General features: G+C 42.5%; 12 protein-coding genes, 1 long non-coding RNA gene and 1 other non-coding gene across 36 annotated transcripts in view; 9 read left to right on the forward strand and 5 right to left on the reverse strand.

Moving 5' to 3' along the window:
• The first annotated feature begins 3,766 nt into the window (after positions 1-3,766).
• Positions 3,767-5,388, forward strand: LOC129187467 (dynein light chain Tctex-type 3-like). Of its 2 annotated transcripts, XM_054786819.1 has the most exons (5): positions 3,769-3,948; positions 4,360-4,401; positions 4,691-4,814; positions 4,907-4,984; positions 5,058-5,388. In XM_054786819.1, the coding sequence occupies exons 1-5, from the start codon at positions 3,928-3,930 to the stop codon at positions 5,129-5,131; spliced, it is 339 nt and encodes a 112-aa protein (XP_054642794.1). In that variant the 5' UTR covers positions 3,769-3,927; the 3' UTR covers positions 5,132-5,388. The 2 variants fall into 2 exon arrangements, with proteins under 2 accessions (XP_054642804.1, XP_054642794.1); XM_054786829.1 differs by lacking the exon at positions 4,360-4,401 and having other exon boundaries at positions 3,767-3,948.
• A 624-nt stretch (positions 5,389-6,012) lies between these two features.
• LOC129187457 (cytochrome b-245 heavy chain) lies at positions 6,013-14,843 on the reverse strand. 2 transcript variants are annotated; one of them, XM_054786805.1, is made up of 13 exons: positions 14,586-14,843; positions 14,242-14,334; positions 11,995-12,105; positions 11,846-11,930; positions 11,629-11,777; positions 11,376-11,557; positions 11,159-11,291; positions 10,995-11,087; positions 10,666-10,919; positions 8,766-8,928; positions 8,406-8,552; positions 8,201-8,325; positions 6,014-8,117 (listed from the first exon to the last, which is right to left on the reverse strand). In XM_054786805.1, the coding sequence occupies exons 1-13, from the start codon at positions 14,628-14,630 to the stop codon at positions 8,000-8,002; spliced, it is 1,698 nt and encodes a 565-aa protein (XP_054642780.1). In that variant the 5' UTR covers positions 14,631-14,843; the 3' UTR covers positions 6,014-7,999. The 2 variants fall into 2 exon arrangements, with proteins under 2 accessions (XP_054642771.1, XP_054642780.1); XM_054786796.1 differs by lacking the exon at positions 14,586-14,843 and having other exon boundaries at positions 6,013-8,117; positions 14,242-14,487.
• An 11,524-nt stretch (positions 14,844-26,367) lies between these two features.
• On the forward strand, positions 26,368-58,749 carry LOC129187626 (growth hormone receptor-like). Of its 5 annotated transcripts, none has more exons than XM_054787173.1 (9): positions 26,368-26,431; positions 33,235-33,497; positions 36,140-36,278; positions 36,409-36,578; positions 53,687-53,865; positions 54,686-54,839; positions 54,929-55,019; positions 55,103-55,172; positions 55,256-58,749. In XM_054787173.1, the coding sequence occupies exons 2-9, from the start codon at positions 33,260-33,262 to the stop codon at positions 55,862-55,864; spliced, it is 1,650 nt and encodes a 549-aa protein (XP_054643148.1). In that variant the 5' UTR covers positions 26,368-26,431; positions 33,235-33,259; the 3' UTR covers positions 55,865-58,749. The 5 variants fall into 5 exon arrangements, with proteins under 5 accessions (XP_054643148.1, XP_054643157.1, XP_054643167.1 ...); XM_054787182.1 differs by having other exon boundaries at positions 54,932-55,019; XM_054787192.1 differs by having other exon boundaries at positions 26,373-26,431; positions 33,347-33,497.
• A 1,027-nt stretch (positions 58,750-59,776) lies between these two features.
• On the forward strand, positions 59,777-73,080 carry dusp27 (dual specificity phosphatase 27). The gene is made up of 6 exons (XM_054780779.1): positions 59,777-59,857; positions 62,649-62,799; positions 62,870-62,988; positions 69,040-69,271; positions 69,382-69,599; positions 69,715-73,080. Exons 1-6 carry the CDS (start codon positions 59,833-59,835, stop codon positions 72,378-72,380), a joined length of 3,411 nt encoding a protein of 1,136 aa, XP_054636754.1. The 5' UTR covers positions 59,777-59,832; the 3' UTR covers positions 72,381-73,080.
• A 2,491-nt stretch (positions 73,081-75,571) lies between these two features.
• LOC129185575 (zinc finger protein 513-like) lies at positions 75,572-82,766 on the forward strand. 3 transcript variants are annotated; one of them, XM_054782838.1, is made up of 7 exons: positions 75,572-76,060; positions 78,051-78,132; positions 78,218-78,340; positions 79,208-79,342; positions 79,404-79,886; positions 79,978-80,168; positions 80,251-82,766. In XM_054782838.1, exons 3-7 carry the CDS (start codon positions 78,319-78,321, stop codon positions 80,809-80,811), a joined length of 1,392 nt encoding a protein of 463 aa, XP_054638813.1. In that variant the 5' UTR covers positions 75,572-76,060; positions 78,051-78,132; positions 78,218-78,318; the 3' UTR covers positions 80,812-82,766. The 3 variants fall into 3 exon arrangements, with proteins under 3 accessions (XP_054638813.1, XP_054638797.1, XP_054638806.1); XM_054782831.1 differs by lacking the exon at positions 78,051-78,132 and having other exon boundaries at positions 75,588-75,653; positions 75,891-76,060; XM_054782822.1 differs by lacking the exon at positions 78,051-78,132.
• Positions 82,767-82,815: 49 nt separating this feature from the next.
• Positions 82,816-83,953, forward strand: plaat1l (phospholipase A and acyltransferase 1-like). Its single transcript, XM_054782866.1, has 5 exons — positions 82,816-83,116; positions 83,177-83,315; positions 83,402-83,490; positions 83,576-83,740; positions 83,835-83,953. Exons 1-5 carry the CDS (start codon positions 83,108-83,110, stop codon positions 83,898-83,900), a joined length of 468 nt encoding a protein of 155 aa, XP_054638841.1. The 5' UTR covers positions 82,816-83,107; the 3' UTR covers positions 83,901-83,953.
• A 97-nt stretch (positions 83,954-84,050) lies between these two features.
• Positions 84,051-95,222, forward strand: LOC129185570 (H(+)/Cl(-) exchange transporter 4). The gene is made up of 12 exons (XM_054782808.1): positions 84,051-84,231; positions 84,584-84,738; positions 84,812-84,911; positions 84,998-85,185; positions 85,277-85,399; positions 88,225-88,431; positions 88,509-88,589; positions 88,714-89,259; positions 89,338-89,524; positions 92,369-92,767; positions 92,844-93,060; positions 93,143-95,222. Exons 1-12 carry the CDS (start codon positions 84,216-84,218, stop codon positions 93,231-93,233), a joined length of 2,310 nt encoding a protein of 769 aa, XP_054638783.1. The 5' UTR covers positions 84,051-84,215; the 3' UTR covers positions 93,234-95,222.
• Positions 94,953-100,659, reverse strand: LOC129185588 (high affinity cGMP-specific 3',5'-cyclic phosphodiesterase 9A-like). Its single transcript, XM_054782852.1, has 14 exons — positions 100,552-100,659; positions 98,735-98,884; positions 97,120-97,159; positions 96,941-97,043; positions 96,751-96,872; positions 96,615-96,674; positions 96,371-96,548; positions 96,178-96,300; positions 96,017-96,109; positions 95,874-95,941; positions 95,703-95,805; positions 95,519-95,623; positions 95,169-95,315; positions 94,953-95,095 (listed from the first exon to the last, which is right to left on the reverse strand). The coding sequence occupies exons 1-14, from the start codon at positions 100,637-100,639 to the stop codon at positions 95,003-95,005; spliced, it is 1,473 nt and encodes a 490-aa protein (XP_054638827.1). The 5' UTR covers positions 100,640-100,659; the 3' UTR covers positions 94,953-95,002.
• Positions 100,660-104,579: 3,920 nt separating this feature from the next.
• LOC129180976 (CLIP-associating protein 1-B-like) lies at positions 104,580-133,185 on the forward strand. Of its 11 annotated transcripts, XM_054775474.1 has the most exons (40): positions 104,580-104,832; positions 105,228-105,642; positions 106,503-106,581; positions 107,027-107,130; positions 107,215-107,306; positions 107,533-107,608; positions 108,044-108,141; positions 110,074-110,144; positions 113,767-113,889; positions 113,970-114,046; positions 114,121-114,213; positions 114,293-114,438; positions 114,565-114,700; positions 114,782-114,852; positions 114,964-115,023; positions 115,414-115,491; positions 115,574-115,741; positions 115,824-115,870; positions 119,578-119,775; positions 119,911-119,937; positions 120,279-120,374; positions 120,443-120,622; positions 121,170-121,274; positions 123,758-123,855; positions 123,945-123,968; positions 124,197-124,444; positions 124,526-124,589; positions 124,825-124,988; positions 125,053-125,275; positions 125,456-125,551; positions 125,762-125,914; positions 126,030-126,136; positions 128,375-128,522; positions 128,601-128,838; positions 128,916-128,969; positions 129,046-129,245; positions 129,313-129,441; positions 129,536-129,742; positions 129,820-129,936; positions 131,265-133,185. In XM_054775474.1, exons 2-40 carry the CDS (start codon positions 105,424-105,426, stop codon positions 131,346-131,348), a joined length of 4,698 nt encoding a protein of 1,565 aa, XP_054631449.1. In that variant the 5' UTR covers positions 104,580-104,832; positions 105,228-105,423; the 3' UTR covers positions 131,349-133,185. The 11 variants fall into 11 exon arrangements, with proteins under 11 accessions (XP_054631449.1, XP_054631468.1, XP_054631459.1 ...); XM_054775493.1 differs by lacking the exon at positions 125,456-125,551; XM_054775484.1 differs by lacking the exon at positions 123,945-123,968.
• On the reverse strand, positions 106,008-106,137 carry LOC129194658 (U4atac minor spliceosomal RNA). The gene has a single exon (XR_008573783.1). It is a non-coding gene; the product is annotated as a U4atac minor spliceosomal RNA (small nuclear RNA).
• Positions 133,186-140,730: 7,545 nt separating the features above from the next.
• Positions 140,731-148,656, forward strand: LOC129187152 (uncharacterized). 2 transcript variants are annotated; one of them, XR_008572361.1, is made up of 3 exons: positions 140,731-143,859; positions 143,932-144,052; positions 146,378-148,656. It is a non-coding gene; the product is annotated as an uncharacterized LOC129187152 (long non-coding RNA). The 2 variants fall into 2 exon arrangements; XR_008572359.1 differs by having other exon boundaries at positions 140,731-143,850.
• A 3,381-nt stretch (positions 148,657-152,037) lies between these two features.
• Positions 152,038-197,667, reverse strand: LOC129187121 (zinc finger protein GLI2-like). Of its 4 annotated transcripts, none has more exons than XM_054786008.1 (14): positions 197,045-197,667; positions 187,567-187,664; positions 172,164-172,269; positions 170,850-171,046; positions 165,656-165,841; positions 163,804-163,948; positions 163,515-163,707; positions 162,564-162,659; positions 159,143-159,283; positions 158,805-158,954; positions 158,482-158,646; positions 155,694-155,954; positions 154,321-154,567; positions 152,039-154,152 (listed from the first exon to the last, which is right to left on the reverse strand). In XM_054786008.1, the coding sequence occupies exons 1-13, from the start codon at positions 197,083-197,085 to the stop codon at positions 154,328-154,330; spliced, it is 2,019 nt and encodes a 672-aa protein (XP_054641983.1). In that variant the 5' UTR covers positions 197,086-197,667; the 3' UTR covers positions 152,039-154,152; positions 154,321-154,327. The 4 variants fall into 4 exon arrangements, 1 of the variants encoding a protein (XP_054641983.1); XR_008572356.1 differs by having other exon boundaries at positions 152,040-154,152; positions 154,232-154,567; XR_008572357.1 differs by lacking the exon at positions 155,694-155,954 and having other exon boundaries at positions 154,232-154,567.
• A 69,968-nt stretch (positions 197,668-267,635) lies between these two features.
• Positions 267,636-272,151, reverse strand: LOC129185119 (inhibin beta B chain-like). Its single transcript, XM_054781825.1, has 2 exons — positions 271,733-272,151; positions 267,636-269,445 (listed from the first exon to the last, which is right to left on the reverse strand). Exons 1-2 carry the CDS (start codon positions 272,133-272,135, stop codon positions 268,670-268,672), a joined length of 1,179 nt encoding a protein of 392 aa, XP_054637800.1. The 5' UTR covers positions 272,136-272,151; the 3' UTR covers positions 267,636-268,669.
• A 7,897-nt stretch (positions 272,152-280,048) lies between these two features.
• Positions 280,049-288,358, forward strand: part of LOC129186646 (ras-related protein O-RAL-like) — a 9,196-nt gene continuing 886 nt past the window's right edge. The window contains exons 1-3 of the mRNA XM_054785102.1: positions 280,049-280,189; positions 281,569-281,722; positions 288,184-288,358. The exon at positions 288,184-288,358 is cut by the window's right edge and continues 34 nt beyond it. Coding sequence (XP_054641077.1) covers positions 281,609-281,722; positions 288,184-288,358 — 289 coding nt within the window. The 5' untranslated portion in view covers positions 280,049-280,189; positions 281,569-281,608. The remainder of the gene's footprint in view (positions 280,190-281,568; positions 281,723-288,183) is intronic.

The raw sequence follows: 288,358 nt of genomic DNA on the forward strand, positions 1-288,358 counted from the left end.
GTAGTATTATACACTGGCAATTGTGGGCATTCACATTTTCATCTTTATTATTGTTATTATTCTGCCGCTTTTTGGCACTTAACTCCTTCATTTCTTAAACCGATTCACACCATTCAAGCATCAAATCGTTCAGCTCATTCGGGAATAGAGCGCGACCAGACTTTTTCCCATTGAAAGTATACGGGCCATTTTTCACTTCCACCATGCGGACTACCTCCAAGACAGAATGTTCAAATCATTGGAGATTTTTTTTTTTGCAGAAATTTTAGGTCTACACCATACAGTGTGGAACTTTTCTTTAAAGATTCCCTCAGGTGCCTCAAAGCTGCACTCGTGATGAGGTGTACTACACATTTAAACCACCAGATGGTGCTCAAGTATAGTGTACGGTGTATCTGTGTACCACAAAATTGTTCCCATTTAAAATGAATGGGAAATTTTTCTACGTTCCATATTTCTCACATTTTTCAACCAAATTGGACCACCTCCAAGACAGAATTTTCATACAATACTTTTCTACAAGAGAGGATAAATATGATGTCAGGTAAAAATTAAACCTAAAAAACTCATATGTGACAAGAAAGCTAAAACACACCGCATTTCAGTACATCACATTATACATCACTAGGCCTGTCACGATAACACATTTTGCTGGTCGATAATTGTGTTAATTACTGTCGACAATTGATTTCATCAAAAAAGATTTTTTAGACCATTTTTTCAATAATTATGAGAAGTGTCACTAGATGGTACTCAAGTATAGTGTACTATGTACCTGTGTACCACAGTTTTCCCATTGAAAATGAATGGGAAATTATTCCAAGTTCCATATTTCTCACATTTCTCAACCAATTCAGACCACCTCCAAGACAGAATGTTGTAATCATTGGAGAATTTTTTTTCTACAAAAATGTTTGGTCTACGCCATACGGTGTGGGCCTTTTCTTTGAAGATTCCCTCAGGTATCCAAAGCTCCAAAGCTGTCTCTCACTCCTCAGCTGCACATAGTGATGGATCATTCGCGAATAAATCGGCTCTTTGAAATAGCCGACTTGTGTCGTTGGAATCTGACTGGGAGCCGATTCATTTTTCCTGTTTTTTTTTACTGTTAAAGGCGAAACCTCCACCATTTGGTTATCTTTTAGGGTGCTGTCATGTTAAGTTCATGCTAAGTGGTAGTGTGCTAACGTTAGCGTGTTAGCATTGCTGGCATGCTAAAATTTGCATTTTTAACCATTTTCATTTTCACAACAGTCACAATAATCCCTAATAAAAACGCTTTTACCTACGCTAAGTTAAAACTCAACTCTGAACCCCCTAACGTTACTTCCTGTCCGCCCGCCACTCAGCTCCTCTAGGAGGAGGATTTATAGCAACACACACAAGCATGCGTTTTGCTGATGTCTTAAATGCCTAATTTACTCTCATTTTGTCTGCTATATTGAGTACTATAAGTGGAAATGTGACTGTGGGGGTGTTCGTGTCTAAGGGCTCTAATAATGTTTTAAAAAATTGTTTAGAAGGTCTAAACAGGTTTTCTATGCTCTAACTACTTAAATATTTGATTTATAAATGAGGAGTCCTACTTTGTGGAAGTTCACTGATCACGGTCGGGTCTGGAAGCAATTAACCGCGCTAAACGAGGGATTACAGTTCACTGCTTTGTCACCTGTAACATATTATGACCAACAGTACATTGGGGTTGGTGTGCATTCATAGTATCCATTGTTGTTGACAAGAGTAAATAAGCCACTTAAGACATAGATAAGACTCCTGCTTGTGTGTGTTGCTATAAATGTGTCCCTCGAGGAGCTGAGTGGCGGGCGGACAGGAAGTTTCAGAATTGAGTTTTAGCTTGGCGTGGGTTACGGCCACAACAGTAGCCTGTGTTTTTATTAGGGATTTTTAAAAGGGTTTATTGCACCTGTTCATGACAATTCAAACTTGCAATAAAAGCCTGTTGTTCCAGCGATCAAGTCTGGTATTTGTGTGTCTCACTGAACATTATAGTAACATTACTGACCAGTGTAGAATACTACATATCATTCACAGCGTCTTTGAATGTGTCGTCTGAATGCATTATGCCTGTATTTGTATTTTACTTCATTTAACATTTTTATGTTTGAAAATGCTTAATTTATAGAAAAAATACATCAAATTTGCTTCACTATGCATTTTTTTTTACTGATAATAGGCTGTATCATTTATTAATATATTGATTAATATATTTTATTAATACATTTAAAAAAAATGTAATACAGTGCAGCAAAATTCGAATCACGATGGACGACTGTAATATCTAGTTACATATCCCAGTCATAATTCATTTGATTTTTAGAATATGCAGAGGGCCAATAAAAAAACAAAAAACAAGCTGCGGGCCGAAAATGGACCAAGGGCCACATTTTGGACACCTCTAAAACAGCAAAACGTGTAATATTTACATATTGTGAAGCAGAATTCACAATATGTGTTTGATTGATGGGAGCTGTCCAAACGTTTTCCATCCAGTTCCGCATACTTTCCAAAAATCAAAGAATGTTTGGGCCATTGGAATACTTTTATTTTAATTTGTTTCATTTTTGTTGCTCCATCCATCCGTTTTCCATACCATTTGTCCTCACTAGGGTCGCAGGTGGACTGGTCACCAGCCAATCGCAGGGGACATATAGACAAACAAACATTCATACTTATGGACATTTTAGAGTCTCCATTTAACCTTGCATGCATATTTTTGGAATGTGGAAGGAAGCCGGAGTACCTTGAGAACATGCAAACACGAAAATACAAACCCACAATCACCTGACTGTGAGGTCAACATGCTAACCAATACAAAAACTAAAAATTGTGAGCTGTAAATTGACCCTGGGCTGCAATTCCCTGCTAAAAATGGCAGTTTGATTTGATTAAGGCTCTGCTGGCATTATTCCCGCTCCAAATTCGACCGGCAGTTGAATATCTCTGACATATCGTCGATATTAACTGGCTTCATGTATCTGAAAATTACATCTTATCCAAACGACCATTTCCAAATTCCAGGCTGAAAAGAGGCTTCTTTGAGAGAAAAGTCTTGACATGACCGGTAGGGATGTGTCGTAGCGAACGAATCGTCACCAAGAGGCAGCCCTTTGAAATGAAGGACGGGACCGGCTCGCGTCGTTAGGAGCCAATTGGTGTCTCTGTGTCCACCCTGAGCAGGAAGAGGGGCGGGGTTAAATAGACGCCGTGGTGCTCTAAGAGCCGATTCGCACCGAAGAAGATTTTTAATGCTAGTCTTCAGTAAAGACACAACTGTTACCTGGATGCTGCTTTTTCTTTTTGTTTTGCATGTAATAATTTAGGTTTTGTTGTGTGGTGTTTTTTTGATGTTGTGTTGTTTGATTGTAAATAATTAGAAATTTGCATGAGGAACTTTGACCTATTTTGACCTATTTTGTCTAGTGAGATGGCTCTTTTTGTATTTTGTAGTATAACATTATATTTTTGTAGCTGTTCATTGAGGTTTGAATCGAATATTGTAAAAGACATTTCATATAATGCATGTTTTACATTAGTATGCCATTTTACACAATACACATAATTTGGTAATAAAATTAATTTAAGACCACATAAAAATCTGAGGAGCCACTTGGGAGCCGAATGAGTCGCTTCTTTTCAGTGAGCCGAGCCTAAAAGAACCGGCTCTCGAAAGAGCCAACATTTCCTACACTAATTCACATAGTGAACGCAGTGTGAAAAAAACATTAACACGACACATAAAGGCTTTTCTCCCGTAGATGGCACTACTGAGCCAAGTGTCCTCATCAAGTTTTTCTCCTCAGCAGTCTCGTTGCCTGTTTGGATCCGACGGCAATGCCCTGTTTTCGTCTTTGTTTTTCCATACCAGCAAATACTTAACATAACACGTTAACATCCCAAGACGATAGGATGGACGAATATCACAACGAGGTTCGTGTGTGCCCTTATTCTCCCTCACGGTAGAAAAGCTAAAGGCTTGCTTGCTAACTCAAACTAATTTAGCTAGCCATCAACATACATACAGTAGGAGGAGTGTTAGCTAGCCATCCACATACATATAGTACTAGAAGTGTTAGCTAGCCATCGACATAAGAGTATATTAGATGTAACTGTTAATCATGTTATATTGTTCTAAAACAATAGCAGTAGATTTTTCATTGAACATTGTATAAGTACGATTAGCAACACTGATAATCGGCTACAGCCCTCCATTATTTTTGCGTCTTAACCTTATTGATACTGTGTTCCTCATACGTAAAGCTCACAGAATATCCATCACAGTGATGCCGTTATTTTGCACTATTCCCATATTCACCTCATCTTAAATCTTGCTTCTCTCAGGGCTCGTTCAATGCGGAAGAAGCCGACAGCATTGTCAAAGAGGTACCTATGTTGAGTGTTGCCGAAGCCATTACGGTCCTCTATGCAAACATTATTATTATTATTTTTATAATGTAGCTCCTTTGAAGAAAATGTAAACACGAGAGTTGACCACTGGGCCTTATCATTACGTTACAAATTATGTGTTGTATTTGTTAAAAGAAGATCCCAGATGATGATTATATGATGAATAGAGTATTTGCAGGTCTTGTCACGCCTGAGATGTCATGCATCCTGTGACTCTTACACGATGCTGTCATCTGACCTGTGTGTGTGTGTGTGTCTCTCTCAGTGTATTGAGAATGTAGTGGGTAACGAGGACTACAACCAAAGTTTGGTGAACAAATGGACCTCCGCTATAGTAGAGCGCTGCCTCACACAGCTGGTCAAACTGGGGAAACAGTACAAGTTCATAGGTGTGTTATGATTAGAATAATAATGATACAATGAATGACCGTTTTTGATATATTCGTACATTTAAACAGTGTATGTCATTGTTTGTCTGTAGTTACGTGTGCCCTGATGCAGAAAACTGGCGCCGGCCTGCACACAGCAAACTCCTGCTACTGGGACACGGCCATGGATGGTACTTGAGGAGAATCGGCCAGGCTGGGTTAAACGATACATGGATGTTGTCTAACACAGGTGTGTCTTTGCAGGAAGTTGCACTGTGAGGTGGGAAAGCCGCACCATGTACTGTGTGGTCAGTGCGTTTGCCGTGGCCATCGTGTAGCGTGGTGACAATGACCAAGAGGCACAGCACAGGGCCTCCATGTTCCACTTCCACACACCGGCTGTGACTTTATACCCCACGGCAGCAGCTTTCTGTAATGTGTATCATTTTGAAAATCATTTTTAAAAAAATGGGACTGCATGCTGCAGCTACACTTGTGTTCAGTCTGTTGCCATAGAAATGCTTAACACATCAGAAGGAATGCTTGTCTATTTATGAGCAACTCATCGAATGATTAAAACAAAATGCATGTCCAATTTAGCTGTTTGATTTCAGTGTTGGTGCAGGAGTTTAATAGCTTTGTGTCTTAGTGTTCATTTCATTTGGACGGCAGTGTGCGTTACAGCTAATTATTGATGCTGTATGTCACTGGCTCAACTAAAAATTGTGTATAAGAATTCCACTGAGTTAGGATAATTGGCGACTCTAAAATTGTCCATAGGTATGAATGTGAATGGTTGTTTGTCTATATGTGCCCTGTGATTGGCTGGTGACCAGTCCAGGGTGTACCCCGCCTCTCGCCCAAAGTCAGCTGGGATAGGCTCCAGCATACCTGCGACCCCAATGAGGATAAGCGGGATGGAAAACATTTTAGTAGCATACAATTTAAATATGAAAGAGCCATTTTGTTCAAGTTAGTTGTAGTATGATGAAAAATAATAATTACAAAAAGAAAATTTACAAGAAAAAAGGTTGGTTAAAAAAACATCAGAAAAGGAAAAAAACAGCGGTAATTTTAGGAGAATAGAATTAAAATATTAAGAGGAAAAAGTTGTATTCTTAACTTCCAAAAATTTTGAAATTTCATGAAAATTAACTGATAACATGAGGAAAAATAAAGTTTTCACTTGCATAAACTTGAAGTATTAAAGTAAAATATTTTAAAGTCATAATATGAGAAAATAAATTAAATTTTGGAAAATTAGCAATCTAATTTATCTTATTTATTGTGTATTGTGTAAAACTACGTAAGACATGAATGACATCAAAAGCACAAAATGAATGCCGACCCACCATCCACCAGTTCAAGCCTGGAGTTTTTCCAGAGAGATTATTACATGGCTGTTTGACATGTGTGGTAAAAGGCAGTGTGCTAGCATGAATTAACTTGAGACAAATGTGCACATTAGCACTCAATAAGTCATCAAAACTTACCTTTATGCATTCCCACATAGTATCAGCATTTCACACCAAATATGAGGTGAAAGAAAAATGATAAAAATACAGTAGAAAGTACAGAGAGAAAGTTAGCACACGCACAATGGACATATGTCAAGTGAGACGGATGTAACAGAGAGAATCCGGCCACTTTTCAAAATAAAACATCCAAAAAAAATAATGGAAATTATATTTTCTTTCTGTGCGGCCCGGTACCAGGCCGCGGCCCGGGGTTTGGGGATCACTGTCGTACATGCTCGGAGCAGGAAGTGGGCGGGATATAATGCTTGAAGCACGTTCGAAAGTTAGCGCCTTTAGGCAGCCACCTAACCGTGATGTACAGCAGCTTTGAGTGTACAGTTGCTTCATAACTTCGCTGCTTCGTTCCTGTGATCCCCACAGAATTTCAGTATATAACAGACACGTAAAATGTTTTCTTTAAAAAATACTTATTGAAACCATGAACTTCACTCTCATAACATTTGCCCGCAACTGTACAGTCATGGCTAAATGTTTCGGCAGTGACTGTAGCAAATGTTTTTACAATTCAAGTTTTATACTTCCTGGAAAATCATGTCTGCACAGGCACCACATACATTGTTGAGCTTAAGACAATTTTCTTAGATCAGGGGTGGCCACATTTTTTCCAACAAGAAAAATTGAAGGACGCTTGGGGCCGCTTTGTTGCATTTTCTTTTATAACAGATGCTATAAAGGTACGAAAACCATTCTAATGTAGGTCACTATATGCTAAGCTATCTGATTTGTACAATATGCAGAGGGCCAGTGCATACACCTGTAGGTACACAAGTGAGGGTCGCGCTTTGAGCACCTCTGGTTTAGGCATAGCAGTTTTTATGGGAATTTAGAAAAATCATAACTTAATACAGTAGTAATATAGAAGGCATATGACTAGCAAAGATGAAAACTAAGGCATCAAGAAATATGTGTGGAAGTGATGTGCAGAAGTGAAACAACCAGTTGTTGCCCAGGAGCCGTTTTCGGCCTGCAGCTGTGTGTGTGTGTTTTTTTTTCCGTTTTGTTTTGTTTTGTTTTGGCCCTTGGCATATTGTAAGAATTAAATGAATTCATTTTTAATAACATGTGTGATTAGATATTACGCAAAGGTGCTTTGTCACCTGAAACCCAAAGCTAAGATGTCGGTTGTATGTTCAGATAGCTTAGCATATGTTTACCTTACCTACAGCAAAAAGTACATTAAATTGGTTTTAGCATCTTTAATGCACAAAATGTCAATTTTTTAGGTATCCAGCCCTCTGTGGTAAAAGTTTGGAGGCCCCAGTTCGAGGTCTCCAATGTTTCCAAAATGATGCCAATAATATAGGTCTTCTTCATCAAATCTATTAGTTCTGGAACATCAAGACCTGAAATGAAGAAGTGAATGTTTTCCTGTTTGACATTGTGATTTATAAATGCCCATGAGAGTGGATCGGCAATTCACTGAAAAAAAGAGAAAAAAACAGAAGCAAGGTTGTGAAACCAACTTTTGATGCACCGCTAAAGCAGAACAACGTCAATGTGGAAAGTACCACAGAGTTCATTTCTCCGCTTTTGTGCAACAGCGGCACTTTTGCAAAACTTCTGGTGGGATGCAGATGTCAGTCTTCCAGTTGAAATTCTCGGTCTTTGTAAAAGTCTAAAAATAAGGTCGATCGGATCAGTGGGAAGGTTTCTGTGTTGGTTGCCGGGTTAAAAGTTTTCTTTGTTAAAGATGAACTTGACGTCAGCTTCTGAGTGCGACAAACACTGCTTCTCCAGCGACTTGCCCAGTTGTGGCGGCCCACACAGGAAGACTCCAACTTTGGTTCTGTGGAAGCACACAAGTGAATTAGTGGGACGATTGCAAAGTCTCATTCTGGATGGATGAGTGAACATTGTATGTGATCTCACCCAGGGTGCTTGGACGCAATGCTGGTGAACTCAGTGTCCCAGTTAGGCTTCCCGTAAAGAGTCTTCTGCTTGAGCCCTGTGATTGGGTCGTTCTCCGCCTCGTGGTGCACCCAGAAGTGGGCCGCCTGTGAACAACAACAGTTCAGGAGGGAATGTTCCTGCCTTGAAAAACCGGCAAAGATGATGTTTGCTGCATGTTGACTACCTCAGCCTCCTTCCAGCGGGTGAGGTAGATGTTGTAGCTCAGGAAGTCCGTCACGTTCTTCTCAGCCATCTGTCCCTCCAGCGACTGCAGGAGGTCGGCAAACCACTCAAAAGCCTGCGTCTCCGGGCACAGCCAGTAGAAGTAGATCTAGACAGGACCATGATGGAGATGTTTTTGGTTCCTTTTGGTTTCACAGAAAGTGTGGTACAACAATCACACTGTCTTATCTCACATTAATAAATTATCTTCCTGTTAGCTTGCATCTATATTGAAGTTAAAACCATCCCACGGTTTCAGGTTGGAATGTTTTAAGAGCTGCCACCAAAGTGTTTCACCATAGTGGATGTTCAGTGGTCTCACCTTCTTGGTGAAGACGTCCTGGTTGTCCTGGATGCGTTTGTACCACACGGACTTGAGGATGGATGCAAAAGGCGTCACGCCGATTCCCGCCCCTACGAGCATGACTACTTCATACCGAAACACGTCCTCACTGGCAGTGCCAAATGGCCCGTCGATGGCCACCCTGTAAACGTCCATGTACACTGTGTTCCAAATTATTATGAAAATGATGTTTTTCTCTGATTTATAGTCGATATAAATTAGTCATCATAATGTTCAGTCGTCAACCTTTAGAGTAAAATTAAAAATTTTTACTGATCAAACCTCCCAATGATTACAGTATTTTTTTCAAGAAAAAATCTTAAAATGTTCCACATTATTATGCACAACAGAGTTTCAAAGCATTTCACTGGTTGTTAAGAACTGAAAATGGTCATTTGTTGAATTTGCAGCATAAGGAGGTCATCGCAGAAGCTATTTCAATCACTAACATTATAACACGTAAAGTTAATGTTAATGTTCCTTCTTTGATATAACCTTCACTATTCTTTCATTGAACTTGGGAGGTTTTTTTATGTTTCTGCTAGAATTTCTTTGCAGGATGTCAGAATAGTTTCCCTCAGTTGCTGTTTTTTTGTGATCTGCCTCCCACCCTCATAGATTTTTTGCTTGACAATGCTCCATGGGTTCTTCATTGGGTTGAGGTCTAGGAAAAAAGGGGGCCAAACCATGAGTTTCTCTCCTTTTATGCCCATAGCAGCCAATCACAGAGAGTTAGGTAGTCTTTGCTTCATGAGATGGTGCATTGTCATGCATGAAGATCATTTTGCCACAGAAGGTACGGTTCTTCATCTTGTACCATGCAAGAAAGTGGTCAGCAGAAACTCTACATACTTTGCTGAGGTCATTTTCACACCTTCAGTTACCATAAAGGGCCTACCAGCTCTCTCCAAATGATACAGATCCAAAATATGACTCAGCCACCTCCTTGCTGACATCACAGCCTTGATGAGATATGCTGGCCATACTCTACTTCATCCATGCGGACCAGCCAAGGATGCACAGCCCTCATCAGTAAGATTGTTTGAAAATGAATCTTCATGTATTTGTTGGCCCACTGCAACTGTTTCTGCTTGTGAGTATTGGTTAGGGGTGGCCAAATAGTAGCCTCTGGAGGATCCTACACCTTGACGTTCATGGTTCATGGGACTTCAGGTGTTCTCTTGATTTGATACATTAGTATCAGAAACCTTTCCCAGGCTGTCATCTGAATAAGCCACAAATTATCTAAGGCATTGCAATATTTGACGCTTTTTTTGTCAGCAGAGAGATCCTTTTTCTTTCCCATATTGCTTGAAATCTGTGGCATGCGTAATAATGTGGAACATCATTTTTAAGTAATCTTCTTTTAATTGGGCTCACCTGGCTAACTAATTATGACACTTGACGGGGATTGATATCAGTCATCCCCAAGACACAATGCCACCCATGAATTCATTGAAAAACAAAACATGTATGTTTGTGATACCAAAATCCTATTTGCATAATAATTTGAAACACCGTGGCGTCTTAGAACATTAGAACAACTTAGAACATTTTGTGGCATTTCAAAAGATTTCGAAGAATCATCGTATTACCATGCTTTGCAGAAATTATTGATATTTTCTGGTCCCTAAAGAGTAATTTTTCATATTTTATCGCAGAGTTGTAGCAGAAAACCCTTTAGATGCTGCTCAGATAAGATTGTTCCTATTGATGGGTGCTATCATCCCATGCGTCTGTATCTGCTCCTGAGAGGTAAACAATTACACAATGGGCCACCCAGCGTGAAGATAAGCCTTGCATGTCTTCTCAAACAACTGCTGGTAGCTGCAATCATACATAATCTGTGACAATTTCAAGAAAAAGAGTCATTTCCTACTTGGGCAGTTTCCAGGCCTCCTGAGGCTCAGTTTTGTCTCCCCCGCAGGCTTCATACAAAGCCTGAGTCCAGTCCCCAACAATACGAATGTGGACACTGAAGTAGTCCTCCTCTGGGGCTGAGGTCATGGTAAAGGGGTGCCATTCCAGTCTGGAGACAGATGGACATTGGATGAAGACGTACTGACCAACCTCCATGCGAAAACCTTTCTTCTTCATCTGCAACTCCAGAGTTTTGGAAGGATGCATCACCACCTGTGGTTCCCATTTGGTCAGATTAACTTCACTGATGTCACAACTTCACGTGTCTTATTAAACCAGTGCACACACCTTGGTGATCACCACTTTCTGGTGGGATCGATAGATCCGAATGAGCCTCTCGCATACATAGAGGATCATGGGTCCCACAATCCACTTCCAGGTCTGGAAAAATGCAATGTGAGATGGGATTATACACACAAAGCGAACTAAGGCCAGCTCACTTGGCGGCATACCATTGGTGGGTTGCCAGCAAACTCTGGAACCGCACAGCCCGACCCGTTTCTTCCCCAGTCATCAAACCTGTCGGCACAGACCCGTGGGTCATTTGTGTTCAGGCTGTCGGCCGTCTGTCCTCGTACAATCCTCCTAAACCGCCAAGCCACAAAATGATTACCATCATTAATGTAATAGAAGAGAAAGTCAATGTTGGACTGATTTCTGCTCTCCCACCCAAAGCCGTGGAACACCAGTCCGATGAAGAACAGGACGAAAAGGTGATGCGTGTACCAGAACACCTCAAAGTATGACCTTCGGATGACTTCCATTGAAGAAGTGATGATGAGGATGAGGGCTAGTGTGATGACCACGCCTGTCACACCAGCGATGGTTGTACACATGACGATGGTCGGGTTCTACAAAAAAGTATCAATTTCAGACAATGGTGTCTTTCTGTGGCCACCTGTTATAAAACATGTCAACTCACCGTTTCATTGGACCTGATGGGGTTGAGGAAGGACACATTGTCACCATTGCCAATTTTCGACAGGACAAAGGGCAGGAAGCTGCTGTTGCGGTTTAGCTGAGCATCCATGAAATACTCAAAGTTGAACAAGTGTGCAATGATATGCACGGCTGGAAGGCGAGGACAGGTCAAGGTCAGAGAGATAATATGTCCTATTAGCAGCTCACAATGACAATACCTGTGTGAAAGGCGATCATATAAGCCACGAGCTTGTGGAAAGTGATGTTCCGGTCCAGTTGGCGAGCAGCTGTGCGGCTGCAGAACTAAACAGCTATTCAGTTAGACGAAAAAGTACCTGAACCTGTAGACAGTTTTAAGGTTTGGTACCTGGATGGAGCCACGCAGGAAGGAAAGTAGATTCCTACAGACGGGCAGCAAGATGAGCATGCAGTTGAAGTTGAGGCAGGCGGCAGGAGCTCGAGCCCATGACAGAGCATGCTGAAAGAGACAGTTGTTACTTAATCAGACTACACCCGATAGAAAATGGTTTCAAAGTTCCTCTTTTTTTTTTTTTTTTTTAATTAACAGATTCTAAGCTTGGTGCTGCCATCAAATAAATGAAAAGCGGCCCTTAAATTTAACATAAATACACGCAACACAAAAAGACGATTTTGTATTTCATTCACTAATAATAGCGTTCAAAAAATGTGCATTAGTTGCTGCCTTGAAACAGTTCATGTTCGGAGTCTCTGGATGTAGGAAAAAGATGACACTGGGTGTGGGACTTGGGAATGTTGACTACATAGGGGTGGCTAGTTAGTTATGCGTTCATTTGTTGTTTCACTGGCCAGTATTCGAGCCTAGTGGTTAGCATGTTGGCCACACAGTCAGGAGATCTGAAAGACCCGGGTTCCAATCTGCGTTGGGCATCTCTGTGTGGAGTTTGCATCTACTCTCCAGGTACTCTGGTTTCCTCCCACACTCCAAAAACATGCATGTTAGGTTAACTGGACACTCTCTTGTACATAGGTACTGTATGAATGTGAGTGTGAATGGTTGTTTGACTATATGTGGCCTGCGATTGGCTGGTGACCAGTCCAGGGTGTACCCTGCCGCTTGCCCGAAGTCAGCTGGGATAGGCTCCAGCATACCAGCGACCCTAGTGAAGATAAGCGCCATAAAAAGATGGATGGATGGCTTCATGAAGAAGTGTCGGTTAAAAGTGCAAAGGGATGCAGCTTTCCTCCTATGCTGCTCTGAGTGGTTCCTCAGTTGTTAAGTAATCGCAGCCTATCTAATAGCGTGAGTGCTGCGGTGCTCCACTCCAAATTGGAGAAGCTCCTCGACAAGTGGTCGTCCTTAGTGCCGAAATGAGAAAACTATGGCTATACCTGTAGAAGCTTTTTAATCCGGCACACTCAACTTTTTCAAATTATTTTATTAAAAACCTTTAACACCGGAGCTGTCGCCGACAACAGGAGTTGTAATGTTATTTTTAAACGACCATAAGTTTTGAACTATTTGTGGAATCAAACTAATGGTTTCCGAAACCAGAGACAACAGTTTGATACAAAGCAGAGTGGGGGTTTGTTGACAAAGAAGCGTGAGTCTGCACGACAAAGAGGGGTGGAGAAGGAAGCTTTATATGACAAAGTATTTCATCAAACATTTGTTTTTGTGTTCAGCTGTGTAGTTTGTCGCATTTTTAACCATGCTTTTATTTGATTGCAACATGTCGAGAAGGTCGTCTGGGAGGTACACTGCAGTCACGGCCAAAAATTTGCAGACTGACTTAAATTTTTGCTGCTTCATTTCCATTTTTGTCCAGTTAAAAGAATTGTTGCAACAACGAAATTCAATCACTCCCAAAACCTTTGGTCACATACTCTTTGATGTTGAGTGTTTTCTAGTTCACAGTTAAAATCGTAAATCCAAAATCAAAATGCTGCATTTAGAGAACATACCAACCCATAATTCTTTAAAATCACAATGATTAAAATGCGCTGATTTGGTAAACCTTCAAACAGCTAAAATGATGCATAAAGCAAACAATAATCTGCTAACCAAAAACATGATACAATTCTTCTCAACAACCTTCGGGACAAATTAAACTTCAAGCGTTTATATGCTTTATATGGAACGAATTGAGTAAAGAACTCAAACAATGCACTAAAATGAGCCATTTCAAGTAAGAGTACAAGCAGTTGATGTTTATAAAGTACAAAAGAAGAAGAGTCCTGAACCGCTGTGAACATAAAATAATACCATGTCGAATCACTCCTGCACTTACTACCTAGTTTTCATTTCTTAGGACTTCTTGAAGTATTACATTGTCTGTTTCTGCCAAATATTAATTTTTCATGAGTAATTATCAGATATTTATTATTATTTGTTATCAATTCCCATTACCGAAATCAATTTTTTACATTCCGGGTGCCTTATTCAGTAAAAACTTGGAAAATTCTGCCCCTTTTTGAGTTATTATGTTATGATACCCAGGTATAACACTTCCAAGAAGGCATAGACGATGGTTGGATGGATGGATGTTTTTTATGTGTGTGTATATACAGTATAAAACACTGAACTGAAGTCATGAGCTGGGCCTGAGCCTGAAGCAGCATCGTTGGGACTCACCCCGAGCAGCACACGTGTGTAGAACCACTTGTCGACTAGAAAGGCCATGTAGAAGTGGACGAAGAGGAAGGCGTTAATCCCAAGCCAAACAAGCTGGAGCAGACGACAACAAGAGCGTTGAATCCATCTGATAAGACTGTTCATTCCATTTTCAATTCCATCTTTTCATTAATTAGGCTGGCACATCTGTTGAACTAAATGTTCCATTTTACATACATTAATTAGAAGAAAAAGACTCTCTAACATACATTAGTCACAAAATGTTACTACACCCAAACACCCAAGGTTTGTGTATGGGTTAGAATTATCGGCAAAAAAGACTATTAAACATTAAAGAATCTCACAATGACAAAGATGGAGAGTCCCTCGTTGGCTGCCAAGTTCCCCATGCTGAGTGTGATGCTGTAGCAGCGAGCGGAACGGTTAATGCACGCCCGCTTGAACGCTTGAACCTTTTGTTTGGAGCAAAAAGGGAAGTGGACTCCAAAAGACTGCTCTCATGAAATGTTCTCTGTTGGTTAACTGGCGTCATCGTCGTGGCCTGCGACTTTGTGTCCTCGTGCAGGTATTTCCTCATCAAAAGTCATTGCAAGCAGATGATACGTTGATGACATAACTGCTGAATGTTGGCATCGTGATTGACATTGTGGACTTTGTCAACCACCCATCCGGCTTAAGACTGAAAAGAAAAGAAGAAACCAAGAAGGCGCTGCCCACTTCCAACAGGCCATACTGTATGAGCACCACCTTTCGGGTGACCGTTGAGAAGGAACTTGACATTGGATGGTGACACTGTGGAGGAAGTGGCAAATTTCTAAACTCGAAGCAAAGGCATTACCTCAGGTTTCCTGTTTCAAGCACAGTGCAGGCAGAGCTACAACTGCGCCAAAATGTAATCCAATAAATCAAATCCAAGAGACGACAAATACATGTTTTCCATGCAAGTCACATCCTGAATTGATATTTAATCATGACTATTTTCTGTGTTTATGCAGGCAATGGACGCCTCAGGCTAAATTGCTTGATTTTCTACGTAAATGCTTGAGCTCATCATCATAGGCTTTCCAATTCAATTCTGCATGATTGTCATTCAGATGGAAGATAATTAAGAAGAATGTTACGCTCCAACATTTGACTTGCTGATGTTTTTCTTCTTGTTTTGTTTGAAGTGAAGCCAGAGACAGCCTCATGATGCACACAAAGCATCCAAACAATACTGATATCATAGCGCCCTCTAGCACAAGGACCTCGACTGACTGACATGATTAGAAGAAAGTACCAAACCTTGGTTAGTACGGCTGTACGGTCCATGTGTTTGAAGGCAGATTTTTCGTTTGGGTACAGAGGCGAAAGAATTTCCCACACAGAACGCACTAAAAGTGTGGAACAAAAAGTGTGCCCCGGGTTTAGGAGTCTACTCTGTAAACAAATACAGCCCAGCCTTTGGCTAGCAGGAGTCAAGGCCAAGGAGAAGCCAGAGTCTGCAGACCACGGACAGAGACAAGTGGATAAGACAAAAGCAGTGTGCTGGCATTGTTCAGTAGAGATGGGGAAAGTGGCAACAAGCTGGATTCAGTCTGTTCAAACTATTAACGTTGCACTAGTCTGCATCGTTGTACTTTCCTTAAAGGCAACGCTGTAGAAGTGTCCAAAGTGCAGCCAGGGGGCCATTTCCTGCGCACAGCTTGTTTTCATAGACCATTGCCATCCATCCAGCCAGAGGCGCTGGTTGCCAATGGACAAGGCGGGCAAATGCATGTGGCCCCGGGCTAGAAAGGGACCCCGACCAACTTTGAAGCACTGCACAGCAGTGGCGGTGTGGAGACTTGGCAATGACAGTGGTCAACTAGCACAGAGCTCCCTAAAGAAGCCCCAACCTCATTTCACGCCCTCGCGTAAAGTAGCGTTGGTGCGTCTAAATAAAGGTCACGGGTCAACAAAAACTGAAAACACCCAAGGCACTCTCTTACTCAGTTAAAATGCACCCGGGAAGGAAGATCCGGTAATACTTATAATGAACAAAATATGGCAAAATACGAGTATTACATGTGATCGTGAATGTGCCTCTTACTACATGGTCATGTATACTGTACATAAAATATATACAGTATACATGATAAAACGTTATTGGAGGTGTTTTATAGAGGGCTGTCAAAGTGGAATAGGTGTGTCCTATTATGTAAGACACAATAAGATATGCCTTTATTAGTCCCACAAGGGGAAATTCTAGGTGCATTAATTATCTGGCTCTTTTTAGCTGTTTTTCTCTCTTTAGAATGCACAGGAAAGAAAAAGACATGTGAGTTCATGTCTAACATAAGGATTGTGGTTGATGGGCAAAATTCCAAAGAAAGTGGTTTTCCTTTAAGAATTGTGTTTTTGAATTGCACATATTGAATGTTGACACAGATGTGTGAAAAAGTGTTTGCCCCCTTCCTGATTTCTTCTTTTTTGCATGTTTGTCACATTTAAATATCAGTCAATGACAACAACATTTTCAATGAAAATTTTATTATTAAGGGAGAAAAAAAAAATCCAAACCTACATGGTCCTGTGTGAAAAAGTGATTGCCCCCTAACCTGACAGCTGTATAGTTTTATTTTAACAACACATAACGTTTGCTCTGCTTGCATAGTTGCTTGTTTTACTATTACTTTCAGGCTAATTACCGTTTTATTAATTTGTTAACATTTTTAGCGTCTGTGTAGGCTCTCAGTCGTACAGGAGTTGTCCATCGAGGAAAAGGCTTCTTGAGACGTCATCTGTACTTCTGTGAAGAAGGTGTCGAATGAGGAGCGAAACGTCCGACACCTTCTTCACAGAAGTACAGATGACGTCTCAAGAAGCCTTTTCCTCGATTATCATTTTTAGGTTATAGAAACACATAAAGATAAATTGCATTCACATAATCAGCAGTCAGATATGGTCACAGAATGGAGCATCTGAGCCAAAGATAGGATGTTCTATGCTGGAAGTGCATATGCTGTTTGGTGCAGGAAAAGGTGCTGATGAGAGTCCTACCACGTCCGCTAAAACGCAATTCTCAGCTATTATCATCACACACATATCACAGAAGAATGCGAGGGGTAAGATATCTTGGGCTACCGTGGCGCCAATGGTCTGAGGAAGACAACTGCAAAAGGCAGAGGAGACTATCCATCAAGGCTGACTCTCTCTCCTTCTGGTCAGGAAGCCACAGGAGAACATTAGGAGAGACAGTTAGCTCGAATATCCGAAGAATGTAAATTATTCTGTCTGACTTATTTCCAATGCATTCTGTAAACATTCTCATAATTGCAGATTGACGAACATGTAAGCGAAGGTAAAAATGTATTTAACAGACTGGCCCTTGAGACCTCTATTAGGTTGTGGAGAATTTCATCTCCAACAACTACAATCAAGCGTTTGCGATAACTTGCAGTGAGTCTCTAACGGCGCTGTGGAGGAATTTCGGTCCACTCATCTTTGCAGAATTGTTGTAATTCAGTCACATTGGAGGGTTTTTGAGCATGAACCACCTTTTTAAGGTCATGCCACAGCATCTCAATAGGATTCAGGTCAGGACTTTGACTAGGTCACTCCATAGTCTTCATTTTGTTTTTCTTCAGCCATTCAGAGGTGGACTTGCTGGTGTGTTTTGGATCATTGTCCTGCTGCTGAACCCAAGTTGGTTTCAGCTTGAGGTCACAAACAGATGGCCGGACATTCTCCTTCAGGATTTTTTGGTAGACAGCAGATGGCAAATGTTTCCATTTATCACAGCAAGTCTTCCGGGTCCTGGAACAGCAAAACAACCCCAGATCATCACACTACCACCACCAGATTTTACTGTTGGCATGATGTTCTTTTTCTGAAATGGCATTACTTTTACACCAGATGTATTGGGATACACACCTTCCAAAAAGTTCAACTTTTTGAGTATTTTCCCAAAGATCTTTGGTATCATCAAGATGTTTTCTTGCAAAATTATGACAAGCCTCAATGTTCTTTTTGTTCAGCAGTGGTTTTCGTCTTGGAACTGTGCCATGCAAGCTGTTTTTTCCCACTGACCTGAACTGAGGCAAGTGAGGCCTGCAGTTCTTTGGATGTTTGGATGTCTTTTGTGACCTCTTGGATGAGTCGTTGCTCCTGGTAAGGTTCACCGCTGTTCCATGTTTTCGCCATTTACGGATAATGGCTCTCACTGTGGTTTGCTGAAGTCCCAAAGCTTTAGAAATGGCTTTATAACCTTTTCCAGACTGATAGATCTCAATTAATCTCAGTTATGTTTTAACAGGGGGAAATCACTTTTTCACACAGGGCCATGTAGGTTTGGATTTTTTTTTTCCTCTCTCAATAATAAGTTTAATTTCAAAACTGCATTTTGTGTTCAGTTATGTTGTCATTGACAAGTTTTGAAATTTGTTTGATGAGACATTGAAGGTTGACAAACATGCAAAAGAAAAAAGCGAGGAAAAGGCCATTGATAGGCCAACTTATGTGTGCTATCGCTCTAAAAATGTTTACATTTCAATGTTTTTGTTGTTGTCTGATTATTTATTATTTATATGGTTGTTGGGGACCACTGTGAGGTTATTCCTAGGGTCTAAAGGACTCTAGCCATTAATTTTCTATACCTTTTGTATCTGTCTTCATGAGACTCCCGGGTAAGCTGGAGCTGGAGCCCATCCCAGCACACTGACACCCTGAACAGCCAACTAGTCGCAGGGCACATATAAACAAGCAACCTTTCACACATTTATGGACATGCATGTGGGAGGAATGGGAGGAATCCGAAGTACCCGGATAAAACCCCACGCACGTACGGGGAGCACATGCAAACTCCACACAGAGATGCCCAAACGGAGATTCAAACCCAGGATATCCTGACTGTGCGGTCAACATGCTCACCACCCAGCCACCATGTGCCCGGGCCCTAGCCATTAAAAAAAACCAAAACATGAATAAGATATATTATTAGATATTACACTAGTTTACTTTGTCAACTATAAACCAAAGCTGGGTTGATGTTTTGACATTGGATTTTTATACTATAATCATGGACAAACATTTGTGACTTAAATTTTGTACTTCAATAATTGAGTTGCTTCATTTTTCACTTTTGTGATTCCGACAAAAATTGCTTTCTTGAAAAAATAGTGAGGCAGCAAAGTTATTGAAACAGCAAATTTTTGTCACTCCCAAAACTTTTGGCCACGACTGTATATGTATATTTTGATTATTTTTTTAATTTGAGAATTGTGTATGTATGTATTTGAGATTTGTAAATACAGTCAAACCTGTCTATAGCGGCCACTAAAGGGAAACGGCAAAAGTGGCCTCTATAGGCAGGTGGCCGTTATAGACAGGTTTGCGGCCATTTTGAATTTGTGCGGGCACATATTAACATGTCTGTGATTAGAAGCTTGTTGTGTTTGCAGATACATATAATTATACTGTTACATGTTGACCAGTAGAGGGCACTGTGGGACTGCGGATAAAAGTTGTAAAGAACTACTAGGTTAATAAACCGCTGTTAATAATTAAAGTGCATCGGCGACGTGAGTCTCTCCTTCCCCACAACAAGGGGCATTACAGTATTGACCAGTGCACATTGTCTCACACCAGGAAATAAACGGTGTCACTGTCTGCAACAAGCTCCAAAGAAGACGGCTTTTTTTTTATGTGGAACAACTGACGTTTGTGTGGATCTTGTGAATGATTGTGACTGAGCTAGGACTCAGTAATTAAAGTCTACACACGACGGCTTCATTGATTAAAAAACTTTTCGTGCATGAAGCGTCTGCTTGAGTCGGCATTTTGGCCGCTATATGCGGTCAGATATTGACCTAGGGATACAAAATGGGTGGCCGCTGGCCGCATTAGACAGGTGACCGCTATACACAGGGTCTATAACACGGAAATTTTCTGCAGGGGATTTTTCAGTGGCCGCTATAGGCAGGTGGCCATTCTATACAGGTGGCCGCTAAGACAGGTTTGACTGTATATAAGCTGCACTGGACTATAAGCCGCACATGTCCACGTCGTAAAATGGCATATTGTGGCACGCACGAGTCCATGAGAACCAGGCAGCCCTTTCAAAATTTGACAGGAGCCAATCATGAGCTTTCAAAAAACTCACGAGTTTATGAAGGCATTGGAATTTGCAAGTGGTCATTACTCAATGACTCAGTTGCAGTCTTTCTCATGGTGTCATCTTACAAAGAATATTAAACTCATCATACAGCAACTTAACAAAAAGGTGTACCTAAGAAATATAGAAAATGCATGGATGGATAGATGGGGGAGAGAAGGATGTTGGCTAAGCTGACATCCATCATGGACAACACCTCTCACCCGCTACATGACACTGTGGGTTCCCTTAGCAGCTCCTTCAGCAGTAGACTGTTACACCCACGGTGTAAGAAGGAGAGGTTCCGCAGGTCCTTCATACCGACCGCTATCAGGCTCTACAACACCTGCACCACCTGAACCATGTTGTAGTGCTTTACTTTACTGTTCTCTTTACTTGTCTTGCTTGCTTGCTGCTGTAACAAGTAAATTTCCCCGCTGTGGGATCAATAAAGTACATACAATACAATAGATGGATGGCACTGCAATTCTGCCTCTGTCCACCAGAGGAAGCCAGAGGGATAAATAGTATGTATAGTATAATTTTAAATATTTTTTTTCAATTTAAAATCATATTGGTACTTGTTTGTATATTTCTTAGGTGCACCTTTTAAGTATTAAGTTGCTGTGTGATGAGTTTAGTGTTCTTTGTAAGATGACATTGAATCTTATGGCTTATTTTATGTTATTATGTCTATTTTATTGGGTAAAATTAGCGTAAAAGTGACTATAGGGGTGTTATTTCATGTCTAGAGGGCTTTAATAATGTAAAAAAAAAAACGCATTTAGAAGTTCGTAAAAAGGTTTTCTATCCTCTAACTATGAAAATAATCCATTTACAAATAAGGAATCCTGCTATGCAGAAATTAACTTATCGTGATCGGGTCTGGAAACAATTAACTGCAATAAATGAGGGATTACTGTATTGCCGAATGCGCCAGCCGGCTCTGAGTATACAGTATGTACGTGTGAGAGAATTTCTAGTTGCGTAATGTGGGTGTGTTAATCAGTTTTCAGAAAACGGATTCCAGTCCAGTCTGACTAAGATGCTTGTATTGTAGAAATCTGCTTTCAGTTAGACTAACACAATAACTCAATAAATAACTTTGGGGTGAAGATAATTGGCTGAGGCCTGCTGTTCTCATTCGTCATTCAGCTGAGAAGAGTGTGTCACAATTTCCATGAGAATGCTCTTAAACTTTATGTACAGCAACAGTTCTAAATAATGAATAGAAGATTTAAAAAAAAAGTTGTAAATAATAAATATATTTACTATTTTATAAGCAAGCGCCAAAGCGTAAACTTGCGCTGGCTGCTGTTGAGACAAAAGGCTTTCCTATGATTTTACCCCTTATAATCGGAGAGAAGGGGATTAGTTTAAATCTGTTGCACAGTGACCGTGACATCACTGCCAACCATTTCACAACACTTATTGCACGTGTTGTGTTGTGAGCTTAATATGCCTGAGTGACTCAGGATGCCTTGTCGCTCGTAGCCATGAGCCAGCATCGGATGTATTTTCGCTCCCATCTGATTATTGAGAACATGGTGGGCGTGTATGTTGTCATCTGCTGCTCTGATCATACCATTTCATGATCCAGCAGGGGTGTATTTTTTTAGTCATGCATTGTCAGCAGTGCTGCTGTCTTCGTGTGTATATGTTTGTTGTGACTGTGAAAAAGATTGACACGTAATTTTGATAAAAACTGTTAGTTTTCCTCTCACCATCTCCTCTTCACTGAACCACGTGAATTAAGACTAAAACAGTAATATGTACGTATATGTCCTGAGCCACCACCTTGTCGTGGTGGAGTTTGCGCGTCACAATGATCCATAGGAGCTAAGTTGTCAGGGGCTTTGATGCCCCTAGTAGGGCCACCCATGAAGAACAGATCCCAGGGTAGGGACCAGCCAACAAAGAATGTTTGGGTTGCGTATATCCGACCTATACGTCGTCAAGGTCAAGAGATGGCGAAAGGTACTCACAGATGTAGGCAAAACTTATTCTTGTCATCCGAAAATTATTTGAAAAATCACTGTCAGTGACATCAGTGTCCCACCACCTCTGGCTCCGACATCCACCCACATGCTTTTCAAACCAGATGTCTCCAACTGCCATAGCCAAAAGTCTTGCCCCGTCTTCTTAATCTCCCCCGCGAAATAATTTGGTGAAGAAAATGGCAAAAGAAAAGCACCACAAACTGGGGCAATGTTTGTTTTTGTGTGCATGTCAGTGCGTTCAAATTACAAACAAATACCAGCTGTATGTTTTTGGTAATGACAAGGAAAACATAAAAAGGTCAAATTAGGCCAACATTTTTAAGCATTCCGAGTGAGAAAGCTTGGAAACTAATGCAGTTACAGTCATCCCTTGGTACATCAGGGTTCATTTCTCCCTCACGCTATCGTTGTTTATCAAAAAATAATTAATTAATTAATTAATGATCGCTCTTTTGTGGTTGACTATGGCTTACGATTAGTAAAAAATATTGAAAGACATGCCATATGTGGCATCCTGGTCACAAGGAGTCACATTAATTGATTGTTACAATGATGAGACATTACATTACCTTAACTTGCACTATGGCAGCGCTTCTCAAATAGTGGGGCGGGCCCCGCTGGGGGGGGCACGGGTCGTGAGAGGCAGGGAATACTTTAAAAATAATTGAGAACCACTGCACTATGGAGTCAGCCATGGATACAGAGTGAAAAAAAGTATTTTGTCGTTTCAGCCTCTCATCCACACGGGAACGGCGTTCTGGGTGACCTGAAACGGTATTTTTTGAAAACCGCTTTCAGAGTGGGAAAATCTGAAAGCGCCGGCTTGTCATTGTCGTGTACACAGGTAATACAAGAACAATGACATCAACGACCCACCGCCACCTCGTCGCCATCACGTGACCAGAAGTGAGCTTTGACGACAAGACAACATAACATCTGAATATTTCGATGGACATGACTCACCTCAGTCGACATTCTCCTGGTATTTTGTTGTCATATACTCCATAATGACTCACTTCTTGTACGCGGAAGATGACGGACTCATGCGCTTTGTTCTTTCTTCTTCTATAGTTCGGAATTTTTGACATGAAGTTGTATGGCGACAGAGCGCCGCAGCTATATTGTTTAGGAGTGTTCCACAGTGGAAGAAGATGCGAGCGTCTTTATCACATACACACGAATGCAGAGGCGACAGTGCGCAGGGACATGGTGAGAGACAAACATAACGCAGAGCGATTTGTGAGGTCTGATTTTTATTGAGGAGGCATTTTTATGATGCAAATGTATTACTCTCTTGAACACATATTGTTTTGAGAAGCCAAACTCTTTACTTAAACTCAACGAAGCAGAACTACGTTCCTCGTCACGGAAATCTGACCAGAACTGGACTCGTGGGACCAAACTGGGGCGTAAGTCACTGTTGATATAGTCCACTGCTGATGGGGATGTCATACCACTTCATGTCAAAAAACCCGAACTATCCCTTTAAATTTACATGAAGAGACACCCTGTATTGAAATGTAACGCTGTGCGCCCACAGGCAGTATCAGACTCAAATAACATGTGACTGAAGTTATATCTGGAAACTATACATTTTCCCATTACACAGTCATACTGTCTCTTTGTCTCGGTGGGTGGAGGCGGGGCCGCCTGCATACACACAGTGGCTGCTTGCTACACACAGAGGAACAATGCAAGGTAATGTAGTACAAATTAAATTAGTAGATTGCGATATATTGTCATAGATTGAAAAAATATTTTTTTCACTGTACTTTTCTTAAAAGTAATGTTAAAATTCTGTCTCGTTCTCGTAGACCCAATGTTGTGTATCCTCTCGTCTCGTGAACTGAGTGTCTCATGACACTCCTAGTTATTATGTCTTGTTATTCCTTATGATGTCTACTATATTAGGTAATATGAGGTAATATGAAGGTGACTATGTCTACAGGGCTCTAATAATGGTAAAAACTGTTTTGAACAGGTTTTTTATGCTCTAACTGCGAAAATATTCCACTTATTAATATTAAATCCTACTTTGTGGAAATTCACTTATCGCAGATGAGTCTGGAACCAATTAACTGAGATAAACAAGACACAAGAGCATGTACAACTGTTTTGAACATCAACAGTGTCTATTTAAAATAAAATATATACATATACACACGTGTATACTGTTCTGTATACACTCCTGCTCAAAATCTTTACACCAGTTGAAAAATTGCTAGAATTAGCATTTTGCACATTTGGATCTTAATGAGGTTTTAAGTAGAGCTACAATATGCAAAAGCAAGAAGTGGAAGTGAGACAAAAAACATTTTGAAAAAGTAATTTATTGAAACAACAATTAAACTGAAATAGGCTGTTTATCAGCTGATCAAAAGTTTAAGACCATCGCTCAAAAAATAACAAAAAACTCTCCAAACCACAACAAAAAATGTTCTCAGTAGGACTCAGTAATGAGAAGCTCCACCGTTCTTTTTCATCACTTCAAAAATTGGTTTGGGCATGCTTGATGCGAGTGTTTCCAGGAGGCTAGTGGGAACATTGCTCCAAGTGGTGAAGATGGCTTCACGAAGGGCATCAACTGTCTGGAACTGAAAGAGTGATGTTATTCTCCCTGAAGAAGTCCTTGGTCAAGCGAACATTACAGCGTTGTCCTGTTGAAAAACCCAGCTGTTACCACACAGACGAGGGCCCTCAGTCATGAGGGATGCCCGCTGCAACATCTGCACGTAAACAGCGGCCGTTTGACGACCCTGCACCACCTGAAGCTCCAGTGTTCCACTGAATGAAAAAGCACCCCAGATCATGATGGACCCCCCTCCACTGTGTCGGGTAGAAAACATCTCAGGTGGGATCTCCTTGTCATGCCAGTAACGTTGGAAGCCATCTGGACTGTCAAGGTTACAGAATAAAACTTTTTTCCACCTTTCAATGTCCCATGTTTGGTGCTCTCGTGCAAATTCTAAACAGGCAATTTTGTGGTGTTGAAGGAGACGAGGTCTTTGAATTCGTTCTTTGTTTTTTAAACCCTTTTCCTGCAAATGCCATCTGACGGTTACTGCGTTGCAGTCGGCACCAGTAAGGGCCTTAATTTGGGTGGAAGACCGCCATGTGTCTTGATGGACAGCCAATCGGATCCTCCGGCTCAGCGTAGGTGTGATTTTTTTGGGTCTACCACTTGACTTTTTTGTTCCATAATGCTCAGGATCGATCAAAAAATGTAGAATGACTGATTTACTGCACCCAACCTCAGCAGCAATGGCACGCTGGGAGAGGCCTTGCTTATGCAGCTCGACAATCCGACCACATTCAAAAACAGAAAGCTTCTTAGCTTTTGCCATCACAAGGGCATGACAGTGTGAATGCCTGACAGAAAATGAAAATTTTGAGCAGATTTTGGCTTTCTTAGCATGTGATCTTAAACTTTTGATCAGGTGATAAATAACCTATTTCAGTTTTGGGTTTTTTTTTTTTTTAAATTACAAGTTGGAACTTGTAATTTAATTTATTTTTTGTCTCACTCCCCCTTCTTGTTTTTGCATATTGTAGCTCTACTTAAAACCTCATTAAGATCCAAGATTTTGATCAGGAGTGTATACTGTATATACTGTATGTATGTATGTATATACATACACGGCATAAGCAGCATAAAAAATGAATGATTGAATGAATTTTATTTTTAGAATATGACAAAGGCCAACAAAAAACGGGCTGCGGGCGGCAAATGACCCCCAGACCGCCCTTTGGACAACAGTGTGCTAAACATTCAATATTTCAAAGAATCATCGTCCATAAGATGCAATTTTCCTGTCTAGAATACTCCACGTGAGCCAGTAAAAATGGAGCTGCAAGCCGCAAAAGCCCGCCGCACTTTGGACAGCCCTGCTTTGCCGGATCGACCATCAGCTGGTGAATCAGGTGGCGCATTAGGGGCCGGGCAGTAGTCTAGACACGCCCACAAACAGTCGCTCATCAGCCGCTCCCGCTGCTCTGCTGGGAGTTCACCCTGCAATCACCAGCGGCATTTAGGACGGAGGAATTTGTACCTGAAAAGCGACAACACTTCTCCAGCAAGGTGGGTGCATTTCATTGTCATTTCTGACAGCTTAATTCAACTTAATTACCAGTCGAGTATATGCGTGGTGAATGCGCAAATGCTTTTATTGTTTGAATGCGCTCAGCAGCAATTAATTATTTTTTTCGAACTTTTGGCAGCTGTTGTTTAAAAAAAACATTCCCTTTTGTGAATTACCATCCATCACTGCAATAGTTCAAACACTTTATCTGTGTGTTTTGCCTCATGAGTCACATGACAGTGACTCGTATTATAATAAATGTAATAATGATTTCCAATTGTCACAAAAATTGTATATGCCATGACTTGTATGTGAATTATTTACCTCCTTCTTTCAGTAGTCCCGCCTGTAACTATACGTCGCTGGCATAGATAGATGAAATAAATACATCATCTTTTGAACACTGTCATAATCCACATTCAAATGGTCATCCAGGTGGGGGGTCATCTTGAGTTTTTAGGGGGGTTACTTTGTAGATGACCTCAGAGACTTTTCTTGTCCTCTCTCATATTTATTTAATCTCTTCTGGATGGTTACACGCCTCCATCCTGTGTTGTCAAGGTCTTCTCAGAGGTTTTCTTGTCTTCTTGGTGGCTCCCATGGGGGGCCTGTTTCCCATATGTGTTTTTGCAGATGGGCGCCATACGGTTAATCTCAGAAGAAACAATGACAGCATTTTGGGAATATTGACGCACACCCCTGCTATATGACACTTTCCCAGTCCGAAGGCTTGGTCTTTGTCCGTTTTGTTGTATTGACACAAAAAAAAACGTGTTCTAGTACAAGACATGATATCTGAAGGAGACCATTTTAGCTGGTAGTTGGCTTTGAGGAGCCGTTTAGTAAAGACAGACGATTCATTGTCGTTTTGTGTCCAATAATCAATTAGTTTTGCTGCTGTGTTGAAGCCAGGAGGTAAGAATGATGTGTCTTTGTTGTACAACTCGTGGTTTTAGGGCTGAGGATGGTGTTCATTGATACGATCTTGTGAGGAAGCAAGACAGTACTGTGCTCTACTAGCAAGACATAGAAGTTTTTCAGCAGTGGCAGGGGGGGTTTGCCTTCACAGAAATGCCATACGATTTATTGTTCTTATTTTAGCTGCTAAATCTTGAATCTTATAAAAACAGTCTCAGATATTGAGTTGAATTGATCCCGCAAGGAAAATCCTTCATATGACTGTGACTCGTGCTACAGGCGCAAATGTAATTACTTCAATGTACAGTACCTTCGATTTAGCTACTCAGCCTCAAGCCTGTTGCTGCAGAGGAACATTGTGTGCATATGTCTCAATAGGACTGTCAAGTCAGAATTCACTTCTGTCATACACCCTGCCCGGGTTTGGCCGCCATGATGGTGAGCAGAATCCAGAAACATTGCATTGTAAACATGTCCTCGGCACACTGCTCAGCTTTCCCTAATGGACAGCCCAAAAGTCCAAGTCCAAGTTCCCCAAAAACAAAGACAGGTATGCGTGATAAAAATGTTGTAGATTTATAACACTGGTTGTTGTAAATAAACAAGACAGTGGACAAGACTCACAAAGTGTATATTGTGTGGGACTCGACACAATATAGCCTAAAGGTAATTTGTTACTGTGGGCGTTTAGTTGAATCAATGACAAATCAGTGATGATGATGATTTAGGCCAGTGGTCAGCAACCTGTCACAACCTGCGCGGTAGCCTGCGTGACAGCTTGTTTATGTTCCACCTTATGCCTTAGTTTGTGCTTTTATTTTATAGTTCTTCCTGTGATGCCCTCTTCCATGTCTGTGTGCTTTACATTTCTTGTCCCAGGCACCTGCCGCTCATTTCAGTTCTCTCTGTTTATTTCACGTGCATGTTCCTTTTCTTTTGTCGGAGAATGAAGTATTGTTACTGCCCTGTCGTAGATGCACAGCAGCATTAATTAATTCAAAAGACTTTTATCTGCACTTTGGGCTTCGTCGCTGCATCAGTTTAATTGTTGTTTTCAGTAAATTACTTTTTCAAAGTGCTCTTTGTCTCACTCCCCCTTCTTGCTTTTGCATATTGTAGCTCTACTTAAAACCTCATTAAGATCCAAATGTGCAAAATGCAAATTCTAGCAATTTTTCAACTGGTCTTAAGATTTTGTTCAGGAGTGTGTGCATGTATGTATATATACATATATACTACTACATATATACTGCCATACTGCTGCTCAGGTTTTTATTGACATCCACATGTTGGTCACATTTCTGCAGTATAATGGATTTTTACACATTTATATATATATAATATTATTATTATCATTATATATATTCATTGTATTGATAAAATAACATTTTATATTTTATACTGAGCTCAGAGCCAGTGAATACATTGTACACTGTTGCCCGCCTAGCCCCGCCCACCCCTCTTGCTCACCATCATGGCGGACTTTCTGCTCCATGGTGTACTATCCTCTGTTCCATTTATTTGCGGCCGACTCGACAGTCCCATTCAATTCTAGTGTCCTTGCCACTGACCACCACTGAGTGTCTCAATTCGAGAGTGTCCCTTTTTCACCACTAAATGTTTGATTGACCATCACCTGATGTTTTGTACTTCCTGTCAAAAGCAGGATGTTTGACAGTTAAAGACGGCATGTGGCTTTTTGCCTCCGGGACTTGGTCCCTTTCCATGGTAGTTCCAAGTGTTACACGACACAAGTTGTTTGTAGAAACAGCCTGGAAGTCACCAACGCTACAACACACCAGAGCTGCAGTGGCAAGCGCAGCAGGTCCAACAGTGAGACCTGATTATGGGCACAAAGCGTCTTTCACAGGTGTGGATTTGCTTCCTTTTCTCCCCTTAGCAGAGACGTGGAAGCAGACTGAATTTTTGTTAGATAAAGGCAACACACAATAGAACACTTGGATGGTTATACTTTGACCCTCTTCAGGTCATGTTATGGGCTGCCATAGTTTACAGTGCCGCCATGTGCAGAAACTGTTAATTAATAACAAGGTGAAACTTGTACGCACACCGTCCTCTATGTGCACGTCTTTATGTAACCTGTTATTAGCTTTCATAGCATGGAGTGTCAAGATGTGGACGTACACTTTGCTTGTTGTCAGTCGGACTGGAGGGTGGAGATGGTTGTCATAACAACTAGACAGCCAGTAAGGTTGCTGCATTCATTTATCAAATGAAACGCATGTGACTGACATCCACGCGTGTTTAAAAAAATGACAGTCCTTAATGGCTTGTTAGGGGACAGTCGGCTTCGACCGGATAAAATGGACTTGCAAAGAAATGACACACACGAGAGTTTTTATGTGCAAAGACCAGAAAGCTTCTCAAGACTTGTGAAGCTCATCTTTGTTGCAACCTGCTGATGCTAAAAAGTCCACGTTCAAATGAATGAAACGTTTGTATTGCTAAATAAAATGATGTTGGTAGGGGCTGCAGGTCTTGTGTTAGAATCAAGCGACTAGTTCTCTGAAAACAAGCAGGGAAGTTGGGAATTTGCAAGTGACTTTACAAAAAAAAACAACCGCAAAGTCGCTTCTAATAAGCGGACCTGGCAACACTGTTGTGTGTTTGTGAGTCTATATTATGTCTTATGTGTTTTATTTTCTGTTATTAGGTGTACTATATTGAGTATTACGAGTGTAAAGGTGACCACAGGGATGTTACTTCATGTCTAGAGAGCTCTAATAATGTTAAATATTTAGAAATGTTATTTAGAAGGTTATAAACAGGTTTTCTATGCTTTCACTAAAAAATATTTTACTACTTCAAGAATCCTGGAACCTGATCCTGGAACATGAACAAGGGATTACTGTAGTTGTCACAATTAGAAGTTAACTTTGTGAAAAAGTGGCATTGGGGACGAATTAGACAATTGCCGTTCAGGCTGTCAATTGCGGCTGTCCTGTGCAAATGTGCATGCCGAAAGGATTTAAAAATTAGTTTTTAAATCCTGGTGGTTGCGATATTGCGGTTGAACCGGTGAATGAAATCGAAAGCTTTTCCAAACAGTGCTTTGGTAACGTAACATTATCCTTTTGTTGTGTGCGTGTGTATTAGTGAGGCGTAGATTACATGGTCGGACCAGGAAGAGGGCGGGATATAATGTTTGCAACTGGGTTGAACACGAGCGCCCTCTAAACCGCTGCAAACGGCAGCTTTAAGCCGACGTCGACAAACATGGCCAACCGCTTTTGTCATCATAAAATTTAAGACCCAAGTGGTACTATTGTTAACTCCATCATTCCCACTCACCTGTTTTTGCAAATGCAGATTTGTGGTTATGTCAACATCAGTAAAAACAAACCGCAACAAGAAAGGAAATGCCACTTACCTCCAAAGCTTCAGTCCTTTTATTTTTGCACCCATTTGCACACAATGTCAACAAACTGCCAGACATTCAAAAATCCTTTATTCTCGCCTATTCTCCGTAGGTCTCTTAGGGCGAAAGTGGATGTGCAACAATGGCTATTTTTGGTTATGTCGACGTGAGTCAGCCAGTCCGAGGGATGACGACTTACTGAACTTGAAAGCAGTCGACAATCAGCATCTCCCCTTTATCAGCTTTCAAAATATGCGTATGTTATAAGATTGTTACGGGATGAACCCAGGTCCAAGAATTGAAACTACAGTACGGTTCAACCACAGGAAGAAGTCAAGTTGCATAGACTCAGACCTTGCACACGCATGTATGTTAAGTTCAGTTTTACACTGGTTGTTGGCCACGTTGGAGTGAAATTGGGTGTTGAATGTCAATGGTGATCGACCCCACTGGGGCTCACCTCACAAAGTCCATCAAGTTGATGCCGTAGGCTGAAGATTATTAATGTAAGGAGCTTAAAGCTTAGGCAAGAGGAAAAGTTTAATTAACACTGAAGGAAAACTGCACTTTTTTGGGGGAATTTTGCCCATCATCCACAATCCTTATGTGAAACATGACCACGTCTTTCTTTCGACTGCAGGTGTCTGACCTGATAATGACCTGTATATAAACCAAGCGACACCGTTTGTTAACGCTAACAATTCTTCGTTGGTTGTGATGCAATGTCCTCCTTCCCATATAAAACCTTTTCATTGATAGTAACACTGGATGCCACTCAGTGCAGCGCAACACTCACTTTAAACAACACTCCATTTCTGTCGACATGGCTTGGCAAGCTCTACATTTACACCACCAAGTCATGCCGGTGTAATAACTTGCCCCCCATCTGCTGCGAAGTTTCACTCGCTCTTCTTGCGGGCTCAACTTTAATACATGTAGCTCATCCTCAGTATATTCAGGCTCAAAAAGATAAGTTTCATTTGTCCAAAAGAAGTCGTCGGCGGCGGCTTCCACAAACTCTGCCATGATTATTAGTAGCAAACAGCCACGCGCTTAGACGCTGCTGTTGTTGACGGAAGTGGCGCTAGTACATGTGAAATCAATGCGCCCAGGAAAGAATTTTCCGTATTGTTTAAAATGATCAGAATACGGCAAAATACTGAAGGTATTACATATTATCATAAAAGCACCTATTACTGCATGGGCACAGCATGTATATAAAAACATAAAATGTTGTTGGAGGTTTTTTAGAGGGCTTTATAGTTGAAATAGGTGTGTCCCATGACGTGCATTGTTAGCTCCTTCATGTTTTTCTCTGTCTACAACTCACAGAAAAAGGAAAGACACGTGGAAGAATTGCGGCTGATGAGCAAAATTCCAAAAATAGTGCAGTTTTCCTTTAAAGGATGAAGAATTTAGGGCTGAAAGTAGACCCAAGCCACTAGTGATATCTTGAAATGCCTTTCTTGCTCAAATTTGAATGTAATTTACGTTTAAATATATTGTGCGGTGTACCCCAGGGGTCAATACTGGGACCAAAACTGTTGAACCTATATAAATGACATCTGTAAAGTTACTACTGCCTTTTGTTGTGGAGAAAGTACACAAGAGCTAATTTTAAAAAAAAAAATCACAGATGAAATGACATACTAAAAGGATGGTTTGACGAAAACAGATTATCCCTGAACTAAAAAAGTAAAAGTGAAAGTAAAACTAAGCTAAGGCTATTTGGTAATATGGTAATAGCAGAAAGGATACATGCAAATATAAATTGATGACGTGGACATTGAAAGGGTGAACGGAAATACATTTCTGGGGGTCATAATAGATGAAAAGATGAGCTGGAAATCTCACATTAAAAATACACAACATAAAGTGGCGAGAAATACATCAATATTGAATAACGCAAAATTCGTCCTCGCTCAAAAATCACTCCATACACTCTATTGCCCTCTGGTTTTACCATATCTAACTTATTGTTTGGAGATATGGGGAATTAAACATAAAAGCAAACTCCACTCGCTCAATGTACTGTAAAAAAGATCAGTTAGGAAAATCCATAGAGAACATACACTCATTATCCAACTGTGTTCTGTTTTGTCTATTTTATACTTATTATTTATTATGATTGCCGTATGAAGTAGTTACGGTGACAAGAAGTTTGACTACTATTTTACCACATTATTACATTGCCTTACCATTTTCCTATGTATTTTAAACCGGCAAAGAGTGCATTTGGAATACAGCAAGTGAACAAATGCATTGCAATTGATATAAAACAGATGTAACTTTTATGCATGTTCAAATCAATTAAACCACAACCATAATTTAAGGCTTTAACACCAAAAGACCACTTGGATTGACACACAAATTAATTCCTCACAATGTTTTTAATGATGTCTTCATTCAGATGGACTTCATCGACTGATATAGGGTTGAGACGTTCCCTGGAAGGGTCTACTTGTTGTTTTACATTATACTGTGACACTGATTTAATATTCGCAGCTGAACACTCCCATACAAATGGGCCATGGGGACGAGGAGGGGTGCGCGTCCTTGTGATATGTCTCATGACTGGAGGACGCTCACATGTTGCTGTTGGCGACTTTTCCCACAGAGATTGGAGCAGTCGATGTTGTTTGTGACGGTTGACAGATTGCGCAACGGTGGTGGGATGCTGTGGCTTCTGCTCTGCCTACTTCCCGCCCCAGGGGGCTGCAACAGAGTCCAGCAAACGTACAAAGAAGCCGAAGAGCGTCAAGCTGAAGGTGAGTCCCAGCACGTCGTCAACACAGTGTTTTGTTTGTCACACTGTGGACTTATTCTTCGCAAGTCTATCTCACAGTCACTCGCTGCTTCAAACCGGTTCACGAATGACAACAGACAAGCGTTGCCATTATAATTCCAGAGAAGGAGTGCCCAAACTTTTTCCACCTAGGGCTGCACACTGAAAATTTAAAGGATGCGGGGGCCCACTTTGATACATTTTGTGCATTAAAAATGCCAGGTGCATATATAATAAGCTGTCTAGACAAACTCCCACATCTTAGCTTTATAAAAATTGCCGTTCGTCACGAGTAAGGAAATTGGCGTTCAGCCTGCCAATCATGGCTGTCTCGCGCAAATGTGCATCCTTTAAAAATCTCTTTTTAAATCCTGGTGGTTGCTATATTCCTGTTGAACCGGTGAGGGAAATCATACACCTTTCCTAACAGCGCTTTTGTAACGTGACATTATCCTTTTGTTGCGTGCGTATTAGTGGGGCGTAGCTTACATGGTCGGACCAGGAAGAGGGCGGGATATGATGCTTGCAAGTCATTCGAACGCCAGCGCCCTCGAAACCGCTGCAAAGTGCAGCTTTAAGCTGACGTCGACTTACATGGTTGACCGCTTTTGTGGTCATAAAATGTAAGACCCAAAGGGCCAACAAATGTAGCAGTAGTATTGTTAACGTCGCTCGCATTCATTCTCGCTCGCATGTTTTGGAGAAAGGCAGATTTGGGGTTATGTCAACGTCAATGAAAACAAACTGACCTTGGGCCACACTTTGGACACTCAAAGGCGTTTCGAGGAAGGCGAGGTGTTGCCAGATGGGAATATGTCCAAGCTCTGCCTGTCACGTTTCGCAGGACAGGAGCTAGCGCTTCCTGTCTTGCGCTGTTATTTTGGCAAGCTGTGCTTCCTGCTCGGTGGAAGAGGCAGGTGCTTCACTTCTGGTGCCCGCGCAGCTGTCGCCAATTAGTGGCTGTTAAAAGGCCAGCGTCGTCATACATACGGCGCTGGCTCATTGAGTTTGTCACTCGTGCGATAACTTAGACTACCTACTTACCTGTGCCTTGGAATGTACCTGTCAGTTTTTTCCCACAGAGCTTTCCTCTCTGTCGCGTTTTGTTCCCATGTCTGATTTTTGAGCATCTGAACTATTAAAAACGTTTTATTTTTTGGCACACCATCGCCTCATCTCTGCATACTGGGGGTCAAGCACTTGACAGCCGCCACACACTCGTGACACTGCCTTCTTGGCTCTGTCGCTGGTCAGGGGTTTGGTTGCATTGTGGAGGGGTTTGTGCAGCTTTACTTCTGCACAATACAAAGGTGGAGCTCCACTCCCGCTCGCCTGCGTGGTGGATACTTTGTCAAATGCATGACGCAAGAAACACTTCCCGTCTTTCACTTTTAATGCGCACCCCTGCTCATTAAATATAGCAACCATGTCGCTAAATTGTCAACATGGATCTCTTTGACTTAAGTGTTACAAAGTGGAATTGGTCGCCATAATATTTATTAATTAATCAATATTTATTTATTATTAATGAATCAATATTTATCTAATAACGTGACAAAAACCATACAACGTTTCACTACAGTACATCTGCTCACCAGAGATGTCAATTTCTTCCCCAGTCATCCATTGTCGGCATAACTTGGCTTGTTGAACAGTTTTGCTCTGACCAGCCAATCAAAGTTCTGATGTCACAGTGGGCTGGCTAGCTGGCCGTGCGAAGGCAATCAGAAGTCTGGTTGGCGAAAAAAACATCCCCATTGCTAATAGTGTGTATGTGACATTGGCCAGCACTCCTGATTCTGAAAGCGCTGGGCCAATTACATTGATACGGTAACGCATAGAAGCTGAAATCTGATTGGACAAACATGTCTAACCCACACATATGCTACTGGAAGCAGTGCAGCCAAGAAACGCTACTAAATGAACAAATACTAGAGTTGAAGTTGAAAATGTTGTTCAGTGCTTCTGTTAGTGGTTAGGCCAGCAGATCGGGCTTTGCTGGCCCTGACTGCGCACCACTGAGCAACGGGGCTGTTTTTTCCACTGATTTCCAATGTCAGATCTACGGCTATTTTTAGTTTGTGACAACAACCACTTATACTGATGTGAGTCAACCAATCAGAGAGTATTCACCATTAACTGAAATTTGTGTTTGTACTATTTTACTATGGGCAAACAACAAACTGATGATGGCCTAAGATTGTTATACTCCTGTATAGTTGATGGTCGACTTCACTGACATTTGTTTTGCAGTAAATATAAACAGGTAGATGAACGCCATGGATATTTTTCACAAAAAGGAAAAGCACACTTTCCTCAAACGCCATGCCTCCCTTCTGCCTCCTTGGCTCGTTGATGTGTATTTGTTTATATTGGCTGCGATGTTCTGACCTCCTGCAGACGTGAATCAATTTTGCCCATCTACTCAAAATCCCAGTCATGGGCCGTCGTGCATGTGTGTTTGACGAGGCGTGACTGCTACATTGTTAATGTTGCGTGAGCTTGTGTGGTTATTTAGCAAGCGTAAGCTAAACTATCATTTGAATAATGAACCTCCTGGTTAATGACAATGTATACACGTGCATTCTGTACGTATGTGTGCACTCACCTCACAACTCCCTGCAGGTGAGGTTGCTGTGACAACCAGGCCTCACATCTACTACTGCCGCTCTCCCAACATGGAGGTGTTCACCTGCTGGTGGTATCCGCTCACCAACCTGACGGATGGCGAGGACATCTCCTACGTGCTCACCTATTCCAAAGAGTATGAACAAGCTGCTGTTATCTTTGTAAATGGAAATAATTAATTACGCACCTTTGATGACTCCCCTGGGGGCTGTAATGAAATTACTTCATGGATGACATTGTTGTGATTGATTCTTTGTTACATGCAGCAAAGGGCCCAAACGCGAGTGTCCGGACTATGTGAGCGCGGGTGCCCACAGCTGCCATTTTGACAGTAGCCACACATCCATATGGAACTATTACTGCATGAACGTCACTGCGGTGACGCCCCGCCAAAACTTCACCTCACAGGAGCACTGCCTGGACGTGGCTGAGATTGGTAAGTACAATTAAATGTCTCACTGTCAACTAAATGCACCGAAATTTACAGTGTGTAAGCCGCTGCTTCTTTCTTTAACTTTGAACGCTGCAGGTTATACAGCAGTGCAGCTAATTTATGACTATGTTCTAATCTCGTGGCGTCTCCTATACTTCAGACCTCCTAATGGTTTAAATACTGTGCCGCTCGCAAGTCAGTGAAGAAACAGTAACTCCTTCTTTGGCAGGAGCCAATCACGCGCTAACCCAACTCACTCAGCTTGTCAACCCATCGGAAATTGCAGCAGGTCATTACTGAATATAATAGTCTGATTCATGGTGTCATCTTAGAAGGTTTATGTCCTTCATGTGTTCTGTGTAAAGTGTGAGTAGCTTAGCGTTCATGTAGAGATCATTCACACTAAAACTTGACTAAAGACGCCGTCGTAGGAAAGAAAATCGTACGTAGACCGAGGACCTCTTGTAATAATAATAATACCTTTGATTTATAACATAGTTTTGTTTTTTTTTATGTTTAATGTTAATAAATATGAGTATTTATGTACATTGTACATGTATAACCCGGTGCACACACTTTGTCAGCCCGCAAGTTATAAGTCGAGATGATATATCTCTTACTATATAACATTTAATATATGTATAAAATCTAACCAGTAAACTTTTAAACTACAATACTAAGTACTAATGATTCATATTTCACATTCACAGTTTCAAATTTTACAGGTAATTAGATGAATCAATTGTTTATATCATTCACAAATCATTCAGGGCCGCACGGTGGTCTAGTGGTTAGCACGTTGGCCAATACAGGAAGACCTGGGTTCGATTCTCCCCTGGGCATTTCTGTGTGGAGTTTGCATGTTCTCCCCGTGTGCGCGTGGGTTTTCTCCGGGCACTCCGGCTTCCTCCCACATTCCCAAAAACATGCAGGTGAGGTTAATTGGCGACTCTAAATTGTCCATAGGTATGAATGTGAGTGTGAATGGTTGTTTGTCTATATGTGCCCTGCGATTGGCTGGCGACCAGTCCAGGGTGTACCCCGCCTGTCGCCCGAAGTCAGCTGGGATAGGCTCCAGGATGCCCCCGCGACCCTAATGAGGATGAAGCGGTATAGAAAATGGATGGATGGACAAATCGTTCACAATTCAATTCAATATGGCTATAAAGATAATTGCACACAATTCCTCAATAGTTGTGTACAAAAGTAAGTAATACGTCAGCCAAAATAGCTATGTTGCGTTCATTAGACACATACTTGTATTACGTCCAGGTAGCATTTGCTATCAAACATCCCAAAATACAAGAAATGAAAATGAGTATGCAAATGGAAATGCAGCCGAAGTTAAGGCAACATGTGAAAAATCTTTCAGCAACAGGCACGTTTTCCAGTTCTTAATGAAATAATAGTTTTAGAAAGGGAAGAGTCGAAAAACATGCATTTCTATAGTGGAGTTCATGACGCGAAACAAAGCCCTTCACTTTTTTCCTACATAACTAGCCACTACAATTGAACGGATAGCTTTTGTTATAGCGATAGATATCTTGCCGCTGAGTTAGTTTATCCAGAATTGGATGATGAACCTAAACCTGTCTCCCACAGCTGATCATTTCTTCACATCATGTGTTTGACATGTTAACACTTAACAATAATTCATTTGCTTACCATTTTGTCAAATCCAAAAATCCTGCTCATGAGACAAACTGGATGCCTCCCAAAACCGGTATTGAAATGACTTCTTTCACAACCCATGACAGTAGCTCCCCGCTTTTTGTAGGAGCTACGTTTCACATCGACCAATGAATAGCGAAAATCGGCGAGTAATTGAGATTCTCGTAAAAATGTCTATTTTTACACACATCTCGCTCCTACTGCTCCGAACCCTAGCTAGCTTGACTTTCTCCTCTGATTTTGGATCAACATTTACAATAAAAGTGACTGTTGGAATTATTTGATTAGAACCAGAACCCTCCTCGAACTCTCCCCTTCTCACGTCAAATGCCATTGTACACTCGCGACAGAAGCTAACAAGCTGAGTAGTAAATACACAATCCAGATTTCAGCCCTAAATATGTCTCACACATTTATTAAACACATTTTTAATTATTAAATGGATAGCTACTACTAACGCTAATGAATGACAATGATCATCGAGTCACGGGATAGCGGGACAACCGCACTTGTGTCTGTTGTGGGGCCCCAGCCACCTCACTGTGAAGCGGAAATCAACACTACAAGGGTCCTTTCTCTGTAAGCCGCTGGGTCGTGCCGGCTAGCTGTTGGAGAAGGTGTTTCTCATAATACATAATTCATAATCCACCTTGCCTGTTGTAATTCCAGTAACGACTTACCATCATATATTAACTTCACCACACTAAAGAAACACTTAAGCACAAAAAAAAGTTACTTGTAATTACTAGATTAGATTCAGCTCCAGAACCCACCCCTTCTCTCTTCAACTGCCATTGTTCACTAGCAACAGAACCTAACAAGCTACAGTAAATACAGGGTTTCACCGAGGATTTTTTTGAAGCTGTGGTTGTGGGCTGCATGGAAGGTCGGACTGCGGACTGCCGCCGCTGTCGTGAGACTGCTGCGTCTGCATTATTATTTTTTTTATTATGACAAATAATTTGTATGACTTTTGAAATATTTTTATTAGCTTATTTATTTTAGCACTATGTACTATGTTGTACTATTTGACACAAATCTAAATTTAATTTGATGCCTGTTTTAGAGTAATACAAATACGGACTATTTTTCATTGTCACTATAATGAGGAACAAAGTGAACGTCAACACGCAAGACGGGCCGCCTACTTTTTTATCTGGTCACATGTGCAAGTGCCAACAGGGCAGACAGGCGTTTCCAGTGCATGTTTATCAAAATAAAGTGCAGAGAAATTTTTTTATGATATTTTTAATTGTTTTCAAACTAATTGTAAATATTGTAATTGTAAATATGTGCATAAATAAAGCTATATATGTATTTATATAGCATATACACTAAGTCCCCAACTAACGAACACAATTGGTTCCAGACGACCGTTCTTATGTCGAATTGTTCTTAAGTAGGGGAAAAGGTAATATTACCAATGATATAGGTACTACATGTACGTGTATACATATACAGTATATGTGTATGTATGTAAATATGGGTTTGGCTGCAGCAGTAATATTAAACCAGGATAATTAATGAAAAAAACAATAATAAAAGTGATATAATAATACGTAATGATAAATGTTATTTACCTTTGAAGAGGTGTGGTCGAGCATACGTTGTTGTGGTGGTGGAGGAGGCGGAGATATTGAAAAAAAGGACAAATCGTCGTCGTTAGACTCTTCTAAAAGAGGTAGTGTTCTGTGGGTGGTGTAGAATTAAGCAGGCCTATTAACTCTTCATAAACTTTAATCACAAGCTGTGCCTGGTTGCATGTACAGCTAAAATTTAGCTTTTCTTTAGTCTCCTCCCACTGGTCTTAATTGCCTGTTGGTCCCATTAGCAGTGTCACAGTCCCCTCTACTGGTCAAGCATGTGAAATATGGACTTAAATATAAATAATTATAGGCTTATAAGGCAAAACACATGAAAAAATAGACCAGTCGGCTTGTGTTTGTATCTACGAGTGTTCGCACGTCGGATGTTCGTTAGTAGGGGACCTAGTGTACAGTACAGTGGTGTGAAAAAGTGCTTGCCCCCTTCCTGATTTCTTTTTTTTTTGCATGTTTTGTCACACTTAAATGTTTCATATCATCAAACAAATTCAATATTAGTCGGCGGAGAGCAGGTGAACGTGAAGGTACAATCTGGCGTCGAAGGGTAGTCTCAGTCATGCTTAAAAAGCCAGTGGAGCCACTAACTTTGAGAGGAGAGGCTGTGGTGACGTGACGTGACGCTGTAATCTCGCGAGAGTGTGCGTGACGCGCGGAATACAGACAAGCGGAACATAGCGCTCGGAAAAAAAAAGACAAACAATCAACTATTAAAACATCCGCAAAGTATCTCGACACAAAACCAGCAAATTAAACACCTTAGACGCCTAACCAACCCAAACTGGAAGATCTGGAGGAGTACATCGACGGGTGCTTCGAACGTGTAGTTATGGGAAAATCACCGAAGACACCAAACCCCAAACGGAGCCGTCCAGAAGACTCACCTGGAGGAATATCTCCGCCAGGCACTGACATCAAAGACATCCTTGAGTCCATCGACAAGAGGCTGATTTGCCTGGACGGCCGCCTCGCTCTCGTCGAGGTACTTCACAAAGAATTCCAGGCCATCCGTGAATCTCTGGAATTCAGCCAAAACCAGATCGTCTCCTTGGTTACGGAGAACGCCACCCTCCGCGAGTCGGTGAAGTCCCTCACCGACGGAGTTTCACAACTCGTCCAGGAAAACAAGACCATGAAGGAGACGATTCTAGACCTCCAGGCCCGGAGCATGAGGGACAATCTGGTCTTCGCGGGAATTCCCGAAAAATCTGAGGAGGACCCGGAAGAAGCGGTGAGGGCCTTCATGGCGCAACAACTCAAACTCCCAGCGGACGCCATCCAAAACATCACTTTTCATCGCGTTCACCGCTTGGGAGCCAAGAAGCCAGAGAACCGTAGGCCGAGACCCATCGTGGCGAAATTTGAACATTTCAAGCAGAAGGAACAGGTGAAGGGCCGAGGTCGGGAGCTGAAGGGGACGGACTTCAGCGTCAACGATCAATTCCCCCGAGAAATCCTCGACAGGCGCCGACGCCTATTCCCTGTTCGGAGGAAGTTCATCAACGAGGGATGCCGAGCTGTCATCACGGTGGATAAACTCTTCGTTAATGGACAACTTTACCGCGACCGGGAAGTAACACCGTGGCTGTATTGATATGGTAACTAATGATCTATCTCAACCAGGTAACTTTTCTTTCTATCTCGCAGCGCGCACACTTGTAGCGTTTACAATGTTACTGTCTGTTTCCACTTTACCCCTCCCCCCGTTTTTTTTTCTCTCTCTATCCCACTGTATGTATGCACAGCCTTTCTTCTTTTTTTGTCCTTTTTTTTCTTCTTCTATTTCTTCCTCTTCTATTCCCCCCTCTGTCTCACGTTTTCTCCCCTCCTCATATTGTCACATATCCTCTTGTCTGCCAGCTGTCTCCTTCAATCAGCATCTCCTCACAGTGACATCATACACCCTCAAAGTCCAATCCCAACCAAATTCAAGCTATTCACACAAATACACACACGTGCACGCATTCTTCTACACATACACATCATATTCCACTATTGATACGGATATCACAACTACTCACAAGCACGCTCATCTCACTTATGCATAAACCCACATCACGTCCTCACTTTAGTCGTCTTAGCTCATTCAGGATTACTATGTTACACTTTGCCTATGTACAAATTAAGCATACATTATGTACTGTATATACTCCCATTAATTTTACTTCCAGGTACACATACTTTGCATTTGATCTTGTTTACACACACATCACCAAAAGCTAGTGTAGGATGAACTCACTACAGTTTGTCACTTGGAATGTCAGGGGAGTTGGGTCGATAGAAAAAAGACAAAAAATTTTTAATCATTTGAAAAACACCCAAGCAGACATTGTCTTATTACAAGAGACTCACATGTCCAAGTCAGCTGTCCATACACTTCACTCACCACAGTTCCCACACACATATTTAGCAAGTTACAACTCCAAACAGAGAGGGGTAGCTATTTTAATTAACAGGAGGGTGAATTTTACACTCCACAACACTATTACAGACACAGAAGGGAGATATATAATTATGAACATATCTGTTGATAATGTACATTTCTGCATTGCCAACATATATGGTCCGAATGTTGACGACCCCTCCTTCTTTCATGCCTTCTTTTCTTCTCTCTCTGCACATTTGGATACAAATATGATCTTGGGAGGGGACCTCAACTTAGTATTTAACCCAGAAGTGGACAGGTCTAGCCCAGCTGGGAGACATCGTGAGTCTCAATCAACATCGATACTGAAGAAATACATGAATGATTTTGGTCTTTGTGATGCTTGGCGCTCTTATCACCCTACTCACAGGGAATATACCTATTTCTCACCAGTGCACCACACCTACTCTCGTATTGACTACTTTTTGACAAGCAACTCAGTCATATCAGACATCTCAAACATTCACATACACCCTATCACCATTAGTGACCACGCCCCAGTCTCTCTTTTTCTCACTAACCAAACAATGAGCACTCCTACTAGATGCTGGAGATTAAATACATCATTACTAAAAGACTCAGACTTCCTAAAATACTTTGAAAGAGAGTGGACAATGTTTTTAGACTTCAATGACCAACCCGGTGTTTCGGCTAGTATTCTGTGGGAGGCAGCAAAAGCAGTAATGCGCGGAAAAACCATTTCATATTCATCATATAAGAAAAAGAAAGAGAGATTACTAGAATCAGAGTTGGAGAAAAAAATCCAACTCCTCGAAACCGCTCATGCTGACTCAAAGGATGAGCATATCCTAAGTAACCTAAGGAAACTGAAACTAGACTTAAAAGAAATTACTGACAAGAAAATTCAGTTCCAACTGCAGAGACTACGTTTGGAAAAGTTTGAGCATGGCAATAAACACGGAAAATACTTAGCTAACCAGCTAAAAGTCAATAAAGAAAAAAGCTCTATCTCCTCCATTAGAAACTCAGGAGGTCACATCACTCACCTCCCGGAAGAAATTAATTCTGTCTTTAGGAGCTTTTATAAAAATCTATATACACCTCAGAATAAACCATCTCTCCCAGATATCGAAACATTTCTCAACAACATAGAATTACCAAAATTAAATGACGAACAGGTGACCAACTTAGATGTACCCATTTCATTCATAGAACTCCATAACGCTCTACACCGGTTGCCGAATAATAAAGCACCAGGACCTGACGGTTTCCCTGCCGAGTTTTATAAAACATTCTGGCCATTACTATCTCCAATATTTCTTAGAATGGTTTTAGAAATTAAAGACAGTTCATGCTTGCCTCCAACCATGAACTCAGCTACAATCAGTCTCCTGCTGAAACCGGATAAGGACCCAACACTACCTTCCAGTTATCGTCCAATTTCACTGATTAATGCAGATCTTAAAATAATATGCAAAGCGTTAGCTATAAGGCTGGAAAAAGTTACCCCTCATATAATACACCCTGATCAATCAGGATTTATTAAGGGGAGAAACTCAACTAGCAATGTACGCCGTCTAATCAATCTGATTGATTACTCTATCATCCATAATTTAGAAACCACAGTTGTCTCATTGGATGCTGAAAAAGCATTTGACAGAGTAAACTGGAAATTTCTCTTTGCAACACTACATAAATTTGGCTTTGGAGACTCATTCAGAACATGGATTAAAATACTATACAACACCCCGAAGGCCTCTGTTCGGACCAACAATCACATCTCTCCAGAATTTACTTTACAAAGAGGTACTAGGCAAGGGTGTCCACTCTCTCCCTCACTATTTGCTATCTTTATCGAACCTCTTGCAGCTGCAATTCGACAACATATAAATATTAAAGGGATCCACACCACAAATGTTCATCATAAGATAAGCCTTTATGCTGATGATGTATTACTCTTCCTGGATAATTCACATTCTTCACTTCACGAATCTATCTCACTCATTAACAATTATAGCACCTTCTCAGATTACTCCATTAACTGGTCTAAATCCACAGTACTGCCCATTAACTTTGGTTTCCAGAGCACCCCCTCTATACCACTGTGTTCAGGGAACATTAAGTATTTGGGTATTAACATTTCCTCCAACCTGTCAGACCTGATCCGCTTGAATTATACTCCACTATTGAAGTCAATAGAGGATGATCTTGCACGTTGGAGAACCTTGCCCATCTCACTTACAGGCAGAGTATCCACCGTGAAAATGATGATTTTACCAAAGGTTAATTATCTATTTTCCATGATCCCCACTAAACCATCTATAATTTGGTTCAAGTCATTAGACTCATATATAAATAAATTTCTTTGGAAAAATAAGCCAGCACGAATAAGTCTCAAAACATTACAAAAATCTAAAGAATATGGGGGCTTAGAACTCCCAAACTTCTCCAACTACTTCCTTGCAAACAGGTTACAGTATATCTTAAAATGGATCAACCCTAACCCATTGGATTATTTATGGCTAGACATAGAACAATCACTTAGCCACGAAATCCCAATTTGTAACCTGCCCTTCATTAGCCAAATCCTCCGAAAAAATAATTGTTTTAAAAGTATAAATATAAGCAACACTCTGACAGCTTGGTGGGAATTTTTAAAAATAACAAAATTCTCGCTCACTCCTTGCCAATACACTCCCGTCTGGAATAATCCTGACATCTTGCTTAAAAAGAAACCATTAAATTTCCCAACATGGCACGAAAAAGGAATAAGTTGTATGAAAAATATAATTATAGGAAACAACTTTATCTCATTTAACGACCTTGTTACACAGTATGGAATAAATCATAACAAATTTCTTGAATACATACAAATTAAATCCATAATTAAAGCAAGTTTCAGGACCATATCATGGGAAAGCAATACCACTATTGACCAATTTTTAAAAATATCTGCCCCTAAAACATTATCTAAATTATATATTCTACTTTCAAAAAATGACAACACAATTGGAGTACCAATCTCCAAATGGAGCTCAGATTTATCTACAAGCTGTGACCCTGAATTTTGGAAGCAAATATGTCTTAATGCTTCCCGGTTAATCAATAATCCCAACCTACAGCTGATTCAGTTTAAAATCCTTCATAGAGTACACTACACAGGACATAGAATGTTTAGAATGGGCTTAACTGACTCTAACATCTGTACACACTGCTCAGACCATAGAATAGATGACTACTTACACTCCATGTGGACCTGTGCTCCCATTAAAAATTTTTGGCACGGAGTGTGTGAGTACCTATCTTTGGCACTTGGGTTCTCCATTCCTACCTCTCCTTTACTATGCCTGCTGGGCGATCTCTCCACAATTGTTGTAGAAACAAATCAAACACAGCTTCTCATCACTGCATTAAGCATCGCCAAGAAAACCATTCTCATCAATTGGAAATCAAGGAAGAAACTGAACATAGCTCTTTACAAAAATCTTTTGTTAGATCATATAGCTATGGAGAGAATGTCTGCTGAATCTAAAGAACAAATGTCAGAATTTCAGTCTATATGGGCACCAATAATTAATTCCCTGACCTGACTCTCAGGGGGGTGAGGGCATCTGTCTCTGCCCCTGGGGGTCTCGTTCATCTGGCGTGGGGTGTGGTCCTGGTCGCTGGGTGGGCCTGGTACCTCGGGGGCGGGCGGTGGCGGGCTTGGTGTCCCGGGTCTTCTTTGCTGGGCTGCCTGCCTGGGGGGGCTGGTGGGTGGGGGTGGGGAGGGGTCCGGGTCGGGTGATGGGGCGGGGGCGGGGTCGGGGGGGTCGCCCAGGGGGCGGCGTTGGTTGGCCTACGGGGTGGTGGGTGGATGGGGTGCTGCATCCTGCGGGTGCCGGGCGCCTACTGCTGCTGGGGGGGCCCGTGTGCGGCTGGTGGCGCTGGCTCTCCCTCGCCTCCTTTGCCTCTGGGGGTGGGGCGGGGACTGCCCTGGGCCCTCCTGCTCGGCTGCCGCGTGGGGCCGTCCGGTGTGGGGGGGTGGGGGCCGGCCTCTCCCCCTGGTGGGGGTGCGGGTGCCTGAGCCCAGCTGCCCCCGCGGAGCCATCTCCCCTGGGTGGGAGGGTGGTTTGGGTTGCCCCTTTTTATTTATTTATTTTTATTTTATTTTATTTTTTTATTATTATTTTATTTTATTTCACTGATTTATGTGTGTGGTGTATGTGTGATAGGTGGGAGCTGCCTGTTATCCTCCGGCGCCTGTGGCTGTCCCCCGGGTGACGGGGGGCGCGGAGGTGGGGGTCGCGGATGTGCGGTTTGGGCTCGGGGTGGGGGGTGCGTGGTGCTGGGGTGGGGGGGATCCCTTGCTTTCTCCCCTCAGGGACGGGGCCGCTGTGGCTCGGTGGGTGGGGCGTGTGGGGGCCGTGGGCGGGTTGCGCGTGGGGGCGGGCGGCGTGGTGTCCATCTGCGTGGTGCTTCCCGGGATCGGCGGGAGGATGCTTGCTCCGGGGTGGGGCGGTCGGGGGGTGGCTTTGGCCGGGGGCTTGGGGGTCGGGCTGGCGGGGGGCTGGCGGGCGGTCCCTGCTGCCTGCTGGTGTCAGGCTGGTCCTTGCTTCCGGGCCGGCGGTTGTCTCCCTCCCTCCGGGGTTTCCCCCTTGGCGTGTTGGTGGATGGGCGGGGGGTGGGGCGGTGGCCGGTCTGTGGCGTGATTGGGGAGGGGAGCTGCCTTGCGGGGCTCCTTTGCTCCTGCTGTGCCACTGACCTGTTGCCCCCCAATTTTAATCGCAGAGTAGACACTTAGGGTTTGGGGGGGCTGGCCAGGTGAGGGGCCCTCCGAGCGGCAGCTGTCCCCCGATTTTAATTGCATCATTAGCTATCATCCACATACACTCCATATACATGCACACAGATACACCATCCTCTTTTATTTTATTTTATTTATTTATTTATTTATTTTTAATTGCATCATAGACACTATCACACCTTATCACATACACGGGTGGGGCGGGCTGGATTGGGGTGCCTTGTGCACCTCGGCGTCTGCCCGCCAGGGTCGGCGGTGTGGCCGGGGGCCTGGCCGTCGCGGTGGCTCGCCCGGGGCGGCCTGGCCTGTGGGGTGCCCTTGTCTGGTTCGCCTGCCCTTCCCTGGGGTGGCCCTCTGGGGCCTGTTGATGCCGGGGCTTGCGCCGGGGGGGGCGGCTTGCGGTGCCCCCCCTGGACTGACACGTGCCGCGGGCGCCTCTGCGCTCTTGGGGCGGGTTCGGCGGTCTCCGGGGGGCGGTGCTGGTGCTTCGGGTGGCCCGTGTGCTGTCGCGGCGGCCGGTGGTTGCTGCGCTGTGGCGGCTGCTGGGGCGCCGGGCCAGCTGGTGGGTTGGGGCTTGGTCATGCTTGCGGGTACTGTGGGCCTGGGTGGCGGGGTGGGGGTGGGGGGGGCGGGTGCCCTGGGGCCGGGCTCGCTGGGGGGGGTCGTGCTCTGCCGGGCGCTTGGGCGTCTGTCGCCGTTGCGCTTTGTGCGCTGCCGGGCCGCTGTCTGTGTCCTCGCCTCCCCCGGTCTGTCTGTGGGCTTGTCGGGGGTGGGGCTCCGGTGCGCGGGTGGTGCGCTGTCGGCTCTGGTGGCATGTGGCTGGTCTGGCTTCTGGTGGTTTGTGGGGGCCGTCGGCTGGTCGGCTGCTGGTCTCGCCTTCTCGGCTCTGGTGCTTGGCCTCCCTGCGGCTTGGGGTGTGGTGCTCCCGCTCTCTCTTCGGGGTTTGCTGGCCCGCGGGTGTCGGTTGGCGCTGTGTGGTGGTTCGCCTGGCTGCTCGCCCGTTTTCCCGCCTGCCTGCTCGGTTTCCCGCTCTCCTCCTCGCTGACTCCCCTGTCTGCCTCGCTGGCGGCGTCCTACCGCTGGGGGGGTGTGGCCGGGTGTCTTCCTGCTCCCCGGCGGTCTGCGCTCTCCGCCCCTGGGTTCTGAGTCGTATGTCTGGGACCCCGGGGTCCCCGGCTCCGCTGCTCCTTGGGTTACCAACGGGGGATAGGGTGGGGCTTCCGGGTGTCGGGCAGTCGACCACTGTGTGTGTGTGTGTGTGTGTGTGTGTGTGTGTGTGTGTGTGTGTGTGTGTGCGTGCGCGCTTGAGTAAGTAAGAGTGTGTATGAGCGTGCGCATAGGGGTGTGTTTGTGCGTAGGAGTGTTTATGTGCGTGTGTGTGGGTGCGTAGGAGTGTGTATGTGCGTGCGTGTGTGTATTTTTATTTATTTATTTATTTTAGTTATTTATTTGGGGGGGGGGGGGGGGCATACAGGGGTTTGCTCCGTGGGGTCAGGTGCTGGGCGATACATCTCTGCCGCCCGTGCCTCCGCCGGGTGGGTGGAGGGTGTGCCTCCTGCATCCCTTGGCGGGGCGGCCCTGTGTCGGGGGTCGGGCGGGGGTTGGCCCGGGGCGGGCCGGGCTCCGCTCCCTGGGGGTGGGGGTGGCGGTGGGCGGGAGTTGGCGCTTCCGGCGCGGGCGGGCTTCTTTCCGGCTGTGGAGGCGTCTCTGGGCCTGCCGGTTTGTGGCCCCCGGTACCCGTCTGCCTTTGTGGGGTGTGATCTCTCGCTGGTCTCAGGGGTTGGCAGTCCTCCGGCCCGCTGGCGCCCTGTCCTTGGCTGGGATTACCTCTCTTCGGCCCCTTACTGGTCTTCCCGGGGGGGGCTCTCTGGGCTGGCTCTTGGGGCACTGATCTTTGTGCTGCCTGCCCCTATGGGCCTGGTGGCCTTCTGGCGGCCGGGGCCCGGCCTTGCTATTTGGGGCGGGGCTCTCTGGGAGGTGGAAGGCGGCCCCTTTCCTTTCATGCACTCTCAGTGACAATCACACGCCCACACATTCCTGCACCTCTATATATATATGAAGTCTTCCTTACATACAGAGATACCTGTACATATGCACACTCACAGTACATACGTACTTCCCCACATTACTCACTGAGTTAACCAGGGTGTTATTATGTTGTTGGTTTTATTACAGCGACGGTGATTTCGCAGTATGACTATATATATATATATATATATGTGTGTATGTGCAGTGTGTATGTGTATAATATATATATATATATGTGTATATATATGTATATATATGTATATATATATGTATGTATGTGTATGTATGTATGTATATATGTGTGTATATGTATTTTTTTTTTTTTACAGTGATGTGCATTACAGTAACTTTGATTCTATTCACTATCATGGATAATCATTTCATTACTACAGTTATGTGTGACTGTTTCAATGCGGTATTATCATGGTGATCACTATCATAATTCATCATTTCATGACTGCTATTGTGTGCGACTGTTTCATTGCAGTATTGTCATTGTGATCACTGTCATAGTTCATCATTTCATGACTGCTATTATGTCTGATTGTCATTGACAGCTTTGTCATTGTGGTTGTTGATATTGATTTGTCCTTTATCCTTGTTCGTCTTTATAGTTGTCACGGACATTTATTTGCTGATGTCGTTCTGTATGTTTCTGTTGTTCTGTCACAATTGTTGTTGTTGCTGCTGTTGTCCTTGTCTCTTGTCTCTCTTTTTTTTGTTTTTGTCCCCCCCCCCCCCCCCCCCCCCCCCCCCCCCCCCCCCCCCCCCCCCGTTTCCGTTTCTCTTCTTCTCTGTCCCCACCTGCTCTGGTCCGGTCGCTCCAAATTTGCTTTATAACAAGCATCAAGGTCGAATAAATTTTGTATGACAGGGGAAGTGTATATCACACTTCTCTCTGGCAGAGTAAATCTGTTGAGCACTTGACGGCATTTAGGTATACAATTCTATCTGCTTTAAAGGCTGGACAGGACAGGGGTATAAAAAAAAAAAAAAAAAAAAAAAAAAAAAAAGCCAGTGGAGATAATTGGCGGCAGGTGTGCACAGACAGCTCCGCCCCTGCCGGACCAGCGGTGCACTGCAACAGATGGCGGACGGGCGGCGGCAAAGCAACACCACAGCACATGAATAGTATAGCAATAGTGTGCTGAAAACAAATATAGAGCGATGGTAAAAAAAAAAATAGATGGGACAACTGTAGATTTCAAAAGGTGAATAAAATTTGACAATCGGGTGTGCTGTCCATATATGGTCATGTTGTTTACATCTTTTATTTAGCTCACTTCCTGACCATCCATACTGTATGCTGAATACAGTAACATATCTCACCATGACAATTGTTGGTGGACTAGGGTGGTATGATTCACAGCAAACAGACTTCACTAAGATGTGGTGCGTTCAATGATTAGATTAGAAAACACCGACGTCAATGTACACTCTGGAGTGGGGCTAGCCACCTGCCATGGGCGAGTGAGGTGCATCGGAGGTTTTAAGTAGAGCTGCAATATGCAAAAGCAAGAAGGGGGAGTGAGACAAAAAAACACACCTGTTTATCAGCTGATCAAAAGTTTAAGACCACAGACTATAAAAGCCCAAATCTGCTCAAAATTGTCATTTTCTGTCAGGCATTCACACTGTCATGCCCTCCTGATGGCTAAAGCTAAGAAGCTTTCTCTGTTTGAACGTGGTCGGATTGTCGAGCTGCATAGGCCTCTCCCAGCGTGCCATTGCTGCTGAGGTTGGGTGAAGTAAATCAGTAATTCTACATTTTTTGAAAGATCCTGAGCATTATGGAACAAAAAAGTCAAGTGGTAGACCCAAAAATATCACACCTATGCTGAGCCGGAGGATCCGATTGACTGTCCATCCAGACACAGGGCGGTCTTCGACCCAAATGAAGGCCCTCACTGGTGCCTCGTCTCCTTCAACACCACTAAACTGCCTGTTTAGACTTTGCCAGGGAGCATCAAACATGGGACATTGAAAGGTGGAAACAAGTTTTATTCTTAAAAAATTAAAAAATGTAACCTTGACGGTCCAGATGGCTTCCAACGTTACTGGCATGACAAGGAGATCCCACCTGAGATGTTTTCTACCCGGCACAGTGGAGGGGGGCCATCATGATCTGGGGTGCTTTTTCATTCAGTGGAACACTGGAGCTTCAGGTGGTGCAGGGTCGTCAAACGGCTTATGTGCAGATGTTGCTGCGGGCATCCCTCATGACTGAGGGCCCTCGTCTGTGTGGTAACAGCTGGGTTTAACGCTGCACTTCACAATGCTCGCTTGACCAAGGACTTCTTCAGGGAGAATAACATCACTCTTTTGGACCATCCTGCATGTTCCCCTCATTTAAATCCCATAGAGAACATTTGGGGATGGATGGCAAGGGAAGTTTATAAAAATGGCCATCAGTTCCAGACAGTTGATGCCCTTCGTGAAGCCATCTTCACCACTTGGAGCAATGTTCCCACTAGCCTCCTGGAAACACTCACATCAAGCATGCCCAAAGCAATTTTTGAAGTGATGAACAAGAATGGTGGAGCTCCTCATTACTGAGCTTTTTTGTTCTGGTTTGGAGAGTTTTTTGTTATTTCTTTGAGCGATGGTCTTAAATGTTTGATCAGCTGATGAACAGCCTATTTTAATTTAATTTTTGTTTTCAATAAATTACTTTTTCAGAGTGCTTTTTGTCTCACTCCCCCTTCTTGCTTTTGCATATTGTAGCTCTACTTAAAACCTCATTAAGATCCAAATGTGCAAAATGCTAATTCTAGCAATTTTTCAACTGCTTTTAAGATTTTGATCAGGAGTGTGTATATATGTTAAAGGTTTGGAGATGCCCTCAATGACCTTTTTCACCAACGCCATATCAATATCACTACGATCTGTAGATATTTTATTCTTGCTTTTAATGACAGTATCCAATATTTCTTGTTCTGTCACAGCTTTAAGAAACAAAGAACAAGGACTTCTCTCTGGTGGATACTTTTCATAATAAATAATTCCCAGTATCAGGGATTTGTTTTGCTAATTCCAGTCCAACATTTACAAAGAATTCATTAAATCTATTAAATCTATATAGAAATAGTTCTTTTTACTTTTCTGTGCTTAGAAGAGATGTCAATATTTAAGGGGCTTTGCAAAATTGTATTCATTTTGTATTATTAATTGGACTGAAGGTTAAGACTTGTGTTTTTTCATTGTTATAGATATTGATATTGATATTTGATATAGATAGATATACTGATTGATTGATGCCATGTAGATGGAAGTATGCAGACCGCTATTGAGGATGACATCCAGACTCTTAACCTGAGGGGAGGGGGAGACTATGGTGTTGTTGATGTTGAGGGAGAAATTTGGATAGTATAGATTTAGAATCGACCAGAAGGACTTGATTTCAGGTGGTGAGGGAGGAGGGAGGGAGGATTGAATTTGATTTGCTAGGGAGGTAGAGCTGGGTGTCATCCGCAAAGCAAGGGAAATGGAAGTTGTATTTAGAGGGAGAGGGAGAAGGTAGATGTTAAAAAGGAGGGGTCCTCGGACAGAGCCTTGAGGCACGCCTAAAGGGAGGACTGGGATATGTGGGACTTCAGCTGAATGAACTGAGTGCAGCCTGAGAGATAAGAATGAAACCAGCTGAAGGGGGTGTGGCTGATCCGATGGAGGAAAGTCTATTAAGGAGGATGGAGTGAGAGATTGTGATGGTAGGTGGTCCGGAATGAGGTGTGGATGATGGCAGAGAAGGTGGAGAATGGCTCACATTGGGGGAGATTTTCAGTTGAGTGAGACGAAGAAGTTGAACTTAAAGCCTGGTGGATGTTTTGAATTTTACAAATGAAGACCAGCAACAGGGACGCCTATATCTCGCCTAAAATATCTCATCAATTGCTTTGCTGTGATAACTTTTCTGATCTACTCATGCAAAAAGAAAGAGTGAATTATGAGGTTTTGGGATTTGCACACATTTCCTACGTTCTTTATCAGCTCCACCAAGATTTCAGTGACACTGGTTTTCATTGGTCAAAAACCGTAACATGAAATGTACTTTCCCCCAGATATAACACAGATTGTGCATGAGTTTTGTAGACTAGCTGTCGGTGTAAACATGAGTGAGAGTGATTGCTTGTCTCAATCGCTGCAGTAAGTTTACATGAAAACGACCAAGTAAAAGAAAAAGTTATTCCCTTTCTTATTCAAAAACATATTATTAATACTCTGTGCTTTCTCCCATTCCATTCCTTAGGTGCGTTGGTGTTATCCACATCCAAGGATACAAAATATCATAAATAGAACCCAACCACTGTTCACCATTCACTGATTTTGCTAGTAGCAAATATGTCATTTTCCTTTCTATCTATGCAAGCTTTCTGCTCAAGTTCTTTTGTCTTGCCAGACTGGTTAGAATCTATGTCGTCAGCGCCTCTTAGAATGATGTGTGCACGTGTGTGAGATACTGCAGATAACGTGTCAACAGCAATCCCACTTTTTTATGAGAGACGACTGGAGGACACTCTTATCAAACCCACGGCTGTGTCTTTGCCACGGCACTGTTTACCTCTGACGTCTTATAAAGCACTGCGCTCCAACCTCATGGCACGCAAAGATCAGATGTTTTTGTTTATTGCCTCTTTCGTAGTTCAAACCGAAGCTCCAGTTAACCTGATGTACAAACTGATGGACCCCGGCGGGGACGAGATGGGTCATGACGTGCTGCTCTCCTGGGCATATCCGGTGCCCTCCGACCTGAAGTATGGTTGGATTACACTGGTGTACGAGCTGCAGTACAGACGAGTTAGCGAGCCCGACAAGTGGAAGGTAAAATGTGTGAGATTTAGCATGCAGAAAAGTAGGGGTGTAACGGTCCGCCATGATCATGGTTCAGTACCTACCCTGACGCTAAGGTCACAGTTCGATTCAGTTTTGGTACGATAAGGGAACAAAATGGAAAACAACTTTGCTTTTGTATAAATAGCTTTAAGCCTACATCACAACCGGTCGCACAGGCTCCTACGGGTCTGCATGCAACAAAACCCAAGAAACGCACGGAGGGTGCGCGTATGTCTGTAGACCGGCCACAGAGGTTCTTTGTCATGCCAAACAACCTCTAAGGGTGCTTATTTCAAAACAAACTTATGCGCTTATGTCTGTATGACCAACGTGTGTCTTTGGTATGTTTTTCTAGTGTCAGGTTTGGGCAAAATGTACATTTTTTTGTACATCGCACTTGCAGACTCCTATGTGAGTCGTGCACCACACATGCACCCCACATACGAAATTAGTGTGGCCAACGCACATTCAGATATTTTGTACGTCCGCCATACATGTGAAGATGTTATTCTGCGTTCTCAGTGAACAAAAAAAATAAAAATAAATTTGGTGAATGCCCAAAATCACACAGCCAAAAATTTGTGTTGATAAACAACAGAAGAGGTTTTTCGAGCTCTGGCTAAGCCGAAGACTGGACTGCACTGTATTTGTTTACAGAGTAGACTGTTGTTGCCAGGCACACTTCCTGTCCCTCACGTTTGTACTGTGTACCATGTGGGAAATCAGATTAGGAATAATATATGTAACGTTACACCCCTCTAGAAAAAATTGTCTGGATTCTCGTTGATTTTTGGACTTCTGTCGGCAGGTCAAGGAGTCGCTGCGAGAACCTCGGGTCAAACTTCTTGGCCTCCCCAATAACGACTATGTGGTTCGCGTCCGCTGCCGCTCACACAACTACGGCCTGTGGAGCAAATGGAGCCAGCCGATACTGATGAGCATTCCTGCCCAAGCCCCAGCAGGTGTGACGTGCACTATGATGTGAGGGGTGGTTATGCATTCAGCCTAAGCAGCGGGGGCCAGAATTAATTCTACGTTCTTTTCACTGAAGCAGATATACTTCTGGTGCTGATTCTCGTGACAAGTATCAGCATGGTGGCACTGCTGGCCATTGCGGTGCGTGTCCTTCCACAATGTGCGAGGTGAGGCACATTCTTCCGCTCAAACTGTCACATTCCTTTTCTTCATGGGTGTTGAAAAGGTTGTGCGTAATTTCCCCTTTCAGAGTAAAAGACTTCTTCCTGCCGCCGATTCCAAAACCGCGCATCATCGGCATTGACCCGCTGCTCCTGAAGGTAACACACATTCTATCCTCTCTTCTGGAATGTCTCATTTATCTAACTTCCTGTCTCTGTGCATTGCCACTCGCTGTCCTCAGAAGGGGAACCTTGATGAAATCAACCATCACCTCTCCAACTTCCACAGCTACATACCTCCCAGCTTCATGGAAACAGAGGTGTGGGAGCAGGTGAGCCCTGACAGCATCCACCTTGCTACGCCCAATGAGTGCACACTTCCCATCAAGTCGCCCAGCCAGGCGATGGACGCCCTCATTGTCCCAAATGACTTGACCGCCACCACGACCCATCATCCACCCACCAGCCAGCTGCCAATGTACCTGAAAAGCCCCTACTGCATGACTCCTCCTCAAGCGTTATCGCCACCACTGGCCGCGCCATCTGAAATGGTTTGTCCGACAGAGAGTGGGATGATGGGCCAGCCCACCGCAGCACCAGCCGCCATCACTAATGCTTACCCGCCGCAGGATTTCTACAGCTGCGTGCAGCTCATCGACAGTGAAGCGTTACATCTGGTGCCGTGCCTGCCGCTGGCGTATTGTCAGCTTCCGCCTCTCCCGAAGTTTGATTTACATGCCAGCGTAAAAGAAGAAGAGCAGGGCAAAAAGCTGGATGAAGCCGGAAAAAAAGATGGTAGCGAGTCCAAGGAGAGCGAGGCCACACCCCCTTCTGTTGACAATACGATCTGAGCGCATGCAGGATGAGCAGAAACAAAAGCATCCATCCATCCATCCATTTTCTATGCCGCTTATCCTCATTAGGGTCGCGGGCGTATGCTGGAGCCTATCCCAGCTGCCTTCAGGCGAGAGGCGGGGTACACCCTGGACTGGTCGCCAGCCAATCGCAGGGCATATATAGACAAACAACCATTCACTATCACGTTCATACGTATGGACAATTTAGAATCACAAGGGTAAAAAGTACACACACAAAAAGGGAAAAGTACAACCAAAAAATACCGGGCTGCGCCGCGGGGAAAAAAATGGACTCACAAAAAACACTTTAGAAGAACTAAGCAGGAAAAAGGTAATGCACAAAACTAAATATCACTGCTGAGGCAACAAGCAGGTGAAAACACTAACAAGAACAAAAATGCACTGCTGAGAACCAAGCAGCGTCGGTGAATGACCTGCGGCTGTTTTTTTCATCTGCGTTAAGCAGCTGCTTGCTACTTTTTGATGTCCAGGCAGAAGCTGTAGTAATTCTACATTTCATCAACTTTACCTCAAGATTTGTCAGATCAACCCACATGGATGACTTGTCTGCACCCTTAATCACCAAGCGGTTCTATCTCCTTACATTTGTCACAGCGCCAACTTTCACGTACCGGCGATCAGCGGTTCCGTTTCATAACATACATCATACATAGAAGAGATCCGTGTTGATAATTTAGCGACATGGTTGCCATATTTAGCAAGTTAGGGTGCACATTTAAGTGTTTGTTGCGTCTTTTTATTATTTATTCGGTAATTAAATACAAGCCATCAACAAAGATGTTCACTAGCGACGGAAGCTAACAAACTAAATGCTAAATGCCTCAGACACGTATTAAACACACTTTAAAGTAGAAAATGTATACGTACTCACCACAAATGAATAATAATAACGTCAAATGATTACAATTTATAATCAGATTATTTTTCAAATTAATTAATCATGATTAATCACCAGTTGCAAATAGGTCTGAGATATGCCCGTTTTTGCTGTATTTTATTGAAAGAAAGCTACCTGACAGGACGCGATTACATATATTTGTATGTACAGTATTAATAGCTCCATTTTAACTGAAAATTAAAATCAAGCTAAAAGATAGTATGCATGTGTGAAAATCTGGTTACCTAGCACAGGTTCCTTTAATGGTAGCAGAACATTCAAATCACACTTTAACAGTGTTATTATGAGCCATGAAGGGTTGTGTTGGAAGACACCACGTCATTTCATTTGAATTCACATGTTTTGAGTGTATTTTCTGGGATTTCCAAGCATACTTAAATGCAGCATGTTGTACTTCCGCAGTGAGTTACAAAGTGAGTGATAAGACGCCTATTGTTTTTCTTTGAATTTCTGTTTATTTAGCCCACAGATACACGCATAATAAAGACATTGGGCCTCATTCACGTAACGTTCTTACTCACAAATCTGTTCTTAAAGCCTTCTTACGAAGATTTTTGGCATTCACGAAACGTGTTCTTAACTCACAGTTCTTAGATCTAAGAACAAATTCTACGAACGCTCAGGAGGACTCTTACGCACAAGCAAAGCTTGCACTTTCAATGCGCAATCGCCCTCATGATGGATTTTGCAACTTGATCCCAAAAAATGTAGTGCAAATAAAATATCCCAACAATGATTTATCATCAAAACAACTAAAATATACTCCATGGATAAATATATATTCAAATCCCAATTCATCAAAAAAAAAAGTAGCTGGCTGGACGTGCGCTGCGCAGAGAGAGAATGTAAAGGGACCATTAGATTTATTTGCTGAAAGCGACGAATATTTGATGTCCCTTCAGGCTTCCCTCTCCGTTCTTGCAGGTGTGCAGGATCATCAGAATAACATCGCAATGAAACGTGGTGTGCCTATTGCACACGGAGCACCCCCAGATAACGACATGCGCCCCCAGCCACGTCTTGAGCCAGAGCACGGGGCTGCTGTATTAATTAGGCAGCGTCTAATCAAATGTAACCACAGAAAAAATTAAATGTCACACACAAACTATGTATTTTGACTTTATTTTTCCATCGTGATTGTGTAAATATTTTCGAGTTTCCGAAATGGTTTAGTTTCTGATTGATGGCCCACCTCCCGTTTCCTCCAGATCCCTCCGGTGCAGTCCAATCTTTTTTTTAGTCTATTTTAAGTCAAAACACTTCTTTTTAACCTCTGCGGTGGTGCGTTTCTCCGTGGAAACGGCATTTATGTTTCCTGCAATGGTGCTCCATGCCGACTCTTTTTGGATGGCCTGATGACCGGTGGATACACGTGAAAATAAGGTGGTCTTGTGTTCGCTCACTCTTTGTAAAAGCACCTCTATTTCAGTAGAATTGAAGTTTTTCTTTCGTTTGTTGTCCAGCTGCTCCTCAGTCTCCCCCTTGCGCGTTGCCATCTCCGCCTCCAGCTGCCTGTTGCGCACGGCACATTTTTTACCTTATATAGGAAATAATAGGCGGTGACCTATGCCTCACATGCACGTGCATCCCCGTTGGCATTCATCAACCTAAGAACACCGGTGCGAACGATTATCCCTACTTAAGAACGTGTCGTGAATGCACCTTCTTAAGTACACTTCTTAAGAAGACTTTTAAGAAGATGTTCGTGAATGAGGCCCATTGTTGTGATGTTCGGAGTGACCGTGAATGCATCGTGAATGTGAATGTCGTTCCGATGACAAAGGGGCTAGAGACGTGTTTGTGTGTTGGAGATACATATATGGTGTTGGAATTGCACTGCTGTTGATGTGTTCAGGTCAGAATAAAGTTCTAAAAGCGCATGAGACTCTGTGTGACTGTGGGGACGCTACAATGTGCCTCCTTTTGTCGTCATAACAGAGAGGCGTGGCTTGCCATCATGTGTGTGCGTTATTTATTATTATTATTATTATTTAAACATTTAATGTAATTAATGAAATAAATTACTTACCGCCGTTAAACACTTTTTTTGACAGCCCTAACAAAAGTACTACAAACAAATTAATTGGAGTCTCTAGCTGTCGGAGAAGGCCTTTCTCCAAGTTATGAGGCGGGATTGTTATGTTTTAGTTTCACTTTTGTATCTCACAGCAACTATGGTGCGGTCAAGAAACAGTGAACAAAATATTAAATCTCCAGGCTTGGCGAAAAAACATTCTCAGTTAAGCATAAAGACATAAACGTGTAAAAATTGTGGGCTTTTTTAAACAGCAAATGTATGCTGTACATTTGACCTTTATTATTACATATTTATCAATTATTACCGACTTAGGGTGTCCTTGTCCTTGACCAAAAAGCACTACACACGCTCTACTGTTCACTGATATTACCATATCTAACTTATTGTGCGGTAAAAATGATGCATAAAGCAAATAATAACCTTCTACCCAAAAATGTAAAACAATTCTTATCAACAAGAGAGGAGAAATATGATCTGAGGGGAAAATTTAACCTAAAACACTTCAATGCACGGACAACACTGAAAACTTTCGGCATTTCTGTATGTGGAATCAAGTCGTGGAACGGATTGAGTAAGTAGCAGTGTTGTCAGCTGAAAGACAAAGATTCATTTGATGGTCCTATTACATGTAAAGGGCAGACACACCTAATGACACTACCAAGAGACATTAGCACATCTGAACTATAGTTAAGGAAGGAGGTAAAAGGATAAAAATGGGTGAATACTGTGATGAAATGAAAACAAGGACAATTAAGGAAAGAATTGAGGTGCAAGACAGAAGGAAGGAATGTACAGGAGGAAAAACAAGCAAAGGGGATGAGGAACATCCAGGAAGGCAGAAGTGGAGAGTATGAGTGAGAGACTGCTTGTGTGTCAGTGGCTAAGTGTCGGATGTCCAGGCCTCCTGCATGGTTGAGGGGTGGGGGTATCGCAGGGGGTGGGGGAACACTAACTTTAGGACCATGTGTCAGTGTGCCGGCCGCCAGCCTCTCATGACCTCCTGAGATGGACGCTGCCTCCGGCTGCCAAAGTAAGACTTTGTTTGTTTGAAGGCAAGTGATTGTGTGCTTGTTTGTGCGACATGTCTCACTGTTGAGTTGCGTGTTGTTTGGAATTAAGATCTGTGCAAAATGCCGCTCTCAGGCCTGCGACACAGCTGTCGCTTAAAAATAGATCTGCTGCCAGGCCTGAAAACACTCAGACTGTTTGGCATAGACAATATCATCAGCTTATCAAGTGTACTGGTACCTTTAAGGCCGACACATGATAAAGTTGTCCGAATATGTTAGTTAGCCTTACTCTCAGTACTCCCGACACACATTTATCAACAGCAATGTTTTTACATTGGTAAATACATTATGATAGGTAGATAAGTGGAACACTTTAAAGTTGACCAACTCATCAACTCCTGGTCCAACGTGTTCTTCTTATTACTAAACGTACGTACAGTACATGGTCACCTGCCTTTGTCGACATAAAATTTGAGACCCAAAGGCCTCATTTGCGTGTAAAATTGGTCAATTTATGTCCATTTGTTGTATTATTGACTTCATCATTATTACTTTTACGACTTTATGTTATCGCAGATTTATGCACTGACCAACAATTAACATTTACTTAGAAAAATCCTCCTATTCTCCTCTTCTCTAATTAAACTTTACAGTTGCTTTTAACACATAAAATCGAAACAGGATTTGTAAATAAATCTTATATTACAAATGTGTTTTCTTAAATTCTGTTGTGTGAAAAAACAAAGTCATCTGTATTTGATTTTTTTGCAGTATTCATTTTTAGTGATCCAGAAATACATAGTAACTCTTACAGTATGTGCATGTAATGTTGCAATGTAGCATTTTGGATTACTTTCATATACACCACTGATCTTTTAGTTTAACAATGTATATATTTTTTTTAATCTGATTGCTTCCATCTATTTTATGATAGCACTAGACGAACGATAAATAGGGGTGTCACAAGATCTCGCGAGATTAAAACGTGACAAGATTTTGTTTAAAAATAAAAAGTCCTGTGGGAACTAGACCTGGGATAATAATCAATAAATTAATTAATCACACAAAAAATCCAAATAAACTTGATAATTTTGCCGGTCTTAATATAGTCCCAAGTGCATGCATCTGTTTTCCTCATCTCTCGCCTCCAAACAGGCAGGAAGAGCGCTCACTCTGTGCACTGGTTTCAGCACCTTGGCACGTGTGTTCCATAGAACAACGGCATGATTGGAGTGAGCCCTTTTGTGAGTCATACAGTCTCTTTGTCTCGGTGGGTGGAGGCAGGACCAGTAGCACACACAAGAGTGTAACATAGTAGAAATTAAATTAGTAAATTGTAATATATTGCCATGTATTTTTTAAAATATTTTTTCTAGGGCTGTCAAAAATACGGCGTTAACGTTGGTAACAGCATGCTGGGAAGCAGGCAGTACTCTGTGGTGTACTGCGCATACGCTGATTCAAACTGAATCTGAGATTTTTTGGAATAAAATTTACTTGCATTTTTAGAATGGGGTATGTGTGTGTGTGTATATGTGTGTATATATGTATATATGTGTATATGTATATATGTGTGTGTGTATATATATATGTGTATGTATATATGTGTGTATAGGCATATATGTGTGTGTGTGTGTATATATATATACACACACACAGTCAAACCTGTCTATAGCAGCCACTAAAGGGAAACAGCAAAAGTGGCCGCTATAGGCAGGTGGCCGTTATAGACAGGTTGGTGGCCATTTTGAATTTGTGCGCGCACAAATTAACATGTCTGTGATTAGAAGCTTGTTGTGTTTGCAGATACATATAATTATACTGTTACATGTTGACCAGTAGAGGGCACTGTGGGACTGAGGATAAAAGTTGTACAGCACTACTAGGCTTGTTATTATCCACGACCCACAGAACAAAGCTGTGCTAGTAATGTCTTACGCTTGTTTTTAATATTTTACTTTTTATACGGCAGAGTGTCATTACAGCTTTAGTTCATCAGGAAGTGACGGGAAGTGACGGTGCGACGTCACGAGCAGGAGAGCTAGGCTGAGTGCTAGCTGTGAGTGTCGAGAGAGTTGGGAAGTGTGTTTATGTTGGCGTGGATGTAAAGTCCTGCAGTGTTGTCTGCTGATAATAAAGCTATTAAAGTGCATCTGCGACGTGAGTCTCTCCTTCCCCACAACAAGGGACATTACAGTATTGACCAGTGCACATTGTCTCACACCAGGAAATAAACGGTGTCACTGCACGGTGTCTTCAACAAGCTCCTAAGAAGACGGCTTTTTTTTATGTCGAGCAACTGACAGTTTGTGTGGATCTTGTGAATGATTGTGACTGAGCTACGACTCAGTAAATAAAGTCTACACACGACGGCTTCATTGATTAAAAAATGAAACTTTTTCATGTATGAAGCTTCTGCTTGAGTCAGCATTTTGGCCGCTATATGCGGTCAGATATTGACCAAGGAATAAAAATGGGTGGCCGTTGGCCGCATTAGACAGGTGACCGTTATATACAGGTGGCCGCTAAGACAGGTTTGACTGTATGTGTATATATATATATATATATATGCACTGATTACATTTTGTACAAATGGAGGAAAATCATGTCAACAAACCGCCGTACGTTCAAAAATCCTTTATTATGATCCATTCTCCTAGTGTCTCTGGCAAACGTCACAAGTAAATGGCTATTTTCGGCTATGTCAACAGGAGTCAGCTAATTCAGGGTGTGTCAACGGGTTCCACTGTTGCAAAAGAGCTTTTATTTGGCTGCATTAAGTGTTTATACTTTTTTGCGGTGGTGGGGAAGGGGACACTGGTTTCACTGAGCAGGAAGGAACCGCCTCAGCTGTCATGGCGTCTGCCAGCGAGCGTGACGATCAGATGGTGCCCAGTGGTGACGAGGAGGAAAATGGCATCCATGGTGTCCAGTCTCGTTACCTGCGCTGTCCATCGCCCAGGTAACAGATCAGCTTTGAAAAGCCAGTCTGTGCAGGACATGAGACAACTTTTTGTCTTTTCTGTTTCTAGCCTTTCCATGATGTCAGAGTCTAGATTTTCTGCCATCTCGGGCTCGGACGCAGCCAGCATCTTTATGGAGCCCATCCACCTGTCATCCGCCATTGCTGCCAAGAAGATCATTAGTGAGGGTGAGACACAGTTTGACAATCTCAGTCAGAGATTTTTCTTATTTGATCATATGAGAGGCCTCAAAGATGTCCACCAAATATATAGTCTGAGCCAACAGGACACCACGCACCGCACTCACACACCGGGACCATAATTGAAAGAGTAGCAGATGAAACATGTATTTCATATTAAGCTGCTGTGAGTTCAGTGCATCTGAGGAGGAATGAGATATGAGTCAAATGAGATGATTAAGTCTAATGAGGTGACTGGCGTCCGATTCTCATATTTAGCTAATGAGCTCAAGCGATGACTTGAGTGAGATGATGCATGTGGGTGAGTTTGTCCATCCCGCACCCGTCTTATGGAAATTCATGTCAGAGGAATAAATGACAATTAGCAAACATTATTGTGCTTTAAAATTCCAGCAGATGGTCCTGTTCAAAATGTGTTGCCTACTAAAATCATAACCAATAGTCAACCCTTACAACATGGCCTATTATTGCACAATGCGGAAAGCAGCTCATTTCTATGTGGCACAAATATTCGTATAAGAACAAAGTGCAAAGTATGAAACCTGGGACTGATACAATCAGTGAAATTACAAACTGGGCTCATTGAGCACATCTCTGCGGGTTGCTTTTTATTTTGCTGCATGACTGAGTGATTTTTCCTGAGGTGTGATAGTAGATTAAAAGTATTGAATGAAGACGCCTTACTCCCCCCTTGCATAAATGGCGTTTACTGTCATTACAAATTCCATATTACAATCGGAAGGTGAAACTTGGAAATCATTTCAGACTGTGGACGTAATGAGCGAGCAAGCTTTGTTGCTCTGTGGAGCATGATGCAGTTTCACCAGGTCTCACTCACACATTGATCAATATTGGCAAAAAAACCCAATGCATTCTCATTTTTATCTCATTTTTATGCCAACATCGGACGATATTATCAGACATTCCTAATAACAAAGCATTAAATGGACACCATAATAGTAGGGCATACATGTGCTGCATAACATCATGTCATCAGTGCAGCCCTGTGTGGCTACGGAAACACTATAGCTTCTACAGCCAACCTTGTCACAATCCGTTCTCAAAACTTGTAGCGAGGTGAATACAAGTTAGTATATGATGGTAAGTTGTTACTGGAATTACAACAGGAAAAGCAGCATTGATTATGTAGACATGACTTTGGACAGCTAGCCGGGACGTCCCATTGGCCTTCGGAGCAGCGTACCACCGCTGGCAGCTTTAGAGGGAGATGGAAGCAGTGTCACGCGGTAGTTGTGCTAGCCTGGCGACGAGGCTAAAGGCAAGACCGTGACTGTGAGCCCATCTGTTTTATCAATTATCTTTCATTACAGTTTTTCTCCACTGGTTTGGCTCATTTCTTGAAACAGAAATTACGTTCTCAAAACTCTTAATATCATTTGGCCAAACTGTCTTACAGTTGAGCATCAAACCATAGCTCACTTGCAAAAGCACATATTTCTCCCAAAACTGTTCACTCATGCTTCAAAGCTAATTCCTTTCTCATATGAATAGTCAGTGCCACCAAAATGTAAAGATCGTTCTCAATGTCTTTGGCTCACTCCCAAACAGACCAGACCTTCTGGTTCTTTTACCAAAATAAACTTGGATGGGTCAGCTGTTGACTCATGTATAGCACTGCAAGTCAAAATGTTTAGATATTTTGTCACAATGGCAGAGGACCACTGAATTATCCCTCATGTACACCGCTCAGACTTAGCCCAGTGTAATGTTCTAGAGAAGGTTTGGACCCCAGATGCAGAGGCGGAGAGCTTGGAGGGCAGTTCAATAATATTTAATGACACAGCTTGCTAAAATAGTCCATGAACAAAGGGTGTAGGCAAAAAAACAAAAACTGAGAACAACACCATGAAAAAAATCAAACCTCGCTAAAGAGCTGTCTAGAGAGCTGGGAATCAGCTGGGCAAAACTAGACAAATATACAACTTGGAAAAGAAGTCCGAGTGTAGAGCGAAATTCCACATATGGGCAGCCGGTAGGAGTGAGGACAAAGACCAGCGGCTCACAGCTGCCAGCAGTCATCTTAAATGGAGTGAGAGCAATTAGCCACAGGTGTGCCCAGCCTTCCCGCCTCCAGCCACCTCAAGGGTGACTGCAAAAGAGAAAAACAGGCCAGGAGAAGGCAGGGATAGAAACAACCATAAGCAAGACATGAAGGCCAGTGACCAACTTGACAGTAAACCCCGCCCACCCCTGCTTAAATGACGCCACCCGGCGGCTTACCTGGCTTCTCAGGAAAACGCTTGTAAAAGTCAGAAAGAAGGGTGGGGTCGAGAATGAGAGACCGGGTAATCCATGAGCAGGGCCGTATGCCTCCCAGTCCACCAAATACTGGAAACCCCTGCCCCTTCTTCTCACATCCAAAATGGCCTTGACTGTGAATGCTGGGTGGCCGTCAACCAGTCTGGACAGAGGAGGAGGCACCTCTGGAGGGCTAAGGTTGCTGGAGGTAACGTGCTTCAGGAGGGAGACGTGGAAAACCAGGTGCTTCCTGAGGGATTCTGGCAGACGGAGCTGAACAGCGGAAGGATTCAGGACACGTTCCACAGGGTAAGGGGCAATGAATCTTTGGAGCTTTTTGGAGTCGGTGTGAAGAGGTAAGTCGCGGGACGATAGCAACACCCTCTGTCCCGGGCTTGTACTCAGGGGCGACCGAGCGGTGGCGGTTGGTTAGACGCTGATTGCACTCCGACATCTGCCTGCATATTGCGCCAGGCCCGGCGGGCATGGCGAAGGTGGGCGGCCAATGAGGGAACTGCCACCTCCAACTCCAGGGAAGGAACTCCAGGGGTTGGTGCCCATAGGCGACGTGGAACGGGGAGAGGCCAGTGGCAGAACTGACGAGGGTGTTGCGAGCGTATTCGATCCATGGCAGATTGAAGGACCAGGAGGCGGGCTGTTGGTGGCAGACGCATCAGATGGCCGCCTCCAGGTGCTGGTGTGCTCTCTCGGTTTGGCCGTTGGTCTGGGGGTGATAGCTTGAGGACAGGCTGGGTGAGGCTCCAAGGGACCTGCAGAAGGCCTTCCATTCAGCTGATGAGAATTGTGGGCCCCTGTCCGAGACTACGTCCAGGGGGATCCCATCGAGTCTGAAGGCATGAGAGACTAGTAGATCTGACATCTCCAGAGCCCAGGGAAGCTTGGGAAGGGCAATGAAGTGAGCCATCTTTGAAAAACGGTCCACTAGGGTGAGAATGACTGCATTGCCGTTGGCTGGTGGAAGTCCTGTCACAAAGTCCAATGCAATGTGGGACCAAGGGCGGGACGTGATGGGGAACGGCCACAGGAGACCTGCTGGAGCCAGACGAGTGGGCTTGTTCCATGCACAAGCCAGGAAGGCGGGCACGAATTTCTGGACGTCTGATCGAAAAGACGGCCACCAGAACCGCTGTGCCAGGAGGAAGGCGATGCGGGCACACCACCTTGGACTTGCGCCCACCGGAGGACCTCGGGGCGAAGTCCCGGGACCACAAACAGTCGGCCCGCCGTACATCCCTCAGGAACAGAGACTTCCTTTACCGCATCGGCCACCTGCCTCTCGATCTCCCATTGAAGGGCGCCCAGGGTCCAGGACTAGGGAACGATGAATTTCTGGTGGGCCTCTTCCAGAACAGGAGAGTGTAGTCGGGAGAGGGCGTCCTGCTTGCTGTTCTGGGGGCCTGGGCGGTAGGTCAGGGTGAAGTTGAACCGGGTGAGGAAGAGGGCCTAACGTGCCTGTCGGGGGTTGAGGTGCTGAGCAGACCGGAGCGGAGGTATGACAGGTTCTTATGGTCCGTGTGAACGATGAATGGGAGTTCCAAGTCCTCCAGCCAGTGCTTCCACTCCTGCAGTGCTAGGATGACAATATCTCCCTGTTGCCAATATCGTAGTTCCATTCGGCAGGAGTCAGGCGGCGAGAGAACAAGGCGCAGGGGTGCAGCTTCTGGTTGTCGGTAGAGCGCTGGGAGAGGACGGCCCCTACACCTGTGCCAGAAGTGTCAACCTCAAGGATAAATTGAGAAGAGGGGTTAGGATGGATGAGAACTGGAGCAGCAGTGAATAAAGATTTGAGCTTCCTAAAAACCGAGTCAGCCTCTGGGGTCCACGTCAAAGGGACTTTAACAGATGTAAGCTTCGTCAAGGATTCCGCAACCTGACGAAAGTTCCTAATAAACCGACGGTAGAGGTTGGCAAAGCCCAGGAACCTTTGAAGAAGCTTCCTTGATGTAGGAGCGGGCCTGTCGACCACAGCCTGGATCTTGGCTGGGTCGGGGCTAAGCTGACCACGCTCCACGATGAACCCCAAAAAGGAAACGGAGGAGTGAAAAGAGCACTTCTCACCTTTAACGAACAGCTCGTTCTCGAGTAGCCGCTGCAGGACTAACCGGACGTGTTGGATGTGCCACCTTGTCCTGAAATGACAATGGTTACTGTACTTTTGTGTGCATGTAACAGAAAACAATTGTCTATAAAACTGAAAAAACAATTGGATTTTGGATATTATGGTAACAATAGTATCTGAGGTTTGGCATCACACATTACAGTCATACTATCAAGGAAATTGTACTATTTTTATTCACAAACATAAAATAACGTCCGTACATCAGAGTAATGAAAAAATGTGTTTAGCATAACGTACTGTTTTATATACACATGAACAAAAAACTAGGAAAATTTTATGCAGCCTAAACTACTATAAGTAAAGCTGGAGTTTCACAATTGACACTTCTTCACTGGTCGTTGTCCTCACCCTCCCTCTCCTGGACACTGTCCTCACCTTCCTGGGTGTCTACACGCTGCTGTCTGTCTGGGCAAAGATTGTCATCCACATCACAGTCCAAATTCTAATTTCACCCGACTGTCACATAATCAATTCAGCTATTGTTCCAAGAGATTCATATACGGTATTCATGGTATTACAGTATATTCTTGACTAATTTTGACCAGTGAACAGACCATTGTACATGCGATGACTTGTACATGTGATACAATGAAATGATGCTGACATGTTTTGGAGAGAATAACCATTAGACCTGAGAATGGATAATCAGTTTAGATCAACAAGAGCTATTCAATTGGAAATTGTGCTAAGTTTAGTGTAACTGTGCTAACTGTAGCTAGTCACTTTTATTGCAAATGTTTATTCAAAATAAGAGTGTAGCGTACAGTGGTGCCTCAATGCAGCAACATAATCCGGACATTATTAGAGTGTCAAAAATAGATTTTTATGGGCGTCTCAAATACTTGTGTTTAATTGCTTTTCGCGGGTGGTCTAGCAAAATAACCCCCGCAAATAGTGGGGATCTAATGTATAAGGTTCAACTAACTCTACTTACATCACTGTTGTAGGAGCGGAGCTTGTTTGTAAGCGGAGGACCACCTGTGTATCCAAAACTAAAAAAAAGTCCTTAGTGTCTGTTGGCACTGAGAAAAGTTAGATGTTTAGCTTGGTTAAGTCAATGCAAGTCCTCCTTTCCGAGAGTATTTGCCCTGTTTTTGAGAAGATTCTCTCTCTACTTTCATGTAATAATATAATCCTGTATCCTTATGTGTGAATGTCCTCATGGCGTGCCCATTAGATCACTACAGAAGGTCTACCTACAAATTAATTTTGTTAATAAATTTCTTAATTTATTGTATTAATATTTTATGGGAGTGTGTCATAACGAAATGTCGTAACAGAAAACGCCTAAACAAAACGACATACAGTAACACAAAATGTCGTAACACAATACTTTGGAACAAAAGGGCCATCTGTATTTTGTACAGATGATTGCGCATGAAGGAGCCTTTGGCTGATCAGCACTCATAGGCTATTCAATCAGATTTGGCATCACAAATTATATATGTTATGTTACTGTTTTTTTTATCAGATCTGGAATTTCTTATGTAACCTATTTATTGGTCATTATTGTACAGGACAAATAACCATTAACAATTTTAGCTCAATTTATGGGATGACTAAATGTAAACGGGCTAAAATGGGACACTTGGCAACCCTACCTCAAAAGAATCCAAAGTTAGGCTGTCTGTTATTCACAGAGCTGCCACCTCGTGGTGTCCGCACTGAGTCCATCCCAGAGTCTATGCTGGAAACTGCAGACCAGCTCATGGTGGAGGATCTCTACAACCGAGTAAGAGATATGATTGACGATCGCAGTCCTTACAACACTCCCTGTGTGCTGGACATCCAGAGGGCCATGGTTCAGGAGCGCCTGGAGGCCCCTAGCAGGCCTGTGGACGAGGTGTGGCCTAACATTTTCATTGCTGAAAAGTGAGTGGGACACTATCTTCTCATTCAGCGTAAGGTGAAGTCAGCGGTGTGCGCTGTGGGAGTTTTATATCATTGCGCATGTTACATGTTAAATGTTCCATTTCACTCAGATCTGTCGCCGTAAACAAGGCCCGCCTGAAGCGAATGGGCATCACACACATCCTCAATGCTGCTCACGGTACAGGCGTCTACACCGGGGAGGCTTTCTACGCAGGCATGGGCGTGCACTACATGGGCATCGAGGTGGACGACTTCCCTGATGCAGATATCTCGCCACACTTCCGGCCCACTGCTGAGTTCTTTGACGAGGCTTTGCTGAGCCACAAAGGTGAGCGTCATCCTGAGGAATCTAAGAAATTAACTTGATATGTTTTCTTGGAAGAATATTTGTTGATCTTCAACCTTCTGGAGTTCAGAAGAACTTATTGTCCTTTTGTTTGCAGGCAAAGTTCTGGTGGTTTCCATGATGGGCGTCAGTCGCCCAGCTGTTCTGGTGGCATCCTACCTCATGATCTTCCAGCACATGAGCATCATGGAGGCCCTGACAGCTATCCGGAAGAAACGGCCCATCAACCCCAACGAGGGTTTCCTGAAACAGCTGCGACAGCTCAATGAAGACCTGATGGAGGAGCGAGATGATGATGACACACTCAGCCAGTGTTCCGTTATTGACGCACGCACTCGCGCTTGTATTTTTGGCGACGGAAGCCAGGATAACAACACCGATGAGGAGGAAGAGCAAAGCATGATTGAAGTGAAAGCACACTCCATCATGATGGAGGAGGAGGAGGATGGCACCAGTGTGATGAGCAGTGTGGCATCCTCCGCAGCCGCTGAGGCGCTCAGAAGTGGATCGATTAGACCGCAGGCTAACCAACCTTCATGCAGTGTTCAAGAGAAGACAGTCCTGCCTGAGCAGGTGGGAAGCAGTGAAGGTGCAGAGGATGAAGATGGGCTGGACAGCATGATCCATGAGTGGCAGCGCAGAAATGAGCAGTACCAAAGTGACGCATGGTGGGAGGCGCAGCTTAACAGCGACAAGGAGGATTCAGCGGCCGGCATGTATGCAGATGCCGATGTGGAGAGCGTCACAAGCGCAGATGTGCGTGCCGTGAATGAACGGTTGAAGCGTCGCACCAGACGCCCTCCATCAGACACCGTGTCCACCTCCAGTTGCACCAGTTATTCCGACCTTTGGAAGGAGCGGCTGAGGGAGATTGAGGAACAGGCCACAGCTCGTTATCGGAAAGAGGATGACAACAAAGGCAGTGAGAGCACTGCCACACAGGGACAAGCGACAACGAAAAAGATTGAAGATGAGGTGGAGAGTATCCTCTCAGACACTACCTCCATGTACAACTTCTGCCAGAAGAACAAGGAGAAGATGACCCCCTTGGAGCGCTGGCGGGTCAAGAGAATCCAGTTTGGCTGGAATAAAAAAGACCGGGGGGATGGAGAGAAAAGTTCTGTTGCTGATGATGAGAAAGTGGACGGTGTCGAGGTAGTAACTCCGTCCTTCGAGGACGTCAACCTGACGGCCTATCAGGCATGGAAGCGCAGGCAGCAGAGACGACTGGGCGAGGAGAACGTGGATGAGCTTCTGGACCTGAGTCGGGTTGAGGACTCTGCAGCTGTCAAGCGGAGGCAAAGGCGAGAGGAGATCCTGGAGCGTTCTAAGAAAACATTAGAAGAGAGTCAGTCCATGTGCGGCTGGGAGAATGAAAGCTGTGTAAGTGGAGCTACAATACCGCTCTCCGCCTTCTGGGCGGGAGCTGGAGTCACTGGACCACCAACCACCATCAATGATGACAATGTGTCAATGCTCAGTGGAAGCTCATCTGTCATATCATCTGTATCACAGGCTCGTAGTACAAGATCAATGCAATCTGCTGCGCTTCTTAATCCTGTAACACCGGTTCCACCCATCCTCCCAGTTCCAAGCGTCCAGGGTCCCGGGGGAGAACCAATGGTTAACTTGGCCAGCATCCAGAACTGGATTGCCAATGTGGTCACTGAAACCATCAAACAGAAGCAGAGCGAGATGAGCCTGCCTCCTCCATCACGTGCGGGGTCAGAGCTGAGCTTCGGTGCTGCATCAAGTGGGATTTTGGGCCGGGGTGGAGACGACGATAAAGAATCCATGTTGAGTGGTGCCTCCTATTCCAGCGGTATGTTGCAGGGTCACGGCCAGCCATCATCTGTCCTCTCAGGTAGCAGTGTCAGTGGCGTCAGTGCACGAGGCTCTGCACTGGACACCAAGAAAAACAAAATAACAACCACCAGCGTCCCTCTATACAGCCTCTTCCAGGACCAGGTCGACCTGAGCAAACTAAACGCCATGGACAAAGAGATCAAGACGGACATGAGAGGAAGGATGGCGGCCTATGAAAAGAAGAAAATCCTGGAGGACAACAAGCGTAGCACTTTGTACAAAAAAAAGAAACCAAAGGAGAATGAGGATGAAGAGGAGGATGAAAGGAAGGAGGAGGCCTTTCTTGAAGAGGCAAAGAAGAAAAAAGAAAAACCTGCAAGGACGTTTGGTCTCTCTGGATGTCTGAACCTAAACCCGGCTCTGGAGAAAGACAAGAACACCAGCATTGATGACTGGCTGAAAAGTGTCAGGCCCCCTCAGAGAGAAGCCGCAGCCGCGGCAGAAAACGATCCCTATGATGACATAGACGACTCCGCCTCCCAATTTGACTTCTCCAGTCGCCGGGCTTTGTGCACTGGTGAGGATGGGGACGACAAGATGTACGGTGGCACCTCCAGGTACTCATCTCTGCTAGGTGAGAAACCATCTCCTGACGATGTGGAATATCCTGGCCACAGTCGAGCCGGGAGGTCATACAGCCAGGACGATGAGGCGAGTGACCTCAGCTCAAGGAGGAAGTTCACATATCATTCACAATACAAAAGCAATGACACAATAGGGGAAAGGCAGGCTGCGGATGATGACGACGATGCTGAGGAAGAGGACATTGCCAACTTCATTGCCCAAACTAGGGAGAGGGCCAGAGCACGGGCTGCTGCTGAGGGGGAGGACAACGAGGTGGTCGCCGCCTGGAGGGCACAGCAGGAAGCAAAGTGGCAAAAACATATCAACGAGTAAAAACAAACATCATTTATTCTTTAAATGCACCACTGATGATTAATGGTAATAATAAATAAAAAATAATTTTATCAGTGACTCTTGTAAATACATATTAGGGTTTTCCCTGGGTTTCAGGTTGACAACACGTGCACACATGCCAGTGTGCAGCATAGACAACAGCATTGCAATCGCTCCTCAAGTCGCATCATTTAGTCAATGCAGTTGCTCCTCTGCACACAATATAGAGAGAAAGCAGATGAGATATTGTCAATGCAACCATGTGGAGACAGAAATATCATGCCGTCGCGTAACAAATAAGGCAATTTATTTTGTTTAATAAAAGAAATGTATAGACCTGTAACAGACCAATAAAATGAAATGAAATTTTATTTTACATTTCTTAAAAGGCTAAGCCAGTGTTGCGTCATAGGTGACATAGAGGTGTTATTATTTTTAGAATGATTAGAATCAACTTTTCTTGACTTTTTGCTCTTTTTTTCATTTTTGCTGTTTTTTTTTTTTTTTTTTTTATTGTTGGCCTGGGCAACACTTTGGACAGCCTTGTCCTAGAATTACTTCTACACCAAAAATGTGGTCAGCAATGATTAAAATGTCATATTTATTCAAACTTACTCTGAAAGCTAGCCTGCATCTCAGATGTGTGTTATTGGTGACAAGGCGCATTACTGGTATAAACAGTTAATCTTTTTCTCACCTTTCTGATATGTTTTCCATTTTTGATGTTTTTTATGGAGTTTTCTTGTCTTATTGTCTCATTTTCATGCCAATAAAAAAAGGTTGTTATTGTTGATATGGTCATGTTCCGCTCTTATTTTGGTGTGCTGCACTTCCTGCTGGGAGTAAGCTGCAGCCGCTTCACCCCAGGGGTATTGTGCACAGCTGGCCGCAATCTCAATTAGTAGAGTTTAAAAGCCCAGCATCGTCGCAAGTGGGGCACTTGCCGGTGTTTTTCCGAAGGCGGAATATCAGGGAAAAGGAAGAGTGCGAGATAAGGAACCCAAGACTTTGACTTTACATTTGTGAGGTTTTGATTTTTGGAGTGGAGGCGAGTTGTGGGAAGTGGACTGGATAGGTCTCGGCCGACGGCCTACACGGGCCCGGTATGTCGGGACCGGTGCGCCACGACCTACAACTAACCAAAAGACATACGAATAGTTGGTGGTAGTGGTGCGGAGGGAGCTGAAGTGCGGGTGCAACCAAACTGTACCGTGAGTGTAACAATGGGCTGTGAGTTGGAGTAGACACAGGTAAAAATAGCAGGGAAACAATCATGGTCAGAAGCAAGCAGTGAAAAAGATAATGATGGAAGACAAACAAAGAAAAAAATACGAGCTCAAACAAACATCAAAGAAGACTCTGGGGGAGAATGGAAAGTTATTAGTAAAATGAGCAAAGATAAAGGACATTTTCACTCAAATCATCTGACTAAAACAATTGAAAAAGAAATAGGCAAAGTCAAATACGCCAAAATGCTCAATAACAGAAGAATACTAATATGAACAGTAAATAAAAAAAACAGCAAGAAAACATTAAGAAGTTGAAGTACCTTGATGGTGGAGAAACAAAAGAACATATACCAGGAGAGGCAGCAGCACTAAGAGGCGTTATATCAAATGTACTGATGGAAATGTCTATGGATGAGGTGAGGAGAGAAATCAGAGGTGGCAAAACAGCAGAGGTTAAACGACTCCAAACCAGTAGAGGAGGAGTCAAAAGTGACAGCTTGTCTGTAATACTTGTTTTTGAAAAGACAATGCCGACAGAGATACGTATAGGGTGTATGAATTTCAGGGTAAGGGAGTACATCCCACAACCAATAAGATGCTATAAATGCCAGAGAATGGGACACACAGCACAGCAATGTGTCAATGGAGGCAAATGTGGTGGAGAACATGATCATGGGAAGTGTGCTAGCGATGCAAAGCTAAAAAGTTGCAATTGTGGAGGAGAACACAGTGCCGCATATGCTGGATGTGAACTTCAAAGACATGCCAAAGAAGTGCAAAAATATAAAAGAGAGAATAAGGTATCATGTGCTGAAGCAGTAAAGAATATAGGTCACTATAACCTAAACTATAAACAAACTACTGAGAATCATTCTGAGTTGCTACAATGACATTTTAGCCAAATGGACCAGTCTGCTGCATCATTTTTTCACTTTCATTTTTGGGGTGTCTTTGATTTCCCCCCTCGATAGGGTGATCATTTTCATTTCCATCAAATTATGTGGGATCATTTTGTTACTAATACGTCACCCACTTATTATCAGGAAAGATATTCAAGATCATTTTTCCCCCTGTTTAGATCTGATGTGTTTTCGAAGTGTTCCTTTAATTTTTTTGAGCAGTGTATAATATAGATAATTATGACAATATTTTATTATAGTGTTGTTATTAATATTATTATTAGTATTAGTATTTTCCTCTCTCATTATCTGAATTAATATAAAATAAAATACATGGCCCATGTTACATACAGTAGGTGGCGGTATGCACCTTTAAAGTCATGGTTGCAACCCGCCATTAAACCAAAAGAAGAAGAAGGCTTGATAAACTTGTGGTGAGTGTTTTAATGGCTTATGTTTGGCTGCTGCTAAAGAAAGGACTACTGTTTTCTCACTGACTTGTGGGCAGGACAGTCTCTAAAGGATTAGTAGTAGTTCTTAAGTATAGGAGATGTCACGAGGTTGGAAAAAAAAAAAGCATTAACAGCACCACTGTATAAGACGCAGGGTTGTCTTATACACTGGAATTGATGGTACCTGTACAATAATAGCTGTGACATTACAGTAAATACCATTACACACTAATTGGATGTAATAAAATAAGGGAATATTTTTAGTATTTTTCTGATATAGTTCTTATATTGTTAAATTGTTCACAAACAACTTTTTTGTGTATATACTAAAGTTACTATCCTTGCGTTTTATTGTGATTATATAATCATGACCAACAAAATGATAAGCAAAATGACAAAATCATTCATAGAGCTCGAACATTGGCAAGTTAAAAGTAAAAGTTAAATGTACATTGGCAATGCTGGCCGTGTATTTACTTGGTATCGGATCGATACCAAAATTTGTAGTATCGCCCACCTCTATTGAGTACTCAACTGTTTGCGAAAGTGAGGGGTGAAAGACTACAATACCCTCAATGCCCCGCCCATACTAGGACTGACGTCATGTTAGAGTTCCCCCAGCGTAGTCTGTCTGTCAATGGTACGCGTATGACAACAAAACTGCTCTGGAGCAAGTAAGCGAAAGTTTCCCCGGTAAGTTGTCTCCTGGGGAAGGTCGAGCTAATTCAAAGGTTGACATTGACATTGACAAGCATAATTCGTTGGGTGGGATTTGTGGTGCGGGGTTGACAAGATGTCACCGCCGGCTATGTAGTGGAAAAGTGGCAAACAAGTCAAGAGTGTTACAGGACGTTTGACACTTGTGACGCGTTGGTGTTTCGTCGCCGAGTTGCTGACTATGACTTCCTCGCCGCTCCTTTGCGGGAAAAGGAAGGAGGTGACGATGACGATGAGCAGTTAGTGGACAGCCAGGAAGGCGACCAGACGGACGAACCAGGGGCCGCTCTGTGTGTGAGTTTAAGCCGAATCGAAACAGGATCCCGGCTACGACGAGGCGAGAATGCCGCGGAGGAAACAGTCCAACCCACAGCCTGTCAAATGTGAGTTCTTCTCCTCTTTTAGTTTCAAGACGGGAAAGTAAGTTAAGTCACACTTTATAGAACTTCTATCATCTTAAGACATTTTGTATTTGGATTTCTTTTACAGTTTTGTTTTAATGGTTTGCTCAAGAAACAGTAACTGGACTGACTGGTCCAACTTGTTGACTTTTCTTGCTTTTCCTTGTGGCTGTCAGATAGTTGCTCTGTGCGTCTTATCTCATCCTGAATGTTGTCAGTCCCTCACTCTCCTTCCTGTTTCGACCTCCCAGAGCTCCTTGTTTTTCTTCATCACTTCCTGTTTGACTTTGGCTTTTTCCGCCTTTTGTCATAAGTGATGTTGCAACTAATTTAGCAGGTTGAAAAAGAAGCTTTGGCTTCTCGATGGTATAAAAGCAGCACGATTCCATCTGTTTCCTATATTTGACCTTCCCCTGGAGGATAAGCGGCATAGAAAATGGATGGATGGACCTTCCTCTGTCACCCTTGGACTCTTACTCCTCCTCAATTATCACATCCTCATGGTTTGCCTCTGTTGCCTCTCCTCACACTTCCTGTGCCATGCCAGTCACTTTGCTCTTTTTTATTATTATTATAATACGGTATACAGTGGAACACGCTTGCGTCGACAAGCACTAAATGAATGCAGAGCCACCATCCATCCTATACCATCAAGTAGACCAACTCATCAAGGGCCTGTCCACTGTTTTGTTATTACTAAAAAGTGCTAACTTAAGTCAATGACAACATACTACGGCTGTCAATCGATTAAAATATTTAATCGTGATTAATTGCATTTTGCCAATCGTTAACTCATAATTAATCACAATTACTTGCAGATAGAAAGAAGTGTTTATAACAAGTAGGTATGTAAATCTATGTGGTAAACGATCTACATAGACGGATTAAGATATGATTCAAAACAACAGAAATAATTTGATATAGTGTACAAACATTACAATTCGTTACGATACAATTCAACGGTAACATTTGTTGATGTAGACATTAAACTTACATTATGAAATAAAGAAGCCAATTCTATGAAAGTGGCATTCTTACAGTATTTTCAAATGTGTAAAAGAGCACATCATATCCCCAAGCATGCTGTAAGGCAGGGGTCCCCAACCACTTGGCCATGGGAAACGTTCAGGCGCAATGATAAAAAGTAAAAAGACTTCACTTATCAATACCAAAGACTTATTTATGTTTTTTTTTTAACCCGAACGCTTGCTCCCAAAGACGTATTTATATATCTTGTACGGGTTTTTTTTGCACGAAAGGCAAAATCGAGGTGATGATGCAACAACAGACTAAAAGAAGTAACTTTTCAAGCAGTTTTAAGCAATTAAAAACGGCCACAAGGTGGCAGAAGTGCATTTGATAAGAGCTCAGCATGGATCTTTTTCATGTATTTACACATTCAAAAGAGGAGGGTGTGGAAGAGCATGGAGTGTAGCCTGCAGAAGGTTACGCCTTATAGGGAAACTTTAACACATGCTCAGTGCACGGTTTAGTTCCAAATGTGAAAATTGTAAAAAGTTCATAATGTTATATTAAATTGTTATTTTGAGGTAAAACAACTCCTTTTTTTTGTATTGTTCCACTTTGTTCGGTGGTCCTTGAATGCACCATCTAACTTTCTCTGCACAGATAGACTACTATACTGTATTTTTCCCCTTTCACCCTAACGCATTAACTTTGACAGCCCTACATAGTCGACGTCAACCTACATTGTTGGCTGCTTTTGCCTATAGCAAATTTAAACACTATACACAATCAAAATAAAACAAAAACAAAGGCCCATCTCAATTAAAAAGGTCCGGTCTTTACAGTGACATCAACAAAAGAAGACACAGTGAAATATAAATTAAAATGTGCAAAACTAAGCAGCATCCAGGTAACAGTTTTTGCTCATCTTTAGTGAAGATTGGCGTTCAGAAACACAAATTGCCTCAACTTTTGTTTGCTGCTGCTCATTTTGCTACCTTTCCAGCATGCTTGTGTGTGGAGCCCCTCCCTCACCCTTCTGCCTTGTGTCGACACAGTCACATGCGGCTTAAACAGAAAACAAGACGGTTTGTTCACTTGAAAGAGTCGGCTCTAAGAGCCATTTCATTCATAATTGACACATCAGTTTTAATTCTCATGTTTTGTGCTCAGCGGCATTGGATGATGGTGGTGTGACGTGTGATCCGAGCGGTCTGGTTCTGGAAGGCGACGTTCTCCTAAGTGGAGAGTTGGAGTTCGGTGACTCTGAGATCATGAGATTGGACCGAGACACCAGTCAGTAACACACACGCACACACAAGTCTTAAAGGAAAACTGCACTTTTTTTTGTAATTTTGCCCATCATCTACAATCCTTATGTGAGACATGAACACACGTCTTTCTCTTTTCTGTGTGTTTTAAAGATATAAAAACAGATAAAGGGAGACAGCTCATTACTGGACATAATGGGACATACCTATGCTGCTTGCAAAGACCGCTATTAAAACAGCTCCAACAAAGTTTTATGGTTTTACATACATGCTGTGACCATGTAATAACAGCTACATTCATGATAACATGTAATACTTACAATATTTTGTCATATTTTGGTCCTTTTAAGCATTACCGGAACTTCCTTTTTCAGCAAATTGATTTCACATAGCTCAACTTTTCCAAAGTCAAAAATAAAAACACGGCAGCAGTAGCAACAGCAGCAGCTCCAATATGTAGCATTATGTTTTGGTACCAAAAGCGCGGAACTGAAGCTTTGGCGGGCAAGTGTGTGCTAGCTGGCTAGTAGCTAGCCGGTGTGGTGTAGCAAGGTGTTAATACGCCAGTAACGTAGTTTGATCAGCGTAACAATGTTAATAATAAGGACAACAATGTCTGTGTAGCTTGGTTAATATGCACGTCACATTGTATGTAAATGGAGCGTTTTAGGTGCTTTTTGGAGGCTTTTTAGGGGGAATAAGTGTTTCCCGTACATGCAGTTATGAGCTGTCTCTTTTTTTACCTGTTTTTATATCTTTAGAACACAGAGAAACAGAGAAAGACGTGTGTTCATGTCTCACATAAGGATTGTGGATGATGGTCAAAATTCAAAAGTGCAGTTTTCCTTTAACACCGAGCATTAATGTGTTCATTTTATTGTCTCATCATCAGGTGTGACGGTGTTGTCTCTGAGCGTGGATGAGGATCCTTCATCCCTTCCAGACACGACTTTCCCAATATTCCGCTCGTGTAAAGGCTGTGGTCAGCTTTTATGTGACGCACCACTGGGAGCAGAGTTTGATCTTGGTAAACTCACTTCCTCCCGTATTGTGCTTGTGCTTTTTAACAGAATGATTTATTTATGCAGGTGTAAGCTTGGATCTTGGGGCGGCGCTTTACTGTCTCACCTGCGAGCCGGGTGTCCAGCGCTATGCTTCAATCAATTCAGCACAAGCGGAGGAAGCCAAGATGGTTGACAAGAAGGAAGTCAGTGAAGGTGAAACTGATGGCGCTAATGACCTTCCTCGTAAACTCCACTCCTGCTCACAGTGCACTTTCACGTCCCGTTACTCCAATCACCTGAAACGCCACATGCGCATCCACGACGGCCAAAAGCCACATTGCTGCCCTTTGTGCCCCTATGCCTCGGCTCAGTTGGTCAACCTGCAACGGCACACACGCACACACACGGGAGAGAAGCCATACCGCTGCCATCAGTGCAGCTATGCCTGCAGTTCCCTTGGCAACCTGCGGAGGCACCAGCGCCTTCATATACAGGGGCGCCAACCAAGGAGAGTCAGGGACATCAGAAAAGCTAGGAGGAGAAAAGCGGATGGTAAAAGCAAAAAAGGTACATGACTATTGAATTAGCCTTGAATTTGAAATGTTTGTAGCTTACTTTAACTTCCTAAAGTCTCGTCTTCCTTCCATTCCCACACTAGTCATTTCAGATCTGACGCTGCAAGTTTCTCAGGACTCGACTTACTTGCAAATGCAGGGCGGGCTGACATCCGCCTCTAACCCGCTGCCTGTCCTGCTCTTTCCACTGTGCTGCCGGTTATGCAGCCTCACGTTGGAGGAGGCTGACATGGAGGGCGTCAACATGGAAGATGGAGAGGACGGCAAATGGCAGGTGTGTTGAAATAGGAGATCTTTCCAAAGGCAGGTGCTCATGCATTGCAGCAACAACCCCATTACACATCTGTTGTTTTTAGGTATGCCGGCGCTGCTCATTGGACCTTCTGATCAAAGATGGTACGGCTTGTCCCAGCGGCCCACTTGCGACTCGGCAACCACGGCGGCGTGGCAGCAAGCTGTATCGCTGCTCTCTCTGCCCCTTCCTGTCACATTACCCCAATCACTTGGCGCGCCATTCCCACACCCACTCTGACAACAAACCTCACCGCTGTCCACACTGCCCCTACACCTCCTCGCATCTCGACAACCTCAAGCGGCACATGCGCATACACACGGGCGAGAAGCCATACCAGTGCCCATCTTGCAGCTACGCCTGTGGTAACCTTGCCAACCTGCGCCGCCATGAGCGCATCCACTCGGGTGCCAAGCCCTTCCACTGTGACATTTGTGGCTACTCCTGCAACCAGAGCATGAATCTAAAGAGACACATGCTGCGACACACAGGCGAGAAGCCGTACGCTTGCGGTGAGTGTAACTACACGACGGGACACTTGGACAACTACAAACGCCATCAGAGGAAACACGGACACTGCATAAACCACTGGGACCAAAAGATGCCTGAACATGGCCTCAAGTGAGACTAAGAGCCTCAGGAACTGTGTGTGTGTGTGTGTGTGTGTGTGCTGCTCAGGTAGCGGTTCAACTCAGGTTCCTTCCACCAACAGACTGTAAATCTGATATCAGTTTTGATCTGATGAGCAAAGCTTTCAAAACTGAATGGGACATTGAGTTTAATTTCCCATTTTCTATGAAAGTGTTTCCATTTAAAATGAATGGGCTGTTTATTTGGTGCCTTGTACTGGTGAAAAATCATTTTACATTTTTCATTACTGAATCATTCTGCTGGTAATACAGAGGTGACATGGCGACATGGAAGAGTGCTTTGTTCCCCACCCCGAGGTTGCCAGTTAAATTCCTGTGTAGGCATTCATATGTTTTATAAAATGATATTACGTTAGGCAGACATCTGTAGACTAGGCAGACATCGCCGCCACCTGCAGAATTAGGCAATGGTCGAACTGAGGCGAGAGTATATTCTGATTGATTGAGCCGGGTTTATATATTTCAACATTCAGTCTGCATTCTTACTTTCCAACATTTCAATTTCTGCTGTTTTTAGTCTGCTAAAGACAAATGGACAAATTAAATGGTACCCACTACTGGTGAAACGTTGCTTCACAATTTCGATAACATATATTACTATAACGTTCCACTCATTTTACAGGTTAACATAGCTCAATTGGTAGGGTGGTTAGCCCTTGTCTAATTGTTCATCACGTTTAACACAATTACATTACATTTAACATTTTGCAATTTTTTTTTCTTATCAAGACCTTATATGCATTTCAACATTTATACATTTTAACAGCATTTCAGTACACCTTCAGCTAAGTTTCCAAACTATCATTACATTCATTCTACATTTCAGCATATTTCCACAGCATTTCAATCCAGCTTCAGCTCTTCAGCTTCCAAATTACTACATTCATTCTACATTTGAACTTTCATACTTTTCATACTCAAAGCATTTCAGTTTTGCTTCAGCTTTTCAGAATCCTTATGTAGTGTCTACTAGCATTGCTTCATCTAGTTATCATTTATTGTTTCTGGTTAGAGCACTTTCAATGTATACATTTATGTTCAGAGGTTTTAAGTTTGCAAATAAGTCTTGGCGATGTGAAACTGGCGACGCTGGCGTTCCAGCTTCCACTTCCTGGCCTGTTTGAGACTTGGTGGTTACAGGGTTCCCCTTCAAGGGGAACAGTTTGGGTCTTCTTACACATTTATTTGAATACATAATTACGTACGTTTTTTTGAACTGATGGTGGTTGCAGACATTTGCTAAGAAATGGCTGTGAAAGACTCCCAGCTCCTGTAAAAAGACACCAGCAGATGCAGTCGATCATGATCACTGGCAAGAAGCAGTCCTGCCAACACGTACGCATTTAGTTGCCTTTCACTGGTTTCAGTTTTGAGTTTAGAGACTTCTAACCGTAGCGAGACGTGCACCTCCAAAAAAATAATATGCTGGGCTGTGATTGGTCGGCTTGTAGTACATTATTTGCTGTTCAGAGGGCACAAATGCCTTCTCCGATTTTGGATCAACATTTGCAATGAAAATCACTGTTGCAGCGCATTGATTTGTTCCAATTGCAATAACACTCCCATTCTCTTTTTGGTCATCATCGTTCACTCGCTACAAAGGAAGCTAACAAGCTAAATAGTTGACAAGAGTTGACATCACGTCACGCACTCAACCCTGACAAAGAGCTATAAAAAGTGCAGCCATTTGCAGCCCGTGGCACATTTGTTATTGGTCCATGCACTTTATTTAAAGCCTTTTTTACAAATTAAAAACATCTAAAAAAATATCACACTGTGGCTGAAGAAGTGAAATAATTGAAAATCTGTCTTGCATAAATTGTCAATGACATTCATGTGCATGATGCAGGTATATAAACTTCTAACCACAACTATAAGTATTTTCCCATTCTCATGGGCAACAGAAGAATATAAACCAATATAAATAAACGTACATACTAAGCTGGACTTTGTGTTTGTCAACATTCTGCACAATGTGTGTGCATCTAAAAGACTTTGCTCTACCTCCACACTTGACATGAAACAAGTGTCACTTAAGTGATTTCCTCTTTCACTCTCTCTGAGCAGGAAACAGCTGCTTCACATGCCACCTACAAATGTCCTCTACAAAACACCCACATTGGCACCTGATGAGATAAGACATCAGCGTGACCAGAAAAATGCTGGACCGTGACGAGGGCGAGGTCACCGTGTTACTGCCTGAGTTCACATCTGTAGCCTGGAACAGACCAGACTAGACGAGACAAGCAGTGCCACTCAAAACGTGAACTCATGGGGCAGGTAAGCAATAAAACCTTTTTTTTTCCAGCAGAAAACACTAACTGTCACCTGTTCACACAGTCTTTGCAGAAACATTCTTCACCCATGCTGTTCCCTGGAGACATTGTGGAGTATCCCCGGAACAAATACTTCTCCCACTTTGCAGTCTACTATGGCGAGCGGGATGGCATTCGCTATGTGGCTCACCTGACATCCCGAGGTTTATTATTCTTGTTTTGTTTTGATCTTTTTGGTTCAAGCTTACGTGCTGTACTTGTGTGACCGTTCAACATCACCGTTCACCAGATTCTGACTCCAAGCTCGTGCTCTTTGGACGTGCCCTTAGGTCACAAGTCAAATTAGATCCAATGGAGCTGCTGGGAAAGAATTACAAGGTGATACAACAAGTTACAGTATCTGTGAGAACTGGTTGCTGTAAATAGGGAAGTGAACCTGTAAGAAAATATTGCTGCTGCTTAGGTCAACAACATGCTGGATGATTGCATCCCAGCCAGAGATTTCCACAATGTTGTGAAACAAGCCATTGATGACACGATGGGACAGGAAGTGACCTTTGACATCCTGTTCCACAACAGCGAGCACCAGGCAACATTCTTCAGATACGGAGTCAAGAAGTCAGAGCAGGTTAAAAGCTGCTGTATTTCCACCATATGGTCAAATGTGTTAATTGGCTGTTCAACATAACATGAAATTAAAGTTATATTTGCGTTTGTTGCAGATTGAGAGAATCTATGAGCACATAATGCCTGCGTGGAAGAAGCTCTTTGAGAAGAAGCAGCTGTGAAAGTTCTTGCCTATATAAAGATAAAGCAAATAAATGACATTTTTAGGATTTGATTTCTGGTGTGTTCTTTTTATCTTTTTTAAATTGCAGCGTGATGCATCCTTCGCTAGACAATCTTTGAATGCAGATCTCGCGAGACTACCGTAGCTGATGGACGCTTCATGTTAGGGGAGAAGGTTGACTGACTGCTGACTGTGTGTTTGTTTGTTTTTTTGTCTAACCGTGCACCTGAAATGGGTGCCGTTATTTGTATTCATTAAAATATTCCTATATATATTATAATAAAATCCCCTTAACGGTTGGACGGACTCCAAAATGGAGGCGGGTGAAGGTAAAAGAATTTATTCTGCATGCTAACGAGCTAGCTCACGAGCGTTACCAGTGATGGGATTTAGTTAACGTCATCTGCTATTCAGCGATGGGGGTAAAGCAACGCATTTTTCCACACATATTAGACTAGATTAGAAGGCGGTTGGCATCGATAAGCTAAAAAGATAATCAGATCAAAACAAACACACATTGATAATACGACGACACAGTTTCTGTTGACGGAGAAATAAAAACGACTTCTTGCCTCCAACTTGGTTGTGGATGAAATGTACATTTAGGTCATCTCACTGGCCACATGATGCGTAGAAGTTGACGGGAAATTTCATGATAACATGCTGGGATTCCAAATGCAGGTGCGAGCAGCGCCACGCCCACAGATGAGATGAATGGAGCTGGCAACTTGATGGACTTCCTGGAGGAACCTTTTCCTGATGTTGCCACGTATGAAGACTTTCATACCATCGACTGGCTAAGAGAGAAGTCACGAGACACCGACCGCCACCGCAAGGTTGTCGAAGATACCTTCTGTGTCAGTGCTACTCATTCTGACAAAGCCGCTGCATCCATCTTTTTTCTCTCAGATCACCAGTAAGAGTAAAGAGTCGATATGGGAGCTGATCAAGAGCCTGCTCGATGCCTGGTCTGGATGGGTTGTGATGCTGCTCATTGGACTCCTCTCAGGTTGGTCAGGAGGGCTTGGGGAGTCCTTGAGAACTATTTCAACAAAGCGCCATCTTTACAGTTGAAATCCATCACATCCTCTCCAGGTACGCTGGCTGGAGTCATCGACCTGGCAGTGGATTGGATGACGGATCTAAAGGAGGGTGTGTGTCTGTCCGCTTTCTGGTACAGCCACGAACAGTGCTGCTGGACGTCTAACGAGACAACCTTTGACGACCGTGACAAGTGTCCACAGTGGCAGAAGTGGGCAGAACTGATGACAGGCCATTCTGAGGTTGAAACACCTAATTTCCCTTAATTCCCTAAATAATGAGTGAACACATTGTAGTTTGCTTGATGTAATGTCACGTTTTTCTCTCATTTAGGGTGCTGGAGCATATGTGCTAAACTACTTCCTGTACATCTTGTGGGCTCTTTTCTTCTCCTTCCTGGCTGTGTCACTCGTGCGAGTGTTTGCTCCGTACGCTTGCGGCTCAGGAATCCCAGAGGTGAGGTGGTGACAGTTGCATGTGCTGCTTTCCGCGCAAAGTTTGTGAGCTATATGAAAACACAACCTGACACCAGTGGCGTACGCACTTTTCGGAGACATAGCAAAAAGGTGACCTACATATTAAGCGGGGAAGTGAAGTCGTATGTTAGAAGTCAACATGCAATGGAAGCCTAAATGTTGATCCATCATTGCATGAAGACATCACACCGTTACTGACTTAAAAACATTTGTGGAAGGCGTTGCTATTTTGCATGAAACCGACGGGTATCATTTGTCAGTCAAATATAATATCCCATACTGTATTGTACTGTATGTGCTCGTCAACATAAGGAAACTGCAAATCGATTGATAGCTGTGGTGGCAGTCCTGAAGTACAGTATTATAAACACCATTATGCGCGAGTGTAGTGTCTGGACTAAAAGATACATGAAAAACCCAATGCATGCAGCGCTTGAATATTTCGTAATTTTATTTTATAATCATGACAATTCTAAAATAAAATTATGCCCTAGGGTTTAAGTTTACATTCGTATCTCCGTTGGAACATCTCTGTGTGGAGTTTGCATGTTCCCCCCGTGCGTGCGCGGGTTCTCTCCAGGTACTTCGATTGTTCATAAGTGTCAATGTAAGTGTGAATGGTTGTTTGTCTGTATGTGCCCTGTGATGGGCTGGCGACCAGTCCAGGGTGTACCCCGCCTGTCGTCCGAAGGCAGCTGGGTTAGGCTCTAGCATATCCATCACCCTAGTGAGGACAAGCGGTATATCAAGTCTGTCATCAATTGCAGCATGTATTTGTCATACCACTGCCTTGTAACAACCTCTATGAATCCAGTCCCTAATCCAATAAAATATCCAATATAAGTCCATCCAATAAAAAATAGAATTGGAAAAAATGAGAGTGCAAAATACTTTTAGGGTCGGACTTACCATTTGACATGGTTATGGCTCAATTTGTGGTGTGATTTAAAATGGCTTTTTTTTTTTTAAACATAATCTTGTACGGCCCTATGAAATCTGTTTAATTTTTTCCCAAATTCCGTTTTTTTCTGTTTTAATTTTTCTAGAATTTTTTTTTTTTTAATACCTTTTCCACTTATTTTACCAGCATAGTGTGTGTGCTGTTTGGGTTAGTGAATAAAAAAATCCTTACATTTATTGATGCAATACATCATTGGCCTATTTTGTCCAGTAATTGAGAAATGGATGTAGCTTAGCTAACTTTTCTAATGGGATGTCAGCCTCAGCACATATTGCTACAAAGTCTTTAACAAACTGGAATGCCCGTGCTTGTGGTTAAGGAAGATGGAGTCACAGATGTCATTCCAATCGCGTTATTAATGTAAGATATTTTAATGACACCCTTATTTTGCTTACACAATTAGACAAATGTGACAACGAGTGCTCTTATTTTGAAGGCAGGAATTTGTTGTGTGTATTGCGAATGGCAATTGACAGTTGATAAGCGCAGGGTGCAAGATAAATGTGCTTCTTGTCTTTTGTCACTCAGAACCTGCACGTCGTCAGTGGGCATTATAAAATGGTCCTTAGATTAAAGCAGTAAAACACAACACGTTGAAAATATACTCATCCAGCCTGAGTCGCACACAGCTGCACTAACTAAATTAAGCTAACCTCGCTAGCTTCCATTCACGCTCCATAACAGAGGAGTTTCCAAGGTTTTTTGCCGCCGTTTTGACATGTTTAGTAGTGTTTGTGCGGCCCCTATTATAAGCAACCAGCGGTTAAAGCGACTCTTCCCATGCTAGCTCCCTACACCATGACGCAGCAGTCTGGGAACAGTGAGAGGGAACTACCGCTGTAGCTACGGAGGCGAATATCCAACATCCAACGTGAACCTAAGTTCACCACAAGACACCACGAACATGTCTGCATAGTGGTGTTGCGTTTTCTTCTTCTTGCGGGTAGCACGAGTCGAGTTGCCAACCAGCTTTGAGGCGCATTACCGCGCCTACCATGTTGGAGTGTGGCTTAGAGTTATGATACAGCAACCGCATCAGCCCGATCTCGTGGCGGAAGCCGATATCCGATCTTCACAAATACAGCAGATCGGCAGCCGAGCCCGATCCTGAAGATCGGATTGGGACATCCCGAGTTCCTCATAAAAGAATTGTAATATACCTAATATTTTGATGGTATTAATATCATCACAATGTAAAATATTCTTAAAATATCCGTCTTGAATTACAGCAATTAATTTTCAACATAACTTTATCGCCTTTTGACTCTTTGCATCCACCTTTAAATTAAACAGATTTTTCTAAGCTTATATCAATCAAAATATATATATATATTGTTTTTTGCTTTTGCCTTGTTTCGCCCTGCTCCGTTTACAGCAATGACATCGGACTTGCTGTCACTCAGTCTTGGTTTTATTTGTTATGCCACTGCTGTGTCCTCCAAATACGATACTTTTTCCAGTATTTACACCTTCCATTTTGGAGAAAATCCACTTTTTGGTCCTCTCCCTCTTCCCACCAGCTGTGGGACAGCGGCTGTGGTAACAATGCAGTCAAGGCTCTTTAAATAGGGACATCACATTCATGAGTCTCTTTGCACTGACTTTCTATAGTGAAGGGGAGGCGTGGAAACGGTGTAACTTGAGGCAGAGGTGCGTACGCACACTTCTACTCAAGGTAGGATGTATAAACCACAAATTGCGTGAATGTGTGCGTATGCCGCCTTTTATTTTTTTAAGTCTGAATATTTTTGTTTGTACGTACATTTTGGGTTTCTGGCATATGGAGACTTTTAGACAGAATTCCACGCACATTTTTGTACATGAGACCCCTGACCTGTTTTCAGATCAAGACCATTCTCAGTGGCTTCATCATCCGTGGTTATTTGGGAAAATGGACGCTGCTCATCAAGACTGTCACACTGGTGCTGGCAGTGTCATCGGGCCTCAGCCTGGGGAAAGAGGGTCCTCTGGTCCATGTTGCATGCTGCTGTGGAAACCTCTTCTGCAGCCTCTTCTCCAAGTACAGCAAGAACGAGGGAAAGCGACGAGAGGTACTTGCTGGTTTGTAGTCTCTCATGTGATGGGGTGGACATGCCGGCTCACTCCACTTTCGGTCTTGCATATGCAGGTGTTGTCGGCTGCAGCGGCTGCTGGTGTGTCTGTGGCATTTGGCGCACCCATCGGAGGGGTTCTTTTCAGTCTGGAGGAGGTGGGTTTTATGATGACCAAGTAACATCTTTCTTTTCTGGCATTCATCTTCTGGTAGGGCCATGCTGGAGCATGCTGAAGTGAGGAATGTGTTTAAAGCTGTCAAAATCCTCTGTCTTCTGCAGGTCAGCTACTACTTCCCTCTCAAGACTTTATGGCGTTCGTTCTTTGCCGCACTGGTCGCTGCTTTCACGCTGCGCTCCATCAACCCATTTGGCAACAGCCGCCTGGTGCTGTTCTACGTGGAGTACCACACGCCATGGTACATGGCTGAGCTGGTGCCCTTCATCCTGCTAGGCGTCTTTGGTGGCCTTTGGGGGACCCTCTTCATCCGCGCCAATATCGCCTGGTGTCGGCGGAGGAAGACAACCCAGCTGGGGAAATACCCGGTTCTGGAAGTCATCGCAGTGACAGGCATCACCGCTGTGCTAGCATATCCCAACCCGTACACACGGCGCAGTACCAGTGAGCTCATCTCTGAACTCTTCAACGACTGTGGAGCGCTCGAGTCGTCTCAGCTGTGCGACTACATCAACAACCCCAATATGAGCCGACCTGTCGACGACATCCCGGACCGCCCGGCTGGCCCCGGTGTTTACAATGCTCTGTGGCAGCTGGCGCTCGCTCTTGTCTTCAAGATTGTCATCACCATCTTCACTTTTGGCATGAAGGTCAGTGCAAATTAGTTTCCATGTCGTCTGTGATTGCACATGAAAACATTGGCGTGATGACAACTGTGATGTCTTCAGATCCCGTCAGGGCTCTTTATTCCCAGCATGGCCGTGGGTGCCATCGCAGGGCGCATCGTAGGCATCGCGGTGGAACAGATGGCATACCACCATCATGACTGGATCATCTTCAAAAACTGGTGCCGGCCTGGCGCCGACTGTGTCACACCTGGACTCTACGCCATGGTGGGTGCCGCGGCCTGTCTGGGTAAGCAAGGTTCTTGTGTTTAGAAATAAGGAGTTAGCGAGGAGGTCTGCTTGATGAAACTTGTGTTCCAATCCAATCCACTTTATTTATGTAGCACATTTTATAAACACAATTTACAAAGTGCTGCACAAAGTTGTAAAACAATAAATAAGTAAAGTACAAAATAATACAGTAAAAACGAATAAATCAAATAAAAACAAAAACTTTAAAACAACAATAAAAGCAATCAATACAAGAAAAAGGTAAAAATAAAAACTAGGATCAGTAAAACTAAACAAAACTAAAAAGAAAATAAAAGACACAGAGGACCACACAGCTCACGCCAAGTTAAAAACCAGAAAATAAAAGTGGGTTTTGAGACGAGGCTTAAAGCGGTGGGGGCCGTTTTTACATGAGTGGGGAGAGTGTTTCACAGCTTGGGACCGACTACAGTAAAGGCTCGGTCTCCCCTGGTCTTAATTCTCGTCTTAGGCACCAGTAGTTGGAGCTCGCCTTCGGACCTCAGTGTGCATGCTGGAGTGTAAATTTGGATAAGATCCGAGATGTACTGAGGGGCCAGTCCATTCAACGCCATAAAACATAAACAATAAAATCTTAACATAAATTCTAAAACGCATAGGCAACAAGTGCAGGGAGGCTCGAATTGGTGTGATGTGCTCCCCTTTTTTTGATTCCTGTTAAAAGCCGTGCCACAGAGCTCTGGACTAACTGTAAGTGAGAGAGTGCATTGTGACTTATTCCAGAGTAAAGTGTATTACGTACAGTAGTCAAGACATGACGAAATAAAGGCGTGCATGACTTAGATCACTATCTATTATGACGCCAAGGCTGGTGACTGTAGGACGTACTGTACATGGTTTTTGAGGGGGCCCAAGTCCAAAAGGGTGCCGGTGTGATTAAGCAGGATAACCTCTGTCTTCCCCTCATTGAGCTTTAAGAAATTTTGAGCCAAGCACTTGAAAAGGGGTGTCAGGGGGGCATGATCATTTTTTGTGAGTGGTAGGTACACTGTGTGCATATTTATTAGGCAATTTGCATTATTGATTATTATTTAATAATAACAGTGGTCTTGGTCAATCCAAAATGTTAATAAAACTCAAACTTGAAGATTGAAGTGAAAGTGAGGTTTTGGCTTTTGTTACGAATATCTCTGTGTACACCATTTTTAGGCAACTCAAAGAAAAACAAAAATATTCACACCTCACTACTTTTATTTTCATTTTTTAAAGTCAGACTGATAAACAAACAACACAAACTTCACAAGTAACTAGTAACAACTGACATTTCCAAAAATAAATCAGTGAACAATATAGCCAGCCTTCTCTTTAATAACACGGAAAAGCCTTTCATCCATGGAGTCTGTCACATCCTTGATCATTTGACCATCAACTTTTTGTGCAGCTGCAACCAAAGCCTTCAGACACTGTTCAGAGACTTTTACTGCTAGCCACGCAGTGGAGTACTTGGATGCACGAGATGGAGCATTGTCCTGCATAAAAATCATGGTCTTCTTGAGAGATGCACACGTTTTCCTGTACCACTGTGTGGAAAAAATTGGCAGAGGTTTGGGTTGAGTTGGATCCAGTGGGATTTGCATGTTTTTCTCTCGACACGTTTCTTGTGACCCTTTTGTGCACTTGCAACAAACCATGTAATGGTTCTGTGGTGACATCCTAATGTCTTGGCAATTTCAAGAGTGCTGCATCCCTATGAAAGATGTTTTCCGCTTCTTGACTTTTCAGAGTCTGTTAAATCTCTTTTCTGGCTCATTTTGCCAGAGGAAAAGAAGCTGCCTGATAATTGTGCACACCAAATAAAGGGTATTGATTTCCTAAGGCCACACCCTTGCTCAGTACACACATGCACATCACCTGGTATGCTTAAACCCAATAGGCATTCAAGTTTATTCAGCTTGAGGTTGGAAAATATCCTGACTTGGCTAATACAGTAATTGTCCACACAGTGTATATTTGGCAGTCATCTGCATTAAAATGATAGATCCCATGCTTTCTAAGTGGGATCAGGCACAGAGCAAACAGGATGGACCCAAGAATTTATCCTTGGGGGACTTCACAATCAACACCTTTACAATACCCTGACAGGTAAGACCTAAACCACTCAAGGGCCGTCCCTCTGACACCCACACAGTTTTCCAAGCAAAATAAAAGAATAATGTGGTGCACTGTGTCGAAGGCAGCAGTCAAATCTAAAAGTGCTAAAATGGATGAGCCACCAGTGTAAGTCATTAAAAATAGTTCTTTAAAAACCTTTTAAAAGTGCAGACTCGGTGCTATGGAAGGGCCTGTAACCTGATTGGAAGATGTCTAAAATTCCATTTTCATCTAAAAAAGACTGTATCTGTGCAAGGATGCTTTTCCTCAAATCTTTGACACAAAAAGCAGTTTGGAAATAGGCCGATAATTTGATAAACGTGAAGGATCAAGACCAGCCTTTTTTAGAAAAGGATGGCACAATACCAGAGGACAGACTGCTGTTGGTGATATTACAAACATGGGGGACATGTTTAAGTCCATCAACTACCTTGGTAATAAAAGCCAGTGAAACAGGTTGAAACTGATAAAAGCATTTAGAGCACTGTGTTGATATGGACAAATCAAAAGAAAGGGGTGTATTGGCTCAAATAGATGCAACCTTATTGTTGAAGTCCAAGAAATTTTCACGTCTCACAATATTTCCATGTGGTGGATGGAGTGGTGTTTAAATCAGAAACAGAATTGTTTGAAAAAAAATACACGTGGGTTATTAACATTATGAGATATGAAATCAGAGAAGTATTTTGTTTTGTCGGCTTTCACAACGCTCTGTGTTGTGTTAATTCTTTAGGTGGCGTGACCAGGATGACTGTCTCTTTGGTGGTCATCATGTTCGAGCTCACCGGTGGTCTCGAGTATATCGTTCCGCTGATGGCAGCCGCTGTCACCAGCAAGTGGGTGGCTGATGCCTTTGGGAAGGAAGGCATCTATGAGTCGCACATCCAGCTCAACGGGTATCCATACCTGGATGTCAGGGATGAATTCACCCACCGCACCTTGGCTGCTGATGTCATGCGACCTCGCAGGAACGACCCACCGCTGGCCGTCCTCACGCAGGATGCCACCACTGTGGAGGACGTGGAGACGCTGATCAAAGACACAGATTATAATGGCTTCCCAGTTGTTGTCTCTCGAGAGTCTGAGCGGCTCATCGGCTTTGTGCAGCGCAGAGACCTCACGCTCGCAATCAGTGAGTCAGCTTGCTTCTCCTTCGGCTGCCAAGACATGTCAATCTGTTACATTATTCTTTGTGTGTCTCCACACAGAAAACGCCCGTCAGAAACAAGATGGTGTGGTGAGCAGCTCGGTAGTCTACTTCACAGAGGACGCACCGCAGTTGCCAGCCAGCACCCCACAGCCGCTGAAGCTGCGTCGCATACTGAACCTGAGCCCGTTTACCGTCACTGACCACACACCCATGGAGACTGTGGTGGACATATTCCGCAAGCTGGGTCTCCGCCAGTGTCTAGTCACACGCAGCGGGTAAGAAAGAGGATGCGCTGTCAGAACATTGTCAATGTCTCTGTTGTGTCTCTGGTCATTTATTTCATTGTCATCTCGCCAGGCGTCTGCTCGGCATCATCACCAAGAAGGACGTTTTGCGTCACATGGCGCAAATGATGAACCAGGATCCAGAGTCCATTATGTTCAATTAGCTCCGTGACATGCTGCACCCTGTAAAATTGTGAGAATGCCCTCCCACCTCTGAACAGGCGAGTCTCACCTTTGGCACGTAGCGCTGTCATGTCACTCACGGTCCACCTGTTGCTAAATGGTCCACGTCTGGAGTCTTTTCTCAAAACATCTTTTTATTTTTGGGACAGCAGGTTTGCACAGTGCTCGTATGTACAAACGTGTGAATGTTTGTGTTTGAATTTGAGGATGAATTTTTTTTTTTTTTTTAAGGGTTAAATGACTAAAAAGTTTAATGTAGTGATTTAACGGATTCTTTTAATACTGTAATACAGGGGTGTCCAAAACTTGTCCACCAGAGGCCACATAGATAAGAAATTGATGGATGCGGGGGCCACTGAATATTTTGTACATAAAAGATGCAAAAACCAATCCATTGTGGGTCAATATATACTAAACTATCCAAACAAAACATCATTATCTTACTTTTGTGTTATAGGTGACAAAGCAAATTCATGTAATATCTAATGATATATTTCATTAATAATTTATTTTATTCTCAAAATGCAGTCGCCCTTGCCACTTTGCGCTTCGAATTTCGTGGCTTCACTCTACATGTTTTTTCAAAATATATGAATTAATAAATCATACTGTTTCATGGTTGACTACAGCCTATTATTAGACATATTTAATTTGGGCCTATATTAAGCATTTTCAAGCATAAAAATGTCTAAATTAACTAAAATACAAATAAAAGACATTCAGAAGACTCATTCAAAGACGTGATAATGAAGTATTCTACACTGGTCCCTAGGTGTCAGTGATGTTACATTGATGAGACAATAGTCGCCACAGGAAGTACTGTACAGAAATAGGAAGTAAAAAAATAAATAAACAGGGAGCTCTATATACGCTAACAAGTCGAGTCTATATTGTGTCTCATTTTCTTTTATGTCTACTATATTGGATAATACAAGTGTAAAGGTGACTATAGGGATGTTTTTTCATGACTAGAGGGCTCTATTAATGTTAAAAATTGTATTTAGAAGGTCATATAGAGGTTTTATATGCTCACTATGAAAATATTTGCTTTATAAATATTTTTATATATTTAATAGAATCCGGAAATACAGTATCATGGTCGGGTGTGGAACCGATTAACCACGATAAATGAGGGATGACTGTATGCCGAGAGCCAGTTAAAAAAAGGGGGCGCGGGTGTGGGCTAAAAGCGGTTCCTGGGCCACACTTTGGACACCCCTGTTGTAATGTATCTAATCACTGTGGCAACTCTACACAACTCAATACAGTAATGATGGGAAGGACACTTGCACACTTCCTACTTTCCTAATCTACATACTGTACTCCCATAAGTAAACAGTCAGTCAGTTTGTGTGTGCCATACGATGCCATGCCCTGTGTTGTCTTTTTGTTGTGGTGAAGAATAACTAATACATCAGATGCTCACGTCCATCACACTGGACTGAAAATGTGAATGGGGGAGCGACTGTAAGTGTTGCGCTGAATCTATCTTGAAATGCCAACAGAATGTATTGAAATGTGTATTTATGTGATTTAATTTATTTTTTTCATTCATATTTTCAACAATGAGATATTTGCACTTTGGTTGGGACATGTAAATGCAGTGATGGAAAATAAAGTATTTGTCTTACCATCAAAAATCACCTAAAATAGTAGTGTAACATATGTTAAACACTTGTTTATTTCAATATTACCTACATTCACACGATTGTTAGAACAGAACTTTTATCATCTGACTATGTCGGCCTCATCAGGGTTTGGTGGTCACCTCCTCGTGCTGGGTAGCCCTCTGCAGGTCTGAGTAGTATTCCAGGGCTCTCTGCACTGGCTCCAGAATATGTTGCTGCGGGGCGAAACACACAAGAGGGCTTTAAATGGTTGCAGGTTGTAGAAGAATCACGTCGTAGATGTTTTACCTCTAGACAAGGGAAGAGCTTGGTGAGCTCGGTGAATAGTGGTAGCAGGACAAAGCGGATGAAGCTGGTCTGGGAGGACGGCTTGGACACTTTGTCCCGGTCCATGAACGGAGTCACAGGAAGTCCTTTCAGTTTTTCCGTGTCACTCTGCGGCCCAGACATGATGACACGGACTTCTCACACCACTGTCTTTCTTTCACATGTGCAGACGTCGCTTGCAGTTATAGTAGCACTTAATTTTTACTCGCTTGACTACCACATGGATCAAATGGTGAGGTAAAAACAAACCCTACTTAACCGTGCTCTCCTTTACTTGTTACAAGTTTGATCTTCCTGTGCGTGCCTCAAACCTGGTTGAAGAACTCCTGCAGCAGACAGTCCAGCCAGGGCTCGGCCACAGCCATCGGCCTCGCCTCGTTGGAGATGTCGCTCACCTTCACCATGATTTTCATCAGCTGCACACATAGGCCAATAACCACTGTTGAGTCAGGCTTCCTTTCAAAAACAAAAGCACCTGAGGGTTCAGTTCTTTACCACTTCCTTGTGATCCCTGTTTTTGAAGTCAAACATGGGCTGGATGATCTTGAACTTGTTAAGGATTTCATTGTGCCTCGCCATGTCGGTGGCCAGGATGCACCTGGAAACACAACGTGATGTGAAATTGAGAATAAACATCTCCATGGAAAACGCAAGTGGCCAGGTTACTTGATCATTCCTGCACGGATGTGTTTGTATTGCTCGCTGGTGAGATGTTTGAGGATGTTGCACTCCGGCTGCAAAGATTTGACAAGAAGAACGAGGTGACTGAGCTGTCAAAACGTTAGAGGTCGACCGGAAGCCGCAGGCACCTTGGACAGAATGCCGAAGGCGATGGCACAGTGGTGGTTCTCCAGTGGGGAGATGTCATTGTAGCGAAGAGCCAAGTCAGTCTGAGCGTTAATCTGCGTGACAGAAATGTCAACAATCATCTCACTGATGGAAGGAAGTCTGCTGAGCGTGGCAAAGCAACCTGATAGACATTGTTGTAGCCGGGGTGGTCAAGGTCATGGCACAGAGCTGAAGTCAGCATGATCAGGAGGTCAGTCCTAGCCAGTTTGTTCCTGAGGTCTGTCAGCCAAATGAGCCCGTACATCTGCAGAACAACACAACAGTCACAACACAACGCTCCTTTGCCGGTAGTGCTGGACTCCCGGTGGTCCCACCATCTGAGTGACGCAGAAGCAGTGCTGGAAGTTGTGGAAGGGGATGTTGTTGTAGTGGCAGTAGACCTCAAACAGGAAGTTCTGGAGGACATCCAGCTCGATGTGGAACGCTGTCAGGAAGTCCAGGTCGGTGAACATCACCTGGAGGAGCACCAGCATCTCCGCTTCTTCCCACTGCCTGTCAATGGTATATCACACAGTCGTGTGGCGGAGCTTGTGCGTATGCATTAATGTTTGGACTCACCAGTTGTCAAAAATGGGAGTTTTTAGATGCGCCCTCACTTCTTCTGTCACCTGCAGTGAGCTACAGAAACGTCTTGCATCACAAAACATCCTTGATTTGGATCGGAAACTGTTAAAGAACCTGCCCACTCGGTCACCTCATGTTGAGGAATTTCCTGCGGACCTGCTGGTGTTCCTCAATCACGCTCCGCTGAGGCCCTCTGGCTTTAGGCGGCCTGTCATCCCTGAACAGACCCATCCAGCTCAGGTGCTTGACGCTCTAACAGGGAACAAATGTTTCAGCCGTCGCAAGTGGACCGGCCACCGAGGCTCAGCAGGATGACAAACCTCTAGCTTGCGCTTGAAGGACTCCACTTGACTCTTCAGATCACAAATGATTTCTGGAGTCTTCCTTGAGTCTTCCAGGACTTTGGTCTCCAGGTGACACAGCCTGATCACACATACGCTACAGGATGTGAGACCTTGCCACTCGCACTTCTGTCAGTTATTGTCAGAGAGACACTTACCTGTGTTCCATGTCGTCCAGCTCAGTTGGCATGGCAACACCTACATTTGGACACAAACTATCTTAAAGCAATGATGGGACACGAGATGAGGGAGCAGAATCTACAGATAAGTGGAATAAGTGGAACTTCTCTGGGAGTTTGATGTGTTGCATCTGTCTTGAACTAGTAATCCATGGTTGTAGATGACCACAATGCAGCACACAAGACACCCTCTCATGCGTTACTATTACAGTGGAACCCGCGTATGTCCACGAGCCTTCTGGTTGACCAACTCATCACATACAGGTCCACCGTATTGTTCTTGTTACTAAAAAGTGACCGCTTAAGTCAACATAAAATTTGAGAGCCAAATGTGTAATTTCTATTAAAAAATGTGTCTGTTTCTGTCTGTGTTTTGGTAACATCCTTTTTCCATTTTTGCTGTTTTTTTTTTTTTATTTTCTTGTTAAATGATATTTTCATAATATGCTGCTGGCCAATAAAAAAACAGCCACAGGCTACAAATGGCCGCCCTGCTGCACTTTGGACACCCCTCGTCTAGTTACACGGGATTAAAATCTGCACATGGTGACTTCCTGTTCAGTTCAAAGTAAACTTCACGACAAAGGCATTGAGCTATTAACCTGGATTCTACTACAGCAACTAACAAAATGCACATGACTGAGTCCACACCTGGTTTTGTCTACCCTTTGACAAATACTCAGCCTGTCATGAGCTGTGCTGATGCTTTGCTGCCTCCTGTTTGTGATCTGTTGCAGCACACTGCTGACAGGCATGGGAAGGAGCTACCTGTACACACCTACAACCCATTATCACCTGGACTCTCACCTGGAGTGTCCGTTGCTGGATTGTTCCCTGCAACCTTGCCTGCGTCCTGCTCCTCCCAAGCCTTTTGTATCATCTCATGTTCATTGCTATCTGGTCTACTGCTAATTGTCTTGCAAGTCATTTGGATTCCCTGCCTGGCTACTTCCAGCAGCGGCTATATTTGTGCATTCTTGCCATAGAATCTACCTGCGTGGATTTCACCAGCGCTTTAGTTCTAGTGATATTTTTTCCTGCCTGGTTTTCGGTAGGGCTTTTATTTCTAGTTATATTTCTCCCTGCTATCTCCGTGTCTCGCAGCACCTTTTGTTCTTTAGATATTTTTCCGTGGCTCGGCCTGGTGTATTTTTACTTCCTGTGAGGACACTATTTGTAATAAACTTTTGTTACACTCGTGACACATCCATTCTTTTTCTATTGATTATCCTGTTCAGGATCACAAGTGTGCAGAAGCCTATTCCAGCTGATTTGGGGAGAGACGAAACAACACCACAGACAAATAATAAATCCAATATGTCCTAGGTTGGTTACAGTTCATACGATGGTAAATCTGCATCCACTTTGCAAGAAAGGGTCTTTAGTGCTGAAGCTTTTTTCTCGAAACACTGTTAGTATGAAGATACAGTACTGCATCATAAAAGATGTTGACTTTCACTTGTTTATACATCTTAAATGATGTGCGGAAGAACTTGTGGGGACTATAGAGCTCTTTTAAATGGTAGCTAATAATGTAACGGTGTCAAGCAAAGGTTGATAAAAGACTGAATGAATCTTTTTGCAGACTGCTCACTGTGGAGGTCAGATGCCACCACCTCCAGCCGGTAGTACGAGTCCTGGCTGTTGGGCTCCAGCATGGGCGAGATATTCACCACGCTGCCATTGGCTTTGTACATCTTCAGGATGTGATGAGGAGCTGCATCTGCTGCCGCTCGGAACAGGTCTGTCACATGTGATAGTCAAGTATGAACAGCTTCATAAATCACGGGTGTTTCATGACTGTCCTCTTTAAGTCAAGCAACTGGTGATACTGCACCATAAATGAACGTGTGTTTCTGTGTGTTCTGTCCTTCATATTGTACATTGTTACATTTATATACAGTAGATTACGCAGGGGTTACGTTCCGCAAGCAAATGATGGAAAATGGCCATTCAAATGTCTATTTTTGACACACAGCTCGCTCCACTGCTTCCCTCCAAACCCTCCTGCTACCTTGACGTTGACGTTCTCCTCCCATTTCAAAGCATTTGCAATAAGAGTGGCTGTTGTAATTATTAGATTAGCTCCAGAGCCCTCCGGCTTCCCTCTTCAATATGCCTCACACACTTAAACACATTTTCAAGTATAAAATGTACAGGTATTCACCACTCATGAATGATAATGTATGATGATCCATGGAAGATGACGTCACGGTGTAGAAGTGATATACAGTCAAAGCCACAAATATTGGCAATGTCTATGCCCATGTCTGTACAGTATACTGATTTGCTTGTATTCCACACAGGCATATAGATTCCAATGTTTTTGGCCATGAAGTTTCACTTTTGTTGCTGTGGTGTGTTCAAGAACCAGTGAACGATGCTGTGAAATCATTTGATGTAATAACATTACCAGTGAAGCATAAAGACATAAGTACAGGTATGTAAATATTTTGAGCTTTTTTTAAACAGTGCTACATATATGCTGTACATTTTACCTGAATTATCACGTTTTTATGAAATTATTGCCGACTTATGGTGAATGAGATGTGTTTTCTGGAAAAAAAAAAACAAAAACGCCTATTTCTGGAGAATAAATACACGATTTTTGACCAAAAATTTGCAAATCTGTGGAGCCGTGAATGCTGAATCGCAAATGCACGGGGATCCACTGTATTGTTATATTGTTTACAAACTATAAAAATAACAAGACACAGGAGTGGTTTTGGGGCAGAAAGCCAAAGGATTACAAATGAGTCAATTGTAGTTTTTGTTTGTTAAAAAAAAATGCATGTAATGAAAGGGAATAATTTTACTATTTTGTTGTAATTGTATTTTTACAGTATATTGCAATGAGAATAAGAACAAGAAAATAAGAAATTAAATTTATGTTTCCTGTGTCTTACTCTGATTATAATCATAATCATCAAATTAAAGGCAAAATCTCAAAATCATTCAATGATCTTGAAATATTTCAACTAAAACGTATCCATAAAAATATCCCCTATATTTACTTGGTATTGGATCGATAAAAATCTAGCAGTATCTCCCACCCCCAGTAACCATGCTCTGTTCCAGTATTTAAAAAAATGTAGGGATTTTTTTTCAATTCTCAGGTTGATTAAAGTGGCCGTGCCAGATGACACATGGATTATGTATCTGTGTCAACATGGCAGAACCACAGAGAATGAAGCTCTTTATTCTGAGGACCTGTCAACACCACATGGAGGTCAAGTCCTTATATGCCAAAGCATCACTGATTTATTTCCTCATTTTATGAGGAAATTTCATGTGCAATCACACATTTCACTCTTTAAAAAAACATTTTATTCCTGTTTGATGCATTTTTAAAAGAAGACATTATTGTATAAAATGCAATTCTAATCATGCAAATAAAATCCTCCCTCTCACCTTTGACATCCTCCGCCGTGCAATCTGCGCCAAACTCTGCCTGCTCCACCCTCCCATGAACCATAAAATAAATGATTTTTGTGGTCATTTCAGGGCCAGGTGGGACATGACCGGCTCCAGGAATGAAAATGAGGCCTTTTGACATTGACACATACAAGCCTGACGTGTTGAGGCGCACCTGCAGCTGACAGAAAGCCCGCCCCGCATCCATTGTGTGATACTGTAGTGGTTCACATTGCTGGCTGCAGCTGGACTGGGATCAGTTGCATCACATCTGACTGCCACTCACCAGTCAAGTAATAAGATGGCGGACTGTAAGTAACCTCAAGCTGTTGTCATTTATCAATATCCCATACCAAGTAAATGCAGGGCCAGTATTGCTGATACCGACACTGATTCTTTTAACGTGATATTTTTCAAGATCATTGAATGATTTTGTCTTTAATTTATATCAAACAAATAAACAGATTAAAACAAACGTATTTGAAAAATTTCACAATATATACAGTAAGTACAAGAAAACAAGACAATAGCAACACAATAACACTGTGCACTCATTCCCTTTTATTGCATACAATTGTGTGAAAGTCAGTAGTGCAAAATAACTAAACAAAAGCAAGAACGACAAGCTCTGCATCCGAATGCTTTGGCTTTTTGCTCACACAGCCCTCCTGTGCCGTTATTTCTTCCCTGAGATGAGTTTTTGTGTCATACCTGTCAATGCCCCACTTTTTTTTCCTGGCAAACTACCGTGTTTTGCCCTTCTTTCCTCCTGTTTAAGAGTTTCTCGTATTTTTTCTATATTTTAACTTTTATTGGGGGGAAAATAAAGAAACCGTCAGTTTCCGCCGGAGCAGCCCAGCTTCCGGTCCACTCGGGCAACATTAGCGTAATACATCCAGTAGTCCATATCTGTCAAACTCAGGCCCGGGGGCCAAATGTAGCCCGTGCTGCAATTTCATCCGGCCTGTGGAACTGGAACTGGAAAATAGCATTGGGTTGGCCCGCCTCATGGACCTTATCAAACAAAGTGCTTACAGTGATTTCTCTGGTATAAACTACCCCTCTGGCATTTTACTTTTAAAAGTGTAAACAATATTGTATATAGCACAACATCCACAACCATTCTTAATAAGGGTGCCAGATTCAGACCAAAAGTAAAAATAATTTAACTGTACACAACTAAAAACGGCATCACTTTAACTATTACACCTTGTCTGTACAAAATAATGCCTTAAAGTGGCATAACACAGTAAAAAGTGATCATTTTAACTACCGTACTTAAAAGCACGCTGGGAGATGTGTAATCTGCCCATTTCCACAGCAACTCTTCCAGGTTACACATTTGTATTTGTATTTGTATTTGTATTTGTATTTGTATTTGTACTTTATCTATCCCACAGCGGGGAAATTCACTTGTTACAACAGCAAGCAAGATACGCAAGTAAAGAGTACAGTGTAAAGAATACATATTGACTACAACATGGTTCAGGTGGTGCAGGTGTTGTAGAGCCTGACAGCGGTCGGTATGAAGGACCTGCGGAACCTCTCCTTCTTACACCGTGGGTGTAACAGTCTGCTGCTGAAGGAGCTGCTAAGGGAAACAACAGTGTCATGTAGCAGGTGAGAGGTATTGTTCATGATGGACGTCAGCTTAGCCAACATCCTTCTCTCCCCCACTTCCTCCACGGAGTCCAGAGGACCGTCCAGGACAGAGCTCGCTCTCCTGATCAGCCTATTGATCCTGCTCCTGTCCCTGTCCGTGCTGCCCCCTCTCCAGCAGCCCACAGCATAGAAGATGGCTGAGGCCACCACAGAGTCATAAAAGGTCCGTAAAAGAGTCCTGCACACACCAAAGGACCTCAGTCTCCTCAGCAGGTGGAGGCGACTCTGGCCCTTCTTGTAGAGGGCGTGGGTGTTGACGGACCAGTCCAGTTTGTTGTTAAGGTGAACACCCAGGAATTTGTAGCTGTCTACCAACTCTATATCCGCTCCCTGGATGTTCACTGGTGTGAAGTGAGATGTTTTCCTCTGGAAGTTAATGATCATCTCCTTTGTCTTGCTGGTGTTGAGTTGCAGCTGGTTAAGCTCACTCCAGCTGACAAAGTCCCTGATGACTGTCCTGTATTCCAGATCATTCCCCTCTGAAACACAACCAACGATGGCTGTGTCATCGGAGAACTTCTGGATGTGACACTGTGTGGAGTTGTGTGTGAAGTCCGAGGTGTAGAGGGTGAAGAGGAAAGGGGAGAGCACCGTACCCTGAAGGGCGCCTGTGCTGCAGAGTACCATGTCAGACACACAGTGATAGAGCCTCACATACTGTGGTCTGTTGGTGAGGTAGTCTATAACCCATGCAGTCAGGTGTTGGTCCACTCCCACACTCTCCATCTTCACTCTGAGTAGTGACGGCTGGATGGTGTTGAAGGCACTGGAGAAATCAAAAAACATGACCCTCACAGTGCTCCCGCTGTCCTCCAGGTGTAGCAGTGATCTGTGCAGCAGGTAGATCACTGCGTCGTCCACTCCGATCCGAGGCCGGTGAGCAAACTGCAGGGGGTCCAGCTGAATGCCCACCAGGGGGCGCAGGTGCTGCAGGATAATCCTCTCCATGGTCTTCATCAGGTGAGAGGTCAAGGCAACAGGCCTGAAGTGGTTAGGCTCCTTGGGACGCGGTGTCTTTGGTATCGGGACCACACAGGAGGTCTTCCACAGGACCGGGACTTTCTCCAGGCTCAGGCTGAGATTGAACAAGTGCCTGAGAACTCCACAGAGCTGGTCAGCACAGTCCTTGAGGATTCTAAGGCTGATGCCGTCCGGTCCCGGGGCCTTCCTTGCCTTGATCTTCTTCAGCTGACTCCTCACCTGATCATCAGTTATGGAGAGGGGGGTAGAGGATGGCTGGGATGGGGATGTGGGGGTGAAGAGTGGTGAGTTGGTAGGGGAGGGAGGGGGGGCAGACTCAAATCTGTTGAAAAACAGATTGAGTTCATCTGCCCAGATCTTGTCCCCACTGGCTTGGTCTCTCCCCACTCCTTTACCATGGCCTGTGATGGTCTGCAGGCCTCTCCAGACATCTCACGGATTGTGATGTTTTTGTGTTGATATAAAATACTGTAGCTTTTGCCCGGACACTGAGAGAATGACGATGAGGTGGTGTAATGTCCAGTTCAGCCCACAACCTAAAGCCCCCTGTGTGATTGAGTTTGACATCCCTTCTGTAGCCGGTAAAATGAGGCATTCAAAATAAAAGAACCAAGGCATTAAAATAACGTTACACCGCCACATTTGGAGAGTGCGTCCGCTGGAACTGTGGAAGTTCTTAATACTTGTGGAAGATCAGAATTGCCTTTATTTTCCCTAGTTTCCCCTTATTTTTCTGTAAAATGTCCCTTATTTTATAATGCAAATGTTGCATAATATATAAATATGACAATATCAACAATGTAACGATATGAACAAAAAAATCCCACATAAAAATACACACATATTTGTGGAAATTAACATAGAAGAGAACTGAAAAGATGAGAACTGACAGAACTGATGGATCTTATCGCCTGAGTATCCACCTGCGACTGATACTACCCACAGAATCAATACTATTGATATTTGGATTGATTGGATGGCCATGAGTAACAGTGGACATTTTTACCGCCCATTGTTTTGGTAGTGGTCGGCACTGGAAATCCAGTCCAGTAATTGGACGGGAATAGCAACAACATCTTTGATGCCGTTGAGTTCCTTTTCACATGAATCCAAAATGATCCACACCAGTGTGCTGGGAAACAATTAGTCCCCATTTGATGTCACTGCTGTCATAATTTCAGTTGAATTTTGCTTTGTTGTCTGCGCATTATCCTCATTGGCCTGGGAGGGTATTTTTTTCCCCCTCAGCAGCCACGCAGGGAAAGCTTGTTAACTCGCTTGTCGCCACACAGAGGCACTGGCCAACTTTGGTGAAAAATGATTTTTATATTGCATTTGGCCGATTCAGCCCCGCCCACGTACTAGTCCCGGGCCGCGGCCGACTGGTTGGGGACCCCCTGTTCTACAGCACGCGATGAGGTCCATACTACTTGACAAATGCCCATTTTGCTGTCCTAATGTTTTTTAATTATAAGAAAACACGCGACTAGGGACTAGTAGACAAGCAAATATCTGTAGTTTGATTTGTTTTTAACATAACTTTTAATGTTTATTAATAGTTTGACGGGCTGCAATGTGAATGAACGGAAGCTGCGGACCGAAGCAGCGTCGCCGCTTCTGACTTTGCTTCATTCGGTGAGTGATATTTTAATCGAGAGATGAAATGAATTTATAATTCATAGACACGCCACACATTCTTTCACAAAGTAAATGCTAACGCCACTGGCTAGCCAATGCCAAAGCTCTAACTCGGCTAACGCTAGCGTCCGCCACTTCAATGCTCCGGTTGGCTAGCTGTTGTGCTAGCAGGGAAGCTAGCGGCCAAACAAACTATTAGTGACAAATAATGGCCTCTTGTTCCCGCTAAATCAGAGGCATTAATGTCACCAAAGTTGAGTTGCAAACGGTCAAAAGGTTTTTTTATTTAGTATGTCCTGTTCGAACCAAGGTAACGTTACCGTAACTCTTAACCACAGAATGCTAACTTCGCCACCTAGCTATGATCTATCTTTCTTTTTGTGCTTGAGCAGACAGGAGAATGGTTTGGACCTTGGAGTGGGTGATTATGGCGCTCACACGGGCTCTGCCAGCAGCACCAGCTGCCTCCTTAAAACCATAACTGGCTTAAAAACAGTACCAAGTGACCGAAGTTCCTGTCAGCTACCACGACATTGCGATAAGGTGTAGCCTGCTGGAAGCCTGCTCGTGCTCCTGAATTCTCCTCCAATGGCGGAGGAGGAGGAAGATGAGGTGGTCGTGGCTATGGACTATCTGCTTGAGCAGGTGATGCTCAAGGACCTGAGCAAGAGGCTCCAGGTGGGCCAGGAACTGGTGGCGCTAATCCTGCAAGAGGACAAGTGCCCAGAGATGGAGCAGGACCAGGGAACGCTGGATAGGATCGTGGAGACGGTGGCCAGCTCATGGGTCAACTCCAGCAACTTCAAGGTCATTTTTGAGAAAGTGCACATCACCATTCCTGACATCGGAAATATTTCTTCATTCCTGCCTGCACATGGAATTCATATATACATGTGTTTACAGTGCTGTGTGCAGTTCATGTTTGCAGAAGAATGAAAGGTTTTTTAGTGACATTATATTAATAGAATAAGTAATACATTTGGAGTAATATTAAAAGCTTAATTTAGCAAGCTACACTTCGAAATTTCGATTAGTAAACAATAAATATTAAGTGTCGATGACCTGCTAGTAGTGCATGATGTCATTGGCGTAGTTACTCATGTTCTCCAGCAGGGAGCAGTATTCCACTGGTTTTGAATGACAATGTATTTTATTCGACACGTAATAGGAGTAGTTCCAAAAATTGCACCAGAACCCAAGCCGTAAGTGGCTGGGAGATGCGGAAGTGTTGTTTTGGTGTTAGCAGGGAAACTCTCACTATACGTTCATTGAGTGTCCCAAGCACCCCAAGACAAGGATTCATACACCGAAGTAGTCGCTCCAACAGATTAGTCCAGAATGGATAGTAATCTTACTCAGGGTTGTGTGTGACTTTACACTTTCAGCTCACCAAGGGCAAGAAACAGCAAATAGTTCTTACTCTGAAGTCATGAAAATAATGTATTTTGAATAAATTGCGAGAAAACTCTGTATTTATCCGATTACCCACAATGCTTTGCAGCTCCCCCATCTTTTGTGCTAAAACCTTATTTTGTTTAGTATGTTGTATTGAATGTTGTTGTGTTATATTTAACACTATTTGGCTTATTTTTGCTTTCCCCAGTCTGCTTATTTAAGAAAGTTTGAGCCATTTTGTGAGTGTTTTGGTGCTGATATGTGTGCTTTAGGTGGTATTGTTGGGGATGGACCTACTATCAGCCTTTGTCAGCAGACTGCAGGAGAGATTCAGGATGCAGGTCGCGACAGGTGAGCTGTTTGACATCCAAACCTCTAGTTCATACACCTTTGCACACTGTTTTAATTTTCACATTTAGTTTTTAGTTTAGTTATCAACATATTTGTTTTAGTCGACTAAATTTCACAACTGTTTGGTCAACTGAAATGACGGTAAATTTAGTAAAATAATTAAAACTAAAAAGTTGAACGCATAAGGCAGAAGGACGTTTCAATGAAAAAGCCCCTCAATAATAAAATTGTAACAAAAAATGGACCTTGTCTCAATGACTATTCAAATCAATAACCTATTATTTTATCTGAAATGACACCTACTGTATAGAGTTGAGCCACCCACGTTCACAGACAGGCAATCCCAATATACCTGTAATGTGTTTATGACAGGTAGTGTCAAATCTATTTGTGGCAAGCAATTCTAGGAAACACTGCTATAGATCTAACAATTTTCTCTGTTCAGTTTTACCCAGTTTAATAGATCGTCTGGGAGATGCTAAGGACCAAGTTCGGGACCAGGACCAAGCACTTCTACTGAAGATCATGGACCAGGCTGCCAACCCACAGGTGGGAGAGAACATCAACACTTACAAACTAATCTGACAACTATGATATAATTGCAACATGAATATTGAATTTATGCATTATCAGTATGTTTGGGAGCGAATGATTGGAGGCTTCAAACACAAGAACAACCGGACCCGAGAAGGACTCTGCCTCTGTCTCATCGCCACCTTAAATGTGTAAGCTCACATCAATGAATCATTCAGTTTTTACATGTGAGCCTTGCAGTACACAGCAGACATTCGGATGCAAAGAAATGTTCTTCGTCTTCACCATTTCTTCACGTCTCTGGATAAAAATGTATTCATCCTTCTCTATATTGAGCCAGCTATGAAATCATTTTTCATACAATATGTACAGTGGTTGTTTCCACGTATAGAAGCTCATTTCTAAAATTATTTCCAGGTTTGGATCACAGAGTCTGACGCTGAACAAAATAGTTCCTCACATTTGCCACCTCCTGGGAGACCCCACAAGTCAGGTATAACCTGCTGCACCGAAACACATCTTTTATTTGACTGCCCTCTGCTGGCAAAGTCGGTTTATTGCAGCTAAGTAGGGCCTCCTGTTAAATATAACTCAGTGGTTCCCAAACGTTTCACAGAACATTTGACCCCAGCTGTGTACCCTGCACTTACCAAATGGAACTATTTAATAAATTACCAGCATGTTCAGTGATCTACCTTAGTTTATTTTCCAGTTTTCTTTACATAAATTATGACAGTTTCAAAGGTAAATATTGTAATGAATAGAAACGACATTTGTGGGGCCACTGACATTATTACTGAATTGGCTTTTTATGTTTGCATTCAAAAACATGTGTTTTTAATTGTATTGTTTTTTTATTCGTCTCTGTTTGCTTGCTATGGATATGGATATGCGTAGCTTTGATATCAATTGATTGAATGGATTGCAGGTGCGTGATGGAGCCATGAGCTGTCTAGTGGAGATCTACCGCCATGTTGGTGAACGAGTGAGGATTGACCTCGGAAAGAAGGGTCTACCTCAGTCACGGTGAATTTACATTTAAACCAGCTATCACCTCCTTCCTAAAATGAAACCGTAAGCCGTATGTTTCAGAGTTTTTCAGAAAATCTCTAAAAAAAAGTTAAAAAAAAAAAAAAAGGACAAAGTATGATTTACTAATTTGCTAAAATTATGAACATATGATTTTCAATCTGGGTTTAAAAATGAAAATGATCCAACTAGGGATGTCTCAATCCGATCATCGGGATCGGCTGCCGATCCGCTGTATTTTGAAGATCTGATAATATCGGCTTCCGCCACGAGATTGGGTCGATCCGGTTACCGTATAACGTTCATAACTATGGGCCACACACCGTCATGGTAGGTGTGGTAATGCGCCTCAAAACTGGTTGCCACTCGACTCTCGCGGCCCACAAGAAGAAGAAAACGCAACACCACCATGAGTCCACAGTGTACCCTGGTGAAGTTAGTTTGAAGTTGGACGTTGGCTGTTCGGCTACATAGTTACAGTGATAGTTCCCCCTCACTGTGCCCGGACTGCTGTGTCATTGTGCGGGGGGCTCGCACGGGAAGTGCTACTCTAACCACTGGTTGTTTATACTAGGGACAATAAATTACTATTGTGTAGAGTTTGTTAAAAAAATGTCATATATTCTAAATCACACCACACATTGATCTATAAACATGTCAAATGATTAGTCCTTCTTTGAAAGTATTTTGCACACACATTTTTTCCAATTTTATCTTTATTGGATGGACTTTTATTGGATTAGGGACGTGACTCACAGATGTTTGTTGCAAAAGCCAAACGATATTGTTGATCATGCTGTGTAATAAAAAAATGAAGGAATACTTTGGTTGCTTTACTTTTAATGTTTTGAAGAGCTATTTTCATAATAATATTCAATTCCACAAATTCATGTTTGTAACAAAAGCGAATTATTAAAAAAAGAAAAAAGGATCAGAGTGGAGTGGAGCGGAGCGGAGCGGAAGCCAAAAAATGTGGATCGGGACATCCCTAGATCCAACACAATGTGCAATTTGCAAAGGTTTTTGCCTTGATGAGAATGTATCCGCAGTTTAAACAGTTAACAATAAACTTGTTCAAGCTGCTACTTAATGGAATTAGCAGCACTTAATAGTCTAGCAAGTTTAAATCCCACATAAAATAATGAAGTGTTTAATTTGCACACAGAAAACTTTTCATAATTGCCAATCACATATATAATGTCAAATAATACAGCTCAAAGGACCAGAGTGTCATTAACTACAGCAGTGGTTCTCAACCCCCTTTTGAAATACTATTGAGAACCTGGTACTATCTATTTATTTATCTGCCCTGTACAGACTGAACTCGAAACTGGAACCAGCGAAATGCAACAAAATAAAGAGCAGTGAAGCATGCAAGCGTATTCAAGAATCAAATTGCATGCTGAATGTGACAAATTCATACATGTTGGCAGGTCAGCACTAATATGGACCCTCACACCCTCCCGCTCCCGACAGTTCACCGTACCACCCCTAAGGGAGCTGGCCCCACGATTTCAGAAGCACTGAACTACAGACATTCTCACTCATGGTGCCACCAGCCAATAACAACAAAATAGCAGTAAACCAACATTATTGCACTACGAGGGCGTAAAAAGGAAAGCTAGCAACATGTAAAACACAATTTAACAAGCTCACATGCATACTTCAGTATCAACTTAGCTTTCAATTTGATCAAGTTACTTCAAATTGAGTTTTGTTTTAACTCGTGAATGCTATCTATTTAAAATCTATTTATAACGACATATAACATTACTTTTAGTTCATGGTCTTATCAGAGGTGGCCCGCATCATCAAGAGACGAATTATGAAAAAACAAAGTTTTTATACTGAGGCCATCGTTTTAGGAAGGTGGTGTTATTCTCTCGGTGACGTGGTGACCCATGAATATGCAAATCTCCCCGTTTCCAGATTGAACGTCATCTTCAGTAAATTTGATGAAGTCCAGAGGTCAGGGAACATGATCTTGTCGCCTGTGTCAGGTAAGATTTCATCACGATATCCAAACCTGCTGGTTTTATGGTTCTTTGGTTCGTGATGGCCTGCTGGATCAATGTTGTTGTCACGCCATTTCTAACACCGTTGGAACTGGTTCTAGAATAAAACCATAATCTCAACACTGAAGGAGGTGAAAAATAAACCTCATATACAGTAAATATAAATAATGTAATATAAATGATTATGTGAGTTAGCAGTATGCCATAACGACCTTCATGTTAATGTGAATATGTATTAATATGAATATGTCAAAATGTAAATCTTCATAGAACTGTTTATTTACTATGAAATGTCAGCCGTACATCCATCTTCTACGCCGCTTATCCCCCTTAGGGTCGCGGGTATGCTTCGGGCAAGAGGCGGGGTACACCACCCCAATCGCAGGGCACATGTAGACAACCACAACAACCAACCATTCACACTCAACAATCAGTGCAGTGTTGGATTAGCTTTTTATTCAAAAAGGAAGTAGTGTGTAGTAGATATGGCTGTGAACGATAAACCGATGCGACCGGATATCCGGTTTGGCAAACGAGAGATGCGGTAGCATCGGTCGCAGGTAGAAGCACTTGGAGAGCGCAGACCTCCGCCAAGCGCCATAGTTCCCCCCCGTATTGTGATTCACACCAACGTTGCATTCACGACTAGTTTACGAAAATTCAGTGTGCCACAAATTTTGAACATTTCAAAAAAAGTGTTTGTGCACGGGCACGTGGCCCCGCACAGTTTACGCATACTTCACACCTGTTTCCGACCAATTTACTCATTGGCATGCAAAATTGCGCACCACTACGGGGACAAAATGCGTGCAAGTGTAAAGGAGGCTTGAGCGTACCTGGATGTTGATGTATCGATACTCTACAATGAGAGATAATAGCATCTGTTGGGGATAGCGATATATTTACCCACCCATCAGTCACCCATCAGGGAGGAGCTTTCTCACAGGTGCTTTGAAACAACATGACCTGGAAAAATCTGGAAAGATTTTGACTAGTTTTTGAGGGTGTAAATGTACCAGATGAGCTCAGCGACAGCGCCCCTTGCTGGCTGTGTGTGTAGGGGGGGACATTTAGAATGTCATATTTGGTCTTCTTCCTGGAGAGGCAGATTAACTCTCCTCATCTGAAATGCTTTTGTTTGTGTTTGCTGTGCATCATCACTTGCCATCCTCCCCCTCCTTTCCTGAGTCATTATGACACAATGGCTGTCCCTCAGCTCTGGCTCCACCCTCTTGTGATTCAAGCATTCATGCTCCACCCATTGTCTCCACCCTCACTTCCTCTATCCTGATCTTAGCAGTGTGTGTGTTTGCTGAAGTCAGCTAGAGGACAGTGTGAGTGTACCAGGACCAAGAGGAACATTTTACTGTAGTGGGAGAGGAGGGAGGCTAGCATGTTGACTCCACACCTTGCCCCCTATTCTCGCTGTCAGAGGACAGAGATGTGAGGACCACAGATGTGAGGATTATTGCTGGAACCACCTGATTGTCAGCATGCTGAAGAAACTGGTCTGCAGGCGGATCTGCTCCTGTAAGCTGCTGCCATCCGTAATGATGTCAGTGATAGATGGTGGAGAGGCAGGACGGTATAGGATGGATAAATCTGTAATTATGCCCTGAGGGTAACCACACAGGACTATTAAGACTTAACGTCCGTCTGAGATGGACTGAAGACTGCCGATTGTTTTCTTTAATGTTACTGTTTATTGTCATAACGCCAGGGGAGGCGCCTCCTCATCCTCGAGTTCATTTTTGTCCTACATGATGGAATGAAGTCATAGTAGTTGTGTGTGCTTGTGCGTGCATGTGGAACTTACAGTATAGTAAGAGTAATATAAGACTGGTGATAGCATGCCCTACAACAGCAGTGTCCAAAGTCCGGCCCGGGGGTCATTTGCGAACCACAGCTTGTTTTTTTGTCGGCCCGCAACATATATAAATATATTTTTTTTAAAAAACAAAAAAATCATAAAAAATGGCCTGCATCCAAACATTATGAAGGAAAAGAAAACAAAAATGTTAAATGTACAATATTGTTTTTCCAATATAAAAAAAGTATTTGGATTTGAATATTCACAATCATTTAAAGAAAATTGCAAATTTAACAATAACAGTTACAGTTACCTTTAATTGACTAGCAAAGAAAAATTACATTAGCCAGAAATTAGTTGTGAATTGTTTACAATTGTGGTTTACAAAGCTAGAAACAAGTAAAGTAATCCACTGTCTATTATTATGTTTGACTTTGCCCCCCCCAAAAAAAAAATCACTGAAAAAATGTATCGACCTACGTATAACTTATATAGCATTTGCATAATTAGGTCGTTTATTAATTAATTGGATTTTTTTTTTAGAAAAATAAATTTTCCATTCTATTTTGTGTATAGTCTAACTAATAATATTCAAATGCGTAGCATATCTTGATTGGATTGGTTTTCGGCTTCACTATTACGTTTTTCAAACATTCATTCATTCATTTTCTATGGCGCTTGTCGTCATTACAGTTGTGGGGGTATGCTGGAGCCTATCCCAGCTAACTTTGGGCAAGAGGCGGGTTATGCCCGGACCAGGGCACATACAGACAAACAACCGTTCACGCACACATCACGTCAGTTTTATTGGCCAATTATGCTTACACAAACAAGGAATTTGACTAGCTCTCACAACATGCAAACTCCACACAGAGATGCCCAAATGGAGAATTGGATCCAGATCTCCTAACTGTGTGGCCAACATACTAAACACTACGCTTTTTCAAACATATATTAATAATTAAATCATGCTGTTTTGTGGTTGAATACGGCCTATGAGTAAAAAAAAATATGCACATTTAAGCAAATTTTACATATTTTATGCCTAATTTAAGCAATTACAACTCAACTCTGAACCCCAGATGTCACTTCCCGTGCATAGTATGTCCCGAACACATTTACTGCGACACACAAGTTTTATTTACTTCTTAAATGCCTTATTTTCTCTGATAATATCTACTACATTGGGTAATATGAATGTAAAGGTGACTACATGGGTTTTATTTCATATATAGAGGGCTCTAATAATGTTAACAATTGTGTTTTGAAGGTTGTAAACAGGTTTTCTGTGACATAACTATGAAAATATTCTATTTATAAAAAAGGAATCCTACTTTCACATATAACGGTTGGGTCTGGAACCACTTAACTGTGATAAATGAGGGATTACTGTATGTGGCCCATCCATCCATCCACTTTCTATGCCACTTATCCTCTGTATATGGCCCTTGGTGGAAAAAGTTTTAACACACTCGCCTAAGAAGAGTTCCATAACGAGGACAGGGACAACTACAGTAGAAACAACATGGCTTGCGTGTCTTTGGTAACCTTTTGTCGGAATGCTTACTTGCTGCAAACCTTATCATGGTCTGTCTTCTAAATGTCGTCACAAGTGACAGTGAACCGATTGTTGTGATCCTCCCCAACTATGGTTGGCATGCTGTGTCGAGGCTACAGGAATGTTTGTCTTCTCCCCTGTGCCAGTTTCAATTTGAAATGCAGATATGTCAGAGCGCTTGCCCACGCTGCGTTGTTGAGTGGTCCTCTATGTGACCTTTCGCCTCTCGCCTGCTTTAGATAAAAACTTTGAGGACGATGATTCACTGGATGGTGGCTGCTCTTCAACCTCATCCAAAGCAGCATCGCTGGCTGGGAGAAAGACTGTGAGTGTTGGTTCGCTCAGACGCACCAAATCAGCAGGTAAGATCCCCCCTTTTTTTATCTGCGTAACAACATATGCAATCATCACGTGGGAGACTAAGCATTTTTGTTGTCTGCAGGGAGGGATGGTTCTGCTGCTGGCGCAGTGGATGAGGATGACTTCACGCAGGCCTTTGATGATGTTCCCACCATGCAGGTTCATTTGTTTGACTCGAGACTCATTGTCTGTCACTTGAGCGGCTGACTCCATGTCTTCATTCCATCTATCAGATCTACTCCAACAGGGAGGTAGAAGAGGCCATGGCCAAAATTCGAGATGTGCTGTCGGATGACAAGCGCGACTGGGAGCTCCGTGTGGCCGCGGTAAGATGTCACATCTGGAGTCTATCGTTGACTGTTGTGGCTGTGAATTGGTCACAATGCCTTGTTTGCACTCCTCCAGCTGAAGAAGGTACGCTCACTTCTGTTGGCTGGAGCAGCAGAGTTTGACGGCTTCCTGCAGCAGCTGCGGCTCCTCGAGTCAGCATTTAAACTGTCGGCCAAAGACCTGCGTTCTCAGGTGGTTCGGGAGGCCTGTATCACTCTTGGGTAAGACCATACTCACACGGCGACATCCGAAGCTCTCTAAAATGCCCCGAGTGCACATGTGCAGTTCTGTTCCAGAGCGCGTGGTGGTTGTTGTTTTGAGTGGTTGCTTGAATCTCTTGTCTCCAGACACCTGTCCTCAGTGCTCTGCAACCGCTTTGATCATGCTGCTGAGGCCATCATGCCGACCCTCCTCAACCTGGTGCCCAACAGTGCCAAAGTCATGGCCACTTCTGGTGTGGCTGCCATCCGCCTCATCCTCAGAGTGCGTCTACGCTTCCTGTTAAATCAGTTTTTTAGTTAGGATAAGAGCGCATGCACTAAAGTGCATCTATGTGTTTTGCAGCACACACACTACCCTCGTCTGATCCCCATCATCACCAGCAACTGCACCTCTAAATCTGTAGCCGTCAGAAGGTGAGCACAAGTGATTCAGGCTGTTTTTTCGGTTTCAAAGGTTCTGGTTAATAATTTTTTTTTATCATACAAGAAATAGATGGAGTGTGTTTGTTGCTGTGTGTCTTGCAGGCGTTGCTATGAGTTCTTGAACCTGCAGCTGCAGGAGTGGCACATGAGTGCTCTGGAGAGGTGAGGAAACACAATGTTGAGATCATGACAAATGCATGCCACAGGTTCTCAGCTCATGTTGGCTCACTAAAAAGGGCAGATAAAGTGAAGCTTGTTTAGTGTCTGTAATATCTGCTATGGAACAAGCAGAGGTTCTGACAAACAAGTGAAAGTGATGTGGCTGCTGATCATCCTGTTGAGGTAACATGAGACTAACTCAGAAGGGTAGCTGCCTGTGTGTAAACGACACAATGTTTCTGCACGGCCGGCATCACCACTGCTTTGGAGAAACCTGAGATGAACCCTTATACCAAGGGAGCTAATAGGTTGTCATCAATAAATTGTGTGTGTGTGTGTGTGTGTGTGTGAGCAATGGTCAGGCTTCATCCATCTGAATGTTTCCTTTGTCAGGCATGGAGCTGTTTTAATGGAAACTATAAAAAAAGGCATTCATGATGCTGATGCTGAGGTGCGCTCTTTGGCCAGGAAGTAAGTGACAATCAAAGTGTCTTCACCAGTAGGGAAGTATCAATTGCTGATGATTTCATGATCACTGCTGGTATTACTGCAGGTGCTACTGGAACTTCCATGGCCATTTTAGTCAGGAGGCAGAGCAGCTGTTCCAAAGCTTGGAGTCGTCCTATCAGAAAGCTCTCCAAGCTCACCTGCGTAGTGGAGACACGTTGATGTCGCTGCCAGCATCTGATCGCTCCTCATCCTCCTCACAGGAGAGCCTCAAGTGAGACACAAAAGCCAAAGTCGATGCAAGATTTGTCCTTCGGTTTCACATTCCCAATTTTTGTGCCTCTGCTCCTTTGCAGTCGACCTTTGCCTGCAAGAAGCACCCATGGAAGGAGCATGGCCAGATGTAAGAATACTTTTGCACATTTGCTGCTGTACTAACAATATCTGCTAGGATTAACAGTTCTAGAAGAACACGCACACACGTGTACACACACCGCAATTGCTCAATTACATTTAATAGCCTTTCATAATAGAAAGCAATAGAAAGACTCCAAAATAATCCACAGTCAAAATAATGAGGTGTCATTTAATTGATGTGCGCGACAGAGAGAGCAAACGAGAAAGAAAGTACTCACTGTTAAGAAAACGCTGAATTCCATTGACATCTTTTTTATTAAAGCCACAAGTAGATTTAATGTGCAGATGCAGTTGCAGTTGAAAAACTTTTGAAACACACAGGCAAACACCAATTAAGTATTTACAAAGTGAAAAACCCTTGAATAAATACCAGTGGTGACACAAAATTAAACTTTGCGATTGAGATAGCCCACATGGTATCAGTATTTAGATAAAGCTTAGCAATTCAAAATAGCACATAGATGTGAGTATCAACTCATGACCAAGTCAGCTAGGTCAGTTTTTATCTTACATTATGTATAGAGATGCTCGATATTGACTTTTTACTGATATAACGATATTGTCCAGCACTTTATTACCGATAACCAATTTACCAATACCGATATATTGTGAAGGCCGCAAGTGTGCTGTTTTGTCTTTGGTCCCTTGACCAGAGTTGACAGCTGTGTGACAGTGAGATGAAGGTCTTTTCGTTGTGTTGAGCTTGCACAGCATCAGCAGACATCTTATTAAGACCTTCAGTTACATGTGTATATATACGTATACAATCCAAAGGCAGAACTTGGAAATAATTCCAGACCGCAGACATACAGTACTAACTGCGCTAACAAGCTTGTTGCTGTGTGGAGCATGTCATCATTCGCTCACAGACGTCATTACACTAGGTCCCCAACTTCCGAACACAATTGGTTCCAGACGACCGTTCTTATGTAAAACTGTTCTTAAGTCGGGGAAAAGGTAATATTACCAATGATATAGGTACAGTCAAACCTGTCTTAGCGGCCACCTGTATAGAACGGCCACCTGCCTATAGCGGCCACTGAAAAATCCCCCGCAGAAAATCTGCATGTTATAGACCCTGTGTATAGCGGTCACCTGTCTAACGCAGCCAGCGGCCACCCATTTTGTATCCCTTGGTCAATATCTGACCGCATATAGCGGCCAAAATGCCGACTCAAGCAGAAGCTTCATGCACGAAAAAGTTTCGTTTTTTAAGCAATGAAGCCGTCGTGTGTAGACTTTAATTACTGAGTCGTAGCTCAGTCACAATCATTCACTCTACTGGTCAACATATAACAGTATATTTATATATATCTGCAAACACAACAAGCTTGTAATCACAGACATGTTAATATGTGCGCGCACAAATTAAAAATGGCCGCCAACCTGTCTATAACAGCCACCTGCCTATAGCGGCCACTTTTGCCGTTTCCCTTTGGTGGCCGCTATAGACAGGTTTGACTGTACTACATGTACAGTAGCTACAGTAGCTTTTCTTCACTTCTCCTCCCCCCGGTCTGCCTGTAACTGTTGGTCCCATTAGCAGTGTCACAGTGCCCTCTACTGGTCAAGCATGTACAGTAGCAGTATAAATACACTAGGTCCCCAACTTACGAACACCCGACTAGCGAACACTCGTCGATACGAACACAAGCAGACTGGTTCATCCATCCATCCATTTTCTATACCGCTTCTTCCTCATTAGGGTCGCGGGGGCATGCTGGAGCCTATCTGACTAGCTGACTTCGGGCGACAGGCGGGGTACACCCTGGACTGGTCGCCAGCCAATCGCAGGGCACATATAGACAAACAACCATTCACACTCACATTCATACCTATGGGCAATTTAGAGTCGCCAATTAACCTCACCTGCATGTTTTTGGGAATGTGGGAGGAAGCCGGAGTGCCCGGAGAAAACCCACGCGCCCAGGGGAGAATCGAATCGAACCCAGGTCTTCCCAATCTCCAGGCTGTTCCTGTATTGGCCAACGTGCTAACCACTAGACCACCGTGCGGCCAGACTGGTTTATATTTTATTTTATTTTGCCTTGTAGTGCTCAGGAATCAGTATGTATACTTAGAGCTAATGAGACCCACAGACGCTGGGCAGCGCATGCTTCCGGTAAAGCTAGGAAAGCTAGGTTTTAGCTGGATGATACAACCCGGACAGAGCGTGTGATTAAAGTTTATGAAGAGTTAATAGGCCTGTTTACTTCTACACCACCCACAGAACACTACCTCTTTTAGAAGAGTCTAACGACGACGACCATTTGTCCTTTTTTTCCAATAACTCCTCCTCCAACTCCACCACAACGACATATGCTCGACCACACTTCTTCAAAGGTAAATAACATTTATCATTACGTATTATTATATCACTTTTATTATTGCTTTTTTAATTAATCATCCTCGTTTAATATTACTACTGCATCCAAATTCATATTTACATACATACACATATACTGTATATGTATACACGTACATGTAGTACCTATATCATTGGTAATATTACCTTTTCCCCTACTTAAGAATGATTCAACTTAAGAACGGTTGTCTGGAACCAATTGTGTTTCGTAGTTAGGGACCTAGTGTACTGATTGAGCCACTACAAGGCAAAATAAAATAAAATATAGACCATTCGGCTTGTGGGCCGGCTTGTCGGCTTACAGGGATTCTGCCAAGTTGCATTACCATTTTTATGACCAATAATATGACCAATATTTTGATCAGTCAGAGTATTAAATAATTTATATATTTTTTTTATCATGTTTTACCACTACTATTTTAGACTAAATCTTTAGCACACAAGTTTTAAACCACTTCACTTCACTTTTTTTTAATTGCAACATATAGTGTCGTAATTAATTGACACACCCACAAGTTAGCAAAAGATAACTCATAACTCATCACCTAACAAATGATTGACACAGAATAGTAACCTAAATTAATAAACTACAATCCAAGGCAAGTTTAACTAAGCAAATGAACCTATACAAATTCTATACAAATAAACCAAAGCAGATGAACAAATATTTACATGCGCACAAGGTCCGTCATCTTCCGCCTGTCCGGCTTGTCCAGACTTATGAAGAAGTGGAATTACTTCTGTGAGTCAATTTGGAGTATAAGACAAAAAAAATATCAGGAGAATCCCGACTGGGAGTCATGTCAGTCTAAATTTTCAGATATTATATTGGCTTTTCGGTAGCAGTACACAACCACTCACTTCTGTTCAGATGACAGCGATGGGGCGGTGACGTCATCATTTTGAGAAAGCAGGTTTGCTTGTCCAAGCGGCAACGACAAGACTGCGTTATCAGATTTTCCCACCCTGGAAGCTGTTTTCAAAAACGGTTTCAGGACACCCAAAACGCTGTTGTCGTGTGAATGAAAGGCTGAAACGATAAAATACTTTACAGCTTCTATCTGAAAACATTTCCGTGTAGACAGACTATTAGTTTGAGTGTTTCTGTACAGTTTCCAGAACAAATTTCCAGCTCCCACAACGTCCAGCTCAGCTCACAGCACACTTGAAATTGAGCACGGCGGCTCTAATCTAGTGTTAGCTGACTGGAATGAATCTCACCTGGCACCCAGTCCTGCACACTGAGAGGCGTGGCTTCAGGCAGTTTGCCGCAACAATAATATTTCCAAAATGTTAAGACTTAATGTCTCCTGTTGCCCTTCTATCAGCCAAATTGGGCCAAGCCTCAAGACCACCCGTTGGCCCCTCCTCTTCTGGCTCCCTACAACGTTCTTGCAGCGATGTGGATGTCAACGCAGCGGCCACTGCTCGCACGTGGATGCCGGCCGTGTCCTCGGCAGTACAATTATCGAATTCGTCCTTCAGTTCTGCCTCTGCTCTTCCACCTGGATCCTATGCTTCACTCGGTGAGTGGTACCACGTGCCGGCCTGGTCAGGTGACACAATGAAATTCCCACTGTTCCTCCATGTTTGAATACTCACCTTTGAAGCCCCAACCTTTAACTCCCGTTGTGTCTCTCCTGGGTGCTCTTGCCGGTCAGACCGCTTGTGGTGTGTTAAAGCAAATGGTAAGCTGTGCACGTCTGCAGGGTGATGCTTGTCCATTTGTCTCCTTCTCAGTGGTGTCAGTGGTGACCCACGCGAGGTGCACGCTACTTCCAAATGAAAATTGTATTTTGTTTTGCACAGGTCCGACTATATGTTAATATTCACCCATCCATTCTTAGACCAACATTTTTGTTATACTATGTACCTGTCTCACATGCATTGTCTAATGTTTCAAGTTCAGGGACTTGGCTAGCAACATTGTGTTGTTTTGTGTTTGAAAAAGAGTTCTATATTTGTATAGGACATTCAAGATAGTCATTTACCCAGCTCTTACTTTTCTTCTCTTATTATGGCTTTCCAGGTCGTGTCCGAACACAGAAAACGAGCACAAGGAACCGTCCAACGGTGCCTGACTGTCGGGGTCGTAGCAAAGGGAAAGTCGTCTCACAGTCTCAGCGTGAGTAAAAATTGGACAACTGCACTGATGCTATTCACAGGTTGACATTTATTTGAACTATGTTTTAGCCGGAAGCAGGTCTGGTTCCCCAGGCCGAGTGCTGAGCTCCACCTATGGAAGGATCCCCAGGGCAAGCACGGGGAGTGCTAGCAATGGCGCCAACAGCAGCCTGAACGACAGTAGGCGACCACGAGGCCACCGCAGCCAGGGCTGCAGCCGAGAGACCAGTCCCAGCAGATCAGGATCTGGTAAGGACTGCTGACCACCACGCTTAGTGTCGGTTTCCAGAGTCCAAAATCAAATCCAGCATTCCAGCATGTGACTCATAAACACATTGTTAGGGTTCGTGGGTGAGCTGGAGACTATCCCAACTGACTATACTGTAGACAAACATTCACACCTATGGACAATTTAGAGTCTCCAATTAATGTAACATGCATGTATTTGGACTATGGGAGGAAACCAAAAGAAATCCCATGCAAGCTTGGGGAGAACATGCAAACTGCACAGAAAGATTCACACCCAGATCTCCTGGCAGTTAGGCAGACGTGCTAACCACTGTACCCACCACGCTACGCTGGATTAGACTCAATGTAGTATAATTAGGTTCTTCTTGTGGGCGAGGGACATCAAATGACTTGACAACACCCCCTTTGTTACTTTCCTCTGATTAACCCCATCTTTCTTGTCTTGCATGACTAATGCTCTTCCAAAGCTGAGCATGCTAAGAGCTAAAGCTAACAGCTAAACTCTTGCCTGCGCTGCTGTCTGTCTGTCTGTATCCTGCCACTCCAGCACGAAGCCGAATCCCTCGACCCAGCATGAGCCAGGGTTGCAGCCGCGAAACCAGTCGAGAGAGCAGCTGTGACACCAGCCCTTCCAGGGGTTTCTCCCCCCTGGGTGAGTACAGCACCAGAGCCCTCACATGGTGACTGAGGCTATAACCTTTACTGAGTTCATCAGTTTCTTATCTCTTTTTTTTTTCCCCTGCACTTTCTTTTTTGTATCCCAGTTTTCCACCCTGATTCTCTGCATGCTCAGATTTTTATATCTTCTGCTAAAGTGGGTATAAAATGAAAGTACAATCATTCCGACAACACTTGGTGTTATTGTCCGATCTTCTCCAGCTACTCTCCCCCATTGCCATTTAACAAGTGCCTTGTCTTCTGATAAGTGCTCCTCAGGTGACGACAGACTGCAAGTTCACCCAGTCAGATGCACTACATCTGGTTGAAAGGGTGAAGTTGCTGTCTGTGTTAAGTCAAGTATACACTGTACAACTTCATGAATATGAGCAATTTGGGCAAAATGGGCCATTGCAGCCTGAAAACTGTGGTCTTACATCTCACAGTAAGACAGGAATGAAGATGAGTTCTAACCAGAGAAGGGCTTTGACAGATACTGTATCAAGCTGTTTCAGAAATTTAGATACATAATATCACAGTGTGTTCGCCTCTCGATGCCGTTACAGCCACCCAACCAGTCGTAAACCGATTAAATTTTTCCCCTAAAAAATAATGCAAATCTAATGAATCTGTTCCAGAAACCCAAAAATATTAACACAAAACACATTTTATAGAGAATAATGATAGTTTTACATGCAGAAAAAAGTGCAAAATATATATAATGACAGATTAAATTGATAAATGAACATTTAACATCACTTTTACCTTTATTGAAGAATTGTTGGTGAGCATGGCAATGAGTGGAGGGAGAATGGGAGGGAACGGAAGAGCCACACAAATGCTGTATCACTCTAGTCCGTTACAAACTTAACTTTAAGGAGTGGACAGTTAGAGCTGTATACTTGCTCACATGAACGTTACTGTAAACTTCAGCAGCAGGTGCAGTCACTTTCTGTGTCTTCCTTAAATCACTCCCTCTGCAAATTGTGTTAACTTGGAACCTTTACTGTACATTGCAGTTCTATTGTAACAGACGCGATCTTTGTACTTTGCTACAAGTTCTTTCTTGAATTCAGTGGTGTTTCTCACCTTCTTTATCAAAGTTCTGGAACTTCAGTGCCATATTTTGACCCCTTGGTACTCGAGTTTAAAAAAAGCACATACTGTCTGAAAGCCTCACCTAACACTAAGCAGGATGCGAGGAAGAAAGGAGACAAAATTTGAGTTGTTCATTGTTTTCTGTGTGTTCTATGAACAAATAACAACACACACACATAGATGGTAAAAAGATTGGCCAGAATCTGTCTAGAGTATCTCAACAGAGACTCAACGCGTGGATGCTTTGTTTGGGCATTCGACTGCGCGGAGTGACACTGTACGGGCTCCTACAGCCGTCTACGTGCAAAAAAATGAAAGAAACGCACAGAGGGCACACATGTGAGAGGTTCTTTGTCATGTCAAACAAACTCTACGGGAGCTTACATTTTGTTCAGGTTGCAAGACAAACTTACACACGTCATACGTCTACGTGCATCGTCCACGCGGCCACCATGTGTCTTTCATACGTTTTGCTGATGTCAGGTTTGGGCAAATTATTTTTTTTTGTACGTCGCACTTGCGGATTCCTATTTGTGTCATGTGCCACATGTGCACCCCACATACATAATTAGTGCGGCCAACACACGTTCAGATATGTCGTATGTTCTCCATGTGTGTCGAGGTCTTACTCCTTCATAGTCATCACAACTACGTTATCCACGACCGCCACAAGAAAATGCAATGATTCGGGAAACGCTAAAAATCGCCGTACGATGACGATTCATAATTATGGCAATAATTTTCATTGAAAAACCGGGTGTATGAAAACTCCTGTATTAAGAAGGTAAATTGGTTGACATCCTAAGTTGTTGCCACAATGCTAAGCTCTACTCTATTTTTGCTCACCGGCGCCACAATAGTAACATGGGGTAGACACAGCGGCGAACCCTGAACCCTGACATGGTCAGTCATGAACTATCGAGGCCACATCCTCCTGCTGAGAGCACCCTGATGTCCAGAACAGCTGGGTGGAAACACACTGATGGGGCAACAATGCAGTATTTAGGCTGGATTCACCAAGATTCAATGTTGTGTACGTTACATCACATATTCAGGAAATGAGCTACCCATTTCATGTTATGTGACGTACATGCATCTCCTCGTCAAGTTGTTCATTATTACAGAATATCATATGGTCTGCTTTTGTTTTTGGGCTGCAGGGGTTAAAAACTACCATCAATCTTGATGCTGTACGTCTCAACTTATGTTATTTATGCTAGCATCTTTGTCATGGTGTATTTTGATGATGAGTTCTTATTTTTTTTTAATGACAATAACAAAGCCGACATGTAAAGTGACACATTGAATTGATTGAACAACAAGTCCAACAAGTTGAATGCTGTGCTTGCACCTACTAACATGCCAGCTTTTTTCTGTCAGACCGGCTATCTCACCAGGCTCGGATCTCGGCCTCCGTCAATGCCATGAGGATCCTCAACACAGGCACTGAGGTGGAGGCTGCCGTTGCTGACGCACTGGTGAGAAACATTCACAATAACCTGCTATATCTTGGATTGAATAAATGCTGCATTTTAATTTCCTCCCTCATGGACTTTGTACATTGCAGCTCTTAGGAGACTTGAGGAGTAAGGTACAGAAGCTGATGTGTCTTGTGTCAGCATGAGCATGAAATTATGCCGTCTATCATATCATTATGTATCATATATCATGCATCACTGAACTTTGTCCATTGTTAGACAACCTGTGCTAATACCGTAGCTGCCAATGTGTCTCACTTTGCTGCATGTCAACACAAGAGCAGCACACCTAACCCTTCAGATGACGTCGGCACCAACCTTTGTGACTCTTCCTTCTACAGCGGCGGTCGGGACGACGGCGCTTTGAGTCGCCGGGTATGTACTCTGATGATGACGCAAACAGTGATGCCTCTAGTGCCTGCTCGGAGCGGTCGTACAGCTCTCGCAACGGCGGCCTGGCGCCACATCATGTGCGTCAGATGGAGGATATGGCTGAGGTTCTGAACCACTGCGCCAGTGCCAACTGGTCAGAAAGAAAGGAGGGCTTGCTTGGATTGCAGAACCTGTTGAAGAACCAGAGAATTCTCAGGTTGGTAACATGATCTTGATCATATCATCAAACAGATGAGAGAAAGGATACAGTCCCAACCCGTGTGTGTTTCTGCATCAGTCGTGTAGAGCTGAAGCGGCTCTGTGAGATCTTCACCAGAATGTTTGCAGACCCTCACAGCAAGGTGACAGATGTTAAGTACATGTCAACAGTGTCTATGTCAACAGTGATAACATCAACTGATAATGTTAAATTACTAATTGAAGGACAACTAACTGTGCTTTTATGTTGCATGGCTCCTCACTTGTATGGACTCTAACACACACCAGAGAGTAAGTCTTTGCTCTCCTTCACCCCTCACACAGTCACTACATCCCAGATGTGAAGCGCTGACCTTGTTGTGTAAACATGTCACTCAGGTCTTCAGCATGTTCTTGGAGACTCTAGTGGACTTCATAGTTGTGTATCGGGAAGACCTGCTCGACTGGCTGTTCGTCCTGCTCACCCAGCTGCTGAAGAAAATGGGCGCCGACCTCCTTGGCTCTGTTCAAGCCAAAGTACAGAAGGCTCTGGACGTCACACGGTTAGGATATAAACTTTGGTTTGAAATGTTGGTGAAGTGAATAAAGCGGGAATGTTGTCTCTAGAGAGTCCTTCCCGTACGAGCAGCAGTTCAACATCCTGATGCGGTTTATCGTGGATCAGACGCAAACACCCAACCTGAAGGTGAAGGTGGCTATCCTGCGCTACATTGAGGCACTGGCACGCCAGATGGACCCATCTGACTTTGTCAACACCAGCGAGACACGCCTGGCTGTCTCACGCATCATCACCTGGACCACCGAACCCAAAAGCTCTGATGTCCGGAAGGTAGGCGTGCCGATGTGCAACATTTTCAATACCATCCCTCTCTTTTTCCACATGCTTCTGTTGTCACTTCTACATTTTCCTTATTTTTTGTTTAGTTGTGTTTTTTGTCTATTACTTTTTTGTTTTCACATGTTGATGTTTTTCCCTCAATCAACATTTCTTCATTCACCAAACCCCCAGACCCTTCATAACTGGGTTGGGGAGGATTTGTCGGGCCGAGCCGGCACCGTGACCTCTCTGCCTGGAGAGGGCAACCTGGAGGAGAGGTGCAAGCAGGTAGAATCATCTGGCAATAGCACGAGGTTTACAACTGTAGCTCTGCTCCTTTTTCTTAGCAGCAGCTTTAGCTGGTTTAATTTTACTGAATGTGCTACAGGATGGTGTATTGATAGGCCACTGTGACTCACAGAGGTGTGACACAACTGCAGTGAGTCCTCTCAACATATGTGTGTGTGTTTGTGTGTGTGTGTCCGTGCTTGCCTGCAGGCGGCCCAGGTGGTGCTCATTGCTCTGTTTGAGTTGAACACACCAGAGTTCACCATGCTGCTCGGCGCTCTACCCAAAACCTTCCAAGATGGGACCACCAAGTTGTTGCACAACCACTTGAGGAGCACGAGCACCAACAGCGGCATCAGCATGGTACAGCATGCCTTTACAGTATACACACGCACACTGTCATGTCCACCAAGGTGAGAGATTTCAGCTGTCTTGAGCCAAGTGTGTTTATGGTTTGTGTGTGGGTTGTCACATGCAGGCTTCCCCCAGTAGCCCGACGGGTCGTGCAACTCCTCGCCAGCCTAGCAGCCGCAGCAGCCCACTGACATCCCCCACCACCTGCTCCCATGGGGGGCTTTCTCCCAGGTACACATAACAAAATACAGTGGAACCTGTTTATTAAATTCAATTCGACCTTTATTTATTCAGGGAAGGCCAGTTGAGAGCACACTCTCTTTTCCAATGACACCCCTGATACAAACAAATGACTGAACAATATAAAGTCAACAACCCGTTTAAGTCAACCAACTTATCAAGTCCTGGTCCGCTGTGTTCTTTTTAATTACTAAAAAGTGCTGACTTTGACAAACTCAGACATCCAACAAAGGGGAAAAAATTGATCTGTTCATGTTTATGTTTTGTAGTGTTGTTAACGTCATAATTTGCAGCAGACTTCTTAGTCATTCCTTCTCATTAAAATTTTGCACAAATGGAGGAAAACCATGTCAACAAACTCCCTTTATTACTGAAATATGGAACTGGAACTAACATTAAGATTCTTCCGGGATTGTTCAAATTATTTAATTTTGAATCCGAGTTTCGATGGTCTGTCTGCCAACCGGAAGAAATAGCCGCCGTTCTTGCCGGGCACCAGGTACTAATTACGGCCTGCTGTAGACCCAGTTCCCCGCTGCACTTCCCCGCCTCCCCTGGAGCTTCTCTGAGCGTACCCAAGTCAACAATTGCTTATGCCGACTTGAGTCAGTCAATCGGAGGGATGTGCACATGAGCAGGTTTCACTGTACATGACTCTCTAGATCTGAGTGCCTTTCACATGGATTTGGATGTGATTTTTTTTGTTTGTTTTTGTAATTCACCTCTATCACAACCTCATCTATGTACAATTAGAAATTAATGAAACAAAATAGAATAATTGTATTAATTTAAAAAATGTCTGTCAGCCCATGTGCTGTCTTCCAGGTATAGTTTTGTCTCTTTGCTGCACTCAGACACACATACAGTGGTGTGAAAAAGTGTTTGCCCCCTTTCTGATTTCTTATTTTTGTTTGCATGTTTGTCAGACCATCAAGCAAGTTTAATAATAGTCAATGACAACACAACTGAACACAAAATGCAGTTTTTAAATGAAACTTTTTATTATAAAGTGAGAAAGAAAATCCAAACCGACATGGCCCTGTGTAAAAAAAAAAAAGTGATTGCCCCTCCTATTAGAACATAATTTAACTGAGATTAAGTGTCATCTATCTATAGTTTGGAAAAGATTATAAAACCATTTCTAAAGCTTTGGACTCCAGAGAACCACAGTGAGAGCCATTATCCATAAATGGCGAAAACTGAGAACAGTGGTGAACATTTCCAGGAGCGACCGGCCAACCATGTTCATGACTTCACCATAAGAAAGACACTGGGCAAAAACGGCCTCCATGGCAGATTTCTAAGACGAAAGCCACTGCTGGACAAAAAGAACATTAAGGCTTGTCTCAATTTTGCTAGAAAACACCTACATGATCCCCAAGACCTTTGAGAAATACTCTGTGGTCTGAGGAGACAAAAGTTGAACTTTCTGGAAGGTGTGTGTCCCATTACATCTGGCTTAAAAGTAATTCTGTATTTAAAAAAAGAACATCATACCAACAGTAAAATACGGTGGTGGTAGTGTGATGGTCTGGGGCTGTTTTGCTGCTTCAGGACCTGGAAAACTTGCTGTGATAAATTGAACCATGAATTCTGCTGTCTACAAAAAAAATCCTGAAGGAGAATGTCCGGCCATCTGTTCGTGACCTCAGGCTGAAACCATCTTGGGTTCTGCAGCAGGACAATGATCCAAAACACACCAGCAAGTCCACCTCTGAATGGCTGAAGAAAAACAAAAAGAAGACTATGGAGTGGCCAAGTCAAAGTCCTGACCTAAATCCTATTGAGGTGCTGTGGTATGACCTTAAAAAGGCGGTTCATGCTCAAACTCTTCAATGTGGCTGAATTACAACACTTCTGCAAAGATGACTGAGCCAAAATTCCTCCACAGCGCTGTAAGAGACTCATTGCAAGTTATCACAAACACTTGATTGCAAATGTGGCCCAACCAGTTATTAGGTTTAGGGGGGAATCACTTTTTCACACAGGGCCATGTAGTTTGGATTTTTTTCTCTAATAAAAAGTTTCATTTTAAAACTTCATTTTTTGTTCAGTTGTGTTGTCATTGACTAATATGTAAATTTGATGATCTGAAACATTTAAGTGTGACAAAAAATAAGAAATCAGGAATCAAGGGGCAAACACTTTCTCACACCACTGTACATAGCTGTGCATTGCTCTCTGTCATTATTGAAGTGGTACTCATTCATTGAAATGTACCCACTGCAGCATGATAGAATACGACAGTGAGAACCTGAACTCTGAGCAGATCTACAGCTCCCTGCGTGGTGTCACCGAGGCCATCCAGAACTTCAGCTACCGCAGTCAAGAGGATCCGGTGGAGACATACAGGCCAGATGAAAAACGGGACACCATGGTGAGTGGAGCGAAGCTTTATGATGTTTCATGCTGATGAGATTCCAAACAATTACAATGTTTGTTTTGTTTCCCACAGTGTGGGGGCGCCGCTAACATACACTCGGACCTTAGACTTCATGGTGACATGGTGGAGGCCGGGAGAACAGCTGTGGACAACAAAACATCTTTACTGTACACACCTTCGCCACGCTTGTTTCCTGTGGCGCGTTTCAGAGACTACAACCCTTACAACTACACAGACAACATCAGCACGTTGGACAAAACCGCCCTAAGGGAGACCCTGTTTGATGACAGTGTGGAGCTGCGGCTAGATGGTACGTCACACCTGAACGTTGTTACTGGCCAAGATCTAAATAACCATGTTTCCCTTATTTCCCGTTGTGCTCTGTAGGTCACCAAAAGGAATGTGCTGAAAACAAGATCCAGGACCCCAGAAATGTCCCAGGTGACCGCATGAAGTATTTCTTGAAGAAGAACGAGGTCTTGTGCAGAATTGTGATACAACATGCCGTCTCTTGCAGGAGCAACCGAGCGGCTGCAGCTGGTCGGGGAGCTGCTGAAGGAGCTCTCCCGAGGCCCAGCAGGTGAGCATAGCACCGAGGAGCGACGTGCCACCATGCTGGAGCTGCTGAAGGTGGCCCGAGATGACAGTCTGGTGGTTTGGGACGAGCACTTCAAGACCTTGCTGCTGCTGCTCCTAGAGATGCTGGGAGACAAAGATGTAAGGAGACGCCATGTAGGAGCACGGCCACTTGAACATCAGTCAACTGTTTTCTGACTTCCCATAGTACATGATCCGGGCGCTGGCCTTGAGAGTCCTGAAGGAGATCTTGAGAAACCAGCCAGCCCGCTTCAAGAACTATGCAGAGCTCACCATAATGAAGATGCTGGAGGCTCATAAAGACTCGCACAAGGAGGTGATAAAGATGTGCCGCTGAATATTTTGAAATCATGCCATGTTTCATTTTGATTAACAGTCCCATCCTCCTCCTTTCTTGGTGGTCGGTCAAGGTGGTGCGTGCGGCAGAGGAAGCTGCATTCACACTGGCGGGCTCAATACACCCGGAGCAGTGCATCAAGGTCCTGTGTCCCATTGTGCAGACGGCTGACTACCCAATCAACTTGGCTGCCATCAAGATGCAGACAAGGGCCATGGAACGCATCATAAAGGAACCACTTCATCAGCTGCTACCTGACATCATTCCAGGACTCCTTCTGGTGAGGCCGAAATTCACAGTCAAGCTGAATATTTCAGCCACGATGCTTCAGTGAGGGAATGTGTTGTGCCACTGCAGGGCTACGACAGCACTGAGAGCAGCGTGAGGAAGGCCAGCGTCTTCTGCTTAGTGGCCGTCTACGCTGTCATCGGCGAGGAGCTGAAACCCTACCTGTCTCAGCTCACAGGCAGCAAGGTACCAGCACATCTGTGCTAGTGTGTGTTCATGTTGCATTCATTTTGACCTTTGAATATGCTTGAAGGCGTCACTGCTCTCAGGTATGCATTTTGTTGCATTTCGCTGGTTTCAGTGTCTTTGTTTAGAGCTAGGGCCGCACGGTGGCCAAGTGGTTAGCATGTTGGCCACAGGGTCAGTAGATCTGTAAGATCTGCGTTCGAATCTCTCCATTGGGCATCTGTGTGGAGTTTGCATGTTCCCTCCATGCATGTTTGGAGGGAACTCCTCCACGGAAATTAGGTACCCCGGTTTCCTCCCACATTCATGTTATGTTAATCAGTGACTCTAAATTGTCCATACGTATGAATGTGAGTGTCAATGGTTGTTTATCTATATGTGTATGTCTATATGTGCCCTGCGATTGGCGGGTGACCATTCCAGGGTGTACCCTGCCTCTCGCCTGAAGTCAGCTGGGATAGGCTCCAGCATACCCCCACGACCCTAGTGAGGATAAGTGGCATAGAAGATGCATGGATTTTTAAGGCTAAAATATGCTTTCGCATCACAGCACCAGCATAGGCGACCACGGCTGGCTCCTCCCCCTCCAAACTCCAGTGGAACTTGATACGCACCTCCAGCTGCGGCCACGCTGACCACTAAACCTGTGACTGATCAGCGTAGTACATTATTTCCTGTACGACTCGTTCAGAGGGAGGACAGCCCACCACCGCGAACAGCAGCAATAACACTCGCCTTCTCTTTTTAATTACCATGGTTGTCTATCAAGATAAATAGTCAACGAGAGTTGTGGTTGCTCACAAAGTTGACGTCACATCAGTGCTCAAGTTTGACGAAGAGCTATAAAATCAAGGGTGTCCAAAGTGCAGCCCTGGGGCCATTTACCAAATCAAAGACAAAAACAGGCAAAATAGAGCAAAAGGCATAATGTCAAAAGAAAAAGCGGAAATTATACTATCCATCCATCCATTTTCTATACCGCTTCTTCCTCACTAGGGTCGCGGGGGCATGCTGGAGCCTATCCCAGCTGACTTCGGGCGACAGGCAGGGTACACCCTGGACTGGTCGCCAGCCAATCGCAGGGCGAAATTATACTAATAACTAATAATAATAACAGAAAGCTTTGTCTTGAAATATGAGTCAACTTTTACAAAATAAAAAAAAATAAAGGACCCTTTTTTCCCCAGAGTGCTCATAAATTTTCTTTGAGGTTGTCATGTCTGTTTATCCAGGTTTAAGCTTTTGCGATAAATTTGTACTAGTTTATACTGGAATCTTACTTCCAACCCAACTGATGCGTCCTCTAACCCGCCTGTCTCCTGCTGCAGATGAAGCTGCTCAACCTGTACATCAAGAGGGCCCAGACGTCCACCAGCAATAGCAGCAGTTCTTCCGACATCTCCTCCTACTAACACTCCCGTCACTTTTCTACCAGTTACCACCTTTTGCTCATCTTGCAGTGAAAATCTTGAAAGCAAAGCACCATCCTGAGCTTCTTCCATGTGTGTAGGATGAAAGTAGATGATGGCGATGCCATGTGCCTGAACAAAGTCCTCCCTTCGCTTGCACATCATCTCTTTGGCATCAGTCAGTGTTTATGCTCACAAGCGTACAGCTTTTTCTTTATTATTATGAATAACCAACTGCTGCACTCTGCTGTAGCCTTCCCGGACCATGACAGAAAATCTTTTCAAAGCTGACAGGAGTCATTTGGCTGGCCAATGATCTGAAGCTCAACACGTTTTTTTATTGGTTCCACCTAACAGAACATCTCCATTTCTTTGTTTAAAGAAAGTGAGAATATCAATGTGAAGCATTGGAATATTTCAAAGAGGAAGCAACATTCCATTCTTGACAACACTAAACAGGAAACTTGAGTGTCTTACAGATTCTGCAGTGAGAAACTACAAATGTGACGTGTAAGACGTGTAAGAGCAAATGAGGAGACGCACCTATAAGCTTGTAGTTGGAGAATGTTACTTTTCTTGTATTTCACTATGGACGAGTGAATGAGCATCAGAAGAGTCCAGTTACTCTGGTGCGCCGCTAAGTGAAGACTACTGTCAACATTTTTTGTATTGTACGTAGCATAAAGGTCAAGGTGGAAAAGCCTCTAAAAGCTGTCAGTGTTTTGCCAGCCAGCCAATGGGAAGACGTTGTTGCAAATATGCTTGAAAATGTGTTACGTATAAGACCTAAAAAATGTGAACCATAAGACCATCACCAGCTGCAGTAGAGAAGGTAGTTCATGACAAGAATGATCTTTGCAGTGAATGTCATTGTGAGCCGTCATGACCTAGTCTGCGTCTCAAATCCCGTCAGTACACTTCAATATGTATACTGTGTACACTGCGTACTTAGTTCCTGAGGGCATGCATTTTGAATGTAGTGCTGTCCCCTCCCCAATGGTTAACTCTTGTTGATCGCAATGTTTATCCGCTTCCTCTTTTTCCCTTTTCTCCTTTTTGATGGTGAATTGCAGCCACTCCAATTAATCCCTCCCCTTTCCGCTACCTAGACGATGACTGAGGGCGGTTTGGGGGCCCATGTGGGGCGTGTTGAGCGTACTGACGGCGCACTGCATTTCGCTGAACGCACTTATGCACTCAAAATGTGTAAGCACAGAAGTGCACGAGTTGCGTCAGTGCTGCTGCTGCTGCTGCTTCCGATTGAAAGTCCTCTGAAAGGTTGCAATCGTGTTTGGCTGAACTTTAAACCACTTGTTTGGCGCTGAATTTCACGCTGAGTTTAGAAGTCATACTGAAACTATGCTATTTTCGACATTTTAGACTTAAGGTCTCACTATGTAGTGGGAAGTCATCACACAGCATCACCACATCATTTTGTACTTTTGTCAGTGTTTGAAATGTGCCTCATGCCTGCTTCAGAGCTGCACATCTTCTCATCACAAGCTTTGACAGGACAGGCAAGTGCACCTTCAATTGTCTTCCCACAACCTGGCCTGTTCAAACCCAGCAGTGGGTGGAATGTCGTCCGGTTCTAGTGACCCGGTTTCACTGTCATCCCACATCTTGAACGCGTGCCTTTAGTTGAACATTAATAATCTTTCCTACGGCCTAACTAAATCCATTTTAGAGCAAATGGGGGTGAGAATTGAAACACCCTTATGCATGCCCCCCCCCCCCCCCCCGCCGTCACGCAATACTATATTTATACTATATGTCACCAGTGATGCAGAATTTAAATAAACTATCAGACTTGTTGTGTGTTTTACTTGTATGCCTTCAAATATTGTAGAGTGCTGTATCAATAGCTACCAGCAGATGTCGCGCTGAGCTTTTTTTGCCTATAAGACATACTGCTGTACAGATAAATATTTCATAATCATTTCCGCTTAAATGAAAATGATGGGGGTTACCAAGAGGAACACATTTTTTATGTTTCCTCACCCCCTAAAATACTATGTGTGATGTTGCATATATATATCTATATATATCTATATCTATCTATATATACTGTATATATATATAGATATTACATTTGGCATTCATGATAAATGTATCCCTTATTTGAAAATAACGACCATTTTTTGTGCTCAATCGGACAGAAGTACTTAGCATTAAACGAAAGACCACTAATTCAAAGTAATTGAAACAGTAAAGCATATTGAGTGGTTAATTACCATTTTTGCAAATGTGACATGACAGGCTTAACAGCAATTTTAAGAGTGAATGCCCCGTGTGACGTATGGTTTTGTAACTTTTTATATGAATACGTTGGAAAAAATATAGTACAAGCTATTTAATTGTAATATTTTATAGCCTATTAAAGCATTTATAATGCGTTTAAAATGAAATTTAATGACAAAAAAAAACAAGCTTTGTATGTTAGCTATCTTAACTGACACTGCCAAAATCCTGGGGTCACATGACTGTCACATGACATACCCAAACTGTACTTGACTTTGGGACTGAAAGGGACTGTATTCACTCCAAGTTACCACCCATCCATCCATTTTCTATGCCTCTTACCCTCACTAGGGTCGCGGGGGTATGCTTGGAGCCCAGCTGACTTCGGGCGAGATGCGGGTACATCCTGGGCTGGTCACGAGCCAATTGCAGGGCATATACGCTATAAACAATCAGTCGTTCACACTCACATCCATACATATGGACAATTTAGAGTCTCCAGTTAACCTAACGTGCATGTTTTTGGAATGTGGGAGAAAGCCTTGAGTACAACGAGAAAACCCACACATGACTCCACATTACGTTTTTTGAAACCAAACACCGTGTCATGTGACCTGCTGGCAGGAAGCCATCCACTTTAGGAAACAGTTAGCCAGGCCTTCACTGTGGCCACCTTCACTTTGTTGCTGGTTTGTGGCGCTTTCTGCCTTCACCGCGGGTGGGCGGATTAGATTGAAACTACCGTGATGACATTGATATTTATCAAGTATCTTCTACAGTATGTTTACTGTCACGTGGGTTTTTGCTGCGTTGTTCATATTGTTATGTTATGAATATGTTCTTGGACACAGGACGGCATTGGGGGCAAAAAGCCAAAGGATTTGAATGAGAGCCAATTGTACTTTTTGCTTTTGTTGCGTTACCTTGCACAACTTTATTTTGCTCGATATAATAAAAGTGAATAAGGGAATCGTTTTATTATTTTGTTGCATTTTAAAATGTTCATAAATATGTTTTATGTTTTGATTATAGTGATGATAAAGAAAAGAAAGGCAAAATCAAAAAATTGCAAGTTAAAAGTATCAGTATCAGCAATTTATTGATATCAGCAGGGGCATAGCACCAAGTTCTGGTCCCCCACACAGTACATATGCCTCATGAAGGGCCCCCAACGCCACCCTTTAAGTGTGGTGTGTGATACCATCGATTTCCTTTTCAATCCGATACTGAGAGTAAAATTCATGCTGGTATTGGTGATACCGATCCGATATATATATATATATAGTAATATAATGTGTCTGGTACATTTTAAAAAGTAGCGTATTTCAAATCATAGCATAAGCATCATTTTTTATTTTACACTCTTAAATATATTGAGGTTGCGGTGTGATTTTCAATATATCCAAGCTAACTATACAACAGAAAAAACAAACATACGCTCTCCTGACCAAAATTTTAGGACAAGCTGAAAAATTGAAAGAATTTCCATTTTACACTGTTGAATCTTAAGGAGGGAGCGCTTCAAAATGCAAAAAGAAGAAATGGGAGTGAGACAAAAATTTAGAGTGAGCAATTTATTGCAAAAAAAAAAAGAATTAAGACCAAAGCTAAAAAAAATAATAAAAAAAAAACAACCCCCCTAAAATACAAATAAAATGTTCAAAAAAGGTCTCACTAAAGAGTAGCTGCACCATTCTTGTTAATAACCTCAAAAATTGCTTTGGGCATGCTTGATGCCAGTGTTTCCAGGAGGCAAGTGGGAACGTTGCTCCAGGTGGTGAAACTGGCTTCATGGAGGGCATCCTCTGTCTGGAACTGATGTCCATTTTTGTAAACTTCCCTTGCCACCCATCCCCAAATGTTCTCTATGGGATTTAGATCAGGGGAACACACAGGATGGTCCAAAAGAGTGATGTTATTCCTCGAGAAGAAGTCATTTGTCAGGCGGGCATTGTGAACTGCAGACGAGGGCCTTCAGTCATGAGGCTACATCTCCACATCGACAGCTGCTGTTTGACGCCCCTGCACAACAGGAAACTCCATTGTCCCATTGAAGGAAAAAGCACCCCAGATCATGATGGCGCCCCCTCCACTGTGCCGGGTAGAAAACATCACAGGTGGGATCTCCTTGTCATGCCAGTAACGTTGGAAGCCATCAGGACTGTCAAGGTTCCATTTTTTCACATCAGAGATTAAAATTTTCTTCCACCTTTCAAGGTCCCATGTTTAGTGCTCTCGTGCAAATTCCAAACGGGCAATTTTCAAAAACATTTCTCTCGCAGATGCCGTCTGATGGTTATTGGACTGCACTGGGCACCAGTAACAACCTTCATTTGGGCGGAGGATCGTCCCGTGTCTTGACAGCCAATCCGATCCTCCAGCTCGGGGCTGGTGACATTTTTTTGGGTCTACCACTTCATTATTTTAATGTTTTTAATTATGAAGAACTACTATAAGAATGAAAGCTAATTCACACATGGCTCCCACCAACCGCATATCATAGATAAGATCTCATCATGTCTTACTGTTCCACTGTGTTCCTGTTAATTAATGACTGAAGAATTAAAGTATCCAGAATTGATTTTGGAACATAAAGATCTGGTATTGGAGGTATCGATATTTCAGTATTGATTCATACATCACCACCCTAAACCCACGCCCCGCCAATCCCCATACATACACTGTACGTTTGATAGCCCCTTTAACTTTGGGCTGACCTAAGCTTCCTTTGACAAAACAACTTAACCATTTGGCTGCCAACTTTGAGTGTTCTTTCGCTCTCCTGTCTCTCCTTTCTCTTCCGGCAGCCTGATCTTTTCTTCACAGGGGACATGATGATGCGTTGCTTACAGCACTGTGTACGAATGAGTCGCTTAGCGATAGGCTGCTGGAGCAACCCCGAAAGCAACCTTTATCTTCATTTTACCAAGTGGAATGAACCATTATGCATTTTTGCATAATTTGATCAAGGCAACCTGTTTCAAAGGGGGAAAAAAATGAGCTCCTAAGTTGATGAAGTTTGATTGTTAAGCTGACGCCGGTTTCTTCCCACCTCTGGTGTCAGTGAGAGATCTTGCAGATGTTTGCTGGTAGTGTTGGTGTGATCCAGGTCCTATTGTTGAGTCTGCTATGAATCTTTAAACACGTCTGTACGTCATTAGAGCCTAATGGGCTGTTTTTCCTAGCTTACTGGTGGAGACGCATCCTGTGTCTGTCTTTCATCAGCACGTGCTCCCGCTGTTCAAAATTAATTTCATTAAGGGGCCTATTTGCAGCCCCCCTCCGCCCTCTGCTTGTTTAAAAGCCCTCATTGCGCATGATTAGCGTGCGGTTCCCCAACCTGGCAGCGAGTGGCGGCTGGGTCGACAGGCCACGCAAATGAAAGAGAACAACTTCATTGTGAGATGACTGGCCCATAAATCATCAGCCCTTTTCTATAAATCACGGCAGATGGCAAGGAGCGAGCCGGGACTCGTGGGAGCTTTGTGCCGCCCCCGGTGCATGATGGGAGAGGCCGGGCTCAGCGTCGGCGAGGTTAGCGGAGGAGCGGGGTCACTTCCAGTTTGCGGATGGGAAGACGTGAAGTGGCAGAGGCCGAAGCGCTCTCCTTCTCCCGTCCCCGTAGCTGATGAGATGCAGACCCTGCAGGTCCTCGCAGTGGGCCCCGTTTAGCGGGCCCCAGCTGTCTGCTTAATATGGAGACAACTTCATGGACTGTCGTCTCAAGCTGCACTGACACCTGTCAGCTTGACACCCTGCGTCCACCTGGGAGGACTCCTGCCTTCATTATTCATGAGCACGGTTCTTGCACTGTTTCACATGGAGCTCATTTCTGCTCCAACATCTTCATCCCAGCTTACCAGTAGCCCACGTTCATAAACATGAAGGTGCATGATGATCTTGCAGCTCCTGTGAAGGCAGCGAGGGAGGATCGTGGGAGGCCAAGGACAGTGGGAGGTGTCCAAGGTCGACAGGCATCTGTCATCCCCCCCGTGCGTGCGGACGTCTCAGCTGCCATCGATGCAAATGATGGTTTGATAATTTAATAAGCGAGCCGGCGTAATCGGCCCCCTTTTCTTCCAATTCTCGTCAGGCGAGGGTTGCGTTCCATCATCAGAAAATAAACACCATCCATCATCCTTTTCATGATGATGCCGCTGACAGGCCGAGCTGTGCCGTGCATAAATATTCTGGAACGTGGTGGCCAGGACGCCTCACATGGTTCCACTCACTTTGTTAGGCCAGCGAGGAGGAACGTTGGTTGAAGTCTTGCATCAGAGGAGGACGCAGCCAAGGCTGTTAAGAGCTAGGAAAGAAGCCGCACTTTTGCAAATTGCAGAGGAAAACGATTCCCCCAAAAAGAGAACAGAATGTGAGTGAGGAGGAGTGAGAATAAACAAACTTCGGGCACAAAGATCAGCCTTGCGTCAGGTGCTGAATGTTTGATACTTTTCTCACCTCAGTGTTCTCTTCACAACTCTCGAATTCATTGTATGAATCTGCTGTACCATCCTTGCACTGAACCCACAGATGCTGTCTTGGTCTCCCCCGTTCAGGTTGTGAAAAATTGGCTTTTGGGGCTTCAGGCAGGGGTGTCCAAACTTTTTCCAGCGAGGGCCACATACTAAAAAATGAAAAGATGCAAGGGCCACTTTGATATTTTGTAAACCAACACACAGAGATACGCTAAGAAGCTACAGTGTATGTAGCTCAACAAAAAACTGCATTTCACCTTTGTGATGTAATGTAGGTGAAATGCTACTAAAAATGAGTTTATTCTTGTAAAATTGCGACTTTTGCTCTTCATTCGATTATGACTTTTTTTCTTAATATTTTGCCTTTATTCCCTTAAAATTACAGCTGTTTTTTTCCATTTCTAGTGTTTTTTTGTTTTTTTTTTAATTTTCCAACTATTTAATTTCGGCTCTCCTCTTGTAAATTTTCTTCTTGTAATTCTAACTTTATTCCCATAATATTTTTTATGTTTTAAAACAATGTATTTTTTCTTTATTTCAACATGGTTACTGAAATGATATTTTTTCTAATTTTTCAAGTTTATTCTCATAAAATTTAAACTTTTTTCTCATTAGAAAACTCTTAATATTTTGACTTTACTCTGGTAAAATTTCTGCTGTTGATTTAAAAAAAAAAAAAATCCAAATAGTTCAACTTTCTTCTTGTATATTTTCTTCTCTGCATATTTTGACTTTATTCCCTTTTATAAATTTTCCCCCAACCTAAGATTCCAAAAATTGCAACTTTATTCATTGTTTTTGTCAATAAAACTTTTTTCTTTAATATTTTAACTTCATGCGACTAAAATGACATTTTTCCTCATACTATTCCTTTGTTCTTGTGAAATTATGGCTTTTTTTTCCTTGCTAGATTACAACTCTTTTCTTAATATTTTTATTACTTAATATATTATTACTTTTGATTGATTTTCCCATTTTTGCACCTGTTGTTTTTTTTATTAAGATTCCTTGTAAAATTACGTTTTTAGACTGTGGTGACCATTGTGACCATTATTAGTCTGGAGCTTGCGTTTCTTTATTATTATTATTATTATTATTATTATTATTATTAGCACTTATTGTAAAAACAAAAAACAAGGCAAAAAAATGCTGAAAAACAGAGAAAAGTTAAAATGCTGATACTAATAACACTGTTGATACAGTAGAACCAGTGCACAGTCAGAGACGGCAGCCTAACCTGTCATGATGAAAAATGAAAAAGTGTATAACAATTTGTTCCTCGTGTCACACTACGTGGAACAGTGTGGTCTTGTTAAATTTTGTTTTATGTATTTCCGGTTTAATTCTCTTATTTTGCCCCTTGTTTCCGGTTATATGTTGAGTTCGGTTTCGACTTGACGCCAGTTTTGCGCGACAGTGCACGGCTGTAGCGGTGATATGTAATTATATGGCTTCATAGACCGAGCGTGAGCGGTAGGCCGACACAGGTCTATATTTCAGAACTACTACAAATCGTTTAAATATGTATTTCAGAAAACGCGATTACTAAGGTAGTCCACCACAGGGGCAAAAAAGTTGAGGAAACGACCATTAAATGCAGAGAAGCCACCATTCTCGGCGTTTGCTAACCCTCTGCTCTCGTTGAGTGGATCCGGTTTACAGTGAGCACAATTTATACTAAATTCAAATGTAAAACATTGTGAATTTGGCTTATTCAATACACACCATAAATATACCGCTAAGATTGCAAAGCCTGTTATGTTGAATGAAACAGAAACAAACAAAAAAAAGAGGGGACGTATTGGAATTTGTGCAGCGATCGCGTTGACGCATACCTCCCCCTGCCGGGGGGATCCACGCGCTATGATGACTCAAAGGTGCCACTGTACCGTGGTTCTCATGAAGCCCACAGGACAACTCCGGCAGAAACGGCGTGTAAGTGACCCGACGTAAACCTTACGCAATGTACGTAGCGCCACAGGCGTACACGTTATATCCGCTCACGTATACAAGAACTGAACAGTGATGCCGCTTTCAAGTTAAAGACTATGGCTTTGAAGATAAGCGGCATAGAGGGTGGATGGAAGTGGATTTGGCTGTCAAGACAAGTATGTAAACATACACAAGTGCTGCTCAGTTAATTAGAATATGACCAAAAAGTTTCATTTCATTCAAAAAGTGAAACTTGTATATTAGCTACATTTTTTGCACAAATACTGATATCTTTCAAATGTTCATTTCCTTTCATTTTGATGATTATGACTGAAAACTAATGAAAATCCCAAATTCAGTATCTCAGAAAATTTGAATATTATTTGACCTTGACCAATAAAAAAAGGGTTTAAGAAATGTTGTCAAACTGAAAAGTATGAACACGAACAGCACTCAATAAGGTCGGGGCTCCTTTTGCCTGAATTACTGCTGCAAAAGGCCGTGGCATGGAGTCGGTCAGCCTGTGGCGCTCCTCACGTGTTGTGAGAGCCGAGGTTGCTCTCATAGTGGGCTTCGGCTCTTCTGCATTGTTGGGTCTGACGTATGGCATTTCCCTCTTGACAATAACCCATAGATTTTTGATAGGGTTGAGGTCAGGCAAGTTTGCGGGCCAATTAAGGACGGGGATACCATGCTCCTTAAACCGGGTACTGGTAGATTTGGCACTGTGTGCAGGTGCCAAGTCCTGTTGGAAAATGACATCTGCATCTCCATAAAGTTGGTCAGCAGCGGGAAGCATGAAGTGCTCTAAATCTTCCTGGTAGACGACTGCACTGACCTCGGACCTCAGAAAAACGGTGGACCAACACCAGCAGATGACATGGCACCCCAAACCATCACATCACTTTGGAAATGAAGGTCCCAGAGTCTGGAGGGAGAGAGGAGAAGCACAGAATCCACGTTGCTTGAGGTCCAGTGTAAAGTTTCCACAGTCAGTGATAGTGTTTATTTGTGTGAAATGCATCCTGTGACATCACAGTAAAAGATAAATAATGTGTTCATTACATGGCATTAGCTTGAGGGAAGAGCTGCTGCTAATATCGGTATCGGTTGATATCGGTATCGGTGATGACGTTCTGAACAATATGAGTGTATCTGATATCGGTAAGAAAGCCACTAGCGAGCATCTCAACAGTCTCGGAAAAAAAAAAATTATGGGTGCATTTTGGTAGTTCCTGTGGTAGAATCCATGTTGTAATGCCAAACTTTTATTGCAAAGCTTACTTTGCACTAAACAGGAAGTCACAGTGTGCATGTTTTAACTTGACAATAGTTACTGTATGTTGCTGTTGTGGCTTCACACTGCTTATCGATAACAATGACGTTAACAATACTACAACACACATAAATGAACCCTTTTTTCATAGAAATGACATCGTCGGCTCTCAAATTTTATTACCGACAAAAGCGGTCAACCACGTCCAGCATGTCCACGTTAACTTAACAGGCACTTGTGGACAGAGACTTGATGAGCTGGCCGATATAAATGGGTTGTCGACAGAGGAGGGAGCGGATTTAAAATTTTGTTCATGTGCTAAGAAAGTTTGGGAAACCCTGGCGAGAACAGTCTTGACACATTTCAACCTTTACGTGCAGTTTGGCGTTGCATGCTAATCAGAATACATCAGCAGACCCCTGCGCTATGCTAGCACACCTCTGGAGGTTTGAAGCTGATAAGGAGGAGAGGCCACAGCTGTGGGAGGTTTTAATAAGGACCTCCATCCTCTAAGCCCCTGAGAAAAGAGACCATGAAGGTGCCGCACTGACCCTGCCCTCAGCATGAAATGCAGACAAGTTGACAACCACGTGGAAACACTGAAAAGTCCTAAACCCTATGGAGACACACAAACGTCTCCCGGGGGAAAATTCGGTGTTTTGTTTTGGTGACGTCAATCAAGTAATAAAGTTGTGAGCTCATGTGACTCCATTGCTGTGTGTCAGATGGAATACGTCTGTCAGTCCACTTCAATAAGTACACTGTGTACTTACAGTAGTTCCTGGGGGGGGCACATTTTCATAGAGTAGTTTCTTACACCAAATAACTTAAAGCAAGCGAAGTACACTACTTTTCAAAAGTAAACATCTTTTGTGATGTAATGGCGTGCCTCTTGTGTTGTTAAAATGTGGCGTCCAACTGTGTCTTACTGTCCTTGCAAATACATGAAAAGCCAGCTCTGTCGCTCATCTATGATGTCATCAGCGGTTGACTTTGTAGTTCTTTGCTAACTAACACAGTTATGCCATAAGCATACTCATTTCTATGCATTTCAAAATGTTTTCTGCATGTAAAACTCTAAAAAAGTTTTGGGCTTTCTGGAAGGGATTCATTGGATTGACGTTATTTCTCATGGGAAGAATTGATTTGGTTAGCATCCGTTTCAGTTAGAGTCGGACCTTCTGGAACGGATTGATGATGCGAACTAAGGTTCCACTGTATGCACCATGCAAATATGACAAGTTAGATGAATATGATATAAATATGCGGGGTTTCAGAGCGACACGTACAGTAAAAGTGAGTGATGTTTCATACTGGTTAGTTTGCCATCGCCATTGTTCGCTAATACTATGTAGGGAACTAACTAGCTAGTCAAAGAGAGCTGTTTTGGTGGAGAATTGCAAGTCACACGTCAGCCCCCACTGGAGAGCACTAAACGAGTCAAGACGGGGCTGAAGCATAAATCAGACTTTAGTACCTCCCCTTCCGCTACCTAGCCAAGATGGCGACGAATGACCATTTGGGGCGTGTTAATTGCAATATACGAGTGCTGGTGCCACTCTGCGTTTTGCCATGCTTGTCAGTGTGAACGCACTTGTGCACTCCAAATGCTAAGTGTAAGTACAAAAGTGTGCGATTTGAGGAGGTGTTGTGTGTCAAGCACAGCGCCATAAAGTCACAGGTTTGTTTTGTGTTTCAAAGTTGAAAGCTGTCAGTTTGGTTGTTTTCTCTGTGATGAGCAGCTAATACGCCAAAGTTGGCCAAACAGATGGCATGTTGTTGCAAAGCAGATGTTATTTTGCATAGCGACGCATGATGAATATGCATGAGTGGTAGTTCATGACACCAAGGTGCCAGCACTCCGCTTGTTTCACCGACATACAACTTTGTTCAACTCTCTTGTCATGTTGTGACGCTGGACGTTAAACAAGTTATGGATACCACAGGCCGCAGGTCCTTACAGAACCGTAAATGTGTTTTTGTCCTTTCCGTCATAATTGCAGCACTGACCCCAGTTTGGGAGGATGAAGATTATTCCGAGCGCCTTCGTTAATATTAAGCAGGCGCTGACACGGGGCTCGGACGTTGGCGCCTGGCAGGGAGGTGGCCCTCGTGCAATGAGAGCAGCTTCAATAATGCATGTGACCCTCAGGGGCCACCATGCAAAGAAGTGCAAGGTGATTTAGATAATATCTGACAGACGTCGTTTATCCACTCTGTGCTGTCTTTATCAGACCTGCAGACGCGCGCCTGTGTCTGTATCTGCTCCGTGGTGTTTGCCTGGAGCTCTCACCCGGAGGCGTGTTCTGATGCGCTGAAACGGATCAGTAACTCAACCCGTGAGATGATTTCCATTTCCCTCTAATAGAAATGAATGAGGCATCTGCGTGTGCCGAGCACGATCCATCATCGTCTTGTCAGCACCACCATGTTTGGAATATGGTAACGAGCGGGCTGGGTGACACGTGACGGCGTCATCATGAGGTGGTCAGAACGGCTCCTCTCCTTCATGTTCAAGTACCGACCTCTGACTCTAGCGGAACACGAAGTTGCACATTTACTGTCATGATCCGCATGACAGGTTGGACAGGTTTGGTTTCCTTTGTTTCCGCTCTGATTTCGTGCTTTTGATTCTTATTTTGTATTCTCATTTCCTGTTTAGCTCCATAGGTGACACCGTTACCTTCAGTGTGAGCACGGCTGGGTTTCTGCACCTCCTCTTGCTCGTGCCTGCGGCCAAGCTTCGAAGCTCCCTCTGTGTGATTCCTACGCTCCACTTTTTGGTAAAGACTTTGAACTGCCTATTGTGTCTTCCTGCTGTACCTAGCTCCTCGTGACATCATCCTGCTCACCTGCGAGCTGTTTGGAATTGGAATTGGAATTGGAATTGTTTGGAATTTGTCTAGTTTATCCTTTCATGCCCATTTCTACGGTGCCTTCCATTTTTATACCCTGATTTGCAAAGTTTACCTCAGTTTTAGCCGAGCGCCATTTTTTCTATCCTGTTTGCAGTGACGTGCGGTCATGGGAAAAAAAAAAAAAACAATTATATTTGTCCATTGAACTGTACATTATAACATTATTGATGCCTAGTGACCACAATACTACATATAACTTGTCTTTGGCTTTGAATTTAACTGACTCTATTCAAAAATATATTAATCAATAAATCATCGCTGATTCATGGTTGGATATTGCTTTTTGTGAGTCAAAAAGACATGCATATTTAAACAAATGTTATGCATTTTTTGCCTAAATTGAGCATTTTCAAGCATAAAAATGGCTACATGAACACAAATATAAGGCATTCAGAAGATAGATAGATACTTTATTCATCTCCAGGAGGAATCACTTTTCTAGCAAGTTTGCAAAAATATCATAAAGAACTTTATCACTTAACCACAAAAGAAAACAACCAAGGCAAGACATGAGAGATATGAAAAATAAGAAAAGAGAGTACACTAAGTCCCCAACTAACGAACACAATTGGTTCCAGACGACCGTTCGCAAGTCGATTTGTTCTTAAGTTAGAGAAATTACTAATGATATGGGTACTACAGTACATGTACGTGTATACATATACAGTATATGTGTATGTATGTAAATATGAGTTTGGATGCAGTAGTAATATTAAAAGGTGGTATAATTAATGAAAAAAACAATAATAAAAGTGATATAATAATACGTAATGATAAATGTTATTTACCTTTGAAGAGGTGTGGTCGAGCATACGTCGTTGTGGTGGAGTTGGAGGAGGAGTTATTGAAAAAAAGGACAAATGGTCGTCGTTAGACTCTTCTAAAAGAGGTAGTGTTCTGTGGGTGGTGTAGAATTAAGCAGGCCTATTAACTCTTCATAAACGTCTGTCCGGGTTGTATCATACAGCTACAATTTAGCTTTCCATTTAGCTTTCTCTCCCCAACATCTTCCGCTCTGTTGGTACCATTAGCAGTGTCACAGTGCCCTCTACTGGTCAAGCATGTAGCAATATAAACATGGAGTTTCAAAAGGCAAAATACATGAAAATATAGACCAGTCAGCTTGCGTTTGTATCTCCGAATGTTCGCAAGTCGGATGTTCGTAAGTTGGGGACCTAGTGTAAGACTAAATAAATAAATACAGAACAGATCACGTCAAATTTGTAGTGCAATAATACATACATAATAAATAATAATAATACATGATCATTTATTAAGCCTAGTCCTGTGTGTGTTTTTATCGCTCCCCCTCTGTTGCGTTGAAAAGCCGCATGGCGTGGGGGAGGAATAATCCGCTCAGTCTTTCAATGGAGCAGAGGGCAGTGATAGTAATCTGCCACTGAAACTGTCTTCTGTTGGGAGATGCTGCTGTGCATTGGATGATGCTGGTTGTCCATGAGGAGCCTCCTCAGTGTCTGTTGCTCTGCCGCAGATGTCAGGCTGTCCAGATCAGTGCCAATAACAGAGCCTGCCATCCTCACTAGTTCGTCCACACGTATGGCGTCCTTCTTCTTGCTGCTCCCCCAGCACACTACTGCATACAGGAGGGCGCTAGCTACCACAGTCTGGTAGAAGATCTGTAGCAGCTTCTTGCATATGTTGAAGGACGCCAGCCTTCTGACGAAGTACAGACGGCTCTGCCCTTTCCTGCACAGAGATTCCATGTTGGCAGAAGATTCACTCAAAGACGTTGTGATGATATGTAGTGCTCTACACTGGTCACTAGGTGTCAGTAATATTACATTAATGAGACAATACCCACAGCAGAAAGTACTGCACAGAAACCACAAGTTAAAAAAAAAAGGAACAACGAAGTGTCCCAGTGCTAACACATGAGTCTATATATTGTCTTATTTATGTCTTATTTGCTTTTATTATGTCTACTATATTGGCTAATACGAGGGTAAAGGGGATTATGGGGTGTTATTTCACGTCTAGAGGGTTATAATGGTGTTAAAAACCGTATTTAGAAGGTTGTAAACAGGTTTTTTTTGCTCAAAAATATTTGCTTTATAAATAAGAAACCCTACTTTGCGGAAATGTACTTATCCCGGTCGTGTTTGGAACCAATTAAGCAATAAACGAGGGATTACTGTATTATAAATACATTTTCTGTATGATTCCTGATAGGAAAAGGCTGGAAGCCGGAATTGGACCCCAAAGCAGAGGCAACAAAGAAGTGCCATAACAACACATAACAATTCAGATTGGTTTTTTTTGTTTTTTTTTACATTTTTTTCAGTAAAAATCACTGAATTTGCACATTCCCTGATCAAATACAGTGTGGCGAATCTCACCTCTCCTCTTAAGTGCACAGCCGAGCCTACCATCTGAGTGCACTAGATGGCGGATGGAGCGTGCCTGATTGTCAGCATGACACCGATCATATGTAATGGTTTTATTGTATGTGTGACATCATTAGTCTTGCTAATCAGACAATAAAAGACGTACAGAGAAATGTCATACGCGGACACGTATTACATATAACGTGTAATAATAATAATAATAATAATTTGCACGTTGCATACTCCGGCTTCGTCCCACATTCCAAAAAATACGGATGCTAGGTGGATTGAGGACTCTAAATTGTCCATATGTGTGAATGTGGAATGTGAGTGTGAAGAGTTGTTGATAAAGTATGTGCCTTGCGATTGGCTGGCGACCACTTCAAGGTGTACCCCGCCTCTCGCCCGAAGACAGCTGGGATAGGCCCCAGCCTAGTCCTCCCTAGTGAGGACAATCAGTATAGAAAATGGATGGATAATAATCAGACAAATAACCCAACCGACATAACCCACAACAGGCTAAAACTCAACTCTGAACCCCGATGTCACCTTCTGTCCACCGCTACTTACTTTACTTTCATTTATGTCTTAAATGGCTTATTTTCTCTGATTACTTCTACTATGTCGGGTAATACAAATGTAAAGGTGACTATAGGGGTGTTATTTCATGACTAGAGAGCTCTAATAATGTTAAAACATGTATTTAGAAGATCGTAATCATGTTTTGTATGCCATAACTATGAAAATATTCCATTTATAAATAAGGAATCCTACTTTGTGGATATTCACTTATCACGGTTGGGTCTGGAACCAATTAACCGTGATAAACGAGGGATTACTGTAAAGCATAAATCTAAAAAACTCAAATAAACCAGGTGAATGCTGCCATGCTTTTATTTGAAGTCACAGTGTGTGCCATCAAGGCCATGTAACTAGCAGTTACAGTAAACTGACCTATTTTTCATCTAAATGACCCTTTGGGTCTCAAATTTATGTTTGACACAAGCAGGCGACCGTGAGTGTCGATGTGGGCTTAAGCAGGTACTTTTTAGTAAGAAGACGAACCCGACGGACCGGGACTTGATGAGTGTTAGCGACTTCCACTGTTGTTTGTGTGTGATGTTTGTGAAGAGGCGCTGCTGGGCTCGTGTCCACCATGAGTTGAACTGGTGAAAGGTTCTTCTTTTAATGCGGTCCGTGAAGCAAAAAGCACGTTTGTCAGCTGATGAATTATTGGGGTGACATGAGTCATGACACGGCCTTCAGGAGCATTGAATATTACAACAATTAGAAATTCAGAAAAGTGTTGATGAAGCTTTTATATCAGGCAGTGATGAGTTGCTCTTGACAAGTAGGTTCTGTCATCAATAAATGAGGGCGCCGTTAGCAAGATCTTAGAGCATCGCCACCTCCGGTTCGACTTGTGCCTGCGGCTATTTTCCCAGCTCTCCCAGAAGAAGGAAGCCGAGATCAAATGCGTCCACTGCTGAGTTCTCTGACGGATTCAAATAATTTGTTCCTGCTGCCAGCACCAAGCGCCGACTCCCCAGAACCGCTCAGCCGCTTTGTTGTGTGTGTTTGAGTGGCGGCGTCCTCTGGGCTGCGCTGTCACAGCTCATATTCAAGTACAGCCTGGCTAACAGGGCTCGTCGCTTCCCTCCCGCTTAGCTTCCCTTTCCATCAGCTTCCCAGCCACAGTTTAACACGATGTTCGCTAATCGTTAGCGAGGTAGGACAAAGTACATCCAACAAGGGCGACGTGAATAAAAAGAGAACCAAAGTTAAATCCAGCATTACGACATGGACCTGTGGTGCAACAAACCCACAAACTGAACAGAGTAGTGCCCAAACTGTTTCCACTTACATAGAAAAATTGAAGAATGGTACATTTTTGTTAAAGATGGTAAAACAATCAAATATAGGTCAATATGTGCTATGCTATCCGAACAACACAATCACATTTTAGCTTTGTTACAGGAGGCAAAGCACATTAATGCCATTACTAAGAATATACAGTGGATCCTCAGGTAGCGTCTTCTCCAGTTAGCGTGTTTTTTGGTTAATGTCAAAAATGCACGGCAAAAGTTTACCTAGGTTTATCAATCTTGAGTTATTAATACACTGTGTGAGGCCAACTGTGTTCTTAATGTATGTTTAATCACAAAATGACCTTGTTAGCTTGCTAATACACGGAAACAGAAGTCAACATGGAGCTCCGTCTCCACGATGTCATCAGCGGTTGACTCTGTAGTTCTTTGCTAACTACAGTAGCACAGTTACGCCACCAGTCTCTGCTTTTCTTTTGTTCTTTGCTGCAAAATAAGCCACAATGGAGCCAAACAAAGCTGCAAGTGCCAGCATTTTCATTAAGAAGGTGAGAAACACGATTGAATTCAGGAAATAACTCATAGCAAAACACAAAAGCCCGTGTTCATCTCATCGCCACATCGCTGTCTTTTAAAAAAAAAATTATTTCTTCAATCACTTTCATTTGTCATTTCTGTGCATGTGTTTTCTGCATGTAAAACTATAAAGGTAAAAGTATAAAAGCATGTTTTTTGTTCACATATTTTGCTATCTGTAACTGATTAATTTGATTTACATTAGAAATGAATTCATTTACATTTGGTTCTGTTGGAGTCGGGCTTTCTGGAACGAATTAATGCCACTAACCAATAGGGTTGTGAACGATAAACCGATGCGACCTGATATCCGGTTTGACAAACGAGAGATACGGCTGCATCAGAGTAGCCTCCTGGATCGATTAGAATCAGCCATAAATCCTTAGATTAATCGATTGAGACCGGGTATCACACGACTAGCGTGCAGCTAACAAATCAAGATTCAAGAGAGTTTTATTGTCATGTGCATGGTAAAACAGCAGTTATACCATGTGCACATTAGCACTCGATAAGGTCATCAAATCTTACCTTTATGCATTCCCATATAGTATCAGCATTTGAGACCAAATACGAGGTGAAAGAAAAATGGTAAAAATACAGTATAGTAGTCTATCTGTACAGCGTGGGAGACAGTTAGATGTTGCGTTCAGAGATGGTCGAACAAAGTGGGACAGATTGCCACTCGCAACAAACAACATATACATGCAAAACGGGGATTTTGAACAATATTATTTTTGGAATAAAATAAAAACCCGTGTATCTAGATGCATACCAAATAATTTACCACAGAGAGATTTACGTCCCTACTAACCAATAGGGGTGTCACGAGATCTTGTGAGGTTAAAACAATAGATAATAAGAGATCCTTTAAGGCTAGGTCACAACCGGATGTACAGTTTGTTGGCCATGCGATTTGTGGCGTTCCCCAAATCTCAGGGTTGTTTTTTTTTGCTTGTGGAGAATGCAGTCGTGGTGACCATGAAGGAGTAAGATCACCGCTCACCCAACGTACAACCTGTAAGTTGAAAGTGCGTCCGTCAAACTTGCAGTGAAAGCACCGACCTTGCGTTCCATGCGGCCTCCTTATGAAGGTTGCAAGAACTATCCGCAAACTGTCCAACGACATAAGATCTGGACTGGGAACATGATTGGTGATCAAGCGCGTGACGTCACGTTCGGTAATATTCATTTATTTATTTATTTCAATTTATGAACATAAACGTTCAGTACCCATAATGTATAATATATTGGTGCTTCTTTTCCTTAATGATGCTTTTTAAAAGACAGCATGTAGATCGTCTTTATTCACCAGCCGTGACCTCATGCAGCACATGCGCGTATACACCACAGGCGTCTTAACTCATATCCGGTCACGTAAATAACAATATGCATTGCAACAGGAATCAAATATAAATATATATTTACATATATATTACAATTGAGACATAACAAACAGAGGAAAATCAAATATACATGGATAAATACAAATACAGACACGATAAACCATATAAAACAAAGCTGTAGGCACCCCTACAGTTTTATATACTCGCGTTTTCGTGCACTCTCACCGTACACACGATCGACTTACTGGACACGCATGGAGCATGTAAGAAATATCTGAACGTGCGTTGTCTGCACTATTTACATACAGTATATAGGGTGCACATGTGGCGGGCGACACACATACAGAGTCTGCAGACGTACAGAAAAATTCACATTTTGCCCAAACCTGACACCAGCGAAATGTACAAAATACACACGTTGGCCGTATGGACGACGCACAAAGATGTACGAAGTGCATAAGTTTGTTTTGCAACCTGAAAAAGACGTAAGTGCGTAAGCGTCACACACGCTCCGTCTGTGTGTTTTTTGCACGTAGCTCGACCGTAGGAGCCCGTACGATCGGTTCTGAGCTAGGCTTTAGAGAAAAGCTGTCTCGCCAGAACAGGTTATCCAGAAGCCAGATTGTGAACTGTGGCATGGCTACTGTGAACAATACAGTACACGTAGAATGAAAGTGGCAGTGTCCAAGGCAGAATTGGAACCGCTCATTAAGTGCTTTACGCACACTATAAACCATGTAATCCTACCTGCACTCGGTGTTCTCAGCGTCACTTGGTCGCGACGTGTGATTGTTTGTTTTCATTGGAGGTCAACAGCTGCTAATGGTACTAATGGGTGGGCTTGCGCTGTATGTGAACAAACGGTTGTGTCTTCCTGGGGCATGTGAACATTAAAATGTCCATCTGCAGTAGGGACATCAAATTCCTGGCTGTCAGCCTACGTCCCTACTACAATACATGCCCAGGGAGTTCAGTCACGCCATTGTTGACGTTGTTTACATACGTCCGCGCGCTGACGAGAATGCTGCGTATGACATCTTCCACTGCACGACGAATAAACTCCAAACACACCACGCTGAAGCTCTCATTTTGATCTCCGTGGACTTCAATCATGTGACACTTGACAAAACACTAGCTTCCTTTTGCCAGTATGTGGACTGTAACATCAGAGGCAACAGTACTATAGACCTAATGTGTGCAAACATCCATGTATACAGCGCTGCTCACCTACTGTACCTGCACTGGGAAAGGCAGACCACAACGTGGTCCTGCTCAAACCTCATATCACATCAAAAGTGAGGAAATTACCGATAAGCACACGCTCATTCATGCAGTGGTCCCCTGAGACTGAGCAGGCTCTGATAAACAGCTTCGAGACCACGGACTGGGATGCACTGCAGGGTTTCAATACAGTATTATCACTGTGGCTGTTTTTTTTTGTTATTTCTATTATTGACTTTATGGTTCATAGACATTTGCTGATGTGTCCTGTTGTATTGTTGTTGCAATTGTTGTTGTTACTGTTGTTGTCTCTCTCTTTATTGACCCCTCTCTTGTCCCCGCATTCCCCCTCTGCTTCCTTTTCTCTTCTTCTCTATCCCCTCATGCTCCGGCCCAGCCACGCCCAAATTTGCATAACAATAAACTTCAAATAAAGTAAAATAAAAACTACGTAACAGGAAAAGAGTATCGTACACTTTTCCCTGGTAGAGCAAATCCGTTTAGCATGCAAGAGCATCTAGATCAAGAATACTATTTGCTCCATTGGCTGGACAGGACAAGGGGGAAAAAACAAGATTTATTGACTGACCTATTACAAATGTTGCTTTTGTGCCAAATACGTCATGACCGGCTTTTCGTCGCAATTTTAGGCTAAAAGACTGATGGCGAAAATTCTGTATCTTAAATCATTCAAGAAATATACGATAACAAAAATAAAACACTTTTGATTTTGCTCCCATCAACTGACCTAATTTCTTCTCTCAAACATTGTTCACAAATCTGTCTAAATCTGTGTTAGTGAGCACTTCCCCTTTGCCAAGATAATCCATCACCTCACAGGTGTGAGAGATCAAGATGCTGATGCACACAGACTTGCATTAGGCTGGCCACAATAAAAGACTGTTGCGTTTACATTTTTGTTGAGTGTAGTAAGAATATTGTTATATTTGTTAAACAGAATTCTTAAATGGCTTTAAAATATCTTTAATGGCAAAAAATAAGCTTTTGGAAACAAACTGACACACTGCCAATGTAAGGAATTCATATTGTCACATATGGTAGTCACATGACAACTACTCCAAAACGTCTCGAAGGATGACACCACTACTGTTTGTTCATGTTGTATTTTTTAGAAATGTAAAAATGACATTTGCATATAAGCATGCTGTATCATCACTGCTACTTTTCATCTCATCATGGTCACACAAACGAAACACTCAGCATGATGAGGCTTGAGAGAAGGGAAGCTCAGGTGCATTTTGATGTCGTAAGTTGTGTGAATTTGCTCAAAGTACACGCCAGGCACTTAGTTAACAGACTTGACAGCACACCTGCGTGACAGATGAAATACTCGTTGTGGTTTACATGCTACCTAGAAATATGGCTTGTCAAGTAGAGTTCAAAAAGACAGCGGACTCTGTTTCATAACCGCCAGGCTTGCTTCATGGAGTGGCTGGTCGTCATCAGTCAGAACTCTTGGACGAGTTTTGGAGCAGACTCAGATTTCCCAGCATGACTGGAGTAGTCCTCAGCATCCAGCATGCTCTCAAAGTCTATCTGGGCTCCTCGTCTTGAGGATGGTCTCGATTGAGATTTGGATCTGGCCGCAAAGCATTGCTACAAAGCCTTGCAACTTCTTTGTCTGCATGACCTGGCAGACATGAAAGGTGGCTGCCTAGTGGCTTCGGTTCTGTTGGTGCTTGGTTTTGTTTCTGCAAAGGATTCTGAAGCCATCCATCATATCCTCACATCCAGTTTAACCTGCAAAGTTCACCCATGTGTCGAAACTTAGGATGCAACCTTGAACACACACCGACCTGCTGCATGGTGAATATGTGTTGTCGTGGTCGTCATATCGCTATGACGAGGACTGACTTGAATGCAGACTGATAGTTGATGGTGTTGTGCTGTCATCAGAACTTTGCTCCCATCTGAGCGTCCAACCCTTTGTCTTGACATGTTATGCACACCCTGCTTCTCATACCTGACATGAAAGGAGACACAATTGTGGTTCTGTTGCAGGTCAGTCAAATTCACACTGGGATCCATGATGACCATCCGTCTTTGAACATACAACTGCTGCGGAAGGTTGCCTAAGAACATGTTGATGGTTGTGTTGGACCATGGTGGGACCATGTCCTCAGGAGCATCAGGTCTGTGTCAGGCATGGGAGTGAGGCTGCCAAATATTCTCCACCATCAAGGCTATTGTCACGGTGCATTTGTGCAGGGTCAACAGACTCCAAAACCACCCATCGGATTGGCTCACCGGTCCGACAGGGAAAAGGTGTAGGAAATACACCTCCAGTGGCTCCAGCGTATTTTGCCCTGAGGCGGTAGCGCTGGGCTGGGGTCAGGTGGAGTACAACCCCAGTCTAACCGGCCTGACTGGAGCGCTGCGAGATGGGGTTGTAGGAGTCGACAGAGCTGAGGCTGCTTGGCTGGTACAGCCAAGGTCTGTGGTGAGGTCTGAGTGCCGCAGCAGGGGGAGGTGCCAGAGGAGCAGTGTCTAAGGGTGTCAAGTGAGCCCAAGGTGCTGGAAGTGCTGCCATGGGTTTGATCGACCTACAAGTAGACCTCTTGCTCCAGAGCCCAGATCAAAGCTGGAACCATAGACAGACACAGGACCACCACCCACACTTGGCTGGAGGAACACTGGAAAACAAGAACAACACCAAGAGAAGACATAAGCTGCTGGAGGAGTGGTATCTCCTCAAAATATTGCTCCACTCACTCCACTGCTGGTATGGGTGGCAGATTGGTGCTGTGGGCTGGAGATATTCGGTTGGCGGTCCACTGACTCAAGTCCCTAAAAGTCTTCACCTTTTCCTTATGCAGATGCTCCAGATGTTGGTAAGAGCTGAGCTGCTTCTGGATTCAGATACCAGCTGCTGAAACTCCTCCAATGGTATCCCAAAGACTCCACGAGGAGCACCACCGTGCTGAGGTCCCGCAGGCTTCCAGCACTTAACCCTGCCATTTCTACTCCACTGTCATTGTTGGTAGCACAGCCAAGTGGTGATGGTTCGCTGTTACATGATGGCCGACCTCCAGGACTGGGCTGATGCATCTACAAGCGAGTGAATGGAGATGGGAATGTCAACATTTGTCTTAGTAGCAAACACAGAGGAGGTCTGAGTGATTCGGGGTGGTGATGAGTCATTGTCAAGCTCAATGATAACGCTGTGCTCCATCACAGAGAGCAGTCAGTCTTTTATCCTTGCCCAGCTTAATTGTAAATAATGAGTGTTTTCTTTGGAAGGGGCTGAAGAGGTGGGGGTGTCTCACAGATTACAGCCTGTCTTAGTCTGTCTGTGAATAGGAAATGAGCAAGATGAAAGGAGGCTTGAGCCCAAGCCAGAGCAACGGGCCAATCATCATGAGAGGCGACCATGTTTTCTTGAGCAATGCTTCCATTCAACTTTAAGGCACCAGCCTCAGATTTGTTATGCAAAATTGTATTTTATGGACTTGAAAAAGCCCTCTGACACTTCACCTTAGCACGGAAGTGTTTGTTCTTGTTTGAGTTAAACATCATCAGCTTTGTTACCTTCGTCTATAGAGGCCAGCACCAGTATCCCTGTGAACCCTCGACTGCCTCACACACTTTAATATATTCAGTGCTAAAAAGCTGTCTTGATCACAGCTTGATGGTTGGGTATGTTCGCAGAGAGCAGCAAAACCAATTCCCAGTGTTTGAATATTAATCCTGCAGTGGCTTTTATCATGTTCAGATTTTGTGATGGCTCTCCACTGCATCTTTCAACTGCAGCCTGACATGCTGGCTGTCTTGGATATTGAGTGTTCTAATCCGACTAATGATTACATGTTCTTTCAATATTAATTAAGGGGAGGCAACAAAGAGGCTGTTCTCCCTTCAACAAATATTCAAAGCAGGCCAGAGCTGTGCTCGTGCAAAGTAAAATTGCACATGATGCAAAATATGGCAGGAAATGTGACAGCGTAGTCAGAGAGACGATGGTGTGAAATGGTATGGGCAAAGTCGAGCTCACCTTAACAAAGTCTGCCCGTGAGGAAAGAGACAAATGAAGAAGGGTTAGAATAAAGAACCAGTCAAAGACTTCTCATCCAAATGAACACAGACGATCAAACATGCAGAGTTTAGTCACGCTATCACTGAACTTCCTTCTAGGCCGTTCATGATCCATCTGTCTGAAAAATGATGAACATCTTACCACAGAATTTTCTGTTTTGATGGATTTGACATGCCGGCAGTCCTCCACACCTCCGGGGGAGCTGCTGTCTGCTATCTTATCATGAATTCTGTTAACAGTCTCATGGCTGCTGTCCCTGGGTGGCGGCCTGGGCGGCAGGTCGCTGCGCTGCTTCTTGGTGACATGGGCCTCTGGGCCATGGACAGTCTTCACGTGCTTTCTGAGCGAACTGGGGTCAGTGTAACGCTTGGTGCAGCCTGGGATCTTGCACACATATGGTTTCTGTCAAGCCAGTCAAAAGGGGTCTGGTTATCTTAGTTTAGCGACTACTTACAAAACAAATACCGCAAGGCATGCTGGGACCAGCATCACTGCTGTGCATGCTTTGCAGTATAAGTTACGTGTTTAGAGTTAATGTTATTGTTATTTATTATTCCCCATAGCAGTAGTAGTTGCCTTATATGTGTTTACTTGTCATTTGTGTGATAGGACCATGATGTAGTTAGTGTTCTGTTACACCCACTTACTTAAAGGAAATTGCACTCTTTTTGGAATTTTGCCCCTCATCCACAATGCTTATGTGGAACATGACCACACGTCTTTCCCTTTTCTGTGCGTTCTAAAGAGAGAAAAACAGCTAGCATGTGGGAGCTAACAATGCATGTAACAGACACACCTATTTCAACTATAAAGCTACAATAAAAAATACATCCAAAACATGGCAACAATGTTCTATAACATAACCGACCTGCACATAAACCAGGCGACATTGTTAGTGTAGCAGCTAACGAGAAGAACTATTTTTCTGGCGAAGTGACGCAGCGCCTCACACCACTACGAGGAGGTAACGGCCCACTCCAAAATCATGCGATAGGACACCAATCTGTACTGACTAGGAAACAGGAACAAGCATATGAACAACCAGCAACCAAATGATCTGTAAAGTGTTAGCCCACATTCCATGTATTTTTATACACGGCTAGATGGACTGTGTTGTGATATCATGTGCTATGTGCTCCATGTTATCACAATCAATATCATGGTGACTTACTAGATGGACAGTTGTCCGTCTGGTCCAGCTGGTCTGGCGCATCATTTCCAGTTTATTTTGGGTAGATGGAAAACAGTTTCCACCACTGCAGGGTTTGCAAGCGCTAACAATTCTTCATTCATCGTGATGAAATCACCTGGAGCAATGTCCTCCTCGCCATATACATGAAACCTTTCCATCGATGGTAACACTGTATGCTACGGAGCCCAGGAGGGGACATGGAGAAAAAAAAATTGTGATGGGTAAAAAAAAAAAAAAAAAACTTTTGCGAGAGCTCGCAAAACTTTTGCAAGCGAACGCAAAACTATTTTGGCAGTTCTTGCAAAACTGTTTTGTGTTCCCTCGCAAAGTGAGTGTTTTGTGGTCCTACACGTTACAGAAGTTATTTTATTAACAACCTAATGAAAATTACCCTAAATTATGTAAAAGTCCATTTTCACAAACTTGTTGCTTTGTATATATTTTTGTAGTTCTTAACATAATCAAGGTGTTTTTATTTATTTTTAATCTATCATACTTGTGTTTTTTTCCTCCATCTCTTACATCATATGCAAAAAATATGCAAACTAGCCAACGACGTCATCTATGGCCGTCCAGCCATTTGCTATTTGTCTTACCGAGGAGTTGTCAACATTGATGCCAACCGCCATAATACAGAAGAAGACATTTGTAGACGGTCCCTGCGCTCCGGCGTCGCTGCCCGCTTCGCATAGAGATCAACATAAGTCAGACTGCACAGAAGACGGCCACGGTTGGAAAGAGGTATGGTTGGCTGTGTTAGAGACATTCACTTGGGAGTTATTGATCCCGGAAGTTTGAATATGTGAATATGTGAATATGTGAATCTGTTCTGTTTCTGTCTTTTGCGTTATCTCGCAAAAGAGACTGCGGGCGCTAGAAAAAGTTCGTCCCTGTTTTGTTTTTTTTACCAATGTTTTTTTTTTTTTTTCTCCATGTCCCTTCCGGGGCTCCGTAGTATGCCACTCAGTGCAGCAGAAACACTCCATTTCTGTCGCCATGGCTTGGGAAGATCCACATTTACATCACCAAGTCATGCCGGTGTCCTGACTCTGTTGCTCCCCTTCAGGACTGATGCATCACTTTCTCTTCTCGCGGGCTCAGCTTCTACAACTTGTAGCTCATCCTTCGTATATATCCAAGCTCAAAAAGATAAGGTTCTGGATCCTTATTTGTCCGAAAGTAGTCGGCGGCGGCCATCACAAAGTCTGCCATGATTAGTTGCAAACAGACACGCTTAACACGCTGCTGTTGTTGATGGAAGTAGCGCTACATGTGACATCAATGCGACCAGGAAAGAAGTTGCGGTAATGTTTAAAATGGTCAAAATACGGCAAAATACTGTAAGTATCACGTGTTATCATGAATGTACCTGTTATTGCATGGTCGCAGCATTTATATAAAAGTGATAAAACGTTATTGGAGGATTTTTTTAGAGGGCTTTATAGTTGAAATAGGTGTGTCCCATTATGTGCATTGTTAGCTCCATCATGCTAACTGTTTTTCTCTCTTTAGAAGGCACATAAAAGGGAAAGACATGTGTGGTCATGTTTCACAAAAGGATTGTGGATGATGCGCAAAATTCCAAAAAAACGGCCAAGTGCCTCTGAACTCACCCAGGCTTCATGAGCCACACTTACACTAATCACAAAATATGGCTGTGAGTTTGAGAGCCCTGGTTTAACCTCTTAATGTAATTAAATGGAAGAGGAAATGTCAATCCATGTCAGATGATTTTACCTCATTTGAGTGTGTGCGGTTCTGGTGTTTGGCTCGGTCCGAGGCGTTGGAAAAAGCCTTGTTGCACCCGTCGTGCTCGCACACGTAGGGCTTCTCCCCAGTGTGAGAGCGCAGATGGGTTTTGAGATTCTCCAGACGGGAGTAAGCTTTGGAGCAGCCCTCAAACTGCCGTGATAGATGAGACACAACAAGTGTCGGGTCAGCACTGCACTCATGAAAAAAAAAGTGTGGAAGTAGTCGGTGTTTAAAGAGCACGAGGGGCTATCCTCCGGGGGGGAATCCGCCGAGGCCCCCACGGGGGAAGCAGGCTATCTGTTACCCACCGTGCACTTGTGTGGTTTCTCTCCTGTGTGCCGGCGCATGTGAACCACCAACATATACTGAGCCTTGAAGGGCTTCTGGTCCCGAGAACACTCATCCCAGCGGCACACAAATTCCTTCTTCTCCCCGTGGATGTGGTCGTTATTGATGTGCTGTGGGACAGAAATGATTGTTTAAAGGTGCGACTCATACCAGTAGAAATCTATCGACCATGTCAGGAGTAAATGAAAAATGACGGAAGGTGAGAAGCCACAACTCTTCCTCTAACCCCCTCTGCCATAACAAAGTTTTCTGCAAATCTCTGAGCTCACCGACATCACAACGTCACCTCAGCCCTTACGTGTACAAGCTGGTCTTGCGTGTCGTACTCAGTGCTGCAGCCCTCCCAGTGGCAGTTGGTCTCGTACACAAAGTCAGGCTCTGCTGTGCACTTGTCATGGTCCACATGGCTCTTTGGCTCTGACGCGCCCCCTTGATGTTTCTGTGGAAATACACTAATTTTGTTCAATTTTGACAATGCACTAAATGACAGCACACTTTAAACATGCACTTTAAACATGCACAAGCATGTTAGCAAAGCTGACATCCTATGTGTTGGTTGGAAGTAATTTAAACAAAGTGATGTGAAAGAAATCGTTGACCTGGAAGTGACGTGGTGAAAAGAGGTGGACATTACGTGCTGTGAGATAAATATTGTTTTCTTTGTGGTTTCTTTCATTTTCCTGGGTGCGGTCGGTCGATTTGTAAGCCTGTGACAACAACCGAGTGTGAGATTTTAGGATATTGCCAGTAGCGGACTTGCTAGCTGAATTAGCCAAGTTAGCCAAGTAGCTGCTAACCCAAAGCTACGCTCACATTGCAGGGTATGATGCCCAAAAAAAAATGCGACACATACGCAAAAGCACAATGTTACACGCATTGACTGGCTGCAATGTGTGCTCGCCATGTGTGGCAATTTCAAGGATTTTGTGCAATGGGAGTCAGTATTTTTTTTAACCAAATGATTCCGGGTAGGAGATTAAGAAGAAAGAGGGCAAGAGTTTTGGCTATGGCAATTTGTGGAGGACTTTCTAGCAAGTCTCCTCCGAGGAGCGTGTGGGCGGCGACATGGCGTTGGGACATTGCCATGAGTTGTTTCACTGACACTTTTTAAAAATAATTTTCAGATGACAAGAGGAACTTTTGCCTACATCAGTGAGTACCTTTTATCCAAGTCTTGCACGGCAAACCACGCCTTTAGGTGACGCATTGGCCGGATATACAGTATGCGACCTGACCGTTCAGACTGCAGTAGATCGGATATCAGATTTATATCGACATACAAGCAAGGCCTGAGTTATATTTGGAAAAACTGGAATTGTCACATATGAGTACAAAAAATCGGAATTGACCTGCAGTGTGAACGTAACCTTAAGCGACATAGAAGTGGTACGTTTTTTCATGGACGTTGGGGAGACTTCAGCGGAGTGAAGGAGTTTCATTGGACGCAGAGCAGATTCTACGTAGTAGGAGTTGTCTTGGTTCTGATGTGGTTTGGAATTCAGTTTTCTGATGAGCTTCAGTGTACGCCAACAAACTTAAAGGAAAACTGCACTTTTTAATAAAATGTAGCCATCATCTACAATCCTTTTATGACACATGAACACATAGGTCTTTCTCTTTTCTTTGAGTTCTGAAGATAGAGAAACAGCTAAAAAGAGGCAGCTAAGAATGCACGTAATGGGACGTACCTATTGGCCTAGAAAACCTTCTGAAAAAACGCATCAACGCTCCATTCACAAAATGTGACCTGCATATTAAACAAGCTACAATAGCATTGTCATTGTTGTGTTGTAACACCGAAGAACTATATTTCTGGCGTAGTGACACCTCGCCACACCACACCGGCTAGCTACTAGCTTCACAACACCCTCTTTCACAGCGCCTCGCTCGTAATGCCTCAGGCCACTACCGAAAGGTAAAGCTACATGTTGGAGCTGCTGGGTTGTTATTTTTGAGTTCGGAAAAGTTAACGCTATTTGTAGGCGTTCGTTTCTCTGTTGCTATGTGAAATTAATGCGCCAAGGAGGGAGGAAGTTCCGGTAATGCCAAAATACGGTAAATACTGTAAGTATTACATATTATCACATCAAACAGATTTAATTACAGTGGAATCTTAGTTTTCGAAGGCCCCATGTTTTTGTAGGGTTTGGGTTTGGACAAAAAATGTTGCCAAAAATATGTCTGTACATGTTAACATACGGCCAAATATTACACCTGACAAACTAGTCCACGGAATCAAGTGCCCAAACAAAGAATCCCACGCTTTGGTGACTCAGTCATGTTGTGTTATTTGTAACTGTTTGTAATATTTCTTTTTTACAAAGCACACCTGTAGGCATGCCCGCAACTCCCACAGATCAGTCACCCCTCTATGACTTCATCACTGGTTGACTCTGTAGTTCTTTGGTAACTAACACAGTTACACCACAAGTCCCTGCTTTTTAAAATTGAGTACGGCTGCCCAATAAACCACTATCGGGCCAAAGAACGTTGCCAGGACTTGTGAGATACACTGTTGAATTGAAGAAAGAAGTCGGAGCAAAACACAAAGTTGTCGTCCATCTTTGCCAACAAGAGGCTTCAGTAAAATTAAAAGTGACATTAAATGGTCAAGTATGTATTTCATTTGTCATTTATAGATATTTCACATCGTTTTCTTCATGTGAAACTAGAATTAATCTCGATAAAATGTGTTTTGTGTTCGTATTTTTGGGTGACTTTAATTGATTAATTGGATTTACATGATTTCTTCTGGGAACAATTGAGTCTGTTTTCATACGATTCAGACTCTTCAATAACAAAAAGAGAGGCACCCCTGTATTTTCTTTAGACCAGTGTTTGTCAAATAGTGGGGCGTGGTGAACTGTCAGGGGGGCGAGAGGCATGTATGAATTTGTCGTACTCAGCATACAGTTTTTGTTGAATATGCTTGTATGTTTCACTGCGCTCCATTTTATTGCATTTCGCTGGTTTCAGTTTCGAGTTCAGTACAGATGAATAAATAGACAACAGTTTCTCAATAGTATTTCAAATTGGGGGGTGCGCGAAAACATTTCTGTCCCTCAGTGGGGGCATGACAGAAAATAATTGAGAACCACTGACCTAAACGGTTTGGCGTTGAGATGTATCGTTCACCATTTTGAACTGCATGAATAGAGATATGGAAGGCTTTATACGTGATACATGAAACAATGAGCGTGTGACCTGAACCGAAACTACCTTAAATACAAGACAACAAACAAAAATGTACAATAACTTCTTTTTGCAAAAATCTGAAATTAAATTTATCGAAAAACTTTGTCAAAATGAGGAGACAACGTGTACACACGTGTATGAGAACGTGCTGACTGCAGCATGTTTGTGTCTGGCCCAAGCGCACTATCTTCATCAATTGTGGTGGCCCCAAGACGCCTGTGCACGCCGCCGTGCTCATGCATCACGCACAAAGCTGCCTCGCCGTCCACAAGCAAGCGAGAATTTGTCACGGAACCGGGAAAAAAAAAATCCTCACATGACAGCAAAGCTGCTGGCCAATATTTCATGAAAATGAAGTGCACTGGCACAGTTTACGCTGGCCCGGGAGAGTGGGGGGGAGGGGCGGGTGTTGGAGGGTGAGGTAATGGAGGGTGGGGGCAACGCTAAGCTCTTCTGCTGAGGAGTTTTTCTTCACCGCGATGTGTTTCACAAGCAGGTCACAGGAGGGACCGATATGTGCGTACCGTTGAACTCGCCGCTTGGGATTCCGTCTTAACCTTTGACCTCTTGGTGATGACAGGGTCAACTGTGCAGCTGATGGCTGCCTCGCTGCAGGGGTTCTGAAAAGAACAACAATTTCAGGCTGATTAAGTCGACATCCCTCGTATTGGCTGACTCATGTCGACATAAGCAGTTGTTGACATATCGGAAATTAGCCGTTGCTTGCACATGTACTTGTGACTTGCGAGATACACAAGGAGAATGGGTAGTAACGAAGGATTCTTGAACACACAGCTCGTTGTTTTCCTCCATTTGTGTGTCAATATGTGTGTCAGTGTTGCCAGGTCTCGTGAGATAAACAAGCGACTAGCTCTCTGAAAACAAGCCTAAACAACAGGGAATTCTGCAATTTGCAAGCGACTATACAAAAAGCAAGCCCAAAGTCGCACTTGGCAACACTGATGTGTGTGCATGGGAGTCTATATTATGTCTTATATGTCTTATAGTCTCTTATTTTGTCTACTATATTGGGTAATACGAGTGTAAAGGTGACTATACGAGAGGTATTGTGTAGGGGCTCTAATAATGTTAACAATGTTAAATAATAATTTTAGAATATATTTAGAAGGCTGTAAACAGGTTTTCTATACTCTAACTACAAAAATCTTTCATTTACAAATAAGAAATCCTACTTTGCGGATATTCACTTGTCACAGTCGGGTCTGGAGCCGATTAACCGCAATAAACGAGGGACGACTGTAATGACAACTCTGCTTTTGCATGTGTGATAATGATGAAGATAACAACACTCAAGCACATGTCGACATAAACAGACCCATTTTTTCAAAGAAACTCTAAAATATTATGTTTGACAACAGGGGCGCTGTTTAGAATAACACAGTGGACCACGGCTTGATGAGTTGCTCGACTGAAACGGGCTCCATTGTATTGAAATGTTGCTTTTCTGTGTTTACTTTGGCTATCAGGTCACTGGTGTGAGCGGTGCTGGACAGCGACGAAAGACCAAGGCCTGACTGGCGACCAGGGAAGATGGCTGGTGGCTGGATGAGAGGTGGAGTGTGGCTGAAAGCACCGATGCCTCGCTGCTGGGAGAGGAGCTGCTGGTAGGCAACAGTGTTGATGGGATGGGGGAAGGCGAAGGACGGGCTACAGAAGGAAAGATACCAGGGCCACATGCTAGGTCTCAGTCAATCCAATCCAAAAACACATGAACACGTTTTGTTTTCAGATGAGCCACAGTACCTAAGACCTCCGACGGAGCTGTTGATGTACGGCACTAGTGAGCTCGGTGAGGTGCGGATCATCGTCTGGAAGTCCACACTGGTGTCGGACAAAGGCGATAAGGACAGCGCCCTCTTTCTGCTCAATCTGGGAGTCAACCGTGGCACTGTGTACACAGATAAGCCTTGAAATCCCCTCTGAATGTCCTCTTTGCTCCTGTATTTTTTAAAGCAGGGGTAGGGAACCTCTGGCTCGGGAGCCAGATGTGGCTCTTTTGATGACTGCATCTGGCTCTCAAAACATTTCTTAAAATGATAAAATGTATTTATTAAAAAAAAATTTTGTACTTACATTGTATTGTAAAGTAAAACATTACATAAATCAGTGTTAAAACTAACATTCAAAATCTAAAACATTCTCATGTATTTTAATCCATGCATCCATTTTCTACCGCAATGCGGGTGGCCAGAGCCAATGCCAGCTGTCCTTCCGATATTTTTCCGGGTCAGACACCAAAAACTTGATTATTACTGGTTAATGCGGTAGCCTACCCGCGTTATTGAGAGGTCAAAAAGTAAAGTTCCATTCTTTAATCAAATAGCTCACTAATTCTGCAGAGCTTTTGACAAAGAAGATGGCAAAAAGAAAGAAAGATACAGAGTACAGCGCAAAACCATGCACCAGAAGTTGCATTAATGGTAATTATATCTTTATTATTGATTAGCTTCAGTTTAACAACATTATTAAAAAGAATAAATTCAGAGACTTATATTCTAAAATTGTTGGTCTTGCTTTAAAATGCATGCTTTTATTTATATTCAATGTTTAAAATATCACATGGCTCTCATGGAAATACATTTAAAAATGTGTCTTTCATGGCTCTCTTACCTAAAGAAGTTCCCGACCTCTGTTTTAAAGAATGCTACAGTATTTTGACTTGATGTGGACATTGTTGGTAAAGTTGTGTTCTTGTTGGCATGGGCACAAAATGACCTCATAACAAGCATACAAACATACGGTGACCTCATTAGGATTCAGACATAACTAATTGATAATTCCACATAATTAGCTCGGATAAGCATCACACGGACAGGCTGGCCGCATCATGTTTAATGAGGCCAATTTACTGAGAATTGATTTCAAGTAGGAGTAAATGCGCAATGAGATCAGTTTCGACTGGGAAATGGGCGGCTACAAGTTCTTCCTCCATGGAATGTTGTTGTGTCGCTGTGACGACGATACAACAAAAAAACAAGGAAAATAACCTTCAAAATCAGGGTCAGGAACCTTTTTAGCTCAGAGAGCCATGAAAGGCACATATTTTGAAATGTATTTCCATGAGAGCCATATCATATTTTTTTAAACATTGAATACAACTTAAGCAAAACCAACAATTTTAGACTTGAATAGGTTTTTTATACATTGTTATACTGAAGCTCACCAACAATAAAAATACTTGTTTCCATTAGTGCGACTTCTGGTGCTGCATGGTTTTGCACCGTATGCCATAACTTTCTTTTTGACATCATCTTTACTTCTTGACCTCTCGATGACCTCTCAATGACCCGAGTAGGCTATGGCATTATCCAGTAATTATCAGAATAACTGCATTGTGGTTGAAAATGGATGGCTGGACTAAAAAGCATCAAAGGAAGTTTTGTATTTTCAACGTTATTCTCAACACTGTGATTTCTGATAATGTTTTACTTTAAGTGTAAAGAGAGATGTCTGAAATATGAAAATGGCTTCCTTTTCTGGCATCTTGAATTGAAAATGTAGATAGACTTTTTATGTGTATGCCATGTTGTCATCTCTACCTTTCCTGCCTTCTTGGCTTCACGGAAAGCAGCTGCAGAGGAATTCAGTCACTCACCATCAATGGGGGCCATATAGTCTGACAAGTGAGCTCCGGCGCTTAACCCAGCCCCCTGCATGAACAGATCACCACAGGGGTTGTGGTGGCTCGCCATCAGCTGGTAATACTCGGTCGGACTTGCTCCGGGAATAGGAGGTGGAGGGAGCCCAAACAGGCAGCCATCTTTGAAATGGTCATGAGCCACTGAAGCGGAGAGAAAGTTCCTGCTATTTACTGCTGCCAATATGAACTTGATACGTCACTCACACACTTAGTGTATGGCGGGAAAAGAAAGAGCACATGGAACTGAAGAAATCTGACACTTCTCTGCACTTAAAGCCCCTGTTTGCCATCTCTCTGCAACCATGCATACAGTAGCATTAGGCTTATTTCACTTGAACCTCTTAAACCAGGGGTGTCCAAAGGGCAGCTTGTGGTCCATTTGCGGCCCATAGCTGTTTTTTTATTGGCCTGCAGCATATTCTAAAAATATATTTGAACAAGAAACCTAAAAAACAACAGAAAAAATGGTAAGATAAGCAGTCAAAATATTAAGACAAAAAAGTTGTAAACTAACAAGAAGTATTTTTTTTAACTAGTCATATTATGAAAAACAAAGTCATAATATCACGAGAACAAAACGTACTTTATTTAAGAAAGTTAAAATATTTGGAAAATAAAATAGAAAAACAATAGCTAAAATTGGGAAAAAAGAGCAAAGACTGAAGTTCATACTAATAATAGACCTTTTCACCTACATCACAAAGATGATGATACATGTTTTTCTTGAAATGTATTAACTTCTTGGCATACGTTTACAAAATATTGATGTAGCCCTTGCATCATTTCATTTTTCAATCTGTGGTCCTTGCTGGAAAAGGTTTGGACACTCCTGCATCTACATGAATGATCTTGGTATTAAAATAAAGGGAAGACTTTAATGGTAGCTGTTGATGTGAAAATATACACAAGAGTCAAACCTGAGTTTTCACATGCCCCAGTTTTTGTATGATTCGGTTTTGTCAAAAATAATTACTTTGAACTTTACTGTATTGTTTTGAGAAAATGAGTGACCCAAACAAAGCACCCTACGCGTTACTGACTGACTGTCGGGGTGAGAGGCAGGGAGTACTTTCAATGTTAGTGCAGACCTGCCAACATATACAAATTTATCGTACTCGACATGCATTTACATTTGACTCTTGAATACGCCTGTATGCGTCAGAGCTCTCCATTTTGTTTCCTCGTTTCAGTTTTGAGTTCAGTCTGTACAGTACAGATAAATGAATAGATGTTATCAGTTTCTCTATAGTATTTCAAATCGGGGGGGGGGGGGGCGTGAAAACATTTGTGTCCCCTGGGGGGGGGCATGACAGAAAATAACTGAGAACTACTGCTGAATGTAGACTCATGTTGGCAGTGACAGTGAAACCTGGAGAGGTGTGATTGGGACGAACGGCCTCCCTGATCTGAACATCAGTGTTTTGTTATTGGACTTCTGTGTTCGTCACAGATTGTCGATAACGAACATCAAGTTCAAGCATGGCTGCACGGTGGTCTAGTGGTTAGCACGTTGGCTAACACAGTAACAGTCTGGAGATCGGGAAGACCTGGGTTGGATTCTCCCTTGGGCGTTTCTGTGGAGTTTGCATGTTCTCTCCATGCGTGCGTGAGTTTTCTTCGGGTACTCCGGTTAGTAATTGACATTCCAAAAAAAAAACATGCATGTTAGGTTAATTGTCCACTCTAAATTGTCCATAGGTATGAATGTGAGTGTGAATGGTTGTTTGTCTATATGTGCCCTGCGATTGGCTGGCGACCAGTCCAGGGTGCACCCCGCCTGTCGCCCGAAGTCAGCTGGGATAGGCTCCAGCATGCCCCCGCGACCCTAAAAGAGGAGAAGCGGTATAGAAAATGTATGGATGGAAGTTCAAGCATAAGGGTGTTCACATGGCACCAGGACACGCTGGGATCGACTTTGTGGTTTGTATCGTTGGACTTGCGGCAACATGTTTTGGACACTCGGGTGAAGAAAAGAGAAGCTGTCAACTGATCACCACCTGGTGGTGAGTTGGCTCCGATGTTGCGAGAGGATGCCAGTCAGACCTGGCAGGCCCAAACGTATTGTGAGGGTCTGCTGGGAACGTCTAGCAGAGTCCCCTGTCAGAAGGAATTTCAACTCCCAACTCCGGGACAGCTTCGACCACAGTCCAAGTGGGCTATGTTCCATGGCTCCATTGTCGAGGCGACTGACAGGAGCTTTGGTCGGTGCCTGTCCTGGTGGTAATCGCAGAACCTGTTGGTAGACACCAGTGATGAGGGATGTGGTCAAGCTGAAGAAAAAGTCCCATCGGGCCTTGTTGACCCATGGGATTCCGGAAGCAGCTGACGAGTACGGGCAGGCCAAGCGGTCGGCAGCTCTGTCCAAAAATTGGACATGGGAGGGGTTCGGAGAACGACTTCTGTACGGCTTCCAAGAGATTCTGGACCACCATCCACCGTCTTAGAAGGGAGAAGCAGTGCATCGTCAACACCGTGTATGGTGGGATGGTCACCTGCTGACCTCGGCTTGAGATGTTGTGGACCGGCGGAAGGAATACTTGAAAGACCTCCTCAATACCATCGAGTCCTCTTCCAATGAGGAAGCAGTGCCTGGGGACTCCGCAGTGGGCTCTGGGGCTGAGGTTGCTGAGGTGATTACGGCCGGATTTCCTTCAGGCCGTGGATGCTGTGGGCGTGTCTTGGTTGACACGACTCTCCAACGTCGCATGGACATCGGGGATGGTGCCTCTGGATCGGCAGACCGGGGTGGTGGTCCCTCTTTTTAAGAAGGGGAACTGGTGGGTGTGTTACAACTATCATGGGATCACACTTCTCAGCCTTCCTGGTAATGTCTATTCAGGGGTTCTGGAGAGGTGGATCTGCCGGATAGTTGAATCTTGGATTCAGGACGAGCAGTGTGGTTTTCGTCCTGGTCGTGGAAATGTGGACCAGCTCTACACTCTTGGCAGGGTCCTTGAGGGTGCATGGGAGTTTGCCTAACCAGTCTCCATGTGTTTTGTGGACTTGGAGAAGGCATTCGACCGTGTTCCTCAAGGAATTCTGTGGGAGCGTGGGGTATCGGACCAGTTAATTTAGGCTGTTTGTTCCCTGTATGACAGGTGTCAGAGTTTGGTTCGCATTGCCTGCAATAAGTCGGAACAGTTTCCAGTGAGGGTTGGACTCCACCAGGGCTGCCCTTTGTCACCTATTCTGTTCATTACTTTTATGGACAGAATTTCTAGGCGCAGCCAGGGCATTGAAGGGTTCCAGTTTGGTGACAGCAGGATTGGGTCTCTGCTTTTTGCACATGATGTGGTCCTGCTGGCTTCATCGAGCCGTGACCTTCAACTCTCACTGGATCGGTTCGCAGCCGAAGCGGCTGAGATGAGTCCATGGTTCTCGCTTGAAAAAGGGAGGAGTGCCATCTCCGGGTCGGGGATAAGATCCTGCTCCAAGTGGAGGAGTTTAAGTACCTTGGGGTCTTGTTCACGTGTGAGGGAAGGATGGAATGCGAGATCAACAGGCGGATTGGTTCAGCATCTGCAGTGATACGGACTCTGTATTGGTCCGTTGTGGTGAAGAGGTAACTGAGCCGAAAAGCAAAGCTTGCAATTTACCCGTCAATCTACGTTCCTACACTCACCTATGGTCATGAGCTAAAAGGACAAGATCGCGGGTACAAGCAGCCAAAATGAGTTTTCTCCCTTAGAGATAAGGTGAGAAGCACCTCATCCAGGAGGAGCTTGGGGTAGAATCGCTGCTCCACTGCATTGAGAGGAGCCAGATAAGGCATCTGGTCAGGATGTCTCCCGGGCGCCTCCCTCAGGAGGTATTCAGGGCACGTCTGACTGGTAGGAGGCCTCGGAGAAGACCCAGGACATGTTGGAAAGACTATGTCTCCCAACTGGCCTGGGAACGGCTCGGGATCCACCGGTAGGAGCTGGACAAAGTAGCTGGGGAGAGGGAAGTCTGGGCTTCCCTGCTTATGCCGCTGCACCCGCGACCCGACCTTGAATAAGCGGAAGATGATGGACGGGTGAACGGATGTTTTAAAGTAAGTGCGACATCATTATTCTTGAATCAGACAATAAAGAACTGTCATACAAGTGGGTCTTACTCGCTTAGTACTCGCTTCATCCTGAAAGGCTGAAGCATGAGCTGGAAGGTGCTTGTCACTGCCATTCTTCTATGGAGAGGAAACTCCAGCAGGTTTTTTATTTATTTATTTTTTTTTACCAGCATTAGCAGGAGAGCAGCATGTCAAATGCAAGAGATGTTTATGCTCTGCTGAATGAGTAGATCAATTTGACTGCCAAGATGGAGGCTCATATATCCAAGCTCACCATGAGGTGATCTGACTTTTACAACAAAGTATCCTTTTTCCTTTTTTTTCCGGAGAAGGATAGGGTGCATCTACTTCATATACAGATAAAAAGTAAGAACACAAATGTTTTCTGTTAATAAGATAAATAAATAAATGGGACTAAGAAGTATTTGAAAACAATTTGAAAATATTTGTAACCAAAGTGAATTATTTTCTTTTTTTTTTTGTTATTCCCTGATTGAGCAACCTGTATTAACGTTACAAAAAAAACCTCCAAAGGAGTCAGTGCCTCACCAGCCATGAACCTCCGCACCTCAACGCATGTCACTGGTTAAATCGTTCCAACTTAGCAGTGAAAAGAATGTAGAAGAAGATTTATCTCCACGGCCAGCATCCAATCACATACTCTAACTCAGTGATCCCCAACCCCCGGGCCGCACAGAAAGAAAAAATAATTTCCATTATTTCATTTTTTTTATGTTTTATTTTGAAAAGTGGCCGGACTCTCTCTGTTACATCCGTCTCACTTGACGCATGTCTATTGTGCGTGTGCTAACTTTATCTCATGCACAGATAGACTACTACTGTATTTTTACCATTTTTCTTTCAGCTCATATTTGGTGTCAAATGCTGATACTATGTGGGAATGCATAAAGGTAAGTTTTGATGACTTATTGAGTGCTGAGTGCCCGGTTGAGGACCACTGCTCCAACTGGAAGCTACATGAAAAATCCAACTTTCTTTGCTTGTTGCTGCAGGTTAGATGTCATTGCAATTTCACTGTAGTGCCTTTCTTCAGCGCCACAGGACAGACTAAGTAACACATTCCTGCCGGGTCAAACTTACATTGGGTGGGGCTCAGGCCTCTGGCTGCTGAGATCAGTGCAGGGCCGCCATGCACGGTGCGCAGATAGTGTTCCATGTGAGGGTTGATGTACATGTGCGGCGGGCTAAAGGGAGAGTCACCCGTGGCCATGGCAGCAGGAGAAAGGCGGATCAAGGAGATATCAGAGATAATAGGGCTTCCAGTCAAACCTGTATGCCTGAGAGAGAGGAAGGTGAGAGTTTTGTCAGCAGAATAGCAAGCAAACTGTGGTGAAGACCAGAATTTCCCTAATTTTGCAGAAAACGTCTTATTTTCAAATACAAATGTTGACATATAGGTAGCGCCGTATCTCCACAAGAGAAATTGAATCAAAACCAATTTCCTGTTGTCTGCCACTTTGTGTTTGTCCACACCCTGAGATGTCTCCTCCATCCTTGAAACGCTCACACTGCTGCTCCCACCAAGAAGATGTGTAATGGAGCCACAAGTTCCAGAACAGACTTTTGCAGAGCAGTGGTAATGGTTGCCAGCTAGTGCAGCTGTGCAAAAGTACATTGATAAACCTCCCTGACGCCTTAAGAGTTGCTCTGGACATCGAGTTGACAGCTCAGGTCTATAGCGCGCTCCACTCTCACTCGAGCCTCGGGTGTGTGCAGGGTTGGACCAGACAGGTTACAAGATGCTTCCACTCTTTACTGTATGAAAGCACTTCTGCTTACAGTGTAGGCAAACAGTGATGAAGGGGCTGGCACTGAGGTGTCATGTTCGGCAATCAAGGAGCGGACCCCTGACACGGTGCAAGTAGCGCATAACAAAGTGGCACGCCAGGCGACAAATGACACAACACTTAATTTGCTGCTCAGTGTTGCTGTAATTAGGTGAATTTGGCACTGGCAACGGGAGGGACAGCAAGATCAAGGTTTTGATGAATGAGGGGTCCACTGTCAAGATCAAATCACATTAATCAAGGTGGCTGAGTCTGTGGACAGGCGCAACCCCCCCACACCCCCACAAACCCCCTCACCCACCCTGCACGTTCCTCTGCTCTGTGATGAATGACTCTACTATCGCGAGGCGAAGTCTGCGTCACCATCAGGCGTGTGCATTTCAATGGAGGAGCGCTGTTAAGCAGACTTTATTGACTCTTCATCCCAACACAGTTTCTCCTCGCTCGTCATTATCAGATTTAAAGTTCATATCCCAAAAATTTCACTGCCCCCAAAGTCTCACAAACTCTTGAAAGTGCTTGAGAACCGCCCTGAAAAGTTTCAAGATAGTGTTGCCGTCACAGGTATGCGGCACTGGTAGACGAGGGGTGAGTGAAAGCCACTCACCCATGCACGGCGTGGAAAGCGTGCGGTTCATAGTGGTAGCGCCCTTCGTGGTGGCGCATGTTGATGGCGATGGGCTTGTAGAAGGATGAGAAGATGTGCGGGGCAGCTGCAAGGAAGCAGAGAAGCACAGATTTCAAAAGAAGACACATAAACAATTTCTTTTAAAAATGGCAGTGCCCTCAAGAGGGCACCTGACAAGGAACCACATGGAATGATGGGCCATCTCTTGCTGAATACACTGAGCTTCCCTCTCCTTCTCTCGACTATGAGCTATGATGAGGACTAGAAGATTTATTTGCTCTTGCAAGATTGACCTGCTGTGTATGTATGTTACCATTTCTCTCTCGGTCTTTCCCCTGTAGTAGGTACTCCCTCACGCAGACCAACACTGCTACTACATTCACTATCTTAATGGAAGGAGTAACTAGTAACTACCGTTACATCTTTTATTATGTATCTTCTTCGGTTTAGTAGTGGAGAAAGCAGTGATAGTGATTTTGGGAACGGACCTCAATCACTAGACCGAACGTTGGCCAACACAGTAACAGCTTGGAGATCGGGAAGACCTGGGTTCGATTCTCCCCTGGGCATTTCTGTGTGGAGTTTGCATGTTCTCCCCGTGTGTGCGTGGGTTTTCTCCGGGTACTCCTCCCACATTCCAAAAACATGCAGGTGAGGTTAATTGGTGACTCTAAATTGTCCATAGGTATGAATGTGAGTGTGAATGGTTGTTTATCTATATGTGCCCTGCGATTGGCTGGCGACCAGTCCAGGGTGTACCCCGCCTGGGATAGGCTCCAGCATCTCCCCGCGACCCTAATGAGGAAGAAGCGGTATAGAAAATGGATGGATGGACCTCAATCACTCTGTTTCCCCAGTAAATGTCCAGTCCTGGCTGTCCTGCTTGTTTTTAGAAAGTGATGAAAATCTCCTGGTTTTCCTTGTTTTTCATTGGACCAAGCAGCCAAAAGCCAAAGAAAAGGCTAAACGTATGCATGGAGTTAAACGCTCTGACAAATTCTTGCACAGTTTTCCTGAAAATACTGCTTACATTCCAAAACATAACATGCATTTGACCTCAGGTTCCTGTGTCATTCCTGTGTCGTTTGTGGAATCTTTTTCGTGCCGGTTTTTTAACTTTGGAATTAGTTTCTTTGGTCATTGATAGTATTATACTGTACTGTACTAACGATTATCCATACAGAGGAGCATACTTTAAATGTACTGAAATTCTAAGACATCTTTGAGGAAACTTTGAGTATCATTTGAGTCATCTTATTGCCAGACCGAGTGCCCTTGTTTTCGGTCATCACAATTTGGTCACCTTATCCATCATCATTATTGCTGTCATCATAGTTCTAATTGTATTGTATCGTATTGTACTTTATTAATCCCACAGCAGGGAAATTCACTTGTTACAGCAGCAAGCAAGATACGCAAGTAAAGAATACATAGTGACTACAACATGGTTCAGGTGGTGCAGGTGTTGTAGAGCCTGACAGCGGTCGGTATGAAGGACCTGCGGAATCTCTCCTAATACTGTTATTGATACAATTGTTGTTCTATACAGTCGGTTTTTGTAATTAATTCCTTCCAAAAAGTCTGACGAAAACTGAAATGTACAAAAACAAGGCAATTTTTCCAAAAGGAAATAATGTAAATCTGATGAATCTGCTCCAGATATCCAAAAATATTAACAAACAATACATTTTATAGTGAATAGTTATAGTTTTACATGCAGAAAAAAATGTGACACTGGATTTCGGGGAACGATGTAGTCCAGGGCGAATGCACTAGTTTGTTACGTGCAATATTGTACAAAAAACGAGACAGTGTACGAAACCGAGGCAAAATTTAGACGAAAACTTTTGACCAAAACCGAATCATACAAAAACTGTGGCGTACAAAAAGGTTTAATTGTACATCGTTTTCTCATCGCTCACCCAATCAATTATTCAACTCTTCTAACCTGTCTGCGCTCTCTTTACCCTCTACTCTACCTCTTTATTTCAACCAACCAACCAGTCCAGACAAGACAGTTCTCCTTCCCTCTGTTGCCAAGTGGCCAGGGAATCAAACTAGTGCTGACTGCAACAGGAGCGTGTTGCTCTGCTCCACTGCACAGGCGGTGTCACAGCATTGGCTTGTTTATGCAGACTGTGATGATGATGAATTAGAAGAACCATAATGCTGTTATTGAGGTAGGTTCCTCATGCGGCATCAATGCCAAACTTCTTTCCACTTTCACTTTTAACGTTATGTTGTCATGCTTCGACAGGCAGAGCTGGCATATCTGGTTCACATGAACTATCTTCTCACACCTACAACTGCACCTGGGACTTTACAGCATGGAGGTCATGGTCATGGCTCATTATCTGCTCTCGTACTGAGTATCAAGGGGGCTACGGGCCTTGCACGCCTCGCGGGGGCCCCATATCCTACATGAGTCAGCATTCTCATTCCACTTGACAGGCTGACAGACTGACCTCCCTAAACGGCACCATAAATAAGGGCTTTACTTCACTTGAACTTGTGTTCACTGTGTTCACTGATCCCTCTGCATTTTGCACGGAAAAACCGGAAACGGTTGTTTTTACAAACTAATGAACATCCTTGTATTGTGAAAAGCAGTTCAAGTTAAGTCTATTTTTATTCTTGATGTGCCTCAGTAAAAAACATCTAATAGTTCCGATGGCAATGACTAGTAGTGGAAGATTAGATCAGTAAAGTAAGTAGTTCGGTGTCTAGAGGAAGTGAGCATGGATCTCCGCATTGTTGTCATCAAACCAATCTTGGTGGACCCGTTTCTTTGCTCCAAGCACCTTTTTTTCTGTTTATACTGGTCCCACTTCTCAGCATGCAGGGTCACCTGTGAGTGATCTGTGAGCAGAGAGCAAGTTGTTCAGGTGGGCCTGGTAATTCTCCCTTCCTCCCCTTTGCCTCCTCCAGCGTTATTGTGCTGTTTGAGGGTCGGGTGAGCTTAAGCTTCTTGCGATACAATGAGACGACGTCCAAGAACAAGCCTGACCGGTCTGTGGTCAGTCCAACAATGAGCTACTCCATGGCTCGGGTAGTCTTGACATCACAGACATCTCGCCTTTGAGCGATGCCGTTGCTTGGACCATGGAAGCATCCATGCTGTCTTGTACTTACTTGTGCTTACTTGTCTTGTTTCTGACCTGAAAAGTGTGCTGGTGATGGTCAGTTGTTTTTTGGTGCACAAAGTAAGCAACATTAAGCTATTTCCGTTCATCCTTCCCAGCCTGTGTGTTCTCAGCAGTTCATCCCATTCACTGTGGGATGTGGATTTCACGGTGGAGTCAAGACTCCTGCCTCTTTGGCATCGTCACTTCTACTGTAGTGAGGGTTGCGGGCGTAGGCACTGATGATGGTGATGTGTCAATTTTGAGCGAGTGGGAATCAAAGTTTCATCAGCCGCTCACTTATGCCAGTGGGGAGATCAGGGAGCTGTTGAATTAGAATGGTATTTAATGCAATTCCAACTCCATGGATTCTGGCTTCAGTTTTGCTTTTCCCTTTCCAGAAGAAAGTGTAGCCACCCTCAGGGTCGCAGATTGAGTCTTTGTTTGTCAACAAAATGTCTTTCACTGGGAGTGGTATTATCAATCCTGTATGGGCTTGTTCTCTGGCAATTACAGTTGTTCTCCTTTGGGCCCGAGTTGTTCCCTCTCGATCTAATAGATTCTAAATAGAAGCTAATATAAATCTAATGCATTCTCCACCTCTGACTTGGACCACTGCCAGCCGCGGTACACTGGCCAGTCAGTGTTACTTGTATAAGGCAGGCTTTGTTTAGGAGACCTTTTTGAGTCCCTTCCCTTGATTGAGGGTAAGCAGTGCTGTCCTAAAGCTGCTGCATAAGGCTGCTTAGCCGCCTAGGATGCTGCGGCACTTCCTTTCTAGCCGTGCCCTGTTCGCATTCCACAACACTTGGCTGGTTCGCCTTTCTGCCTGTTGAACTAGAGCATGGGTTCCTCCGCACAGTCTTGGCATACTCAGGTAGAAAAGCCTCTGGGGATTGTTTCCCAGGGTGACGAGCCTCACTAACCCGAATGCAACAGGTAGTACTGAGTTACATTTTACCAGTAGAAGGAATAAATCCCTGACCTGACATATAGGATTCTTTCACAAAGTAAAGTTTTTTCTGTTGGCCAACTTCCAAACTTTTAAAAATGTCCTGACTGGATAATACAGGGAGCCCTTGTGTTACGTTTCTTGTTCAAACGTTCTGTGGTTAGGTACACATTCCTATAAATTAGTAATATTGTACAAAAAAGTTGCTACACTGAGGAAGGACGAATGGACTTTCACTTGTCGTTTCTATCTTCAAGCTACTCAAAGCGCTTTGACACTGTTACCACATTGACCTGCTAATGACGCAGCGTCAGGAGCAACTGGTGGTTCAGTACCTTGACAATGTCAATTTTGTTTTTTTAAGTTAAAGGAGACCTATTATACTTTTTTTCGGGCCTTTGTATTGAGTTCTGGACTCCTAAAGAGCAGCTACACACGATAACCCGCACAGAAAGCTTTCCAGATCTTCCAGACTCTGCGCCTCTTCCTGCAGTGTTTCCTTGGGTTTCCTGCTTGTGTGTGTGCAAATTCCTCCCCCTGGGCCCAGGGCTCACTTCCAAATGCGTGAACCGCATTATCTGACGCATTGGCATCGTTTAACACTAGAATACAACATTGTAACAACATTTATAGGTCAGAAAAGAGGAAAAGCAGAATAGGTCCCCTTTAACTTTTTTCCCTTCATTACAGTATGTCTCCCAAGCGAGAGGCAGACTCTCAAAGAAAAGGAAAGTGAAAAGTGAATTGAAATTAGTCATCATCAAAAGGAGAAACACTGGCTGCATGCCTGATCCAGGCTGCTCAAACAACATAACCATCATCAAGGAAGAAGTTTGTATTCTTGAACATGTGAAAGGATCTGCTCCTATGAAATGGACAGTGATAACTAAGCTCATGTCCTTCATGTGTTCTGTGTACAATGTGAGTGACTTCAGTGTTAATTCAGGTATACTTTCGGTATGAGTTCTGATTTACACTAAAACTTGACTTACATCGCCATTGGGGGAAGACCGAAGACCATGTTTGTTTTCATTCCAAAATATCTAATATATTAAATTTATTGGCACAGACAAGCTAGTACTCATAACTCCCACCTCACAAGGCTGAAGGAGTGTGCGCTAATGTTGGCGTTCAAATGGCAGCGAGGCCATGCGGCGCCGACGGGCTTCCTCGGCTTGCTGTGCGTTGTTAGCATGCTGTTGGTGTAATTTAGGTACTTAGAAGTGTGCATATGTTGAAAGAGTGATTGCGGCCAGGAGTAATCACCTCCAGCACAGCTGATTGATGACCAGCGGGCTTAATCGCGCTGCTTAACACACAGGTTTGTCCAGATTAAGTAATTACCTCATCATCCCGGATGCGCCGTGATAAAGAGACGGCTGCATGCTGGGGAACGAGAGTGATAATTAAAATACGATAAATTAAATGGTGCTTGTAGGCCTGTCATGACACTCCCCGGCTAACATCCATATTAGCCCGACGGCACCCTCTCCAGGGGGGCGCCTGGGATTATGGAAAATGACTCCAATGTGCCATCTCTAAATTAAACAAAGACCCAGTTCTTCTCATGCTGTGGGAGGCCGGTGGTGCTAAAAATAACACCTGAGGATTCTGTGAGGTTCTTTGTGAGGTTCATCAACAGAACATGACCACAAACTGAGTCTCTCATGCTACTCCTCTTCATCATGATGCTGAATATGTACCAGGTGGGAGCTGAACATGTCTCGAAATTACCTTTAAATTGTAATAAAATAAAATGAAATGATCTATTCCTATCCTTTTCCTATGTAATCCAGTTTGATTAGGGATGCGTCACAAAACTCGTCATGGCACATAAAAGGTAGTAAACCAGATAAAAAAACGAAGTACCGTAATTTCTGGTGTATAAGCAGCTACTTTTTTCTTAAACTTTGAACCCAGCGGCTTATACAGCGGTGTGGCTAATTTATGGCCACGGCCTAATCTTGTGACATCTCCTTTACTTCAGAACTACAAGTAATAGTTTAAATACTGTGCCATTCACGAGTCACGAGTGAGGAAACCGTAGCTTTTTCTTTGGAAGGAGCCAATCACAAGCTTTAAGGGAACTCACGATGAGCTTGTCAAACCATCAGAAATCACAGGAAGTCATTATTCAATATAGAAAGAATGCTAAAATCATCACACAGCAACTTAACACTCAAAAGGTAGGCAAGAAATCTACAAGTTTAGAATAAAAAACAAATACTATTTTAACGGATTCCCATCATGCATTTCTTCCCAGTAAAACCTTTCATTGGCTATGGCTGCCGGGGCTCTGCAATGATTAATTCAGCTGCCTCTGTCCACCAGAGGGAACGCCCAATGAAATGCTGGGAAGAAATGCATGATGAGAAGCTGTTAAAATAGTATTTGTTTTTTTTATTTTAAACTCGTATTGTAGATTTCTTGCATACCTGTTGAGTGTTAAGTTGCTGTGTGATGATTTTAGCATTCTTTCTATATTGAGTAATGACTTGAGTAATGACATTATATATATTATATATATTATATATATTTATATATATAAAATAGTATATTTCTAAGCTACCTTTTGAGTGTTAAGTTGCTGTGTGATGACTTTAGCGTTCTTTCTAAGATGACACTGTGAGTCAGACTGTTATATTGAGTAATGACGTCCTGCGATTTCTGATGGGTTGATAAGCTTGTTGAGAATTTTTTCACAGTTCATGATTGGCTCCTGTCAAATAAAGAGCTGCCTGGACCTCATGGACGTGCGCACGCCACAATATGCCATTTTTTCTGACGTGGATGTGTGTGGCTTGTACTGTATATATAAAAATCTGTTTTTCTCTCAAAATTTAGTGGGTGCAGCTTAAACACCCTTGCGTCTTATATACTGGAAATTCGGGTAGATATCAGTGCCTCATTTTGGTGCAGCGCCAAACTAAAACTTAACTCAACCCACTCAGCTCCCCTAGCACCGTAACCCATTTACAGCAACACACACAAGCACGAGTATTATTTATGTGTTAAATTGCTTATTTTCTGCTATTATGTCTACTATATTGGTTAATACCAGTGTAAAGGTGACTATAGGGGTGTTATTTCATGTCTAGAGGGCTCTAATAATGTTAAAACCCATACTTAGGAGATCGTAAACAGGCTTTCTATGCTTTAATACGTAAATATTAGATTTAAACATAAGGAATCCTACTTTGCGGAAATTCACTTTTCACAGTCAGGTCTGGAACAAATTAACCATGATAATCAAAGGATTACTGTATACTACATACTGTATATGTATGTATATTATTGAAGTATTTGATGACTATTCTGTTCAACTTGCATGTGACAAAATTCCGGAAAAAGAAAAAGGCATTGTTTTTGGACAAAACTTATATTTTCCTTCTTTTAAGTACCACTTTTGGCACGTTTAAGCACTGCCACTGTTTCAGAAGTACCAATTTGGCACTGGTATTGCATAATATGTTAACAATCCCCAACTTGAAGCTTGATCCAACTATAAAACAATGCATTTTCCCACTTTTTATCTAGAATGAAATTACAGGAGCGGCAGGTGTTCTAGTGGTTAGCATGTTGGTCGCACATTCAGAAGATCGAGGGTTTGGGCATCTCTGTATGGAGTTTGCATGTTCTCCCCGTGTGTGTGGTACTCTGGCTTCCTCCCACATAGCAAAAACATGCATGTTAGGTTCATTGAAGACTCTTTAAATTGTCCATAGGTGTTAACGTGAGTGTGAATGATTGTTCATGTGTATATGCCCTGTGGGTGGCTGGCGACAAATCCAGGGTGTACCCTGCCTCTGAAGTCAGCTGGGATAAGCTCCATCTTACTCATGAACCTAATGAGGACAAATAGTATAGAAAAAGAATTGATAAAATTCCAGGAACTGGTCTTCGTCAGAGAATGAAAGCAAGATGCCCACAATAAAGCATTCCTTGTGCAGAAAACAATAAGATATTATGATGATATTATTGATATTATGATGGCTTACAATGACTGTGAGTTGTGTGTTTGGCTGTAAATGAGCATCGCTAAACAACCTTATTTCACTCCCTGCTTGGCCTGGTTTGGTAGCTAATTAGCTCCAGGTAACACCACCCCCAACGACAAGACAAAGCACATCAGCACAACAATTAGTCTGAAGGCGCTAATGGCTTCCCGTGCATGTGGAAGACACACCTTTCACAATCCATAGTGACTATATTAACATGACCGTATGCTTTGAACTCTTCCGTCTGGAATACAGTGGCACACGCTTAATCTCTGGACCAAGTCACACGCAAATGTGCAAGCAATGGCTAGTTTTGATTTCAGTTATGCTGACAACCACTTAAGTCTATGCCAGTCCGAGGGGAGTCGACATAAATGGGTCCTACTAGTTTGTGTGATTCTCTTTAAGAGAGCAAACACACAAGAGCGGCATGCATGAGTGACTTTTACTCCGTGTTGTGCCTCATGTCAATCAAAAATCCACACCCAGCTTTTTTGCTAGACTTGCGCAACCTCCAAAAGTTGTGCAATGTGGAGTTCAACCAACATAGTCTCCAAAAATATGCCTTAAAGGTCAAACAATAATATAAAGCATCATGCGTAACATCACACCATACAGCAGCCAGTGTGCAGTTCAGCCCACTACGTGTCTAAAAGACACACTCCACTAGTATGTTTTGCTTTTTCTTTGTTTTTTGGCAAAGAAGAGAAGATGATGATGATAACCATAGAAGCAGTATTCAGTACAATAAGAGTAACACAATTAATAAAAATATTAATTATCGTAATTTACAGTGTACGCTTTGAACCCTGCGGCTTGTACAGTGATGCGGCTAATTAATGGCTAAAAACTACATTTCCCACGATGCTTAGAGTGCAGCTTCAGGAAGTAGTGACGTGGACGAGTGAAATGGAAGCCAATATCACGTTTTGAAGTCTTATGCAGCGATCTCTGACACATAAGTACGTTTGGTCATGTGTAGAATTACTACAGCTTCTGTCTGGACTACTCAGACCACCAACCGTCCACTATCATCAGCAGGTTTCGAAAGGCTGGACTGTACAACAATTCCAAACTGCCATTGTTTTGAAGATACAACAATTCAGTTACCCGATTTTGGAAGGTTTAAGTGTATTTTACTTTCTGTGTGATGTTCTACTGAACATCACACAGACCTACAGTACATAATAATAACATAGGCGCTGTCATGTAGTGCTCTGCTGCCGCCTGTCTGCTGTGTTGGGGCGGCATGGCGGCGTGCCTCAGGCGTGGTCGTCTCCCAACCTGAAGGTTGCGTCCTCCTGTGATCATGTCGAAGTATCCTTGGGCAAGATACTGAAGTAGGTAAATGTGCTAACCGTCTCAAAGCGCTTTGAGCGCCTTGGAGTTTGAAAATCGCTATACAAGTGAAAGAACATTTACCATTATCACTGCTGGTTCTGCACACCGGGCGCTGGTGGGTGACAGCTTTATAAAGATGTATAATCACGCCAGACAATCACCCAATGTGTTTATCGCTACTAATGTGCCGTTAGCGGGACTGGATGGCACTCTGGAAGGCCGACCGCAAACTAGCACAACTGGCGTAGGCAGCATAGAACGAGGCTTGGCGTCTGCGGCACGTGGAATAGCCGAGTACCACCCAGTCGCCGCAGGTGAGCTTATGATGATGATGATGATACAGATGAGGGGCAGCCACGGCACGCCTCGTAGCTCCGCCCAATACGGGAGTCACCGGAATCTAAACAAGAAGCACAATGTCAGAACAAGGGGCAACGAAGGAGCAAACAGAACTGAGAAGAAACGTTAAGTAATACAGCAGCCAAACCAGAGTCATAGCGGCGCGTGACGCTTCTGTGTCCAAATGTTTGAATGAAAACCTGAAGGATGCAGGGGTCACCTTGAGACGTTTTCCTTGCAAAGATGCTAAAACCAATCCATTGTAGGTCAATATAATATTAAAATATTAAACACATTAAAACAATGTCAAAATAATAATTGAAATAAAAATAATATCAATTTTAAAAAATTAATTCCGAAATGAATGAATAAATTTAAAAAATCTAATAAATATTTTTAATTTTTTTAATTTAAAAAAATCTAATAAATATTTTTAATTTTTTAAATTTCATTAAAATGATACGGTATGTAAAAATATAAACCTAAATATATACATATATAGAAATGACATATTATTACACATAAAATACATTCATTTAAAAAGAATCATATTACATTACTAATGTATATTTTATATATATATATATATATATATATATATATATATATATATATATATATATATATATATATATATATATATATATATATATATATATATATATATATATATATTTGATTACAAATGTTCTTTTATTTTATGCATTGTTGCCTATGTGTCTGGACTTTAGGGGCACCTTGCACAATATGTTAAGCATTGACATCTTTGCTTATGTGTTATAGGTGACAAAGAAAAAAGTAATGACTGTAATATCTAATAATATATCTTATAAAATAATACCATTTTTAGAATAGGGGCCAAAAAAAAAAGAGCTGCGGGCCAAAAATGGCCTCAATGCTTAACACTGCAAGCCAGTCAATGACAGGCTAGACAAACAAACATTCACACTCACGTTCACAGCTACGGACAATTTACAGTCTCCAGAAAACCCGGTAAAACTGTACGGTAAAAACTCCACAAACGGAGATTCGAGGTGTCCGACCACAAGTCATTCAGTGGAAATCTGTTGTGATCAAATCAATATCTCCCTGAACTTATGTAAAAGCCTAATAGAATAAAAATAATAAAAAATATACAAATAAAAATAATAATAACATTTTGTGTATAATATTGTGTTTGCTTGAAGCAGGGGTGTCCAAAGTGCAGCCGGGGGCCATTTGGTTCTTTTTTTATTGGCCTGTGGCACACTGTAAAAAAAAATCTAATTTAAAAACTGGAAAAAAAACTGTAAAGACGAAAAAATCAGCAATAATTTTACAAAGTCAAAATATGAAGTGAAAAATGTAATCTAACAAGAAACGTTGTAAGAATGACATCGTAATTGTACCAGTCATTCTAGTAGCGTTCATTCATTCATTTTCTATGCCACTTAATCCTCATTAGGGTCGTGGGGGTATGCTGGAGCCTATCCCAGCTGACTTTGGGCGAGAGGCGGGTCACACTCTGGACTGGTCACCAGCCAATCACAACACATATAATTCTAGTTGAAATTAGTAATGAATTAATTCTAGTTGAGATTAAAGTTGAAATGTTAAAGAAAGAAGTTTTTTTTAAGTTGTAGTATTATGAGAAACAAACAAAAACAACCAATAAAGTTGGAATTTTGGGAAAATTAGGTTGTGGAAAAAGTTACAAGAATAAAGCCAAAATATTATGGTAATAAAGTCATAAATAATTACAAGAATAATTTTTTTTAAAGCAAATTGAAATTGAAAAGACAGTCTTTCCCCCCAAAAATATTCAATTATTTATATATATATATATATATATATATTTTGGCCACTCTGTGTCAGTAACAGTAACAACAGGCTTTTATTGCAGGCTTAAAGTATCCCACAACAGCCACAATAATAATAACATAATAATAATCATAATAATAACATTAGCTACTGTTGCGACCATAACCCACGACAAGCTCAAACTCTGAATCGACGTCACTTCCTGTCCGCCCCCATTCTTCTCCCCTACTAGGCTGGAACCCACTGACTGCGTCACACACAAGTACAATTCTTATTTAAGTTTAAATGGCTTCATTTCTCTGATTATTTCTACATGATTAGAGCCCTCTAGACATGAAATAACACCCCTATAGTCACCTTTGCAGTCGTATTACCCAATATAGTAAAAAAAAACGTATTTAGAAGGTCGTAAACAGGTTTTCAATGCTCTCAATACATGAATATTCCATTTATAAAGAAGGAATCCTACTTCGTGGAGGTTCACTTATCACGGTGAGGTCTGGAAACAATTAACCGTGATAAAGTCCTGCTCCATGTGTACACGTATGCAACTGTCTGAGTCTGCGTCCGAGTAAAACCTCCTGGTTATCATCAGGGGCCTATTTTTCCACCGTCTTCTTCCCTCCCCTCAAGAAGATAAGTGGTCCTCTCATTGAGGGAGCGGGACGGTGACTCTTTTTTGACCACATTTTTCTCTGCCAGAGGTCTGACCCCCACCGCCACCACCACCACCACCACCACCAACCCCTCCCCAAGTGCTCCCAGCAGTGCGAGCTTGCAGTTGCTTGCCATCATCAATAACTCGCCGGCCGCTTTACTGCCTCCTTATCGCTAACATGCGTCTCTTAAAGCTGCCCGGCCCCGCCTCCTATTAACCTGCTGATGCTAGATGAATGTCAGGTATGCTGTCAAACTTGTGTGAACCCTGTCTACGTCCTTCTAAGCAGTATGGATGCTGATTTATACAACAAAGACAAGCACAATGTCTTTGGTCTCAGAGGTCTTATTAAGATGACCACTGACAATGTGAAAGCTTCACACGAAGGAAGGACGACAACACTTTACTGACACACAACTTTGTCTTCCTGTCACACACTCGGGCCGCCAAGACCAACAACACACTTCTAGCCTTCACAATAAAAGCCCTGCATGCTGTCTAATGTCTGTCTAAATTTGTTTTTCAGAGAGATGATCATGTCGTTTGATGTAGCGGTGACAGCCAGTGTGCTAGCATGAATGAACTGGAGGAATTACTAATATTAGCTGATTTTTAGTTATTTATTTGACCAGTAAGACTTGAAAGAAGAGTTCATATTTTCTTACACATAATACATCCCTATCACTATTTCATTTTAAAAATAAACCAAGGCCTCTTTCGTATGTAGATATAAATCCGGTATGTAACCAGTGCTACTGCAGTCTGGACATTCGGGTCATGTATCTCTGACCTTTATACGTCACAATTCAACAACAAAATAGACAGGCGCAGGAGTTGGGGAACGCTACTCGGAGATGTAAGCAAACGTTCTTCTTGTCAGCTGGAAATTATTTTAAAAATCTTTGTCAGTCAGGCCGCTCACGTCAATGTCCCACCACTCCTGGCTCCGACATCCACCCACACGCTCTCGGCAAGGTCCCCACTAGGCAAGGGCTGGTATGAGCTTCTGACGGTATGATAACCTTGGGCAGAAATATTCACTTTACTTTACCTTAATATCTACTAAGTTATTATTAACATTGTAATTACAGCTTTAAAATGCGTAATTTTGAAATAACACAGCCTAGCACACAACTACGGTGCTTTCAAGGACCACCAAACAAAAGTGGTAATGGTGACCGCTCGGCAAAATACGATGAAACCAAACGACAGAAACATGCAAAAACTGTGGGCTTTCTTACAGTTTCATATTTTTCCAATAGAAATTTGCTTCTGAGAGTTTTCTGTGGCCCGGTTCAGCCCCACCCTGGGGCCGGGCTGTGGCCTGGTGGTTGTGGACCTCTGACATAGAGGACGTGATTATTTTCCATTGTCAGCAACTGGGGAGAAGACCTGGTTGAAGGCCATGATGTCGTTATCGCAATAGCCAATCACCATCAAGTTCACATTGTGTCTGGCAGACCTGAGCGAATAATCACATGCGTGGACATTTCTACAAAAGCACAGAGGCTCGTGAACGTCAAAGTAACTGAGCTTTGACTCCACGAACCAGGCTGGGCCAAAACCCAAACACTGGTGCTTTAGGTGGGACAACACAGAAGCCGGGTCACTCAGCCCCTTTATTTCACTTCAGGTTTCCTGCATGCTGAAAATACAATTCAATTAGGGGGGGTTGTTTGTTTGGGCGGGGATGAGGGGGGCAGACGGGAGCACCTGGGTCCATTCTAATTGACTCAGAGCACGGCGTCTCCACTTTTTAAACAAAGTGACTCTCACTTGAGCGTCATTACATGCACCCCATTTCCATAGGCCTCTGGGACCGAGACCTGGGCCGCTCCCTTGGAATAAATGAGTGCTCCATGATAAATGGTTCTATTAGCAATCCAGATTGTTAAACTGTGATATAACAGATCGGAGCACCAAGTGGGGGTCTATTCATTTTCCTCCCTTCTGCACACATTTCCATGTGTAAATAATGTATTCAAACTGGGCATTAGCCGCATCCTGCGCTGGAGAGGAAATTGTTCCAAATAAATAACCCGGCCCGCGAATATAAAACAGACGGCGTGGCGGCTCGGAGGTGGGCATGACTTAGGTACCATCCCGCCTCAATAAAAGCGGCCGCCGTATATTAGTTTGGGCCTCAAGGACCTCGCCCTGTCTGGCAGCACGCTCACTTATCAGGCGCTGCCCGGCGAGAGCTACAATAATGCATATAAGTGCCATAAGTAATTACTCTGTCAGCTGCTATCTGATTGGCCGCTGTGGATGTTGTTCCTTTCAAATTAAAACACATAGCTGATAGGGAGGAGGAAGTGCAGCAGAGGATTTTGATTGCGAAGCTCATAGGGAATAGAAAACACACGGTAGGTACTTTAAAAAAAAAAACAATGTTAGGTCTAAGAAACATCCCAGCATAGGTGTCACATGACCTTCAGAACACAAGAACTAACGCGTGAGGAAGACAGGGAGGGAGGTGGCCTTGTTGAAATATTGAAGAAGGTCGCGTCCATCTTCGCGTGCAAAAGCTCCATTTCTTCATCACGGATGGTCCCAGGCCCACCGGCTGGATTTCCACTTCAAAAGTGGTCCACCAATCTACGTCTATGTGTCACCTGAAGGCAGCGTTCTGCTACGAGGGGAGAAGGTCTTTTTAAAGCTCATTAAAGTTGCCTTTCATCACACGTGCTGGCATGTTGCACAAGAGGGTCCTCACATGTGAGCATGAACGTCATGGAGTCAAAGTCACAGAGCAAATCACTCCTCAGTGGCAGGAGTGAAGTCTCTTCCAGACACCTGGATCTACAAGTACCACTCTGAACATCTTTCTTGAGTGCTCTATGACGAGTCTGCTTCGATAATGCCACACCGCCACCCGCCGTGCTGTGTTGTGCAGCGCTTTCATCACACATGCAATCTTTAAATCATGACCGCAGGACACCTTGAGCTCCCCGATCCAAACACTCGTCTGTCTTGCCTGGCCATGTTGTTTATTCATCCACCTTTACTCTCTTAAACATCACTCATGCATTTTCAGGTCGCAGCCCCGTGAGGATTCCGAAACGTGAGGCCAAAAGGCTCTGAGATGGCGCTTCATCTTTGATATGCATATTAGATGATTTCATCACCTGAACGCCTCACAGACAGCATTCATGGCCACGTTAAAACTTACCTCTCGTCTCTAGCGGCTTCTTTAGGAGGTCTCCAAAAGTGCTACTATCCGTTTTGTCTTTCTTCTCATCTGCTCTCAGCGCCTCCATGGCCGAGCCTCTGAAAGACAAACACGAGAGAAGGCCATGAAGTGCTCAGAGGGCCTGCGTGTCCATCTTTCTGCATTGAAATGTTTATCCATCCATCCATTCATCCACACACATTCATTCTATACCACCAGTCTTTCATCTTTCACCCTTGGAACAGCTCTGACAACATTGTTGGTACTCATAACAGAACTTATTGTTGATCGAGCTTCTTTACCGGATTTAATTCTACGCCAACCTAAAATTGATGTGGACATTGCCGATTATTAATTGCTTCATAAATGTTGATCCTGACGGAACAAAAAAAACGGAACAAAAAGACAGAAAGCGGATGTTTATGGTGGTGCACCTAAGTGTAAGACGCTACCAAACTGACTGGGCATAAACTCCGACCCGCAAGCGAGCGTCTGGAAGCACTTTGGTTTTCACGTGGTTGAAGGTAAAAATGAGCTGGACAAGAGAAAGACAATATGCAAGCTTTGTCATACAAGCTTAAAATATGTTGAGAACACGACAAATATTAGAAACCACACAGCACGTTTCCACCCGAACCAGGAGGAAAAACAGCCAGCTGAAGTTTCTGCCCACCAGAGAACCATCGAGCAGGTGATAACTAATTTTCCACCCAACTCAGAAAAGTCGAAGCGAATGACAAAGTCAATCGCAACTTTTATTGCGAAGGATTTGTGGCCGCATTCGATTGTTGAGAAGCGGGGCTTTCATGCTTTGTTGCGCACTTGGGAACGCAGATACAACATCCCAACGTTATTTCACTGACGCTGCAATTGTGAATAAGGGCAGCCTAGTTTTTTTGGTTATTCATAATATACTGACGTCTGAAGCATTATTCTTGTATGAGAGCCGCTGGTACAATTTGGAATGAAAGCTGTTTTTGACTTTACTATACAACAAAAATATTATTTTGTCATGATTTTAGTTTGAATTCAGGTTACTCAGAATATGCTGAAGTTTGTTAATTTGATACATGCTGCTACTGGTGCACTTTGCTTTTCCTGCTGGTTCTGTGCAATGGGAAATATGTTGGTCGATGTAACCTTCCAATTATTAAACTATAACGGAAGTAAATTCATCTATTTCATGTTTATTTTAATTGTGGATCGTTACAAACATGCTTTGTTTTAGTAGTGCACAGTGAGTAAAAAGAGGCATGAAAGGGCGGGCAGAACCAAGACCAGCCCCAAGAGCCAGCGCACAGAAAGGAAGATGATGGCGCTTGATCTCGCTGCCTTTGGGAACAATCACGTCAAGAATCACATCTTCAGTGGAGGTAAAAGTAACAATAAAAACTGCACGTTTTGTGGAATTTTGCCCATCAGCCACAATCCTTACGTGAGACATGAACACAGGTGCTGCTCAATAAATTAGAATATGACCAAAAAGTTGATTTATTTCAGTAACTTCATTCAAAAAGTGAAACTTGTATATTATCTACATTCATTACACACAGACTGATATCTTTCAAGTGTTTATGTCTTTTAATTTTGATGATTAGACCTGAAAAGTCATGAAAATCCCAAATTCAGTATCTCAGAAAATTGTAATATTACTTATGACCAATAAAAAAGGATTTTTAGAAATATTGGCCAACTTCAAAGTATGAACACCTTCAGCCTTCGGCTCTTCTGCATTGTTGGGTCGGACGTATGACATTTTCCTCCTGACAGTCCCCCATAGATTTTCTAAGGGGTTGAATGTAGGCGAGTTGGTGGGCCAATTAAGGACGGGGATACCATGGATACCACCTGTGTGCAGGTGCCAAGTGCTGTTGGAAAATTAAATCTGCATCTCCATAAAGTTGGTCAGCAGCAGGAAGCATGAAGTGCTCGAAAACGTCCTGGTAGACGGCTGCACTGACCTTGGACTTGAGAAAACACAGTGGACCAACACCAGCAGATGACATGGCACCCCAAACCATCACTGACAGTGGAAACTTTACACTGGACCTCTAGCAACGTGGATTCTGTCATCTCCTCTCTTCCTCCAGAATCTTACTGTCCAAAGTGATGTGATGGTTTGGGGTGCCATGACATCTGCTGGTGTTGGTCCACTGTGTTTTCTGAGGTCGAGGGTCTAATTTATTGAGCAGCATCTGCATGTCTTTCTTTCTTCTCTGCGTTCTAAAGACAGATAAAAAGAGACAGCTCATTACTGCACGTAATGGGACACACCCATGCCGCCTACAAAAACCGCTATTACAGTAAATCACCTCCAAACATTTTGGTAGTGTCCTGAGGCACTGACGCGCTGCGGGCGAGTGTGTGCTAGCTGGCTAGTAGCTAGCCGGTGTGGTGTGGCAAGGTGTCAATACATCAGTAACGTAGTTCGATCGACGTAATAATGTTAATAATAATAACAACAATGTCGCTGTAGCATGGTTAATATGCACGTCACATTGGATGTAAATGCAGCGTTGACGCTTTTTGGAGGCTTGGTAGACGGGATAAATGTTTCCAATTACGTGCATTCTCAGCTGCGTCTTTTTACCTGTTTTTATGTATTTCAAATTGTTTTCTGCATGTAAAAATATAATTGTAAAAGTATAAAAACATGTTTTGTGTTAGCATTTTTGGCTTTGCGGAATAGGGTAATTGGATTTACATGACTTATTATGGGAAAAATGTATTCGGTTTGTGTTCTTTTTGGTTCGGGTTGGACCTTCTGGAACAAATTAGTCATGGTAACCAAGAGTCCACTGTAAAAGCATGAAAGCATCAACATGGATTCGCATTTTTCGGTTTCGATTGCGGTAACGCCAGCAGCCGCTTGTGTCGACGTCAGTCTGAGGGGCGTCGACATAAACAGGTTCCACCGTGGCTGATTGCAGATTTGAACAAGCTTTTTACTCCGCTGTTTGCATTGCTACTTGATCCTCACGCGCACGCAAACGCTCCCAACGACACCGCCAGTGCGCAACTGCAGATCCAGATAACTAGTCAGATGGGGTCGGGCTCTGCAAAATAAAGTACAGTTTGGCTGAATAATTTCAACGTTGAATTATGAGTGCCGCTCTTGTCATCCTAACAAACGACTCCGCCTCAGCCCAAAAGGTCACACCGCCGCGGAGTAAAATCTCAGTCAGTTCCTTGCCACTTCACCACTTCACAAGGGCCACTTGCTGGAATTTATGGTCGTGCCCGCCACCTATTCTCTTTTGAATAATAGCGGTCCCATAAAAGAAGCCCGGTTTAAAATAGACCGGAGCTGGAGGAAGGGGGTTGTTTATTGCACAAGCAGCAGGCGTGCAAATAGAGGCGAGCGCTGACATTTGAATTTATAGCACAAATCAAACATGATCAGATGTCCTGTTTGGACCTGATCCTGCTCACTTGGGTCTGGGAGGAGGGGCTATTTTCATCTCATATTGTTACATTTTTTGCTGAAATTTCGTATAAATGTATCTTCCTTATCTTCAAATGAGATATAACTGTTGTGGCAGGTGTGACTTTAACGCACAAACCAAGTGGAACACTTAGAACACATTTCTTTTTGTCTACTAATCTACTAATTCATGTGAAAGATGTGAGACGTTACACACAGTAAATGCTAAATTGGGCTTTCATGGTACATGTACTTCTTATTTGAAAACAACACAACTTGCCACTTTTTTGTGCTTCGTACCACAAAAAAAACCCAGATATTTATTGAAAATAACAAAAAATGAGTGGCTTATAGCATTTTTTGCTATTGTGAAAAGTACGTCATGTCAGGCTTTCCAACTTTAAGAGTAGAAGCCCTCATAATAATATAACAATATTTTTATAGCTTGTTTTATATGAATTCATTGAAGAAATATAATCAGAACAGTTTAATTGTAATATGAAATTAGAATATTATTATTTTAATATTGATTACTTTAATTATTTTATTTTATTTGTTATTTATTACTATGACATTTATTAAATAAAATTGATGTAATAATATGTCATTATTATTGTTATTATTTCATTAAATGTTAATTAAAATTAGCCTATTAAAGCATTTCAATTGTTAAATGGTTTTTTTCATGACCTTTTCATGTTAAAAAAATAAACTTTTGGATATTAGCTGGCTGATACACTGCCATTTTTTGGAAGCAATATCCTGAGACAGTCACATGACTGTCCCATGACAAACACTCCAAAATGTTTCCTACAGGTGGCTTAGGGACTTCATGTCTCGACAGAGCGCAGGACAAGTTGACTGTATTTGATGTGGAAAGTTACCATGAAGCAACATTTGCGATGAGCCCGATGAAAGGACAAAAGCTAGAAGAAATTCAATGTTTCGCTGTTGACGTGAGTTTGTCATCAACATTGAATTATGTTTATATTTCGCGGGCAGGGGCCCTCAATGTGTCCAAGGGACAAAATTCTTCTCAGCAGACACCGTGAGGGCCAGATGACGTTGATGTGCGGTGAATCAACCTGATATTTCCACCCTTACTCACACATCCCAAACCAACAGGAACTTATGAACCCAAAGGCTTACCTCACTCACGGTGCAAACAGAAGTCACACACGTTGAGCAAGCAATGTAACTGTAGCACACGGACTATGCGGGCATCAAAGTAGACGGTTATACACTGATATACAAGCAAAACAATACTATTTTACACTCATTTTGAACCCACAAGGCATGCTGGGAATCTTGCAACACAAACCCAGCAAATAGCGGGGATATACAGCATATAGAAATCATCAAGCAAATTCAAATATTAGTCAGTGACAACACAACTGAACACAAACTGCAGTTTTTAAAACAAACCTTTTTATTATAAAAGGAGAAAAAAATCCAAACCTACATGGCCCTGTGTGAAAAAGTGATTGTCCCCCTGTTAAAACACTACTGAGATTAATTGAGATCTACCAGTCTGGAAAAGGGTATAAACCGTTTCTAAAGCAAACCACAATGAGAGCCATGATCCACAAATGGCAAAAAAAATGAAACAGTAGTGAACCTTCCCATGAGGGCCTGTCATTAAAAATGACCAAGAGGTCACAAAAGACCCCACAACAACATCCAAAGAACTGCAGGCCTCACTTGCCTCAGTTAAGGTCAGTGTTCATGACTCCACCATAAGAAAGACACTGGGCAAAAACGGCCAGCATGGCAGAGTTCCATGGCAACAACCACAGCTGAACAAAAACAACATTAAGGATCGTCTCGATTTTGACAGATTTTGACATCTTGATGATCCCCAAGACCTTTGGGAAAATACTCTGTGGTCTGACGAGACAAAAGGTGAACTTTTTGGAACTTTTTTACATCTGGCGTAAAAGTAACGCCTCATTTCAGAAAAATAAAATCATACCAACAGTAAAATTTGGTGGTGGTAGTGTGATGGTCTGGGGCTGTTTTGCTGCTTCAGGACCTGGACTTGCTGTGTAAATGGAACCATGAATTCTGCTGTCTACCAAAAAATCCTGAAGGAGAATGTCCATCTGTTTGTGACCTCAGGCTGAAACCAACTTGGCTTCTGCAGCAGGCCAATGATCCAAAACACACCAGCAAGTCAGAAGAAATACAAAATGAAGACTTTGGAGTGGCCAAGTTAAAGTCCTGACCTGAATCCTATTGAGATGCTGTGGCATGACCTTAAAAAGGCGGTTCAGGCTCGAAAACCCTCAAATGTGACTGAATTACAACAATTCTGCAAAGATGGGCGGGCCAAAATTCCTCCAGAGCGCTTTAACAGATTCATTGCAAGTTATCGCAAACACTTGGTGGTGCAAAGTTGTTGCTGCTAAGGGTGGCCCAACCAGTTATTAGCTTTAGGGGGCAATCACTTTTTCACAGGGCCATGTAGGTTAGGATTTTTTTCTCCCTTAATAATAAAAAGTTTCACTTAAAAACTGCATTTCGTGTTCAGTTGTGTTGCCCTTGACTAATATTTACATTTGTTTGATGATCTGAAACATGTAAGTGTGACAAATATGCAAAAAAGAAGAAATCATGAAGGTGCAAACACTTTTTCACAGGTTATATTCCTTCGAAACAGTGTTTGCTTCTCAACCGCATTTTCAGTAAATGCATATTTTGTAGTCCAGTTGCTGTAAAAAGTCAATTTTCAGTGTGTACAGTTATCCCTCGTTTATCGTGGTTAAGTGGTTTCAGACTTGGCGGCGATAAGTAAATTTAAGTAGCATTCCTCCTTTCGTAGTTATGGCATATAAAACCTGCTTCTGACCTTCTAAATACGTTTTTTAACATTATTAGAGCCATCTAGACATGAAATACCACCCACAAGTCACCTTTACATTTGTATTACCCAATATAGTAGATATAATCAGAGAAGATAAACCATTTAAAGCAATTTCCCTTGTAGGAGAGCAAAATAGATGATGGAGAGGAAGTGACGTCAGGACTTGAGTTTTAGCTTGTTGAGGGCTATGGCCGCAACAGTAACCTGTGTTACTATTATGAATATTCTAATGATTATTATTATGTTATTATTATTGTGCCTGTTCTGAGATCATGTAAACCTGCAATAAAAGCCGGTTGTTCAAGTCTGGTGATTGGGCGGTGGTCTCACTGATTACTGACACCTAGTGACCAATGTAGAATACTACATTCACAAGTTGGCGGTCTTAATGGTTTAGACTGTATGTATTTGAGTTTATTTACCCATTTGTATGCTTGAAAATGCATAATTTGGGGAAAACATATGTCTGCTCAGGCATTCACACTGTCATGCCCTCCTGATGGCTAAAGCTAAGAAGCTTTCTCTTTTTGAACGTGGTCGGATTGTGGAGCTGCATAAACAAGGCCTCTCCCAGCGTGCCATTGCTGCTGAGGTTGGGTGCAGTAAATCAGTCATTCTACATTTTTTGAAAGGTCCTGAGCATTATGGAACAAAAAAGTCAAGTGGTAGACCCAAAAAAATGACGGGTAGGATCCGATTGGCTGTCCATCAAGACACAGGGCGGTCTTCCATCCAAATTAAGGGCCTTACATGTGCCGACTGCAGCGCAATACCCATCAGATGGCAACTGCGGGAAAAGGGTTTAAAAAACAAAAAAGGAATTCAAAGACCTCGTCTCATTCAACGCCACTAAACTGCCCGTTTAGACTTTGCCAGGGAGCATCAAACATGGGACATTGAAAGGTGGAAAAAAGTTTTATTCTCTGATGAGAAAAAATTTAACCTTGACGGTCCAGATGGCTTCCAACGTTACTGGCATGACAAGGAGATCCCACCTGAGATGTTTTCTACCCGGCACAGTGGAGGGGGGGCCATCATGGTCTGGGGTGCTTTTTCATTCAGTGGAACACCGGAGCTTCAGGTGGTGCAGGGTCGTCAAACGGCGGATGCTTACGTGCAGATGTTGCAGCGGGCATCCCTCATGACTAAAGGCCCTCGTCTGTGTGGTAACAGCTGGGTTTTTCAACAGGACAACGCTGTAATGTTCGCTTGACCAAGGACTTCTTCAGGGAGAATAACATCACTTTTTTGGACCATCATGCATGTTCCCCTCATTTAAATCCCATAGAGAACATTTGGGGATGGATGGCAAGGGAAGTTTATAAAAATGGCCATCAGTTCCAGACAGTTGATGCGCTTCATGAAGCCATCTTCACCACTTGGAGCAATGTTCCCACTAGCCTCCTGGAAACACTCGCATCAAGCATGCTCAAACCAATTTTTGAAGTGATGAACAAGAACGGTGGAGCTCCTCATTACTGAGTCCTACTGAGAACATTTTTTGTTCTGGTTTGGATAGTTTTTTGATATTTTTTGAGTGATGGTCTTAAACTTTTGATCAGCTGATAAACAGCCTATTTCAGTTTTTTTTTTGTTTGTTTAAATTACAATCTCCAAATGTTTTTTGTCTCACTCCCCCTTCTTGTTTTTGCATACTGTAGCTCTACTTAAAACCTCATTAAGATCCAAATGTGCAAAACGCAAATTCTAGCAATTTTTCAACTGGTCCTAAGATTTCGATCAGGAGTGTATTAATAAATGTTTGAATGAAATTCACTTTTATTTTTAATATTTAAGTTCTTTTGGGACATTTGCGTAATTCTACGGTCAAAATCTGACAATTGCAGGCTGCCGTATGTTCTGACAGTGAAGTACTGTCAGGTTCAGCTCAGGGTGCCCAAATAGGCGGCTCGTGGGCTTACTGGGGGCCACTGGTCTAGTGGTTGACTGGTGTCAGTCAGTGTGGGTGTGAATGCATGTCTCTATATGTCTAATCTATATACGACTGACAAAATCAAAAGTCAGCTGGAGCAGGGAAAGGCTCCCCACGACCCTGGACAGGATAAGCGTGAACAAATGGATGGTTTTCTTGAAAAGTGCTGGTCGAAATGCATACATACATGGACCTTTTTTTTTTTATGATTCTAACATTCCATAATGATTTTTTTTTTAAAGGATCCTGCAGCTGGCGGATTAGTTTGACTTCCTGTCTGGGCAGCACCGTCGCCCTCAAACTTAATTCACGAGCAAACGCACACGCTGGCTGCAAACCACCTCAGTGAGCGAGACAGTTGCTCTCACCAGGGTACAGGGTGTCCCTAAAGTCTGGACACTTTGACAAAAATGCATATTTTCATAAATGACATTATCAACAACGCTACATTCAGTTGGAATATCAACAAAAACATCTTCAATGTGATGTCCAACATTTGTGATGCAAAGGTTGGTGCGCTTTGCAGGATTCGCATCATCTCGATGCAACATTTCCTGTACAGTCGCCTTGTGTCGACCAAACACCGAGCTATGACCTCTGACCCGCCATTGGGCATTCTCAATTGGGCATCATCACGACCAGGACAGTACAACATGTCACATGACACAGCAGACTCAGATGGAAATTGGAAACGTGACAACAAGGAGCATCACCCTGCACATCTGCTGCATGCTTGTCCGGGAGGCCCTCTGAGGTTCCTAACTTTGATTATTGGTGTCCAGAGATGCGGGGTGATGTCCTCATGCGCCCTAAAGCACTTCTCAGTCGTTTACATTTGTGTGCTTGGAGCGTAAAGCCACATGGTCACATGTTGTGAGAGATACAGCAGCATATTTTACCTCCAATTCATATTTTTCTCCCTCTCTCCGCACTGCGACTGCTAATGAGCACGTGAAAACGACAGTGAGTGAAGGGCAGGATGAAACGCATTTGGTCGGAATGGTATCGAACCCCTTTGACCCCCCCATAGATGCAGCATCACTTGTGGGTCAACTTTCCTTCTCAGGCAAATGAATCCAAAAATTGCTATGGTATTTTTTTGCTTCAGAAGTGTGGTGACATACAGAAGCGGAACTTATTTAATCCTACCCCTTTCATATTCATTCATTCATATTTTAAAATCACAATATTTTAAACATCATCTTACACATCTCCTACATTTATTCATTGAGATAACTTATGTTAAATAAAACCATACCTTGAATTGATGGTGAAAGCTTTTGTATTAATTCCATCCATCTTCTATGCCGCTTATCCTCACAAGGGTCGCCGGGGTACGCTGGAGCCTATCCCAGCTGACTTAGGGCGAGAGGCTGGGTACACCCTGGACTGGTCGCCAGCCAATCGCAGGGCACATATAGACAAACAACCATTCACCCTCACATTCATACCTATGGACAATTTAGAGTCTCAAATTAACTTGTTTTTGGAATATGTACCCGGAGAAAACCCACGCACGCACGGGGAGAACATGCAAACTCCACAGAGAGACGCCCAATGGAGATTTGAACCCAGATATTCCAGATCTCCTGACTGTGTGGCCAACATGCTAGCCACTAGGCCACCGTGCAGCCCGTATTAATTCAAATATACTTTCTGCATGCAAGTAACTTATGATTAATGTGGGAAACATACACAATTTGATAAAATATTGATACAGTATCTCGCTACAACTCTGTTTTCGTACAGTAGCTATAGTTTAATAATAACTATTTCAATTTTGCTGTTACTTAAACACATTAATGTTAATTTATATCAGCCGTTAAGGTGAGAAAACTATTTGAAGTTGTTTTATTTTCACAAAAGCACGTGTTCCACACGACTCACCCGGTGTGCTGATTGTTCCTCTTCTGGTAGGTCTCCTCCCAAGTCAAACTTAAGAGCGATCACGCAAATTCCTACAGTGTAAAAAAAAAAAAAAAAAAAAAAAAAAAAGACGCACGAAGTCCCTGCCGTGCATGGACAAGTTGGAGCCAGTGGGAATCTTCCCGCACAACTCCCGATCCGGACCCGCGAAACTTTTCCTGCACTGTCGCTGCTTGGTCAGGATCCTGCAAGCACGAGCACGAGGACTCTAAACTACCCACCCCCGCCCCCTCCCCCAAACCATGTGGCTATCATCACTAACCAATCACACCAGGCATCACTGGACGAGATATGCTGTTATTTAAAAAAATGAAAAAGTAAAAGTATTTAATTTTGCATTAAAATGACAAATGAATGTGTTTTTGCGTGTATGTCCTCGTGCGCTGCCCTCATTAATTTAATGGTCAGCACAAATTGGCTATTTCCCATAGAAGTAGCCAAGATGTTTCATATTTAAATTACAACAATTTCCTGACTTTTTAAAATGTATTTTATTTATTTATTTTTAATCTATCGAGTATAAAAGAAAATAACTCAAGTGCAAGTGCAGTGTATAAATAGGCCACAAAATGAAATTGCGTTTCAGGTTGAATTAATTGTGACTTAAGGGGATGCACTCATCCCCCCCAAAATATAACATTATTTCTCTGTATATGTGTACATGTGTGGTCATATGAACACCGTTTTTGTTGTCAAATATTCAGTAAAAGATTTTACATGACAGTTTCGGCCCAGTTCCACCACATGGCCTCAATAAAACACCGACGTCTAGTGGCCAAATAGTTGTACTGCAACCAAATATCAAATCAGCACTTTGGACAATATGCACGTTAGCGGACACGGCGCTCTCTAGTGGACAAAGTGTCAATTGCAGCGTTTTTGGGAAACTGCAGAGTAAATGTGACCTTCTAGAAACAACCAAAATCACCACTTCACATGTCGTGGATGTGGCAAATATGCTACAAGTGCATCTGCAGCTGGCAGCTCAAGTTCCTGATGATAACATGACTCAAACTAAATGAAAATAAAAGACGGAAGCTGGATCATAACTGTCAATATCCGCCATATTGAAATAATCTCAGCTTCACACACTAAACATGCAATATGTTTTCAACCTCTTCAACGCCACCTGACACCTGGGCCAGGAGTGGGGGGCCACTTTTCAGCCCGGGAGCAACAGGCCCAAGCCCGGCCCACTTTTTTTCATGGTTGATATTGAATAAATAAGCAGACTCCGTTCCTGATTCTCCCTGCCCGACACTGATGACTTCTCCAGAACCTGCATGTCTGCTCGCCAAATGGAGCACATGTTAGCTACATGTTGGCTACATATTACCTGTTAGTCACATGACAGGGTCTTTTATTATGGATTGCATGTTATAGGCTCATATTGTGGCCTTACGTTAGCGTTAGAAAGCCCAACATGTTTCTTTATGTTTCATTCAAAATATTTTTCTTCAAGGGTTAGGATTTCGTACTTTATTTGACGGCCCTCGAACACACCACAAATACGTTCAACAGTGAAGCTGATTAGTGGCACTGTTGGGAGTAATGGCAGTAATGTGTAATCTAAGTAATTACTATTCTGTATAACATTACATTATCGACAGTAAAATGTAGAACTCTATTATGCACTGATATCAATATCAGCAATCTGGATGTCGCTTCAGTCAGTCGCCATAAACTGGACTGTCAGGAAAACACTTCCCCCCTAGTGTTTTGGTAGAGAACTGCAAGTCACGAGCTCAGCCCTCAACCATAATCTTGTGAAGCATCTCTCAACGGCATACTTTACTACAAAGCTCAATTCCTTTACAAGTTTGAAGGTTAACACAATTGCTTTCCATGGTAACTAATTATGAGCGAGTAATTATTCCATTCCATTACTTTTTTTGGAAAGTAACCAGTAACAATAACTCATTACTTTTTTTAAATGTCATTTAAATAATTTGCCTGGGCCACACAGTCAGGAGATCTGAAACATCTGCGGTCGAATCTCCACCGGGCATTTCTGTGTGGAGTTTCATGTTCTTTCCGTGCGTGCGTTTTCTCCGGGTACTATGGTTTCCTCCCACATTCCAAAAACATGCATGTTAGGTTCATTGGTGACTCTAAATTGTCCATAGGTATGAATGTGAGTGTGGACGGTTGTTTGTCTATATGTGCCCTGCCATTGGCTGGCAGCTAATCCAGGGTGTACCCGCCTCTCACCTTAGGTCAGCTGGGATAGGCTCCCGCATGCCCCCGCAACCCTAGTGAGGATAAGCGGCACAGAAAATGGATGGATGGAAGTCATTTGCCTGACAGTGATTAGGGTTGGGCGATACTGCAAATTTTGATTTGAGTAAATACAGGCCCAGCATTGCTGATACCAATACTGATACCGATACTTTTTATTCAATAATTGAATTTAATTGTTTTTTTTTGCCTTTAATTTGTTGATCATGATTATAATCAGAATAAAACGATTTTAGGCAAACAGAAAATAGTTTTTATCAACAAACCTATTTACAAACTATTTTATAACAATATCAACAAAATAAGACAATTATTCCCTTTTATTCCACACAATTATTTAAGTAAAATAAATTCACTATTATTGGCTGTCATTCAAATCCCAAGGACTTATTGCTATTAATATAACGATATCACCTATTGAATCATATGAGCAACAAACAGAGCACAGAAATCGATACTTGCTTTAGGTGGGTGTTGGTTATATTTTAGTGTCATGTTCCGTCATGTTCCGTGTGTCTCAGCTGCGACTCATCTGCTTTGGCCATCAGTGCGTCTGTGTCAGAAAACACATGTTAGACGACCCCTTGACCTTTAATATCCGCAGAGTTTATTTGGTAGACACCCTCCACTGCCCCCACCTCTTCTTCTGCAATGCGTATTAAATCAGATATGTCGGATTGCGGAACATTTAACCCTGTGGCCTCGTCTTTTCCCCTGTGGATTGGGTCTGCGTCGAGTCAACAGGCCTGCTTACTTGTCACCCGTTTGTCCTGCTCAGTACGTTGAAATGTGCCCCCCAAAAAAGATTTGAATGATTGGTTTAACACACACAGACTGTGTGTTACTAACGCCATGGAGGTTGAAACAAGTCAATAATAATGAAAATAAAAAGTGTGCTTGGCTTGGATATTTCATCCACTTGATCAGGGGTGTCCAATGTGCGGCCCGGGGGGCCGTAGGCAGCCCAGTTTCAGACAATTTCACAAGAAAAAAAACAGCAAAAATGGAAAAATCAGCAGGAATTGTACAGGAATATTTAGAAAAGCTGTTGTCTAACAAGACTGAAGTCGGAATAATAATTCACGTTGTAATATTATGAGCAAAGATAGTCAGTAGCATACAGTTGAAATATTATTACAGAAAAGCTTTTTTTTTTTAAAGTTGTAATATTATGACATACAAAACAAAAAATTAAAATAATAGCAGAAATGGAAAAAAAAACATCTTATTTTACGAAAATAAACTCAAAATATGATGAGAATAAAATTATAACTACAAGGAGAAAATGGACAAGAAGAAAGTTAAAATTGTTACAAAATTGAAAACAGCAGAAATGGGGGGGGAAAAAAAGCTGCAATTTTACGAAAATAAAGTCAAAATACTAACAGAAAAAAGTTGTTTTCTAATGAGAAAAAAAGTTGCAGTTTTACGAGAATAAACTCGTAATATTCTGAAGAACAAATGTCATTTTATTGCATAGAGTTGAATTATTAAAGAAAAAATACCCAGTATATTTAAAGAGTCATAATAGTATGAGAAACAAACAAAACAAAAATAAAGTCGTCATTTTTGGAAAATTTGGTTGGGGGAAAAGTTAAAATATAATGGGAATAAAGTCATAATATTACCAAAAAGAACTTTTGGACATCCCTGCACTTGAGAGTCTGAGTTTGGTTCTGCATGCGACCACTAGAGGGAGCTTGCAGCCTGCTTCCTGTTTGTGCTGTGTTTGGGCTGTGCTGTGATCCTTCCAAAAAAATCCGCCAATTAGCTAATGACATGTGAGAAAACTCACACAAATACAAAAGCTCCACAAAGGTGGATGCATGACCGTCATTTGGCACAACACGAATCACTGACGTAGATTTATAATGACCGGGCTGGAACGTTTGACAACCGACGATTCACGAGCTGTGATTAATGTTCTCCTGGTATAATTGGCAAAAATGAGCAATGTTGCATAATGTTTATGATCTGCAGGGGTCGGGATGTGGGGGCAAGGCGTGCTGGAAAAACAGGACGTACCCTCCCCCCAATGGACAGATTGAGATGTCCCCAAGTCCAAGACCAAATAAAAGTCCAAACATTCCAAAACAAGACAGGGTCGGTGGGGGGAGGCTGGAGGAGGGCTTTAGGTCCAAAAGGCTGTTCAAACAAAAACAGGCGGAGGAACCTCTGGGGGAATCAGGGGAACGGCCAGGACAGCAAGCCCGGCGGTGGCGGTGGAAACCTTCCGGGTCATGACCAAGACGGCCATTACCGATGTTAAGGCCCACCTGGGTGCTTGGCCAATGAAAGGATAGAGTTGGGTGGCTGCACGTTGTGCGCAGCTGCTGCAGAGCTGGGACAGGAACTGGAGGTGCGTTGGCCTCGGCTGGACGAGGTGCAGGATTAGGTGACGCCCTTATGTGGAACAGGAAGAGGAGGTAACTTGGCATTGGCCTTCGCATGGAGCAGGAATTGAAGGTGACCCGAACTCGGCTTGGCGTGGCGCTTGAGTCGGAGGTGATCCAACCTCACAACTGCATGGAATGAGAGCATAGGCCAGAGGTGACCTTGGTTTGGCATGCTTGAGCAGATAGTGACCCTTGGTTTGGTGACAAGCACGGATGGGGGCCTGAGTCGTGGCACTGGAACACATTGAGTCAGTGGGGACGAGGTTGCCGTCATGTTCTCCGACTCCTCGGCTTGTATTGCTTGAACTGGTTTGACATTGTTTGAAGGATAAGCATAGTCCAGTCTGTTGTTTCACGATAGTTATTTGGCTGGTTAGCCAGGGTCACTGGGAGGTGTGTGCCATCAGTCTGCTGCTGTTTAGTTGGAAGCCTCATAGCTACCTGGGGAGATACTACACTGCTAGGCGCAGGATCGGGTGATCTGACTTTCACTAAGGACTACGCTGTGGAGACTCAGGAGATAAGACAGACTGGGAGTGAACAGGACCAGGACTAACGCTACTTGGGCAACTCCGTGGTGGTCCAGTGTAGATGGCCAAACGGTTGCCCAAGTAAAGGTCAGAGGTCAGCCCATGTGATGTGAAAGAAGAATTAGATGACAGGAAATGTGTCATAACGTATAGGAAACGCTTCATGCATGATTTTAGTTATGAAACAAATACATTCATGCATCTGTTGGTTGCACTTTCTCTGTACTGATATTAACCATGCTTACTGTATTACGTACATATTTGCTTTCAATCCGTCCTTTCTTTGGTTGTCTCTAAATTCCTTTCCTGTGAGAAACCAGGAATGACTGGAATGACAATAAAACTACAAGCTTACCCGTCACCCTACTGAGGACAAGCAGTATAGAAAACGGTTGGATAAAACTACAATGTACATGCTGGGGGGAAAGGTGACGGAGTGGCCAAGCATGTCTCCAGGTCTTGCATCAAAGTATCATTTCTTCCATGGATAACAGGCACGAATTTAATGAATGAAGACCTTGTGACATTAAAAAGAAACAACTTTTCTGGCTGCAAATGTTGTCTAGGTGTAGGTCATCAGGGAGTAGTCATTGCATTGATTAGTACAGTGGTACCTCTACTTACGAATGTCTCTACACACGAATTTTTCAGGTTACGAAGTACCAGAACGGGAAAATATTGTCTCTAGTTACGAAGGCGTTTCAGGATACAAAGTCAAAAATAAAGTACAGTACGCGCTGCTATTCGCCGCTCCCAGAGTTTCCCGAACGTAAACAAACTTGTAGCTGCTCTGCCATTGGCTATCGCCTAAAATCTACCTGGCAACCCGGTGCGTATGCTTGTATCCCAGCATGCTCTTCGTGTCCCCGTCCCGCTCTGTAAACAGTCTATGGTACCACTACGAACAGCTATCATTCACAATGGACCCCAAGAAAGACATGCAGAAAAGTGGACAAGGAGAAAAGAAGAGGAAAAGACTTTTTCTGGCCATAGAAACAAAGCAAGAGATAATAGAAAGGTATGAAAAGGGGATTGTCGGACGGATTGTCAAAAGCCGGCAAAAGCAGACGTCATTGGATCAGTTTTTCAAGAAACGCGAGGCAAAAACACTGCTGGACCAGTAAACAAAGAGGCCAAAAAGTGACAGTTAAAAGGTAAATGAATATTTTTATTATTTCCTTTATTCTTTGTTTTTTTTACATTATGAGCCTCTCGTTTTATGTTTATTTTGCGGTAATCTAATTTTAACATGTATTTGTTTCATGTTCTGATGCTCTTTTATGATTTATTAAAAAATATATCATACTTTTGCGGGGCTTGGAACGGATTAGCGCATTTACATTCAAAAGGCGTCTCTACTTACGAAGGTTTCAGGTTACGAAGCTCCTCCCAGAACGAATTAAATTCGTAAGTAGAGGTACCACTGTACTGCGCAATCCTGTTGGCTACAAGGGTCATTTTAGTGGGACTTAATGATTTATTTCATTTGCTCCTTAAATCAGTCAGAGGCAAGGGGGACTTAAGTGAACCAGTCCACCTCTTAATATCACCACTATCATGTCAGAATTACACAAACCATCAACAATATACAACAAATCAACATAACAATGTGTGGTATTACAGCACTGGGAATGAATACCACTTTAGAAAAGCAAGAAAGCCAGTTAACCCTTTATCGTCCAATACATCGTCTCTAAACAACTCCAAACCTCTACACTACAACATCGTCTAGCACAGAATTAATTTTTATCTAATCACATGACAAAAACAATGCTAACATTACCTTATGCCTGCTAGCTGGCTCTGTGGGGCAAATCTGAAATCTGATTTGCTGAAGAAACAAGCCCCCTTTCTAGTAGTGTATGTGACATGGGCCAGCACTGCTGATTCTGGAGGCCCTGGGCAGATTACACTGACATGGCAACACATACAAGATTAAATCTGATTGGTCAAAAAAAAAAATCTAGAGAAGCGAAGAGGCACGCTACACAGTGAAGATAATAGACTGTTGGGAATAAATGAACACAATTTCATGTCCCTCGCCACAGTTCGAATTAAGATGCTTTTCTCTGTCACAGTTATTCAAAATTATTTGAATTAATAAATCATGCTGTTTCATGGTTGAATACGGCCCATTATTAGGAACAAAACTAGCAAATTTTGTATATTTTTTGCCTAAAGGATGCATTTTCAAGCATAAAAATAGCTAAGTTAACTAAAATACCAATATAAGACATTAAGAAGTTGCATTCAAATTGTGCTATGGTGTATTCTACAGGTGTCAGTAGGTGAAACATACCAGATGCCAGACCTGACCGTCACAACAAAAGGCTTTTATTGCAGGTTTGAATTATCTCTCAACACAATAATATTAACATCATAATCACAATAATAATAATCAGATAATAACACTGGCAACTGTTGTGGCTGTAATCCGGCTAAAACTCAAGTCTGAACGGACTATGTCACTTCCTGTCCAAAGGTCCGGAGCACATTTATTGCAATACACACAAGCACAAGTTTTATTTCTTTAAATGGTTTATTTTGTCTGATTATGTCTACTATTTTGGGTAATGTGAGCGTAAAGACTATAGTGGTGTTATTTCATATCCAGATGGCTCAAATAATGTTAAAGCTCAAATTTAAAAGATTGTAAACAAGTTTTTTATGTTCTAACTATGAAAATATTTCATTTATAAATAAGGAAGTCTATTTTGTGTAAATGCACTTATCAAATCGCGTCTGGAACCAATTAACCATGATAAACGAGGGATTACTGTACTAGAAGTGAAGTAGGAAATGTAGGTCAGTGCTTCTAGTGTTTACGCCAGCAAAGAAGACCTTGCTGGCCCTGCCATATAAGCATGAATAAATGATTTGTTTCTTTGCACATGATTGCTTTAATTAGCGCATTATTTATTTGAACGACCTCCGCTATTTTCACCATGACGTTGCCAGTACATTAATAAGGCAAGTTAATGCTAAAGTTACTGAATAAATACAAAATATATGAAATATAATCTGGTAAATAAATATGCATATGAAGTGGTGTCAGAATAAGCTGAAGTGGTGCAAAACTGCGCTTAATATAACTTTACATTCATCTGACTGACACATGTTTCACAAATAGTCATGCTGATGCTTCCATACAAACATTTTCAATACATGAACTGACTTCTGACCCTTTTACGTGATTGTAAGTGGCAGGATAAGATAGTTGGAGTCGCCATTCGTGGCGACCGGCAGCCTTTGAGGTTCCCATAGAGCGCAGGGTGCCGCGGGCATGGGAATGTTTGTGTGTTTGGCCTTCAGCCAATGAAGATGTGTCACGGCCGTCAAACAGCAACCGGCAGGACGCTGACTCCCCCCACTGTCGCTGTCACGCTCACTGGTAACACCGATTCATCAGAAGCCCAGCAGAGCCTCCGCCCTCAGACTGGCCAACCGCATCCAAGCTGGGCTGTGCTTGTACATCAACAACAGGATCCTACCTGTGTCCTGTTTGACATTTCTATAATAATTTGATAATTCATCTTTATTGTATTGTGTCAGTGGCCCATATATCGCTATTATCAACAACATGGGTGGTATCTGTAGCGGATCAACTTATTTTTCAGTTGTCTTTATTTTCAGAAATATTTGTTTTTCTTGTTGTGTTCATCTTTTGCTCAAACAACTGTATGTAATGCAGTTGAATACTCTTACATTGTCTTATATTTGTATTTATTCATTCATTTTCTATGCCGCTTGTTCTCACTAGGGATGCAGGGGTTTGCTGGAGCCTATCCCAGCTGACTTTGGGCGAGAGGCAGGGTACACCCTCGACTGGTCGCCAGCCAATGGACAAATGGACACTCACATTCATACCTACGGACAATTTAGAGTCGCCAATTAACCTAATATGCATGTTTTTGGAATGTGGGAGGAAACCGGAGTACCCGGAGAAACCCCACACACACACACACACACACAGTGAGAACATACAAACTCCACACAGAAATGCCCAACGGAGATTCGAACCCAGATGTTCCAGATCTCCTGACTGTGTGACCAACAGGCTAACTACTAATTTGTTGTATTTATATCTCGTTCAATTGTACATTCACAAGTTCATGAAACATAATCAACAAATTGAAAGGTAAAGTTTTGAAAAAGGTCAAGTAAAAAGTATTGGTATCAATATTGGAATGGGCAATACTGGCCCTGTATTTCCTTGGTACTGGATCAATACCAAAAATTGCAGTATCGCCCATAATGTGCACTCCGTAATCCTTTGTTTCACATGGTCGGCCTCCCCTATAGATGCGACCTTTGCGAAGGAGTCAAGTCTTTTGAACAGCTCTTTTTAGTGAACAATAACAACCAATCCTCACACACTCTTAGACAAACGTTTAATATACTGATGAGGCTCATGTCTGTACATTTTTGGCAAATTCTAGCCTGGCCTTCCTATTCTTCTTGCTCATGAGTGCTTTGCATCTTGTGGTGTAGCCATTGTACTTTCGTTCATTTCGTTACCAACAGTGGATAGCGATACCTTCACGTCTGGCCTCTGCAGGCTGTTGCTGATGTCACTAACAGTTGTTTTAGGCTCGGTCTTTAACTCTCACAATGTTTCTGACTTCACCTTCTGATGTTTTCCTTGGTCTACTTGATTGACTTCTGTTACTTAGAACACCAGTGGTTTATTTCTTCTTCAGAGGGTTGGATAGGCTATGACTAATGTTTGGGAAATGGTTCTGATTGATTTTCCAACTTCTCTCAGATTCACAATTGCTTGCTTTTCACCGATAGACAGCTTCAAGGGTGTTGTTTCATGTCCACAGGGCTCTCATAATGGGAAAATTGTATTTCGAAAGTTATAAACAGCTTTTCTATGCTCTAAATATGAAAATATTTAATTTCTTAATATTGAATCCCACTTCGCAGAAATTCACTTATCGCAGTCGGGTCTGGAGTCAATGAACCGTGATAAACGAGGGACGGCTGTACAATCATGAGCAAACGTTTAAGACCATTTGAAAAATTGCAAAAATTTACATTTTGCACTGAGGCTGTAGTAGAGCTTCAAAATGCAAAAGGAGAAATGGGAGTGAGACAAAAAAAAAAAAAGAGTAAGCAAGTTATTGCAAAAAAAGTTAAAGTGAAATAGGCTGTTAATCTGATTGGCTGTCCATCCTGGGCCGAACTGAAGGTTGTTAGCTTTGGTCTTAAACCTTTAATGAACATCTTATTTCACTTTCATGTTTTTTAATAATAAATTGCTTTCTCAAAATGTTTGTCTTCTCTTTGCATTTTGAAGCTGTATTTACAACCTTCTTAATATCCAACTGTGCAAAATGTAAGGTCTTGCAATTTTTCAACTGGTCTTAAAAGTTTTTGATCACAGTACAGGCCAAACGTTTGGACACACCTTCTCATTCAATGCACTTTCTTCATTTTCAGGAATATTTACATTGTAGATTCTCAAAACTATAAATGAACAGAAGTAGAACTCTAAACCCGTGGTTGTTCCCTTGGACGAATGGATGAAACTTTTGGTCTGTATTGTATACAATCAATATTTCAGAATAATTCCCATATATCTTTATCGCATATATTGGTGGAATAAACTGAACTGGTGGAATTAATTATTGTCCTCCAAATATTATCATATGACCGCTACGCGTTTAACAAGCCAGTCTTTCTTCCTTTCTTCCTCCACTGATGTGATGGGTGCCTTTTACTCAGCCTTGTGGACTTCCACCATGATGATGTGATAATAGAGATTAAAGATGAGGTGCCGTACCTCACGGGGTGCGGTTATTCGCTATGGAGCCAAAGTGAGACCCCTTCCTTGTTTCCCGTGAAGTCCTAATGTCAAGGTGACCTGGTGATCATTTAACATAGCTCACATTTCACATCATTGGGCCCGATGTTTGTGAGGGTCAGCGCCTGCCTCCTGCTCAAGTTGATTATTACACAACTGATGACTTCACCTTTAACCCCACCTTTCTCTTCCTCGCTGGGATATCACGTTGCCACCGCCTCATACATTAGTCATCTATTAAAATCATCCTGTGATTGACTGAAAATGTAAATAAACCCCAATTCCACACTTGGCAGGAATGAAGTGAGCAAAGGTCAAAGGTCCGCAAATGTAACAGAATATCTTTGTGACCTCAGGTGCTCAAAGCAGAGTGTCATGATTTATGTCACTGCTGAGTGATCTTTTCAGAAGAGTTTGTGTCCCTAAGCAGAAAAAAGTACACCCTTTACACATTCTACACTGGAACCCGATTATGTCGCTGGCCCTCAGAGTGACTGACTGACGTAGCCAAAAGCAGTTGTCGACATAACTGAAGCTAGCGATTGATTGCACTTTTACTTTCGATTTTGACTAGAGACATAAGGAGAATGGCTGATGACAAAGGACTTTTCAACCCAACAACCCATCCCTCTTCTAAAATCTTTTGGGTCCACTCATTTGCCTCCTCTCCCAAGTCTCACATCAGCGCCGCGAGCCAGGCACCCATGCTCCACCTGACGCTTTAGCCCGCAGCGTTTCGACTGGCGCCTGCTCCGCTCCCGTACTACCGTGTTTCACTTTCAGCTTTTGTTCAGCCGGCAGCTGATTGGCCGCCGTGAGATCAATGAGCTTTGCTCTTTCTATGGTGAAGGAACGTGAGACCCTGTTCCTGCCTCCCATCTGTGTGACGGCATCGAGAAGGCAAACTGGGAGCGGCCCTCAAAGCTGGGAGCCTCAGGCCTCAGTATCTCAGAGAGGATCTCTGATGATGACATGGTTGCCATCGTGGTATTTTAGGACCGTGGTTTTATTTGCAAACCTTGCAAGTTTACAGCAACTAGCAAAACGCTACCTTTATTCTGCGGTTTGGCCACCAAGACAAGTCATCACGATGATGTCACCATGTGCGCTGCATTCACAGTTTAAGCTACTACTACTATACTAAGTAGTAGGGATGTCTGATAATATCGTCTGACCGATATCATCAGCAGATATTGCCACAAAAATCTCACTTCAAAAAAATCTCCCACTTCAAAACCACCCCTGTAATGCCACACTAACTTGTTAATTAACATTAATTGTATTGAATGCTTTAATCGGTTCCTTAAATATTCCAGCTACACAGAGTTTTCGAACCATTGCATTGGTGACTTCCTCACTTAGTTCTATCAGCGCCATGTATCCTCTCTGTATTGGCTGTATGAGAGCAATTTAGTTTTGTTTCTAAATTTATCTAACCTGTTTTCTCATTTTTCATTTTGGAAAATTGCGGAAATAAGAAAACTGGTCTTGAGTTTGTGAATTGATGTTAGTCCATGAATGGGTACTACTATTATACAACATGACCAAAGTGGAACCTTGGTTAGCGTCATTAGTCTGATAAATAATACTCTAACCGAGAAAGCCAGAAATGTTCAAACAAAATCAGTTTTTTTTTTTGTTTTACAATTCTTGGTTTACATGCCTAAAACTATTCTAAATGCATATAAATGATGAATGAAAGGGATAAATGAACATTTAAAGTTACTTTTACCTTGATTGAAGACGTAATTGTTGCCAAAGACACGACGTGGCAGCGAGATCCTTGTGTTTTGCCATGAGTTATTTCTTGAATTCAGTGGCGTTTCTCACCAAGTTTCTGCTTTTCTTTTGATCATGGCTGCAAAATAACCAAAAATGGAACCTAAGAAAGTTGAAAGTGCCAGCATTCTGATAAAGAAGGATGAGAAACACTATTGAATTAAAGAAAGAACTCATGACAAAACACAAAAAGGTGGCGTCTGTGTGGATCTCGCTGCCACATGGTGCCTTTGTCAACAATCACGTCTTCAATGAAGGTAAAAGGTAACTTTAAATGTTCATTTATCCCTTTCATTCATCATTTATATGCATTTAGAATTGTTTTATGCATGGATAACTATAATTGGTGAACTATTAAAAACGTGTTTTGTGTTAACATTTTTGAGTCAAACCCTGAAGACATCAGAGGCAGGCGACGCAGCTGACCTCTGGTTCCCGTTTCCATGTAGTGGCAAACTAATAAGGACATTTGCTGTAAAAGCCCTCACCATACACTTGATCCACTTTTCTCCGACAGGCATTAACATTTTATCACATTTCTCTCGTTTAAAAACACTCTCAAAAGAAGTTCAAATCTTCGTTTGAATTTTAAAGATCAAGCCACAGGTAGGACACAAGAAATTCTGAAGACACTCACGCGTATCTGTTCTCCTGTGACCGGGCCTAATCATCCTGGCGCCGTTCCGCTGAACTGTAGCATTTTTGTACCCTTGTTAAAACATATTGCCGCAGTCCAAGATTCATTTACAAGCTAGCAATGACACAGGACACATGCAGGGCGGCAGGAAGGCGATTGATTGACAGTGGTCTACAGACGAGTGAGGGAAGAGAGACACTCAACTTCCCACAGTGCAATTCTTCTTAAAGGGCCTGGCTCGGCCTGTAACCATATGCTGTAATTAAAAAAAAGAAAGAAGAAACACTAAAAAAATTCCGCAAAACAGCGAATCCGCGAAAGGTGAACCGCGATAGAGCAAGGGAACACTGTACTTTCATTTTGTTATTGTTCTTGTCAAACTGTTTTTGGTGTCATGAGCACTTTAAGGAGGTTCTAAGTAGAGCTTCAAAATGGAAAAAGGAAGCAATGAGAGTGAGACAAAAAAAAATTTGAGTAAGCAATTTAATGAAAATAACCATTAAACTGAAATAGGCTTTTCATCAGCTGATTAAAGGTTTGACGCCCCTGCACAATCTGAAGCACCCCAGATCATGATGGCGCCCCCTCCATTTCGGGTGAGATCTCCTTGCCATGCCAGCAATGTTGGAAGCCATCAGGGCCGTCAAGGGTACATTTTATCTCAACATAGAATAAAACTTTCTTCCACCTTTCAATGTCCCGTGTTTGGTGCTCTCGTTCAAATTCCAAACAGGCAATTTTGTGGCGTCTTAAAACCCTTCCCTCCCAGATGTCATCTGATGGTTATTGGACTACACTCGGCACCAGCAACAACCTTCAGTTGGGCCGACGCACAGCCAATTGGACCCTCCGGCTCGGTCTACCGCTCGACTTTTGTCACATAACCCTCAGGATCTTTGAAGAAATTTGAAATGACTGTCTTACTGCGTCCAACCTCTGTAGCAATAGCGTGCTGCGAGAGGCGTCGCTTTGCAGCTCAACAATCTGACCACATTCAAAAGGAGAAAGCTTTTCTGCCTTCTCCATCAAGAGATCATGACAGTGTGAATACCTGACAGAAAATGACATTGAATCCATGCTTTTGCCAAGTTTTTAAAGGCTGATGAACTTTAATGCTTGTTTGCAATAAATTGCTAACTCAAAATTTGCTCCAGTTTATTCTTTTTGCATTTTGAAGCTCGACTTAGAACCTCCTTAAGATCCAACAGTGCAAAACGTACATTCTTAAATTTTTCAGCTGGTCTTAAAATTTTGATCAGGAGCGTAGCATAAATAAAATATTTGTTTTCGTATGATAGATTCTTTTCTCATAACATTCAACATCACCTTTTTTCTCATAACATCTTGTCAACGTTATCATATTTTTTTGGAGTACCCCTAATTTTCCTTCGTAATGTTTTGATGCAGGCCACATTAAATTTTTTTTTTTTTTTTTAATAATTTATCTTCAGGCTCTAGATTGGCAGCAGGTCGGACTTTGGACACACCTGCTGTATAGTGAGTTTTTCCTTTTTACGCTTGTGGATTGACCGACTGCAGTATAATAAAATAAATAAATAATATGTATTTGATAATAAAAAAAGAATAATTTGCAGCTCCAAGCATCTTGTGGATGATTAATACATAAATAATATGCGCCAAGCGCTGCCAGCATGCCTCCACTCACCTCTGATGAAGAGCACATAACTATGTGTAAGGTGAGATGGGCCGAGTCACCTGGATCAGGTCGTCTAGTCGTGCCGGCAGAGGAAACGTGTTCCAGGCTCCAGATGCGTGCGAGCGACCCCACCTCATAATTCAGAGCAGGCCTTTCCTCCCCTCCCCCATCTCTTTCATGAAGCCGCGACACAGCCCACAGTGCCGACTGCTTGGGTCATTCCACGCCACTTTTAGTGTGACGTGTGTGTCTGTGGCTGCGGGCCAAAGTGTAGTTGTTCACCATCTGGGCTGGAGGAAATGAGACAGAACTCATTGCAAGAAGACATTCCAGACTTCCACAATAGCATCACATTCTAAGCGTCCATGTTCATATTGCACTTTGTTATGAACGAGTGTGTGTGCGCGCTTCTGCACATGTGTGTGTTTGGAGGAAAAGGTCAGCGGGTTTTTCTTTGTGACCCCCCACCCCCTATCCACTGCCTGTGTTCCCACCTGGCAGTAGTGATAAACTGATCACACTGGGTCACTTTGAACTTGATGACAAGCGGCACATTGCTGCGTCTATCACACACCACTCATGTGTCATGGACCTCTGGCCGGCCCCCCGCAGCTTTGTTGAAGGCCAGGGAGCTTCCTTATTGGCTGGAAAGGTCATGGCGAGGCAGAGATAAGCTCCTGTGTGACCTTTGATGAGTTTTGCAGGATATGAGGGATGAAACAAACCCTATTGCAAAATCTTCAGTCTCCTTCAGTGGTTCACCTCTCAAGTCCATGTCCAAGGCTTGGGGGTTATGGGGGGCAGTAAAAGACTGGGTAACCTGAGAGGGCTGACCCAGGGTGCGGCCTGTGGGTCGAGGTTATCGTTCCTAATCTCGAGACATTTAGCAACCCACTTCACCTCAGCTTGACCTCAAGACCTTTCTACCTCTCTGCAACGCTTCATGTGCCGCCGCCACCGTCACTCTTTGTGAACATCAGATAAAGCTGTGTGTGTGTGTGTGTGTGTGTGCGCGCAATTGTGTATGAATGCTGGGAAGCAGGATTTAACAAAAAAAGATTCCCACATTTACTTTTTCTTTTCTTTCCCCCTGTCCTGTCCAGCCTTTAAAGCAGATAGAATTGTAGATCTAAATGCCCTCAACAGATTTACTCTTCCAGGGAGAAGTGTGATATACAATTCCCCTGTTATACAGGATTTATTTGACTTAGATGCTTGTTATTTGGAGCAACCGGACCGGAGCAGGAGGGGACAGAGAAGAAGAGAAAAGAAAACGGGGTGGGTGCGGGGATAAGAGGGGCGCAAAAAAAAAATATATATAGAGACAAGGACAACAGCAGCAACAACAATTGTGACAACAAGAGCAGAACAGCATCAGCAAACAAATGTCTGTGACAACTATAAAGACTGACGGAAAGGACAAAATAATATCAACAACCACAATGACAATACTGCATTGAAACAGTCACACATAATTGTAGTCATGAAATGAACTATGATAGTGATCACAATGATAATACTGCATTGAAACAGTCACACATAATAGTAGTCATGAAATGATGAACTATGATAGTGATCACAATGACAATACTGCATTGAAACAGTCACACATAATAGTAGTCATGAAATGATGAACTATGATAGTGAACAGAATGACAATAACTAATGCATATCATTGTAAAAAAAACCCCAACAAACTAATCATACTGCTGATATCACTGTCGCTGTAATAAAAAAAGATTCCCACATTTACTATCATTTCATATTTTCTATGACAATTTCCCCATTGAAAAGGAATAGGCAATTTACCCCGACAGGTAGAAAATCACTTTCCATTACTGTAACATTCCGCTTATTCTACAGGCTGACATGGCTCAGGAGGTAGAGTGGTTGTTTACCAGCCGGCTGTAAACATTCAACTTATTTCAACATTCAGTCTGCATTTTTACTTTCCAAAATTTCAAATTCTGCTAAAAATTGACAAATTAAATGGTGCCCTGTACGAGTAAAAACTAATTTTACATTTTCATTACTGTAACATTCCACTTATTCTGCAGTGTGACGTGGCGGTAGTCGGTCATCCCCAAACCCGATCATTGCTGGTTCAATCCTCAGTCCTCGTGTCATCATTCAACATATTAATACATTTCAACAATCATTCTTCATTTTTACATTCCAACGTTCCAATTTTTTATCCGCTCAAACTATTCAGACATCAAAATCTTCATCTCATTCAGGACTTTTCTTAAAATCCCCACATTCTCCACAATTCAATATTTGCTGTGACATTTTCCCCAATGAAAATGAATGGACAATTTCAATGTCGCCCCCTACTGGTGGATATTCATGTCACATTTAACATCACATGTAACAATCTGCTTATTCTGTGCACAGTGACATTAATACTGTAGATTTGAGCACGTTTCTGGGATTCTTCAACATTCATTCTACATTTCAGTTTAGCGTTACAATCTCAGCATTCACACGCAAATTCTCCTGAAATTGTTACATCTAATTCATCTATGATATGCTTCGATTTGTGCACTGACTAGATGAAGCGGCTCCTTGGCCACAGCATTCCAGCTGTCAGCACAGTGCCCCCTAACATAACAGTGATATTAGATTTAGATTATTAGATAGGACTTGTGCTGCAGAAGCAGTTGAAACTCTGAGGTTTCTGGGGGGGCTGGTGGATGACTGATTTGCAGCCTAGCACTCTTCCACTTCCGACTGCTTTTTAGTGGTTATTTTTATTGCATTTCACTGCTAATATTGTTCAACAACAATGTTAAAAAGTGCCACTAAAGAGCTTGTTTCAACAAGTTTTCCCCTAGAAAATAATGGAAATGTAAATAATCTGTTCCAAGGCGAAACAATTCCTATCATACACCCGAGGATGCGACCATATGGTGGCAGGTGAAGTCAAAAAGGTCTTTAATTAGGGAAAGAGGGAGAAGCCCGCAAGGTGTAACACAGTTCACAAACACAGGAGCAGCAAACAAGAGCTCAAAGTAAGACTCACCAGAATGAAGATGAAAATGCAATGAAGTGGCAGGAAGCAGAATGCATGGAAAAATAAAAGTCCAATGAAGGAATAACATAGGATGGAATAACCTCACTGTACATTTTAAACCACCTTCGACCAACACGATGACACCAGCTGAGCTAAATAGGCCTCAGATAGTCATTAGCAGCAGGTGTGCTCCCAGCACCCTCAAACAGAAAGTAAAGGTGCTGAATGTGGTGCCAAAACCGGAAACAGAAACACAAAATAAGAGCACCAAACAGGAAATGATCGCGGAAACATAAAAAAATAACAAGAGTCCAAGCTGTCCCATGGAACACGACACTTTAAATATTCTTAACTGGAGTCATACTCTTTTCTAGCTTTCAGTGTGTGTTCTTTTTTCATGCTTTACAAATAAAACATGTCCACACAAGCCAAAGAAAAAGCAAAAGACTCCTTGACTTGATCTCATGATGCACAAGGAGTCGTCAGTAAACTCCAAAGTTTACTACAGTGGAACCTGTTTATGTCTTAGCCGCACCTAGCAAATAAAAAAAAAAAAAAAAAGATTTGTACATATATAGGGCACACCGATCTATAAGCCGCAGGTGTCCCCGTCATTACATGCAATATTTAGTACACAGAAAGATGTTACATAGTAAGATTTTTTTAACTTTTAATTAAATAAATGATTTTTTCCGAACAGTGACGAACAGTGCATGTAATACAGCTAGTTAAACTAGAAAAGTCATTCATTGCTTTTCTACTAAGTAACTAAATGATTAAGACCTAACTAAATTATTGAGACCTTGTCTAAATTATATGCAGTTGTTTAAAATAAATGAAAAAATTACGCTGATGTCTTATATTGTTTATTTTCTGAGCAATGTTATGATTTGAAATTAAGGCTGTCAATCAGTTAAAATATTTAATCATGATTAATTGCATTTTGCCCATAATTAACTCACAATTAATTGCAATTAATCACAGCTCGAAAGAAGTTTTTATCTATGAGTAGGGATTTAAATCTCTGTGGGTAACGATTCAATACGCATCGAGATACACGGGTTAAGGTACGATTCAAAAACCATATATTTTAAAAACAGAAGGATTTGATGATTCGATACCGTGTACAAACGATGTGATTCCATGGTTGCATTTGTTCATGTAGAAATTAGCCGCATCACTGTAAAGCCGCAGGGTTCAAAGCGTGAGAAAAAAAAGTAGTGGGTCAAACACTGGAAATTACAGTACTAGTGATTTTCACCTTAGACATAAATAGAATGTTTATTATACAGGTGGTCCTGCATTACGGGTTTCAGCGTTTCGTGGTTACATACGTGCTCACATAAATTAATTAAAAATTACATTTTGGTCCATAAAGACTGGACTCGTTCAAGAGCGAGTTTGAATATGAATATAAATATGTGCTGCACCTTGCAAGGATGCAGTGTACTCTGGTCTCACGGATGAATACAGTGTGTGCCTGCGAGGGCGGCGAAAACACTCACCAATATTGGCAGCATTTTTGGTATTAAACGTTCAAGTATCACAATCATCATTAAGGATAAAGATTAAAAAAATATATATATATATTTTTTTTTTATTTTAAAAAGGATAATGATTGTATCATTCAGCATCTTTATCAGAGCATTTGTTCCTATAAAAGGGACAGTGATAAGTAAGCACAGTACTCTTATTATTAAGAGTAAAGGTAAGGAGCTGTTCTCCCTTTTTGTTACAGTTTCATTTAATTCCTGTTTTTAATCATTTTATTACTTTGGTTTTTTAATTATTATTTTTTTATTTGTTCTGTGGACAATGTGAGTTCATTTAGGAATAATTTAGGTATTAGATTTGACTTACACCAAAACCTGACTTTACATCACAGTCTAATAACGGAACTCACGTCCCGAGAACTTCTTGTACTTGAATTACATTACTGTCTCCCGATCTACTTTGGGGTTCAACTACCACTTGGTGCAGCTGAACCCGAACAGAATGGGCGATAACACAGAATCTTTGAACTTATGGCAGTTTGTTGGCATCAGTTTCACTCATTTGTGCGTATTTTGTATTAGATTTTTGTGTTTTCATATGATATTGGAACACTTTTATCTAACAGTGCTGCTGCGGTAATTTTGTTGTATGTCTTAACTGCAATGACAATAAAGTTTTTCCATGCACAAATCTTTCTTTAGTTGCTGTAGAATCCAGGTTAATACTGGCATGCATTGATTTTGAAGCTTACTTTGCACTGAACAGGAAGTCACTGCGTGCACATTTTAATATTGTTTATCTAGAGAGACGATAAAGATGAAGTTACATGAACTGATCAATCTGTCATCCAAATGATGCTCTGGCTGGACATCTAATACAGTTAATGTTAACCAGCAGCCAGATGCATGCTGGGAAACTAACGATCATTCAGATATTTTAACCAACACTTGAAGGAAGGGTTGAATGTGGGAACTATCCAGAACCTGCCACGCTCGTGTGTTTACTTGAAGTTTATGTGTGTCTTTTTAAGACCTCCCCCCGTGAGACCCATTCTGACCTGGCTTCACAGAGCTGGGCGGTCCAAGAAACTGATTGACGGCACGGTCTGTCCAAATGTTGATGCAAAGCGTACAAATGTTCCTCCATCAAGTGCCTGTATAAGGGAAACATGTGTTTGGGTCTGAGGAGGAATGATGAGGTGGAGTGGACATGCACTCAGCTCACCTCAATGGCAATGGCGCCGATAAGAAGCTTCAGTGTCGGAGGCAGCCGTACGGACGCCCGGGAGCTCAAACGTGGAGGCTTGTGAGTGAGTCCAGCGTTCCACCGTGACATGGCTGACATTTGTCTTTTGGGGTTGCAGGCCACTTGGGTCACATGACTCCACTCAGTCAAACTCCAGCGATTGTTTGGCCTGAAAGGGAGATTAATTGAAGGGTTTGAGCCTTGTTGAGTTGTGGCGGGCTCAAGTGGGCCGGTGTCCCTCTTGAGTAGTGGCAGCTGCAGCTGGCATTCATATCAGTGAATCATAAAATGATTCTCTTTAATAGTTTGGTTTGGTTTTCAAATAAAACTTGACAGGAAGTGGGGTTGTGCTGCATTTGCGCTAGTTTGAGTGGAATGGTCCAGCTGTGCCAGATAGTGCACATCTTAGTTTTTCCCACACGCGGCAGAGAACATCTTGCTGCGCAGCAACAGGATTTATTACGTGTTGCAACAAAGTGAAACATTTGCAGGGGATTACGGCTGCTAATCAGTGTTTGTGCTGGCCAGAAATGGACCGGTTCCAGGTCCATAAAACACCAGAGTTTTACATTCAGACTGAGCAGTCAGAGTCCAGACTAATGGAATTCCTTTAGATTAACTTCTCCTGAGCCTGTGAGGAAACATTCAGGGTGCCACGGCCTGAACTGACACCCTAACATCCAGACGATGTACATCTATATTGCATATATCACTGATTCCCAGTCAGTGTGGTGTGGCACATTAGTGCGCTGTGAGATCATCAGGTGTGCCGTGGGAAATTATCCAATTATGTTTAATCGATCCACCAATTCTTATTTCATTTTTTAGAAATAATGTGTCTTTGTTTATCTATCTATGCCGGTGACGTACAGTGACGGGCAGAACAATTAAAAACTCCACTAGATGGCAGGATTTACAGTAACGATGATGTAAAAAATGAATAATGGTAAACTAATAAATAAATATTAATATTTGCCAACTGAACTGTAATATGAACGCATTTTCTGCATGTTTTTTTTGTTTTTTACCAATTTCTTAAGTAAAAATAGCTTAATTTGAAAATTTCCTGATCAAATACAGGGCAGAAATCTAATATATGGCTGCCATGAGCATCTTTCCTCAGCTTAGTGCGCAAGCTCTGCCTGCTGTCCGAGTGCACTGAGTTGGATCATGGCGTGTTTGTCAGCACGTCAGCAAAGTTGCAGAAACATTTATTGTACACCGTGACTTTTTACAGCCTGTGTAATGTCTTTCATGTTAGTGTGACATCGTTATTCTTGATAGTCGACACAGAAATGTCATACGGGAGGCATTTGCAGTACTCTCCTCATCCTGAAGGGGTGGGGGCGTGCATGAGCTGGAAGGCGCTTGTCACGGCTGTCCTTCCATTTTTTTATTTTTTTTTGACAGCAGCAGCACCAGCTGTCACACGCATTAAAGATCATTTTGTGCTCTGCTGGATGAATGAATGAATTTGACTATCAGCATGGAGGATTGTCTATCCAAGCTCACCAGATGGTGATCAGACTTTTCCAACAAAGTGTCGGAGCTTTTCCTGGAGGACAGGGTACTTCATACTTGTACTTCATTTGCAAATAAAACGTAAGACCACAATTTTTTTTTCAGTTAATAAAATAAATAAATGAACGGGACTAAGAAGTATTTGAAAAAAAACTTTTTTGACAAAAGGGAGGCACGGTGGTCTAGTGGTGAGCATGTCGGCCACACAATCAGGAGATCTGGAAGATCTGGGTTTGTATCTCCATTCGGGCATCTCTGTGTGGAGATACTTTCATCAATTTCGTCATGTGTCACCTCGGCTGACGTCCTTGTGTGTGCATAGGTAATCGGGACACTTGTCGGTGGGCTGCTTCACTTTTGGGCGGATCAAAAAAAAAACCAATACATTATTGACCAATAGGTTTGATTGACAGCACAGCTTCTGCAGTACAACAGATCAGATGGATTGTACCATCAGACCCTAAACCCTCTTAAACAGAGTCGGGTGGGTTTTCAAATTACTGCCACCCCTGGATATGTCACAGTTCGAATATTTCTCCGTCACTCCCTCATTGTTATTTAAAAAATGAAGTAATTAATAAATGATTGCTGTTTCGTGGTGACTATGGTCTATTATTAGTCCAAAAATATTGAAAGCTAAGGCATATGTAGTAATCTGGCCACTAGGTGTCAGTAATGTTCCGTTGAGGAGACGTGACATTAGATTACATCACCTCACACTGCATGGAGACTGGCTGCTGGGCAAGCCGAGCCGAGCCGACATGCCATGGCTGAGACGGATGATCGAGCGAAAAAAGGTTAATTCCGTGTGGAAGTGTTAAGTTTATGGCTTTGTCCTTCTTCCCCACTTCAATTGAAACACTTTCTTAAATTGGAGAGGCTAACGAGTTAGCTCGGTAGTTTGCTATGCTAGCGGCAGCCGTCTTTCGCCCCTGCAGTGATCCCGTAGCCCGTGCGATGTGTTGTAAATAAAGAATAATAGATGGTAAAAGTGAATATAGGGTGTTATTTCTTGTCTACAGGGATCTAATAATGTTATTATATATTTTGAAAGTCATAAACAAGTTTTCTATGCTGTAACTACAAAAATATTCTACTTATTAATATTGATTCCTACTTCATGGAAATTCATTTATCACGGTCGGGTCCGGAAACAATTAACCGTGACAAATGTGGGATGACTGTAGTTACATTACAAACAACTAGTGGAAGCCTACCGTCATGATAAGAGTCAGCAATGATGAACAGGAGGAGGCCAGCCAAAAGTGACGATGAGGAAGCCATGAGTGCATAAAAGCTAAAAAAGCATAAACGGGTAGAGCGAATAGGAATATGAAGTTACTTCATCATTTTAGATTAGATAACACACACAACAGAAGTGATGATAGTCTATTACAGGGATCACCAACCCGTCGATCGCGAACCACCATTCAATCTTTGGGACTTTGCCGGTCAATTGTAAGAATATTACATCATATTTGTTATATCAGTGCCCTCCCCTCCCTGGCGGGTGACCAACAGTCACGCATTTTGACCAATGAACAAGCCCGTACACCTCGCCACCCTCCAGGCAGGCAAACCGTCAAGCTCCAGCCAGGAGCCCAGTCCCCAAAAATCAGCCGGAGGTACCAGCGCACATACACTGACTCAACTCGCCACGCAATAAAAAGCGGGACAAGAGTGCAGAGGCTGACAGAAATAGAGAGAGGGAGTGACAGAGCGCACCGATGTGCCTACGCTCACCACAGTGGTTATTACACTATTATTAATCCATCCATTTTCTATGCCGCTTATCCTCACGAGGGTTGTGGGGGTATGCTGGAGCCTATCCCAGCTGACTTTGGGCAAGAGACGGAGTACACCCTGGACTGGTTGCCAGCCAATCACAGGGCACATATAGACAAACAACCATTCACACTCACATTCATACCTATGGACAATTTACAGTCTCCAGTTAATGTTTATGTGGTGCAAAATCTGCCTTTGCTACCTCAAAATTAAGGCACAAATATAACTCCATCGATGTGCACCTCCAAAAAAAATCATCTAGCTGCGGCGACGCGGCTCATGCCAAATAGAGTTGTAGTTTGCTCATAGAGCCGACGCCACAAGCCCGACCCCGACGAAGATCCACAAAAGTAGGAGTGCCCAAAGTGCAGCCCAGTGGCCATCACCGGCCCGTGGCACATTTGTCATTACGTTACTGCAGAAACAACATACAATTTAAAAAACAGCAAATGAGAAAAAGCTGAACTGTTGACACCAACAACCAATAATAACACAAAGCTTCGTATTTAAAGACAAAGCTCAGTATCACTTTTTACTTTACTTTAAAAACCTTTCTATAAAATAACGAGAGAAAGGCTTCTTGAGATGACAGATGACGTCTCAAGAAGCCTTTCCCTCGTTGGACAACTCCTGTACGACTGAGAGCCTACACAGACCCTTTCTATAAAATACATAAATATATGTATATATATCATTTAATTAAAATATATTGTATATATGTTTTTTGATATGATAACCAAATATTCAGCTACAGATTCAGAGAGAGGTATGCTATGTGTAGCATAAATGCAATACAATCACACTCATGAATTAATAATAGGTGAAAAATGTTTAATGAAGAGTTCTTATCAGCAGTTACGACATCACATTGTTTATGCCTTTTGATGTTTTTAATGGCATGCCATACAGATGAGTCATCTAATCCTCCCACAGTGTAACCTCACATGTGTTTGGGCTGGCATGTGCAGGTTTTTGTTGGCTGTTTCCGTCACTCGGGTTGCCTGTGAGAGAAGCTTCTCAACCTTAGTTTGCCAAGAATTGGCTATGAAGCTCAGTGACTCAGGACCGTTAAGGAGGTGTTCATGCTACTGTGCACAAAGAAGCAATTCCTTATAGACAGTGACACAGTCAACAACAGGGTGGCAGAAACCAGTGCACTGCTTAGGCGGCTCTTGATGCAATTTGCAGTGTTATACTGCAAATAAATACTACACAATAGTAAGAGTTGAACTCTTCTGCTTCTTTTATTTTTATTCAAACATGAAAGTTGTGGACCGACCCCCGTGGCATACTTAGCACACAGCATTGATCACAAACTAGCATTTCATTTTATTTTAGTATTTATTTTTGTTATTGTTTTGAATGAAAACTACGTTTAGTTTTGAATATACAGTGGATCCCCGCACAGTCGCGATTCCACCGCCCTGTGTCTTGATGGACAGCCAATCGGATCCTCCGGCTCAGCGCAGGTGTGATTTTTTTGGGTCTACCACTTGACTTTTTTGTTCCATAATGCTCAGGATCTTTCAAAAAATGTAGAATGACTGATTTACTGCAACCAACCTCAGCCGCAGTGGCACGCTGCGAGAGGCCTTGCTTATGCAGCTCAACAATCCGACCACGTTCAAAAAGAGAAAGCTTCTTAGCTTTAGCCATCAGAAGGGCATGACAGTGTGAATGCCTGACAGAAAATGACAATTTTGAGCAGATTTTGGCTTTTATAGCCTGTGGTCTTAAACTTTTGATCAGGTGATGAACAACCTTTTTCAGTTGTTTTTTTGTTGTTGTTTAAATTACAGTAAGTTCCAAATGTTTTTTGTCTTACTCCCACTTCTTGTTTTTGCATATTGTTGCTCTACTTAAAACCTCATTGAGATCCAAATGTGCAAAATGCAAATTCTAGCAGTTGGGTGTGTGTGGAGTGTATTATCCAGTATTATCCAGTACTGCATATGCATTGACCGTCCACCGAGCCAACACAAGGATCTCAACAATTCTGCATTTCCAATGATATAATAGTAATTCTCTTTTTTTTTTGTCATGGTCACATGGCCAGGAGACACACCCCTCACTGGGGGTGGGGCTGGGGGATGCGGTTGAGGGGCTTTTTCTGTGATGAATTCATCCAGAGGTCAAGTTCACGAGGTTGGCGTGCGTAGAAATCCGTGAGGCTTATCTCTCTAAGAGTCCAGTGAGACAATACAGATTGAGTTGGGGCACTTTGTGTCCATCTGCTAAAGGGGGTGGGGGGTGGGGTGGACAGGAGGATGTGGAAGGAGGGCAAGAAAGAGAAAAGGAGAAAAGAATACGAGGATGAGGAAGGACAGAGGAAGTGGAATTAAAGTGTGAATCTCCTCCCCTGAGTTTGGGGTGGCTGAAAGTGGCTGTGATGTCACACAACATGCTCAACTGGACACTGTTAGCTTGAACCAGTGGCTGAACATGTCACTGAAACATGACCCCATGTGAAGTTTGGACTTTGATGGACTATCAGAAAGATGTGTGGAGGTCATACCTTCCTGTGCCACCTTTGTGTGGAGGAGGGAAACTGCAGTAAAGACAGGCAAGGACAAATGAGATATCTCCTCATCAGCACCACCAAGTCAAACTTCACAGATAACAGGAAGTGTTCAACATTATGAAGTTTTAACCCATAAGAACCATGTAACCAACTCTTGAAATGTCCTCAAAAGGTCACGATACAGCTTTGTGCTTACTTGAACTAAGGTGTTTGTTATTCATTTGTTCCAAACGGTCCAACGACACAAAAACCAATGCAACTTGTATCATAGGAAATCATGTAAATCTATCCATCCATTCTCCTCTGCTTAGCAGTCTGAGTAAGGAAGTCCAGACTTCCCGGTCTCCGGTCACCTCTTCCACTTCCACCGGTGGGACATCGAGGCGTTCCCAGGCCAGCTGTGAGACATAATCCCTCCTGCGTGTCCTCGGTCTGCCCTGGGGCCTCCCCCCAGCTGGGCTTGCCCGGAGTACCTCACCTGGAGGCATCAAAGAGGCATTCAGACTAGATGGCCAAGCCACCTGAACTGCCTCCTCTCAGAGGTGGGAGTAAATCAATCACGCGCAAGCCTCAATCAAGTCCCAAGTCACTGTGGTTAGAATCAAGCAGGTCAAGTCATTGCTCAGGTCAAGCAAGTCGCAACTCAAATCATGCAAAAATCCGAAATCCGAAAATGATCTACCCCAGTTTCCACATTTAAATCAGTACAACAGTGAGTTTTATTTCAACATTAACAATAACCGTCATCTCCACTGAATTAGCCTTTTTACATTACTACCATTATTAATATGATTATTGGAATGCTTTTATAGGGCTCATGGCAGGGGTGTCCAAACTTTTCCAGCGAGGACATACACTGACATATGAAATTTTGTCAGCCAACACATGCAATCAAATTAATCACAGTTTTCAAATTAATTATTCATGATTAATCACCATTTGCAACTTTGTGTGAAATAAAGATAGATATTAGATAGATATTCCAGCAGCTCTGCACTGTGTCCTAATAAATGTAATCACTTAAAAATAGAACTTACTTCAATTTCCATAATACATAATAAATAATAATAATAATATTACATCATAATAATAATAACACATAATAATAATAATAATACATAATACGTAAGTTAATAAGTCCAGTCCTGTGTGTGTTTTTACCACTCCCCCTATGTTGTGTTGAAAAGTCACATGGCGTAGAGGAGGAATGATCTGCTCATTCTATCAGTGGAGCAGGGCAGTGATCTGCCACTGAAACTGCATTTCTGTCAGGAGATGATGCTGTGCATTGGTTGATGCTGGTTGATGCTGGTTGATGCTGGTTGTCCATGATGGAAAGGAGTCTCCTCAGTGTAATCCTCACAGCACCGCTGCCTCTGTCAAGGTGAGCAAGAAGATGATGCTGTCCTCAACTCCCACTTTAGCCCGGTATGCAAACTGCAAAGGGACGAGTGCGTGGTGGGTCTGTGGCCTCAGGTGATAATAAAGGTCGTAAATATGCCTGTTTTACTGTATTTTATGAACAAAAAACATAAATGACGGGACGCAATTTTATATGTTTATATTTGTACTGTATTAGGGCTGTCAAAGTTACCACGTTATTAACGCATTAACGGAAGTTTCCTTTAACGGCACTATTTGTTTTGACTCATGATTAACGTGCACACGTCCTGTTTGACCGACAAGGAAGCAGCCGTCACTGTGGAGCCACAAGCGGGAGCAAATATTGAGCAGACATGGAGAAAGGGGTATTTTGATTGGTAAATTTAGCTTCAAAGCCCTGGCAGATGGCTCTTGCAGCACGACCAAAGTTATTTGCATCTACTGTCGCTGTGATTGGAATTGTCACGGACTATGTCGTCGTCGACTTGCCAGAGAGAAGCATGAAGGTTCTGAAACTCTGCCGGTATTTTTTATTGCCATTTATACAGTCGCACCAAGTCATACGAGTGTCCCCAATAACGAGTGTTTCATTTTAGAAGCGAGCCATCTCTGGACTGATTTTTTGCTTGGAACTGCAAGCTAAAATTTGGGTACACGCTGCTAGTTAAGGGCAGGCATAGCTGAGGACTGCTGTCTGTAAATTCAGCGCTAGCAGCACTAGCATTAGCAATGTTCCAAAACCCATATTTTAGCCATGCGAAAATCTGACTCAATTTGGAGAGTCCGGGAGGACGTCCTTAAAAATGTTATTTTTTCATAGGACTTTGTCATCAGGTGTATTTTCATTCATAAACATGTTTGTTAGGTAGATTACGTCTTCCCCTCCAATTTTGTATCGGATTTATATTGATTGTTAGACCACATCAACTCATACGAATGCTTCACATGTTAAGTCCAACTTTAAGCCTTTCAAACGCATGAATCTGCCCTGCGATTGGCTGGCGACCAGTCCAGCGTGTACCCCGCCTGTCGCCTGAAGTCAGCTGGGATAGGCTCCAGCATACCCCCGCAACCCTAATGAGGAGATGCGGCATAGAAAATGAATGGATGGATGGAAACGCATGAATCGGAGCTTCAGGACAAGATAAAAGGTATGTAGGATTTTAATTCATTTCAACATGTTAGCTTCATTGGAGACTCTAAATTGCCCATAGGTATGAATGTGAGTGTGAATGGTTGTTTGTCTATATGTGCCCTGTGATTGGCTGTCCAGGGTGTACCCCGCCTGGACAGCTAGGATTAGGCTCCTCCCTAATGAGGAGAAGCGGCATAGAAAATGGATGGATGGATGGATGGATGGATGTATCTGTAATATAAAAGCAAATAAAATATTTAGATATCATTATAACAAAATCGCTGCAAAAAAAACATTGATTTTCTCTAGTATGGAGTGGATGTTGGTGGATTTTATACATTCCTGTCATAGCTACAGTAGGTATGTCTTGTGGTTTGTGTGGGGTAAAAACGAATACACTGGTGCACTGCAGTGTGAGTTCCACACATGACACTTGATTTTCTTCCCTGGACTTTTTGATTATCATAAAATGTAAATGGTTACTCTGTTGACTTTTAAAACAGATTTTCACGGCCTAACTTACTATGTATTTTATCGTAAGGTTGCACCTGCCAAGGACCGTGTGTCGATCACAGCTGTTAAAGCAATGGGGATCGAAGGCATTATTTTCCGGTATAAAATCTGCTGTAACTTCTTTAATATTTGTGGTACAGAAGTGAATCAGGTATCAAATTAAAGTTCAAGTCATGCTTTATCAGATAGAATCACAGACTTGATCAGAATCGGAATCAGCTTTATTGGCCATGTGTGTTCCACACTAGGAATTTGATTCCGGCGAACATTATTGTCTGTTACAAGTACAACAATAGTACGGTAAATAAGTTTAAAATAACTTTACACATAAGGAGAAGACGGAGAATACTATATGTATTTACACAGAATGTTATAGAATGATTATAATAATTTGGTCATCAAATCTTACCTTTACACATTCCCATATAGTATCAGCATTTGAGTGTTAAGTTGCTGTGCGATGTGTGTAGTGTTCTGAGTAAGACACCGTGAGTCAGACCGTCAGTATAATGACCTCCTGCGATTTCCACTGGGTTGACAAGCTCGTTGTGAGTGCACTGACAGCTTGTGATTGACTCCTGCCAAAGAAAGAGCTACTGTTTCCTCACTGATTAGTGAGCGGCACAGTATTTAAACAATTAGTAGTACTTCTGAAGTAAAGGAGATGTCACGAGCCATAAATTAGCCGCACCGCTGTATAAGCCGCAGGGTCCAAAGTGTAAGGAAAAAGTACCGGCTTATACACCGTAATTTACGGTACGTATTTTACTGTAATGTAAGTTTTGACTTGCTGTCTGCGACTCATCCAGAATGGATCTGTGACCCACTTTTGGGTTGCGACACACCAGTTGAGGACCACTGGTGTAAAAAAAAACATCAGAAATGTGTTTTATGTGTCCCACTTGGTATGCCCTCCATCATTTTCCTTCAAGCAAAAACAGGTCTGGGTTTTTCTGGGTTAAACTGCACTTAGCTGAACCTTGACCTTTGCTCGACCTGAATGTGAGCCTCCTTCGCACGGCGGTGGAGTGTGGGAGTCATTCACAGAGTGGGTGTTTACATGCACTTGAATGGCGCGGTGTGAAGGAAGGTTGCGATGTCATTAAAGCTGTCATTCTCTCCTTGGGTGATGGCGCGGATGCCCTCCTCATGTTCGTTTTGTTCTCAGGAGGTTTTCCCTAATCCCGGTCTGTCAACGACGCTCAATCAATATCTGTATCGGAATTTAGGTTATGTCTGACTTGGGTTGTTTGTTGTTTGTTTTTCTGGACCTTCAGATTCCTCCCTTTTGTTTTCATTTGCACTCTTAATCGATTTATACTAATCAGCTAATGAATTGTTTAATCCACCAACAGATTACAAGCGCCAGAAGCCGCTCTCTTCACGACGCCGCCATGTGACCACTCGCTCGCTTGTGGTGTCTCGAGTACCGTTGAACGCTGGAAGTTGAAGTTATTGTCTCAGCACCGTTCTATCTGGCCTCTGTGAGCCAATGGTCCTGTCGTGCAGACAGCTGGCACGTCTGATCCTCACAGATTGGTTTTAGTGGCATAAACAAAGCTGATTAGCGCCACGCCACAAGTCCTGCTAACCTGTCACAAACACCGCTGTCCTCGCTGTCTTCATGTGCTTCATCTGGGCGTGTGCTGTGATGCACCTGACTGGATGTAGCTACCCAATCAGTACAGGATGTCTCCTGAGCTTTGTGCAAGTAAAAAAAAAACAAACCCTGTCATGCTCCACCCCCGCCTTAAAAGGGAGCTGATAATGAGCTAACACTTCCACACCTCTCCAAATTAAGGGATGAGCGCTGGTGAAAACAGTGAGGGGGAGGACGATGTCAGCATTTGTGGAGGAGGGGCCAGAAAGGGGCTTTATGAATAATAGTCTGATGCCAAATCAAATGAAAATCAACTCGAAGTTCAACATGCAGCATGTTTCCATCTTTCCATCCAGGTTTTTTGTGCTTTGGGGGATTTTTGTGTGATTGGAGAGATCAGTGAAAGGAAGTCGGTGCTCTCACGTGGAGAAAGAAAGCGTATCCGGTGTCGTCACTTGAAAGGTGAAAGTCTTCACAGAGCTCCGCTTTGTGCGACGCTTTACAAAAGCCGCCTTGGCGCAGATAAAGTTTAAAGCAGTCGGTGTAGATCGAGTTACTGTGTGCACACCACGTTGCTGCCAACATTGCAATTGTGTTTCAAGTCTGTTTTTAAAGTGAACAAAGCCCACCACAGTTGGAGTGCAGGTTTTGACCTGAGCGAAAAAGGAACTGTGCAAATGTACAGAGAGATATTCATCACCGCCATGTGAGGAACTTCACATCAAAGGCACACAAAAGTGATTGTGAGGTGTATTTTGTTACATCGACAGGACCCCTCCCATCAACCCCAACACCTTCATCTCCCGCACTTGTCAAATATGAATTACCATATTTTTGTTATCAAAAAAAAAGTGCTGGTGGGGGTCCTTTTTAATAGACCTACTTTCCGACTTCACTCATCCGTTGTCTATAGCGCTTATCCTGTTCAGGGTCACGTAAGAGCTGTACCCGATCCCAGTTGACACGATTACCATACCATCATACCTACAGTCACTGAAGATGAATCGATAAATAACAAATCAAACGGTAACTTCTGAAAATGTAAACAATGCAGTCACCCAAATGGATAGAATATGTCTTCATCAATGTAGTCCAAGCTGTGCTGCCATTGGTACTTCTACACTCCTGATCAAAATGTTAAGACCAGTTGAAAAATTGCAAAAGATTTATATTTTACACTGTTCGATCTTTGATGTAGAGCTTTAAAATGCAAAAGAAGAAATGGGAGTGAGACAAAAAAAACTGAGAAAGCGATTCATTGCAAACAAAGCATTAAAGTGAAATAGGCTGCTCATCGGCTGATCAAAAGTTTCAGACCGCAGCCTTTAAAAGCTAAAATCTGAATCCAGTAAAATATGGATTCCAATGTCATTTTCTGTCAGGTATTCACGCTGTCATGATCTCGTGATCGCAAAGGCAAAAAGCTTTCTCTCTTTCAATGCGGTCGGATTGTTGAGCTGCATAAGCAAGGCCTCTCGCAGCACGCCATTGCTGCTGAGGTTGGACGCAGTAAGACAGTCATTTGAAACTTCATCAAAGATCCTGAGGGTTATGGAACAAAAACGTCAAGTGGTAAACCCCAAAAAATGTCACCGGCCTGAGTCAGAAGATCCAATTGGCTGTCTGCCAAGACTCGGGACGAGCCTCGGCCAAAATAAAGGTTGTTACTGGTGCAATAACCGTCCAATAGCCATCAGATGGCAACAGTTTTAAGAATAAAAAACATCTTGAAAGGCTCCTTCAACACCACAAAATTGTGCGTTGGGAATTTGCACGAGAGCATCAAACATGGGACATTGAAAGGTGGAAGTTGGTTTTATTCCCTGATAAGAAAAACATGTAACCTTGATGGTCCCAATGGCTTCCAACGTTACTCGCATGACAAGGAGATCCACACGCACGTTTTCCACAGTGGAGGGGCACCATCATGATCTGGGCTGCTTTTTTCTTCAATGGAACAATGGAGCTTCAAGTTGTGCAGGGGCGTCAAACGGCAGCTGTCTATGTGGAGATGTTGCAGGAGGCATCCCTCATGACTGAGGGCCCTCGTCTGTGTGGTAATGACTGGCTTTTTCAACAGGACAACGCTGCAGTTCACAATGCCCACCTGACAAAGAACTACTTCCAGAGGAATACCGTCACTCTTTTGGACCATCCTGTGTGTTCCCCTGATCTAAATCCAGTTGTGAACTTTTGGGGATGGATGGCAAGGGAGGTTTACAAAAATGGCCATCAGTTCCAGACAGTTGATGCCCTTCATGAAGCCATCTTCACTACATCTACACTAGCAATGTTCCCACTAGCCTCCTGGAAACACCCGCATCAAGCATGCCCAAACCCATTTTTGAGGTGATTAACAAAAATGGTGCAGTCCATGGTTCTCGCCCAGAAAAGGGTGGAGTGCCATCTCCGGGTCGGGAATGACATCATGCCCCAAGTGGAGGAGTTTAAGCACCTCGGGGTCTTGTTCACAAGTGAGGGAAGGGTGGAACGCGATATTGACATGCGGGTTGGTGCGGCATCTGTCGTGATGCGGACTCTGCATCAGTCCGTTGTGGTGCAGAGGGAGCTGAGCCGAAAGGCAAAGCTCTCAATTTACCGGATGATCTACGTTCCTACCCTCACCTATGGTCATGAGCTTTGGGTAGTGACCGAAAGGACAAGATTGTGGGTACAAGCAGACGAAATGAGTTTCCTCTGTAGGGTGGCTGGGCTCTACCTTAGAGATTAGGTGAGTAGCACTGTCATCTGCGAGAAACTGGGAGTAGAACCGCTACTCCTCCGCATTGAGAGCAGCCAGACGAGGTGGTTCGGGCATCTGGTCAGGATGCCTCCCTGCTGAGGTGTTCAGGGCACATCCGACCGGTAGGAGGCCTCGGGGAAGACCCAGGACACGTTGGAGAGACTATGTCTCTCAACTGGCCTGGGAACGCCTTGGGATCTGCCGGGAGTTGCCGGGGAGAGGGAAGTCTGGGCTTCCCTGTTTAGGCTGCTGCCCTCGCGATGCGACCTCAGATCAGAGCTAGAAGATGGATGGATGAATGGATAATTGTTCATTAATTTAACAATTAAATTGTGTAAACATTTACCAGTTTACCCATTTTGTTATTGTAAAAGAAAGGGATAAAAAATAAAATAGTTACGTTAAAGTTAAAGGAAAATAGAAAAATAAATTAGTAAATGAATAAAGGAGAAAAGTTGACAGAAAGATGGTGTGGTTACATATGAGTACAGGATATGTGATCAAATACGATAATAGACTATCGAAAAGAGTAAAACTGACATAAGCATAGGATAATGAATATCAATACATGCTATTTTATTGATAAAATGTAGGATTAGCAGAGGTGGGAGAAAGTCAGTGTTTTGCAAGTCTCAAGTAAGCCTAATGTCTTTAATCTCAAGTCTCGAGTCGATTCTCAAGTAAAGTCGTGCAAGTCCAAGTCAGCTCTCAGGTCAATACAAAACGATCACGTTAGTTGAATGCTTTGAATGGGGACGCATTTTACTCAACATACGCAATGAAAATCTCAAGTATTTTCAAGTCATCAGACTAAAGTCCAAGTCAGATTGCAAGTCATTGACGATATTGTCAAGCCGAGCCCAAAGTCATCAAAATTGTGACGAGTCCACACCTGTGAGGATTAGGATTTGAGCTGATCGTATTCACATGGTTCAAATTCATAAATTCAAGTTGGCAGCATTCAAGCTTTTAAGGGACTTTTTGTTTGTCTTGAAAAGCTTTTTTTTGTACGCTAGGTCAGATGATGCTATTTGCAAGTTGCTGTGTGATGAAGTGGACTAATTTGTCCAACATGGGCTTGCTTATCTTGGCTCTTAGTGCTCACTAACGTTAGCCCCATGCTGACTGCAACACATGAATAGTGATGAGGGCATATTTACAGTACACTGTTTTTTGTTCCCAGTGCTTCCATAGAAAAGTCCAAACCATCTTGAAGAGGACCTTCCTGCCTCGACCTGCCTTCCTGTTAAAGACACAATGTCACCGTGCCACCATGTGAACGAGGATGGACCAGTCTGTCACCTTGACCGAGGCAGACATGGTAATGCTAATCAGGACTTAGCTTGACAGGCGGTCAATGACTTCCCTAGATGTACTCGTTGACGGATGATTACTCTGTGATAAGATTTGAATGGCTTAATGTTGCTGCTATTAATCTGCTAAGAAGCGTCTTTGTGCTGATTTGAACAGCAGGATCCATTTAATTAATCTTCCGCCATATGACTGCAGTGACCCCGCCCCCTGCGCTCCAACAGGTCTCACCGGAGTTGAATTTGAATTGTTTTTCTTTCCGTTTGGTGCTAAAGTGAAGGCTGAGCTGGGGACAAAGTTTGCCCTGCACATCGGTCGAAGGCAATGCGATGACCTATTTGGGGCAGCAAGCCATTGTTTGGGCAACTGATCTGATCTATTGGAGTCCGCCTCAATCTGGGCCAGCGCATTAACAGGCCAGGATTATCCGTGTTCAAGCAGACTTATGCTTTCACATATGACAACAAGCATCCTCCACAAACAAATAAACAAACAAACACGCCACCCTGGCATCCCATAAACGTCCCGCTTGGCTTAATTTGTAGTGATTGGCCTAAAGGTTCTGTTCAATAAAGACACGCGTACGTCTTTTACCAGTATGATGAACGAGCACTTTAACTTTGTATTGGTATGGGTGCTGGGAGTGTTGTCATAGTGCGCGCGCGTGTGTGTGTGCATACACACGTGTGCGTGCACGCTGTCCCCTTCGTGCCAAGCCAGTTGCCTTAGACCCAACAAAAGCCTCTAATGCAGATTTAGATTTTCAATCCTGCGCCACAATTGTTCTCCCTCGGACAGGTCAGCATCGACAATCTGTTGTTTCCTCGTCTTCATCACTCCTTCATCACTCGCTGAGGAGGAGGAGGTGGAGGTGACATGCGGGAGGGGGGGAGGCTGAGAACGAGGCAGCCAAGTCAAGATGGTGAAGATCCTAATTACAGGTTGCAGCAAAGAACAGTACGTAATCCGCACTGCTGCTTGCTGTGCACAAGCTGCGCACATCAGGAGGTCGAAGGTTCAATTCCCTTTGTGCACATTTACGCATTCTGCATGTCCTCTGCAGTGGCATGCGATCATCATGAAAATTAAAAAAAAAAGAATACCATAAAATATATATTAATATTTGTCCCCTGAACTCTGTTGTATATGTATTTTCTGTATGATCCCAATTGTTTTTAACGTTTTCTTCAGTAAAAATTGCTGAATTTGCACATTTCTTGTTCATATCCAGGGCACAAATGTGAGATGAGGCTCAGCCTACCATCTGAGTGCACTTCACTCAGTGCACTGAGTTGGATGGCTGTTGCCAATAATTTAATGTGTGCAGAAACATTTATTATATACCATGACTTTTCACAGCCGTTATTCTTGCCAATCAGGCAATAAAATGAAATGAAATGTCATACGCTGCAGTACTCCACCTCGCCATGAAGGGAAGGGGGTGTTTTTTTTTGTACTATACTGAAATATGCAACAGCAGCGCCAGTTATAGTTAGATTTAGCAACAAGTCAAATGCAAAAAAGAGATTTTTATGCTCTGTTGAATGAATTTGACTGCCAAAATGGAGGATTATACTGTATAACCCAAGCTCAACAGAAGGTGATCAGACTTTTACAACAAAGTATCACTAAGAAGTCACTAAGAAGTGTTTGAAAACTTTTTTTTTTAACAAAAGTGAATTATTCTCTTCTTTTTGTCTCCTTAGTGAGCAACCTGCACTAAGATGAAAAAAAAAATCAATCCAAATGAGTCAGTGGCTCACCAACCATGAAGCTCACCACACGTTACAGGTCCTCTGTAATGTTCACATCAAGACGACAGTTTCAAATGTCCACATCGCCCGCTGCTGACTCATCAAAGAGTCCAAAAATACTTTAAAAATCCATCTAACGGGGCGTCATCAGGTCTCGGCCAAACGGAAACAAATATTAACCCATAAGGCCCGAGTGCTGAGAATGAAAACAAGATTATGGCAAGCCTGCGCTCCTTAAGCTCTGTGTTTCCCTCCTTTTTCTGCTTGGGGCCGAGGGGCCCCTACAAGCCTCCCCACCATCCCCACCTGGGGAGAACAATATCCTCAGATCATCTTTGTCCAGCAGATGGTTCCTCAAATCCGCTGGTTTTCCTCCCAGCTTGAACATGTGTTCACATACTCCTGCCCTAAAAAACATGCATGCATGCATGACGCCATGCGGCCATTGGATCTGCCGACCATGATTAGGTGATGCATGCAAACTATTTCGGGTGGGAAAGTCTTCATTGAAAGAAGATTAGATTGATTTTCAATTGGTCCCTGCACACTGCCTCTGTTGTCATCAGTCAGACTTCAAGTTTGCTGGAATTTCTTTCTCCTCTGCTGATGCATCCGTCGTGCTGCAGATTTTAAGGCTATTGGCTGTGAGTAGGGGTTCATGTCACTCAAGGCCACACCTGATGAGGTCATGTGATGTATGGGAATAACCAATGAGGTGCGATCAAGGGAGGCACACCTGCCATGACAAAAAATTAAAAAATGAATAATGATGACATAAAATAAATACACAGCGTCACTCTATCATGGTATTTCAAAATTACTTAATAATTGTTTGCCTTTTCATGGTTGAATACGGCCTATTATTAGTTTGAAAAATGCATATTTTAGCAAATAGGTAATCTTTACCTAAATTAAGCATTTTCAAGCATAAAAATGGCTAAATGAACATGAATGAATGCAAGGTATTCAGAAGGCGCATTTAAAGACGTAATATGTAGTATTCTACACTGGTCACTAGGTGTCAGTAATGTTACTGTAATCGCTGAGCTGTGATTTAGAATGTGGGCTATTGAGGGAAGTGACGTTCTGCATGCTGGGTTAGAGCCAGCTTGTAGGAAATGAGTCCTTAGAAAAGGGGTGTCCAATGTACGGCCAGGGGGACATTTGCGGCCCGCGGCTGTTTTTTTAATGGCCCACGGCACATTCTAAAAATATGATTTAACAAGAGAACTTAAAAAAAACTGCAAAAATGGAAAAATGAACAGTAGTTTTCCAAGAATAGTGAAAATATTAAGAGAAAGAGAAAAAAAACTTGTATTCTAATGAGAAAAAGTTAAAATTTTACGACAATAACGAAATATTGTGAAGAAAAATAACATAATTTTAGTGGCATAAAGTTGAACATTGAAGAAAAATTTCTGAAAGAGTTGCGGAAAAAGTCATAATTATGAGAATATTATTGAAAATATTGAGGAAATAAAGTTAAAATTACGAGAAGAAAATTCACAAGAATAAAGTTGGAAAAAAAAACGGCAGCAGAAAAAAAGTCAAAACATTAAGACAAAAAAGTTGTAGAATGTGACCCAAAAGTCTAAATTTTATTTTACGTGAACAAATTCGTAATATTATGAGGAAAGGACCAGTCCATGGTGTACCCCGCCTCTCGCACGAAGTCAGCTGTGATAGGCTCCAGCATACCTCTGCGACCCTAGTGAGGTCAAGTGGCACACTGTGAACTATGGCATCGCTACTGTGAATGATAATACAGTAATATGGAAGTGCTTTAGGCACACCTTGCAATCCAACCTACCTCGGTGTTCACAGCGTCAGTGTCAGCGAGTGACATGTGGCTGTTTTTTCCATCGGAGTTAAACCACCGCTTGCTACTTGTTGATGTCCAAGCAGAAGCTGTTGTAATTCTACATTTGATCAACTTTACTTAAAGATATGTCAGATCAACCCATGTAGATTTTCGGACTTGTCTGCACCCTTAATAGGTTCAATTGACGCTCATTGCATTTGGTTCAGCTCCAACTTTCAAGCACCCACGATCACCAGTTCTGTTTCATAACACACCTCTTTAATAGAAGAGATCCGTGTTGACAATTTAGCGATATGATCGATATGTCTAGCCAGTAAGTGTGCATGCATTTATTCTGAAATTAAATACAAACCATCAACAAAGGTGAAGTATCCGCCAAGCTCCACCTCCGTGCCGTACATGTATTCTAGCAATACATGTCTGAAAGCTGTAAAAATCCCTCCACAATGCAACCCAGCCCTTGACCAACAGAGCCAAGAAGGCAGAGTTTTGACACACTTTTCCGTCGCCTCGCAGCACCTTTGCCTTCCTGGTGAAACACGCACGGATGTCCAAAATGTGGCTCAGGGGCTATCTGTGGAACGTGGCTCATTGCAGAAATAAAATAAACAATAACCCAGTAGAAAATACAAAAACAGTGAGCTGTATTATTATTATTATTATTATTATTATTATTATTATTATTATTATTATTATTATTATTATCATTATCATTATTATCAGAACAGTGGTTTATTTGGTTTAAAAAAATGTTGGCAATAACATGTTTGAGCGTCAATTTGTGGGACAATAAACATTTCAAAATGCACCTGCATTGTTTTGTGACACAAAGTTTGTTTGTCCAGTCATATTTTTTGTAATTTTCTTTAAAAATAAAAAAAAAAATCTATAAAATATAATAAAAGTTATTTCGTCATGTCTCGTTCTCGTGGACCCAATCTCGTGCATCATCTCGTCTCGTGAGTTGGGTGTCTCGTGACACCCCGAGCGCATGTACTTCATATACAAATAAAAGGTAAGAGCAGGATTGTTTTAAATTGAACACAAAAAGAACTTAAAAGTATCTGAAAACAATGTTTTTAACAAAAGTGAATGATAATCGTAATGTCGTTGTTACCCACTTAATGAGTAACCTGTGTTAATATTTTAAAAAAAACAACAAAGGAGCCTCGCCGCACGTCACTGAGAACGGCCACCTTCTACGTGATGGCCGTTTGGAATAATCCCTTCCTCTTTTTGAAAGGAAACACTGATGAATGAAATGGTGACAGAGGAAACCGGGACAGGGAAAATGAGTTCCTTGTGGTCACATGAAGGTTTGACCCTTTTTCTAAAATTTGGACCTTGGCCCTCATTAAATGCAAACGGCTTCCTAGTGAACGTGCATGTGCGTGCGTGGGTCAAAATACAGCAGATCATAACCAGACCCAGTGACCCACTGCTCCTGCTGACGACTTAAGAGCCAAAAGTTGTCATTGTACTGGTTTCCAGTTCACTTCATACATTTTAATACAGACCCCTCCCTCCTTCTCCTCTCATTGGCCAATTATTTCATTATCAGAGCCGCCACCCACGCAGTACACTGCCCTTGTGGCCTGTCAAATGGATATTTTCGCTTGTTCTGTCCGCCAAAGACAGTAAAACACGGTAAGAACTAGCCTGTACCTATACCTATGCAACTTGTCCTCATTAGGGTCACAGGTGAGCTGGACCCTAGCCCAGCTGACTTTGGGCAAGAGGCGGGGTACACCCTGGACTGGTTGCCAGCCAATCGCAGAGCACATATCAACAAACAACCATTCACACTCACATTCATACCTATGGACAATTTATAGTCTGGAAGGTGGGAAGAAACCAGAGTACGTGGAGAAAATGCAGCACAAACATGCAAACTCCACAAAGAGAGATTCAAGCACTCGATCTCTGACTCTAAGACCAACATGCTAACCACTTCTTCTCCATAGGAATTATTCAGGAAGGTCCTGAGAAGGTGGGCCCTCAGGAGTGTGAGTGATGCGAGTGCATGCGCCACTAATTAGATGCAGGCTATTGTCCGCAGAGGGTCAGTGGAGTGAGATTTTGGGGGATTTACTGCTGCTTGAGCGAGCCGATTCACTGCTGACGCTGATAGGAACGCAGCAGGGGGCCACTCCAGTGACAGGGTACATTAGTGACACACATGCATTCACACACACATTATTATGCTCCCAGTCATGCAATGTCCCATCTCACAGCATCACTCAGTCGCAGTGTGAAGCACTGCAGGGGGTCTGTGACATCCTCAGTTCGCCACTAAGCTCGTCTGTGTGCTTAAGGGGGAGGGGCTGTGCGTGCGTGTGTGTGTGTGTGTATGAATGTTCTATGAAGGCACCCTGAGTGCATGAGCACGTCAAGGCCAAATGTGCTGCGGTTCTTGTCAAGATGAGCGCACCGGCTGGGCATCCTCAAGTTGCCTCTGGTCCTGTAATGACGTCAGCACGTTCGCCATTGCTCGCCACGTCCTCGTGTGAGCGTGCCCTCCAGCATGCAACAGAAATATAGGAAGTTAGGATTCAACAGATCTGTCAAGAGTCTTTTGTTTTCTCGAGAGGCCTGGGAGTTTCCTTCAGATGCTCAGATCAAACATCTCATTACAGCATGCGAACATCCTGCAGGGACAATTCACGTCTTTACTCTGCACGCTTGTTTTAAACACTCTCCTTCGAGGGCCGGTCGAAAATTTTGGCTCCTTTTCTTACACAATGATGGGCTGAGTCCAGTGACTGGAGCCTCTGCACTGGTAAAAGGAATGATCTTTCAGAGCATCTCTTGGGTCCCAGCTGCCATTTGTGTCTCCCACCATTGCTGCAACAAATCAATAAGTAACAACCGTAACCGCCGCCCATTGTTTTGCCTGCGTAAACACTTTAAAATGAATCTTAACTGGCCCACTCTGAGAATACCTCCCATATTATGCATGTCAGCCTGCTCCAATGGGCCCTTTGGCTCCTGAGGAGTGATGAAAAGGAGGACAACGGATGGCTTGTGATGCCAAAGACGTCCTAGCGCGTCCTCTTGCCATGCATGTGGTCAAACAAAAGCCTCCATCCCGCCATGGTTAGCTACGCATGCTTCCATGTTGCTGTGGTTCAGCTTGGAAGGTGTGAGGAGCATGTCTAGACTTTGAATGCTGAAGGGCGGGCACCACTTTGGTGATGGTTTAGTTTATTTCCAACATGCTGAACCAGGTTACATTGAAGAGCTTACGCATGTTCCCAAGTCAACATGTCTGAAAAGGAGCAGGAAGTCTGAAAGTCTTACCAATTACTGATAGTGTGTTCACTGTATGTATTTAACATGTCAGCATGTTACCATTTTATAGTAGGGAAAGAAAAGAATGTGTTATAGTTGAGTTAATAGACTTTGTGGTTAATTTATTCAACAATGGAAGAATACATTTCTAAAAATGACATAAATACAAAAATTGTAAGTAAATATTGTCTTTTTTGCAGTTATCTCCACACACAGTCATTCAAATATGGTAAACAGCAGTGAACAGTAAAGATTGTGGAGTGATTTGCGGTCCAAAACGTGTTTTTTAACATGCAGTACTGAAGTGCTTCTTGCCACTTTGTGAGTGTGTGTAATTTCCATCTCATTTTATCTTCTATTATGGTACACAAAAGTAATTTTCATGCACTCTGCCAATGTCTACACCATCTATCCATCTTTGTATTTGTGTTCGAGTGTCTTTTCTACTATTGGCAAATAAATCATTATTTTGTTTTTTTCAATAATCAAAATTTTTTTTTTTTTAATCTAACCGCATTTTTAATTTGTTCATTTCGAGTGTGATTGTTTTCATTATCTCCAGGGCGTTCTCCCCTGAACAGAATGGAGTCATCTGCACATAAGACCAACATTAAGTAATCATTTATCGTTTTTATATCAAATAAACAGTTTTGGTCCCACTATTGACCCCTGGAGTACGCCATAGACTACACTCAAAACTGACCAAACTGTTGCAGTAGCTGTCCTGGTGGCTCGATGCTGGGTGTGGAGGTTCTAGGCTGGTGTGGTTACACATGGTTTGCGGTTATGAGGCCTGTTGGAAGAACTGCCACAATGAACATACAATTCACGGGCAACGGGCCGTGGTGGACATTCCCGCAGTCAGCATGCCTACTGCACACTTGCGGCATCTGTGGCATTGTGCTGTGTGATAAAACGGCACATTTTGGAGCAGCCTTTTGTTGTGGCCACCCGAAGGCATATCTGTGCACTCATCATGCTATGTAATCAAGGATCTTGATTTGCCACACCTGTGAGGTGGCTGGATTATCTCAGCATCGGTGAAGTTCTCACTAACACAGCTTTAGACAGATTTGTCAACAGTATTTGAGAGATAGGCTTTTTTTTAGGTGTACATAGAAATTGTTTAGATCTTTGAAATCAGCTCATGAGCTCATTTCATTTTTCCTGATAGAAAATGATGGGGGATGTATCGCAAACTAAGCGGAACTCACGAACACATTTTTGATTTAAGAAAAAACTACTATTGTGCAGTCATGGAAAAAATCTTTAGACCACGCTTGTTTCTCGTTTCTCCTTCATTTCAATGTCTGGTACAACTATAGGTACATTTTGTTTGGACAAATATAATGATGACAACAAAAATAGCTCAAAAGAGTTTATTTTTTTGGAAGGACAATGACGTACTGTAGCTATTGATGTAAGAACTGATTTTGGCTGTTATCAAGAAAAACATGGAAATGGCTACATATCACCTCGTAAACTCTTATGAGCTATTTTTGTTTGTCGTCATTATAATTTGTCCAAAGAAATTTACCTTTTGTTGTACCAGACATTGAAATGAAGGAGAAACTGAAGAAACAAGCATGGTCTAAAGATATTTTTCCATGACTGTATAATAGTAGTTTCCACAACTGTGCAAACAAATACTAGTTGTTGTCAACAAAGTACAACTCTGATGGCAAATGCAAAGCTCAAGAAGTGTGACTTTTAAGTCTTTAGTCTTGATGAAAAGTGTTGTGTGCACTCAATTTGGAAAAACAGCAACCACCAGTTTCCACTACAAGTGGGTATGAAATTGCACTGCCTGCTCCTGCCTTAGCACTTACCTGCTGTGACATTTGTGTTCTAAAGGTGAGGTGTTGGTCAGTTTTCTTACCACAACATTGCAATGGAAAGTGGGGGAGGAGGTTGTGGAAAAATAATCTGGTCATGACAGACCCTCTTGAACTTATCTGGATTCTCTGAGAGGTCTGGGCGTCTCAAAACTGATCTCAGAGGAGGATCATCGCTGTGGTTCTGCTCATTCCAGATAATAAGGTTGTTGATGTTGACTCACCTGAACAAGCTGCATCTCACGGGTTGAACCTTGAGATAAAATAAAGACTATGTGTGAAAGCTGTGCGACACCACCGTTGTTTTGACTCGACGCAGGAGACAACAAGGACGTTTCCCACAGCATCGCGCACGCTTTGCTGGGGGAAAATTTGGGAGTATTAACTTTAAGGATTTCTAAGTCGGACCAGACTGTCAAGACTTAGAAATCCTCAGAGTGAATACTCACTTTTGTCCACCCATGGCTGAGGATTAAGTAAAGACAAATATGACCTGATCGACATCATCAGCATTTACACACATTCTAACATCCTTGTTTATTATATATAAAAAAAAAGCTGGCTCCAAGTCAGAGCTGTGCAGAGGAGAAGTCCAAGGTCGGGTTGGGGTGGGTAAAGCCACTTTGTCCCAACTGACGAGCCCATAAAGGCACATGTAAAAGGAGAAAGGTTATCAGATGGTGGCAGTCAGCCACCGTGACAGAAGTTAAATGCTGCACCCTGCAGAGAGGGATGCTTTTGTGAAACCCAGAAGATAGTGGGACTGATGACGTGACCGCAATACACATTTACAAAAGTTAAAATGACGAACATTTAGCTCTCAGCACAGCAAATATATGGCTCATTCTCCTGAGAGGGGTACCAAAAGCGTGACACAGCAAGCAAGGTTGTTATTTTCTAACCAATTTGCATATTATAAGAAAGTATCACTTGTTCTGCTTCGGTTTATGGACAAAAACTTGCAAGAAGATAGCACATTTTGGTATATTTCCTGGCAGCACAGCACTGTTTACTGAACTCTCAATTGTAACATTTACAGAAACAATGCTCTCATGTATTTACTTATTATTTTATTGATAAATGCTTAATTTGCACTTTATATGAGTAAATCAATTAGCTTTAAATCAAAGGTTTTGAAAAAAAAACAATTTTGACATTTTTACATGTGCCTTAGTGTGATTAACAAGTGCTTCACCGCTTCTTTAGTGTTTTTGTGCGTACACGTAAACAGTAATGGAAAAATGATATTGTGCACAATATCTGTTTATTACAATTTATGATGGTGAGGCTTTTTGTGTGAAGTTTTGTTTCACAGCTTAACAGTTTCGGCAGGGATGCTCCGATCGATCGACCATCGATCAGTATCGGCCGATTTCCGTGAAAAATCACGTTATCGGCATATGCCGATAAATGCCGTTCAACACCAATCACAAAAGCCGATCACCCGTGGCTAGCGCTATTGCAGCCTGCAGTGATCCCTGCTTGCAGTGTCGTGACTTGCCCTAACTAACGTCTTGGGCAGCGTGCTCCTCCCACTTTCCTTCACAGTGCGCAAGAGCGCCAAAACAAAAACAATCATGTCTGCCTTGTGGAACTTAACTGCCAACACATGCCACAAAAACTATCTTGTGGGGGTAGCATGTTAAAAAGCTTTGATGCATTTGACGTACAAACATGTGACAGAGTACGGTGAGTTTTCGAGGCTCGCGGTGTGATCATCAGTCACACCCATGTGGACAACACTCGCCTGTGTGTGTGTGACAGTCAGAGTCTAATAACCCGAAAAATAAGTGAATTCAGAGGATGAGATGACCACTCTCTCACATACATGAACGTCCTGCTGGAGCTCCACCAATGTACTCTCACATCCAAAGTCTCCTTAAAGAAGGCGTCTCTTCCTCCGTAAGTTTCACGAGTGATATACAGTACAGGAAAAGTTTGGACGCATCTTCTCATTCAATGCGTTTTCTTTATTTTCATGACTGTTTACAGTGTAGATTTTCAAAACTATGAATGAACACATGTAGAATTATGTACGTAACAAAAAAGTGTGAAATAACTCAAAATATGTCTCATATTTTAGACATATATCTTATGTCTTACAATTTTTTTTTTTTGCTAGCGCTACAAACCCTTAGTTTCTCTCAATGAGCTTCATGAGGTAGTCACCTGATATGCTTTCACTTCACAGGTGTACCTTGTCAGGGTTGCTTACTGGAATTTCTTAATGGGGTTGGGACCATCAGTTGTGTTGAACCTTTGGCCTGTAATGTACGTTGTCTTCAAAAAGTAAGTAAAATATGTTTTTGTCTAAATTAAGGTGATTTATGGTTCCTTTTTTTATATCATACAGCCAGTAGCAGGGGTGCAGCCAGGAATTCTGGGTCCCATTTCCCCCCATTCATTAGTCACTAATTGTATTAGTAATTACCTATTTTGTGGGCCCCTTGGCAGTCAAGGGACATTGAAATTGTCCTGGCACTCGCAGTAAATTGAAAAATGTGTAATTACTCCATGTGATCGGTTCTGGATGATCAGTATCGGAATCCACAGCATAAAACCCTGATTGGAGCAACCCTAATTTTCGGTGTTTGGCCAACCAAGACATGACGTAATGGTGACGTTTCTTGCACGTAACACAGAGCTTGGGGATGGACACTTTGTCCCCCAAAGTGTATTGTCTGAATTTTGTCAAGAAAAACGGAGAAATAACACAGAAATACTCTGAAGTATTGTGCGTCAGTGCAGACAGCTCATTTGCATATTTTCTTTGATTCAGTCTTAGCTACATTGTATGCGGACTACACAGGTTACATAAGAGACGTTTATGTGAGTTTGGTCATGTTTTGGATGCAGCAAAATGCGTTTGGTGCACAACAAGGTGTAATATTTCAGAAATAACAATAACGGAAACATAGGTTTCACTGTTTTGTATTATTTACATCACATGTTTTATACACAACAGACACAAAGACAGTTTCTAACACTGTTTCCGCTTTTTATTTAGTGTGTTTGCAGTATATTTTTTAGTTGGTCAGAGCTTCAAATCACTGTAGTCGGTGCGTCATATCCCTCGTACCTCCCTGGTTTCCGTTCCAGGAGAATCACCCATGGATGAATGGCACAAGAGTGACGGTGTCCTTGTGCATACAAAATGGCATCCATAAAATACATCTTTGTTCATTGTTCATAGCATAAGCCTGCCCATGCCACAACCCCACCACCACCATGGGCCACTCGATCCGCAACACAGATGCACAGGTCCACAGGCCCATTCCCTATATTCCTGTTCTGCAATGACTTCTACTGAAAGATGGTGGGTCACTCATTTAATGAAGGTGCCAGACCGCGATTGTTGTCATGGCAGCCAGATGAGGTTACCATGACACAAGAATGCTGTATGGTTACAAGACCCAGCCCAGAAGTGACAATGACCATCCATCTATCCATCCATTGGCTATACCACTTGTCTTCATCAGGGTCACGAATAAGCTGGAGCCTATCCCAGCAGACTTTGAGTGAGAAGCAGGGTACACCCTGTACTGGTCACCAGCACATCAACCAGTCACACTCACATTCACACTTATGGACTTATTAGACTCTCCAATTAACCTACCATGCATGTTTTCGGCAGGGACGTATTTAGTCTTTTGGGGGCTCAAGGCAAACCCAGCCATTGCGACCCGCCACAATCCTTGTATTGCACTGACAAGTTTTATTTATTTTAATTCCCATTTTTACAAAAGGTGAGTGTGTACTTTAAGCCACTTTTTTCTGCTTTTGAAATCTGTTACATTTATCTGTCAGCTTAAGTTGCGAGTTACATTGCCATGTTGATTTAATCCCCCAAAAAACATGTTTATCATCTACTAACTATTTCCTGAGCTAGATAAAGTCATTAAAATCCTACTGGAGCATTATTATTACCTAGCAAGTGAATCATCTCAACGCTTTTACTGTAATTGACAAGAGCATGAAGCGACATTTAATATAGTGTAGCACTTTAATACTCACATCTTTGTGATGAAAAGCATCACTCTCAGCTTCATCCCTAAAACTATTCTGCATTCTTCTCGGCTGTGCTCCTGTCAAGAGCGTCTGGCTGTCTACCTTCAGTAGTTTTGATAAAAACTAAGGCTGTCAGGGCACTTATTGACGCGCAATTAATATGCGCACGTCCTGTTTAACCCTGGGCTCACACCATTGTTTGACACAACGCAACGGTGGATGTGTAGCCACAAGTGGGAACAAATATTAAACAGAAATTGAGAAAGAACAGGGGATAGTAAGGATAGTAAGTTTAGCTTCAAAGCCCTGACAGATGGCTCTCTCAACAACACCAAAGTTATTTGTATTTACTGTCACTCTGAAATTATTTGTCACAGAATACGTCGACTGTCAGAGAGGAGTGAAAAGGTACTGAAACTGAAACACTGCTGGTATTTTTGTAATTGTCATTTATACAATAGTAGCTTGGCAAACTTAACAAGTGTTTTTTTAGAGGCGAGCCGTCTCTCGGCTCGAGCTAAAATTTGGGTTACAAGCTGCTAGTTACCAGCAGGCATAGCCGAGGACAGCTATTTGGGGGCTTGTGTCAATGTGACCATGACTGAAGATGAGAATGGATCTAAATAGCACTAGCAGTGCTAGCATTAAGGGAAAGATTTTCAACACATCAGCAAAACATATATATATAATTATAATTTATCTTATTTATTATGTATTGTGTAAAAATATGACAGAAACAACATCAAATTAAAAGCACTAAATGAATACAGAGCCACCATCCACGAGTACGAGCCTGGAGTTTGTTTTTGAGCGAGGGGCACTGCACAAATATGCACATTAGCACTCAATAAGGTCATCAAATCTTACCTGTATGCATTCCCATATAGTATCAGCATTTGGGACCAAATATGAGGTGGAAGGAAAAGGGGGAAAGTACAGTATAGTAGTCTATCTGTGTAGCATGGGGGAAAGTTAGATGGTGCTTTCAAAACTGGGGGATTTCTAACTGTATATTATTTTTTTAATAAAATAATGGCCCATATTTACAAAATGTATATCCATTTACATAAAATTTGATGTAGTTATTTACCAATTTCTTTTTTTTAACGCATTCAACACCAAAACATATTTTTTTTATAAACCCGAACACTCGATCCCAACGTCTTTTACATTTTTTTGTGGGAGAAGCTAAATGAGGTGCTGACGCAACTCCTCACCAATGGATTAGGTTTGAAAGCAATTTTAATGCCATAAAAACAGCCACTAGGTGGCAGAAGTTCATTTGATAAGAGCTCGGCAGCGATCATGAGAGGAAGGAGAGACAGGAAGAGGAAGCCCTTGCAAAAAGGCAAAAAGGCCACATGAAAACAAATTACACATTTGTAGCAGCAAGATCACACGCCAAGTCAGGATCTGCACATTTATTGCTATGGACCAATGGCAAGGAGGGTACACAATTAGCAGGCACATACTGCAGCATTCCCCGACCTCAGCTGCTCAAACGTCCACGTTATGGCCGGGGACACGCTTTTTTTCCCTCTGTGTGTTGCTATAAGGAGTTGTATGACATCCCCATCAGCTGTGTAGTGCATCATGGGTGACTTTTAGGATTGGGTGTCGTTTACATATTGTTTGAGATCAATGCCAAATTGGTTCTTTTGAAACAGTGGTGCTGGTGCTGAAAGGAAAACTGCACTTTTTGGGGAAATTTTGCCCATCTTTCACAACCATTATGTAAGACATGAACACACATGTCTGTGCGTTGTAAAGTTATAAAAACAGCTAAAAAGAGGCAGGTAATGGGACACACCTATTCCGCCTAGAAAGCATGCTATATTAAAACCCCTCCAATAACCTAAAACAAGGTTATATGGTTTTATACACCTGCTGTGACCATGCAGTAAAAGGCACATTCATGATAACGTCATATTTTGTTCATTTTAAGCATCACTGGAACTTCCTCACTGGCCGCATTGATTTGACATAGCAACATAGAAACGAACGCCCTACACCAAACTCAATAAAAAAAAACACAGCAGCGGTGGCGGCAGCTCCAATATATAGCGTCATCTTTCGGTAGTGGCCTGATGCATTGTGAGTGCGGGGCTGACGCGCTGCTAGTCGCCTAGTATCTAGCTGGTGTGGTGTGGCGAGGCGTCACTGCGCCAGTAACTTAGTTCACAGCGTAACAATGGTAATAACAATAATAATAACAATGTCGCTGTGGCTTGGTTAATATGCATGTAACATTATGTCAATGGGGCCTTGTTGGTGTTTTTTATCAGAAGGCTTTATAGGCGCAATAGGTGCGTCGTATTAGTGCATTCTTAGCTGCTTCTTTTTAGCTGTTTTTATACCTTTAGAACGCACAGAAAAGAGAAAGACGTGTGTTCATGATTGTGGATGATGGGCAAACTTCCCAAAAAAGTGCAGTTTTCTTTTAAATGATGCCCAAACTGGTAATTAAAAAAATGGAAAATCTACAGTTTGTCTAAAAACAATACCTTCAGATTTTTACAGAATTTTGTGACATGCAAATTGAACAGAATACACATTTAAATATTTCAATATTATTGTCAAGTTCTTGAGGACTTTCACCAGCTTTAACTTGAGAAGGCCGGGAAGATTGCAGAGGACGCTTTATCAACTCAACTCCAGTAGATTTTCTTGAGTTTATTTTGCATCTCAACTATTTACAGGAGCACAGGTTAGCTTGATAACCTTAGAATCAGAGAGGAATAACATCATTAGAATAGAATCAGTTTGGAACTTAGGAACAACAACAGCCGTCACATACCAGTGGTCTCTCCGGTCTTCTCTTGTTGCAATCATTTGAATACTGTAGTTGTGACAAAGATACTCGAATTTCAAAAGATACTTTAAGAGTCTTTGTTCTTTTTTTCCCATTTGTTTACTTTGTACAACCCCCAAGTATTAGTAATGTGTCGTAGGTCTGTCACATAAGTATTGAAATTCATCACAATTGCCACATAAGTTCTAAACGATCACCATCATAGTTGTCATAAGAATTGTCATGTTCTTTGATAGAAACACGTACAGTCATGTGACACTTATTTTAACAATATTCTCAAATAAGCCAAATTTGACAGAACAATTATAAATAAAATAATAAGTAATACATTCATCAATATGAAATCAAATCTATAACAAATTGTCAGACTTATGGCAGCAAAACCAGCAGCAACACAGAATACATGGAATGTGCAAAAAATGCGAGATTTGCCAGTAACAATTAGGCGTCAAGAGATTGCAAAAGCTGTCTCGCAAGAACAGGGGTGCCAGAAGCCAGTCAGACTGTGAACTATGACACTATGATTGATAATACAGTAATATGGACGTGGCAGTGCATGAGGCATTAAGTGCACTCCAACCTACCCTACCAGAGAGTGACGTGTGGCTGTTTTTTCCAACTTTGTTGAACAGCAGCCGCCATTTTAATGTCCATGTAGGAGCTGTAGTAATTCTACTTTTCATCAGTTACTTAAGATTTGTTCGATTAAAACACGTAGATGTTTGGACTTGTCTGCACCCTTAATTACCTAGCGGTTCTATTTGCCAACTTCATAGCACACCTCATACATAGAAGAGATCCGTGTTGACAATAGTGGCTATATTTAGCGAATATGGGTGCGTATTAAAAGTGAAAAGTGTTTCTTGCTTGGTAATTAAATACAAGCGGTCAACAAAGGTCAAAGTGGATCAGGTCTGAAAGCTGCATGAACCCCTCCACAATACAACCCAATCCATGACCGGCAATAGAGTCAAGAAGGCAGAGCTTGGACAGACTTCTTCGTTGCTTGGCAAGACCTTGCCTTCCTGGCGAAATACACATAGGTGTGGCGTAAAGGCCATCTGTGGAACCTGGATCATTGCAGAAATAAAATCAACAAAAACAGAGCAAAAAGGAATCATTTACCTAGGAAAAAGGTACAATGTTGATACTAATAACAAATAAGAACCAGAGCTGTCAAATAATTACAAATTGTAATCAAACTAATCATAGTTTTCAAATTAATTAATCATGATTAATCATCATTTGCAATAATGTGTGATATATGCCTTTTTTTAAATGTATTTTATGAGCAAAAAGATAAATGACAGTACACAAGTTTATGTATTTTCATGTATAAACAGCTCCAAATGAACAGGAAATTTAAATGAAGCTAAAAGATAGCACACATGTCTGAAAATCTATTTACCTCGACTCTGTGATTATGAGCCATGAGGAGGTGCGTTCAAATACACAGACGTAATTTTTTTTTTTATTGAATTCACTGTTTTGAGTGTAGATGTATTTTCTAGGATTTCTGAGGATAATTCAATGCAGCAAATTCTACTTCGGCATTAAGAGTTACAAAGTGAGTGATAATCTCCACTTGTTATTCTTTGTATTTGTGTTTATCTAGACTTATAAAGCATTATAAAAAGACGTTGTGATGTTCTGAGTGCCCTCAAGTACCCCATCCTGTCGTTTAGTGACAATGAGGAAGTGTCTGTGAGAGACACGTGTCTTGGAGATACATATATAGTGTGGGAATTGCACTGCTGTTAATGTCAGGTCAGAATAAAGTTCTAAAGGAGCATCACACTCTGTGTGGGGATGCTGCTGTGCCTCCATCTGCCGTCATAACAGAGGAGTCGCTTGACACAGTGCACATGCGTTAATTACGCTAAAGATTTTAACGTAATTAATGAAGTAAATTTGTTACCCCCACTAACGCGATATTTTTGACAGCCCTAATGAAAACACAAAGATTTCTTTTGAAATATATGTATATTGTTGAGCTGGCATTGTTCAACTACTAGCTGGAACTATTCATGTTGACAGCCCTATTTAAAAGCCAGCATTTCAAGAAATGCTGCAAATGTTTGACAGACAGTACGAATTGCCTGTAAGAAAATATATGTCACAAACACCAATTGCACAACTTTACAGCTTGAAAGATGACATATTAAAAGAAATATTGCATTATTATGATATAGTATTTTTTATTATATATATTTTATTATATATTATAATAAAAGTGTTATATTAGTCTGAAAAAATGTTATCAATACAATAATATTGTTCAGCATCTGTGGGACAATACAAATTTCAAAACACACCTGCATTGTTTTGTGACTCGGTTTGTTTGGCCAGTCATATTTTTTCATTGTACTTTTCTTAAAAGGGATGATAAAATCTCGTCTGGTCTCATTCTCATGGACCCAATCACATGCATTGCCTTGTCTCGTTCAGTTGGGTGTCTCGTGACACCCCTGGTAATAAGTGTAAGTGCCTGAGCGTATTCTCCTTCATCCATTGTATTCTCAGGGCACTGAATAGATCGCAAATGGATTGTTTCATCTATTTTAAGTTCATACATTCCACACAATTTGAGCAGAAACTGATAATTGATACGCCATTCTGTCGAAGTGCTGCACTGTCGTGTTGATTTAAAAATTCCCATGGTTGTGAATGCACCTCGCTGGCCTTTGGTGAATTATGACAAAGTGTTGTGTTGTGTATTAGTGTCGACAGTGACAGATAAATGTGTGTGAGTGTTTGTTGGAATTGAGCACTGCTGCTGGCGTGTTAAGGTCAGCAATAAACGTTAAAAAGAGCATCAGAGTCTATGTGTCTCCGATGCTAAATTACATACAAGACATTCCTTGCACAATATCACCTTCGAGCATTTGTTGCAGGTGAGTTTGCGTTCATTTAGCACCGAATGAGGCACGGATTCGGTTCGCATCCCTAGTCTTGAGGTCACTGGAGGTTATGAGTATGACTGAATGGATGAGAATGTGCGGATAAACACCCAAGTGGAACATCCTGAGCAACTTTGAAGTTGCTCTCACTGTCACACAAAAATGCGGGGAAGCATCAGCATTTCAAGCGCTCCATGGGCAGCGCTGTACAAGTGGCAAGCTCCAGCAACAGCTCAGCTGAGGATTAGCGACCTGACTCCATCACTGCTGAGCCTTCGTTTGGAGACGTCTTTCCTTTCACTCTTTTGTTTTCCCTTCAGCATCACTTCTCGCAGGGAGCCACCTTGTCGGGCCAGACCACCACAACGAGGCTCAACGGTGCATTTGCTACGCAGAGTCGTATTTCATATGCGCATTCATGCTGGTCCGGTCCTGTGCAAGAAAAAACAAGCATGATGGATCCACTTTCAGCGCAGTTAAGCTAAAGAAGCATGATGCGGATTCCTCAAATTTCATCTCCCACCATCGTTGTCGTCAGCAGACACCTGGGAGGCCCACAAAATACATCAGCACAGGCTGTACATCGTGGTAAAGTGGCAGAGGGTGACGGATGTAATAGAAGAATGTGACACTCGCCCACTTAGCTACAGATTAACCCAGTCAGCTCAGCGCTGGAGATGAAAGAGGTCTAGTTCAAAGACATGGCAAAGGTGGGATCAAACATGTCCGCCATCTGACATCTCGCCGTGAGCACCCCTTTTAGCCGTGCTCACAGATCAGCGTCAGGAAACTATAGACAATAGATGACGCTGTGATGACACTGTAGGCCAAGAGAACTGGACCACAAAGTAGAACCACAGCAAGTAGGGGAACCACCCAAGAAGTCTGTCATGGACGGAGTTGTTCCTTTGACGTACGTGAGCTGTCCAATAAGGGGGGGAGACAGAACCTCTAGGGAAGGGACCTTTTTTCAGTCTTCCAGAAGATGTGGGACAATCCTCAAAGTTGGCAATGTTCAAATCCAGGCTAAATCACTTCAGTTCAACTGTGCATATGACAACTGAAAGTATTTGATCTGCACTATTCGTTTTTAATTTTAGTTGTTTTATGGAATAATTTATCGAATTTTATGTAATGATTTTATGTTTTTATGAAATGATTTTATGAAGTGATTTTACCCTTCTTTTCTGTAAAGCACTTTGAATTACCTTGCGTATGAATTGTGCTCGAGAAATAAACTTGCCTTGTCTTGTCTTTTCCTCGAGAGCAGTATACAGAAAAAGGATGCGGGGGCCACTTTATAGGTCAATATATGCTAAGCTATTTGAACAAAACACTGTCGCTTTTGTGTTATTGGTAACAAAGCAAATTAATGTAGTACTGTATCTAATAACATATCTCATTAGTAATGAATTCATTTTATTTTTAGGAAAACAAGAAGTGGACCGACAATGGCCGCCCATGGCCATAGTTTGGATACCCTCGCCCTAGGGTGTACACCTCCCTCCGAGAATGTTGGTGGGGGTGAATCACATGGTCATATTGTCAGAGTGTGACATCATTAAGATGACAGGAAGTAGTGAACGTGCGAGGGAGGAGTGCTTCTTTTTTGAGGCTCGTTTGGCATGTCAAAGTTGACTCGTTCCATTTGCTGTGGAGGGGCGGTGCTTGTGTTTCGTAGCACTTCATTAAGGCTCGCCTTTGTCTGCATGGCAGGTGCTTCTAATCCCACTATCACTGAGCTGGACAAGATGTTTGGACAAGCCCCCCTTCCCCCCACCACCCGCCCACCACACACACACACACACACACACACTCACTCATATGATATGATCCAGACCCACATAGAGTCATGCCTTATTATGCAGCAAAAGGGTGGGAACAAATCAGTGGCGGCTGCTGGTCATTCAAGGATGGGAAGCTCATTTTTTTCCGGCCTACATTATAAATGTGTTTATTTATTTTTATGTAAATTCTAGTATTTGCCATGATGTGCAGCTTGCTAGCAGCTGGAGCTGCTGCGCAAGGCTACTGTATGTGAGTGTGAGTGTGAGTGACGGGGGGAGAAGCTCCGCAGCTGCCGCTGCTCGTTGGGTAGAAAAACCACAGAGTGACAGAAGGGAGTCGCCAAACACAAGGCTAACAAAGACAAAGTCACTGGGTTCAGTTCAGAACAACGGAATGAAACACTCCAGTGGAGGTTTATACTTCAAGATCATTTCACTGTCAATCAAAAAGGGATTCCGCCTCAGACAGATCATCCAATCATCATGCAGAAGCCGAGTGTCCAGGCCAGCCCACTGCTCCATAGACCCCCAGAGACGCTGACCATCCGATGGGCGGGACAAAGCACAGCGTTTATCCAGTGACCATCCAGTTTTGCGCAATGGAACAACCCACTCTACCCTTCCCTATCGAAGTCAGTAGACGCTCAGCGTCTGACTGTGTAAAAGCGCCGTGGCACTGTGGGGATGAATGACAAGGAAGTCGTATCAGTTACCTGTGATCAGTAGCTGATTCTGAAAAAAAGATGAAGGTATTCTTGCACATATTTGATCAATTAAATGTACACAGAGCAGTACATGTTTCACCGCTTTTTTTAAAAAAACATTTTAGGGGAAGCTGAGCCACCCTTGCAGTCTTCGAGGAATCGCCACTGGAACAAATGTTTGCCGCTTCATCTCTCATTAAAATGCACATTAGGGTGGAGCGGAAGGCCGTAACGGCGGTTCGGCACGGACCTCAGTTTTAAGGTCATGGTTCAGTTCATTTTTGGTGGGAACAAATAAAAAACATAAATTTACTGCCAAAATGAAATGAATTCTGAAGAGTTTATTGAGCATGTTTTGACCTTCCCTCTGGCTATCTGGGGTCCTGTCACTACTGAGAAGTTCTGTTGGGAGTGCCATCTAGGGATGCGGCTTCTCAAATCTCCTCTTCTTCCAGACAATAACGCTGGCAATGATTTTGGCCTCGGGGGTCAAGAAGTGACCTCCAAACCGCCTTCTTTTGTCTGAGTAACAAAGTTGAAGATGATGTTTCCATGATTGATAGTTCTGCTCAGATACTGGTGGTCCACATGACACGTATAGGATGCTGTTTCACTCAGCAGCGGGTTTGTGAGTTTGTGTGTGTGTAACCTGGTTTCCAGCTGCGCTCTATTTTAGGGGGGGAATGCTTTATTTTGGATTCCTGGTGGCCCGGTTGCTCAGCCCGAGGACTCCAATAACCCAATTTTAGTTGACTTTGCCTGTTGAGGGAACGCTATTGCCTGCAGCTACGCACTGTTACAATTCAAATGGTACAATGAACACACACGATCACGCTGCACTAATTCACCTCTTTCTTTTTATACGATGCTCAATACAACATTCCTGTAAACCACTGATAAATGTGCCTTTATTGTCATCATTGGACAAAAGATGCTGGCAACATCAGGTTTATTTGCTCCATCTAATTTCATCTTCATGGATACACCTGGAACTGTCAAACCCGGTTACGTCGACGCCCTTCGGACTATTTCACTGTTACGCAGACGGAATCTTACAGCTTAGACGTGTATGACCGACTGACAGATGGACAGCTCGTCCTCCTCCAGTCATGGAAATCACCAACATGACAACATGTTGACGACAATAGGATAAAAATTAATGTTTTCACAGCCATGACATGTTATACACTCATGCTATTCTATCTACTGTTGTTTCCCTGGGCAGCTCCTCCAGCAGCAGACTGTTACACCCACGGTGTAAGAAGGAGAGGTTCCGCAGGTCCTTCATACCGACCGCTATCAGGCTCTACAACACCTGAACCATTTTGTATTCACTATGTCACTATGCATTCTTTACTTGTGTATCTTGCTTGCTGCTGTAACAGGTGAATTTCCCTGCTGTGGGATTAATAAAGTACTACTACTACTACTACTACTACATCCATGGCCAACAAATTTGATATTTTGATGGAGGCAGACGGAATTGTGAAACAGCATGGGGCAAAGGTTTAACCAGTTGTCGATGGGCAGTTCCAGAATTGTTTGCACAAGAAAGAGTGAGAGCCAGTATCAAAAACAAAACAACAATGATATTAAATATGCGCCATACTGGAGTTTCAAAGCAGTGTCTCCCGTGTAGATCGACAGAGTCATACAAGTGTTTAGACTGAGGGGAACTCCAACATATTAAGTAAGATTACCGTGACCGCTGTAAGATTGCGAGATACCAACCATTTTCTATGCCACTTTATCCTCATTAGGGTTGCTGGAGCCTATCCCAGCGGACTTCAGGCCAGAGGCGGCACTGGCACATACAGACAAACAGTCATTCACACTCACATTCTATGGACAATTTAGAGTCGCCAATTAACCCAACAGGCATGTTTTTGGAATGAGGGAGTACCTGGAGAACACCCATGCATGCACGGAGAGAGCGTGCAAACTCCACACTGAGATGCCCAACGGAGATTTGAACCCAGAGCTTCCAGATCAGCTGACTGTGTGACCAAAATGTTAACTACTAGGGCACCCCGCGGCACCAACACTCCATTGATAATAATATAAGTCCACTTATCTTTGGATACATAGTCATAATAGATAAGGCATTAATAGAGTGACTCGGTGATTAAAGGTTCAAACAACTCCAAACATCATCGGATGCATTTCACAATCAATATTTATCTAATAACAAGATTAAAATATGAATCCTATTAAGCCAAAGTCATATGCTCACCAGAGATGTCAAATTCTCTGGTGAGAAGTTCTGGTAAGAAGTTCATGGGCGGAACTTCTTTTTCAACAGTTTTGCTCTGATGAACCAATCAGGACTGGGAGCCTGCCTCTTTGCCCTAATCAACCAATCAGAGCTGGGGTCCTGCAAGATGGCCCTGTGGGGCGAATCAGAAGTATGATAAGCCCCATGACTGATAGTGTGTATGTGACACGGGCCAACACACCTGATTCTGAAGGCCCTGGGCAATAAAAAACTGGAAGTACTGCAGCCAAGAAACACATTACTAAATGAAGATAATAGGCTGTTGGGAATAAGTTAATATAATTTAATGGAACAAATACTACAGTTTAGGTTTGAAATGTAGACCAGGGCTTCTGGTAATGATTATGCCAGTAATGATTGGCCCTGACTGCACACCACCACCGAAACCGAAAATAGACATTGCTTGCCCATTTACCTGTGACTTTGACCATAGACATAAGCAGAAGGGGAGATGATCAGTGACATGCAGGCAGGTGAGGCTCTGCCTCTGCCCACCTGTTATGGTAAAAAATAAAAATACGGAACACATACATACATAACATGAAATAAATATCATATCCATTGAACTGTATTATACATGTAGTTTCTGTATGATTCCATTCCTTTTTAACATTTTCTGACGTAAAAATTGATGAATTTGCACATTTCCTGATCAAATACAGAGCAAAAGTCTAAGACGATTGATGATCAGTGATCATGTTACGAATGGTAGTGGCTGTCGAGTGTTTGATCCCCAGTATGCAGAGACGAGGCGATGGAATGCGAAAAATCAAGGTCCTTTAATGGTGTACAATAAGAACAAACAAAAGGTAACAGAGGAGAAAGGCTCTGTGGTAAAGGGTGTAGATAGTCCAGGTAAGTGAAGTCCTCAGGTGACAGCACTGACTAGAAAACGAGGAGCACGTGTAAATGGCAATGAACCAGCGCCACACGTACGACGGCGCTGGCCTTTTTACCGCCGCTAATAGGAATTGGCCGCAGCTGTGCGGCCACCAGGCGTGAAGCGGCTGTCTCCGCCACCACGCAGGAAGTACAGCTCGACAAAATAAAGGTGCAGGATAGGAAGCACACGCTCCTGTCCTGCGAAACGTAACAGATCACGTTTTTCTTGTTATTTCTTATATCTTAACGAGTCACCAGCCATGAACGTCACTGCACATCGCTGGAGATAATGAAGGATTTTTGAACCTACTGCAGTTTGCTGACATCATTTTCTTCCCTTTTTGCATGTTTTCATTTAGATGATTGTGGTATTGTATGATAGTTTATACTTTTATCCAACAGAGCTGCTAATTTTGTAATATGTCTTGACTACAATGAAATAACACTTTCGCACATGCACAAATTTTCTTCAGGTGGCTAACGATCTAAAAAAATGAAATGAATGCATTTAATTAATTGCTGTGGTAGATTCCAGGCTAATACCGTCCTGCTTTTATTTTGAAGCTTACATAGCCCTGAACAGGAAGTCACTGTGTGTGTGTTTTTTTGTTTGTTTTACCCTGCTTAGTGACAATGATGAAGTTAACAATACTACAACAAATGTCGACATAAACATAAAAACAAAACATATAAGTGACCCCTTTGGGTCTTAAATTTTATGTTATGGTGACGTCGACTTAAGCAAGCACATTTTAGTCATTGGAAGAACACAGTGTACCGGGACTAGTAGGTCAACGAGCAGGACCGACCCAAGTAGGTTCCGCTGCATTACTTCTTCATGTTCACACACAATATGAACCTCGGTCATCAGCAGGAGACTTGCCAGAACCTGGCACCTTCGCACTCTTTGTGAGCAGAAGTCACATCTGCAGTTTGGATGTCAGTACTGCTCCTCTGGATACACTTAAAACTTCCTGAGTCATTCTAAAACTATGACAAATAAAACTTCATGGAGAAGATCAAGTTTGGCAGAGATGATGTGACCTTCCAAATGGTGCTCCAAGATGTCATCTGGATGAATATGATGATGAATGGCATGATGGTCTAGTGTGAGTGTGATGGGGGGTGTCGGCGTTTCAGGCGGCGCTACGCTGGGAACGTGGAGTTTCATTGAAGGCCGAGTTTTGCTGTTGAGAGCGTGAAGCCATTGTTTGGTTTGCTTTTCATGGCACAGCCCGCAGATGCCCACAGGCGCCCCGCGCCTTGAAAAGCTTTCTGTTCGATGCCCTAGTGCTTATTGTTGAATATTGTTCCCCGAAAATTAGCATAGAGGAATCCAAAATGCAAAATGTTCTGCAAATGACAGCTGCTTGACTGAAACAAAGGAAGCAAAATGGCTTTTGGTTGCGCTGCACTTGTTATGCTAATAGGCTCCCTCCCTGCATCCCCCTGCCCGCCGCCAAGAGTAGTACCATACAAATCACGCTTGTCCTTCACTTTGTTGGACCAACCTGAAACAAAGCCCCACTTTTATTTGTGCCTCATTCACAACAACACAAACTCAAGTTAGAATACAATTAAACCTAACTTCTTGAAAGGTGACAGTTCTTCTGACCGGGTCGTGGCGCCGATGCTTACAATGTTAATGTATTCGCTATGCTGAGGCAAGTGGTGAAAAAGATCCGGTTTCGGCGCTGGTCCTTTGAGCTCAATGTCACTTTTGTGACACGTGGTCAGGAGCTGATTTTTGCAGAACATTGGCGTGTGGTCCCTCAAGTGTCCTCTTCACCCACTTTCATGTCCTCCTGGAGCCGTGTACAGAAAGACAGGCCCCACTGCCACAGTGCAGGTTTGCAATGTGTCTTTTTGCTGTTCGTGCTTGGCACTGAAAGAGATGGGCCACACTTGCCTCTCGCTCTTTGAAAACTGAGCTGTTGTCGCACACCCATCAGCCCATTGTCTGATGAGCGTGGAGCCAGTGCTTGGTATTCCCGGCACAGAGCGGCGTCGGTGGCGTGCTGCCATTCCGATTTCTTCCCTCCTCATTCCAACTCAATCTCAGGCAGAGCCCTGCTTGCCTCCCCAGAGGAGTTACACTATGTGCAACCAAGTCCAACATGGGAACCACTCAACTGCAAAAAAAGTGGCGCTCCATTGCAAAGGGCGTTTGGGTTTAGTTGCTCGTCATCTTCAGTGGCAGCCGAGAGGCGCCTCACCTGCACGCTTGTGAAGGCTGCTTTTCCATGCAGCTGGTTCACATCCTGTCCCCTGGCGCCACCACTGATGACTTTTGTTTCTCAACCAGTTGCACCAGCGCTTTCCAATGACAAAATGGTGGACAGGTAGCATCATGAAAATGTCAAACATCACTTAGAAAACATCCCTGCAGAGAAGAAAACCGCATGTACAACCTTTTTGAGATGAAGATCCGTGGTCTCGGCCGTGAACCTGTGCAAGATATACTCCCCACCCCCAACCAGGATATACACACCTGATTAAAATCTTCAGACCAGTTGAAAAATTGCTAGAATTTGCATTTTGCACATTTGGATCTTAATGAGGTTTTAAGTAGAGCTACAATATGCAAAAGAAAGAAGGGGGAGTGAAACAAAAAGCATTTTGAAAAAGTAATTTATTGAAAACAACAATTGAACTGAAATAGGCTGTTTATCAGCTGATCAAAAGTTTAAGACCATCGCTCAAAACATAACAAAAAACTCTCCAAACCAGAACAAAAAATGTTCTCAGTAGGACTCAGTAATGAGTAGTTCCACCGTTCTTGTTAATCAAAAATTGGTTTGGGCATGCTTGATGCGAGTGTTTCCAGGAGGCTAGTGGGAACATTGCTCCAAGTGGTGAAGATGGCTTCATGAAGGGCATCAACTGTCTGGAACTGATGTCCATTAACAAGAACGGTGATGCTACTCATTACTGAGTCCTACAGAGAACATTTTTTGTTATGTTTTGAGCGATGGTCTTAAACTTTGGATCAGCTGAGGCCAACGTGTTAACCACTAGGCCGCCGTGTAGTATTTACGTACTTGTACATTATAATTACACACACAGTTCTTAAACAAAACCACTAATGTGAAAATACTGTAACTTGTACAACAATGATACTACGTTGTTTCTGAATGTGTGCAGTATGTCTTCTGAATACCTTATTTCCCTTAGTATTTTACTTCATTAGCCATTTTTAAGCTTGAAAATGCTTAATTGAGGCCAAAACATGTAAAATGTGGTTAGATGTGCATATTTTTGGCAAATATTATGGCTGTAGTGAACCATGAAACAGAGAGGAACCGCAATATGATATTTTTATCAATAATCTGCCTGGGAATACTTTTGATCTTTGCCTTCAAACCAGCACAAAAGCTTTATTGTCATTGTAGTCAGGACATATAGCAAAATTACCGCAGAATCTCTGTTAGATGACAGTACAAAATATATAAAAATGCAAGAATCTAAATAAAAATAATCACAAATGGAGGAAAACAATGCCAACAAACTGCTGTAGGTACAAAAATCACTCATCGTGAAGTAGTTAAATGTAAGTCAATGGGCAAGCAGTGGCTTGTTTTGGTTTTGGTGGTGATTTTGGTTGGTTACGTCGCTTATGTCGACATGAGTCAGCCAGTCTGAGGGGTGTGGACATAAACGTGTTCCGTTGTATGTGCAGTCGTTGAGAGAAAAATGTCAGGCCTTCCCTCATCAGGCCAAGTATGACACAAAAGGTGCAGCCAATCAGAGAGTCAATCAGTGCTACAGTTCAACAGGAAGTGTACCGGAGTGGCTTAGAGGTCCCCAAAATCTGCACCACTAATTGGTGGTGCAGACCTGCATGGCAGTGACCTCTGATTGTACTTGAATAATAACAAAGTATCAGTGATGGCGCCTGCAGACACACGTGGCCTGGTTTAGTTGAACATTGGGAGGTACAATGTCGTCTAATTGGCAGTTACCAAGAAAAGCAAACTGCCCCCCTTTTGTCCCGTTAGCAACTCGTTGTGGCCTACTTTTCTCAGCCGCGTCCAATGGTGCCACAATGTTGTCCATCCATCCATTCATTTCTATACCACTTGTCCTCATTAGGGTCATGTTTGAGCTGGAGCCTATCTCAGATGACTTTTTGGGATACGGGAGGAAGTATGGGGAGAACGTAAAAACTCCACGTAGGAACGGTCCGCAGGAGTCTCTCCGGACTGTGAGGTAGATGTGTTAACCACTAGGCCACTATGCTGCCCACCGCAATTGTGCATGAAACTTTTGCAGTTTGCTGTCCCAGACAATGCATTCTACTGTGATGGCCACGCACCATGACCCACAAACGGGGATGACTATTGGGCTTAATGAGACAACAAAGATGGAAGCTTGCTTGTTCGGTACTGGAGGTGTGGAGTGCAGGAAAAAGCTTCCTCTCATGAATAGTCATCAGGCCCACAAGTCATCCTCATGAACCCCACAGCAGCGTGAATATTCTAATCAGGCCGGCTTACTCTCCACAGCTTTTCCTGCTCATTAATATTTATGAGGCAATGGGGCTCATCATCAGCGGCAGCGTGGGTCAGTCAGCCGCAGTGATCCAACCATCTGGAGCATTTAACTGCGCAATATGCATCGGCTCTTAGGACTGATTAAAACATTGCAGGTAACATTTTATCCTATGGGTCTTGACGTCTGTCCGTAACGCACATATGGACCTTTCTTCACACAAGGAAGGAGTCATGACTTTTGTTTTAGTGTGTTCACACTGTCAAGTTGATATGCGCCTTGTTAGAGTTGCCTGAAATGCTGAGAGGCCAGATGTCCAGGTTGGATTCTGACATTGTAGATTAAAAGGACAGAAGATGAAAATGGGAAGTCACCTTTACATACGTATGTCACGAATCAAGCAGCCCATGCAATGATGCACTTACATGAAACATGTTCTTAATGCAGAGTAAGACTGAGATGGAGCTAGAATTGACCTGCCACCATTCAGGAAAGGTCACATTTCAAATGCTCGCAATTTGTAGCAACAATATGACTGCCGACTGAGGAGTTCTGAGTTCATTTAAATAAAATGTATAGTTGTGCTGCTTAAAAGCTGTCCTCTTCATGTGTGGCCTGGTGAGCCTGAGGTACATTACAGCTGCGGTAATATTGTTGCTTCTTGACAGAAATGACATATTCTCAGATTTATGAAGCTGACTGAGGAGACTTGACGTACATGAAAGTGTTTCGAGAAGCAGAATATCTCTCTAGGAATGGTACATTTCTCAGGTACATTTTTTTATTGACAGTCAAGGCATAGGGTCTTACTACGGTTATATTCAAAACAAAATCCTATTTCAGCAGACATATATACTAAAATAAAATAAAATGCTCTTTCCATTTTGACACTAAAAGGGTGAAATAATCTTTTTCTTTTAAAAATATTGACAAAAGACCAAAAGAAAGGAGGAAAGAATTATTGCTGTTCCTTTGTGAATCAGAATTCAAAACTTAACATACATGCTAAAACAGAACAGCATTTTGCTAGACCTTTCATTTTGAAGACCAAAGTATCAGACAGACCCCCAATGTGCTGGCCAAATTTTCCAGTTGCCAGTCAGTTATTATAAATGGCTTACGTACTTATGGTTGTCTGTACTATTCAAGTAAAAAATAAATGTTATGTAAGATTACGTTACTTACGCCACCATAAAGCAGGTGTGTCCAAAGTTGTTGTTTTATTGGCCTGCGTCAGATTCTAAAAGTATAATTTAACAAGATAACTACAAACAACAACAACAAAAATTTAAAAATCAGCAGTTATTTTGCAAGAATAAAGTCAAAATATTAAGAGAAAAAAGTTTTAATCTAGCAAGAAAAATACGTAATTTTACAAGAATAACATTGGAATATTATGAGGAACTAGAAAAGCACTGGGGGAGCACAGAACTCCGCCAAGCGCCATAGTTCCCTCCATATTGTGATTTACACCATAAATATTAGTCCTACATTTATTTTATCATATTTCATATTTCTGACCATGAAAACAGAGCTTGAGCAACAGGATTCATAATGATTTCAATAATAGTTCAGCAGTAGTTCATTAGTAGTTGTATGGCGATTTTCTTCTGGATCTAGATCCATAGCTTTTGAAGATACAATAAATCCATTGGCACACTCCAGATTCCACAGTGTCTTGGCTATGTATAATGGTGTTTGTGGCATGTTTATAGCTTCATTTGCTGTCTTCCTGTGATGAAAATTCCAAAGGTCCCCTATTCTGGATCATAGTATCCGGAATTATTCCATTATCTGGATCAGATCACTTGTCCTGTATTTTTTTTTTCCAAGCACTCTGACCATTTTTTGTGGAGTTATATGCACAAATGCCAAAAATGGTCCGATATCTTGCATTGTTAAATAACTCCTTTAAAAAAATCTGGATCCAGACGGTGATCCAGATCACCCACAAAATTTAATCAATTCTTCCATATCCCATTTCCAACAAATCGTAATAATATGAGAAACAAAGAAAATAACAAATGGAGCTGTAAATTCTGAAAAAATAGGTTGCAGAAAAAGTTAGAATATTTCTAGAATTAAGTCAAAATATTATAGGAATAAAGTCATAATTACACGACAAAAATTTAAAAGAAGTAAGTTGAAATAGTTGTAAATTTTAAAAAAAAGCCACAGCAGAAATGGAAAAAACTGCTGTAATTTTACAAGAATAAAGTCAAAATATTAAGAGAAAAATTGTATTCTGATGAGAAAAAATAATTTTAGTGGCACTGAGTTGAAATATTAAAGAAAAATACATTATTTTTAGGAGTGTAACGATTCATCAACTACACCGATGTACCGTATCGATTTATATTCCTGTCATCCAACTACATCGATCTGTGTTCAGCAAGTTGCCGTTCCGGACGACATATATCGATCTAACATCGAATAAACATCAAAATAAAGCATTGGATTTTAAGCACGGCAGGCTTTATATGGATATGTGTTCTTTTAGCACTTTTAATAATAGTGACGTTAAACGTTACTAGCATGGCAGATGGCAGAGGACAAGCCGACGAGCCATCGACTCATACGAGCTTCGAAAGTTAGATCCAACTTTAAGGCTTTCAAACTCATGAATCGGAGCTTCAGGACAAGATAAAAGGTATGTAGGATATAAATTCACTTTAATATCCAGCTGCAGATGAAATTACTTTTATTGAAAATGAGGGAAAGGCTTCTTGAGACGTCATCTGAGGAAGCCTTTCCCTCGTTGGACAACTCCTGTACGACTGAGAGCCTACACAGACGCTTTTATTGAAAATGTATTGAATTTTGAAAATGAGAGCAGAAAAGGTGAACCTCCTTTTAATTCAACCTGAAGTGTTGGTTGCACTTTAGTCAAATAAAATGTGAATGCATTTGCCATTAATTGTTGTTTGCTTATTGGTTTAAATTCGTAATTAATATATACCTGATTCTCTTACAAAAAACAACAACAACAGCAGTGCTCAGGAGGGGGGAGCAGTGCACAGTCAACACCGTGTATGATGGGGATGGTGTGCTGCTGACCTCAACTCGGGATGTTGTTGATCGGTGGCAAGACTACTTCAAAGACCTCCTCAAGCCCACCAACACATCTTCCTATGAGGAAGCAGAGCCCAGGGACTCAACAGTGGGCTCTCCTATCTCTGGGGCTGAGGTTGCTGAGCTTGTCAAAAAGCTCCTCTGGATGAGATCCGCCCGGAGTTCCTGGATGCTGTAGGCGTGTCTTGGTTGACACGTCTCTGCAGCATTGCGTGGACATCGGGGGCAGTACATCTGCATTGGGTCCAAGGTGGTGGTGCCCATTTTTAAGAAGGGGGACCGGAGTGTGTGTTCCAACTACTGTACAATCACACTCTTCAGCCTCCCTGGTAAGGTCTATTCAGGGGTTCTGGAGAGGAGGATCCACTGGATAGTTGAATCTCAGATTCAGGAGGAGCAGTTTGTTTTTCATCCAGGTCGTGGAACTGTGGACCAGCTCTACACTCTCAGCAGTGTCCTCGAGGGTGCATGGGAGTTTACCCAACCAGTCTACATGTGTTTTGTGGAATTGGAGAAGGCATTCAACTGTGCTCCTCAAGGAAATCTGTGGGGAGAACTGCGGGATCATGGGGTATCGGATCAGCTAATTCAGATTGTTCGTTCCCTGTATGACCAGTGTCAAAGTTTGGTTCGCATTGCTGGCAATAAGTCGGACCCTTTTCGAGTGAGGGTTGGACTACACCAAGGCTGCCCTTTGTCACTGATTCTGTTCATCACTTTTATGGACAGAATTTCTAGGTGCAGCCAGGGCGTTGAGGGGTTCCGGTTTGGTGGCTGCAGGATTGAGTCTCTGCTTTTTGCATATGATGTGGTCCTGCTGGCTTCATCGAGCCATGAACTTCAACTCTTCCTGGATCAGTTTGTAGCCGAGTGTGAAGCGGCCGTGATGAGAATCAGCACCTCCAAGTCCGAGTCCATGGTTCTCGCCCGGAAAAGGGTGGAGCGCCATCTCTGGGTCGGGGATAAGATCCTGCCCAAGTGGAGGAGTTTAGGTACCTCGGGGGCTTGTTCACGAGTGAGGGAAGGATGGAACGTGTGATCGACAGTCGAATTGGTGCACCATCTGCATTGATGTGGACTGAGCCGAAATGCAAAGCTCTCAATTTACTAGTCGATCCACGTTCCTACTCTCACCTATGGTCATGAGCTTTGGGTAGTGTCCGAAAGGACAAGATCGTTGGTACAAGCGGCCAAAATGAGATTTCTCCATACTGTAGGGTGGCTGGACTCTCCCTTAGAGATAAGGTGAGAAGCATTGTCATCCGGGAGAGACTCAGAGTAGAACCGCTACTCCTCTGCATTGAGAGGAGCCAGATGAGGTGTCTCGGGCATCTGGTCAGGATACCTCCTGGACGCCTCCCTGGTGAGGTGTTCAAGGCAAGTCCGACCGCTAGAAGGCCCCGGGGAAGACCCAGGACATGTTGGAGTGACTATGTCTCCTAACTGACCTGGGAAGGCCTCGGGATCCGCCGGAAGCAGCTGAGCGAAGTGGCCGGGGAGAGGGAAGTCTGGGCTTCCCTGCTTAGGCTGCTGTCCCCGCGACCCGATCTCGGATAATTGGTAGAAAATGGATGGATGGAACAGTTTCACAATGCAAAATTTTTTTTTTGCGACAGGGTAGTGGGGCTGATCTAAAGATCCGACTGCCTACTGGAACCCCGTTTGCCATGTTGCCAAGCAGACCAGAAGCTGCGCTGCTCCGAAACAACACAGAATTTTTTTTCATGAAATTTAAAATACAGGAAAAATATGGGAAAGTATTACAGGAATGTAATGTAAAATATATTAGTTTTGCGGTGAAAAGGAGAAGGTTGACAGGTATGGTATGTGTTGCTCCTCTGATGCTTCTTGTTCATGTAAGGTCAGATGTCAAGACCTGCTCTTTGTGAATGCAGAACCCTGCTGTGGTTGTCTGAGGGACACGAGGCTCTGGTTGCTTCTGATTTTGTCTCGCTTGCATTTATGATTCATAACTTAGATTTAAGGGCTGCACGGTGGCCAAGTGCTTAGCACATCAGTGTCATAGCCTGGTGATCTGGGTTGTCATTTCGGTGTGGAGTTTGCACGCTCTCCCCATGCGTGCACTGTGCACTCTCGGATTTTCAGGATTTAACATGTGACATGTACTGTATGTTAGGTTAACTGCAGACTCCAAGGCTGGGGTGTCCAAAGTACTTCACGGGGCCGTTTGCAGCCCGCAGCTGTTTTTTAATGGTCCTTGGCACATTCTAAAAATACAATTAAACAGGAATTTTTTTTTAAAAACAACAGGAGATATGGAAAAAATAAGCAGTAACTTTACAAGAATAACATCAAAATATTAGGAGAATAATGTTATAATTATACAGATGAAAGTCGTAATCTTACAAGAAAAAACCTTTTTTACAGGAATAAAGTAAGATTAGTAAAATAAAGTAATAGTAATATTATCTGTAAAAATATTAATTTAGAAGTATAAAGTTGAAACACTAAAGAATTTTTTTAAAATTATAATATCATGAGAAAAGCAAAACAAACAATACTGTCATGTGCTGGCTAACAAATAACTAAGGATCCCACAATGGTCAAAAAGTGTTTAACTGCATTTCATTTTAAAAGTTGTGCTGTGTTTGTGAGCTCACAGCAATTGTCATTGTCAATTGAGTCAGTAGTAGGTAACAAAGGATAATAATGACTACATTAGCTAGTCTAGGGCAGCGGTTTACTTCAAGGCAGGTGCAGCAGCTTGAGGAAAAAAAAGAAAAAGAATGCTCCAGCCTGCACGGATAACTTCTGTTATGTTTAAAGACAGAATGCATTGATTTTTAGTTCCCACATTCAGAGAGTAAACAGAGAAGAAGAGAAAAAAAGGCAACAAAATATGCTCTGGAAAAAGGTCTTCTCAGAGGGGAGAGCTGTGTCACACTCTATCACGCTCTTTCCACAAAAGCTTCTTTAAGGCTGCTTATGAATGGGTACATTTTCACACACACAGTTATATATTCTTTATGCCCTCTCAGTGTTTTATCTCCTATCAAATATGATAGATGGAAAACCCGAGACAATCCAAACATTCCAGTCAAGGTATCCCAGCCAGTAGGAAGGAGCACATCAATGTCACATGACCCAAGAAACTCTAAAGACTCTGTAATAAGACATTTATTTTTGCAACAGTTACCATGAAGAAAACATAGGAATGTTACTGTACACACATCACACGGGCTTCATTCTAAATGAAGCTAAAAAAAAAATAAAGAAGCAAACTAGAAAAAAAGTGTATTACAAAATAAGACATCTTCTAGGCAGAGATGAAGATGATGATGAATCACATGACAGTGTTTAGGCCTCTCATGACAGCACTCGTAAACCTCTTTGGTTCCTTGAACACAGTTCTATAAAAATAACTTTAATATTTAATATCCCGTGTTGGCAGCCTCGCCGCTCCTCAGTGCAAATATCCCCCCGTCCCAGAGGAAACAGGAGTGGCAGGAGGGGAAGGGGCTGAGCAGAGGTTGCAAGAGGCGTGATGGTGTGCTCAACTAAGCCGCTGAACAAAGTGGGAACGTTCCGGAGAGCAAACTTGCCCCCCCTCGCTACTCACTATGCATACATTTCAAGTATTGCTGATAGTTTGTCGCTTGTTTGCTGTGTGCTAAATACGATATTTTGCATAGCTCATGCGGCACTTGTGTCTTTGACTGGCAAGGCGCCACCTAGTGCTCACGGAAGGCATTTCAATCTGCAAGTGCTATTCAGTGTGAGTTGAGACATTGCCAGCCAGAGGATTCTGTGATTTTACGACACGATTGGCTGGTGGCAACTTCAGGTGGGAGGTTGTTGTGGACGAAAGGTCATCTCCGAGCACACAACCATGCAAATACATCAACAAACATAAATATATATACAGGCATATATGCAAGTGCACGGTGAGAACGTGGCGAGGGCTGTGTGTACTCGTGCACTTTTGTGCATCATCCACATGGTTCGGTTGGGACACACTCACACTGTCAGCTCCATGTCCACCTGAAAGGGTCAAGCGCAGCCGCACTCCTCTACGATCATGTTGGGGACGTCACGCTTGACAATGTTGTACTCGTCATCAAAATAGAGCATGGACATGGTGCTCAGTCTGGTTGGGATGCAGCAGGAGTTCATAGAGCCGGGGCTCATCCCCCGCATGCGGTACTGGTTCACCACCGCCGTGTGGAAGGACGATGCTGAGCCAGGGACCCCCGCCATGTAGGCGGGGCAGTTCCCTTCGCAGTAGTTCCCAAAGTAGCCTGACGGTGCAATGATCCAGTCGTTCCAGCCTATAAGTCGGAAGTCGATGTAGAACTGCTGGCGGCAGCACAGGCTGCTGCTGCCGTCGCATTCCAGTCCTCTCTTCCGAATCCGATGCTTGGGATCCACCTGTCGTGCCTGCACCACCAAGAAGGGTCGGTGCGACTCATCATTACGGTTGAGGAGTACGGGCATGACACCACTCGCTTCACAGCCCTCACAGCGCACATCCAGGTTCTGACGCCGGTCGCCCTGCTCAAACACTAACCGCACGGCATCAGTCAAGATGAAGGTGTGCCACGCGCTCCGTTTCAGCTCCACCTGCTTCTCCACCAGGTTCCACTTGCTGCTCAGGCCTGGTTCCTGATAGTAAACTTTCACTGTCACCTTGCGCCTTGACCGCACCTCAAGAGGGGGCTGTAGAAGCTTGAAGTAGAGCCAGAGGGTGGCCTGCGTCACGTAGAGGTTCTGGTTGCCCTCGCTGGAGATCAGAAAGAACAAACTGGACTTGGAGGTCACGAGGTCATCTGCGAACACAAGCACAACAAAGGATTCATGAAGAGTACGGTAACACAAGCACAGCTGGACCAGCTCTGGGCACTCGTTAGCTGCACATCACTTATATCAAGATGCAGCTCATTTGCTCACTTGGGGGGGGAGTGGTTGGCCACATCAACTACTGCATAAAAGCTTCTGCAGGGTCATGTTTGACCGGAACCCCACTGGAACCACCCCAACATCAGCCATCAGTGGACCACGCCGGCAAAGAGAATACATGGACATGGTGATAGGTGAAGCAGATTACAGTAGTTCTTTAGGAGTGAACCATGTGAACTTGAGTGGCGCTGATTGAGTCAGAACTCAAGACAACGGGTCCAGATGGACTTGAAGCCTTACACTTCAAATGATGCCCCTCTCCAGTCGCATATTTTACACAACCACACACATTTGCTCTACGCAGGTGCAAGTGTGCACACACATATCCGTAACGCACAATGACATACTCTACAAAGGGGCCAAAGAGCAATACAATAATATGTAGCCGTGTCCAGGTGATGTGGAAAGCAGATGTAAGAAACACCATTGATCATTTACCGCCTTGGTCCTGACTGAACTGCTGCTGTGAGCGTTGTAACATGCTGGCAGCCGCTCAAATCACTAATGCAGCCAGCTGGCGACAAGGTGGCCACTACAGGCAGACACACCTGAAATTAAGACAATCAGCTATGATTCTCTCTCTAAATGTCAACGCTTTAGTGATTTCCAACATACTTGGACTGTGCAGAAATGTACTTTTAAGCAGCTTTCGTACGATGTACGATGTAGATGACGGACTCCAGGGTCTTACATTGAATACTTCCACCAGTAATATAAAGTATATGTTATGTGCACTGCGTACTTAGTTCCTAATTATGAGCTTCTTCTTTTTATCTCTTTTTTAACTATGAACTGCTACCACTCAAGTTAGCCCCTCCCCTTCCACCATGTAGTAAAGATGGTAATGATTGAGGGTGCAGGTTAAGGTGCACACACCATTTGGGCCACTTATACTCTCAAATGCTACGTGCAAGTACAAAAATGAGCGAATTGAGACACAGCACAGATGTGATGTGGGTCCAAGCGTACGAATGGGTGAGTGCAGGGGTGTATAAAGTGCGGCCTGGGGCCCATTTGTGGCCTGAAGCTTGTTTGTTGGCACATTCTAAAAATACAGTTAATCAAAAAAACTGTAGAAAAACAACAAATGTTGAAAAAAGAACAAAAAACATTAAATCTCTGAAATTGTAGTCTAGATGGGTTGGTTTTAGCCAATTATTAAATATAAGTCAATTAAAAATATCAAAATGGCCTCTGAAACCTTTTTCTATGGTTCCATGGTTGGCCTATTATTAGTAAAAACAATATATATATATATATATATATATATAATTTTTATATTATATTTTATGTAATTCTGGCCTAAATTAATCATTTTCAAGCATAAAAACGCTTAAATGAACTAACGTACAAACATAAGGCATTCAAAAGACACATTCAAATACATGTCTTTGATATGTAGTATTCTACACTGGTCACTCGGTGACAGTGACAGCAACAAGGGACTCTCACAATGCTTCCGTGGGAGTCTAAATTATGTCTTATTTATGTTTTAAATGGCTTATTCTCTGTCTTTTATGTCTACTAAATTGGGTAATACGACTGTAAAGGTGTGTTATATATATGTGTGTTATTTCATGTCTAGAAGGCTCTAACAATGTTTAAAAAAACATATTTAGAAGGTCATAAACAGGTTTTCTCTGCTGTAACTAGGAAAATATTTTTTCCTTTTTAAATAAAGAATCATACTTCGCAGAAATTCACTTAGCATGGTCACGTCTGGAACCAACTAACTGCGACTAACTAGGGATGACTGTAAGTGTATTTTCAGTTGAAAAAGTTTAGACCCCCATCCGATTCTGAGCATACCCTTGCTTGTGTGTGGGGTATGGAAAAGGGCAATATTCCCAATTTTTAGAAAATGTAAAATGACAACTTTTCAACCCGCAGATGCCTCCATACAATCAAGTGTCAAGAAGACGTGAAAGCCGAAATGAAAACTGGGAGGATTTTATGGCACTGGAATCAGGAATCTTCTCCATCATGCATCACTTCTGACATTTCAGCATCTTCAGCTTTTGTTTCAAGTGGTTGTGCCGGAAACTCATCAAAACTCTCCTGGAGAAATGTCAACTTTTTCACATTACCGCAGGACAAATTTAGTCAAAGTGCAGCGGAACATGACAAGATAAAGATGAGCATGTCGTCACCACGCACCTTTTTCTGCAAAACTGATGATCTCCGAGCTCTCCTCTAGAACCTCGTTGCTCATTGGGTGTCCGTCCAAGTTGGGGATCTCCACCCTGCCGTCCTCGCGCAGCTTCCCAGCGTGCAGCTTCCGCAGCGCCGTCACCATGGCGGCTTTCGGTACCGGGTGTGTAATATTAGGCCGTTCCCGCATCTGCAGCCTGCTCAGGATGTGCCTCTTGACTGCCTCCAGAAAGTCCACGTCCAGCCGGCCGGACTCTGCGTCCTCCGGTTGAGCGACGCCGCACGACGCGCAGCTATCCCGGGACGGTGCGTGCGCCTCCCCCTCGGTACCGGTACTTGGCGCAGGGGTGCAGCGAATGGAGAGGACGCAAGTCAAGAGCAGAGCCAGTCGGAAGAGCCAACAAGTCATTTTCTGTTTTAGGAGGAATAGAAACTTTGTATCCCGCTTTGGTCACAGTTCGGGCTGTAAAGTCCAATGTGAAGTCCAGGGTGGGACAGCGCACGTGATGCAGTCCACTTATACTTTGTTACATATTGTGTGGTGACCTATGTATCAATACTTTTCACTCGCTGAGACCTTCATCACATCACAAAAGGAAAACAAGTCACGCTTCCTCACGCATCCCTTCAACATATTCCAAACCAATGCGAATGAAAACCCTTTCAGTCATCATCTGGCTCCATCATCTTCCTCACTTCCAAGTGTCCAAATGCCGCTGCTGCACCGAGGTCGAAGAAGAGGAGGAGGATGAAGAGGAGGAGGTGAGTCCATGCTGGCATGTGGGACTCGGTGCGCCGCCAAGTCCTTATAGACGTGCGTGGGAGGAGTCAGGCATGGGAGGGGAGGGGAGGGGCACAAGAAAAACTTGAATGATTCCTCCCATTGAATTCCGCAGAAATCACTTTGAAACTACACAACCGTAGGGATCGTGTTGGTGAAGTGAACTGACTCTTGTCTTATGCAATGTCGTCACGAAAGCACCCCGTGACATAAAGCCACCATCCTAAACAAGATGTCCATTGTTTGTTTGCTTGTATGCTCAACTTGAGTCACTCTTTGGTACCTTGACTCATGAGACTGGCGCTAAATGACCCTGCGTCCGTCACATGCAGAGCTGTCTTATGTAACGGCTAACACTTAAAAACATGCAGAGATGCAAAATATATTTTGCTTTTTTAATATTTTGGGTTTTTTTTCCAATTTAAAACAAACATTAATACGATGCTGTACAGTATTAGCGACATTCACGTTATATTTGATTGGAAAAACAGTAGGGTGGGCGCAAGGGTGCAATTTAGCTATCAATCCAACACCAGGGGTCAGTATTGTTGACCTACACTTTTGACTTGAAATTTTTCAAGATCGTTGAATGATTTGGTCATTTTGCCTTTAATTTCTTGATCATGATAAGACTAAAACACAGGGCAAATACTTTGGGACAGGGCTAGGGAACCTGTGGCTCGAGAGCCAGATATGGCTCTTTTGATGAGTGCCACTGGCTCTCAGACATTTCTTAACACGATAAAATGTGCTTATTTTAATTTTTTTTCCGCTGACATTTTAAAGAAAAACATTATAGAAATCACGGCGTTAAAAATAACCTTCAAAATATAAAACATTCTCACACATTTTAAGACATTGTCAAGCACAATGCGGGTGGCCAGAGCCGGTGCCAGCTGTATTTCCGATATATTCGGAGTTAGACACCAAAACTCAAAATTATTATTGGATAATGTGGCAGCCGACGCGGGTCATTGAGAGGTCAAGAAGTAAATTTCCCTCCTTTAATCAAAGAGTCAGGTAGCTAATTCTGCAGAGTCAACCCTTTTGATAAAGAAGATGGCAAAAAGAGAGAAAGGTGAGGAGTACCGTGCAAAACCATACAACACCAGAAGTCACATTAATGGTAAGGAGTATTTTAGGTTAGCTTCAGTATAACAACATTATTAAAACAAATAAATTCAGACACTTATTATATTCTAAAATTTTGGTCGTGCTTAAAAACGCACGCATTTAGTTGTATTCAGTGTTAAAAAATATTATATGGCTCTCACGGAAATACATTTGCAAATATGTGGCTTTCATGGCTCTCTTAGCGTAAAAGGTTCCCAACAACATTTAAGTATAACAATGTAACCATACGAACAACACAAAAGCAAAAACACACAGATATTTCTGAAAATAAGGAAAATTGAAAAATCAAATTCATCATTTATCACGTATCAATCCGATAACAACACTACCCTTGGTAGCAACACTGTCATTTGATTGTGTTTATTACAGTCATCCCTCGTTTATAGCTGTTAACTGGTTCCAGACCCGACTGCGATAAATGAATTTCCGCGATACAGGTCACGTCTTGGCATTGTGATGTTGTGGCGGCGACCCCAGGAGGCGAGAGATGAGGACCAAAGTGCAGGTCTTTTTAATTAATTAAGGCTGCAATAATCGATGCTCTGACACAAGAGAACTAAATAGAATAAATAAAATTAGCAACAGGTGTGGGAAAACGGACAAGCAAAGCATGGAAATGTATGAGAATCGAGCAGAAACGGAAGTAAATACAAAATAAAGGCATAAAACAGGAACTAAGGGATAAAAGACAACATCTACACTCTGTCTAACTCACGGATGGTGACAGATTCAATGTTCATACTGTAAATGGAATATAGAGAACCTGTTTATGAGACTGAATCCCAATTCCACCTCTTAGCCTTTCCCCTTCATCTTATCCCTACCGAGGGCCAAGGGGAAGAATCCACTAAGAAATGGAACACTATTTGATTCTCATTATGCAATCACCCTTTCCCGCTTGCTTTCCTAAGACGTAGGCAGATGAGACAATTAAATTGTTCATAATAAATGTTTCCTATCTTAAAGTAAGGTGTATACATTTCTACATTATTTCAATGTTATACAGCGTACCTCAGAACGCCTTTAGTTTTGAATAAAAGGCACACATTTTTACAAACTGTGACATTTATTGCACGACAACAAACAACTCTAATAAATAACAGCTTACAACCAGCACTGTAACATTTATAACATTAGAAAATGTGTCAAATATACATATGAAATAGAAATAACAATATAACAAATTATCAACAAATGTATACACCTTATCAAGCATCATTTCCAGGTCTAAAAACCTCCCTGTTTTGGCCTTGCTCTCCTCCTGTCAATGATGTTCTCCCTCAGATTGTTTGTGAAGAAAGTCTAAATTGTATTTTGTTGCATATGACTTTTCCATACTGGGATTGTAGCTTTTGAATGGTACAGGAGTGTTGTGTGGTGCAGCAGAGGGCTGACTTCAGTTGGCTCAGCATCTCCTGCAGGAATGACATACAGTATGCATGATTGATGGGCTACAACTATTAACTCATTGTAAATACAATCATAATAGTAATTAGGGATGTCCCGATCCACATTTTCTGGCTTCTGATGCGATCCGAGTCTTGCCAATCCAATCTGATCCGGTACCGATCCTTATTTTTTATAATACGTTTTTGTTACAAACATGAATTTGTGGAACTGAATATTGTTATGAAAATAGCTTTTCAAAGCATTCAAAATAATGCATCCAAAGTACTGCTGATTTTTGCTGATTACACAGCATGACCAACAATATTGTTTGGCTTTTGTAACAAACCTCTGCGAGTCAGGTCCCTAATCCAATAAAAGACCTAATAAAAGATAAAATTGAAAAAAATGGGTGTGCAAAATACTAATCATTTAGTGGGACTAATCATTTGACATGGTTATAGATCAATTTGTAGTGTGATTTAGAAGATATGACTTTTTTTTAAACAAACTCTCTTCAGCGCAATAGTAATTAATTGATGGTCCCTAGCATAAACAACTGTGCGTACAGCGCCGGAGACAGAACTTTTTCATTGGGTGGCCAAGGTGAGACCGTTACTCACATAGAGGTTGCAATAAGTAGATACCTGAAATGTCTCGATGGCCAGTGGGGTGGCCGGAGAGTGACCAAGGGTGGCCACGGCCACCACGTAGCTTCGCCACTGCGTGCGAGCTCCCCGCACAGTGACACAGCAGTCAGGGGGAAGTGAGGGGGCACTACCGCTGTAGCTACGGAATATGAAATAGACGAATAGCCGGAAGACGAATAGCCATCGTCCAACGTGAAAGTAACTCCACCACGGTACACCGCGGACATGTCTGCATGGTGGTTTGGCGTTTTCTTCTTCCTGGTGGCGGGAGTCAAGTGGCAACCAGCTTTGAGGTGCATTACGGCACATACCGTGTTGGAGTGTGGCCCAGAGTTACGAATGTTACACGGCAACTGGATTGGCCCGATCTCGTGGCGATATTATCCGATCTTCAAAATACAGCGGATGGGCAGCCGAACCCGATCCTGAAGGTCGGATCGGGATATCTTTAGTTGTAATAGTATTATAGTAACAGTGTGCTGAAAACAAATAATTAGTGATGGTAAAAAAATAGATGGGACAACATTAGATTCGAAAAGTTGAATAAACTTTGACAATCTGGTGTGCTGTCTACATATGGCCATGTTGTTTACATCTTTTATTTAGCTCACGTTCTGACCATCCATACTGTATGCTGAATACGGTAAACATATCTCACCATGAGTGGGTTAGGGTGGCTATAACTCACAGCAAACAGACCATGTGCTGCGTAACGTGAGTGATTAGATAGCTAATATAAAACGCCAACGTCACAGTACAGTTCAGTAATGTAGATTCCCCTCGCTAGCGAGCTAGTGAGCGATTTTAAAATACAACTTGCCGAATATTTACGTGGCGTAGCAAATAATTGAATATCTAATAAAACATGAGTAACGTTACTGTAATAATAACGTTAATAATTATGCTTAATTACTTACATTTATATACTTCTTTCGGCCTCTGCTCTGCTGTCCTTTCAGCTGGAGTGTGGTGTCCGAGTAAACTCTGCCTACTGGTGTAAATCTCTTTGTGATAGACGATTCAATTCGAATCTAAATACAGAGGTAACGATACGATTCAAAAACGATATTCTTAAAAACAGAATGATTCGATACGATTCGATGCAGTGTACAAACGATTCGATTCGATTTAATTCTACGGTTAATGTTTGCTGATGTAGACATTAATCTTATATTATAAAATAAAGATGCCAAGTATATGCAAGTGGCATTCTTACAGTATTTGTAAATGTTTAAAGGAGCAAATCATATCCCCAAGCATGCTGTAAGGCACTGGTAAAAAATAAAGTCAACAGAATAACATTTCAAATGTATACATTGACACAGAACAAACATGTTTACTGAATGAATCTTTTTCTTTGATGGCATGGATATTTTACATTCTATATTTTATATCTATATGTTTATATTTGTTAAATTTGGATTTGGAACATTTAACTTTTAATGTTGCTAGAAATGGAAGTGGAGCCACCAAACCAAGTTTTGTTGTATAGGGGAGACTGGGGACAGTTGCAACACTTTTTACATTACTCTCAATTACTCAGAGATTATTTAGACTAGGCACACCAAATCTTTCCATAGTAAACCTACATCTGCCTGCTAAATAGCCATACCATTTAAAGATGGCTACATATAACATATCAATCACAATATTTATTTGAATAAAAAAATTCAGACATTGCAACTGACCCCAAACCGGGGGACAGTTGCAACACCGATCAGGGACGGTTGCAACATATCAAAAAACATTAAATTTCACCAAAATCTTATGCTTTTTGTTTAAATAACTACAGTATACAATATTAAAGTATTTAATAAGTTTAGTTTTGTGTAAAACATAGGCCTACTTTGAGTCAATGTGCAAATGTTACGGACGCTATAAAAACTCAATATTTCAGTTTATGACAAAAAGAATAGAATAATTTGGAGTGCAAAAAACATTTATTAAACATGTGAAGAAACAGTGAACAGTTTTAGTGAACAAAATTCACATTGTTTTAAAACTCCAGTGAATATAAAGTTTGATTTTTAAGTTTTGTTAAAGGCACACAAATGCTTAAAAAATAAAACTGCAACACTCGCCTCTTCCCCAACAAATCTGCTGTCTTGTGAACTATTTCAGCAGCTTCTGGACAATTCTAGCTCACAGAAAAAAACAGACATCTTCTTCCTCTTCAGAGTCTGATTCTTCTCTCTTCTTTTTTTTTGGTTTTCTTTACACTTTTCTTTGTGGTTTGATGTTCTTGTATTTTTTTGCCTTCCTCTGTTCAGATTTTTCATTATTTTGTTTATCATTAGCATTAATTTCTTATTATGATTCCCTATTCTGCCCATCATGAGCAGTAAAATATATTAATTGAGCTTAGTGAGGTCTATTTTGATATTAGCATTGGATATTAGTATCAGTCACGACAAAACACCATGTGCCAACTAGCCACAGTGACATTGACAAATGTAAGCACTGTTGCTGAATAGTCAACAAAACAGTGATTCAAACCAGGTAGGTTTGGAGTAATTCATACAAAATATTAGGATAGTATGACAAAAATACAGCTTGTGAAAAAAAATACTTTCATACCTCCAAAACAACTTTGTCTTGATAGAAGCTGGACCAGATGCGCAATATGGCCGCTTTCTTCTTGGCGAGTAGAGGGTCTAACTGAGCATGTGCAGTATGAGTGTCATCACTCTAGCATGTTACTGCAAGGCTTGTTGCAACCGTCCCCTGTTGCAACTGTCCCCAGTCTCCCCTACTGTGTGCAATGACAATAATCTATCTATCTATGTAAAATATAGCAATGAAAAAACACACATCTTAACCTTCACCTTTCTTGAAATTAATCCAAATACAGTATGTCCCATACGTCGGCGGGATTAGACCGCCATGAGACAGGTTAGTTTAACTAGCTGGCCAGCCGGCGCCAGTCGGGGCTCGCATGCGCAACAATCCTCTCACCTTGTTAATAAGACACTAGCAACCGATTGCTTCTCTCGCAATACCCGGTGCATGTCTCCACGATTGATTAAGATCCAGATCATTGATATAGACATGGGTGCATAATAACATGCCACATTTCATTGTCTATATTTATATATACAGACCTGATCAAAATCTTAAGACCAGCTGAAAAATTGCTAGAATTTGCATTTTGCACATTTGGCTCTTAATGAGGTTTTAAGTAGAGCTACAATATGAAAAAGCAAGAAGGGGGAGTGAGACAAAAACATTTGGAACTTGTAATTTAAACAAAAAAACAAAAACTGAAATAGGTTGTTTGTCACCTGGTCAAAAGTTTAAGACCACAGACTATAAAAGCCAAAATCTGCTCAAAATGGTCATTTTCTGTCAGGCATTCACACTCCTGCCCTCCTGATGGCTAAAGCTAAATTGTAAGAGCAGGTTGAGACAAAGCGTTTCTCTCATTTTGACAATGTTTCCCCTCAGAATCAAGATGGGAGGGGGGCACGATACATGGCATTCTTGGTTTTTCATATTGTGGTGAAGAATTAAAGTGAAGTTGATGCAGAGAAGCAAAAGCGAGCCTATCTTCAAGTCATCGCCGCCAGTCTGAAGTGAACAAAGTGGTAAAATAGCGCCATCTTTTTTCCACATGCTAAAACTGCATAGATAGGAACTGCCGCCGAGATACTGTAGGTCAGAAAGTTATCATTACCAGCTCGAGCTGGTAATGATTAATAAGATTACCGATGATCATCGGCAATCTTATTAATCTGAGTTGCATTGAAATTGTCATAGTGTGGATACAGACAAACTGCTATATACTTTATTGTTTAAAAAAAAAAATCCCCAAAAATGTCTCTTTAAATTTCTATAATACAAATTGGTCATGTGGCGTTTTTAAAAATGCAACTAAATGTATTTATAACAAAAACAAATGAAATATTTTTTTTTAATTTAAAGCTATACTGTGGTTCATTTACTGCTTTTTAATTCGCGTTCCGGAGCAGTAATTCAACTCATATGTCGTTTGTACTGTACTGTAGTAAACTGCGATCTGAACATTTACACATGAATGAAAATGTCTTCATAGAATTTATAAAGACAGGGAATCATGTGACGTCATATCCTGTCAACGTACCCGAAGATAGAAAAAATAAGATGTCTCACTCATGGTCTTTTACCACAAATTTGTGAGGCCATGCGAACAGTCACAACTTTCTTAAATATGTCCAATTCAATGCAAAATTAGAATTGTTAGCACTGTTTTGATTTTTTTATTTAGGGTATCAAAAGTTTGAGATAGTATTTTTGCGGCATGTTTTCGCAGTAAAAGTCAATCGGTCGCTATGGCTACGGCCGCGGGGAAGCAGTCTCCCCCCCGTGGTGACATTTTCGACTGTCAGAGTGAGTCCTCCTGTCTGCACATCCTCTCTTTGACTGCCTCGGCCACAAGGTGGGGCGCAAAGTCTGGAGCTAGTGAAACTATTGTTTTGTCTCGCTTCGCGGTGTATGGCGGATACGTTTATAAACAAGCGAAACAAGTACTAGCAGGTGAGTCTGATGACCTATTCGTTACGGTTTCGGTAGGCTCGGTGTTTTTTCGCTGTGTCGAGAAGCCAATAACGTCGTTTTAACTTTGTTCCTCCTGAGGTCGAGAAAGCTCGAGCTGGGCTTGTCATGTGAGCGTGACTCACTACAGCCAACCATGTACCTCGGGGGCGTGTCGTACACTTACATTCATCCAATCAGAATCGGGGTTTGGTTTGAAGGCGGCAACATAGAAGAGCTATTTGGTGTCTTGTAGGAACTAGTTTGTTTGTTGACTGTCAACTTGATTCACAGGGGAAGCTGCTGCACTTTGGCCAGACTTTGCATTCTTTTTCCTCTTTGAAAAAAGCCAGCTGGACAGCAAATTATTCTGTGTTTGCTTTTAAACACAGTTTAAGTTGTTCAAAGTTTCCCTCCATTATTCGCTACGGCTAGACAGCATTACTGGCTAAGTTCTGAAGGCTACATTCAAGACGATGTGGTGTTCTTTCTTGTTTATAAGGTTTCACAATTTCAAACAAAGTAATTCATTTCCAAAATATAATACTCAGGCATTAAAGAAAAAAAAAGAAAATCGAAAAAATACTGCTTAGGAGTGCATAATAGTAAAATAATGTGTATTTCTTTTTCAACTGTAAATTAGAAATTTCACAGATCACAGCAATAATTATATTTTTTCTAAAAGAAACTATTATAAATAATTATCAATTCTGTGAGTTTTGGTCAGCTGTGGAAATAAGCCTTACACATGCCTACTATGCTGTGCAAACTTTTTTATCGTAACTATTTGAAATGCTTTTTAGCACTGCGCTAAACTGTCTTCGTAATGTTCTAATTTAGACCATATTTAATTTTATTTTTTTAAATACTTCATGGGCCAATAAAAAAGGAGCTGCGGGCCAGAAATGGCCCCTGCGCCGCACTATGGACAACCTTGATCTATATACATCCATGTATTTGTTTGTACAAGCCAACTATTCTACTCTTGCACAAGAAAGGGTGAACATTTGGCAAAACATGCACCAGTACTATGTTGCATGTGGAAATATTTTTGTGACAAATACACCATATGATGGCGCTCTTATTAAACTCCAAAGTTTGATATCCTAAAATTGCCTTGAAATTTCTCACACAGCTCAATGCGCTTTACAGAACACCCACTGCAACTTTAGGGACGTTTGGTACACATTCAGTAGGGATGAGATGGATCGATCTATACTCGGTATCATCTTGGGACCGGTGCCGACCTAGGGACTACTATTTGACTAATGGTTATAAAACTCTATGTAGATGGTAGAAGCTCCTCCATGACCTCATCTATTCTGGTCTGTAATGGCCTTTACTGGTCTTTGATGGTTTCTAATCTTTATTGATTTCTGCAGGTCTTCAGTGGGAGTTCTGAGCTGCTGGACTTTTGCAGTCATGGCCTCTAGCAAAAACAAGAACCAGACATCTCTGGCGCTCCACAAAGTGATCATGGTGGGCAGCGGAGGTGTGGGCAAGTCCGCCCTCACGCTACAGTTCATGTATGACGAGGTGAGTTTGCATGACTCAGCCAGTGTCCACCCGAACACAAATCATGTAGCTACAGGATGTGATGCGTCGAGTGTTGCTGAGTGGACCAGAAGGTCGCAGTTGCTTGGAGGTTGTGAACAAAAAGCTTGCATCGTACAATACACCTTGCTATCTGTTTGAATCCACACATAAAAAATATGACACAATTTAATTTTGTGCAGCTGTGGATGTTAGGGGTGCAACAATACTAGGGGTGTAACGATTAGTTTAAATAACGATTTGATTCATATCACGATTCGTGGTTGCCGATATGATTCAAGGAAGATATTGCTTCATTTAGAACGATACGATCCCAAATGATTCAGTAACTTTAAATCGATTCAGTAACTTTTTAGCCAAAAATTCAACAAGTGTGACTGTGAAATAAATAGCTGGATACGGTACGGTGCAGGCGAAGTTTCCTAGATTCCTGTTGTTTTTTGGAAGGGAATCCGGTATGAATAATTAATAATGCTGGCATAAATAAGGATAAATTATAAATGAGTATAAAAAATGAGTTAAAAATGCAATACAAAATCAAGATGAACAGAGGGTGGTTTGCCATGATTAATTATTTGCTTTAAATAGTGAAATCCAAACCTGCACTTTGCGCCCAATGAGGGACATTATTACATTAATTCATTACATTAATTCCTCAGCAAAGGAATGTGGTATGGTATCTTCAATTAGGTGTTGCAAGTTTTTCACCAGTACAGGCAGATGGAAGCAGGGTTTTTTGGGGGGCTGATCAGAGCAGCCATTTGACAGAACGGTGCAGCAACTAGCAAGAATACACTGTTTTGGAGCGCACATATGTTAGGAATGTTATAAAATTTAGAAATGTGTAAAATCTATTTATATTTATATATATCTATTTATATCCTACATACCTCTTATCTTGTCCTGAAGCTCCGATCCATGAGTTTGAAAGGCTTAAAGTTGGACTTAACTTTTCTGTATACGAATGAAAATACACTCGATATCATATGAAAAAAATTGCATTTTTAAGGAGATACCCGTGGACTCTCCTAATTGAGCGCACATGCACAGTGTTAGATTTTTGCATCGCTAAAATACAGGGATTGTATTTGTAACATTCCTACATATGTGTTTTGTAGGGGTGTTTCTTGAAGTGCTCGGTTCGGTTAATTTTTGTTACAAAAAAGGTGCTTTTATTTAAAAAAATGCAAACAGAAATTTTTTATATAAATAAAAGCGACCCATTTGGTGATATTTCAAATAAATTAAACTGAGTTTTTTAATAGAAACATAATAATAAAGTAAACTATTGTATTTAAACAATTGTTTAAACATTGTGGCGAAATGTAATGGACAGTTATAGTTAAATAGCTCTCTGTTGCACATGAAGTCCAACCATCCATGATAAGTGAAGTAGCAGATACATGTGATAGCTCGTTGACGACACCACCCTTGTTTATTAACTTTATTGAGCCATTGTAATGCCTGGTACAACTAAAGGTACATTTGTTTGGACAAATATAATGATGATAACAAATATAGCTTATAAGAGTTGAATTTAAGAGCTGATATCTAGCAACTTCCATGGTTTTCTTGATAACCAAAATCACTTAAGTTCTTACATGAAAAATGTAACTCTTATGAGCTATTTGTTGTCATTGTTATATTTGACCAAACAAAGGTACCTTTAGTTGTATCAGGCATTAAAATGAACAAGAAACCGAAGAAACAAGGGTGGTCTAATTATTTTTTCCATGACTGTACTTGTGCTCTCAACAACTGAATATGGACGTAATCTCATGGCTATAAAAACTCCCAATACGATGTGTTACTGCTTTGGCCCGGTCAGAGTTGCTTGCTAGGGTTTGTTTATATGCTGAAGTTATCGGTGTTTGCACTAAACTGGTTTTCTTTCTGGTAGATGGCTTTCTTTACACTGTTCTCTTTACTTGTCTTGCTGCTGTAACAAGTAAATTTCCCCGCTGTGGGATAAATAAAGTACATACAATAGATGTAACATTAACTGCCGGATGATGCCGCTTTAAGTGCGCTAACATGTTATACCCGAATTATACAGCATATTATATATTGTTATATATCAGCATACCTGATATCCGTGGGACAATGTCAACGCACAACTTTGGATTCATCCACTTGCCTTTGTCCATCCGTAATATTAATAGGGAAGCCAAAGTGTTCCCAAACAGGAGACCGTAGTGAGATTGGAGTGGGATTGGGTCTTCCATCTCATTTGCATTTGTCACACCTGCGAGCTACTCGCGTTCCTCCCCCTCAGTCATTAGTGTCTGACACTCAGAGTGCGGAAACCTGCCAAGTACTTTAGGTCCGTGTGAAGTGCTTAGATCACTCTAGTAATAAATGAGAAAAATAGCATAAAATGTAACCGAAACGGTACACAAGTGGACAGAACCGAACATGCAGAAACGAAATGGTTCAATACATCCATGTGAACCGTTACACCCCTAGTGTTTTGACCTGGACACATCACTAAGCGTCACTGTTACTGGACCATAAACTGCCATCCTTAGGCATACAAAATGTTCTTACTTTGCACATTGTCCCCATAAATGTCACTTAAAAGGAGTTTCAAATAAGGCCAGATGAGTTAAATATGAATACTGAATAAAGTGAATGAATTGACCAAAAGAAGAAGAAGAAGCGAATCAACTGTATTTCACAAGTCAACTACAACTCCCATGAGTACCTCATACCCGGAAGACAATGGCGTCTCTGTAATGTTTAACGTCTTATCATTGAAAGTGGTAAAAAAAAAAAAACACACATCCATAGATGTGGATGCAGCCACAAATGTGGATGCATAAAGCCTGCCGTGCCTAAATTCAGTGCTTCATTTGCTAGTATTGATTCAATCGATTGATTACCTTTTAAACGATGTTAGATCGATATATATGTCGCCTTGATGAAAATGGAGAACCCAGATCGATGTAGTTAAATCATAGGAATATAAATGGATGCACTGATGTAGGGAATTAATTGTTACAGAAAATGTGCAGTCGTTTCGATACTTTAGTGTCATGGTTCAATATTTTTTTATACAAAATATACACTTTCATGCCTTTTTAACTTGTATTTTATGAAAATGATCAGCATTTGTTTTAACTCAAAAGCACAGTTTTGAAATTAAATGTGTCTGGTGCAGCTATACCTGCCTCATTTTCTGCTATGCATAATTAGAAGTTAGAACCATATACTGTATAGCAAAAACAGCACCTTGTAAAATTAATCATAAATAAATACAAAATAACTAATTTTCAAGAAGATAATGTTATTTAATTACAAATAATTAATGAATAGGTCTGTTCATAGATTCAATAGTATTTCAGTCAAACTATGTAGTTTTATTTATTTCCACAATTCTTGTACACATCTAATTTGCTATTAAACATTACAATTATAAAATAAACGAAAACAGTTAATGAAATGACAGTACAGCCGAAGTCAAGGCAACACATTTACTCAAAACTTTACTCAAAAGATTTGTTCAATTCATCATAAAATAATAACAATAACAAGTAAGTGTAGAAAAACACATTTTTGTATTGGAGTTCAGGGCGCGCATGGTGCAAATTAGGTTTTTTTTTAAGGTTTTGCATGGAACATTCCATTACATATGCAACGAGGCCTTTTATTGTATCTACAGTATATGCATCTTTGGATTTGATGTCAGTTGACTGATGTCATGTGATGTTTCTGACTTGGTGGTATCAAATAGAGACCATTATATTGAATGGTTTGAGACATATACATAGACCTGTCACGCTAACAAATTTTGCTGGTGGATAAATTATTATCGATAATGGATAACATTGGGTTTTTAAGACTATTGTTTTCATAAATTTTTCATTGTCATGTCACATTTGAACCACTAGATGGTACTGAAGTATAGTGTATCTGTGAGTCACAGAAGTTGCCTTTACTCTTTATTTTGCAAGCAGAGTAACAACACAGCTCACAGGGAACTTCTCAACCTCAATGAAATCGTGGGAGGTCAGCACTTCACTTACCAGCTAAAACATCACACAGCAACGCAATATGTGGATAACAACAGACAAGACACTACCAACGAATAATGAAGAACAATACCCAACAACTATGTGAGCCCTAAGCATGTAATTAGCAGCCATTTACAAAAACAGTACAGCAAAGCATGCTGGGAAACAGGAAGTGCTCCTGGCGATGCTATGCTATATAGGCTGTCCCTGTTTAAAAAAAACACTCCAATAAAACCTACACACACACGCAGTTATGTAGTGTATTATTAAACTAATGTAGGGAGTCATATTTGAGCTGGACCACAGCTGAGTGGCGGAGTAAAGTGCAATTTTGCTGATTGTCCTTCAACACGGCTTCTTTCACTGAGTTATACAGTTCAAGAATTGCTGTTTGTGACATGTGCATGTACGTTCTCCCCGGCAATTCCTACTGTCTGTCAAACATTTCTAACGTTTCCCAAAATGTTGGCTTTTGAACTGTACTGAAAGTTTGCATTTCTTTTGCATTGTAGCGACACTGTGACGGCGCACCATTTGCGCTGTTTCGTTTCATATTTATGCCGCCCATCAAAAGCCTCAGTAAGCGTTGACTGTCGGGACGAAGGCTCTGCTGCACACTGGAACTGTGGCATTCGGCTTAGAAATCGCTTTTGTGCCTTCATTTATATTAGCGTTTTCTTGCTAAATTGCGAACTGCTAGCACTCTGTGTATCCACTCACGACGTAGCCCCCGCCTCCACGTACCGGGACATAGAGGCTGAATAGCTGACAGGAGGTTCACTCTCTCTGTTCATTCCACTATACTGTAGAACCAATGCTCACAGACACATGCAGAGTGAACCCTCTTGTCATCCAGCCTGTGTGGTACAGCGAGCCGAGGAAATGGAACAGGCATGCGCATAATGCACATGTCAATTTATCGAGGCGTCAAAGTTATCAACCTTGTTTTTTTCCATTGTTCGATTAATGAATTAATCGATTTATCGATTACCGTGACAGGCCTACATATACATGTAATGTTGCACCTTTAGTGGCAGTGCGTGCATGTTCTGTATAACATACACAGGCCATTAACTAAAACATTCATTTTGTTTTCCGGGGCACTTTGCAAGCACTTTAGAAATAACAGTTAAAGTTATGTGTTTGTGTTAGCTAGGGGTGTCTCGATCAGATATTGATATTGGATATCGGTCCGATATCAGCCAAAAAAACAGTATTGGATTATATCGGCCTGCATTTAAAATCTCCAATGTTGGCACTCCAATACAAGCAGTCCATTCCAGACTCGGCACCAGCACTTCTATCCAGCAGCATCCCTCCTATCCAGTATGCAGAACTTACGTGATCACAACAACAGCGTGTGTTAGCTTGTTTATCAAGGAGTAGGAGTGATGTCAGCCATGTGGCTGTGTTTTTTGTTAAAGTCCGAAAAAGACGTTGCAGCTGAGTGAAAAATTTGTCATGCACAAGTTTCCCGCAGTGGGACAGAACCGGGGGAGGTTAGTACGACCAACCTCACTGCACATTTGAAAAAGGATTTTCTCAAGACCATGGCTGAAAGGCCTGAAACATCCACCGCTGTTTGACACATTTGCAGAGCATGAGAAACTCCCATTGGACGGCAAAAAGTCATTAGCTATCATAAGAAAGCACCAGCCCCTGTCGGTGGTGAGTAATGTCGGGTTTAAACGCTTCATTGAGCACATTATGCCTATTGTTGATAAAACTATACACCAGATGCCTCAAGAGGTAAATGGGTCAGTTTTCCTCATACCGTCTGTTGCTGACTATTATTCTATGTTTGAGTAATGTCACTTTAGCAAACTTTTCTAACATTCCACGCTACTAAACAAGTAATAAAAGTATGTATGATCTAGCTGATATCGGATCGACGTCGGTACTGGACAATACTCAAGGCTGCAATATCGGATCAAAAGTGAAAAAGTTGTATGAGGACACCCCTAGTGTTAGCGCTCAGTCGTTACATAGAATGGTAGTTCGTTGTTGTTACGATCCCATCTACTGGACAGAGTTGTAATGACAATCCATTCATTCACATCACAATAATGTGAATGTGAGCGAGGGTGAGACAAGTATCTGTGCCGTTTCAATTTTTGCGGCGGCCCACCATGCATGTTATAAGTTGTGCGTGCACAACTTATGCGTGACTGCACAAAATTCAATTCAGCACCCGTAAGTCAGTAATTTCATGTCTGTTGTTTACTAAGGCATACAAAAAAACCTATCTTTTAAGAACCTTTATCCCAGCCGTTGTTTTCCAAAAGCTCAATCAAGGAAGGACAAAAACCTACTTTTGTGTGCAGATGAAAAAATGTGTTTTTAAAATATCCATGTTGGTGTGGACATGCACTCAGTTTCTTAGCAGACTCTGTTGCGTTTCCTGTCACTTGATGGCTTCTTTGTTCGTAGTTTGTGGAAGATTATGAACCCACCAAGGCAGACAGCTACAGGAAGAAGGTGGTCCTGGATGGCGAGGATGTTCAAATCGACATCCTGGACACGGCGGGGCAGGAGGACTATGCTGCTATCAGAGACAACTACTTCCGCAGTGGGGAGGGCTTCCTACTGGTGTTCTCCATCACAG

The sequence above is a fragment of the Dunckerocampus dactyliophorus genome, chromosome 1 (assembly GCF_027744805.1).
Source record: "Dunckerocampus dactyliophorus isolate RoL2022-P2 chromosome 1, RoL_Ddac_1.1, whole genome shotgun sequence".
NCBI lineage: Eukaryota > Metazoa > Chordata > Actinopteri > Syngnathiformes > Syngnathidae > Dunckerocampus > Dunckerocampus dactyliophorus.

Excerpts from the sequence above, each read along its gene's own strand:
- LOC129187467 (XM_054786819.1), top strand. The coding sequence starts at position 3,928 with ATGGACGAATATCACAACGAG. Across the intron at positions 4,815-4,906 it reads GAAACAGTACAAGTTCATAG|TTACGTGTGCCCTGATGCAG; the intron begins GTGTGTTATGAT and ends GTTTGTCTGTAG. Across the intron at positions 4,985-5,057 it reads CTGGGACACGGCCATGGATG|GAAGTTGCACTGTGAGGTGG; the intron begins GTACTTGAGGAG and ends GTGTCTTTGCAG.
- LOC129187457 (XM_054786796.1), bottom strand. The coding sequence starts at position 14,385 with ATGAACAGTCTTATCAGATGGATTCAACGCTCTTGTTGTCGTCTGCTC. Across the intron at positions 11,778-11,845 it reads TATGATCGCCTTTCACACAG|CCGTGCATATCATTGCACAC; the intron begins GTATTGTCATTG and ends CTCGCCTTCCAG. Across the intron at positions 8,553-8,765 it reads AGGACGTCTTCACCAAGAAG|ATCTACTTCTACTGGCTGTG; the intron begins GTGAGACCACTG and ends GGTCCTGTCTAG.
- LOC129187626 (XM_054787173.1), top strand. The coding sequence starts at position 33,260 with ATGGGGACGAGGAGGGGTGCGCGTCCTTGTGATATGTCTCATGACTGG. Across the intron at positions 36,279-36,408 it reads GTGCTCACCTATTCCAAAGA|CAAAGGGCCCAAACGCGAGT; the intron begins GTATGAACAAGC and ends TGTTACATGCAG. Across the intron at positions 55,020-55,102 it reads GTCCTTCCACAATGTGCGAG|AGTAAAAGACTTCTTCCTGC; the intron begins GTGAGGCACATT and ends TTCCCCTTTCAG.
- dusp27 (XM_054780779.1), top strand. The coding sequence starts at position 59,833 with ATGGACGCTGCCTCCGGCTGCCAAA. Across the intron at positions 59,858-62,648 it reads CGCTGCCTCCGGCTGCCAAA|GGGACACTGGTTTCACTGAG; the intron begins GTAAGACTTTGT and ends GTGGTGGGGAAG. Across the intron at positions 69,272-69,381 it reads AACATTTTCATTGCTGAAAA|ATCTGTCGCCGTAAACAAGG; the intron begins GTGAGTGGGACA and ends CATTTCACTCAG.
- LOC129185575 (XM_054782822.1), top strand. The coding sequence starts at position 76,021 with ATGCCGCGGAGGAAACAGTCCAACCCACAGCCTGTCAAAT. Across the intron at positions 76,061-78,217 it reads CAACCCACAGCCTGTCAAAT|CGGCATTGGATGATGGTGGT; the intron begins GTGAGTTCTTCT and ends TTTTGTGCTCAG. Across the intron at positions 79,887-79,977 it reads GGATGGTAAAAGCAAAAAAG|TCATTTCAGATCTGACGCTG; the intron begins GTACATGACTAT and ends TTCCCACACTAG.
- plaat1l (XM_054782866.1), top strand. Across the intron at positions 83,316-83,401 it reads GGCTCACCTGACATCCCGAG|ATTCTGACTCCAAGCTCGTG; the intron begins GTTTATTATTCT and ends ACCGTTCACCAG. Across the intron at positions 83,491-83,575 it reads TGCTGGGAAAGAATTACAAG|GTCAACAACATGCTGGATGA; the intron begins GTGATACAACAA and ends GCTGCTGCTTAG.
- LOC129185570 (XM_054782808.1), top strand. Across the intron at positions 85,186-85,276 it reads TGATGACAGGCCATTCTGAG|GGTGCTGGAGCATATGTGCT; the intron begins GTTGAAACACCT and ends TCTCTCATTTAG. Across the intron at positions 89,260-89,337 it reads TCTTCACTTTTGGCATGAAG|ATCCCGTCAGGGCTCTTTAT; the intron begins GTCAGTGCAAAT and ends TGATGTCTTCAG.
- LOC129185588 (XM_054782852.1), bottom strand. The coding sequence starts at position 100,639 with ATGACCACAAAAATCATTTATTTTATGGTTCATGGGAGGGTGGAGCAG. Across the intron at positions 96,110-96,177 it reads GCTACAACAATGTCTATCAG|ATTAACGCTCAGACTGACTT; the intron begins GTTGCTTTGCCA and ends TCTGTCACGCAG. Across the intron at positions 95,624-95,702 it reads ACAGGGATCACAAGGAAGTG|CTGATGAAAATCATGGTGAA; the intron begins GTAAAGAACTGA and ends CTATGTGTGCAG.
- LOC129180976 (XM_054775474.1), top strand. The coding sequence starts at position 105,424 with ATGGCGGAGGAGGAGGAAGATGAGGTGGTCGTGGCTATGGACTATCTG. Across the intron at positions 114,047-114,120 it reads ATGATGTTCCCACCATGCAG|ATCTACTCCAACAGGGAGGT; the intron begins GTTCATTTGTTT and ends TCCATCTATCAG. Across the intron at positions 129,442-129,535 it reads ATAAAGACTCGCACAAGGAG|GTGGTGCGTGCGGCAGAGGA; the intron begins GTGATAAAGATG and ends TGGTCGGTCAAG.
- LOC129187121 (XM_054786008.1), bottom strand. The coding sequence starts at position 197,085 with ATGGATGGAATTAATACAAAAGCTTTCACCATCAATTCAAG. Across the intron at positions 171,047-172,163 it reads GCTTTCCACGCCGTGCATGG|GCATACAGGTTTGACTGGAA; the intron begins GTGAGTGGCTTT and ends CCTCTCTCTCAG. Across the intron at positions 155,955-158,481 it reads ACCGCACACACTCAAATGAG|AAACCATATGTGTGCAAGAT; the intron begins GTAAAATCATCT and ends CTGGCTTGACAG.
- LOC129185119 (XM_054781825.1), bottom strand. The coding sequence starts at position 272,135 with ATGACTTGTTGGCTCTTCCGACTGGCTCTGCTCTTGACTTGCGTCCTC. Across the intron at positions 269,446-271,732 it reads CATCAGTTTTGCAGAAAAAG|ATGACCTCGTGACCTCCAAG; the intron begins GTGCGTGGTGAC and ends TTGTGTTCGCAG.